At 43.2% G+C, this 288,358-nt stretch overlaps 1 protein-coding gene, 1 non-coding gene and 1 pseudogene across 2 annotated transcripts; 1 reads left to right on the top strand and 2 right to left on the bottom strand.

Annotated features, from left to right (window-relative positions):
* Window positions 1-41,256: 41,256 nt before the first annotated feature.
* Window positions 41,257-41,331, bottom strand: Trnat-cgu (transfer RNA threonine (anticodon CGU)). Its single transcript has one exon. It is a non-coding gene; the product is annotated as a tRNA-Thr (tRNA).
* Window positions 41,332-61,712: 20,381 nt separating this feature from the next.
* LOC126235783 (alpha-tocopherol transfer protein-like) lies at window positions 61,713-202,428 on the top strand. The gene is made up of 7 exons (XM_049944589.1): window positions 61,713-61,900; window positions 164,063-164,157; window positions 169,066-169,219; window positions 177,373-177,566; window positions 183,062-183,172; window positions 192,235-192,385; window positions 200,549-202,428. The coding sequence occupies exons 1-7, from the start codon at window positions 61,732-61,734 to the stop codon at window positions 200,590-200,592; spliced, it is 918 nt and encodes a 305-aa protein (XP_049800546.1). The 5' UTR covers window positions 61,713-61,731; the 3' UTR covers window positions 200,593-202,428.
* LOC126238096 (5S ribosomal RNA) lies at window positions 148,496-148,613 on the bottom strand (annotated as a pseudogene).
* Window positions 202,429-288,358: the final 85,930 nt, after the last annotated feature.

Here is a 288,358-nt window from a genome sequence, read left to right as displayed (position 1 = left end):
ACGGTTATGCAGTGGGAAACTTTGCACCTGTTACAGTTTCTTGCAACTTCTCTTTGGTCTTAAGCTAAACAGAAACGAATGAAAGGAAAGAGAGTCCCGAATGGAAAGTTCTAACCTTGCTATTACCTGCAAGTAGACAAGGCTACTGAGAATAGGTAGTGATAAGTGATGATGTAACTACCTATGAAAAAACGAATATTAAGTCACAGAAGAAGTTGAGGAACCAAAATGTCCTTCATAGGACAAAGCTTAAAGAAAGATGGTCACGTTTGTTACCAGGAGAAAAAATAAGAAAACGTCTCTTTTTAGAAGCCTGGAGCCTTGTAAAATACTGCCGCGAACTGATGTGTTTGCATTGTAGCGTACTTTCCTGGAACGAGGTGCAAGAAAGATCTTTCCTTGTACTTTAGGACGCACTGACATCTTCTCCAGCTCTCTCATTGTATCATGAAAATGCCAAGACAAGACTTAACACCAACCCTAGTGATTATGGTATAGCTGTCGTTCTGGTGCAAATTCAGGAAGGTACTGTGGCGATGACAGCTTATACTTCCAGAGTCCGAAATGAAACACTCGATAACCGTAAAAAAGTGCCTTGCTGTTATTTGGGCCCCCCACAAACTCTGGCCGTATTTATTTGACAAATCATTCACACTTGGGATGGACAATCATTCTCTATATTGGTCGACTTGCCTGAAGGATCCATCGAGTCGAGTGGCGAGTGGGCGATGAGACTTCAGGACTACATCACATCACATCTCATCACAGCCGGCACAGCACGAAAGTGTATGCAAACTCACAGATGCCGACTACCGTTCAAGAAATTCTTTTTCGGAGTACAGCACTGTTGATAAAATATAAATCATCATTGTACTAAATGAAATTACGCTGAACAGAGCGAAGTTCCAGCACTACTGAAATCATAGAAACATTGAAGATGAGGAATCGATCAAAATAGAATTCCAATTAAGAAATGGAACACTGCATAAGAAGAAGTAAAATATTGTCACTTAGAAGAAGGTGTAGTTAGATGAATGACGAACATTAACTTCACTTAACGAAGGTTTATCCAGCACTTGCACATACGAGAGCGCGGAGCGAACTGCCTCCGGCCAGAACACATACAATTTACACTCCTGGAAATGGAAAAAAGAACACATTGACACCGGTGTGTCAGACCCACCATACTTGCTCCGGACACTGCGAGAGGGCTGTACAAGCAATGATCACACGCACGGCACAGCGGACACACCAGGAACCGCGGTGTTGGCCGTCGAATGGCGCTAGCTGCGCAGCATTTGTGCACCGCCGCCGTCAGTGTCAGCCAGTTTGCCGTGGCATACGGAGCTCCATCGCAGTCTTTAACACTGGTAGCATGCCGCGACAGCGTGCACGTGAACCGTATGTGCAGTTGACGGACTTTGAGCGAGGGCGTATAGTGGGCATGCGGGAGGCCGGGTGGACGTACCGCCGAATTGCTCAACACGTGGGGCGTGAGGTCTCCACAGTACATCGATGTTGTCGCCAGTGGTCGGCGGAAGGTGCACGTGCCCGTCGACCTGGGACCGGACCGCAGCGACGCACGGATGCACGCCAAGACCGTAGGATCCTACGCAGTGCCGTAGGGGACCGCACCGCCACTTCCCAGCAAATTAGGGACACTGTTGCTCCTGGGGTATCGGCGAGGACCATTCGCAACCGTCTCCATGAAGCTGGGCTACGGTCCCGCACACCGTTAGGCCGTCTTCCGCTCACGCCCCAACATCGTGCAGCCCGCCTCCAGTGGTGTCGCGACAGGCGTGAATGGAGGGACGAATGGAGACGTGTCGTCTTCAGCGATGAGAGTCGCTTCTGCCTTGGTGCCAATGATGGTCGTATGCGTGTTTGGCGCCGTGCAGGTGAGCGCCACAATCAGGACTGCATACGACCGAGGCACACAGGGCCAACACCCGGCATCATGGTGTGGGGAGCGATCTCCTACACTGGCCGTACACCACTGGTGATCGTCGAGGGGACACTGAACAGTGCACGGTACATCCAAACCGTCATCGAACCCATCGTTCTACCATTCCTAGACCGGCAAGGGAACTTGCTGTTCCAACAGGACAATGCACGTCCGCATGTATCCCGTGCCACCCAACGTGCTCTAGAAGGTGTAAGTCAACTACCCTGGCCAGCAAGATCTCCGGATCTGTCCCCCATTGAGCATGTTTGGGACTGGATGAAGCGTCGTCTCACGCGGTCTGCACGTCCAGCACGAACGCTGGTCCAACTGAGGCGCCAGGTGGAAATGGCATGGTGAGCCGTTCCACAGGACTACATCCAGCATCTCTACGATCGTCTCCATGGGAGAATAGCAGCCTGCATTGCTGCGAAAGGTGGATATACACTGTACTAGTGCCGACATTGTGCATGCTCTGTTGCCTGTGTCTATGTGCCTGTGGTTCTGTCAGTGTGATCATGTGATGTATCTGACCCCAGGAATGTGTCAATAAAGTTTCCCCTTCCTGGGACAATGAATTCACGGTGTTCTTATTTCAATTTCCAGGAGTGTATATACAGCTCTACATCTACATCCATACTCCGCAAGCCACCGGACGGTGTGTGGCGGAGGGTACCTTGAGTACCTCTATCGGTTCTCCCTTCTATTGTTCGTGGAAAGAAGGATTGTCGGTATGCCTCTGTTTGGGCTCTAATCTCTCTAATTTTATCCTCATGGTCTCTTCGTGAGATATACGTAGGAGGGAGCAATATACTGCTTGACTCCTCGGTGAAGGTATGTTCTCGAAACTTCAACAAAAGCCTGTACCGAGCTACTGAGCGTCTCTCCTGCAGAGTCTTCCACTGGAGTTTATCTACCATCCCCGTAACGCTTTCGCGATTACTAAATGATCCTGTAACGAAGCGCGCTGCTCTCCGTTGGATCTTCTCTATCTCTTCTATCAACCCTATCTGGTACGGATCCCACAATGCTGAGCAGTATTCAAGCAGTGGGCGAACAAGTGTACTGTAACCTACTTCCTTTGTTTTCGGATTGCATTTCCTTACGATTCTTTCAATGAATCTCAGTCTGGCATCTGCTTTACCGACGATCAACTTTATATGATCATTCAATTTTAAATCACTCCTAATGCGTACTCCCAGATAATTTATGGAATTAACTGCTTCCAGTTGCTGACCTGCTATATTGTAGCTGAAGGATAAGGGATCTTTCTTTCTATGTATTCGCAGAACATTACACTTGCCTACATTCAGATTCAACTGCCATTCCCTGCACCATGCGTCAATCGGCTGCAGATCCTCCTGCATTTCAGTACAATTTTCCATTGTTACAACCTCTCGATATACCACAGCATCATCCGCAAAAATCCTCAGTGAACCTCCGGTGTCATCCACAAGGTCATTTATGTATATTGTGAATAGCAACGGTCCTACGACACTACCCTGCGGCACACCTGAAATCACTCTTACTTCGGAAGACTTCTCTCCATTGAGAATGACATGCTGCGATCTGTTATCTAGGAACTCTTCAATCCAATCACACAGTCCATATGCTCTTACTTTGTTCATTAAATGACTGTGGGAAATTGTATCGAACGCCTTGCTACAGAACATTCCAGTACAATGATTCTTGACATTCGTTGATACTTTTAGAATGTACTCGAACCGAATATAGAAATTAAAATTGTACAATCCAAGTGAGTTTTGAACTCACGACCCTCTATGCAACAGTTTAGTACCATAACCACTATACCGCTTTCTTTTTTTGTTCTCATGTTGTTCGATGTTGTTCATTGCATTTGTTGGGTGCGGATGTCCCAGGACACGCGTTAAAGTTCAGTGGTGAGCCGGTGACTCAGTTTTTTATAACAGAGGGCAGCTAACCCTCTGACCGACCACGCTGAACAACCGTGCCGGCATACCACTGAGCTAATCAGCTCCTTCTGCGACAATATAACGTGATGGAAGTGGTTGCTCGTCATCCCAGTTCATATATGACCAGTTATCCTGAAGAATTTCCACGACCCTCCTACATCAGATCACATGGGATTCGTGAAGATTCTCGACAGACGCAGGTATCACTGGCCAGGTTTCTAGCACTCCGTTAGATGCCACGTGAACCACTCTAAGAAATGCCAGTGACGGAAGCACGTGTCGCAGTTTGCGTCGGGACATATGGTACCAAATCTGCCTGCAACAGTACCATTCCACCGAAATGGAATAGACCTCTAGGGACGCTCCCAAAGTCGATAAACGGAAATCGATGGGTGATAGTTTTCACTTACTACCTCATCCGTTACGCTGTCACCAAAACTAGGCGGACTGTCGACGTTCCGTAAATTGCAAAGTCCCTTTTAAAAGAAATCGGTTCGACGCAGGGAGTGTCCTGTGTGATGATCTCTGCGACATTACGCGCAAGATGCAACTGTCTATTACATACAGACGAATGGCTTCAAAGAAGGCTTTAAGACGTCGTCAGATATGACCTCGATGAATGTTTCACAGAGAGACTGGAATACAACACTGCTCATCGTCATATTCACATACAACTCGGTGAAGCAAGACAATACGGGTTTCACAACGTTGTTTCTACTCCAAGGTGGCCAAAACGACAAAAGGTACATTGTTCCCGTTTTATTTTCTTAGTATGACTATGTGAAGCACCTGATCACCAGAACAAGCAAAGCAAGACAGTTGTCTCGCATACGGAACCTGGACGCCCCGGAGAAAGACTAAAGAGTGCTACAAAACCAACACCTGCCAGGAAGATCCCTCTGGAGACTTAATATGGATTTTTACGCCCTTACGGGAAGTGCGGCTATCAGGAAAGTTATTAAAGCGTTACTTTAGGCCATATCGTAGCCTTCCTCGCTTGATGGGCGTCATATATAAAGTCGAGGGTTATGACCCTTCTTCAAGGAGACAAAAGCGCAGAGATAACGTCCATGTCCTCCGTGTGTAGCCCTAGTGAATTCCTGAGACTCAGATCGACAATAGTCGCTTTTCGTTCAAGGAAACTGAAGACTTGCGCGATGATCGCAGAGCTTCGCCGGAAGGGGGTACCTCCGATGCTGATCAAAGTGAAGAGGACGTGAGAACATGACAAGAACACGACCGTGCTGCTATACGAGGACCCCTGACAAGCTCTACATCTACATATGTGTTCCACAAACTGCCGTACGGCGTGTGGCGTCCTGTACTGCTACTATTCATTTCCTTTCCTGTTCCAGCTGCGAAGAGAGCGAGGGAAAAAATAGCTATTGCCTCAATATGAGCCTTAAAAAATAGTTCAAAAGGCTCTGAGCACTATGGGGCGTAACTTCTGAGGTCATCAGTCACCTAGAACTTAGAACCACTTAAACCTAACTAACCTAAGGACATCACACACATCCATGCCCGAGGCAGGATTCGAACCTGCCATATGAGCCTGAATTTCTTGTATCTTACCTTCGTGGTCCTTGTATACTGGCGGCAGTAAAATCGTTTTGCGGTCAGCTACGAATGCCGGTTCTCTAAATTTTCTCGATAGTATTCCTCGGAAAGTAAGTTGCCTTTCCTCCAGAGATTCCCATTTGAATTCCCGAAGTATCTCCGTAAAGCGTACATGTTGTTCGAAGCTACGAGTAAACAGATCTAGCAGCCCACTTTTGAATTGTTTTGAAGTCTTCCTCTAATCCGACCTGGTGCGGATCCCAAACACTCGAGCGGTATCAAGAAGAGGACGCGCTAGTGTCATATCTGCAGTCTCTTTTACAGATGAACCACACTTTCCTAAAATTCTCCCAGTAAAACGGAGTCGATCATTCGCCTTCCCTAAATCCTCTCGTTCTTGTTTCATTTCACAGCGCTTTGCAACGTTATGTCCATATACACTTAACAGCCAAAGAAACTGGTACACCTGACTAATATCGTGTACAGACCCCGCGAGTACGCAGAAGTGTCGCAACACGACGTGGCATGGACTCAACTATTGTCTGAAGTAGTGCTAGAGAGAACTGGCACCATGAATCCTTCAAGGCTGTCCATCAATCCGTAAGAGTACGATGAAGTGGAGATCTCTTCATCTACATCTACATCTACATACATACACCGCAGTCCACCATACGGTGCGTGGCGGAGGGTACCCCGTACCACAACTAGCTTCTTCTCTTCCTGTTGCACTCCCAAACAGAACGAGGGAAAAATTACTGCCTATATGCCTCTGTACGAGCCGTAATCTCTCTTACCTTATCTTTGTGGCCTTTCCGCGAAATGTAAGTTGGCGGCAGTAAAATTGTACTGCAATCAGCCTCAAATGTTGGTTCTCTAAATTTCCTCAGTAGCGATTCACGAAAAGAACGCCTCCTTTCCTCTAGAGACTCCCACCCGAGTTCCTGAAGCATTTCCGTAACACTCGCGTGATGATCAAACCTACCAGTAACAAATCTAGCAGCCCGCCTCTGAATTACTTCTATGTCCCCCCTCAATCCGACCTGATAGGGATCCCAAACGCTCGAGCAGTACTCAAGAATAGGTCTTATTAGTGTTTTATAAGCTGTCTCCTTTACAGATGAACCACATCTTCCCAAAATTCTACCAATGAACCGAAGGCGACTATCCGCCTTCCCCACAACTGCCATTACATGCTTGTCCCACTTCATATCGCTCTGCAATGTTACACCCAAATATTTAATCGACGTGACTGTGTCAAGCGCTACACTACTAATGAAGTATTCAGACATTACAGGATTCTTTTTCCTATTCATCTGCATTAATTTACATTTAGCTATATTTAGAGTTAGCTGCCATTCTTTACACCAATCACAAATCCAGTCCAAGTCATCTTGTATCCTCCTACAGTCACTCAACAACGACACCTTCCCGTACACCACAGCATCATCAGCAAACAGCCGCACAATGATATCCACCCTATCCAAAAGATCATTTATGTAGATAGAAAACAACAGCGGACCTACAACACTTCCCAGTGGCACTCCAGATGATACCCTCACCTCCGATGAACATTCACCATCGAGGACAACGTACTGGGTTCTAATACTTAAAAAGTCTTCGAGACACTCACATACTTGGGAACCAATCCCATATGCCCGTACCTTAGTTAGGAGTCTGCAGTGGGACACCGAGTCAAACGCTTTCCGGAAGTCAAGGAATATGGCATCCGTCTGATACCCTTCATCCATGGTTCGCAAGATATCATGTGAGAAAATGGCGAGTTGCGTTTCGCGTTTCTGACCAGCACATTGCAAAGCATCGCAGGTATGCTCAATAATGTTCATATCTGGGGAGTTTGGTGGCCACCGGAAGTGTTTAAACTCACAAAAGTGTTCCTGGAGATAATTCTGGTGAAACGTCCTCTTTGAACAATTATACATGACTGTGCTTAAACTGACACACAATATTTTTAGCGAAAACGCAATCTGACTTTCAAAAATCCCTACAAAAGAATGGCCCTGACTAACATTAACCTATACCTTTCACAAATCACTTACCTCACAAAAATCTTCGTTACTCGAACTACTGCAATACAGCGAGCGCCACTACTGCCAGCTAAATAAAAGATTCAAACTACGGAAGGCACTAACTACTGATGGGCATAGTTAGCAAATGAAAGATTTTAATGGAGAACAAACAATGTATTTACCTTAATAGTGTTGAAAAATCATAATATACATAGCAGTTCATGACATCCAGTCTTACAAATTTCCAAACTCCGCCATCTCTCTCCCCACATCCACAACTGCTGGCGGCTCACCTCCAACTGCGCAACGCTACGCGCTGTTAACATCCAGCTGCCCAACACTACAATGGCAGACAACAATGCAAGCTAGCCACAGACTGCACACAGCACAGCCAGTGATTTTCATACAAAGCGCTACGTGGCGTTACCAATAAGAAAACCTAAACAGCTTACTTACATAGCCCCCATGCTCCCCACAAAAAATTTTACAAATTGTTTTGGGCACTGACCAATACATATTTGAGAAAAATTTTTTCACTGTTACAATAACAAAAATATCATACGCACACACTTATTGATACAAGGTTGGTCAAAAGATAAAATTTTCTCACAGTCCATAAAGACAGTCCTGATCGTTCATCATAGTAAAATAGCAGTGTTTTTCTCAAAGTCTGAGCAGTAAAAGAAAATGCACACAGAAGTAGTGGATTTCCATGCAGTCTTGAAGAAGTAGTATTGTCCTTCCAACGGAAACAGAGTGCTGACTCCTGACATGCAGGCAGGTAATGGGCCACAACAGAGCAAACCCACAGCAGAGTCAGTCGAAGTTTTGAAGAATATTGGTAGGTAGGTCGTCACAGAGCAGACCCACTGCAGTCCTGGTAGGGATTATGGTACTGGTGGGCCATCAGAGGTGCAGACCCACTGCAGTCCTTGTAGAAATAATGGTATTGGTGGGTCATCAAAGGTGCAGACCCACTGTAGACCTTGTAGAGACAGCCAACAGCCATCTGTTGCGACTGTGCAGGTGCACAATCGCCATCGAAGAGTCTTGCGGAGAATATAGCAAGTCCATAAACCACCACTTGTGCACCAACAAAAAAATTTTTTTGAAATGTCCTTAGAACCAGCAATGCTGTTAACCAGTCCCTTGGTGAATTATCAACACACGTGCAAACACCATCAGTCCCTACTTCTCACATATTGTCCATATACTATGACCAACAGAAACGTGTGCAGTGAAATGTAACTTACAAGTTACTTAATTTGATGAACTGGTGTCATTTACAACTTTATAACATAAGAATACAATAACAAAGGTACAAAGTACATCATTCAAGAACATAACAATACAGATAACATTTGTAGTAAAACAGGCTTTACAAAAGAATAGAAATAAACATGTACAGCAGTGTTACAAGAATTATGACATAAGTACATACATAAAAGATCAGAATAACTTTCCAAACATCAACATGAGCATTAAAAGAAAACCGAATAAATAATGTCTAAACATCTTTACAAAGTAAATAACATATTATTAGAAAAATTCTACAACGTAACTCTTATTAGCTAAACACATTAAGACAGGAAAAACACAAATTCACATAGTGTAATAACACAAAAAAAGGACAGGGTTTGTTTTCAGTGTGACATTTGGTACTGCAGTCCACTCCAAAACTTCATTCCATATATCTTTCCTCTTATTTCAACATTTGTTTCCACCAAAAAAATTCTATCCAAGCATGCTTTCTGTATTTATATGTTCACACATTTCTTACCTCATTATTTATTTTCCATTATCTTACCTCATCATTTATTTCCAAGAAAATCCTAACTAAACTTGTTGTTCCTAAACCCTACTTTTTTGGTTCATATCCTCTTTCAAAATACTTTTTTGGCCAAACCATTTTCTTATAGCTTCTCAAGCATTACTTCCAATTCATCACAACTTGTTCTCTTATATGGCCTACCCCATCTTAAGCTAACTTAAATCTACTGAGCTCAGATGCTAAACTAAGGGACGAGGCAATGCAGCAGCACAAAACAATTAATACAAACAGCAATGACAAAAAATGCAAATTGGCAAAGCAAGCAGCAATATTACAACTAATATAAGGCAATGAGCAGCAAACAAGAAAAATAAATCAGTAGTAAAACTGGCTTAACAGAGTAATACAAAGTCAAATTCAGTAACACTATGCCTGGCAAACAGCAGCAGCAAATGCAATAACATATCTAAACATTACATAGCTCAAGCAGAAAAAATATTACAGTAAAAATGGCCATGTTTAATACCTATGTCACATCTTAACACTGGAGTGATGCATCACGATAACTTACTCTACCAAAAAAATTACCAAGTAGTTGAAAAGAAAATTATGTATGCAGTTACTGTGAAGGGAAATGTCTTTTTGTGCTCCTCTTTTTTTTTAATAGATCATAAAATTATTTACTGGATCTGTAGACATAAAAAATTTATATTAGTACATCAATAAAATTTTATTTTAACCAATGCTGCAGTGCCACTAGAAACTAGATATTAAACAAAAGCAGCAATCTCTCAACTAGAAAGACAACAGATGTAAAATGTTTCTCATCATTTCATTAGGCATTTTAGTAAATATCATAAATTAAGAGCTCCACAGTGTTATCATATGTTTTCAAGTTTGAGCGTGTCGTATTTGCGATGCTTTCTACAAAGGAATGTCAACAGCGAGGATAATGGCCCCTTTTTTTTCTCCACCTGTGCCTCTGAAAGGCACACACTAATGGCTTTTTTCCAGGCAACTGTCGCGCAGCTGGGTGCCCATGACTCATTACGTGAAGGTGGTCACTTAACTTTCTTACTGAAATATTTACGACACCAGTTTGCTTACAGTGACAGTCTCATATAAAAATTTCCCAGGTCGAGAATTTGCGCTTCAAATCTGTATAAACAAAATCCTGTAAATATAACAGTGTCCAAAAAATTTTCGCCAGCGTAGTGATACATTCACGCATATACACACATTTCATAACTCTTAAAATACGATTCTCGGTTTCCAACATCCTTTTTCACAAACCAGAGTCCCTAACCACTACTCCTTATTCCTTACCTTATTACACATATACATATTCATCGACACTTCTTCAGTATTTCATCATAATAAATACATATCATAATAAACATTCCTCAACAGCATAAGCTGTAATAATATAAGGCAATGAGCATAAGCTGTAATAATAACATCATAACACCTCAGTCAAATCTCAAAAACGTCTTAGCTTTCTGCAATAATTTCAAAACCTAAAACAAAAATTCTCTGCTCAATTCTGTAGTGTCATCTACCTCAAACGTACTTTAAAATCATGATCCCATACCAAATACGACAGTCAAAGCTCTCATAGTATCACAATTGTTCCGAAAAAACATGAACAGTTCACAAAGTACAGACAAATACAATTTCATAAGTGTGAAGTTATCCAACGGTGTAATTACGTAAACAACTGTCACTGATGTAGTAAAATAAATGTTTGTCTCTCTCAGTTAAATAATCAGATAGCTGTGTAATTCTGTGTTAGAGAAACATGGTACCGATGTGTAAAGTTGTATAAGCAAATACCATATTAGCTAGGGCTCCTTGTGATTGCCAAACACATGGTACACAAAGTAAGCGTGTACCCCCCTGAGGATTAATGTAATTATACCCTCAGGTGTTACAGATTATTGCAATGGAATGAAATGTATCACGGAAAAACTTTGTATCATTGTACTTCAAATATCTTTAAAAATAAATGCTTTAAGTACAAAATTAATCACTCAAATCCGTGTACTGTACCGCTAAACTGTGCGTCTTGTTGTAAGATAATCTCTGTGGAAGTGTCATAGTTATCGTCCTCCGAAAGCTAAGTTCTGCAGAAGTCAATGTACTTACCTCATGATAAACAAAAGTGAAATGCTTTGCGTATAGATATCTTAGTTATTACGCTTATTTCCGTGATAAAGAAAGTACTGTGCTGTAACGTATTGTTGTGCTACGGAAAAAGGCTGTATCATTGTAGCTATACCACAAAAGTTACTACTAAAACATGTTTTACTTTCCAGAATAATTCAGAAAAACTGTGCAGATGTAAAACAAATACCGCAAAAGTAACATTGTAAATTGTCACTCATTAGTAGTGTCGTGATAAAATTGTGTAGCTGTCACATAAACTAACCACTGTGTCATCTGGTATCTCACTGAAAGAACTTTAAATCCAGAATGTATTTTCAAGTAAACCAAAATGTTGCATTAAAATCTCATTATCAGTACCAGTATATGTTCTAAGTATGTAAGCCTTATAGTCGTTACGTAATCGTGCAACTAACTAGCAAGAATGTACACACACAATAACACTGTGTCGTCTGTTCACAATAACAATGCATTCGTAATTTCTGTTTAAATAAGTTCTCTTGGTTCTTGACTGGATATTTAACTTCAAACATAGTTTCATGTTAACAGATTCTAAGTCTGACAAAGCATACTAGTAATGTAAAGTGAAAAATTTTATAGCAAAGACTAAGTTAAAAAGCAGATTATCTCTCAATAAACGGTTTTACATGTGAAATGTGGTGCAATCCTTTACTCTTCATAGTACTCAGGGTTTCAACCTGAACGCAATTATCATGCGGTATACGTTGGTAAAGAATACTGGAATTTTTCTCAAGGTTAGCGTCTATGTTATTTTTCTCTGAGCCAGCCGGCGCACGCGGCTGCCTGCGGTGCGAGTCATTGTCTGTCTCTTTGTTGGCGCGCGTCGTTATTGGGATTAGGAGACCTAACTTCTACAAATTCACCAAGGCCCTGCCATGTTTGAAGCTCGCCAGTTCTGATGGAATTCAGGTCTGTCGTTTTGTCGGTAGTTTTCATAGTTTCTTGTTTGTCGGTCATGTGGTGGAGATTTCTCCTGGAATCGTAACTGCGTGGTGGACCGTTGCGTCTGAAGTTATTCTGTCTCCCTTGATAATAATTATTTTGGTTCCCATATTGTCTGTTTCTATGGTTGTCTCTGTCACATTCATTACTATGGAAAAGCGATCTTTCTCTGTAAATATTATTCTGCCAACTGTTGTCATACGGGTGTTGTCTGTTTTGGTCACGATTTACGTTGTAAGAATAGCCTTGTCGTGTCCATTTATTAATTCTGTCATTGCGGAATTGCGACGGATGTGACCTGTAATTGTTGTGTTCCTGTTTTCGCGTTCCGCGATTGTCAGTGTCAATTTCTAATTCTTGTAAGAGTCCCTGAAAAGCTTCAATGTCATCTTTGCAACGTCCTGCCAAAATAATATGTCGTAAATGTTCAGGTAATTTGATTCAGCAAATGCAGATGAGTTCTGAGGGGCTGTATGGGTTTGACAGGTACTGATTCTTGTGCAACATGTCTTCAAAATATTTGACAAGACTGGAAAATTCAGATTATTCGAAATGTTTCATCATCATTATGATGCTATGTTTTACTCGGTCTTGTGTAGCTTGAGACCAATATGCTGAGAGGAACGCATGATAAAATTCTCCTTCACTGTGACAATCGTGAATGACCGATCGCATTCTTACAACTGGTTCATTCTCTAAGTAGCCACACATAAATTCTAATCTGTGCTGCAATGAGAGAATTGATGAAGCCATGCTTGTGGATGAATGTCATTGTCAGAATTCTTAAATGTTTTGAATTTACGTGTAGTAATGAACAGCTTATAGTCAAAATCATCGTGTCGGCGAGTCGCACATCGCTCATTGTTACTTTGTTTCGGCGGTTCCATCTCAAAATCCAATGCGCCTTGCCAATTTCTTTCATAATTTCCGAAGTGTCCTGTGTTATTATTTTGTGGTTGTTCCGTATTTCTATGTCCCTCTTCCCGTACTGGAGCGCGAGTGTCCTCTGAAATATGTAATTCTTGTATTACTTGTGCCAACTGATCTTGTACTTCCCGGATTTCTCTTTTGTACTGTGTATTGATTTGATTTTGATTTTGTTTGAATTTTCTAATTTGTTCATACTCTTCAGTGTCCGTGAAGGCTACAGGTCTTGCGTCATTCAGATCATCATCTACCTTTGTAGATAAGTTAGTGAACTGATCTGAAAGTTCGGCTAATTTATCCGTTAGTGAAATTATTTCCTCTGTGTGTTTTTCTGAACCAAGTTTCAGAGTGTCCATTTGTGTTGAAATCGTATCTACCGTGTCCTTTAAGTTTTCTTGAGTTTTTGCAAGTTGCATAACCGAATCGGTAGATGCAACTGAGTCAATTTTAGCTTGCAAGGTCTCATGATTTTCATGAACAATAATTTGCAGTTCTTTTATGGCTGCTTCGTGATTCTGTAATGCATTTTCATGCCGCGAAAAAATAGGTTGAAAATGCTAACAAATTTGTGTTTTTACGTCATTACAGGCTTTTTGACATTTCGATTCAATGTTATGTAACTCAGTAGTTAAATCTTCACGTGTTTGTTCAAGTGTGATGTCTAACTTTTGAAGCTTTTGCTGTGTTTGTCTCTGATTTTGTTCCATTGTGTCTAACTGTTGCTGTGTTAGTCTCTGATTTTGTTCCATTGTGTCTTAACTTTTGAAGCTTTTGCTGTGTTTGTCTCTTATTTTGTTCCATTTGTTGCATTAATTGCAATAATAATGTATTAGTGTCTGGAATATGTTTCTCCATGCTTTTTGGCAGTGCATTTTCACCGGCAACATTCACGTTTTGACAAGCAGAAAATGTGTCTTGACTCATTTGAGAAAACGGTGAGGACCCAAAACCTGAGTCTACAGCATTTGCAATATTGTGTTCTGTCATTTCGGATTCCTGAAGCGAGCCGTTGCCGACCAATCGATCGATAATGCTTCCCTGTTCACTAATTGTTTCACTGCCTACACCAGTATTTGCAGCCCACTCCATTTCCCTATGCACAATTACCAAATTACTACTTTGAACATTAGTTAATTCATTACTCTGCGGCGCTAACACACTGCTTTCGTCTTCACTGTCAATTCTTAGTTTACTTTGAAGCCTAGTATTACGTTTTTCACACGCCATTATTGTCACAATATTTCACACGACAACACAGAAAAGCACAATTTGAAGAGCAAAATAACAAAACACATTAACATAGCATTGAAAATAATATCTAGTTAATTGCAAGCGCAGCTGCTAAATACTTAGTGCAAATCTACATGCATGCCACAACTGTGTACGACAATGAAAAACTACAACTACAAAGGAAATTCTCTCTATAATTACGCGCTAGCAATAAACAAAAGCTACACTAATTACACAAACTACAAGAAAAAATCAGAAGATTCCAGTGAGGTATCCTCGGCTAAGGGTCGACATATGAAACGTCCCCTTTGAACAATTATACATGACTGTGCTTAAACTGACACACAATATTTTTTGCGCAACGCAATCTGACTTTCAAAAATCCCTACAAAAGAATGGCCCTGACTAACATTAACCTATACCTTTCACAAATCACTTACCTCACAAAAATCTTCGTTACTCGAACTACTGTAATACAGCGAGCGCCACTACTGCCAGCTAAATAAAAGATTCAAACTACGGAAGGCACTAACTACTGATATGCATAGTTAGCAAATGAAAGATTTTAATAGAGAACAAACAATGTATTTACCTTAATAGTGTTGAAAAATCATAATATACATAGCAGTTCATGACATCCAGTCTTACAAATTTCCAAACTCCGCCATTTCTCTCCCCACATCCACAACTGCTGGCGGCTCACCTCCAACTGCGCAACGCTACGCGCTGTTAACATCCAGCTGCCCAACACTACAATGGCAGACAACAATGCAAGCTAGCCACAGACTGCACACAGCACACCCAGTGATTTTCATACAAAGGGCTACGTGGCGTTACCAATAAGAAAACCTAAACAGCTTACTTACACTGGAATTGTGGGGTGTCTCATTATCCTGCCGTATTGCCCAAGTCCGTCAGAATGCACAGTGGACATGAATGGACGCAGGTGATCAGACAGGATGCTTATGTACGTGTCACCTATCAGAGTCGTATCTAGGCGTATCAGGGGTCCCATATCACTCCAACTGAACACACCCCACACCATTACAGAGCCTCTACCAGCTTAAATAGTCCCCTGCTGACTTGCAGGATCCATGGATTCATGAGATTGTCTCCTTACCCTTACACATCCATGCGCTAGATACAATTTGAAACAAGACTCGTCCGACCAGTCATCAACAGTCCAGTGTCGGTGCCGACGGGCCCAGGGGAAACGTAAAGGTTTCTGTCGTGCAGCCATCAAGGGTACACGAGTGTGCCTTCGGCTACGAAAGCCCATATCGATGATGTTTCGTTGAATGGTTCATCATTGACATCTGTTGAGGGTTCAGCATTGAAATCTGCAGCAGTTCGCGGAAAGGTTGCACTTCTGTCAAGCTGAACGAATCTCTTCAGTCGTTAGTATCATTCTTACAGGATCTTTTTACGGCCGCAGCGACGTCGAAGATTTGATATTTTACCGGATTCCTGATATTCACGGTACACTCGTGAAATGGTCGTACGGGAAAATCTCCACTTCATCGCTACCTCGGAGATACTATGTCCCATCGTTCGTGCGCCGACTATAACACCACGTTCAAACTCGCTTAAATCTTGATAACCTGCCATTGTAGCAAGAGTAATAACTGCACCAGACTCTTGTTGTCTTATATAGTTGTTGCCGACCGCAGCGCCGTATTCTGCCTGTTTACATGTCTCTGTATTTGAATACGTATGCCTATACCAGTTTCTTTAGCGCTTCGGTGTATTTAAGCAAACGTGACTGCATAAAACAGGACACTAGTAATGCTGCATCCGAATATTACGGATTTGTTTTTCCTACTCATCCGCATTAATTTCATTTTTTATATATTTTGTACTGACTCCCATTCATCACACCAACTAGAAATTTTATCTTTGTATCTTCCTACAGTCGCTCAATTTCGACAACTCACCGTACACCAAAGCATCATCAGCAAATAAACGCAGATTGCTGCCCACCCTGTCCGCTAGATCATTTATGTGCATAGAAAATAACAATGATGCTCGTGTAAGATAAATGGCTTCCAATGGTTTAATTTAAATTACATTTTCATTTTATTTTGGTCTAGTACTATCTTTTAAATCCAGCAGACTCTCCAGCACTCTACGTTCAGAGTGCTGTTGTCCAATGAGAAAATCTCACTGGTTCTCCAGGATATGGAGCAATGCTACCAAGTGTGCTCCATGCAGTGTGGCGTAAGGGTTAGTATCGCTGACTACTTTGCGGCGGGTTGACACTTCAAACCTAACCACCAGAAATCATTTGTTATTTAGTATGTGTCATTGCAGGAAGGTTCTCGAAACGTCATATGTTTGTAATCCTATATTCTGAAACAAACATTATTTGTATAACTAACAGGAGTCTCCTTTCAGGAGTTGAGTATACTGTTCTGAAACTTCCTGGCAGATTAAAACTGTGTGCCAGACCGAGACTCGAACTCGAACAGCAGGTCCCGAGTTCTAGTCTCGGTCCGGCACACAGTTTTAATCTGCCAGGAAGTTTCATATCAGCACGCACTCCGCTGCAGGGTAAAAATCTTATTCTGTATACTGTTCTGGTTGTACGTTGGTGTTCGTAATAAAGAAGTTTCAGTAGTAAATGTTGTTCTTCATTGACGATCCAGCTTTCGGATTTGGATTTCATTGTGGTTACGACGAGAAAATGTAAGTAGTATTACATGAGTCTATGATCACATTATGTAACTTTAGTAAATATCTTGACCTTTTCACCAATATCTTTAACAGCAAACGATTCAAAAGGGAAACCCGTAAGACAGATGACCAAAGGCTGGAGTTAAAAGACGGTAGAAGTGTAAAAAAATGAAAAAAATAATAATTTGAGTTAATCCATTGGTGGCCATCTATCCTAAGCAGTCACCTTCCTTATGTCAAGACTGCTGCAGTCATAACGGACAAACTCTTTTTAGCAAACAATTCAGTACAAAGAATGTCCACAGTGACTTCTGTTCTGAGTCCCACAGGGCACGTCACGTGAGACGTTGTTCTGTTTGTTGCGAAATACCTGTGCAGTAAGCAGTCAGTCTTCATCTGACTGGGAATTAATTACATGTGGTGTTCCTCATGGTTCCATTTTGGGTCCATTGCTTTTTCTTGTGAGTATTAATGACCTCTCATCTGTTACATTGCCAGATGCTATGTTTGTTTTGTTTGCAGATGACACAAACATTGCAATAAGTAGCAAATCAAGCACAGATTTAGAAATAGCTGCTAATCAAATTTTCACTGACAGTAATAAGTGATTTAAAGCTAATTCTTTGTCATTAAACTTTGAGAAGACCCACTATATGTAGTTCAGAACCTGTAAGAGATTTCCTTCCAGCATGAGTATAACGTATGAAGAAATGCAGATCGAAGAGGTTGACAGTGTTAAATTTATAGGATTACAACTCGCTAATAAATTCAGTTGTGAAGGGCATACCACAGAATTGCTTAAGCGCATAAACAACTCTATATTTGCTGTGAGAATGATGTCAGATGTAGGAGACATAAATATAAAAAAAACTTCCATACTTTGCTTTCTTTCATTCTATTATGTCGTATGGTATCTTACTCTGGGGCAACTCATCAAACCGAGCAAAAGTTTTTATGCTGTAAAAGGGTGTGATCAGAATCATTTGTGGTAAAAATTGGAGAATATATTGTAGAAACCAGTTCAAGGAACTTTGTACTCTAACCACTGCTTTTCAGTATACTTATTCCTTAATGAAATTTGTTGCAAGTAATACATCTCTATTGCAAATCAATAGCTCAGTACACAATATCAATACTAGGAATAAGAAGAATCTACATAAAGGTTGAAAATCACTTATGGTACCTTGTTCCAAAAAGGAGTCCAATATACAGGAACACACATTTTTAATAAATTGCCAGCAACCATTCACCACTTGGTTTCAGATGCACAGTTTAAACAGAGTTTGAAAGACTTTTTGATAGGCAACTCCTTCTACTCCATAGATGAATATCTTAACAGAGACTGTGAAGTCAGCTTAAGTAAAAATATCGGTTGGATTTCAGTTTTGATAACACTTCGTCACAACAGTCAAGATTAGGTATTTTGCGTATGATAAATTTATTAATATTGGATAGCAGAGTTTCATTTTGACAGAGTGTTAAGTCTGTAAATATTAGCTGTCCCAGTTTACTTCATTGTATTAGCTTATTTTCGACTATCTCCTGACAAATGATCAGGGTAGTAAATTATACATTCAAATGTTGCATGTTTTATGTCCTAATTACTGACATGTTCCACACCCACGAGAATCATCTCATTTTTTGTCATTTTTTGGGTTTGTGGAACGAAAAATGAATCTAATCTAATCTAATCACATTTCTCTCCAGAGCACTGCACTGCTGAGAACAGCTGTGTTATAGAACGGCCTTCACTCCCCGTTCTCTCTTCTTTTTTCCCTTCAGTCTTCTGGATTGTCCCACCACGACTTCCTTTACTGTGCAACTTCTTCACTCGGAGTAGCAGTTACACCAAACAACCTCAATTATTTATCGTACACATTTCAACCGCTGTCTTTCTCTACAGGTTCTATTGTCAACGGCTCTCTCTAGTAGTACCTTGCAAGTTATTCCCACCTGTCTGAACCCATGTCTTATCAGCGTATCTCTTCTGCTTATCCGTTCTACGGAGACCCATCTTATTTCCTATCTTACCTGTCCACATTTTTCAACATCCTTCGACAGCAGAAAATCCCAAACGCTACGAGTCTCTTACTTTCGGGATTTCGCACAGTCCCTGATTCGCTACTATAAAGTGTTGTGTTCCAGACGTATATTGTCAGAAATTTCTTCCTCAAATTAAGGCCTATGTTTGATACCAGTTTATTTATTTTGCCAGGCCTGTCCTCCTTACCTGTGCTGGTCTCTTTTTATGTCATCTTGCTTCATCCGTCATACGTTACTTTGCTTCCAAGCTAGCAGAACACTTTAACTTCAGCTACTTCGTGATTACCAATTCTATCGCTAAGTTTATTGCTATTCTCATTTCTGCTACTCATTACTTTCGCCTTTCTTCCGTTTGCTCGCAATCCAGATTCTGTCGTCATTAGACGGTCTGTTCCATTCTAGAGGTCCTGCAATTCTTCTTCACTTTTATTGAGGGCAGCAGTATCGTCAGCGAATCTTACCATTAATATAGTTTCAAACTGAATTTTAATCACACTCTTGAACTTTTATTGTTATTTCATCCATGTTGGATCTTGTGACCTTCATGGTCATTAATGATAGTTGGTGAATGACCCAACCAGCCACAAATACTTTTCAAATCTTTTACGTTAGTGCTGTAACCAGTTTCAGGCTATCATGACTATCTTCAGATGGCTAATATTTTCAGTTACGTAGATGTTTTGATCAACAGCATGTCGGCTGCTACCACAGTGCACCAGATGTTTTGAGTATTTAGTGTAACTTCATAAGTTGTTTCATTAATAAAAACATGCTAAAGAGCTTTCACTTATTTAGATATAAAGAGAAATAGTTGTATTGACTTACGTAAGTTCCAGCAGATAGCGATTTGCTTGTTGTAGTCCATATAGTTTTGCAGGTCAATGTTTATATTGTGTGTACGTTGTGGAATTTCACACAACGCAGATACTGTAAATACATTACACTTCATAATGTTCTTAATGTCAGAGTTCAGCATCGCCCATGTGCTGTACACCTAAGTATATTTGTAATGTAAAGATTAACTTGAAGCAAAGATACAAAGATATCATTCTTTTCCTGTTGACAAGCGATGTAAAAAGAATAAAAATGATGTGTGGAATGAACAAAATGCAACATGTTAATAAAAGAAAAATGTCTGCATTCTAAGATTAAACTTATTATTACAGCGCAGTAGGACCAATTGTTTCTAGTGTGTCGGTTTTTCCTATGGTAGCTGTCAGCTGAAATTTTCACCAAATGCTTTACAGCCAGCTGATTGTATACTACAAATTAGACATATATGTACACACATTTATATACACAGACATCTTATTATCATTACATTTTAAAGTCCCTTTCATTTCATCGGTCAAGGAGAAAGAAATCACTATTATGAAAATTGTAGCTAAAAGTATTGGCTATAGCCATAAATAACTTATCACCTATGCAATAAAATTAAAGACAGTAAATTACTTGATATAAATTCAAAACCATAAGGAGAATAGGAATTTCTTGCATCATTTCCTTCTTAGGCACAATCTCATATCAAACTGCCAACCTTCTATGAAGGATAGAACTTCAAATCAGTTTCCACACCAATAACACTGTGAAGTGTAACATTATCCACAACGCCGAAACCACCAGCCTTAGCCCAGAAAAATAAGGAATTTACAAAACTATTTATAGTAACTGTTCCAGATTTCGCCTGGGACAGACCGGTGGGAGCTTCAGTATTAGATATTGTGAACACGTGGATGCCTTTAGACTAAAAATTTGAAATAAATCTGCAATAGCCGCTCACATGAATCAATATGGACACACTGTTTCTAAAATGAATGACAACGTACAGATACTATGTACCATTAACAAAAGGCATGAAAATGGACCTCTTAGAGGAACTAGAAATATATATTCACATCCTCTGTTCACTCCAGTACATTCTAAATGAGTATCTGGAGCTACTCAATAAACAGTTTCTAAATAATTTCCTTGGACTGTTCATAGAAATAAAAAACAAATTGGACTCGTAACTGCTACAACACTGCAGAAAACCTGTTTAAGATATCAGTATTAAGTTGTATAAATATAAACTATCGTGATGAACAAATGTATCGCTCTCATCCCGCATTCCAACTTTTTAGTTTTGTATTTTCTGCAATTAACATATAAACTGTGATGATAATCAAATGTCTGTATGTATATGTATGTGTAGATATATGTCTGATATGTAGTACGCAGTCAGTTGGCTTTAAAGTATTTCGTCAGAATTTTCGCTAACAGTCACAATAGGAAAAAAAAGAGATACTAAAACAATTTGTCCTACTGCCTTTTAATAATAAGTTTACTCTTAGACTTCAAATATTTTTCTGTTATTAACATGTTGTATTTCACACATTCCACACATCATCTTTGCTCTGTTTACTTCATGGAGGCAAAAAAAAAAAAAAAAAGAAGAGAGGTGGCATTATAGCTTCGACCATAAATATAATAGACTCGCCCTGACGTCATTTTCGTGGCTCCAACATCTCTGGGCTAAAGTCACGTGAATGTTGACTAAACATTGTTGTTTCGTGTTGCGCTTATGGCTGTACTCAGCGTTTTGTCGGGGGAAATGGCATTACATTTCACGTGTAAGTGTTTCTATGATAGTGCAGATGCGTTTATTGAAATCTGCTGAAGTTACTTTTATATGTTTTTTACACTTTAAATAGCGTATCACGTAATTTAAAGTGTTGAAAGTGATGCCTGTAAAGTCAGACTCATATTACATTTTGGAAAGTATCTGCGATAATTCGATTACAGAAGTATAACTGTTTCTCGTTCCTACTCACAGGTCCCCTAAGGATGAAAACCGAAGGCAGCTTTGGATACAGACCCTGAAACGGAAAACCTTTAAGCCATCTGCACATACGCGCCTTTTGTATATACAAGAGAAATTATAATAAGGTAAGAGCACCTATAGTCGACACATGAAGAGAATTTTTTTCTACCTTCTAATACTATTAAATAAATGTAGGCTCCAAAATTATTTTCTGAAACTTCAAAGTCTCACCTTTAATCTAAAATGTCACTGTTTTCAAACTGATAGTTTAAACTTTTGTAAAAATAGTAGGAACTGAACGTTTGAAGTGCACCTAAAATTGATACTCTAAAATGGGCCTGCTCCTAAAGTCGACAATTTTGGCACCTATAGTTGACATAATTTCCATATCCCATTTTCTTTTATAAGTGACTAGAGCTCAAAACGCGGCGAATCCAATGTTTAAAGTTTTGACACGCACCCACTCTTACTGTTTAAAAGAATTTTAACGACATTTTACTTTAATTGATAGTTTATAGCAATTTCGTCCCGCTGTCCACCAGAGGGGCGTTCGATGTATTTGTTAGATTTTATAAATAGTACTGTGAACAAATCCAGGTCAAATGTAGTTGTGAAATAATTTTTCGCAAATAAAAAAAGTAATTTTTGTTGGAAGCGTTTGGCAGTCAATTGAGAAATGTGGGTAAAATATGATACAAACATAGGATGGCAGACCGCTGATTTGAAATCCCGCCACGTTTTGCCAACAGTCACGTGGAGCCAGACCAGCCCTATAGCTTCTGCACAGCAAGGCCAGTCTACTAGTATCTATGGTCGAAGCATTATAGTCTTAACGCTGTACCTTCTTTTGAAGCCAGAGTAGGCGGGGCGTGCCGCCATTTTAAGTAGCCCAAAATATTAGCAGACGACTGTTTACGATTGCTTCTTGTTCACTATTTCTGTCCTGTGCGCGCAACAACTGTTTTAAATACTAGAAATTATAGAGCTTACATAACATAGAGCTTAGATAACACAGTGTAAAGAAGGTAATTTCGAACGTTTTTCTGTTCTTGAATGCGTATTTCCTCTAGTAATACAACACCTTTGGACTCGTTAACGTAACTTGTTTTTGCTGCTATATTTCGGATAACCAGAAACAGAAGGAAGTAATGTGAAAAGCATGCTTTCATAATCCATTTAATTCAACTTTTACTGTATTTGTATGGATAGCAAATGAAACTGGAACTCCGAAGCCAACGCTTGTTTGCTTACTGGTATGAGTACTGCTTCTTGTTCGTTACATTTGCAGCTTTTAACTTCTATGCATAACATTTTTTAGTGTTCACGTTTGCAAAAAAAATTATCTACGTGTTCTTTGCTAGCCGACAAACGCGAGCAAAGTGGAAAGAAGCAAGGCGTGCTAGCGTATCTTGTGCATGGCAACAAAGTGAATGATTATTGAAATGTGAAAGAAACAGAACTGCGCAGCAGTATACCTCCATGCAGAAGAGACTCCTTGTTTTATTTGACTGTCAGTGCATTAGCCTCACTGTGGTTTAGCCATCTTACCTATGATGCATCATTCAGTGTGTGGCCAGTAATAGCAACCTACAGGATAAAAAAAGATATAATTTTTAAAGATCTACCAGCTATGTGGGATGCCTTAAATGTGATTAAGGGAATGGTCTCAAACGCTTAAGGCCCCTTAAAATGGATATTTTGCTTTAACATGTATGTGAGTAACTTTTTAGTAATCATAGCCTAATCTGTGTAAGATGTAGGCCTATCTTTCCAACGGTAGCCTGTTTACTTCTTTTCTAGCAATATTTATCGCCAGTAAGTCTGTCAGTTTTTCAGGAATAAACAAACAGAGCACAACTGGAATACATGTCTACTTTGGTCATCTGCTTGAATTTCTTTTTGAGGTTTTCAAAGTATATAAGTCTATAACACGCCTTGTGATGAACCAATAGTTACTTAGTTTCATGATCCATGTATCACTTGCACCATAAATCGTAACGATACGGAACGAGTCATTACACATTGACATCATTTTTTTTTTGTAAATATTCCCCCACGATGATCATTTATTAGTTTTTACGTTTTTAATTAAAGACAGACAGATGTTAGTAATTCCTACCCATCACCATTTATACATTACAGTAACAGATTAATCTTTGGCGGAATAGGAGGAGTTATCGAAGAGAAACGTTTTCAGTTTAGTTTCAGATTTTACTTTGCTTTGTCATGCGTTTTGTATCAATGAGTAAGTAATCAAAACTTTTGGTTGCAGCGTTGCGAATCCCTGTTTGTGCTACAGAGATCCTTAATGTGGCGTAATGAATGTCATTTTTTTCTTCTGGTATTGTAGTTATGTGCATCATTGCTCCTGTTGAAGTGCAGTTGATTTTTTACAACAAACTTCATGGGGGAACAACTATACCGTGAAACGGATATATTGCTACTTGCACTCCGAACACAAGGCAGGTACGATGTAAAGAGTGTTCACATAAATGTTCAGCCAGAGCCTTCTACAGGAAGGAAGCACAGCACACATACACATTCATAGAATCACACACACAAACTCAACCACACATGACCGCCGTCTCCGGCTGTTCTAGCCAGATACCTTTTTAAAGGGGGAAGAAATGTGAACAACGACTAACGGCGACAGGAATTTAGGGCATCAGATGCTGCCCCAACAACCAGCGCGGCTACGTAGCCGTGTGTTGTGCGCGGACGAGGCCGTTGATACAGTATGGTTCGGCTGTCGGAGCGTTTGCGACATGGTAGGCAATGAGAAACGCAGGAAAGAAGAGAAAGTACGTTCACTGAGTAAAGCAAGGCAAATCTAAAGTCGAATGATAGAAATAAAACCATTACAATAAAAGTAAACAGTGCAACATGTAAACAAAACAAAATATTGCTTGAATTGATCCTCTTCCGAATGAAATGTGATTCCTTTAAACTTTAGATTACGGTTGGATCGATTAGTACACCCGTAAACAACGCAAGCTGGCATTTTTTTGTGAAACAACTGCGTCTACACACTATCAAAGCACGCAACACTGTCGAAATTGGACACGGGCACGTCAGAGCGACGTCAGGGGAAGTATCACCGCGGTGTACCATGTAGGTATGAATGCGGTGAACATAATGTTTTGGGCTAGTTAAGATGGCGGACATCGGCTTCAAGACTGTGAGGTAATGACACCTCCCTTCTTTTTTACCTCCGTGGTTTACATGCTCGGTCAATAGGAAATGAACGATATCTTTGTTTCTTTGCTTAATGATAATCTTTGCATTCTAAAAAAAAAGTCAGGTGTACGGCACATGTGTGATGCTCAACGCTGACATCAAGAATATTATGAAATGTGCCACAGTAATTTATTTACAATGATAAACTTGCAAAGTGGGACTAAATACTCAAATATTCTTCTGCACTGTGGGAGCAGACGATATGTACTGTGCATCTATGTAACTGAAAACATCTGAAGATGAGCATGGTAGCCCAGAATCAGTTATGGAACTGAAATAAGTAGAGGGATGCAATACAACTCCTTGATTAATCACTTAAAGTTGGTTCTACAACCTTTATAAGCAGGATTTCACGGTTTTATCTACCATCAACTGTCTGCCAGTTCAGTTCTTTCAGCATTTGCGTGACACTCTCCCACGGGTCGAACAAATCTGTGACCATTTATGCTGCCCTTCTTCGAATCAGTTTACTATTCCCTGTTATTTCTATTTGGTATGGGTTCCACATACTTGAGCAATATGCTAGGATGGGCCGCATGAGTGTTGTAAGCAATTTCCTTTGTAGAATGGTTGTATTTCCCTAGTATCGTGCCAATGAACTGCACTCCGCTACCTGTTATACCTACGACTGGTACTACCTGATCTTTGCGTTTCACATCCCTACAAATTGTTATACGCAGATATTTTTATGAACTGACCGATTCCAACCGTGACTCTTTTATATCGTAGTCACAGGATATTATGGTGTTTCGTTTTTTGAAGTGCACAGTTTTACATTTCTGAACATTTAAAGCAAGTTGCCAATTTTGGCACCACTTTGAAATATTAAGAATATCTCAATGAAATTTTGCGCAGTCCCTTTCAGACTGTACTTCGTTGTAGATAACTGCAGATCTGAAGTTATTTCTACATCTCTCGATGACTCTCCGTCCTCATTCTGCGCACACTGCATTGCCACAGGATAATTTCAGTTCATACGATGCACTCAGGGTGTTGGTATCCACTTCTGCAAAATGTGTGTGAATTTCTAAGGGACGAAACTGCTTAGGTCATCGGTCCCTAGACTTACACACTACTGAAACTAACTTAAACTAACTTATGCCAAGAACAACACACACACTCATGCCCGAGGGAGGACTCGAACCTCCTGCGGGAGGGGTCCACTTTTGCAGTCGCCTTCTTTCCACATCCGCCTGCACCATATCATGCAGTGTTCAGTTCATAATATTCGCTGAACCCATATTTCCAGAACTTCCTCTTTTCTCCATTCGAGTTTCTTGATAGACCATCTTTCACCTGTGTACAAAATGTCTGGGTATTTTAATACATTGGCTAACCTGAACTTTTTGTGAAAATTGCAAAGGGAATGAATATCTCGCCAGAAATTAATTAAATTTAATCCACATTTGACTTCCTCTGAAGCAAAATAATTATTAAATTTACACATCAGTTAATAATTACTTTTTCAGTCAAGTCATGTCTAGTTAAATTTAATTAATTTATTGCTGTATATTCATTATTCATTATACCCCATGAACCATGGACCTTGCCGTTGGTGGGGAGGCTTGCGTGCCTCAGCGATACAGATGGCCGTACCGTAGGTGCAACCACAACGGAGGGGTATCTGTTGAGAGGCCAGACAAACATGTGGTTCCTGAAGAGGGGCAGCAGCCTTTTCAGTAGTTGCAGGGGCAACAGTCTGGATGATTGACTGATCTGGCCTTGTAACATTAACCAAAACGGCCTTGCTGTGCTGGTACTGCGAACGGCTGAAAGCAAGGGGAAACTACAGCCGTAATTTTTCCCGAGGACATGCAGCTTTACTGTATGATTAAATGATGATGGCGTCCTCTTGGGTAAAATATTCCGGAGGTAAAATAGTCCCCCATTCGGATCTCCGGGCGGGGACTACTCAAGAGGACGTCGTTATCAGGAGAAAGAAAACTGGCGTTCTACGGATCGGAGCGTGGAATGTCAGATCACTTAATCGGGCAGGTAGGTTAGAAAATTTAAAAAGGGAAATGGATAGGTTAAAGTTAGATATAGTGGGAATTAGTGAAGTTCGGTGGCAGGAGGAACAAGACTTTTGGTCAGGTGATTACAGGGTTATAAATACAAAATCAAATAGGGGTAATGCAGGAGTAGGTTTAATAATGAATAAAAAAATAGGAGTGCGGGTTAGCTACTACAAACAGCATAGTGAACGCATTATTGTGGCCAAGATAGACACAAAGCCCATGCCTACTACAGTAGTACAAGTTTATATGCCAACTAGCTCTGCAGATGATGAAGAAATAGATGAAATGTATGACGAGATAAAAGAAATTATTCAGGTAGTGAAGGGAGACGAAAATTTAATAGTCATGGGTGACTGGAATTCGTCAGTAGGAAAAGGGAGAGAAGGAAACATAGTAGGTGAATATGGATTGGGGGGAAGGAATGAAAGAGGAAGCCGCCTTGTAGAATTTTGCACAGAGCATAACTTAATCATAGCTAACACTTGGTTCAAGAATCATGAAAGGAGGCTGTATACATGAAAGAAGCCAGGAGATACTGACAGATTTCAGATAGATTATATAATGGTAAGACAGAGATTTAGGAACCAGGTTTTAAATTGTAAGACATTTCCTGGGGCAGATGTGGATTCTGACCACAATCTACTGGTTATGAACTGCAGATTGAAACTGAAGAAACTGCAAAAAGGTGGGAATTTAAGGAGATGGGACCTGGATAAACTGACTAAACCAGAGGTTGTAGAGAGTTTCAGGGAGAGCATAAGGGAACAATTGACAGGAATGGGGGAAAGAAATACAGTAGAAGAAGAATGGGTAGCTCTGAGGGATGAAGTGGTGAAGGCAGCAGACGATCAAGTAGGTAAAAAGACGAGGGCTAATAGAAATCCTTGGGTAACAGAAGAAATATTGAATTTAATTGATGAAAGGAGAAAATATAAAAATGCAGTAAATGAAGCAGGCAAAAAGGAATACAAACGTCTCAAAAATGAGATCGACAGGAAGTGCAAAATGGCTAAGCAGGGATGGCTAGAGGACAAATGTAAGGATGTAGAGGCTTGTCTCACTAGGGGTAAGATAGATACTGCCTACAGGAAAATTAAAGAGACCTTTGGAGAGAAGAGAACCACTTGTATGAATATCAAGAGCTCAGATGGAAACCCAGTTCTAAGCAAAGAAGGGAAGGTAGAAAGGTGGAAGGAGTATATAGAGGGTTTATACAAGGGAGATGTACTTGAGGACAATATTATGGAAATGGAAGAGGATGTAGATGAAGACGAAATGGGAGATAAGATACTGCGTGAAGAGTTTGACAGAGCACTGAAAGACCTGAGTCGAAACAAGGCCCCGGGAGTAGACAACATTCCACTAGAACTACTGATGGCCTCGGGAGAGCCAGTCATGACAAAACTCTACCATCTGGTGAGCACGATGTATGAGACAGGCGAAATACCCTCAGACTTCAAGAAGAATATAATAATTCCAATCCCAAAGAAAGCAGGTGTTGACAAATGTGAAAATTACCGAACTATCAGTTTAATAAGTCACAGCTGCAAAATACTAACGCGAATTCTTTACAGACGAATGGAAAAACTGGTAGAAGCTGACCTCGGGGAAGATCAGTTTGGATTCCGTAGGAATGTTGGAACACGTGAGGCAATACTGACCTTACGACTTATCTTGGAAGAAAGATTAAGAAAAGGCAAACCTACGTTTCTAGCATTTGTAGACTTAGAGAAAGCTTTTGACAATGTTGACTGGAATACTCTCTTTCAAATTCTGAAGGTGGCAGGGGTAAAATACAGGGAGCGAAAGGCTATTTACAATTTGCACAAAAACCAGATGGCAGTTATAAGAGTCGAGGGGCATGAAAGGGAAGCAGTGGTTGGGAAAGGAGTGAGACAGGGTTGTAGCCTTTCCCCGATGTTATTCAATCTGTATATTGAGCAAGCAGTAAAGGAAACAAAAGAAAAATTCGGAGTAGGTATTAAAATTCATGGAGAAGAAGTAAAAACTTTGAGGTTCGCCGATGACATTGTAATTCTGTCAGAGACAGCAAAGGACTTGGAAGAGCAGTTGAACGGAATGGACAGTGTCTTGAAAGGAGGATATAAGATGAACATCAACAAAAGCAAAACGAGGATAATGGAATGTAGTCAAATTAAGTCGGGTGATGCTGAGGGAATTAGATTAGGAAATGAGACACTTAAAGTAGTAAAGGAGTTTTGCTATTTAGGGAGTAAAATAACCGATGATGGTCGAAGTAGAGAGGATATAAAATGTAGACTGGCAATGGCAAGGAAAGCGTTTCTCAAGAAGAGAAATTTGTTAACATCGAGTATAGATTTAGGTGTCAGGAAGTCGTTTCTGAAAGTATTTGTATGGAGTGTAGCCATGTATGGAAGTGAGACATGGACGATAACTAGTTTGGACAAGAAGAGAATAGAAGCTTTCGAAATGTGGTGCTACAGAAGAATGCTGAAGATAAGGTGGGTAGATCACGTAACTAATGAGGAGGTATTGAATAGGATTGGGGAGAAGAGAAGTTTGTGGCTCAACTTGACCAGAAGAAGGGATCGGTTGGTAGGACATGTTTTGAGGCATCAAGGGATCACAAATTTAGCATTGGAGGGCAGCGTGGAGGGTAAAAATCGTAGAGGGAGACCAAGAGATCAATACACTAAGCAGATTCAGAAGGATGTAGGTTGCAGTAGGTACTGGGAGATGAAGAAGCTTGCACAGGATAGAGTAGCATGGAGAGCTGCATCAAACCAGTCTCAGGACTGAAGACCACAACAACAACAACATTCATTTCTTTTGCAGTTGCATTAAATGTACATAGCAGTCAAATACTGACACGAATTATATACAGAAGCACCTTATCTTACGGCTTGTCCTCGTATTAGAACACTGACTGAAGAAAGTCTGTGTATATTCTTCAGGCAGACGCACTCGGTCATATGACTAAAGAGTACCACATTAATAAATCTTCTCTTCATAGACAGAAGAAGAGAGGAGAACGGTCCCAGACAGTAAAAACAGCTTTCAAGAATGACATCTCTGCCGTTCCTATTGTTCATTACGATGGTAACTGTTGCCAGCGATAAGTATCAGTGACCCAAAGGAACAAAAATTTCCAATGATTGTTACATTTAGGGACAGTGTTGACGAAAATGTGCAGATTCTCTATAGCGACGCAGCTGCCTCAAACACTGGGCGACTTAATAGTGCATGCATCTCACGTGAACACAAGCTGGACAGGGAGTGGTATTTCCAATGCCGTCAGCACTTATTTTCAAAAGCGTATTAGAATGTAAAGTAACGCGGTGTAACAAGAAGTCTTGACGTACCAGTATTTCAACATCTGAGGAAAAACTAGAAAAATATCAGTATCAGCAATTTTCACACTAGCAAAAAGATTGTGACTTTGCTTTGTGGATTTGCTATTCAGTGCAATCTGAAATTAAGGAGATGTTAGACATTTATGAAAGTGAACAAGATAAATCAACAGCGAGAGGTGGTTACCGTGAACTCATAGAGCTTTGTGTAGTATTTTTGGGAAGAGACATAGGAAAAAAACTGAAAATATACACTCCTGAACAATGCATCAAACAAGATAGATGGCCAGAGCAATTTATTGGTCAAGATTCTTCTTCTAAGATCATAATTTAAACTATCCTTTGAAAATAAAAATGCATTGAGAAACGTGTCTCTTTTCGTTGTAAGTTTTTTACGACAGCCTGTGGCTTCAGTTTATTGGAAATGTAAAAGTTACTCGTCTGGGTTTCTGCTTCTCAAAAGGTCTGGAATAGTATAAAAGCATAGATTCCACGATTTCAAAAGGAGCTGTAAGGAAATTTAGTCATATCTGTAGTGTTTATGAGAACAGTTATCTCTCTTACCGCTCTTTGATGATGACGTAGACGTAAAAACAAAATCAAAATGGTAGCAAAGCTGGACAGAGACAATCTAAATTTAAAAGAGACCTATTTCTTTTTGTGGAGAATTGGATGGGCCATTATATGGTAAGCTTCATTTTGTAACGATTAAGATTTATTATTGATTTCAATTGGTTAATTTACGTCTCCTAATTCAATCTCTTCTTCGTTTCGTAGGGAACATTAGACGACTTCGTGTCAGGCGAAAGCGAAGGTCTATTCTTGCCTGAAGATTATGGACACTATTTTTATTTATGGACGCCCTTCGACATGGACGACTAGCACACCATATTTAGACGCTAAAAGGGTAGTTTGGAAGTTAGAAGTTGTTAAGGACTTTGCTGAATGTTTGTTAAATTAATCAAAATTTTCATGGGTTACTGACCACAGATGAGGACCAAAAGGAATTTTTGTTGGGTTGTGTTCAACAACATCGTAGACAGTAACCAGACTGCAGGAAAGAAACACTGAAAAGAAAATATTCTTGAGAATACTAAACTCATCCTAGAAAGAAAAACGGAATTTAATTTTGATTTTATGCAGTCCTAAATAACTTTTATACTGACTAAAAGCTACAAAACTGAAATTCTCAATATTAAAATTTGTTGCTGTGGTCGGCATGGGTTGATGTCATCCTAATGAGGTGAAAATTTTTTGTACAGTAAATCTAATCAAACAGAAAACATTTAAGGGATGATAGTGAAATTTTTCGAATAAACATTTTTGGGGCAACATAATGGACACCTTAATGTGCATCTTAGGGAAAACAGGTTAACGCAGGTTTTTGTACTTGTAAACAAAGCATGCGTATCAACCAGGCAAATAATTTAAAACAGCACTTCACCAACTTGTTAGGGAGGCGGAAATAGCTTTACAGATTTAAGAGATTCCTCTTTGCATCATCCTGGATATCGAAGGGGCTTTCAGCAGTATGGCCTTTGAATCCGTGATTAGAGCTGCAGAAGGGCATGTTACTGAGACCATGGGTGAGGTGGATGAAGACCATGCAAAACAGAAGAAAGGTGGAAGCCACTATTATTATAAGAAAATGGTTATCAACACCACCAGCGTAGTAGAGGGTCACTGCAGGTTCTGGCCACAAGTTCGCTAGCAGCAGTGTGGGTATTCTTTGAATCGATGACATCAGCATTCCCGGAATACCCTACCCTTACGCGTTTTCCCACAATTTCCTCCACCCGCCCCCCTCAGCCCGCAACCCTCATGGCCAATGCCACTATGTATATACGTGGAAATCATCGTGCCATCATCCAAATGCATTGGGGCCACAGGGCACTGACGCTTCGTGCGTGTAAATTCAGCCTTCGCCACCCAGCCCTCTAACAATTTTAATTTTTATAATTTGATTGCATGAGTACATACATCTAGGTCTCGTGTGTTCAGCTGATGAGACACTTCTGTTGAAGAAAGTAAACCTTAACAAGTCTGTTTGTTGTAAACATCTATCAGAGAAATGTGTTCACAGCTTTCTGCATCAAGAATAGAAAGGTATGATAATGGAAGAGTGTATGACTGCAGACAAAAGAAATATTCTGTTACTATATGTTATCCGTCTTGAGCTGATTGCAGTTTAACTAAAAAGAACTACACCAGACGCCTTTCGCTTTTATTTAAAAAGTATCTTCCGTGGTTATCCTGCAAATTGGATACATCCGTTTGTAAATTTTTGGATGTTTTAGATTAAAAACAGCGCTTTGTTTATAAAGTTGATGTGCAAGTTACTTACTTATGTTTCTTTACATGTTCTGCTCCTTTCCTCCTTATTAGTAGCGGTTGGCGTCGAAAGACTTCGTTTCACATGTGCACTTGGCAGTTTTTGCCATTATGCAGTATTTTTTGAGCTGCAGAATGTGAAAAACTGCCAAGTACTTGAGTGATTTCCGGCTGAAGGATAGTAAGGTCAGCGTCATACCCGAGCCGGCCGCGGTGGTCTAGCGGTTCTAGCCGCGCAGTCCGGAACCGCGCGACTGCTACGGTCGCAGGTTCGAATCCTGCCTCGGGCATGGATGTGTGTGATGTCCTTAGGTTAGTTAGGTTTAAGTAGTTCTAAGTTGTAGGGGACTGATGACCACAGATGTTAAATTCCATAGTGCTCAGAGCCATTTGAACCATTTTTGTCATACCCGACGATGTAACAAACTACATCTCATTCTCCATGCCAATTCTCTCCAAAAATATCTCTCTGCTTCTTGGATTCATTATGGGTCGTGCACACTTCTTCAGAAACTTGCTGAGACAATGCATATCAGCAGAACCGCATATCCCGATGATGCAAGTTTCAACTTGTGACAAAGAAACATGTCTTTCCACACTAATACCTGGATTCGATGAAGAAACTGCACGAAACCACGTGGCTCAACACAACCTTATTTACCAACAAACTCATAGGCACTGCTGTAACGGATGCGGAGTATAGGCATGTAGTGAATGTTTGGCAGGACTGCAACATCTTTGATTTAGAAGGATAGCCTAAACTGTACTTGAGGACAGATGTGCGCTTGCTTGCAGACGCTTTTAAGAAATTCCAGAGTGTGTCCCCGGGAACGTACACTCTGGATCCTGTTTTCTGTTACTTCACTCGAGGACTCTCGTAGGACACAATGTTAAAAAAGACACGCGTTGAAATCGAGCTGTTAACCGATGTTGATGAGTTACTTTTGTTCGAACGCGGGATTTGCGCTCATCTTCGCCTGCGTGTGCACAGGCAGATCAACCTGTGAACGATTGGGAAGAAGTACAGGCCATCTGAAGATTTACGTGACATCCTTTATTCTCTATGGGCAAGCCATGAAACAAACTATGGCATTTGTATGCCATGTGCGGATGCTGATGTGGAACACGTCGTGGAGATACGCCTGCAACATCCCACCAATTTCCATAATACACACAGCGACTTGTCCTGCGAAATGATTCCGTATCCAAGTTGATGACAATGCTGGGGAATAATCAGAGATACATTCTACACTAGAGAAACTTCCAGTGATGCCTCAGGTTGGCATATCCTTCAAGCAGCGTCCCTGCTTTAAGGATTACATACCGGAAAGAGGCTCTCGCGACGTGTGATTTTGAAAAAGATTTTTATAAATTAATAAATAATCCATTTTTTGGCAAAACCGTTGAGAATATTAGAACGTGTCACGATATTCATTTAGTTTATCGTTTTGATAAGCATTATGAACCAATAGATTACACTGCCAGGCTAAATTTTATGCTGACCACTATCTTTAATGAAGGACTAGTCGATGTGGAGATGGCAAAGGTTTCAACGGAGTTCACGAAGCCTGTCTAGAACAGTATGTGTATTCTGGACCTCTAAAAACTCCACTTGTACCGATTCCATTACGAGTTTGCAAGACCAAATTTCACTACTCCCAGTTTATTTTAATGTATGCAGACAGTTTCATCTACTAAGTGAAAGGCTATGATCAATATGATGTAATTAGGCACAATTCCTAGGAATTCGACACGCCTGGATGTGCAGCTGTTTAAAAAATATATATTTTCTTTAGAAACGCTTTTCTTTCATTTGCCTGTATACATTTTATATCCTCTCAATTTCGACCGTTACATGTTATTTTGCTGCCCAAACGGCAAAACTCATCTACTAATTTTAGAGTCTCGTTTTCTAATCTAATTCCCTCAGCATCCCCTCACTGAATTCAATTACATTCCAAAAACCTTGGTTTTCTTTTGTTGACGTTCGTCTTATATTCTCTTTTCAAAGCACTGTTCAGTTCAACTTCTCTTCCAAGCCCTTTGCTGTCTCTAACATAATTACAATGGCATTTACAAACTGCAAAATTTCTGTTTCTTCTCCTTAAACTCTAATTCCTACTCCCGAGTTTTCCTTGGTTTCCTCTACTTCTCACTCAGTGCACAGATTGAATAACATCGAGGATAGGCTACGACCCTGTCTCACTCCGTTCTCATCTAGTGCTTCTCCTTCACGTCGATCGACCCTTATATCTCTGGTCTGGTTCAAATGGCTCTGAACACTATGGGACTCAACTGCTGAGGTCATCAGTCCCCTAGAACTTAGAACTAGTTAAACCTAACTAACCTAAGGACATCACAAACATCCATGCCCGAGGCAGGATTCGAACCTGCGACCGTAGCGGTCTTGCGGTTCCAGACTGCAGCGCCTTTAACCGCACGGCCACTTCGGCCGGCTATCTCTGGTCTGGTTTCTGTACAAGTTGTATGTAACGTTTCGCTCCTTCTGTTTTACCCCTGTTTCCTTCGAATTCCAAAGAGTGTATTCCAGTGACCATTGTCAAAAGCATACATAACCATACGTTATTGGATACGTTGCAGAGCTATACGTCGACTGAAGAGTCACAACGAGGCTCTCACAGTAATTGCGTATTTGCACTCCGATTGTTGGAACTGCAGGTGCAATTCACTGTGTAATAATATGAACTTAGTCAATTTTTAGTGGTAAACATTTTAATAAAAATCTTGTTCTTCCTCCTTTTCCTGGCCTTATCCCGCGTCTTCATCGTGTCGACACGTTAATGTGACAATAGCAATGTTAGTAGTAGATGGTGGTCAGATGTCGTTCCACTCGCCACCCCATTAAATCCTCCATTAAATCCCCATTTCCGCTGCCTCCTCCCGTCGGAACGGAATTTGTGCACACCATCTGTCTATGTCTAGCGTTATGTGAAAATTCGAATCTTGCAACTGAGGCTGGACGTTGGCACCAGCCCGGTATTCACCCAGTCGGATGTGGAAAATCGCCTAAAACCGCATCCAAGTAGTTCGGTACACCTACCCTCCTCGGGCGTATTCGATCCAACCCCGACGCCGACGCATCTTCCTGAATCCCGGAAGGGGAAATCTAATGCGCGCAGCCATTTGGGCTGGTTAAATATACGAACAAGACTATTCGCAAACTGACTGAGAGAAAGCCTTCTCAAAGTGAAAACTAGTAAGGAGAACGATGCTGTAGATAATCTAGACGTAAAAGTAGAAGCAGCATAGAGAACGCCCGCCTGCAGACGCCATCCGCGGTACTAAACTCTGATGTGAGGCTCGCAAGTGTACTCTGAACAACCAGTATGAAGCAACCGATAAAGTGAGCTGCTATCTGACCAGACCGGGTTAGCAGGAAAAGGAATTGCAGCAGAGAGAAAAGTAGACAATAGCGAGAAGAGACGCCGTAACAGATCGAAAAGTACTTCGAATAACGCTGCGTTACGGAAATTGCTTTGTTCGTTTAACAACTTAGGTGGGTACTTTTTAAATAAGTAAAAATTTCCGCCTCTGGCGTATCCAAATGGCATACCTTGGGAACATAATGACAAATATCAAAATATTTGTCTCTGAGTCCTATTTTATGTACTCATTTTTTAAAATGAGGACAGAAAGCCGTGTTATGACTCTGCATTACAACGATCTCTAAAGCGATCATCGAGGGACAGTTTTATGAACTACTAACTTTGATATTTATTACTAACTACTCGTTAAGGAAAGATGGGCAGAATATGTAGAAGACCTATACAAGAAAGAACTGCATCATGACAGGGCTCCTACTGCTGATGTTAATGTTAATTTAGAACTAGAGCCAGATATTTTGGAGAGCGAAATCCAGTGGGCCCTTGAAAATATGGCTGATAACAAAACTAGTGGACATGATGAAATACCAGCAGAATTGTTTAAAGTCACTGGAAAGGATGCAGTGAAAGTGCTGCACTCAATATGTCAAAAAATATGGATCACGCAGCAGTGGCCAGAAGACTGGAAAAGATTAGTATTCATCCCCATTCCAAAGAAGAAAAGTTCTAAAGAATGCTCAGATTACCGAACAATCGCACTTATTTCACATGCTAGCAAAGTTATGTTGAAAATCTTACAAAATAGACTTCGCCAATATCTAGATCGAGAGCTGCCAGAAGAACAAGCTGGATTTAGGAAAGGAAGAGGAACTAGAGATCAAATTGCTAACATTCGGTGGATTATGGAAAAAGCGAGAGAATTCCAGAAAGATGTGTACCTCTGCTTTATTGACTACGCTAAAGCCTTCGACTGCGTCGATCACAACAAATTATGGAACGTACTGAAAAACATGGGTGTACCAGATCACCTCATTCATCTGATACGGAGTTTATACCTTGACCAAGAAGCCACGGTGAGAACTATGTATGGAACAACGAAATGGATAAAGATTCAGAAAGGGGTCCGGCAAGGCTGCATACTGCCACCGTACTTATTCAATCTGTATGCAGAACATGTCATGAGGAATGCGAGGCTAGATGAAGGAGAAACAGGAATTAAAATAGCTGGAATAAATGTAAACAACCTCAGGTACGCGGATGATACGATCCTGTTGGCAGAAAGTGAAGAAGAATTGAGAACACTCTTACTGAAGGTGAAAGACGAAAGTGAAAAGGCTGGTCTTATGCTGAATGTGAAGAAAACGAAAATTATGGCAACTACACCTACCAATTCGTGGGATATAGCAGGAGAAACCATGGAGGTAGTGACCACATTCAGTTATCTCGGTTTCCAGATCTCTGCTGACGGTGACTGCAGCCATGAAATCCGGAGACGCCTGTTGCTCGGTAGACAGGCGATGTCAAACCTTGACAAGGTTATAAGGTCCAGAGATATAACACTAGCAACAAAGATCCGTATTGTGAGGGCTATGGTCTTTCCAGTTGTGATGTATGGATGTGAGACCTGGAGGAAACTTCTTAGAGTTCCATGGACTGCAAAGAGAACCAACAGATCAATATTGGAGAAAATTAAACCAGATTTCTCCCTGGAAGGTCTAATCTTAAAACAAAAGCTGACCTACTTTGGACACACAATGCGAAGGCATGCCTCGCTGGAAAAAACATTAATGCTGGGGAAGATTGAAGGAACTAGAAGAAGAGGACGTCAGAGGATGAGATGGATCGATGGCATCACAGAAGCAATGTGTTCCAACCTGGAAGGTCTACGGGAGAAAGTGCAAGACAGGAAAAAGTGGCGTGATTTGGTTCATGGGATCACGAAGAGTCGGAACCGACTAAACGAATAGAGAGAGAGAGACTCGTTCTTTTAGCTGTAGTTTATGTCGGAGGTGATTGTCATTTCAGAAGATTAGCCCTACTCTCTTTTCATTCTTAGGAAAATAAGGAGGTATGTGTTCAGAAGATTTTCCCCTCTAAGTTAATACAATGAATTTCTTCTTTTATGAAACTTCCTTGCAGAGTAAACTTATGTGGCGGACCGAGACTCGAAATCGGGACCTTTGCCTTTCGCGGGAAGTGCTCTGCCATCTGCGCTACCGAAGCAGGACTCAGGAGCTATCTGCACAGCTTCAATTCTATCAGTAAAAAGAGAGTAAGGCTAATCTTCTGAAATGACAATCACCTTCGGTATAAACTACAGCAAAAAGAACGAGTAGTTAATAATAAATATTCAAAGTTAGTTGATCATAAGATTAAATGTGGCGCTTGTCCCTGGATGATCGCTTTAGAAATCATTGTCATGCCAGTAGGGCTCATGTCCTGTGCTTGGGTAGCTCAGATGGCAGAGCATTTGCCCGGGAAAGGCAAAGGCCCCGAGTTCGAGTCTTGGTCCGGCACGCAGTTTTAATCTGTCAGGAAGCTTCATATCAGCGCACACTCCGCTGTATAATGAAAATCTCATTCTGGAATTTCTTTTCTTTTATGTTTCGCTTTTATCATCTACACCGCTTGTCCAAATCTTAACTTCATGTGCAAACCGTAAGCTGCCTGCACCTATTTAAAGTTTGAATTACTGTAGCGAGTGCACCCCAACGTGCCCTAACTGAAAAAAAAACTGTGCCCTATTATAAATAAAGTTGTGGACCATGTAATTAAACAATGAATGCAATCTGACTACAGCACAAAATGAAAGTTGCTTGAGTAGTACACACCTACATACACAGCGCAGCGATTAAATATTGGAGATAGCAATAAGAGATTGAACAAAAGTGGCCGTGAAAATCATTTACAAAATTCCTACGAAAGTGTTGCAGCAGCATGACTTCTGTCTCACTGCTATGGGGATGTAGACTCCGTATGGTAATCATAGCAGTGAAATCTACACCATCTCACATTTCCCCTTCTGCGAAAGCGAATATCGCATCTCCGCAAGTTAAAACAGCGTCTCAGTGGTCACACTACTCTTGTGTACTCTAAATTGTATGCTCAGAATGGAAATACGTACTTTTTAGAACAGCGAGTGGTATCAACAATATGAGATATTAGTCGAGATTGAACGAGAGCATCCGTTCTCAGAGATGAAGGTAATGGTGGCATAATAACAGTTACGCCAATGTGCTTTTAAAAATGACCAGAGAAGTTGAAATGAGAGAGAATGTTTTAATTCCACGTCATATAATTAATTCAAAATTCAAGTGAGCAGAATAACACATGACTTCTCAGCAGCACTGAGACACTTGGAAAAGTAGGCCAGGTATTTAAACGTCATACGAACCGGCAAAAAGTATTCAATAAGATAAGCTGAATGGAAAAGTGACTGACTGTACTATTGTTCGATTTAAGTGACTACATTCGTATTCTGTACCACGCATGTTGGCTCCTGGTTTCATCAGACAATGAATTAGCAACGTCACTTGGAGCTAAATTTCACTAGTGGCATTCATAGCAATTTCATTACGTAATTTAGTGAAAATTTAACCATGAAAGTGTAAGCACTCCACGAATGTGTAACGAAATAACTTTGCAAATAGGCAATACGTGTGTATAACGCACAGAGCGAGGTGGCCCAGTGGCTAGCACACTGGACTCGCATTCGTGAGGACGACGGTTCAATCCCGCGTCCAGCCAGCCTGATTTAGGTTTTCCGTGACTTCCCTAAATCGCTCCAGGCAAATGCCGGGATGGTTCCTTTGAAAGGGCACGGTCGACTTCCTTCCCCGTCCTTCCCTAATCCGATGAGACCGATGACCTCGCTGTGTGATCTCCTCCACCAAACAACCCAACTCTATGTATAATCCCAATAACACACTCTACCTCACTAAACAACAAACGAAGTGACGGTCTGCATTCAACCGAACTTGCCTCTTGTGCACGACGTCCTGCACACGACAGACTTACTCAAACTCCAATCCTATAGCATTCCTCGCTCGGCGGGTACAGAAGTGGCTGGATCCCTGAGCCGGAAACCAAACATATGACTTCCCGTAAGCTTTAAAGACTACACTAGCAAACTACACCGTCTGCAGTTGATTCTTGGTACAGAATGCCATCTGCGCCTTACTTCAGCATCAACTGATTCGTGAAAGAAAGTAATAACAACTGAAAATTGAAAGAGGGTATTTAACATGCCACTTTCCACGTTAATGAGGTCATTTGTTTTATAACCGTTATTCATTATTAATTATTATTATTCAGTAGTTCCAACACTCAAAGAGCAGATATTTCTACATTTTTAAAGCCTCTCCGGGCCTCTTCAACTGACGAATTACTATATAACGTGTTCTAATTCGTATGGTACTGTATTGAAATTCGTTTGATTTAATTTAGTATATTTAAATATTTTTACCATTCCATTTTTCTATCAGATCATCTGATAATGATTCACTTCTGTTACTTGAGGCTGAATCCATACTAATATTATAAATTCGAAAGTAACTCTGTCTGTTACTCTTTCACGATTAAACTGTTGAACTGATTTTGATGAAATTTCGTATGGAGATAGCTTGAACGCTGTGGAAAAACGTAGGTTACTTTAGAAAGTGTGTATTGCAACAGATTTATTGATCTGAAAAATATAGCTCGAAATATGTAACAATAATTGCTCTTTGAAAAAGATATTTACTTTTTTAACTTTTGAACTTTATCATATTTATGAAGATGCTTTTATTGTTTGATATGTTCCGCACAATACGATTCAACGGAATCGATACAATGCTTATGCAGTCTTCTACGTCTTTAGTCCATACTTCCATACTAATATCGGTCTCAAACCCGTCCTAGAATGAGATTTTCACTCTGCAGCGGAGTGTGCGCTGATATGAAACTTCCAGGCAGATTAAAACTGTGTGCCGGACCGAGACTCGAACTCGGGACCTTTGCCTTACGCGGGCAAGTGCTCTACCAACTGAGCTACCCAAGCACGACTCACGCCCCCTCCTCACGGTTTTACTTCTGCCAGTATCTCGTCTTCTACCTTCCAAACTTTACAGAAGCTCTCCTGCGAACCTTGCAGAACTAGCACTCCTGAAAGAAAGGATATTGCGGAGACATGGCTTAGCCACAGCCTGGGGGATGTATCCAGAATGAGATTTACTCTCTGCAGGGGAGAGTGCGCTGATATGAAACTTCCTGGCACATTAAAACTGTGTGCCGGACCGAGACTCGAACTCGGGGCCAACGCCTTACGCGCGCAAATGCTCTACCAAAAAGGCAAAGGTCCCGAGTTCGAGTCTCGGTCCGGCACACAGTTTTAATCTGCCAGGAAGTTTCACAAACCCGTCCTATTTTAGTCTGTGAGCGTCACGGATCTGTTATAACTTTTCACACGCATTCCGATTTTTTGAAGTAGATTGTAGTCATGTGGATAACGTTACAGAATGTCAGCATTAGGACCTTGCTTTCAATTTTCGGCTGGGTTGTATTTTTTTCCGTATCGCACCTGCACGTGTGTATTGTCTTCATCATCCTTTTGCCATCGTCGACGCGCAAGTCGCTGAAGTGACGTCAAATAAAAAGACTTGCTCCCGAATATCCTGACCGGGGTCTCTTGGCCAGAAAAGCCTTATACATATTCCATTTCGTTTTACTGATATGTGAGCGTAGCCGCCGGTATATTTACTGATTTGAAGAATGTTATGTGAATTAAGAAAAAAATATTTACTCTTTGAAGAAGCTATTTACTCTTTCATTATTGAACTTTACCATTTTTGTGAAAATGCTTTCATTGATTGATTTGTTCTACGTGATTCAACGTAATCAATACTACGCTTATTCAATTCTCAACGTTTTTATTCAGTACTTCTCTACTAATACCAATATTATTAAATGCGAAAGTAAATCTGTCTCTTACGTTTTCAAGATTCTACCTCTGAATCGATTCCGACGAAATTTGCTATGAGGGTAGCTTGAATCCTGAGGAAGAAAATGTTCAAATGTGTGTGAAATCTTATGGGACTTAACTGCTAAGGTCATCAGTCCCTAAGATTACACACTACTTAATCTAAATTATCCTAAGGACAAACACACACACACACCTATGCCCGAGGGAGGACTCGAACCTCCGCCGGGACCAGCCGCGCAGTCCATGACTGCAGCGCCTGAGACCGCACGGCTAATCCGCGCGGCCCTGAGGAAGATCGTAGGCTACTGTGGAAAGTTATATTTATAGAGCATTATTAACATTTTTAAGTATGGTATACGTGGGTGGAATCCAGATGACGCTGGCGCGATGGTCGGCGACTCTTAGTGTTTATAGATTACTCGGTAATTTCCATGAACGTTTGGCTATCGAAGTCGCGGGCTCCAATCGATACATATCGAACGTGTGATTGTAAATAGTTCATATGACTGTGGTGGCGGGCGTTATGATAAATTATTTGTTAGTTTCTAGGGAAACCCAGGCGATTTATGTCGGTAGTGAGTGGGATGTCTGGTGTTGTGTCTTCTTTGGCCGATTCTCTCACATGGAGAATGTAATTCCACGCTTATCCAACGTAGAAAATTGTATGAATTTATGTCGCAAAAATTGAGTACTACCGGATGAGGAAAAGAGGGACTGTGTAGATTGCGGTGGTGCGAAGTATGTACAACTTCGTAAGAAGAGTTCTGATGCTGAAATACCCTTACAATTGAAACTTCTTTATTTAAATGTGTGTGTCTGTACTTAAATTGCTGAATGACTGAGACCCACAATATCCTAGCGCAACGCAATCTCACTGAAAAAAAAGATAACCTGACTTCAAATAATTAATTCAAAAGAATGCCCCTGACTAAAAAGAAATCCTAGCAATAACCTATACATTTCATTAAGCAGTTACCTCACAAAAATCTTCATTACGCGAACTACTGCAATACTGCGAGCGTCAATATTGCCAGCTAAATAGAAGATTCTAACTACTAAAGTCACTAACTACTAATAGGCATGTGGTTAGCAAAAGAAAAATTTTGTTGCAAACCAAATAATGTATTTTTTACCTTAATAATGTGACATCCAGTTCAGACACGAATATAAATCGTCATTGACTTCCAGAACAAAGATATATAATCATGAATAATATTCAATCACTATTCATCTCCAGCTGCCCAACAGTACTTCCATCACTGCTGGCGACTAACTTCCAATAACGAGTCCAACCAGCCACAGAGTTTCTTACAAAGAAAACGCAGTCAGAGATGCAATGCAAAGCGCTACACAGCGCTGCCAACACAGAAGCAGCCCACTTACACAATTTCATTCCGGACAGTGTGGAAAACGAACGACTATCAAGAGGTATACATGGTTCGACTATTCCAAATTATCCATTTAGACCAGCGTAATTCTTCTATCTTGCTGGATTCGAGACTACACCTTGCAAGCAACAGCATCGGAAACTGACTTATCTGCTAATACCGTGTGCGACTTTTTCGGGTTTTGCAGAGAAGAGTGTTATATAATAGTGACGAACGGCATTGTACCGATCGGTGGGCCGAGTAAAGTTGTTGAACTGCACGAATCGCACATAGCGAGAACGAAGAACCAGGAGGACGACTTTCAAAGAGCGAAATCGATCAAATTTGGCAATTCGGTGGTATAAAACGAGAGTCCCCGAAGTGTTTCGTTGTGAGAGTGTTGTCCAGAGTCAAGGTGACTTCAGTGGGTCTGATAAAGCAATTTATTCTGCCTGGTAGTAAAGTCATTACAGGCGGGTTTCAGTCTTACGAAACACTCAAAGCAGAAGGATTCGACCACTTGCTCGTCAAGCACTCTGCAGAGTTCGTATCTCCGGATGACCCCAGGGTACACATCGAGCGGCTGTGGAAATCTGTCAAGTCTTCCATTAAAAGAGGAGGGCGTCCAGGAGAAAGAGACGAACTATACTTGTTTCAGTACCTCTATTTCCACAGTTTGCGTCTGCAAGGAAAAGTTAACGCATGTGACCCTCTACCCAAATTTTTGCGTGATATTGGCAGAGTTTACCCAGGTTACGGCAAAATGGAATGCTTCCCGTAGCGTACACATCACATGGACTTTCTCATGATGCCAACATCGACAACGAGTAAGGTAAGAGTAATTTCCAAGAATGATTGCATATCGAAGTCGTGGTGTCCAAACGATACATATCGAACGTGCGTTCGTAAATCGATCATGCGACTCTGGTGGCGGGCGTTGTGATCAGTTATTTTTGATCGTAATTTTTATCTGTTTTGTCGTTGCTGTAGCGACCACCATAAACATACTCATAATTCCCGCCACCACAGTCGCATAATCGATTTACAATCGCACGTTCGATGTGTATCGTTTGGAGTTCGCGACTTCAATAGGCAAACGTTCGTGGAAATTACCGAATACTTCGTGACACTGCAAATCCTGTGTTATTGTGCGCGCGGTTTACGATATTGTGTTGCAACACAACATGGCATAGCTACAGAGGTGTTGTGGAGATACAACAATAAAATCCGACGGTAAGTCCGAGAACCACATTTAAAACTCTTTACTATAAGTCTCGCTAACGTAAGTCTGGTTTAGTGCAAGCAGCGTTGTGAGAGAGCGCAAGCTGCGTAAGTCGCTCGGATCCAACTTACCTTGGAGCAACCTCTGGTCCACCGGAACTAGCACACAGAACGTCAGGAGGTCACAACTGCGTCGCAATTTCGACGCTGGGGCGTCACGCTTGAAGACTCACAGCGACGTCGTCATTTAAAGGCTATACGAGAAACGGAGAGACGTCGTACCTTGGCATGTGGAACGTCGGAGGCATTTGGTGAGTGAATTTGATGATCATCTATTAACTGACTATATTAATCTTAAATTAGTCATATTAGGACGATGGATAAAAAAAATGTAGGCACTATAATGAGTTGAAATGAGAGGAAGAAACGGTTGGCATGTGTTGCTCTGGTGGCAAAATCTCAGAGACAGTACTTGGTGAGCCAGATGAATCACTAAAAATTCTGCTTTTGCACGAATTTAATGAATGGAGGCATCCTTTAAATATAATCGGAAAATATTATGCATATTTTCAGATTCGACATACACCAAAGTAACAGAAGCACATTCATTATGTACCTACATACTGGCACTGCATACACATTTTGGGATTACTGAAGAATGAGCTACAACCCGTCGGCTTTGACCAATGACGTCAGAAGTTATCACAGATGACTTATTGCACAGATTTAACAGCAAATGCGAATGTTGAGAAACAAAGAAATGCAGGACAGAAAACAGATGTTAGACGTATATTACATACGTTCATATTTCGACCATAATGTTAAGTATATCGCTTCTTTGAGTCGTAGTATCTTATTCTTCATATTTCGAAAATAATTTTAAGTATATCGCTTCTCTGAGTCCTATTCTTCAGTTGCGCTATATAGCTCAATTGAAGAATGGGATACTAGTGCAAAAAAAAAAAGAAAAAAGAGGGACAGACGTACCGGTAGTATGGAATACCTCAGCTGACATGTAGAAGATGAATCCCGGACTTCAGTTAATCTTTATAGGTTAACTGCAGTACGAGATACAAATTTTGCAGGTGTAGCTATTTTCGCCTCCGCTACTATAATCCGTTCATCTTAAGAATAAACCTGACGTATACATTGAAATATAATATTCTTCCGCGTTTGCTGGAACTTCATTGGATTTTCGTTTCACGTGGGACTGCAACCAAGCTGTCTCGAGTGCTTTCAAGTACGATAACAAGGGTGCGTTTTGTGCTGTGCGTTACGCGCACATCGATTTAGCGATAATCAAGGTTGCGATAATAGGGGACAACAGCTTTACCAGAGCGCATTTTACTTGGTCAACACTGGCCGGTCAGCTGGTACAGCTAGCCTGCAGTGAAGCGGCCAGCTGCAGTTCACACGTAAAAAGAGACGAGCAGAGGAGCAATACAGCTCCGAATATCATTTAATTTTTAAGCAGAATGAAATAATACTCTGAAAATCTCCTACAATACGCTCCTTAGACGAATAGACAAAAACCCCAACATGTTATCATTTTTAGCTAACGTGCTAAACAAGAATGATGAAAATTCCTGACTTAACCACTTGGTAATTTTTCTCCATAAACTGTATGTAACGCAAGAAAGTATTGAAGGATTTCACCGTATAGTTAAACATTGAAGCCACTGAAGGATTACTTACAGTCAGTCGTGTGGTAATCTCTTAGCTCATTCCTTATCCGAGTCCGAGAAATTCATTTCAGTTGATAACGAGCCAATCAACAACAGACTCCACGAAGACAACCAGGCACAACATTTTCTCTTCTTTTATGACGAGCGTTCTATATCCCGCCAGGGTTCGGCAGTGACGTGTGAAAAAGCTGCGTGCGTTAGTTCCAGCTTAACAGTCTTGTTATTTTCTCGGGCCAAATCCCGCAGCTTGGCTCCACATCATTTCAGTTGGGTTCACATTGTAATGGTACAATAGCAAATTTAAAATGCAGTATTTGTATGATGTGCTCCATGCGGTGAAAATGATTGTTTTTCATGTTTCCACGATACTGCTCTACCTCTGTGGTATAAAACGATGAACACAGTCCAAATAAAGAGGATTGGATTTTTCATTTTTGCATTAAAAAATTAAATTGTTTTGTTTTCTTAATTTAAACAACTTTTATAAACAATCTTTCATAAAACATCGATAGTTAAGAATTTGTATTTGAAATGCAAACAGGAATTTCGCGACAAATGTAATTAGACGCAAGAAGACGTACATTATTCATAAGAAATGACGATGAGTTTTATAATTACGAGATGTAGGTATTTCAAATTGAACGAGAAAAAAAAATTACACTAGTGAGATTTGAATCAACACACGAAAAATATACCATTACGGTACCGACTGCGCTAGACGTTCCATTTACTGACGTTTGTCAACTGCAGTACATACAGCGATGGGAAAACTTCAGAGCCGGTTATCTCCGTAAATTTATGAAAAACATGAAGAACAGCCTATTTCTCGCCACCTTTTAACCGTGTTCCACGCGCGTGTTTCTCTACGGAACAGAAAGCAGTCTCAGCCGTTTTCATACTATGCATTCATTAACGGTACGACAATCAGAGCACAATGGTGCGGAGGCTGTGACTGCACATGATTTTTGAAATAAAAACTACGTAGCAAAAGCGTGATTTAGAAAAACGTTGATGGCTGTTAATACATTTGAATATCTTAAACATTCATTTCACGTAACTTACAAGGGAACCTCCCCATCACACCCCCCTCAGATTTAGTTATAAATTGACGCAGTGGATAGGCCTTGAAAAACTGAACACAGATCAATCGAGAAAACAGGAATAAGTTGTGTGAAACTATGAAAAAATAAGCAAAATATACAAACTGAGTAGTCCATGTGGAAGATATGCAACATCAAGGACACTGTGAGCTGAGGAGTGCCGTGGTCCCGTGGTTAGAGTGAACAGCTGCGGAACGAGAGGTCCTTGGTTCGAGTCCTCCCTCGAGTGAAAGTTTTATTTTCTTTATTTTCGCAAAGTTACGATCTGTCCGTTCATTCATTGACGTCTCTGTTCACTGTAATAAGTTTAGTCTCTGTGTTTTGCGACCGCACCGCAAAACCGTGCGATTAGTAGACGAAAGGACGTGCCTCTCCAATAGGAACCGAAAACATTTGATCGCAAGGTCATAGGTCAACCGATTCCTCCACAGGAAAACACGTCTGATATATTCTATACGACACTGGTGACGGCATGTGCGTCACATGACAGGAATATGTTGTCGACCCACCTAACTTGCACACTTGGCGAATGGGTAAAAAGATTCTTCTACCTTGCCCGATTTAGGTTTTCTTGTGGATGTGATAATCACTCCCAAAAAAGTGATGAAAAGATAAGAGTTTGTCACATAAACTGCCACAAATGAATGCAACAGTTTCACAGTCGCACAGTTTTCCCTGTGCTCTGTCAAAACATACGTTTTTTTACGTTTTCAAATGTTTCCGTGTGTAGACCGTCAAATCCTGCATCTGTCCAAGCAAATCTAAACATGTCCTGGAATTTTGGAGAGCGAAGTTGATTATGTGTGAGTGCCTGAACTTTAATAATTGTCTGAAAATAAAAAATTAAACTTTTCACTCGAGAGAAGATTTGAACTAAAGACCTCTCGTTCCGCAGTTGCTCACGCTAACAGGACCATGGTGCTCGCAAGCTGACACTCTCCTAGATGTTGCTAACCTTGCGCATGGCCTACTCAGTTTGTATATTTTGCTTACTTTTTTCATAGTACCACACAACTTCTTCCTGTTTTCTCGATTGATCTGTGTTCAGTTTTTCAAGGCCTATCCCTGTACCAACTTATAACTAAATGTGAGGGGGGTGCGATGGGGAGGTTCCCTTGTTAGTAACGTTGTTGTTGTTATTGTTGTTGTTGTTGTGGTCTTCAGTCCTGAGACTGGTTTGATGCAGCTCTCCATGCTACTCTATCCTGTCCAAGTTTCTTCATCTCCCAGTACTTACTGCAACCTACATCCTTCTGAATCTGCTTAGTGTATTCATCTCTTGGTCTCCCTCTACGATTTTTACCCTCCACGCTGCCCTCCAATGTTAAATTTGTGATCCCTTGATGCCTCAGAACATGTCCTACCAACCGGTCCCTTCTTCTAGTCAAGTTGAGCCACAAACTCCTCTTCTCCCCAATTCTGTTCAATACCTCCTCATTAGTTATGTGATCTACCCATCTAATCTTAGTAATAAGATATCTAATACATAAGGGACCTACATGCAAGAGCGTAACAACACCAGTGTACGTGAGCTACACCTTCTGACCAATCATCGGATTTGTGTTTGTTTACATCAGTTTTATTCTTATGATGAGCGGATTTTATACTGGCATCCTATTCTTCAGTTGATTACTAGCACTAGGGAAGGCGAAAAGTCCGACATACGTAAGATTTGTATCCCATATATAGGTCAACTGAAGAATAGGATACTAATGCTATGGAAGACGAAAAAATCGACGTACGTAACATTGGCATCCTGTACCTCAGCTGAACTACATGGAGGAGAAAAAAGCGATATACATCAAATTTGTATCCCACACTTCAGTTGACCTTTATAGGCCGACTGAAGTACGGGGTGCAAATTTTTCTTATGTCCGTCTTTTTGCCTTCGATAGACTGATGGACTGAAAAATATCGTAGTGATACTGGTGCTAGCAAAGGCGGAAAAAAGCGACAGCTGTAAAATTTGAATTCCGTACTGCAGTTGACGAACGCTGCTTCAAGTCCTGCATATTCATAGGAATAGATAAATCCATACAGACAAACGAAAATCAAAAAGCAAAAAGTGTCCAGAATGAAAAATAGTTCATCCAAAGTATCTCAAACTCACTACGAATGAAAATAAGTACCGAATGAATTCGTACGAACAAATTATTTACGTTAATACAAGCGACAAAAGTCGTACACATTGTCTTGCCCCGTCTTTTAAAAACACATGTATTTATTTCAATTTACAATGATAACGTCTCGCCACAGAAGATAACTGATTTGTTATTTATGGCTCGAAAATAAAAACATTAATGTCTGTGAATAAACTATGACATCATTGGTCAAAGCCGACGAGCTGTATCCTATTCTTTAGTTGACCCCACGTTTTTATACATACGTCTCTACACTACTACATAAACAGACATTTACAAATTACTGGCTTACTTACTCACCGTCGCCCAACATAACAAAACTACTGACATGCGGTCGCAGCCGCGGGTAACAGCTAGTTACGTAATAGAAATGATACAATAGAATTATGAGCTTTAACGGAGATTTTAATTTGTAAATGTTTATTCCGGCGAATATAAAAGAGACTGGATTCGTCATTAAATAATTCTTCCCCTTCGTTTTCCATGGGGAAGAAGAGGACTTTTAAATTAAACTGGAGACGCGCTTCTTTAGGACATGAGATCCTAGGAAGCCCAAAACTTGTACCGGTACGACATTTGAATCATTCTCTCTCTCTCTCTCTCTCTCTCTCTCTCTCTCTCTCTCCCGCTAAAAAAGATACAGTGCCTGGGGGATTCATAACAATTAGGACTCTGAAGTGGGTGGGGAGAGAAGAGAGGAGGCAAAAGTAAAAAACCGACCGTATAGTCAGGAGACTGAAGACGAAACATACGGATGATTGAGACAACCGAACATCGGGTCAGGCGTTTCGAAAAACGGTGGTTTTGGTGGAAATCAAACGTCATATCTATAGACTTCTAATCTGATACTTTTCAGCCTTACTCTCTGCTGTACTGCGACCGACTGAGATGACTGAAGCCATAGACTTCCGCTTGCTCCCCATTGGAACCTGGAAGAGTTTTTATTGATACACTGAGTGGGATATAATAAGACTTTTCTGTCTCCTATAAAATGTAATTCTTATGGCACGGCATATCTTCTGTCCCCCCCCCCCGCCTCTCCTTCCCCCCCCCTCCCCCACCCCCTCCGCCCTGGTAACATTTCTGCTGACGCTCATGGTTAAAGAGGCCAACTTTACAAAAACTCTATGCGGGACATTTTGTGAACCTGGGAGGGAACTGAGGACAAGAGTGTCTCGGTTACGATGAAATTAGAAATGAAACGTAAGTTACTAACGTGTGCATATATTTTTAAACCGATATTTCTGTCATGGGTGACATTTTTGATTAATTCTGGGTTTTGATTTAGAATATCGTAAAATTATCACAAATCCCCATATTAAATTTTACAATGAGCATTGCACCTAGCGTTTCAACTTTAATTTTCGACTTTTCCAATGTTCACATGGTAATCATAAATGTTCGTTCCTGGTAAACAGGGTACCCAGTGGAGACAGTGTTTAAGTGGTGTTTACCGTTCATTTTTCTATCACCTCTAACCACCGTTTCTCCGTACTGCTCTTCACCTCTTCTCATCTCTTCAGGACATCGTGGACCACGGTAATTAGAGACATAGCTTACTTCGTCGAACAAGTTAACTTTTTTTCGTTGTCGTTGTAGGCATCTGCACCGTTAACTTTTGGTAAGTATGCGCTAGGTCACCTGATTTCAGGCATTGATTTAGCTCAATGCAACTACATGTTTCCAATTCATTGTACTGATGAGTATATTTCTGTAGGTACTGGGCGCAGCTGTGACAGAAATTACATACAGAGTACAACAAAAACGTACGGCACAAATAGCGGGACACATTTCTCATACGTAGACGAAGAAATTATGTTATATGAACAGTGTATCATGGAAACGCTTTGTTTCCATGTTACATTTTCTCCATCGAGTTTCAACGAGATAACATTGTAAATTTTCACAGTCAGCATGTATGGGCAGGCATCAGTCCTCACGCAACGGTTGAAGCAAGTCTTCAACAAAGATTTTCTGGCAATTTTTGGCCGGCGCTGTTGGTGATTGTTTAGTAGGGCCTCACTGTCTTCCTCCCACGTTCAGCGGAAAGTTTTATTTTCGTAGAGAACGTTCTACCTGATCTGTTAGCAGATGTACCTTTAGCTGTGCGTCAAAGTATGTACTTAACGCACGATAGAGGACCTCCTCATTTTAGTATTTTAGTGTTACTGTCTGTCGGTTTCTAAATAACAGATTCGGTGACAGATGGATGGGGGTAGGGATGGACCAACTGCATGGCCTCCACGCTCTCCGGACCTAAACCCACTGGACTTTTATTGTTGGGACATTTGAAAGCTCTTCTGTGTGGAATCCTAGTGCAAGATGTTTAGAGGCTCCGTACCCGTATTATGGAAGGCTGCGAAACCATACGCAGTACTCCAGGGATACATCAGCGTATCCGAGAGTCACTTCGACGGCTGGTTGATGTCTGTACCCACGGAAGGCATACTTAACATTTCCTGTGAGAAAGAGCAGCGTGTGGTATGCTGGCGCGTTCTGTTTGTTTCCCATGATTACTGAGTTGGAGAAAATGAGTTGTAATATGGAAACAAAACTTTTCCAGACCCATGCTCATACAACGTAATCTCCTCGTCTACGTGTGAGGAATGTGTCCTGTAATTTGTACCGTACATTTTTGTTACATTCTGTATATGCCGCGTAAAACAATTACTGTCGATTTGCCTGCTCTCTACAAACTTTTATAATTCATTTCGTATGCTCAGAGGGATATAATCGTTTTCCAAGCGGTTTGTGTAGGGCTACTCGTTTTTCAGATCCACAAACAAGTGTGAAGCTAATTTTGTCTCCTTCCATCATTTTCAAGGAATCGATAAGGAATGCAGCGTTAACATGTACGATTTTTAGCCACAGCTCCATGCTTTCATTAGAGAAGAATGCATGTAGTACAGCTGGCCGTTTTTTTTGCGATAAGAAGTAACTTTTCAATAGTACATACATTTCCAAGGTTCTCTTAACTGAAGACAAAAGTGGAAGCCATCTTGTTTTACTGTATCACGAAATTATTTTGTACTACATATGCCTCTTGCGGAAATCTTTGAGCTTGTACACGCACTGTGTATGTATAAAGTACGAATAAATTTCGTAACAATGTATTCGACGTCCAGTGGCAATAAATCTGCTGATGTTTGTATAGCGTTGTGTTCAATGTTTGTTGCGACCGCACACCAACTATTTTTCTTGCTAAGCCCTCTTGAAGTTTGAAGAAAACGTTACATTGAAACTTCCTGGCAGAGTAAAACTGTGTGCCGGGCCGAGACTCGAACTCAGGACCTTTACCTTCGCGGACAACATTGTCCTTACCGTTGAACTCCACCGAAATTTTTACTGGCGTTACCAGCACAAACTCCAATCACTTTGTCTTTACGGTAGTGTTTTTCAAGAATGTCAATTAAAGAACCGTATATAATGACTGCAGTTTCGTCGGATTAATTCAGGATGTCTAATATTTTAACGTTAATTCCAGTTGTAGGATGAAAGTATCACACTAGCATTGGGAATTTATCGTCCAAAACATCTGTACGTATAGAGATAAACGGAACATAATTAATTCCGCCTTCAGGCTGTCTAAAGGGTGCGGCGCAGTCACGCTCTTTGCAGCTGTCTCGCACTTAGTTTTCCCGCAGCGAAACTTCTTTTCAAATAATTTTTGAATTTATTTAGAAGTGCACTCCGACGATTTAAAACTCTGATTGTGACTTACCGTGTGAGAGACCCACAAACCTTCGGCTCTTGCAAGTTATTTGTCGCCGTATTTTTATTGACGAAAGTAAGTTGCCAGTGATGACGATGTAATCGCTGCGGTCAGCGCTTTATTATGCTTGTCAGATGTAAAATGCCGTTGTATATCGTGTTTGCCACCGTGAGCAACGGAAAACATTCCACTGCACATAAAGCGCTGTGCTTCCGAAGATGTTCAACACTTACGTAAAAAAGAGAACTAGACAACTCGTTTCGCAAGTCTTGCGTGAATTTACTACTTCGCTTTTTCGCAGTCAGCGGCATTGCTGAGTAAGACGATCATATTACTTCACGAAACTGGGCGAGACAGACAGAGACAAGTTAACAATGTCGTTTCACCGTGCGGACTAATTTGAGCTCCAAACAATCGCTTCGCATCGAAGGTCTTGTTTTTCAGATCGCTGCCAGTCTCGGTGATCTAACACTGCTCTGTTTCCAGAATGAGATTTTCACTCTGCAGCGGAGTGTGCGCCGATATGAAACTTCCTGGCAGATTAAAACTGTGTGCCCGACCGAGACTCGAACTCGGGACCTTTGCCTTTCGCGGGCAAGTGCTCTACCAACTGAGCTACCGAAGCACGACTCACGCCCGCTACTCACAGCTTTACTTCTGCCAGTACCTCGTCTCCTACCTTCCAAACTTTACAGAAGCTCTCCTGCGAACCTTGCAGAACTAGCACTCCTGAAAGAAAGGATATTGCGGAGACGTGGCTTAGCCACAGCCTGGGGGATGTTTCCAGAATGAGATTTTCACTCGGCAGCGGAGTGTGCGCTGATATGAAACTGTGAGTACCGGGCGTGAGTCGTGCTTCGGTAGCTCAGTTGGTAGAGCACTTGACCGCGAAAGGCAACGGTCCCGAGTTAGAGTCTCGGTCGGGCACACAGTTTTAATCTGCCAGGAAGTTTCACTGCTCTGTTTATTTATGCTCATTGCGTCTTATTACAACATCTAAACCGAGCGCAGTGGTTAGCACACTGGACTCGCATTCGGGAGAACGACGGTACGAATCCGCGTCCCGACATCCAGATTTAGGTTTACCGTGATTTTCCTAAATCACTTCAGGCAAATGCCGGGATGGTTCCTTCGAAAGGACACAGCCGATTTCCTTCCCCATCCTTGACACCATCCGAGCTTTCTCTCCGTCTCTAATGACCTCGGCGTGGACGGGACGTGTTTTCAAGAATAACACCTTCATAATTCCGTTTCAAGAATGCATGTTACATCTGCGTGAAATTTATTCGATAACCGCTGCCCGCTACGACGCAATCGCAACCGTATGTTGCTGGCGCTATTAATCACATTCCCGCTGCAAGCAAAACCAGATAACTTCCTCTACGCATCCCACGCTTAACAGACTAATTGCTCAACTTCTCACGGGAGCTGTACTGGCGCTTTTTCACCTTTCCTAAAATATTCTTATGTTATATTTCTTTATCTTTCACTTGCGCTTGACAACGAATGCTATTGCAGATAGTCTACATCTACAGCTACATGGATACTCTGCAAATCACTATTAATAGACTGGCAGAGGGTACATCAAACCACCTTCACAATTCTCTAGTATTGGAATCTCGTGTAGCGTGCGGAAAAAACGAACACATTTATCTTTCGGTGAGAGCTCTGGTTTCCCATATTTTATTGTGGTGATCGTTTCTCCCTACGTAGGTCGGCGTCAACAAAATATTTTCACAGTCGGAGGAGAAAGTTGATGATTGAAATTTCGTAAGGAGATTCCGCCGCAACGAAAAACGCCTTTGTTTTAACTACGTCCACCCCAATCCGGTATCATTTCACTGATACTCTCTCTACTATTTCGCAGTAATACAAAATGTGCTGCCCTTCTTTGAACTTTTTCGGTGTAATCCTTCAACTCTTATCTGGTGAGGATCCCACACGGCGTAGCAGCATTCTAAACCGAAGTTTAATGTATTGCTTGTAGCACTCATGTGGATGACCTCACACTCTTCATTATTGCCAATTTTCGCACCATACAGATACCTTTTCTAAATCGTTTTGCGATTTCTTTGGATCTCCTAATGACTTTACTATTCGATAAACGACAGCGTCATCTGCAAACAACCTATGACGGCCACTCAGATTGTCTCCCAAATCGTGTATATAGATAAGGAACAGTGAAGGGCCTGTAACACTACTGCAGAAATCACTTGTGTTTTACTCGATGACTTTCCGTCAATTACTACGAACTGTGACCTCTCTGAGGCAACGGTCTTGCCGCAGTGGGTACACCGGTTCCCGTGAGATCACCAAAGTTAAGCGCTGTCGGGGGTGGTCGGCACTTGGATGGGTGACCATCCAGGCCGCCATGCGCTGTTGCCATTTTTCGGGGTGCACTCAGCCTCGTGATGCCAATTGAGGAGCTAATTCAACGAATAGTAGCGGCTTCGGACAAGAATACCATCATAACGGCCGGGTGAACGGTGTGCTGACCGGACGTCCCTCCTATCCGCATCCTCACCTTAGGATGACACGGCGGTCGGACGGTCCCGGTAGGCCACTCCTCGCCTGACGACGGAGTGAGTAAACTCGCTGACAGGAAATCACGAATTCAGTCACATAACTGAGACGATATACCATAAGCAAGCAATTTCACTACAAACCGCTTGTGTGGTACAGTTCAACCTAGATATACGGAATCGATCTGAAATCCCTTGTCAATAGCACTCAAAACTTCGTGCGAGTAAAGAGCTAGTTGTGTTTCACAAGAACGGTGTTTTCTAAATTCATGTTGACCGGGTGTCAATATACCGTTTTCCTCGAGTTAATTCGTAATATTTACTAACAAGGGGAGGCCGCCAATTGTGAAATTCAGATTCGATTCATACTGTGCATCATAAAAGCTTATGGCCAGAGGTGTAATGTGGCAAAGCACCAAGATGCACTTCTCAGCCATTGTCGAGAAAATCGAAAGTTAAAAGAAACCGTTGCTGTGAAATATTCTCTACGCTTATTGATTTTCTACAGCGTCGTGGCGCAGCGGTAAGCGCTGGGGTTCGTAATCCGGAGGTCGCCGGATCGAATCTCGCGCCATGCAACTTTTTTTTATTATTTTCTTTTTTGTAATTCAAATGTATATATATACACACACACACACTTCCCGGCAATCAGTTGCAACAATTATGCATATAATAAGTTGTGGAAAGTCGTTTGTCGTGGAAAAATAAAACTTGAAATAAAACACAATATCACAAATAATATTCAAGTGGATACAATTTATTGATAAGTTCGGTATACACACGCACATAATTAACAATTACTGACCAGAAGTAGCTGGAGTATCGCACGAACCTGAGTGATAGTTATCATAGAAACATGGAAAGCAGAAAACAGCACGACATCGAGCACATCTGATAAACGATACGTTTTTACAAGAACAATTGTTTTTTTAAATTATCTGTTGGGAAACACACCTGATTAACATTCTGAAAAATTGTTCTATCGTTCGTCATGTTTGATGCATACCACGTGTATCGTATCATATCGGCAAAAATCGGAGAAGAGAATTGGTGGTGGACGATGGATTGGATTTATTTCATATATATTATTTGTTTTTTGTAATATATATATATATATATATATATATATATATATATATATATATATATATATATATATATATACACTCCTGGAAATTGAAATAAGAACACCGTGAATTCATTGTCCCAGGAAGGGGAAACTTTATTGACACATTCCTGGGGTCAGATACATCACATGATCACACTGACAGAACCACAGGCACATAGACACAGGCAACAGAACATGCACAATGTCGGCACTAGTACAGTGTATATCCACCTTTCGCAGCAATGCAGGCTGCTATTCTCCCATGGAGACGATCGTAGAGATGCTGGATGTAGTCCTGTGGAACGGCTTGCCATGCCATTTCCACCTGGCGCCTCAGTTGGACCAGCGTTCGTGCTGGACGTGCAGACCGCGTGAGACGACGCTTCATCCAGTCCCAAACATGCTCAATGGGGGACAGATCCGGAGATCTTGCTGGCCAGGGTAGTTGACTTACACCTTCTAGAGCACGTTGGGTGGCACGGGATACATGCGGACGTGCATTGTCCTGTTGGAACAGCAAGTTCCCTTGCCGGTCTAGGAATGGTAGAACGATGGGTTCGATGACGGTTTGGATGTACCGTGCACTATTCAGTGTCCCCTCGACGATCACCAGTGGTGTACGGCCAGTGTAGGAGATCGCTCCCCACACCATGATGCCGGGTGTTGGCCCTGTGTGCCTCGGTCGTATGCAGTCCTGATTGTGGCGCTCACCTGCACGGCGCCAAACACGCATACAACCATCATTGGCACCAAGGCAGAAGCGACTCTCATCGCTGAAGACGACACGTCTCCATTCGTCCCTCCATTCACGCCTGTCGCGACACCACTGGAGGCGGGCTGCACGATGTTGGGGCATGAGCGGAAGACGACCTAACGGTGTGCGGGACCGTAGCCCAGCTTCATGGAGACGGTTGCGAATGGTCCTCGCCGATACCCCAGGAGCAACAGAGTCCCTAATTTGCTGGGAAGTGGCGGTGCGGTCCCCTACGGCACTGCGTAGGATCCTACGGTCTTGGCGTGCATCCGTGCGTCGCTGCGGTCCGGTCCCAGGTCGACGGCACGTGCACCTTCCGCCGACCACTGGCGACAACATCGATGTACTGTGGAGACCTCACGCCCCACGTGTTGAGCAATTCGGCGGTACGTCCACCCGGCCTCCCGCATGCCCACTATACGCCCTCGCTCAAAGTCCGTCAACTGCACATACGGTTCACGTCCACGCTGTCGCGGCATGCTACCAGTGTTAAAGACTGCGATGGAGCTCCGTATGCCACGGCAAACTGGCTGACACTGACGGCGGCGGTGCACAAATGCTGCGCAGCTAGCGCCATTCGACGGCCAACACCGCGGTTCCTGGTGTGTCCGCTGTGCCGTGCGTGTGATCATTGCTTGTACAGCCCTCTCGCAGTGTCCGGAGCAAGTATGGTGGGTCTGACACACCGGTGTCAATGTGTTCTTTTTTCCATTTCCAGGAGTGTATATATATAAATTACAAAAAAACAAATAATAAAAAAAAGTTGCATGGCGCGAGATTCGATCCGGCGACCTTCGGATTACGAACCCCAGCGCTTACCGCTGCGCCGCGACGCTGTAGAAAATCAATAAGCGTAGAGAGTATTTCACAGCAACGGTTTCTTTTAACTTTCGATTTTCTCGACAATGGCTGAGAAGTGCATCTTGGTGCTTTGCCACATTACACCTCTGGCCATGAGCTTTTATGATGCACAGTATGAATCGAATCTGAATTTCACAATTGGCGGCCTCCCCTTGTAAGATGGTATCTGTTCTTTCGGACATGTCCGAAAGAACAGATACCATCGGTGACCATGCAGCTCGTTAGAATGAAATTACAATGAAATAAACACCGTTAGCTGCTTACAGGCGTTGACATACGTCAACGGGGACAGATGAAAATGTGTGCCTCGACCGGGACTCGAACCCGGGATTTCCTGCTTACATGGCGGACGCTCTATCCATCTGACCCACCGAGGACACAGAGGATAGCGCGACTGCAGGGATTTATCTCTGGCACGCCTCCCGCGAAACCCACATTCTCAGCGTATTGTCCCGCACTACATTCGTAGTGCCGCCGCCCATTATACTCATTACTCGCGGCGCGTTGCCGATTCCCGTAAGAGTTCGGGCACTGTTTGTGCATTCGCACAGAAGAAGAAGATGGTCAAGTGGCCGGTGAGCCTTAACTATATACATTTACTAAGATGATATCTGTTCTTTCGGCCACTTGACCATCTTCTTCTTCTGTGCGATACACAAACAGTGCCCGAACTCTTACGGGAATCGTCAACGCACCGCGCGTAATGAACATAATGGGCGGGGGCATTACGAATGTAGTGCGGGACAATACGTTGAGAATGTGGGTTTCGCGGGAGGCGTGCCAGAGATAAATCCCTGCAGTCGCGCTATCCTCTGTGTCCTCGGTGGGTCAGATGGACAGAGCGTCTGCCATGTAAGCAGGAGATCCCGGGTTCGAGTCCCGGTCGAGGCACACATTTTCATCTGTCCCCGTTGACGTGTGTCAACGCCTGTAAGCAGCTAACGGTGTTCATTTCATTGTAATTTAATTCGTAATGTTCGAACACAGAGATTCTGTGTTGATAAGTTGACCGAACTTCCTACGACATATTAAAGTAGTCCCAATGCGGGATTACAAGTACCATTGCGGGACGGTCCCGTAGAACCCGGGACGATCGGCCGCCTTAAGGCCTGGCCAGACAGAATGCGGCCTGGCCGTCCGGCCTGTGGCCTTGAACCGCAGCCGAAAGGCCGCACTGTTGAAACGCTCGTTACTGTATGGCGGCGGTCACACAGAGTGCGGCTTTGACGCACCGGCAGCCGGCCTGCCGCACCGGCCGCCGCCGGGTTGTCACAGATTACAGATTCGCCGCAAGCCGGAGCGGCTGCCTGCCTCTGTTGGCGCATTCAACTGCTCTGCTGTCACACTAGAAGCAGTGGCGTGAGGCGGTTTTTGTCTTGCAGCTCGTAGTGCATGCACACAGAAAGACGTATAGAGGAGGTGAGAGAATACAACTTTTTGTATGATACACGCGATCCTGAATTGGAGGTAGAATACTTTTGTCCTCGATATACTCTTGATAGAAAGCTGAATAGTGTTGTCACTGTGACGTCCGTAACTTCCAATATCAACTACTGTAAACTCGGTAGTATGGATCAACGATCGCCAGGAGAACTAGCGAAAAGAACTGTTTGTAACAGAAGAACTGGGATCTACTATCCTTCGGGCATTTCAACCTGATAGCCTTTCCGTCTATGCTTCCACGGCAGTTCGGAAACCCCCCGTTCTATAAATCCTTCTTCAGATTTCTTCCACATCTCTGTTGTAGGAGTAGGTAAATACTTGGGCTGTAGAACAGTCCATATTGTTTGGCACACTTGTTTCACAATTTCCGAGACTGTTGAACGTCCTAACCGAAAAGAAAAAGCTATGGTCTGGTGACTGTCGCCTGTAGTCAAGTATCTGGAAAAGATTAAAATCAATTATGCCGATAGAACGAATAGATAAGTTAACGACCAAATGTATGGTTGTTTAAATTCAATGACAATGTTAGAATACAATGAAACAAAACAATCTATAAGTAGAAAGTTATCTGTAGCGGGACATACGGAACTAGATGTTACTATCGTTTGCTGTATTCCCAAACACTGCAGATAAATTTATAGTAAATACGTTGTGGGATAGCACTTTCTTCCGCCGAACCTTTCATATGATACAGCAAAACTGAAATGGAATAATTTATATGACTTTTAATTCAAGCGCAAAGAGGCCACAAACGGTAAAATTTACCTCAAACAAACGGCTTGTCTGTGCCTTGTATCAATTGGTTTTCTCCAGTTCGTTGTGCACTTCTCGGTGCTACCTTTTTATCAGGCGATGCATTTCCTCGAAACATTCTCGCGACATACGAAAATATTTGAAGAACCTATCTTCGTCAGACTCTAGATCAATACACATACGATGGTATTCTCCTAAGCTTTCTCTCTTGCTATCAATGTTGTGCACCCAACATCTCCTCTTCTTGGTGCCATTACGTATCTCTAGTGCAAGCTACTCATTTCTGCAACTAAAAAAAAATGAACTCGCACAAAGATAACGTGTCCCGCGTGAAGATTCCAAATCGTCTAACGCAAGACAATCGCACCACGCATGCAAGCTTAATAATGGGGTTCGGCCCCTTCCACAGTGTAACAGCCGACGCATGAAGAGTCGCTGCGGCCGGCCGGCCGGCCGTTGCCTGTGTGGCGTCCCTGGCCGCTGACATGTCCGGCCCACCGCTGCGCCGTCCGTCGCAGCGGCAGGCCGGATTCTGTCTGGCCAGGCCTTTACTCAGGACCGAAGCTGTCGTTCCGGGGAAAGCCAACTCCTCAGCTGCGGAGTTCAGCGACTGTCGGCGTAACGCGGAATCGTAGCGTGCGGTTAACCGCCGACTCGTGACCAGCGCAGCAGCATGTGACCGCTGGCGCCAGGCAGTGACGCGCGAAGGGGTGGGGTGGGCGTCGGAGAGGGGGGAGGGGAAGGCGAAGTGTGGAGCTGCGCGCCGCGGCCGGACGCGGCAGTCGAGGCGAGCCGAGTCCAGTCTGCGCAGCCATGTCCATCAGCAAGCTGCGAGCCGAGTGCCTGCCGCTCGGCGACTACACGCTGCGCTTCGAGTGCAGCGAGCTGGGCGCCGACTTCGAGCAGAAGGCCGCCCAGGAGCTGCGGGAGACGCCCGACGTCACGGAGCCGGCGGTCGCGCGCCTCAAAGCACTGCTAGCAGGTCAGCCGACAAAAGCTACTCGTCTCACTCACCAGCGCTCCAATGTCCTCATGCTTCCTGCAGGAAATACACCTTCAAAGAGCGACTCCCGTGCAAAATATTAGATTAATGCTGGAAATCGAACAACGCTCATTAATCGAACACTCCCCGCCGTATCTCTTTCGCTGCAGGCACTCGGCGGATTATTATGTCTGTCAAAATGATTCTACTTTCTCCCTCCCATACTGAACAGCTCTAGCGGATTATACATCAAACGGCGACTGTGGAATCGCTGTCTGTCCAATACTGTCATCCTGCAATGCCCTAACTGGAGGATGCACCAGCACTCGTTCGTCAGCCCAGTTTTCCTTCTCCTCCTTCGTGGGCTGCGCTGACAGTTCCACAAAATGTGTGAAAGTAAACTCACATTTCAAAACCACCGAGATCTGCTGATAATTATTTACTTCCGGTTTCTACCTTTCGACCATCTTCAGCTACGACAGCCCTATATGGCGACCTTCTTACTGTGGCTTCAAATAAAACAAAAGGCATCCTGCGTCAATTTGTACGCAGGATGGCTTTAATTTTATTTGGCGCCACAGTAAGAACGTCTCCATGTGGGCTTTGTAATTAATTTTATGGTACCTGACGACGGTGGAAAGATAGAAACCGGTAGTAAATAATTATCAGCTTAATGGTTTTGAAGTACAACTCCTTTCGAGTATTTAAGAGCTGTGGGACAACATCTGCGCAAAGCACCCACGGAATTTGCTTTCAGTATCTCAGAACAGTTCGGATCAATAAAAGGAATTACAATTGAATTAAACATTGCTTAAAATTTCGCTCCTTCCAACTCGTGCATTGCAGTCATTTATACTAATCATTCACAATAAACTGATATTTTAAAATTGGTTGGAACTGTGTAATGACTCAGATTGATGCAAGGGAGTATGGTGGGACACGTACTGAGGCACCAATCAATAGTCAATTTGGTAATTCAGGGAAGAATTGGCGGAGGGGGGGGGGGGGGGGTAAAATAGTTGAGGAAGACGAAGAATTCATAAGTTCACATGGATGTAATTACGCAGAGATGTAGAGGCTTCGTAGAATATACTAGCGCAATGCTCTAAATGAAACTTACCTTCGGACTGAAAACAACAACAACAACAACAACCAATCTGATCGTTAATATACTGCCGACACTCAATGAACTTCGGCTGTGCCTTTTTGTCTCTAAAACACACTGTAAGGGTGTCCCAAATCGTCACACTGGAATAGAAACTGGCAAAAGAAATACACACAGAGTAATTGGAACGTTATGGATAAAACTACAATGGTTGTCACGTGTACCTCGGTGTTTTGTTAGGTGAATACAGAAATCTATTCTCATATTTCACCGTTCTTGATTGCGCTGGCCAATGTTTCCGCCTGCAGGACAGCCTTATATCGAAGACAGAAAATAGTTCTTTCAAGATATTTGCAGAGTACTATGTCCCTACGTGTCTGGATACGGAAGTCCTTTATCGAAGAATATGTTCCATTAAAAGCAGTTTAATAACGTAGTAAACTACGTTTTTTTCTGTGATTGTTCTATTACAAAGCTGTATAACTTAATTTGAAGATGATTAAAGCATAAGTATTCGTGAACAGATTTGTTCGAATATACACGGTCGGTCCAAGGGTGTTATCTTGTTTAGTACTTTTCACTGACTGTATTAACAAGGTCCATTTCAGCATTGAGAACTGTTTTGCAAACTCTTATTGTAGTTTGCGGCAGGTCGTTGACACCCAACTACTTCCGCAAGCGGTGAGAGAATAGCGTGTGAAATACGCTCTTGTCGGTTACCACCTGTTGACTTGTTCGGCTTGGCAGCTTGTTGACAGGCAACTGGTCTGCATTACCTTCAGGACACGTTTTTGGCATGGATTTCCAGATCTGCGTTGATTACACACTGGACCCACTTCTGAAGTACCGGTTCTGCGCTACAACGTGAGTTAACGTAAATAAAACTCCCCAGACTGACTCAAATTTTGCCTAACATCTCTTCATCATTTGTCACTTCATTTCCCTTCCTGTTCCTGGAAACTATATGACTATCAAAACCTAGTATCAGACAGGGTTGGAATGCTGACGAAAACATTGTCCTTTCCCGTTTATAAAAGAGTGGGAATGAAAGTACACGACGGAAGCAGTAGAATGGTTTTATAGGCAGCCTATCGGACTGTGAACGATATAATGGTTACTCAATAAAAAATATCGACAATTCGGGTGGAGCAACACCTTGCGGACTCTTTGAATAGCTAAGTGAAGAATTAATAAATACTACTTTGCTTCACATTTATACAGATTTCTTAATGAGCTTCGGGTTTTGACATTCGTCCAGCGCCTCCCATATAAATGCCGTGTTGGCAACTAGTATTGTTTTCTCATAGGCTATATAACAATAAGGTTTCGTCGTAGATACGTCACAATGAATTAATTTAAAAATAATATAAAGTTCAGTACATAGATGCTGACATCCTCTGAACATATGCAGCCTTTTTCTAAGCTTTAGAATACAGCGTTGATGAAAACTGAATTTTGTCAGGTAACAATAAAAGATTGGGTGGAACAAATATGTTCAGGTGTTCCTTCCTCGGTCTATCTTATATCCGTTTTTCTTTTGGAAAATAATTTGTGGTTTTTCCTTGTAATCTTTATTGAGCTAACCTTCGTCGTAGTTGACACCATATTTTGTTTGTTTTGTATTCAGATGTAGTTCTGTTCTATAAAGGACGTTCTAAAACTGTTCATCCGTTTGCAAGCCAAAATACTGTTACGTTTGGAAAGTCATAATATTTTGACTGCGTGCTCTGAAAACTCAGGGTATTCGGCTGTACGTTGGAGACTAGTGTGTAAACAATGGTGTTAAGACTTTCGGGGAAAGTCGATACAATTAAGGTCTGAGATGTCCTTAAAAAATCGTTGTCGTGCATCCATCGAAGTTGAGATCACACACACACACACACACACACACACACACACACACACACAGTGAGAGAGAGAGAGAGAGAGAGAGAGAGAGAGAGCTAGCCACCGTAGAGTGCTTCGGGGAGGGCACTTCTTACCCCTAATGTGATCATCTACCTTATTCCTTTCTCATGTTAAGTGAGGGGGAAAGATATCTAAATTTCTTTGGACGCACTCTTACCTTATTCCAGCGGTTCTTCCGCGAGATATACCATGATGCTAGGAGTTTTCCTCCAATACCGATTTTCTATACTCAGACTGCAGGGTTTTGCGAGATCTGAGACGTCTTTCTATCACGGATTCCCGTTTACCTTCCACGCATTTCTGATACTTCCGCATGGGCTACGTCGACCTGTCACGAACTTAACAACGTGTCTCTGAATTCGTTCAATATCTGCTGCCGCACGGACTACATAAGGGCTCCACATTATACCAGTGAAACTGAGGATGTCGCAGTCAGCGATAGCCGGCTGAAGGACCGTTATCCCGCCGCGTCCAGTACATGGCACTCGAAATTGCAGACATGGCAAAGAATTTCGGTTGATGAGTGCCTTGTCTGTCAGTCAGTGTGCAAAACACGGCAGTTGCGACTTGTTAAAAATTTAGACGCAATTCAAAAGTGTTTCTCCTAGGTTTCGTAACACTAGGTGAAAATGGATTCTTTTGTACAAAACATTGTGAAATTGCGCCAGAGATACCAGGAACTGTTCAGTCTGCAAGTAGTAGAGGCTAATGTTTACTGGAGCCAGACTATCCGCACAAGGACAGAACTGTCGCCGGGCAGTATTATGCTTCTGTAATGGACAAACTGAAACACACAGTTCAGACTAAACGGTCACGTTTTGCAGATTAGCTTTCATTCCATTCCGATAGAGCGCGCTCACTCAAATCTGTTCTTTCATGCACAATCTCTGCAGCTACGGAGCCACAATAACATTCATCTGGACGTCAAACAATGTGGGTATTCCGGGAAATTGACTCACTGACAAACCAGCTAAACAAGCAACCATTGAAGACCAGTTAAACTCAAGAGTGCCAGGTACAGACCTATGATTTCAATTGCGACAACAGATCTTGAAAAACTGGGCTGTGGGAATTGAGGCCATGAAGGGGACAACCAAGACCTGGCATACTTCTCCCCAAGCCTCTTGGGAAGACGCCGTCCTGTTATCCCGACTACGTAATGGCCTCACAGACTTACATACGAGTTCCTTTTACGTGACTCCCACCAAAGCAGCTGTGACAGTCATCTCACGATAGCCCATACTCTGTGTGGGCCCTGTTAGCGGATCTGGAACGAGCCATCACCCTGCCCACCTCCCTGTCCCAAATACCTGCGGACAATGGGATACGAGCTAACTGTATCACACGTTTCCTGAGGGGAAGCGGGTTTCATAACAAAACTTAACGCACCTCAACTTTCCTTGTCAGGGGAGGACGTGGGCAGTACCTATCGCTGCGATGTGTCTCTTGAGTGCGCTCCAGCTACTGTCTCCCTCTGCACTGTCATGCTATTTTAAATATTTATAAACGTTATTTATTTACCTAACTGTTGAAGGTAACCGTCTCTCTAGTCCGTACAGCCTTCATTTCCTCACTCCGTTTTAGTCGCACTATAATGACCCTTCTTGATATCTCACTCAGAGACTGGCTATATTTTTAGGTGCCTGTGCTTCATCGTGTTTTTAACCATCTGATTTAAGCTACTGTACGCAAAATTTAAACTTCAACGAGCTAGTCAGAGACCTAGGAGCAATTCTTCTTTTTGTCGTTTCACATCGTATTATGTGAATTTAAAGTGAAAAGAGGGACTCATATCCAAAATAGTCCCTTTAAACCCACCAACACCATCATCATCATCATCATCATCATCATCATCATCATCATCATCTTCTTCTTCTTTCCCGTCAACAAGCGTGACTTTAGATGCAAATCTATTCACATTCATTGTATTCGCCGAGTTCAGCTGTCAGCAGTTGTTTTTCGCTCTCGAAAGCTGCTGGATTGGTGATGTGTGATGATGATGAAATGGAGAGACTCTCACTTCACCCAACTTGGCAAACTATATTTAATTAAGCTGCATAAAATTCGAAAGTCGTCGAACAGAATGTACACAAATCAGCAAAAGTTTTGCATCACCCGTTTGTTTTGACCTTCATGGCCCGGAAAACAAAATTTGGCTCTGAAGAACGCGTGTAGCTTCATTTGCAGTGTGTGTAGGTCACCAAATTAAAATTCGTCTGTTTCCCATGGAGAGCTCTTCACAGCACTGCTGAGCAACGTCAGTTCATGGTGGAACGTCCCCTTTCTGGGACGCAGGCTTGAATACGTCGTGGTATACCATCCATGAGGTCATATAGGCGGCTCCAGCGCAAATTGCTCCCATTCTTCAGTTTTTTTTTTGCGTACGTCGCACAGGGTGCGTGGTCGTTGGCAATGTCTACTTCCTAAAACAGCTCGTTTCAGCCTGTCCCTCACATGCTGGAATGGGCTCACGTCCAGGGAACAGGCTGGCCTGGTGGTCCTAGCACGATGAACGAACGAGTTCAGGAGAACAGCACGATGAGCACGTGAGTAGTCATCCGTCAAAATAAAATTGTCACCAAAATGTCGGCGATACCGTTCCACTATTGATTGCAGAATGTAATTCCTGTGCCGTAAGGCAGAGAGACTGCCTTCAATAATCATGAGGGGTGTACGGTGGTCCCACGTAACGACACCCCAGAAGGAGGCGCCACCACCACCCTGTCGCACATGTGGGACGCAGACCTGGAAACGCTCAATATTACTGGACTTTCTACAAAACCGTTGTCTGCCGCAATGAGGGTGCAAACATATCAGAGTTCCGTCTGTAAACAACACCCGACGACGATCCTGGGGCGTCCATTCTGCATTATTTCTTGCCCGCCCTTAACAGGGTTCATGGTGTCGTGGAGTATAATGTGGTGCTCGCTATGGTCGTCTGGAATTCATACCATGCAAACGTCTAACAATTTCATGCTATGCGCGATTGTCCTGTAGCCTCTCCGAAAGTCGAATTCAGTTTTGGAGCAGACCGCCCACGGTCCATTCACCTCAGAAGTCATAGATATCGTCTCTGCTTGACAAGCCTTCCGCGCGTAATGTGATGACGCGTGTCCGATCATTGGATGCGACTGTCCTTCATGGCACGATGAATGTTATCTCAACTGTACCACAGACGTCTCTACTATCAACTGGAATACTGCAGTCCATTCGAATGCGGCGTTCTGCCGGTATGTAGTGTTCATGGTAACTGTGTATATGTTTACAAACGACGTCGGGGCGACCTTCCGATCGGTATAAGAACAGTCACATTGGCAATACATCAGGGGCATATGTAATGTGACGTTAAAATGTCTACCTCCTTGAAGATGTACCTACATGACGTCCTCGGGTGAAAATCCACATACTATTCCTACTGCTCGCTTTTGTACGATCAAAGTGATGAGTTACCGGAGAAAATTATTCAGTAAGTCATTAATGAGTGGAAATATGCAAAATATGTGTTCAGGTTGATAGTTTGTTTCTAAGATTAGCAATTATACGAAGAGCAAATGTAGCTGAACGTAAGTGTTTGAGAAGCTCAGTAATTTTCTTCCTCCAGTTCATGTTTTCATCAGTATTTATAACCAAAAATTTGGAGCACCCTACACTATTTACTGACTCCTGTTCATGATCTGCATCAATTGTTGGTTTGATGACTATTTGTTGTACAAAACTGAACGTAGTTTTTTAAAATTGAGAGTCCATTTTCAGTGAACCATTTAATAATTATTTTATCAATGTGGACTACCATCTCTTTATTTGCTTTTTCTCTAATGGGATTCTGTTTGTTGAATGATAAATGAAACGTATTCACATACAAAGGGAACAGGAGTGGACCAAAAATTGAAACCTGTGGGATGCCCTTTGAGATTTTTTTTTCCCAGTCACTAAAATTTTTTACTTTTCCGACACTGACTGAATTATTCAGCACAACCTTTTGCTCTTCCTTCGACAAGAATAGAAGCTGAAGTAATGAATTAAAATTTGTCCCATAGTAGGGACTTCAACCAATGTCTCCTGCTTACTACGCAGATGTGCTAACACTACAGAACCACTGTATTACGGCTACCGCAGTTGCACGGAATACCCTTGTGCAGTGCCCACCCTAAGACACACTTTAGTTCACGCCTACATCCCATTTTCCCTTTTCCGTTACATGGGTGGTAGCCATAAAACCGCAGTAGTGTAATAGTTAGAACACGTGCCTAGTAAGCAGAAGATATGGGTTGAAGTCCTGGTTGTGACAAAAATTTTGATTCGTAGTTTCTGCTCTTATCGAAGTTGAGACTCATATGTCTCAACGAAAATGGTATTCCATCAGATCAATACAACATTTTGCACTCTGTTTGTTAACCCTTTCATGGATAAAATTCATTTTTTACAGATTTTTAAAATATTAAGGTGATAAGTTTCTTTTCAGTCCCATTATTATATTTTCGCCACCAAAATATTTTTTAAGTTCTCCATTTTTTCACAACAGGAAGTGGGACACACATGTCCCATGAACCAACGCAAGATACCTTTTCTGCTGACTTACTGATTTTGTAATTTTATTTTTTTAGCAATAAACAGGATTTTGCAGAGAATAAAATTATACATGCATGTAATCTTTTTATTTGTGTAAAAAAAAATGGTTCAAATGGCTCTGAGCACTATGGGACTCAACTGCTGAGGTCATTAGTCCCCTAGAACTTAGAACTAGTTAAACCTAACTGCCCGCATCTCGTGGTCGTGCGGTAGCGTTCTCGCTTCCCACGCCCGGGTTCCCGGGTTCGATTCCCGGCGGGGTCAGGGATTTTCTCTGCCTCGTGATGGCTGGGTGTTGTGTGCTGTCCTTAGGTTAGTTAGGTTTAAGTAGTTCTAAGTTCTAGGGGACTTATGACCACAGCAGTTGAGTCCCATAGTGCTCAGAGCCATTTTTTTTTAAACCTAACTAACCTAAGGACATCACAAACATCCATGCCCGAGGCAGGATTCGAACCTGCGACCCTAGCGGTCTTGCGGTTCCAGACTGCAGCGCCTTTATTTGTATAGAGCCAGTGTAAAAAATATTCATTACATTTCAGTTTTCATGATACATGATCAATACTTACAAAACTTTACATGCCATGAAACTTGGGAAAACATGGTGTGGCACAGAGTGGTACACCACAAGCAGTGCAAACAACTTTTGTTCTCTTCTCTTTAGAGTTTGTGCTACAGAATCTGCATCGCTTCCTAGTGCCACTGTCTTTCGGTACATGTTTGCCTACGTTCACGAGCCAGACGTCATCTGGCACACTAGAGACTCCTCTCTTTGCTGGGAAGAAATGGGCATTGATCCCCTCTTTTTCCTGGATGAATACCCATTAATCAATTGTATTGCTAATCTTTACAAATAATGTCTGCTGGGACACATGTCTCCCACTAATTTTATTTCGATTATAAGATAGTGCAGTCGCTGAGAAGTACATTCCACACTGTATTTGTACTAAAAAACGATTATTAAGTTAATAATAAGATGAATTACTTACTTCAGACATCGCTGGAAAGTGAGAAATGATGAAAACTGAAGAATGACACAAATAAGTGGCGTTGCAGCGGCCATATATACACGCCAGTCAACAAAAGTAGCCACCGCTCTCTATTGCCTTTGCAGTGCAGTCCCGATTTTTTTCTTAGGTTCAGTACAGTCGTCCTTAGATGGCAGCACCGTGCAGAGCTGGGTACCACATATCCCGACACTCGAACTGGCGCTCAAAGTTAGTGGGACATATATGACCCATCAACCACGAAAGGGTTAAATACGGTTCAAACCATCTGTGCGTAAGGCCATTAATTCCATAAAACTTTAGTTTGTCTACGAGAGTAGCATGATCTGTACAGTCAAACGGCTTAGGATGAACACAGAAAATACCAACTGGTAATATATTATTATTTAAGGCTTTTACTATTTGATAAGTGAAGTATAAATAACATTCTCAGTGCAGCAACCCTTCTTGGATCTACACCGCGATACGCTAAGTAAAAAAAAATCAGTAAGGAAACTTGGCTATAAGTGTTAATGTGTATTCTTAGGTAAGAGTAGAATTTCTTGTCAAACAATTTAGTCGACTAAACTGAAACTAATAATAAAATACACCGTGTAGGTGAATTCGGGAGAAATCGATTCATAATTGTGAAATCCGGGACAAAGGAATTAGTTTCTGATTCAGTGACGCGAGCACTCTTCCCACAGGCACGTGTTACTAAACCGGCAATACTGTACACGGTATCATTGGTGTCAGAACAAAAATATGGCGGCGAGCACAAAGGACGCGTAAACAACTGTTTATTTACTGATAAAACAGTCGTAAGAGGAGGGATATACTGATACAACTACGTTACACTTAAGTGTTTTGATATAATGGTCGATACATACGTAGCAGACGGAAGATACAAAGAAACAAACTTGTCCCAAAACTAGAAACATCTTGAGTATTTTTGCTTTTGTATTGTTTGTAAGCCTAGATATTTGCATTAAAGTTGCTCTTATCCGAAATACCGGCGGCAGTATTTAAATTCTTTATTAAACTGTAAGGGGTTTAATAATCTAGTACTAACAGATAGAGCTTAACGATGTGTTTTTAACCAGTTTTGATCAACTTTAGCTTTCACGAGAGTTGCCCGGAAAGTAATGTACCGCATTTGTTTTCTTCAACAATTTTTTATTGGACGTAATGAGAATTACACAGACGAAAGAATGGTGCCCTACTTTTCTAAGTAATCTCCATCTGGTTCTGAGATCTTCATTCAGCGCGAAACAAGGGCGTGTATGCCCCGTCGGTACCAATCCTTGTCCTGGTGGTGGAGACAGTACTTCACTGTGAACATCACGTTCTCATCGTCCTCAAAATGTCATTCACGAATGGCATCCTTTAATGGCTCAAACAAGTGGAAGTCTGACTGAGCTGGTTCAGAGCTACGGGGTAACACTGTCCAACCCTGCTTTTAGATGTGTTCAGCAGTCCTCAGACTTGTGTGGGGCCGAGCATTATCGTGTTGCAGCAAAACATCTCCTGGGTTGCTGTGGCGCCGAAGTCGCCAGAAGCGCGTCTTGAGTTCTGTTAATGTGTTGACATATGCTTCTGAGTTATTGATACCGTCTCTTGGCATCACATCAATGACAATCACACCTTCACAGTCTCTGAACACGGCGATCATGACCTTACCGGCGGAAGCAGTTGCTTTGAATTTTTTTTTCTGTTGCTGTTGGGAGTGGGAATGGTGCCATTCCATCGACTGTAGTTTTATTTCGGGCTTATAACGGTGAATTCGGAGTAGGTATTAAAATTCATGGAGAAGAACTAAAAACTTTGAGGTCCGCCGATGACATTGTAATTCTGTCAGAGACAGAAAAGGACTTGGAAGAGCAGTTGAACGGAATGGACAGTGTCTTGAAAGGAGGATATAAGATGAACATCAACAAAAGCAAAACGAGGATAATGGAATGTAGTCAAATTAAATCGGGTGATGCTGAGGGGATTAGATTAGGAAATGAGACACTTAAAGTAGTAAAGGAGTTTTGCTATTTATGGAGTAAAATAACTGATGATGGTCGAAGTAGAGAGGATATAAAATGTAGACTGGCAATGGCAAGGAAATCGTTTCTGAAGAAGAGAAATTTGTTAATATCGAGTATAGATTTAAGTGTCAGGAAGTCGTTTCTGAAAGTATTTGTATGGAGTGTAGCCATGTATGGAAGTGAAACATGGACATAACCAGTTTGGACAAGAAGAGAATAGAAGCTTTCGAAATGTGGTGCTACAGAAGAATGCTGAAAATAAGGTGGGTAGATCACGTAACTAATGAGGAGGTATTGAATAGGATTAGGGAGAAGAGAAGTTTGTGGCACAACTTGACTAGAAGAAGGGATCGGTTGGTAGGACATGTTTTGAGGCATCAAGGGATCAGAAATTTAGCATTGGAGGGCAGCGTGGAGGGTAAAAATCGTAGAGGGAGACCAAGAGATCAATACACTAAGCAGATTCAGAAGGATGTAGGTTGCAGTAGGTACTGGGAGTTGAAGAAGCTTGGAGAGCTGCATCAAACCAGTCTCAGGACTGAGGACCACAACAACAACAACAACAACAATGGTGAACCCAAGTATCGTCAACTCTTACTATCCGGGACAAGGCGGCCTCCCCCCATCAGCTTCGAAACGTTGCAAACAAATCAAGACAAATGTTTCTTCTGTGCGATTTGTGATCGGCCGTTAGACACCGCCGGACCTATCTTGCACACACTTTTGAATATCTAAGAGTGCGGATAACTGCGTCCACACTTTCTGTGCTGGTTCGCAGATGCAGCGGCAACTGCCGAATCGTAAAGCTTCTGTCCACGCGAATGACACCAGCTCGCTACAACATGTCAGGTGTGACCGCCTCGGATGGTCTCCCCGACCGCTGCAAATCGTGGATCTCCGCCGAACCGCCTTCTGATGACCTCACCCTCCGTGCACAGCGCAGCGACTAACTGTACTTCCGCCGACAGCAGATGCTCCATAAACCTTGCACAAGCGTTTGTGAATATTCCCCACAGTTTCTTTCTCTGCAGCGAGAAATTCAATGACGGCACGTTGCTTGTAAAGTGCATCACCTACAGACGCCATTTTGAAACTGTCCTGCAGCTGCGGTATCTGTCGGAAGTGACGAAAACTTGGCGCGCCCACTCAGAAGACTTCAAATAATACAAGAAGTCCGGGAACACTTTCAATTATTTATTGCAAAAGAACCAAACATTGTACAGATATCATACATATGCCATTTTTAAGAGAAACCCTGAAAGTTTTTTCATGTATACCGCCACAGCGTAGTTTGGTAATTTGCCGATAGTCAGCCCTAGTCGCAGACATGGCGAGTTCAGGTGCGGAGCGAGCTTTCTGTTGGAGTTAAAAACACCAGACATCACCAGGTGTAACTTTTTTTCTGTGGGGACACATTAAAGATCTAGCGTATGTACCGCTTCTACCACGTGATGTAGCAGAGCTCCGGGAGAGAATACCGGCAACGACCGCCACAGGCGACGATGCTATGCTGGGACGGGTATGGCAAGAATTCGATTACCGTATTGACATCTGCCGGATTACTCATGGTTCGCATAACGAGGGGGCCACAGACACGGGTTCCCAGGTAGGTGCCGTGTTTCTTGACTTCCGCAAGGCGTTTGATACAGTTCCCCACAGTCGTTTAATGAACAAAGTAAGAGCATATGGACTATCAGACCAATTGTGTGATTGGATTGAAGAGTTCCTAGGTAACAGAACGCAGCATGTCATTCTCAATGGAGAGAAGTCTTCTGAAGTAAGAGTGATTTCAGGTGTGCCCGAAGGGGAGCGTCGTAGGACCGTTGCTATTCACAATATATATAAGTGACCTCGTGGATAACATCGGAAGTTCACTGATGCTTTTTGCGGGTTGATGCTGTAGTATATCGAGAGGATTGGAAAATTGTACTGAAATGCAGGAGGATCTGCAGCGAATTGACGCATGGTGCAGGGAATGGCAATTGAATCTCAATGTAGACAAGTGTAATGTGTTTCGAATACATAGAAAGAAGGATCCTTTATCATTTAGCTACAATATAGCAGGTCAGCAACTGGAAACAGTTAATTCCATAAATTATCTGGGAGCGATTTAAAATGGAATGACCATATAAAATTAATCGTCGGTAAAACAGATGCCAGACTGAGATTCATTGGAAGAATCCTAAGGAAATGCAGTCCGAAAACAAAGGAAGTAGGTTACAGTACACTTGTTTGCCCACTGCTTGAATACTGCTCACCGGTGTGGGATCCGTACCAGATAGGGTTGATAGAAGAAGTAGAGAAGATCCAACGGAGAGCAGCGTGCTTCGTTACAGGATCATTTAGTAATCGCGAAAGCGTTACGGGGATGGTAGATAAACTCCAGTGGAAGACTCTGCAAGAGAGACGCTCAGTAGCTCGGTACGGGCTTTTGTTGAAGTTTCGAGAACATACCTTCACCGAGGAGTCACGCAGTATATTGCTCCCTCCTACGTATATCTCGCGAAGAGACCATGAGGATAAAATCAGAGAGATTAGAGCCCACACAGAGGCATACCGACAATCTTTCTTTCCACGAACAATACGAGAGTGGAATAGGAGGGAGAACCGATAGAGGTACTCAAGGTACCCTCCGCCACACACCGTCAGGTGGCTTACGGAGTATGGATGTAGATTTAGATGAATGTCTGTTAAAAAAAAAAAAAAAAAAAAAAAAAAAAAAAAAAAAAAAAACTTAGTTTCTCTTCAAATGCAATATGTATGACATTTGTAGAATGTTTAGTTCTTGTGCAATAAATAACTGAAAGTGGTGTACCCGGACTTTGTGTACACACTGTACATACGCAACGTTTCTCATTCGTAGCATTGTTTTCGGCTGAGAAAAAATTGCGGTGCATTACTTTCTAGGCAAACCTAGTAGAATGTGCTATTTGTTGTTAACAAGTATCTTCCATCATTTTAGTGTTCTCACGAAAACTACAGTCTGTTGTAATGTTGATGTATTAAGTTGTTCTGCAAGCGGTGCTGATATTCAAGACAATAACAACGGGTTAAAAGCTGTGAGCTATCTGGGGAAGTTAACCTTGCATTACTGAGCAACTGTTTCACCAGGTATCCAGTCTAGCTTACCAAATTCCCCACCAGACTAACATTAATTATAATCTTTTAATAGTCATCTTACGACAACCGGTGATTATATATATATATATATATATATATATATATATATATATATATATATATAATTTAAATAAAAAGAAATAAATCAGTTTATATTTGGACATTTATTTGAACATTGAGCATTGTTCCGTTAAAATTTCAGCATATTTATCTTGATTCATAACTAAACTGGTGCCTTATTTAGGATTGTTAAAATGTGTGTTTGTAATCTTACGGAACACATCAATAATGGAGCCAAGATTGGGAGACTGCATGCAACACTGCATTCATAAAATAACACACGAAGAACGTTGAAACATATGCAAGAGGAAATTAACTACAACCAACTGATTCAATTTTCACCCAAAGAAGTTACGTTCGTAGCGCAATCCTGTCCGTCATGAAATTACCACACACTGGTATACTAAATTCATACTAACTCTCTGTGAAATCTTCCCGAAAAGAATAGCTGAGGGCTACTTTGATGCTTACACTACATGCTTCACGTGGTCAACTTGGTTTACACAAAGAGTGTAACTCCACAATAATTTTGATAATTAAAATAAATTAGATCGAAAAGCAATTTACAAAAGAAAAACCTCGAACTGGTTACTAACGTCTTACTATTAACCTGATGGGTCAAACAATTGTATACGCACGTGTTACTGTCTCACAAAGTACACCCCACGTGGGTTGAACATAAAGAAAAGTTGCTATATTGAAAAATATTGTCAAGACGAGACGTTATAATCTCACACACATTCACATTTAAGATTGATGATCTTAGTTAGAGTTACGGATCATCCACACGTGGTTCCACTTTACTCACAAAGTAGTGACAAAGCTACTACTGGAAGATATTCTGAACTTCACACTCGAATTACACTGCGTTGCAATTTAAGATAACATTAGATATTTTAGATCTAAACCTGAAATAAAGGTGATTAAATTTTCAGTTAGGCTGAACTTAAGAAATCCATTGTCCTACGGACTTAGCAGACACGCGCTTAGCCGGAGATCTTACCACTTCAGATGCTCGTCGCGGACAGACTTCCGTGGTCCCTTCCTGAGGGTGGCTCACAAATACAAACGGAAGTGGCCAGAGAGGCAGCTTCCTATACCAACATGACAAGGGACGGACAGGACCATACTAAGAATAGAAACCTCTTTACTTTTAGAAAGCGTAGCTACCTGTTCCGACGTTGGTCCTACTGTTCTCTAGCAGACAGGCTTGTCTGCTACCATCCAGCATGAAACTAGAAATACATTTGCTCATTCATCCTCTCACACAGAAGGGAAGGAGGATGACAATATCTTATCATATACAGTTGCATGGGGGCTTAATTAAATGAAATGAAAATAATTTTAATTTTTTGATTTATTAGCTGTCTGTTCGGTTACGAAGTCTCGTAACGGTTGGCCCTGACTAGTATTATTACGCTATCTGACTGCTTAGAACAACAACAAAGAATGAAATGGAAATTTTCATTAACACAATTAATTAATTAATTAAGTCCCCAGCAACTATAAAACCTACGAAACCAAAGCACAAGTATAACTGTTCTGTGTGTGGAAGTATGACTCAACGTACACATCTGGCACGGTTCTTCTTCAAAAGACAAGAATTTCAAATACCATTTATACTGAATTAATTAAAGAAAATACGAATACCATAATTACTCAAGAGAACCACAATTCACTCTAATCCAAGAACACAAGCCAGATGCTTTGTTGACTGAACCTGTTATGACACATTATTTAAAACATGGAAATAATGAAAAATAAATCAAGTTTCGTTACCTTCATATATTGACCAAAATCACTCTCATAATTACAATATATCTCCACACCGATTCGCTATTACAACATCTCAACAAGAATTTTTCAGTATCACATCTCAGCAAGCACATCTCAACACGAACTGACTACTACGAGCTCTCCCCAAGCACTGACTTCTAGCACATCTCAATAATGACTTCCCGTGGAGGCGGCGGAACAATGCTCTCTAGCGATCTCTGGCGCTGTGGCTCAGTGTAGCCACCTTTCACAGTATATAAAAGAAAGCGGATGTAGGTTCCGTATGAGACTGTGTGACATGAATTACATATAAACTGTGTTTTAAAGTGTAGTAGTGTGACAGATCGTTCTTGTTTATGTGTAAAAGTAACGCGTTCCACTGCTCAGTCTCCTCCCAGATAGTCAGGAACACCACGGTAAATTTAGAAGTGGAATTTATGCCGTAAATGACAACAGATTTAAGAATTAACATGAAAGTAATCTAACAGAGACCTTTCACTGTTTTAAACATCTATATATGTAACTCGATGTTGTTCATAATACGATTCTACGCTGTATATGTTAAACTGAAATAGTACGTAAACATTTGCTCAGCTGCAGAACTACCTTAGACCACCTGACAAAGCTTACAACGCCATTTCGTTTCAGAAGCTGGTATTAGTACCATACCCAAACATCCTGACGCCGCCAACTTGCCTCGCCAAACGTCAGGATTCAGTAAAAGCCGAGTCTCTGCCAATCTAGCAGTGTAAGTCTACGGCCCAGGCAGTGCTGTGCTGTGCTGTGCGCCGCCGCGGCTTCCGGCTCGCGGACCGGGACCGCCGCCTCCTCCGCGGTCCGCGCACTCAGCTGAGCGCCTGCTTCCCGTTGGAGCTGCTTTCTCCGCGCCCCACTTCCCCTGTTTGCGCGCAACTCTCCGCGCGCCGGCATCTGATCTCTTAACAGGCAATAAACACCATTCAAGTCTGCCCTGGGACACGCTCCAGAGCAGTATTACGTTACTCGCCGTAATTTCACCCTGTGGAGGAGGCAGGGTACAGTTTAAGAAAACTGCCAGCACCGCGCTCTACGCCGTCGTGGAACTGTAGCTCCTTTTCCAGTGCTTGAAGAGGGAATAATTACGGGCTTTTATAGGGTGGCGTACTCAAAAACCGGCCCCGAGTACAGGCTGCTCGCCGGTCCTGCAGGAATTGTTGCCCACAACGAGCACATACAACAACAAATAGATAAATATGTAATAATTAGAAAATAAAGAAATAACATATAAGATAATGCAAACGCCTATATTTACTGAACTGATCTTGTCTTTCATATTAGATTACATTAGGTGAAGAAAATTACCGCCTCGTGCTTCAGTGCACTTTACACGCATCCTAACGTGTTAATAAATACTTTGCCCAACTCTACCGCATCAGTTCTCAAAACTTCTACTTCTACGTCTACAGCTACATCCATACTCCGTAAGCCACCTGACGGTGTGTGACGGAGGGTGCCTTGAGTACGTCTATCGGTTCTCCCTTCTATTCCAGTCTCGTATTGTTCGTGGAAAGAAGGATTGTCGGTATGCCTTTGTGTGGGCTCTAATCTCTCTGATTTTATCCTCATGGTCTCTTCGCGAGATATACTTAGGAGGGAGCAATATACTGCGTGACTCCTCTGTGAAGGTATGTTCTCGAAACTTCAACGAAAGCCCGTACCGAGCTACTGAGCGTCTCTCTTGCAGAGTCTTCCACTGGAGTTTATCTACCATCCCCGTAACGCTTTCGCGATTACTAAATGATCCTGTAACGAAGCACGCTGCTCTCCGTTGGATCTTCCCTATCTCTTCTATCAACCCTATCTGGTACGGACCCCACACCGATGAGCAGTATTCAAGCAGTGGGCGAACAAGTGTACTGTAACCTACTTCCTTTGTTTTCGGACTGCATTTCCTTAGGATTCTTCCAATGAATCTGTCTGGCATCTGCTTTACCGACGATCAACTTTATATGATCATTCCATTTTAAATCACTCCTAATGCGTACTCCCAGATAATTTATGGAATTAACTGTTTCCAGTTGCTGACCTGCTATATTGTAGCTAAGTGATAAAGGATCTTTCTATGTATTCGAAACACATTACACTTGTCTACATTGAGATTCAATTGCCATTCCCTGCACCATGCGTCAATTCGCTGCAGATCCTCCTGCATTTCAGTACAATTTTCCATTGTTACAACATCTCGATATACCACAGCATCATCCGCAAAAAGCCTTAGTGAACTTCCGATGTCATCCACAAGGTCATTTATGTATATTGTGAATAGCAACGGTCCTACGACACTCCCCTGCGGCACACCTGAAATCACTCTTACTTCGGAAGACTTCTCTCCATTGAGAATGACATGCTGCGTTCTCTTCATTACGAATACTGCCGTTAAATTCTTCTAACGTTACTTTAGTCTAGCCCACAGAGAAAAATCACGAGTGGTTAGGTCCGGCGAATGCGGCGGCCACAGCCTTTGCTGACAGTCCTTCCTTCTGCTAGTATTTCATGAATTCGTGAGATTGAATCGCGTGAACTGTGACAGGTTACCCTATCCTGTTGAAAGAAGGCATACGTACGTTCGTGGAGGTCAACCGTGCGTAAAATTCCTCAAGATTCGCATACACACCAGTGTTCATTGTTGTTTCAAAACGTATGGGACCCACAACCCAAATTGTTGACGCTGTTCGCATGTCCTGTCAGATGGAACCAGGCTTCTTCACTCACGAAATAAACCAGCGGATCCAACTTCTCAATCGCAATTGTTCGACGTAGACACGTATGGTAATTCGCAGATCTTACCTTAACTTCCTCCTTCAGATCTTGGACAGATGTTTTTGTAGGGCTTCACCCTACGTAGGGTAAAACACGTTGGCAAATACTACGCGGAACGTTCACTTGTAGCTAGAATTCACGTGTCGACTTCTTTCGCCTCTGGATCATCCGTACTCGAATACCCGCGATCGCAGCAGGTCTACGAACTTACGGCGCTCGATTTATTTTATTTTATTTTATTTTGCGTTTGCAACTGGCCCTGTAGTACGTCACTTCCTCACCAAATCCTGCATACTGCTCTTTGCTGGTATGGAAACGCCTGGAACCTTCTTTGCAAAAATGTCTCGCGTTTCCTTAAATGAACCGGTCGACACGTGCGCCTCCACTATTGCGATTCTTTCTTGAAGACGATACTTCTCGCTGAGATATTTACTTAAAACGTCTTCACCAAAAGTCGCAACAGCTTTCGCTCTAACAATACGAAACGTAGTTACAACAGCTTCGAAACAATAGACTGGCGGACGACGATGAGCAGTCTAGTATTCGGGGTTGATTTTTCGTGCGCCAGCCTCTACAATCATGTTATTAGGTAACACTTAAGCTGTTTAAGCCCACTGATGCTGATTTGGATTCAAAACCGTTGACTTCGTACCTGTCGCAAACTGAAAGTACTTAAAACGCACACGCAGTTGAGATAGTCTCATATCAGACGGTCTGCTAAAGAGCACGCCCATCTAACATAGATATAAGGGAAAACGGCTACTCTAGGCAGCAGATAAACAGGGCACTATCAGCTAAAACCAAATTCCACGAATCGCGTAAGGAGATCAACCAACAAAATCTAGTGTTTTTTTTTTTACCTTTGTTGGCAATATTTCGTTGTTAAGCCTAGAACACTTGGTGAGGCGTGGGGGATGGAGGGGGGGAGGGGTATTACATTACTACTAAACCACCTTAAAGTTTACTATTCCACATTTTATTCAGTGGAAATCATAACGTATGGTTACGCATTAGTTAATTAGAATTACTAGGTCTCCAAATTAAGTACAAAATCTCCTGTTTTAGACGCTGTTCCATTCGTTAATTTTACGAGGGTCTAGTAAGCTAGGGTTAAAGATAGAATATCCTTGAAATTTCGGGTGAAAGTGGTTACCGTGTAAGTCTGGAATTTACAAAATAGCTTGCCAGTCCGGTTAATGCTGCACTCGCCTTTTCCAACCAGCCAAGGCCGCTATTGCTGTACATCCTACACTGAAGACCCAAAGAAACACCTGCCTAATATCGCTCAGAGCCCGTGCGAGCAGGCTGAAGTGCCGCAACACAACGTGGCATGGACTCGACCAATGTCTGAAGTAGTGCTGGAGGGAACTGACGCCATGAATCCTGCAGGGCTGTCCATAAATCCGTAAGAGTACCACGGGGTGGAGATCTCTTCTCAACAGCACATTGCACTGCATCCCATACTTCATGGCTGGGGAGTTATATGGCGAGCGGAAGTGTTTAAACTCAGAAGAGTGTTCGTGGAGCCATTCTGTATCAATTCTGGACGTGTACGGTGTCGCATTGTCCTGCTGGAATTGCCCAAGTCCGTCGGAATGCACAATTTACATGAATGAATGCAGGTGATCAGACAGGATGCTGACGTACGTGTCACCTCTGAAGTCGTATCTAGACGTATCAGCGGTCCCATATGACTCCAACTGCACATGTCCCACACCATTACAGAGGCTCCACCAGACTGAACAATACCCTGCTGACTTACAGGGTGCACGGATTCATTCGGCTGTCTCAACACCCGTACACGTCCATCCGCTGGATACAATTTTAAACGAGACTCGTCCAACCTGGCAACAAGTTTCCAGTCATCAGCAGTCCAATGTCGATGCTGACGTGCCCAGGGGAAGCGTAAAGCTTTGTGTCGTGCAGTCATCAACGGTACACGCGTGGACCTTCGGCTCCGAAAGTCCATATCGATGATATTTCGTTGAATGGTTGGCACACTGACACATCTTGATGGCCCAGCATTGAAATCTGCAGCAATTTGCGGACAGGTTGCACTTCTGTCACGATGAACGATTCTCTTCAGTCGTAGTTGGTCCCGTTCTTGCAGGATCTTTTTCCGGCCGCAGCGGTGTCTGAGATTGGATGTTTTACGGTACTAATGATATTCACGGTACACTCGTGAAATGGTCGCACGGGAAAATACCCACTTCATCGCTACCTCGGAGTTGCTGTGTCTCAACGCTTGTGCGCCGACTAAAACACCACGTTCAAATTCACTTAAATCTTCATAACCTGCCATTGTAGCAGCAGTAACCGATCTAACGACTGCATCAGAAACTTGCTGTCGTATATGGGCATTGCCGACCGCAGCGCCGTATCCTACCTGTTTACATATATCTGTATTTGAATACGCATGACCACACCAGTTTCTTTGGCGCTTCAGTGTATTTTCACTGGCTATTCAAAAAAGTGTGATAAAGACTATTACCAAAGAATTCGTGGAAATAGTCATTGCATAAAATCTGATGAACAGAGACAGCGGCTACCAGTTGGTTAACGGGTGGAATTCCTAATTCCTACGATTTGCTGTAATCGAAGACGACACGTGACGATGAGTTCCAGAGTTTCACCAACGAGGGCGCTGCCCATCAGGTGGTGCTGCCAGTCTGTCACCACGGTCTTAACGCATCCGAGGAAGACACGCAGTGCCTAATAAATTGCCGAAGGGGGAATTGTTTGTTAGTCTTCGAGCCTAATCGAAACACTTTGGAATGCAGTAAACGACTTTAGTTTACAACTGAGCCTTGTGTAAGCACTGAAATGTGGTGTCTGTTCTGTAGGACACGTCTGGCGGAACAGTCACCACGCTTCAGTATGTACATGAGTGAAGACGGCTCTAGGTACTTTCAGCGCTGATGCACAATATCTTCCGAACCCCTGCGATAGTTAGCAAATACTACAAGCCATGGGGCTCTTGGAGGAGGCGCTACTTAAACGTGGACAGATTGAGAATTTGGGTCGCCTGTGAAGCGTGTACGGATGGCCGAGGCGGTTAACGCAACCGTTGTACAGAAGCGGCGAATCGGGGTTCGAGTCACGGTCCGGCACGAATTTTCAACCTTCACCATTCATTTATTTCAATGCCTGTAAGTAGCTGAAGTTCTGTTACTCGCAATCTTGTGTGACTGTTATGTTGTTGTTGTTGTTGTTGTTGTTGTTGTGGTCTTCAGTCCTGAGACTGGTTTGATGCAGCTCTCCATGCTACTCTATCCTGTGCAAGCGTCTTCATCTCCCAGTACCGACTGTTATACAACCAAATAAGATGTCCAAGGAAGCTTTTTTTTTTTTTTTTTTTTGACGATGCGTGTTTGCTACAGGCTTCTTATTTTTGATTTTGAATAACGGCATAGAAACTTTAAAGTGTTTTATACTGCAGGACTGTACGGAATTTAAATTGTTGACAGTAGCTGTAGTACAGCGATGTATTGATTTGTTTCCTTGTTTCATAGCACTAGGGGTTCCCGGGTTCGATTCCCGGCGGGGTCAGGGTGTTGTGTGATGTCCTTAGGTTAGTTCAAAAATGGCTCTGAGCACTATGGGACTTAACATCCATGGTCATCAGTCCCCTAGAACTTAGAACTACTTAAACCTAACTAACCTAAGGACATCACACAACACCCAGCCATCACGAGGCAGAGAAAATCCCTGACCCCGCCGGGAATCGAACCCGGGAACCCGGGCGTGGGAAGCGAGAACGCTACCGCACGACCACGGGATGCGGGCTTAGGTTAGTTAGGTTTCAGTAGTTCTAAGTTATAGGGGACTGATGACCATAGATGTTAAGTCCCATAGTGCTCAGAGTCATTTGAACCATAGCACTTGAGAATGGGATAACATAGTCGCAAAACATGTTTTCGTAAATACCTATACCACACATTTGACAGCTGGTGCCTAACATTCTCAACAGTGACTTTCAAAACCTCTGTAAACGCACGATGAAATCTTCATGCATAACCGAAGTATTATTCAAAATAACTGGACTCAGTCACATCATTTCATCAGCTGCACAGACGATACGCAAACTGTTGTCGAAAAAAAATACAATTATTATTTTCCTGGCAACAGTGTAAAATATCATCTCTCCGGGAAACTTGAAAATATTTTTCTAATTTTTTTTCACTTTTATTTCTGACATATCATGAATTTTTTTCTTACAAGAATCTCTCATTTTTTATGCTTTATTGGTAGATTCCTCCTAAAATTGCAGAATTCCTCTCAGATACAGACATACATGCATATTTCTTCGGAGTATCTGCTCTGTAAACAAATCGGTTCTTGTTCTAGAAAGTGGAAACATTCGTCTGTGTGTACGTACTACTTCTTACATCCGCACGTTCTCCACAGGTTGCAGTGGCGTGCAGATTAACTTGTTCTTGATGATGAGGGGAGCGAAGCGTACCGTACTAAAATTCTGTTCTTACATTTCGTCGCAGTCGGTAAGACGAAGTAATTCTCATGCGTTACAACACTAGATTAACTGCGTTTACATGGCAATATCTTCCGTCGACAGTGTTGAGTCACCGCCACGAAATGGCTACACAGAGTAATCTGTATTGAAAAATCCTGGCAGATTCAAACTATGTGCCGGACCCGAACCCAAAATACGAACCCTTTGCCTCTGTAGACAAGCGCTCCACCGCCTAAGCTATCCAGGCACGACTCTCAACCCTCCCACACATCTTTATTTCCGCCAGTACCTCTTCTTCTGCCTACCGAACTTAAGACGTTCTTCTGCATAGCTTGCGTGACTAACACTGCCGGAAGGAAGGATATTGTGGTGAAATACACTCCTGGAAATGGAAAAAAGAACACATTGACACCGGTGTGTCAGACCCACCATACTTGCTCCGGACACTGCGAGAGGGCTGTACAAGCAATGATCACACGCACGGCACAGCGGACACACCAGGAACCGCGGTGTTGGCCGTCGAATGGCGCTAGCTGCGCAGCATTTGTGCACCGCCGCCGTCAGTGTCAGCCAGTTTGCCGTGGCATACGGAGCTCCATCGCAGTCTTTAACACTGGTAGCATGCCGCGACAGCGTGGACGTGAACCGTATGTGCAGTTGACGGACTTTGAGCGAGGGCGTATAGTGGGCATGCGGGAGGCCGGGTGGACGTACCGCCGAATTGCTCAACACGTGGGGCGTGAGGTCTCCACAGTACATCGATGTTGTCGCCAGTGGTCGGCGGAAGGTGCACGTGCCCGTCGACCTGGGACCGGACCGCAGCGACGCACGGATGCACGCCAAGACCGTAGGATCCTACGCAGTGCCGTAGGGGACCGCACCGCCACTTCGCAGCAAATTAGGGACACTGTTGCTCCTGGGGTATCGGCGAGGACCATTCGCAACCGTCTCCATGAAGCTGGGCTACGGTCCCGCACACCGTTAGGCCGTCTTCCGCTCACGCCCCAACATCGTGCAGCCCGCCTCCAGTGGTGTCGCGACAGGCGTGAATGGAGGGACGAATGGAGACGTGTCGTCTTCAGCGATGAGAGTCGCTTCTGCCTTGGTGCCAATGATGGTCGTATGCGTGTTTGGCGCCGTGCAGGTGAGCGCCACAATCAGGACTGCATACGACCGAAGCACACAGGGCCAACACCCGGCATCATGGTGTGGGGAGCGATCTCCTACACTGGCCGTACACCACTGGTGATCGTCGAGGGGACACTGAATAGTGCACGGTACATCCAAACCGTCATCGAACCCATCGTTCTACCATTCCTAGACCGGCAAGGGAACTTGCTGTTCCAACAGGACAATGCACGTCCGCATGTATCCCGTGCCACCCAACGTGCTCTAGAAGGTGTAAGTCAACTACCCTGGCCAGCAAGATCTCCGGATCTGTCCCCCATTGAGCATGTTTGGGACTGGATGAAGCGTCGTCTCACGCGGTCTGCACGTCCAGCACGAACGCTGGTCCAACTGAGGCGCCAGGTGGAAATGGCATGGCAAGCCGTTCCACAGGACTACATCCAGCATCTCTACGATCGTCTCCATGGGAGAATAGCAGCCTGCATTGCTGCGAAAGGTGGATATACACTGTACTAGTGCCGACATTGTGCATGCTCTGTTGCCTGTGTCTATGTGCCTGTGGTTCTGTCAGTGTGATCATGTGATGTATCTGACCCCAGGAATGTGTCAATAAAGTTTCCCCTTCCTGGGACAATGAATTCACGGTGTTCTTATTTCAATTTCCAGGAGTGTATCTTAGCCATTGCCGAGGAGATGTTTCCAGAACGAATTTTCACTCTGCAGCGGTGTGCGCTAATCCGAAACTTGATGGAAGATTAAAACTGTGTGGCGAAAGTTTCTTGCTATGATGGTGCCATCGTAAATCCAGCGTCATTTTGTGGCACTTCCGTATGGCGTAAGTCTTTCAGGATGTGTTTTGTGCTCTATAGTGTGTGTGTGTGTGTGTGTGTGTCCACGAAATACATACTTCTTCAAGAATGGTCAACAATGCCACAAAATGACGCAAGATTTCCGATGACAGCAGCACTGCAAGGAACTTCCACGATAACGAGAAATGATAAACATTGCACAATATACAGCGTAACATAAATGTAATGCAAACATGAAATTTGGTTTGAAACGAGCAAAGGCGCTGAAACTTCCTAGCAGATTAAGACTGTGTGCCGGACCGAAACTCGAACACGGGACCTTCGCAGGAAAGCTTCTGTGAAGTTTGGGGGATAGGAGGCGAGGTACTGGCAGAACTAAAGTTGTGAGGACGGGGGGTGAGTCGTGCTTCGGTAGCTCAGATGACGGGCAATTTTGCCGACACGGTAGCTCAGTGTGTTCGGTCAGAGAGCAGGCTGGCCTCTGTAATAAAAAGAACTTAGTCAATGGACCAACAAACGAACTTCAGCGGATGTCATGTGACGTCCGCTACGACCAAATAAAACGAATAGTAACGAACAAAACGCAAAAAAAAGATGCTAGAGCACTTACAAGCGAAAGGCAAAGGTCCTGAGTTCGAGTCTCGGTCCGGCACACAGTTTTAATCTGCCAAAGCTTCACATCAGCGCACACTCCGCGGCAGGGTGAAAATCTCGTTCTGAAAGCAAAGGCGCTATTTTTTCCTAATAGATAGCATTATTAACAGGGGCTGATCACTGTTTTCACTTTCTTGGTAAGAATTAACGTGTAATTTTACACAGAGACAGTTCCGCTGTGTCAATTTTCGAGAAAACAGCAACTTTGAACTTAGGAAAGTTTTCGCATAACAAATGGAGATGCGCATGGCTGACTTCCGATCGTTTAAATGCAGCTGTACTTCAGGCAGTTGACAACTGGAGGAGAAAATTTTTACTTAATCGGTCGCCCATTTCAGTTGACATTACTCCAGTTCTAAAGGTCTCCGGGACATATGGAACACCTTGGATTGGTTCAGTGGTTTCTTTCGTTATCTTAGTGCGGTGCTTTGATCAAAAGCGCTTTTGTAAAGTGAAGATGTACACCCTAATTTTGTGTATGTGTGTATGTATAAAACTGAACTAAAGTACAGGTTCGATGGAGGATTATTCAACCGGTCCAGACTCCATTCAGAAAGGTTCACCAGTACCACTCGTGTGACAGAGCTGCAGTATGCTGATGACAATGCTTCTCCAGCTCATTCACCTGCAGAGTTGCAGCTGTGAGTTGATAACTTCAGCAGGGCGTACGAACGATTTGGTCTCTCCATCAATATTCCAAAGACAAAGGTGATGGCGCAGTCAACTCCTGGCTCCTCCGTTCCTGATTTCAGCATATCCATTTATGATACAACCTTGGAACAAGTGGACCTTTTCCTCTACCTAGGTAGCATACTGTCATCTAACTGCTCATCTGGAAAAGATGTGGAGAATAGATTACGTGCTGCCCATGTAGCATTTGGACGTCTTACAAAGCGTGTCTTCCTGAATAAAGACCTATTTCCACCTTGCTACATGGTTGCGAAACCTGGACGTTATGTTGCTGTGATCTGAAGAAACTAGAAAGCTTCAACCAACAGAAGCTAAGATATATCATGAACCTGAAATGGGATGACTTCATATCCAACACGGCTGTTCTTTAGAAAGCAAAAATGTATAGCATGGAAGCTCTTATCATTGGGCATCAACTCAGATGGGTCGGACATGTCCAGCGGATGAAAAATGACAACTTCCACGCCAAATGCTGTACAGCGAAGTGAGCACAGGTAAAAGGCCACGAGGTGCCCTTCTCAAACGTTATAAGGGTCAGTACAAGAAAAATCTGAAAAACTTGAACATCGATCCGAGTAACTGGTCCACAATAGCAGAAGATCGAAGTCGCTGGCGCTCAGTTACCTCAAATGCTCTTCAAAACTTTGAGCTGGAACGTCGAAGAATGGAGGATGACAAACGCCGGAGACGTAAACTCCTCCAGGCTCAGTCACGTCCTCCAACTTCCATCAGCTGTAATGTCTGTGGCCGCCTGTTCCATGCTAGGATTGGATTGCTAAGACATCAACGACACTTCCACGCCTGAACCTTGACAAAGGAAATCTCAGGAGAGAAATGAAAACTCGGATACGGCGACGACGTATGTATAAAATGCTGCTTATTACCAAAACTCAGCAAAAATATCGCTGGGAACTTAGAGGTGAAATAAGGATTTCTGTATTGGTTAGCCAAAGTAACATTTGTGTCCTATTGCTCGCTGATTGCAGTATGACCTACCTGAAATTTGACTGGGTACAACTGATTAGGTTATCAGACGCTGAAGCTAAATAAATACAGATCTCGCTGTTTTTGTTACTGCGGCGTTCTTAGAGAGTTCGCACGACGGGTCGGGTGTTGTGAGGAAAGATTTCCCGGAGGCGCGATTCTTCCGTTAGCCATAGCCGGCGTCTGCGCCCTTCAGAGAGGTTCTCTTCCCTTGCAAACAGGATGCTGCGTGGCGTAATTGCATCGCTGCTGGGTGCCGCGGATTCACTTACGCAGCAGACACGAGAGGTGGCACCACTTCACATGCGTGCGGCGGGCTTCCGAGCGAAAGTTGTGCGCAGCTGCCGGTGAGCCCGCAGACTAATGGGCACTTCCGTCTCTGCCTGTTGCCTATACTCACTCACGAGCAGTTTCTTGCTCCTGCACGTCGTGCCTGTTCGGCTATTTTTATGGAAAGTGCAGTGGATTTACGTAGTTGGACTAGGCCACTTATCATGTGGATACTCGACAAGGAGGATACCAGGAAGGATACCCCGGAAACAGATTACAGGATTCGACATGCGGGCGACGTGTTGCGGTGGCGCGGTTCTTTCCGTCCCTTTACGACGGACCTGCACCTACCTGTGAACATTGTCTCAGCATATCATCAGTAGGGAAACCGAGTGAAACCTATTGTACTTCGACGTGAACCAGGCTGCAATTAAAGTCACTAATCTACGTTTCGGGAGAAAGTTTTCACACGAAATGAAAGGTTGGAAATTTTGCTCTCAATTAATATGTTCTGAAACTTAGGTGAATGAGTATCACTGTCAAGCCCGTGCTAGTCTTTACACAGTCACTCACAATCCCTTTCACTCACGTTAGCAAGTTTGTGGTGTTGCATTTCCCGAAAACGTAATAGCTACAAAAATACTGATTGTTTTTGATTGATAATGCTCGCAAAATATTAAGTCTGTCGGTACCAAATGCAGTCAGTTTTTAGCCACCAACCTGCTCAATACGCCACGAAGAATATATGTCTCTTCTCGTCACAAAATTTACTTAAAAATTCCGAAATTTCTACACACACAATGGAATAATTATGCCGTCACTTTCAAACACTTTTAAGGTATGAAACACTGCTAGATCCGGCAACTTATTTCCATCGGAACTACTACTACACACGTCCGATCTGTTTCATGGCTAGGCTTCGACCCTTCTCTAGAATACTTTGTCTTCTCTACCAGCAGAGGAAGGCGCGCGAAGAATATTTCTTTACTATTGGTCAGTTTACTCAACAGCCAATAGCAAAACAACACTCTCCCGCGTCAATCCGCGCTTTTCATCAATAACCAACCGCAAAATAGTAAACCTAACGACTGCACTTTTTACCGACGTAATTATCTAATATACTGAAGTTTTGCTTATGCATAAAGTTATTTACTATTGTTATTTACGCCTGAATTAACTTACCCTTTACCATAAACTTACTTTACAAATCTATTCTACAAAAATCCCCTTTGTTCATATCCATACTTCTTCGAAATGTTCCCACACTAAATCCTACTACACAACTCGTTAAACAATTTTCTTCGTATTAACCTTAAACCACACTCACGCATCATTCATACTGCTAAATCACTTTTATAAAATTTTACATACACAAAAAGACATAACACTTTATGAAAATATTAGAACAGTTTATCAAAAACATTCTATTACTTTAGTGCACTCTAGTGGGCACAATCTAAACTAAAATCACAGTCCCCCTATCCAATATTGTCCTCTATCGGCTGATACATAAACTACGTGCGCGTCCAGTCTCACGTCACCATCTGTCACTATCCAGCTCCGAGACACCTGTCCCACTTAACCGCCTCCAAGGCAGGATCGGTATACGGCGCTATGCCTCAGTGGCTGACACTCAGCTGAGTACAACAAAGAGCAGTGTCACCGACAACACTGATAACTGGTTTGCGCATGATTTGTCACTGCTAAGTAACATCGTTCGTTGAAGTCTGAAGCATAAAGACCAAGAATGCAACAGCGTAGTACAGCAGGTAACTGAAATACAAGGTCCGGCAATAAGACCTCGCTCATTTTAATAAGTTGTCACAGAAAAACTAAATATGATAGAGAAAATTACTTTTATTTATGAAAAATATGTATCTGCATTTTGGATTATTTGGTTTTAAAAATTATGTCTGCTAAATGACGTCCTCCATTGTTGACACATTGACGTCTATCCCGAAAGTTCTCCATACATCTTCGTGTCATTTCTCTTGGAATCGCTGCTACTTGTTAGGCATTGGCCTCCTTAAATGCTTTCCGTGTTGTGGGACGATGTGTGTACTCTAGAGCCTTTAAGTGTACCCAAAGGAAAAAATCACAAGGCCATAAATCAAGCGATCCTGAGGGCCCGCAAAGAGACATGATGATCAGGAACCAACTCGCGCAACATTTCCGTAGAAAGCCGAGAGGTGTGGGATGTAGCTTCGTCTTGCTAGAACCACACTTCTTGATGTTCATGATCTGCAATAAACTGGATTAGCCTACTTTCGAGGAAGGTCCCTAGCATGTGACAATAACTGTTTGAATTAATCGTTACCGTGTGTGCACCTTCTTCGAAGAAATACGGTCGCCACTCAAAACATTCAGTAACGGCGCACCAAAACTGTCGCATGAGGGTTGTGTAATGGTCGCTGACGAATTTCATGAGTGTTTTCTGTAGCCCAGTTGTAGATATTGTTTACAGTTCCTGATGGGTGGAAATGGGCCTCATTAGAAGAAACAAACAAAATGCCAGGTGTAATTTTTTGAAGAATTTCCTCACATGCAGCTCTGCGAGTTTCAAAATCTCTTTCAGTTAATTCCTGGGTAACAATAATTTTGAAAGAGTGTATGTGAAGTTCTCTGAATTCTTCTTACACTCCTATCAGATGATCCCTGGGCAGCTGCATGTTTAATAAGTGTCGAATGCATTGCTGATTGTTGCACCGGCACTCTCAAACGCGCCACGTTTTCCTGCGTTGCAATCAGAGGACGGCCCATATGGAATGTTATGGTTTCAGGTTTCTTCTTTCCTTCCTTGCTTATTGATACTTCAGCGAGCAGTGCACTCATAAGAATGACGTTTTTATTCTTGTTTCCTTCGTATACCGTCGTGGTGCGGTCTATGTTGCCACTATGATGCACGGTGGTGGTGTTGTGTGTTTCAGTATTGCGCTTCCTTACTTCATCGGAGTTTCACGGCGGATCTTGTACATTGTATCGACTAGCGAAGTTTTCTTTTCGTTGGGATTCTTTGCAGGACTTAGAGACATAGAGGAGTTGTCTGTTACGAAATTTCTTCCTTAAATTACAAATGGCTTCATGAGACGCAGAACTACGTACTCTGGAAGTGATTTCTTCTCTCTGTGCGTGTACGTTTTGCTGGGGTGTGGGAAAGCATTACATATATATTTTGCCGTTACATCGACAGCCAATCAGAATTTGAGATCGTATTTGTCTGGTTTGTTAGACATGAATTGAGTGAACCTGCCTCTTGTTTTGCTTGGTAACAGTTGCTCATCAGTTATATTTTCTCCAGGGCGGTAAGAACGAATACTGTTTTTAATGAACTTTCTAAAATTTCAGATTCAGGAGCGAATTTGTTGGCTTCTAGGCTTTCAGCTCGGGTGATTTTTCATCGAAACGGAGAAATCTGAGAAGCCCCTGAAATCTGTCCCTTTGCATAGTGTCCTTGATAGAAGTAGGCCTCCAAGAGTACGATGAGAGATGATCCATAGACATACCTTTTTACAAATCAGTCCCTGAGCAGACATGATAGCTATCAGTTCCCCCAGTTCCTCAAGTGACACAGTCTAGACACTTTTAGTACTTTTCGAGCATTTGGTTCAGTGCAATTCTTCATAAGACGTACCATTGCTTTATTAAAAATACTCGTTGGCATGCGAAAGAAGTGGGATCTCCTCTCTCCTTCAGAACGATCACAGCTGACCTCATTGCAGAAGACGAAAAATTGGGCATCTCCTACACAGTTCCATCCTTGTAGATGCTTCCAACTGTGCCTGCTGTGTCGAAAGAGGTGACGATTGACGTAGATCAGCATATGAATCCTTTCCCACTAATCGCTCCTCGTTCAAGATTTCTTCATCTTCGGTTGTCTCAGGTACATAATTATCACCTTCATCATTGAAATTACTTCCCGATTCAACTCCGTAACCGTCTAATACTTGTTCATCAGAAAGTCCACGTTGCGATACATGTTCGAAAACGTGTTTTGTGTACATGATTTAAAATGTAGTGGATTGGAATTTACACGTGCCAAGTTGCAACAATCACCAACCGCAATGAATGACTGTTGACTGTTGCCGTATCATTGTTAGATGATTTACCCCCTTCCGCTGTTCTGGGAATATTGAGTGAAATGTAGAAGAAAAATATCAGTAGTTTGTAAATCCTAATACATCATCGTAAAGAGGAGAAAAAAATTAGGTCGACGTAAATGAACTGGAGATAACAATGAAAGAAATATACAATTTTGTCATATGATGACATGGTTGGGAACCGTGGCTGTTATTTGAGGACAAATGTTGATGGTATTGGGACAGCAACCAGCCACAAATTTACTTTCAGTTCCTTTATTCGAAGAATACCATTACCGGTTTCGAATCGTTGTGATTCATCTTCAGACGGTTTACACGCTTTCCTTATAATATGTGGTGTGTTTTTTACAGGTTGTCGTGAGATGTCGGTTTGGAGTATTAGTTTTCATAACAAACGTCTAACATGTGAATACATTCCCACTGCATTCTTATTGTTGCACACGTAAATTTGTCTCACTGAACACTTTAGATTTGTCACAGAAGATTTCTACCACGCACCACATCTTTAGATACATACAAAGAGAAAACAAACACTCCAAACCGACATCTCACGACAATTTATCTGTAAAAAACACCACATGTTATAAGGAAAGCGTGTAAACCGTCTGAAGATGAATCACAACGATTCGAAACCGGTAATGGTACCCTTTGAATAAAGGAACTGAAAGTAAATTTGTGGCTGGTTGCTGTCCCAACACCATCAGTGAAAGAAATAACTATGACAGGGGTCACTTTCACTACTTTTGCCGTTCTAGCGTTAAAACACTTGATGTGCTGCCATAACAGGTATAAAATCTGAAGATGGTCTTGTGTGACGACTGAAACTAATAATAAATCGAATAATACGCTAACTGTGGCTGTTTATCGGCACAGAAGGTAATGAGTTATATTAAATAGATCACATAGTCAGTTTCTGTACGTTTCTAGTACTTCCCGTGCTCTAGAGGGGACTACAGCATACTAAACATTACAGTATTGATCTGGACCCTTTTATCTGCTGCCTCTTGGATTTCTTTGGCGAACGTAGCAAGTGGAGATTCACATCAATTACTGCTGAATTCTAGTTGATACCTACGAATACAAACTAAGTCTTTTTGTCCACACAGGTTGTAATACGCGAGCATGACACGTTTCAAAACTATAAGTACTAGCGATCCAGCTTTGCACAGATAGCACTAAGGGTCTACGGCCCGACGACTTGGATGACTTTGTAGCTGTAGTAAATTACATACACCTGTCTGTTAGTGAAAACCATATCAAAATCCGTACAGTAGTTGCTGAGATTATCTTCACATACAGACAGGAATTGCGGCTGGGTTTTTTAGTTATGTAAGTATGGATGACGCCCGTGTTTAGGACTCAGTTTGCACATCTGTTCGACCACCCTTTTCTGAAAAAAGGTACCGCCTGTACAGTTCTACAGTTGCTTGGAAAAGCACACTGTCTACGATGAACTGCTGACGGAAACATAGCGAGGTAACATATTTTCTACTTAGGATCGAACTGTGTGTGGACTCATGGCTCCCTTGGTATGACGCAGAGTCTAAATACGTTAAGCTCTCACAGTTTGCAAATTACAAACATCGACGTCATACAGTTTCACTTACTGAATCTGGAATTTAAGCTGCTAGAAGAAAAATAGTAACAACATAACAACATGTTTGCTATATCGCTGCATCTGCTTTAATGTGACGAACCCGATCGCAAGTTTTTACGGAAATAGGCACGCCAGCAGTCGAGCGCAACAAAGTTTGAATTCACCCTGACACAGGAATATGGCGGAACTGCATTACTGATCGAAACTCCATTACCCTCCATTAACAGTCCGTTATTAGTAGCGAGAATCTGCTGATTTCTCTCTCGCCAGCTCTGTTTACTGCATTTCACTGACAAATGGAATTGCTCCGACATCGACATTAGGTTCAAACGAAAAAAAATGTAAACTTCAAACGAGAAATATTGCTTGTCCTGGAGGTCATAGAAAGGTGCGGAAATATTCTCCCTAAGTGGGTCGCTAGAACAGAAAGCTATTGTGGGTAACTACAGTTCGAAACTTCGACCATTGCCCCGAGAAGCCATTCTGGGCCAAGGCGAACGCCGGAGAGATAGTAGTAGTGCTCGTGGCACACTCAGCGCTCTGGCGTCTTGTAACACCTGTTTCAATACTCCCATTCTTTTAATACTGAAATCCACCTGCAGAGTTTCGGTTATAAATTACAGTGTTCCTATCTGGTAATGAATATCTGATGGTACATACTCGGGGAGAAATCTTTGACCTCAGTTCGGCGGATTTTGAGGCACTATCGCCGATATTATATTCAAACGAAATACTAAATGTCTTTTTCCAAAGCTTCTTTCTCAGTGGAAGACACCACTGTAGTTCCATCTCAAGATTGTCGAACAGATGACAAAATGTTAGATATCGAAATAGGCGGCAGAGGGATATAGAGACAAAAAAAAAATGGTTCAAATGGCTCTGAGCACTATGCGACTTAACTTCTGAGGTCATCAGTCGCCTAGAACTTAGAACTAATTAAACCTAACTAACCTAAGGACATCACACACATCCATGCCCGAGGCAGGATTCGAACCTGCGACCGTAGCGGTCGCTCAGTTCCAGACTGTAGCGTCTAGAACTGCACGGCCACTACGGCCGGCGATATAGAAACAATTAAAATCGCTCGAAAGAGGAAAGGCCGCGGGACCTGATGGGATACCAGTTCGATTTTACATAGATTACGCGAAGGAACTAGCCCCCCTTCTTGCAGCGGTGTACCGTTTGTCTCTAGAAGAGCGTAGCGTTCCAAGGGACTGGAAAAGGGCACAGCTCATCCCCGTTTTCAAGAAGGGACCTCGAACGGATGTGCAGGACTATAGACCTATATCTCTAACGTCGATCAGTCGCACAATTTTCCAACACGTTTATGTTAGAGTATAATGACTTTTCTGGATACTAGAAATCTACTTTGTAGGAATCAGCATGGGTTTCGAAAAAGACGATCGTGTGAAACCCAGATCACGCTATTCGTCCACGAGACTCAGAGGGCCATAGACACGGCTTTACCAGGTAGATGCTGTGCTTCCCGACTTCCGCAAGGTTCAAATGGCTCTGAGCACTATGGGACTTAACATCTGTGGTCATCAGTCCCCTAGAACTTAGAACTACTTAAACCTAACTAACCTAAGGACATCACACACATCCATGCCCGAGGCAGGATTCGAACCTGCGACCGTAGCAGTCGCGCGGTTCCGGACTGCGCGCCCAGAACCGCTAGACCACCGCGGCCGGCGACTTCCGCAAGGCGTTAGATACAGTTCCCCAGAGTCGTTTAATGAACAAAGTAAGAGCATATGGACTATCAGACCAATTGTGTGATTAGATTGAAGAGTTCCTAGATAACAGATCGCAGCATGTCATTCTCAATGGAGAGAAGTCTTCCCAACAAGAGTGATTTCAGCTGTGCCGCAGGGGAGTGTCGTAGGACCGTTGCTATTCACAATATACATAAATGACCTGGTGGATGACATCGGAAGTTCACTGAGGCTTTTTGCAGATGATGCTGTGGTATATCGAGAGGTTGTAACAATGGAAAATTGTACTGAAATGCAGGAGGATCTGTAGCGAATTGAATCTCAATGTAGACAAGTGTAATGTGCTGCGAATACATGGAAAGATAGATCCCTTATCATTTAGCTACAATATAGCAGGTCAGCAACTGGAAGCAGTTAATTCCATAAATTATCTGGGAGTAAGCATTAGGAGTGATTTAAAATGGAATGATCATATAAAGCTGATCGTCGGTAAAGCAGATGCCAGACTGAGATTCATTGGAAGAACCCTAAGGAAATGCAATCCGAAAACAAAGGAAGTAGGTTACAGTACGCTTGTTCGCCCACTGCTTGAATATTGCTCACCAGTGTGGGGTCCGTACCAGACAGGGTTGATAGAAGAGATAGAGAAGATCCAACGGAGAGCAGCGCACTTCGTTACAGGATCATTTAGTAATCGCGAAAGCGTTACGGAGATGAAAGATAAACTCCAGTGGAAGACTCTGCAAGAGAGACGCTCAGTAGCTCTGTACCGGCTTTTGTTAAAGTTTCGAGAACATACCTTTACCGAGGAGTCAAGAAGTATATTTCTCCCTTCTACGAATATCGCGCGAAGAGACCATGAGGATAAAATTAGAGTGATTAGCGCCCACACAGAGGCATACCGACAATTTTTCTTTCCACGAACAATACGAGACTGGAATAGAAGGGAGAAACGATAGAGGTACTCAAGGTACCCTCCGCCACACACCCTCAGGTGGCTTGCGGAGTATGGATGTAGATGTAGATGAAACGTATTGTCAGAAAGATCATGTGTGCATCAGGATACACTTCGTCATATCTTAACTCCAATTAAAATAAGCAGGAACTGACCTCGGGAACTAGTCAGCTATCATATACGGAGTACGGTGGAAATAACGATCACACAAAATTTTTACTCATCGGTTTGGTATGAGGTTAAAATAAAGCAGAGATAAATTGAGTGCGTGATGGCCGTTCGGACTTGTATCCTTGACAAGAAGGCAACGAACGCTTCACTTCTGGGCGTTATTTCGAAGTATCTAGAGAACATACACTGCTGAGAAGTTCGCCTAGGACTCTCTTCGAACACAGGCTAGAGTGGTATCTTCTACGGTTACCGGCACAATTCGAAATTCACGTTACTACGTTCCAGATGAAGCTGACATTTAGGATTTCGAGGAAGATGTTGCCTCTGCAACACCTTCAGTGATTTTGTTGGAGAGACAAAAGATGTACGAGTAAGATTGGTTGGAAATAAAATAAGCAGCGTCTGATTAAATCCAACACATGACTGTGGCGCGTTTCGTCCTCACCCTTTAAGCAAAGCGACGTGATTGTAGGTCGCTTTCGTATAGGTCACTCACTGCCTGTTAAACAAACGGCGAGGTTGTAAAGTTTCTACTGTTATTCTAACAGTGCAGCACTTAACAACACAATAGATTTAGTATGTAGTAAAACAGATCGTCAAATACCCACCTTGTAAGTAGGCTGTTTAGGTTTTTATGTTGGTAACGCCACGTAGCGCTCTGTATGAAAATCACTGACTGTGATGTGTGCAATCTGTGGCTGGTTGGCATTGTTGGAATATTCGCTATTGCAGTGTTGTGCAGTTGGAGGTGAGCCGCCAGCAGTGGTGGATGTGGGGAGAGAGATGGCGGAAATCTGAGAGCGGACGATCTGGACGAATGTCCATAAGGAAGAGTAAATTTGTAAGACTGGATGTCATGAACTGATATATACGTATTATGACTTTTGAACACTATTAAGGTAAATATATTGTTTGTTCTCTACCAAAATCTTTCATTTGCTAACTATGACTATCAGTAGGTAGTGCCTTCAGTATGTAGAATCTTTTATTTAGCTGGCAGTATTGGCGCTCGCTGCATTGCAGTAGTTAGAGTAACGAAGATTTTTGTGAGGTAAGTGAATCATGAAAGGTATAGGTTATTGTTAGTCAGGGCCATTCTTTTGTAGGGATTATTGAAAGTCAGATTGCGTTGCGCTAAAAATATTGTGTGTCAGTTTAGTGTTGATCAGAATAAGTAAAGAGAGAAATGTCTTTGAGTTCGTTCAGTTTTGCTCAGCTGTTTGAAAATCAAATAACAGAGGTTTTCCAGCACTGTCATTTATATATTTTTCTAAGGGGACGTTTCAACCTAATTATTGAGACACAACGACTATTGTCACTAATGTCTTTGGAAACACACATATGACGATATAACCTGGAATGTTCATTCTTTATTAGTGTAAATGCCTTAATCCCATTTGTGCTCTGTTTTTTTTGTGTTATTATTTTACTTTTTAACTTCTAAACTGGGTGTTCAATTTTTATTCTTTGAGCAGTAATGACGAGGTCGTAGAATACCCTTAGGTCAACACTGACAGGCGGAGGACTTAGGTTCGTGCCACGTCCATCATACTTTAAATCTGTCGTGAAAAGTCAAGCCTCAAACCCGTGATTTATGTTTAAAGTGGCACCGTGCTGTAATGAAGTTAATGCCACGCTACTGAAGATGCTGCGTTCGACGAGAATTGGCCACCATATGCAATGCGACTGTGTTCATGTGCTGGCTGGTGGATAACAGTTGTCTGCTTATCATACACATATATTTACACTGCAGGTTAACTGGTACTGAAGTTGTCCATTTCTCTATGAGGATGACATGTTGAGGGTAGCCTGGGATCAATGTTGCACCATGTTAGAGGATTTTTAAGTCTAAATTGACCTTGGAGCGTGATGGCTACAGTGCGATGCTACACAACCAAGCTTGAAGGCGTCCACTCTTGAGTTTTAAGACTGTCTTCAGTCTTTGATCTGTTCTCTGTGCAATTAAATGAAGGGATACGACTCTCGCTGAATGGATCAAATAGTGCGCCATGAATAAAAGGTCATCACTTGACACGTATTATCATTTAAGTGACGGAAGATAGTATTTGCTTCACATGCATACATTTTTTTTTATTGGCATCCGCTTTCCCTGCGTCCTGCATTTTGATTGGCAGTCAGAGGGCACGTCCAGTGACTTTTGGCGTAACATTTTTAGCCACGTTTGTGGTAAAACCAAGCAATGTTTGCCGTCGTGTGAATTTCAATACCACCAGGTGAAAATTTGTGTAGTTATCCTGAACTATAGCTATTTATTGAAGAAAAGAAGTAAAGCTTCGATTGTAAAGCTTCCCACTCAGCAAATAAAACTGTGGGGGGGCCTTCATTGTTCCTGTTTATGGACCTAAGCAGGCGCGCGCCAGTTCGCCGTTTTTTGTTTTCATGACTGAGTAATGCGTGTGCTTTGTCACTGCGGCAAACACACGCTGCGCTTGCAAATACAGGTTGCGGCACGTGTCTCGCTTTTCAACAACCTGGGACCGGAAGATATGTGCATTGCTTATAAGATGCACTGCGATGTAACTGTGCTTCGTTTCCCTAGAAGGGGGGCCGCAATTGCAACATAAACGCGCGAGCTGATCGTAGACAATGAAAGGGCTTCCGGTGGAGCAATCTTGCGTTACACTTGTGAAATGGTCGATCTAAACAGAACGGCAAATATTAACATGTGGCGTTGCCGATTTACCTTCATGTTTCTTAAAACATTTCTACCGCTTGTCGACAAGATTAGAATTATTCCTGCAACTTGATATTTTTACGTACAACATTTGTGTTGTGCAATTTTCTACGTAACGTAAAAACCTAGATGCATTGCCGTTAGTTTAATTAGACCGATGATATATGTAATCTAAATGACACTCTAAATTCTGCTTTCTACGATTTTATCATTGTAAGGACAAAATGTTATATCGCATAATAGTAACAATCTAATAATAATAATAATAATAATAATAATAATAATAATAATAATACCACCAGTACATCAACGCAATACAGCTACATCCAAAGGTATGTATACAACTACAGAAATCTGTAATTATTGATACATGTTGAATTACCCGAAAGCTCCTAAATGCAATGTAACATATACCGTACAGTTAAAAGGAAGTCACGCTTGATCAAGGTCCGCGTCACTTTCCATTTTTAACCAGACATAACGTCTGAGAAAGGAAAGATAATAATAATAATAATAATAATAATAATAATAATAATAATAATAATTAAAATGTGCTTTGAAAACTGTGATATTGTCCATTTATGACGGTAAATGTATCCCATTGCGTTCAAAAGCTCAAGCACACGAAGCGATCAGAAAAAATTGAAGTGCTCAGATTTACTCCTGCTCACTATTTGAAGCGCAAGGAAGCTACCTCGTTGACTTAACAGGTAATCGAACATAACGCAACCAATTAATATTGCAAAATGTTTGTTTGTTCGGTGAAGGTGTGGAAATATTTCGTAGCAACGGTTGTGGAAGTCAGTACTGCACGTAGAGGAGCTGCGTACGATAATTTATTGGTTGACATTCTGCACACATAATCGCAGCGTTCGATACTCCCAACTCTGAAGAGCACAACTGCTAATGTTGCTGCAGTTTTGAGTTGAAATTATCTCCTTGATGATGAGTGTACTTCCGTTCACCAGCAGTATTTTTAAGTGCAAACCGGAATTTGAGGAAGACTGAGTCGCTCTTGAGGACCTGAGTAATATCCACGAAAAGCTCGGCCTAAATCGTAGCCCGTTCATCCTGCTTTGGTGATCCATTGTTTCCGTAAATATTTGTTGTAATTCAGTGGTGACTGATTCAGCAAACTACGAACAATGTTTTTTCCCCCTATAATGCTTCACAAATAGTCACTGTTACCAAGGGATGTGGCACAGCCGTCTCAGACACAGAACTCACATTCGGGAGGGGCTAAAGTCTCCGTCCATCCATGCGACGTTGGCTTTTCCGTAGTTTCTTGAAATAGTTCCAGACGAATACATCCGTGGCTGGTTCGGGAAGCGCACGGCCGAATTCTTTTCCCATTCTTGCCCATTGCCTTGATGACTGTCGTGAAGTAATTAATCCGAAGCCGTGGAAAGAATCAAAATGTCTACAGTCGTTGCAATAGTTGTTTCTTGTGTGTATCAAAAACTGCGTCCTTACGTTATATAGTGTGTTGTCGTTCCATTGAATGTGATTTGACGACTCGAGAGGCGTGATGGTAAATATTTCATAGGCACTGGTCGGGCTCTGGTCAGTCTTAGGTTTTCCGTCTATGTGACTTCGAGTCCTATACACTACTGGGCATTAAAATTGCTACAACACGAAGGTGATGTGCTACAGACGCGAAATTTAACCGACAGGAAGAAGATGCTGTGATATGCAAATGATTAGCTTTTCAGAGCATTCACACAAGGTTGGCGTCGGTGGCGACACCTACAATGTGCTGACATGAGAAAAGTTTCCAACCGATTTCTCATACACAAACAGCAGTTGACTGGCGTTGCCTGGTGAAACATTGTTATGATGCCTCGTGTAAGGAGGAGAAATGCGTACTATCACGTTTCCGACTTTGATGCAGGTCGGATTGTAGCCTATCGCGATTGCGGTTTATCGTATCGCGACATTGCTGCTCGCCTTGGTCGAGATCCAATGACTGTTAGCAGAATATGGAATCGGTGGGTTCAAAAGGGTAATACGGAACGCCGTGCTGGATCCCGACGGACTCGTATCACTAGCAGTCGAGATGACAGGCATCTTATCCGCATGGCTGTAACGGATCTTGCAGCCACGTCTCGATCCCTGAGTCAACAGATGGGGACGTTTGCAAGACAACAACCATCTGCACGAACAGTTCGTCGTCGTTTGCAGCCGCATGGACTATCAGCTCGGAGACCATAGCTGCGGTTACCCTTGACGCTGCATCACAGACAGGATCACATGCGATGGTGTACTCAACGACGATCCTGGGTGCACGAATGGCAAAACGTCATTTTTTCAGATGAATCCAGGTTCTGTTTACAGCATCATGATGGTCGCATCTGTGTTTGACGACATCGCTGTGAACGCACACTGGAAGCGGGTATTCGTCATCGCCATACTGGCGTATCAGCCGGCGTGGTGGTATGGGGTGCCATTAGTTACACGTCTCGGTCACCTCTTGTTCGTATTGACGGCACTTTGAACAGTGGACGTTACAATTCAGATGTGTTACGACCCGTGGCTCTACCCTTCATTCGATCCCTGCGACACCCTATATTTCAGCAGGATAATGCCCGACCGCATGTTTTAGGTCCTGTACGGACCTTTCTGGATACAGAAAATGTTCAACTGCTGCTCTGGCCAGCACATTCTCCAGATCTCTCACCAACTGAAAACGTTTGTTCAATGGTGGCCGAGCAACTGGCTCGTCACAATACGCCAGTCACTACACTTGATGAACTGTGGTATTGTGTTGAAGCTGGATGGGCAGCTGTACCTGTACACGCCATCCAAGCTCTGTTTGACTCAATGCCCAGGCGTATCAAGGCCGTTATTACGTCCAGAGGTGGTTGTTCTGGGTACTGATTTCTCAGGATCTTTACACCCAAATTACGTGAAAAAGTAATCACATGTCAGCTGTAGTATAATATATTTGTCCAATGAATACCCGTTTATTATCTGCATTTCTTCTTGGTGTAGCAATTTTAATGGCCAGTAGTGTAATTTCCGCCACGAAAAAGAAAACAATGGATAGTTGTAAGAGCGTTCAAAGTTAAACTAGATTACACTTTCTGTTTCGGAGACACATAATGAGGAGAAGATGATGAAAGCATAAAAACAAACAAAAAAATTATAAATTCGCTGCTCCGCATTTGGGATCTAGCAGACCATCCAGTGCTGACTAGCCGACGTGCCGTCGCCAGCGTTACGGAGTTTAGGGATGAGGTATGGAGGTGCGTGGTGGGTGAACACATCGCTGTTCCGACCGTTGTCAGCTTCCCAGACCTTAGAACCGGTACCTCTCACTCAACTAATTCTTCAGTTGGTCTCACTGCGCTGAGCGTACCACACGCCAGTCCTCTCTTTGTTAGTGCCTAAATGCTTTATGGCAACTGGCAAGTTAATGAACACGACCAATGCGATTTTAAATCTTTATGTGGACTATTATTTCTTGTTTTGATTACATGAACAGAGCTTCTGGTTTGGAAGAAATTTGCGTCTATTCTGGCAGATTTAATTTAGGAATAAATAAGTGGGGAAACGATAGATATTATCTCCAGTTGAGAGCTTTCCAAACGGAGTGTCGCGACAACCCGGTTTGTCCAGCAGAAGCTTCAAGCATATCGCGAGACTAGTAAATGCAGAATGTAAAACAAATGAAAACTCGGGATAAAACAATGCAAAACATGCTTTGCTCAGTGTCACCACAGATCATGTATTAAGAGTGATCGGTATTTTCAGTTCCTCTATTCTGAGCCTGTAACTCCAAAGTAGGGCACTAGATATCCCTCTTTTGCTGTACTATACTGGTGATTTCTATTGGTCCATGTCTTAAAAAGCCGTGCGAATAGCGATAGTGGGAGACTGCACACTTTTCCTTCAGTCTTTTTTTCGTTCGTCGCACGTCATTATTTTACTTCTTTCGTTATCTTACTTCTTTCGCTATCTTACTTCTTTCGTTATCTTTCTTCTTTCGTTACCTTACTTCTTTCGTTACCTTACTTCTTTCGTGTTACCTTACTTCTTTCGTGTTACCTTACTTCTTTCGTGTTACCTTACTTCTTTCGTGTTACCTTACTTCTTTCGTGTTACCTTACTTCTTTCGTGTTACCTTACTTCTTTCGTGTTACCTTACTTCTTTCGTGTTACCTTACTTCTTTCGTGTTACCTTACTTCTTTCGTTACCTTACTTCTTTCATTGTGATATAGTTCACAAAACTCTACAAAAATGGATAAATTTATTCACAGAAAGAGAGCTTTGGCAGTTTATGAAGCATCAGAAGCAGAGCAACTGTCAGGGGATGTCTGAAAGTTCAGTAGATACAGAACAAATATCAGATTGTGCTTCTCAGCCGGCCGCGGTGGCCGAACGGTTCTAGGCGCGTCAGTCCGGAACCGCGCGACTGATACGGTCGCAGGTTCGAATCCTGCCTCGGGCATGGATGTGCGTGATCTCCATAGGTTAGTTAGGTTTAAGTAGTTCTAAGTTCTAGGGGACTGATGACCTCAGATTTTAAGTCCCATAGTGCGCAGAGCCTTTTGAACCATTTTTTTGGTGCTTCTCAGACCTCTGTTAGTTCCGCGTCGTCAAGCAGTAGCAAGAACATAAAAATGAGGCTGTGTAATGAAGAATACTTAAAATTCAAGTGCATGAATCAGCCGGTGTTGGTGGCGTAGTTCAGCTCGTTTCTTTTATTCGTTGCGTTGGTGAAGGGGTCATAAGTGAACAGTATCTCTATTTCCTACAGTAGCAATGGCGAAGAAATTCTTGATGTGATAGATACATGGAAACAATGAATTTGTCGTGGAAGAGCTGTGTCGGTAAATGCATAGATGGCGGTCTTTCAATTGCTGGATTCACCACACTGGTGAAACAGCGAAACGAAATCTTGATCATTACTCACTGCTCTCTGGATAGAGGTAGCTGGTAGCAATAATCGTTGGAAAACGTTTAAAGTCAGGTTTGGACAAGACTGTTGAAATGATAAATCACATTAAGAGCAGGCCTCTTAAGTTAAGACTCTTCGTTCAAATATGTGACGACCTAGGGATCTCCTCCTTCAGACAATAGGCCACTGGCTATCCAGAGGGAGAAAGTCGTGTATCTGAAGAACTTTGGGCTGCAATGCTGCAGTTATTATAGCAAGAAAACAAGAGTTCGTGAAAGTATTAAAAAACGAGCGTTGGAGCACAAGGCTACTTCTCTTTCTGATTTATTTGAAATACTCAAGAAAGCAGATGCTAGTCTACAACGGAAGGGTGCAAATCTTCTCACGACCACAAAAAAAAATTGAAACCTTAAGAGAGAAAACAGAGGTATGGTTGAGAAAAGTCGAAGTAAATATTTGTCAAATGTTTCCAATGATATCCACATTTGCAGTTGAAAGACGTTAGATGGAAGAGGAGGAACTGACAGACCTGAATAAAAATCGCACTTTAAAAGTTAAACGCGAAAAATTAGATTTATGCAACTTCTGGATTTCTATTCAGCAACATTAACCTCATTTATGACGAAAGGCACTCACTGCAGTTTTCTACAACATTCTGAAAGTGCGTTTCCTGTTATGACCAATATAAAAACAGTTAAAGTTGTAGTCTGAGGAAGTTAGATGAGGAAAGATGAGTTCATTTGACATCCGAGATAATATGACAGATTTGTAATGATCGTCAAGCCCAGCTGAGACGCTGAATTGACAACACTATTGAAAAAGTTTTGTATTTATGAAAAGGTGTTTAATGTGTAAATTTCCTGTACTTGGAAACGAAATACAAAAAATAATATTTCTTTAAAATATTATTTATTACAGTAGAAACGCTTTCATCGAAGTTAGTGAAAGGGTGTCTCGTAGAAGTGTATTTATTAGGATGGTGTCGTCATGAGCAGAAGTTTGCAATACTCTGCCCTAGTTCCTGCAACAGGGTTTTGCGGTTCCTTTGGAGCCAACACCACAAATCATTCACATTACACCAATTTGAAAATGTTAAGACCGGCTTGACGGTAGATGTATTTATAAAAATGCCGCGTACACACTGGAGTAAAATTAAGCAAAGTATGGAAGCTTTCTAACTTTTGTATCACGTATGTATGACATGAGCATTGCGAATAAACATTTGTTTTGGCGTTTCGTAGGTCCCGTGATGCGCTTCTTCTAACTGAATTCATCGTAATACTGCAAATAATTTAACACAGTCAGCCCCTTCAGATTCTTAGCAGAGAAGCGAAAAGTGTATCAGCTGTATTAGGACTAATTAAAGTGTTGTGGATTATAAACCGAACCTTTGGTTAATAATTGTGTTATGCTTTAAATGAAAAATGTTTCAAGATACGAATCTGTTGCCCAAAAGCATGTGGACTTCGCACGCAGGTCAGCATTTTACGTTGTCTTCAGATCGATGCCGATCTTGTAGCATCAGTGACAGAGTTTCCATCATCCTGATCGAAAGTGTATGCTATCCGTTTGTGAACGGACAGTATTATTTTTTTTTTCTTGATGCAATAATTTACCAACGGCAGTTGTATTGTAGAAATTTATTTTATTTTATGAACTTCCATATGCTACCAGTTTCGGCAATACATTGATGCCATCTTCAGGCCCCACTCGTCATAGTCGTAAAATCGCAATACACGGAAGGAGCCACATAACTGGATCCGTGAATGAAATCATCTACATCTACATACATACTCCGCAATCCACCATACGGTGCGTGGCGGAGGGTACCTCGTACCACAACTAGCATCTTCTCTCCCTGTTGCACTCCCAAACAGAACGAGGGAAAAATGACTGCCTATATGCCTCTGTACGAGCCCTAATCTCTCTTATCTTATCTTTGTGGTCTTTCTGTGAAATGTAAGTTGGCCGCGGTAAAATTGTACTGCAGTCAGCCACAAATGCTGGTTCTCTAGATTTCCTCGTTCTGCAACAGCTCGTGGTGGCCAGGTGACACAGACAGTCTGTGTCAGGACGATTTGATTCACGGACCCAGTTATATGGCTCCTTCCGTGTATTGCGATTTTACGACTATGACGAGTGGGGCCTGAAGATGGCATCAATGTAATGCCGAAACTGGTAGCACATGGAAGTTCATAAAACAAAATAAATTTCTACAATACACACAGCTGTTGGTAAATTATTGCATCGAGAAGTTCATGCCAGCCGTCGTCCCACTATCCATAATGGATCAACAAAGAAGTATTATTATTTGTCATTTTGCTGAGCGTTGAGGTTGTCATGGGTACAAACTACTACACCACGTTTTCGCCTAAGTGAAAGTGTTAAAAGATTGGGCACTTGATCTGGCTAGCACGTTGCTGCACTACCGCCAATGGTAGCAGATTTCCGCCACCCCTCCCCTCCCCCCTTCCTCTCCTCCTCCCCTCCCCCATCGATTACATGTTTGAAGCCGAGACCAGTTGGCTATTCTCGACTGGGTGTCAGTGTTGGACGTACGAGCCAGAGGCACGGCGACGCTTTGGACACGTGAAGGGCCGGTCGCCTTTGCCACCGACCGCTCGGAACAATGACCGTGCGAAATATGCTAATAGCGTCACGCGCTGCCGACAGTGCTCGGCAACTCGCTTTAACAGCTGCTTAGTTCCAAAGGCGTCCAACATTTACAACGGATAAGAACCCCGCAATCTCGACTCCACGGTCGGCCAGATATTTTTGTCAAATGCACTGCAGACATCTGAATGCAGACGGTTTCCTAAGCGTATTGCGACTTCGTAAAAGGAGACTATAAAACATCATATGTAACCATTCACAAATCACGTTAATTCAGCTGTGCTCTTAGAAATTTTAACCTTCATCTCCAGTTCGTTTTGGCTTCTATACAACTGCATTTCTATTTGTGTTAAAAAAATGCTGCTGCGTTAATATTTATTACTAGGTGCATCCTTACACGAAACCTCAGGTCTGCCTGATCTTACGTGAAACGAAACAACTTGATGAGCTTACCAAAGATTTTGTCGAGAACCCGAGAAAATTCTGATACTATATAAAATTGCTGATTGGCTCTAATTGTAAGGCTTTCACCTTGTCACTCGTTGATCAGTCGGGTGTGACAGTAGGGAACAGCAAAATGGAAGCCGAAATTCTAAATTTCGCGTTTGGGAAACCGTCCACGCAAGAGAATCGTCTTGAACGTCGCGCAGAGTCCCGTATTGAGGACATAAGCATATCTGGCGTACAGAGAACACTGAAAGCGTTCAAATGAAATGAGTTACCAGGTCAGAATGGTTTCCCAGTTCGGTTTTTCAAAGAGTACTCTACAGCACTGCCCCCCTTCCCTAATTTGCATTTATCGTGAATCTCTCGCCCTGCACAAAGTCCTAAGCGACTAGGAAAAACCGCAGGTGACTCCAGTATAGAAGAAGGGTAAAAGAACGGACCCGCAAAATTACAGACCAGCATTGCTAAATTACGTTTGCTACTTCAACATATGCTTACTTTGATTACAGCAAGTTTTCTTGAGACTGAGAAGCTTATGTCTACGAATCGCTGGTTTTAGAAAACATCACTCGTGCAGAACTCAGCTTTCCCTTTTCTCACATGATACACTGCGAACTATGGATCAAGGGCAACAGGCAGATTCCATATTTCTAGATTTACGGAAAACATTTGACACGGTACCCCACTGCAGGCTGTTAACGAAGGTACGGGCGTATGGAATATGTTCACTGATAAGTGACTCGAAAACTTCTTAAGTAATGGAACCCAGTTCGTTGCCTTCGACGATGAGTGTTCATCAGAGACAAGGGTATCGTCAGCAGTGCCCCACGGAAGTATGATGCGAGCACTCTTATTCTCTGTATACATAAATGATCTGGAGAACTGGATGGACAGCAATCTGCGGTTGTTTGCTAATGATGCTGAGGCGTACGGTAAGGCGTCAAAGTTGAGTGACTGCAGGAGGATATAAGATGACGTAGACAAATTTTCTACTTGGTGTTATGGGTGGCAGCTAGCTCTAAACGTAGAGAAATGTAAGTTAGTGGAGATGAGTAGAAAAGAGAAAGCAATAATCTTCCTATATAGCATTAGTAGTTTCCTGCTTGACACATTCACGTCGTTGAAATATCTGGGCGTAATGTTGCAAAGCCATACGAAATGGAATGGGCATATGACGACTTGGCAGGGAAGGCGAATGACCGGTTTATTGGGAGAATTTTGGGGAACTGTGGTTCATCTATAAAAGAGACGGCATATAGCACGCTGGTGCGACCTATTCTTGAGTTCTGCTTGAGTATTTGGGATTGGAGACATAAGGTTGAAGGAAGAAGCAGTTCAGAGGCGGGCTGCTAGTTTTGAACAACGCGCAAGTATTACGGATATGCTTCGGGAACTCAAATGAGAATCCCTGTCGGAAACACGACGTTCTTTTCAAGAACACTGTTGAGAAAGTACCGAAAACAAACATTTGACGCTGACTGCAGAACGATTCTTCTGCTACCAACACACATTTCGCGTAAGGACCACAAAGATACGGTACTAGAAATTAGGGCTCATACGGAAACATATAGACAATAGTTTTTGTCGCGCTCTATTTGCGAGAGGAACAGAAAAGGATATGACTAGTAGGGGAACAAAGTACCCTCCGGCACGCACCGTACCCTGGACTGGGGAGTATGGATGTAGATATAGATGCAGATGCAGACGTAGAGGTAAAACCTCTAAACGTGCTAGTTCTAGATGTCACTTGCTTTTTGTGTGTTCAGGAAGCTTTTGTTAGCTCAAAGCTGAAACTTAGAACATTGTATTTTGATTTTTTTCCCATACATAGAATCGGAAACAACACAGTGTATGTAAATTATATGTAAAATCAGAATGCGCGTTTGAGTTCAGTTCTGGGCGAGACTTCCTGGAGATTCACATTCCTGGTGAGCCTAAGGTGTGACAGTTGAGGGAGAGTGATAGTGATATAACTTTCGGAAGTTTTGTACAGAAGTGACCTATAATCGTCTTACTGTATAAAACTGAGTACAATAATATGTCGCCCACCAAAGTAGTCGCATTTCCGAACCTATGTGACACGCAGATCCAAAATGTCTCAAAACATCAATTCGCAGATGCAAGAAACTTTCAGCAAACATATAATTGTATTACAGTAAAATATACGTTGATTTGTGGAGCTGAAATATAAACGAAAAAAGCTTCATTTGGATTTGTACTCAGTAAGCCAATGATCAGAATTTGGTGGAGTGTGTCTGGCTCCAAATCAACCAATCCCATTCCTCTCCCAAGCATGTGGTGGAGAGGGAAAGCGACAGTTCCGTCATTCCGCGATCGTACTTTATTCATATGATCTCTGTGTGATGTAACTAATCTGGGCAGAAAGACTGTTGCGGAGAAAGTCACATACATGCGGTTTTCATCTTCATATCTGCTATAGTTAGTTGTTTAATGTTAAGAGAACTGATATCAATTTTACTACTTTCAATTTGCTTCTGCCCTAGGATAATCTGAGCTATCTTTGCGCGAAATTTCGCTTAAACCACTGTTGTCGCAAAATTCTCAATGTGTCGCAGTGCTTGAAAATTCGTCAGGCGTTGTCGAAAGAACTTATAATAACTGCATATTATTTCTACACACTTATCTTAAAGATATTCACAGTACGTCCACCTATGAGATTTAATAATGAAAATCACAAGCTACTGTAGTGATGTCCAACAAAACCTCCTGTGGCGTGCTCTCTAGAAACGCTGGAATAGGGAGAGAGCGCCTTGTTGGGTTTGTTCTTACTGTTCCGCATGCCTAACGCAGTCTACATCTACATGAATACTCTGCAAATCACATTTAAGTGCCTGGCAGAGGGGGTTCATCGAACCGCCTTCACAGTTCTCTATTATTCCAATCTCGTATAGCGCGCGGAAAGAATGAACGCCTATATCTTTCCGTACGAGCTCTGATTTCCCTTATTTTATCGTGGTGATCGTTCCTCCCTATGTAGGTCGGTGTCAACAAAATATTTTCGCATTAGGAGGAGAAAGTTGGTGATTGGAATTTCGTGAGAAGATTCCGTCGCAACGAAAAACGCCTTTCTTTTAATGATGTCTAGCCCAAATCCTGTATCATTTCTGTGACACTCTCTCCCATATTTCTCGATAATACAAAACGTGCTGCCTTTCTTTGAACATTTTCGATGTACTCCGTCAGTCCTATCTGGTAAGGATCCCACACCGCACAGCAGTATTCTAAAAGAGGACGGACAAGCGTAGTGTAGGCAGTCTCCTTAGTAGGTCTGTTACATTTTCTAAGTGTCCTGCCAATAAAACGCAGTCTTTGGTTAGCCTTCCCCACAACATTTTCTGTGTCTTCCTTCCAATTTAAGTTGTTCGTAATTGTAATACCTAGGTATTTAGTTGAATTTACGGCCTTTAGATTAGACCGATTTATCGTGTAACCGAAGTTTAACGAATTCCTTTTAGCACTTATGTGGATGACCTCACACTTTTCGTTATTTAGGGTCAACTGCTACTTTCCGCACCATTCCGATATTTCTTCTAAATCGTTTTGCAGTTTGTTTTGATCTTCTGATGACTTTATTAGTCGATAAACGACAGCGTCATCTGCAAACAACCGAAGGCGGCTACTCAGATTGTCTCCCAAATCGTTTATATAGATAAGGAACAGCAAAGGGCCTATAACACTACCTTGGGGAACGCCAGAAATCACATCCGTTTTACTCGATGACTTTCCGTCAATTACTCCTCTCTGACAGGAAATCACAAATCCAGTCACATAACTGAGACGATATTCCACAAGCAGGCAATTTCAGTACGAGCCGCTTGTGTGGTACCGTGTCGAAAGCCTTCCGGAAATCCAGAAATACGGAATCGATCTGGAATCCCTTGTAAATAGCACTCAACACTTCATGTGATAGAGTTAGCTGCTTCACAGGAACGATGTTTTCTAAACCCATGTTGTCTATGTGTCAATAGACCGTTTTCTTCGAGGTAATTCATAATGTTCGAACACAATATATGTTCCAAAATCCTGCTGCATATCGACGTTAACTTTAGCTTCTTAAAGTACCTACCGAAACAACTGAAAGGCTTCACCGAAATCTAGTGTACTGCTTCCCTTCCCTTTTTTCATTTCCCTTTACTTATGGTTGACGAGGAAGACGACAGATGGTGCGCTCTGGTACAAGCACGAATCTCTGTAGTTAAGCTCTCATGTTCATTACGCGAGTTGAGGGGTAATTTTTTTCTGTTATCGGAATTGTAAGTAAATTTTCCACCGTTGTACAAGTCTTTGTAGCAACGTCAGTGTCATTGTGCATAACCATCTACAAGAAGCGTTTGTCTGATAAATGATTCTTTTCATAACTAGTATAGGTACGATTACGTCATTCTGGCATTCGGCGATCGACACAAGACATGTAGAGCAGAGAATGCCGACAGCGCTGTTAAGGATAAGCAGATCAAAAACACAGGTACACACGTCGAAAGTAAGGCGCACGCACGTGAAACATTTCAGCTGCTTAGATGTAGTCTAGAACGTCTGCAAAACAAAGGCGAGACAGCTGTAGGTGATTACGGAGTTATTGTGAATGGAAGCAACACACTTCTGGTTTACTGTACATCCACATATGAGACTTAATAATGAAAATCACAAGCTGCTGTAGTGATGTCCAACTGCACTTTCTGTGGTGTGCTCTAGAAACGCTGGAATGGGGAGAGAGCACTTACTTTAAAAATTAGACGACAAACACGATACTGTCAACCTTTACCACGCTGTGAGCTAAACATAAACTGTGGAATCCTCCTGAACGTATCTTATCGATAAACTCGGCTCAGATAAATGGTGTTGGCTCATCGATGAAGTATCTTTTGTGGTAAATAAAAAAATATATAAAATAAAATAAATCTATGTAAAGTGTAGGACTATGATAAAATAAGAACGGAGTTTCCAGAAACGTGATCTATAAAATCCAGAGAAGAATAAGTGACAGACTGGCTTTCCCGACTTCCTTCCTCGTTAACAAGCAATGTTTGTGTTTGCCAGTAGCCTTTTTTATCTTCTAAATTAGCAAAGTAGTTTGTCACGCCCTCTGATAGAAATCTTTCGTTATTCCTTGTGAGGAAGCCAGTTCTACGTTCTCTTCCTGGACGTACCACCAAAGACGTAGTTATAATTAACTTCCTCATTGCAGTCTCTGATTATAGTGGTACTGAGGTAGTAAGAGATTATTATCAGCGACACAGCATCCTGTACGTAATAAAAGAGAGAACGCTGCACGCCGAACAACTGTTTCGAGGAGTTCGGAAACTATACTTACTGCGATATTCTCAAAGTACCTTTAATTAGTTGCGCTAAAAGAAAGGGGGAGACGGTTTCATTCCTGGATGTTTATCATAGTACAACAAAAGTTGTATTCTTATTAACGTCGATGACTGGCGTTTACAGCAAACAACACTCCATTGTCCTATTTATTTACATTTAGATATTGGCTTATAATATTCTCTGAGACGCTTCTAGTGTCCTCTAACGAGCGTTTTCTTCCACATTTGCTTACGGTACGTCTGACAATAGTAGGGTCTACCAACGAATTGGTTACACGGTACCGTCCGAAAACCTCTATGTACTTTCTATTTCTGCGAAAAGCTGCTGCTGCCGAAAGTTGCGTTTACATGTTTGTGCACAACTTTGTTTGCCAGTCATTTCCTGCTGCCATCCCCATGTTGTCAGCTGTGGTTCTAGATTTATTTGAAGTTCCGCAATTTCCTTTCGATTTCCGATGGCGGCAGGAGGAAAAGGTCGTGGAATGACGTTTTCTAGAGGGAAACCTCTTTTCAGAAGCTGTTCGCCGCAGGAAAGGTGCCATATCCGTAAACCTCATAACCAACATTTTTCGTGCATCAGGTTAGTGTGAAGCGTATGCAATAAAATAAATGTGCTCACTCTACTGTAGCGTGCAGCGTTAAATCCGTGCACCATTAAACTCAACTTCTCTTAAATACGAATAGGTTCAAAGATGATTTTATACCTACGGCAGACTTAACTATTAAGTGTATAATGATTTCTGACAGGTGATGCAATTCACCCCTTCTATGCAAATTTTGCGTATAAAACAAAGAAACAGGAAAAAGTACAGCATTACGTGCACTGGATTGTCAATTAATGATCTTCGTCTACGTAAACGTTCATAAATAATATTTGGCAAACAAAATAAACAAAAAGACCATAAACCTTGACCAGTTATTAAAGAAAGGGAACCTTTTGTTTCCTATCCTTTAATGGGCACGTAATTTGCGGTCCGAAGATCTAATCTGCTCATTGAAGTCATTGGTTCTTTATTGGCGGTTCAATATTGACAGAAGTTTATGTATTATGCCCTACTAGCTGATATGAGTCACGGTTTCCATACCAGTCATGAAGCGTGACTATGTATCAGGAACATGCGCAAACGCCAAGGCTTCACGTGCATCTAATCGTGACTGTACGAGATACCAGCACATGTTCTGATGTTAAATTAGTGGCTAACATTGCGTTCTCGATATAATTTATTGTTATCTTGTGATACAAAATATAAACATAAATGACACATTTGCAGGTTAATTCTTCAGTCTGACAACCAGATCGCAGCATTCGGTGTTATTTCATGCAAGTTCGTAGACCTCCTTCGAAAGCATGGAGTTTGCACTTCTCCACAATACGTATTATTGTCTGTTACTTCGCACCACACTCACACGCAGCACTTTCGCGGAACACCACTTCAAGATGTCCCTGCCACGTTCAGGTACTACTGAGTCTCGACAATTTGTTACGAGGAACGTCAAACCTCGGATACATGGTTTCTGAACTCGGAGGATATTCCAGCGCTGTTTACATTTCCTTGAGACATCGAAAACGACTGACACGAAGATTGACCCAAGGCAGCTGGCGTATGAAGGCAGTGGAACCTGGAAAGCGCTGTTCAGAAATAAATTCAAATTGGATTCTTTCTTAAAAATTTGCCGGTTGCTGACATTTATCCTCAGATCCAGAAGAGTAACATCGGATACTACAGGCAGCCATCGAATGGGAATTTATCTCAACAATGCCAGACCTACGTCTTACTTCTAAGTGTGCTGTTTCTTTTTTTTTTTTTTGCGCAAGAGCGTGATGTTCAGCAGCTGAATACATAAGTGGAACTGCAGAATTGCGTAAGGTGTCTTCATTTGCTGTTTGTGGAGTAGCTCTATTCTCGAGCCAAGCTTCTTAGGCAGATTCAAGCATTGCTTTTTAAGTGACTGTGCGAACGAAAATGACATCTAGGTATCTAGGGAAGTAGGAAAACTTTGATCTCTTCCAGCAGCACTGTAACTTTCTATATACCTCTTTATTGTGGAGATACAATAATTTATTGCGACCAAGTGCAATCGGACGCCACTTCGGTGACTTATGCGACCCCAGTTATGCAATCAGGGAGACGAGACCCACAGTTTAACCAGACGAATCACGTGTTGTTCCTGGCGCCTCCTCACATCTTCGAGACGTTAAGGTTAGATTAAAATCAGACTAAAAATTTCCATGGTTCGGCCGGGATTCTACCGCGTCGCCTCTCGGATTCCAAGTATGCGCTTTACCGCCAGACCACCAGTCTCAACTATTAAGGGGATGAAATGCTTTGGTCTCTGTTTTGGGTTTAGCTGGAGACCCCATCTTCAAAAAAGAGAAGTCGCTGTTGACGAACTCAAATGTTGGCATACTGGGCATACCTGACACCTGCCTGTAATTGAGTTTTACTGTCACCCTCATCTCATTTTCCTCACCACCACCACCACCGGAACTACAGCTCCCGCACAGGAGATGGAAGAATAAATGAAATATTAAGGGAAACATCTCCAGATGGTTGCCTATCCTTAATAGTTTTCTCAACAGATCTACGAGAAAACTACTATTATGAGCGAGGAAAATATGAAACAAATCAAAGCAAATTTTCCTCTTGCTCGTATCTTCAAAAGCAGATTTAAAATCGGTTGTACCTAGACGTTCTGTCGACGGTTTGGCGATATAAAGCAGCGGCACCTAACAGACGAGTAGGCACATCGTAGGCTCTTCTGCCAGCCCTACACTTTATCTTGGGGCGACTAGTCTCTAGATATTACGTAGCGATACAGAACTGTCGGCTATAGTTTTTGTGGTTATCCAAGACTATGCATATTTCTGTCAATTTCTTAATTAGGTTTATAAATAATCTACTCACAATAAGTAAAAAAGTGATAATAACAATACCACAGAGTTCGATGTTTACCACAGAACAATTTTATTTATGCTGTTGTCGAAACATAGTTGCATTCCTAGAGTTAAACTGAGTTTAAGTAGGGACCATCTATGTTTTTATTTTGTTGCAAAAATGGCTCTGAGCACTATGCGACTTAACTTCTGAGGTCATCAGTCCCCTAGAACTTAGAACTACTTAAACCTAACTAACGTAAGGACATCACACACATCCATGCCCGAGGCAGGATTCGAACCTGCGACCGTAGCGGTCTCTCGGTTCCGGTCTGTAGCGCCTAGAACCGCACGGCCACTCCGGCCGGCCCCATAAGTTAGTGCAAGTTAGTTAAAGTAGTGTGTAGCTCTAGAGACTGATGACCTAATCAGTTTGGTCCCTTAGGAATTCACACACATTTGAACATTTGCTTACACCGGTCACAAACGTACTTCTGTGGAAATCGCTCCGTCTGCCGCCACCGACAGCCATAATGGCGGTGTAAGCCTGAAGATGGCCCGAGGACAGAGCCGAAACTGGCACCAGTTCGCATCTTTGCGCCTGTGGTGCTTTCGCCTTGGCTGTGTCTTGTTCGGACGACACAGCATCCACACTGGTAACTACTTCATGAACACACACCCCATTGCGGAACTACACTGCTGGCCACCGTAAATGCAACACCCTGAAGGAAGCATCCGAATGAACTGAAATTTACACCATGAGTTTGCAGCGATGAGATATGCAACTGATTAGAATTTCAGCGCAGACGCACATCACGCGCGCCTGTGGCGCCACCTCATAGCGCCATTTAAGGCTTGGCGATTTCGACGAGTGTACGTTCGGCACGTGTGTTTACCTTGTGGTTGTTTCACAAGACGATCAGTAATGCCTCGTAGACAACAGCGAACATCTTTTGATCAAGTATCCGAGTTCGACAGAGGAAGGATAGTGGCTTACCGAGATTGTGGATTATCATACAGAGAAATCGCTAGTCGTGTTGGACGAAACCAAACAACTGTAATGCGGATATGTGACCGTTGGATGCAGGAGGTTACGACGGACCGACGTGGTCGATCGCATTCACCTCGGTGCACCACTGCACGTGCTGATAAGCAAATTGTGCGCATGGCAGTGACGGATCGCTCAGTGACATCCCGAACCATAGCACAGCACATTGCGTCTGTAACGCATCATCCAGTGTCTGCGCGTACCATTCGACGCCGTTTACAGCAGAGTGGTCTGTCCGCAAGACGTCCATTGCTTCGTCTACCATTGACGCAGAACCACAGACGTCTCCGTCGCCAATGGTGTGATGACAGACGGATGTGGACGGCAGAATGGAATGACGTTGTCTTTACTGACGAGGCACGCTTCTGTCTGCAGCACCACGATGGTCGGATTCGAGTGTGGAGACACCGTGGAGAGAGGATGCTGGACAGCTGCATTATGCACCGCCACACTGGTCTTGCACCGGGTATTATGGTATGGGGCGGTATTGGATATTACTCTCGCACGCCTCTAGTACGCAATGCCGGTACTTTAAATAGCCGGCGCTACATATCCGAGGTGCTGGAGCCAGTTGTCCTTCCTTACCTTCAGGGCTCGTCCACAGCCATATTTCAACAGGATAATGCGCGACCACACGTGGTACACATTGTCCAAAGGTTCTTCGTCAGTAACCAGATTGAATTGCTTCCCTGGCCGGCTCGCTCTCCGGATCTTTCGCCGATAGAAAACATGTGGTCCATGGTTGCTCAACGAGTGACCCAGATTACATTCCCAGCTGCCACACCAGATGATCTTTGGCAACGTGTGGAAGCTGCTTGGGCTGCTGTACCCCAGGAACACATCCAACGTCTCTTTGACTCAATGCCGAGACGTGTGGCAGCGGTGATCTCCAACAATGGCGGCTACTCTGGCTACTGATTCTGGCAGGAACCACATGTCACAGACGTCTGTAAACGTAATCATTTGATACTTGGTCAACATGTTATCTACAAAATAAATCTTGTTGTGCTACCTCTTGTCTTTCCTGGTGTTGCATTTACGGTGGCCAGCAGTGTAGTTATGTCTGTAAGAACCGCTACCGAACGGAGGGCGCCGCCTGCAAGTTCTGAACAAATTTCCTTAATTAAGGGGAACAAAACGAGTTTGGAAACGATACTTCAAACCAACCAGCATTAAATCCACAATCTTGGAGGGGAGCGGGGGTACTGTATAGGTTAAACATGCCACTTCACGTAACAGAAGAAACGTACCTCTTGTATTTCATATTCCTTGTAATGCCATGTATCCATTCATAAAATACGTTTCCACCCTGGACGTTCAGCTGTACACGCACAATATACTGAGGTGACAGCCACGGAATAGCGATATGCATGTATACAGATGCCGGTAGTATCACGTACGCAAGATATAAAACAGCAGTGCATTGGCGGAGTTGACATTCGTACTCAGGTGATTTATGTGAAAAGTTTCCACGTGATTATGCGCGCACGATGGGAATTCAGACTTAGAAGCCGGAACGGTAGCTGGAGCCAGGCGCATGGGACATTCCATTTTTGAAATCGTTAGGCAATTCAATATTCCGAACCCGCAGTGTCAAGAGTCTGCCGAGAATAGCAAATTTCAGCCATTACCTCTCAAAATGGACAACGCAGTTAGCAATGGCCTTCATTTAACGACTCAGAGCAGCGGCGTTTGCGTATGGTTGCCAATGCTAACAGCCAAGAAACACTGCGTGAAATAACCGCAGGAATCAATGTGGGAAGTACGACGAACGTATCCGTTGCGACAGTGCGGCGAAATTTGGCGTTAATGGGCTGTGTAAGCAGACGACCGAAGAGAGTGCCTTTGCTCAAAGCACGACATTGCGTGCAACACCTTTCCTGGGCTTGTGACAATTTCGGTTGGACCTAGAAGACTGGACAACCGTGGCGTGGTCAGATGAGTCCTGCATTCTGTTGGTAAGAGATGATGGTAGAGTTAGAGTGTGGAGCCGTGGACCCAGGTTGTCAACAACACACTGTGCAAGCTTGTGGTGGATCCATAATGGTGTGGACTGGTTCCTCTGGTTCAACTGAACCGAACGTTAAATGGAAATGATTGTTCTGCTAGTTGGAGACCATTTGTAGTCATTCATGGACTTCGTGTTCCCAAACAATGATGGAATTTTTGTGGATGACAGTGCGAGATGTGAATGGGTCACAGTTGTTCGCGACTGGTTTGAAGAACATTCAAGCAAATGATTCGACCACCCAGATCGCCCGGCATGAATCCCATTGAACATTTATGGGACATAATCGAGTGGTCATTTCACGCACAAAACCCTGCACCGGCAACACTTTCGCAAGTATGAACGGTTGCAGAAGCAGTATGGCTCAATATTTTGGCGGGAGACTTCCAACGTCTTGAGTCCATGCCACATCGAGTAGCAGTATTACAGTGGGGAAAAGGAGATCCAACACGGTATTAGGAGGTATCTCTGGACTTTTGTCACCTCGGTGTACTCCAAGGTGTCGTAGATAATTACGATTCATACAGGATAAGTGGGCTGCTTCTGAGATTGGGAGTGCTGTGTAGCGCTTTGCATTGGATCTCTGACGGCGCTTTGTACGAGACTCTGTGGCTGGTCGGACTCGTTGTTGGAAATTAATCACCAGTATTGTTGGCAGTTGGAATTTAGTCGCCAGCAGTGATGGAACTACTGTTGGGCAGTTGGAGGTGAACAGCCAGCAGTGATGGATGTTAGATGTTAGCATTGGTGGAGGGTAGAGGCCTGAAGCGTTAGCGTAGGCTAACGATCTGTACATGTTCGACTTGGAGACTGAATATTATTCATGATTATATACCTTTGTACTAGATGTCAATGACGATTTATATTCGTGTTTGAACTGGATGTCACATTATTAAGGTAAAAAATACATTATTTGGTTTGCAACAAAATCTTTCCTTTGCTAACCACGTGCCTATTAGTAGTTAATGGCTTTAGTAGGTAGAATCTTTCATTTAGCTGGCAGTATTGACGTTCGCTGTATTGCAGTAGTTGGCCTAATGAAGATTTTTGTGAGGTAAGTGCTTAATCAAATGTGTAGGTTATTGTCAGGATTGCTACTTATTCAGGGCCATTCTTTTCTATTAATTATTTGAAGTCAGGTAGTAATTTTTTTTGAGCAGTCAGATTGCGTTGCGCTAGAATATTGTGGGTCAGTGTTGACATGATAAGGAAAAGTAAAGAGAAAGTGGGCTCAGTACGTACAGTTTTACTCAGCTGTTACAGAATCAAACCTTAGTCAAGCTGCAATTTAAGTACAGACGCACTCATTTAAATAAAGAAGTTTCAACAGTACTGGGTACTAAACCGTATTCCGATAGAAATGCCTCGCAACAGGGTGCTGCATAAAACGCTGCTAAGACTCAGACCACTACCCCGGCACACTTCCAGTAGCTACAGCAGTTAACCGCAGCCGGCAGTGTAAAAGTACTGCCCCTAATTTCCTGGCCGTGGGCTCACAACGGACTGCTCGCTCGGTCTCTCCCTACATTATTCACAGCAACTGGTTGAAGGTGGCGCTACCACACTGAGTGAAGAATCCTCATGACTACTAATGTGTGTCGCTCTGAGTCACACCAGTTGCTTCGTCCCGGATTCGCAGCACCAGAAAGTGTGTTAGAACAATCACAAACTGGATTCAAACTCAAGTAACATACTTTATCTGCACAGAAATTCTATATCAAGAAACTTACATAACACCTTTCGCTATAAAGCAGAGACGCAATACAATTCAGAGACGTTATTTACCGTTTCTCACAGTAAACCATTTCATAGAAACAACATTCGAGAAGTCCTTGCCTACTAGCTTACAGCTCAAAGTCAACGGATATAAGGGCCTGTCCTCTCCTTGTTAGATTTCTTGCAATTTGTAACAATTTTCGTTTTATGTGACCAAAAAATTTGCAGTTACGTTGTTTATAGATAATCACAAGACTCCCTTGTGGTACACGGGACGCTTCAGTCCGGAGCCGCGCTGCTGCTATGGTCGCAGGTTTGAATCTTGCCTCGGCATGGATGTGTGTGATGTCCTTAGGTTGGTTATAATTACTTAAGTCTAGGGGACTGATGACCTCAGATGTTAAGTCCCATAGTGCTCAGAGCCATTTCAACCAATTTTTGCTACGCAGGAACCTTGTAACCTCCCCCTCACTTATCGTCCTTAATGACAGTGGAAAATTCAACCGCGTGCACCTAATGGCAATTTGGGAAAAGCAATCGTCACCGAAGTTAATTCCTCGGTAAAGAGGAAGGAAAGGGTTACATCTAAATGAAAGGAAAAATCCAAATGAAATTGGTGGAAATTAATTTTGAGAAAAGGGTAAAATTCATAAAGAAAGTAAATGTGCGGTCATTAAGTTAACAATTAATTGGCGTTAATTAGTTATTTGAGATTTGGGGAAAATTACGGTCGCCAGTGCTATGGACAACTACTATAATAACTGAAAATGAAAGATTAATGCACATATAATTAGCACTGAAAGCGTGGCAACTGAAGATTGACACGTGTTGTGTGAAATCTGAATGTTTGTCAGAAGTAATAAATTTCGCTACACTCTGACTTAATTTAGCAAAAGAATTAATAAAACCGGAAAATTGAAAGTTAATTTAGTGACTGAAATTAATAGTGAACTTTGTTTCTGAAGCACTACGAAATTCAATAACATAAGGTTAGTCTTGGGCTACCTCAACAATCATTTCAAAAGCTACTTGAATCTACGCAATTTAGAAATAAGAGATTTAACTTTGAACTTGAATTAAATGATTCTGAACAATTAACAATAGTAACATTTAGTACATACCAAGCTGAGCTGCAGTCACAGGTAAGCTAAAATATGCTAACAAAACTCGCACTCTTAATTTGTGCTTGTGTAATCTAAATATTGTAGCCAGCTATGAATACTTTAACTGAACTTTGAAATTAAAGCAGTGAAATGGAATATGACTTTAATGCTGGCGTTTGAATTTCAACGAAACTCGGGTTCATTCCAGAAAAGGAAGGGACCCTGCTTGGTAATGCAATTGGGACAATGAGCAACAAAGGTTCATGCTAAGTTGCTGTATTTTTGTGATGCAACAGTTTTAAAAGCTGAGGTCTGCTATACAGTTCTAAAACTTTACGTGCTTCCAGTCTTCCTTGTTTGTTGATTGAAGGTTTGAAGTCGTCGATCGAAGAGGTGGCGACAGTCACTCATTGTCGGCCGTCGCTGTTGCAGAAGCTGGATGTTGGCGCGCCTTCTTCTCGACACGGTCACCAGGCGAAACGGGCTCTTGATGTGCGCCAGCTAATGCTTCCCGTCCGCGACATCGTGTCAGAAATTATCATACCAAGCCGAGCGCGATTACATGCTGCCAAACCGCGAAAGCGCGGCAACTCGCGGTAGCGTCACACAACACACCTGCTCCACCGCCCTACCCCAGTCAGACTCTGCTCTGCCCGCGCTCCACACGGCAGAGTTTACCCTACCAAAGATCCTAAAAACCTTGGTTCTCCACACGACCTATCGATGTAGTCGTTCGATAGCATAGTTTTCCCTAGGCCAGACCCAGCGTAAAAATACATACAATATTTACAAAACAAACCAATTATACATCGACATAAATGCATAAATATATATATATATATATATATATATATATATATATATATACAAATAGTAAAACAATTAAAATATATAAAGACACAGAAATGTCATATCTTCAGGTAACAAAATAAGGAAAAACATTTAGTACAATAGATGGAAATAGGAGGATATGCATTTCCGGCATTACACGTGCCCCACATTGTCTGAATATGTTCGTGTAACCTAAACAGACTCAGAAAATGTCCCAAAAAGGTAAAAAAGCAATGGAAATGCATATGCTCAAAATATTAAGAAAATTTAGCATTAGGCTAATTAACCATAAACCAATTTTTAGACCGTAGTAATTGAGTGGAGACACTCCTAACCTTATTCCACTCTGTAATCTTAGACAACAGAAAACAGGTTGACAACATATTAAAATTCATAGAAAATGGTTTAGCTATTCTAAAATCATTAAAATTCCTAACAGTATCAAGAAATGGAATGCTATTTACAAAGTTAATCAGAGTGCATGGTCATAAAAACAGGTAGATCAAAATACGCAAATTAATAATTAATTACATAGAATACGCACTTTTATATAACCTTTTCATAATTAATATTCTCGTCATGATAGTCCACTTAAAGCTAAACAAGAAAATAATATACAGCAGATCGAAAAAAACATAAATATTGACAGCAGAATTCTTTCACATCAGCTGCCCGTGAAGAAAAACAACTCCGCCTTCCTTACTCGCAAGTACAAAGAATGCCGACAGCGGCAGAAGAGCCGACACCGGCTCCTCCTCGCCAGTACTTTTGCGCCCGCCTGTGCGGCACGTTTTATCTCACTCGCCTGTGTATCGGCATTCCCAGAACGTCCGTTTCACTGAATTCTTTCGGAAAAACTCACTCCCGAGTAATCTCAAGGAGTCCATTAGCACTATCACATTGGATAACTCAACACTGTCCATCACACGCATGTACTAGCCTGAAACTTAAAACAGCGTCTAATTACATCGGCAATGACTAGCAAATCACATATTCATGGAATCTTACAGCTAGTTACAAAATCATATTTACATTCCTTAGCCTACCGTGACTCAGCTGAAAACTTAAACTAGCAGCTTGGATTTTTCAATTGATTAACAATCAGTTACTCTTAAATCATCTAATCAAAATTAATTACTTATTAATTACAACTTCTTTAATGACCTCTTTGTCAGGCAAAAGCATGGCAAAATGGCAAATCCTTAAATCTTACACTCTGTATTTACATACTGTACAAATTACCCATTCTATGGTATTAATCAGTCCTTGGTTGGTACAATTTCAAGTCTACAATGTTCCGTATACCTAATAGTTTTCCAGAGCTTGGATACTCTAAGCAATAAGCATTTGTGTGAGGTATACCAATGACTTTATATGGTCCATTATAAACAAACTTAGAGATATCATTGTTTATCTCGCTCGATTTCTCATGAGCTTTTACAAGTACTACGTCTCCTATTGCAAACTTAGCAAAACGCGCTTTAGCGTCATGACGGAGTATGCGAGCATCGGCTTTTAGCTTCATTATGTCTCGCAAACGATCTTTTTCACACCAATACTAATGTCAATACGTGGAGGGAATTTCATCTCTTCCACTAAACTTCTACTTCTGTCATGTAACAGGATTTCCTCTGGAGAAAATCCCGTAGATTCATGTCTCAAGGTGTTCATAATCCTCTCAAATTCTGCTACGTATTTGCCCCATGGTGGTTGTTATGGCAATAGGTACGGCAAAGTCGGCCTAGCTCGCGCATATACCTCTCATACAGGCCTCGTCTTTGTTCGTCTGTTACGTTTGACACACTGTCTACAATACTTTCCAATTCACTTTCTACACTATTGTCAATGCCGAGATTCCTCACGTTACAGTAGTTCAAATTCATGCCTACATCAATGGCATCCGGCCAGTTAACAATGTGTATAGGCTGGTATTGCCTATGTACACCGTCTCCTGCCTCGTCAAAACTAACTACTATTGTTTCATCTTGTGACGTACATGTCAAAGTTTTGCTTTCGCAATTAATCACTGCACGGTACTTTAATAGCCAATCTAACCCGATAATTACTCCCGTAGTTAAGTCTGGCACGACGACAAACTCTTGTTCAAATCGTGCCCCACATATCCCGAAGTTGACAAAAATCTGTTTTGTGACCGGTTTACTGGCCTTCCCAGTAGCACCGATAATTTTCACCCCTGTTACTGGTATAACTACGATACCAGGTCTGTCTTTCAGTAACTGAAATATTTTCCCAGATACAGGACTTAATTCTGCACCGGTGTCAATCAACACGTTTAGTTGTAGGTCGTGCATATTAACAGACACTACTACCTGTCTACTCTTATCCTCGACTGTTTCTTTATTTTCCCACAGTAAATCCTCGTCTATATCCAGGTCATTCCAGAAAAAACCATCCGGCTTTGATCCTAAATCCGGCTTACCTGGCGGCTTTTTCAGCCTCTGTTCACATACAGTTTCAATTTCAACACGTTTGTCCTGAGGCTTAGTCTGTAGCTTCGCCTCCAACACCGAAACCTTTTCCTGTAACTCGTCAACTAGTGAGTGTTGCTTTGCTATCAATTCACTAATTGTCACCTTCGTTGATTCCTCTTTGGTCAGATTGATCTCATCTGCCAATCTACCTGGAGGAATGTGCCCAGTAATATCTGCAATTACTTCCTCTGGATCTGCGCAACCCACACTGTTACCGTCTGACCGTACAACGTCAGCTCTAACCTCATACACGCTGTAATCGACGTGCTTTTCTACCAATCGTGTCCGGCTATCACTAAAATTTTCGTAATCTTTCTCCTTAATACTTTCGCAATGTTTAAACTGGAGGTTTGCGTCGGATGGGTCGGCTACTTCTACCACTATAACTTTCGGTAAGGTCTGCCGGTTAGGGCCAGAACTTTCCATCACTTCACAAACACTATCTTCCCGCGGGACGAGACGCGGCAAATCCTGCACGCGCTCCCCATAAACACTTCTCCCGTACAGGCCCCTATAATCTCTTAGTTCGTCGTATAAGCGACCGAACTGCCTTAACCAGACCTCAAACCTCTCGGCATCCCCTCGCTTGATGACGGATGTGTTATCCGACATCTGATCTTCTCCCAACAATTGCTAATCATTCTTAAACTCAATCTCTCGTTCCGCTGTGGGTGTTACAGCTGCCACTTTATAATCGTTTTCCGGAACACTACTTAAATTGTTCTCACTGACAGTGAATGTATTTTCTACTGCCGTGTCTACAGCTGATCTACTATTTGTGGGCGCATTCCTTTCTCCTAACACTGGCACACTCTCCCGCCGTTGATTATTCAATACGGAATTTTCATAACGACGGCACCTCGGTTTTCTACTGTTATTGGACCACCAAAATTTCTCCACGCCCGGTCGGCCCCTCACCGGCGCGGCTAATGGTTTCCCTGTCTCGTCCCAGCAGATACGCTCCCCGGATGCTGCTGAGGCGTCTGATCACACCCTCTGGCGTTATTACTATTCTGCGAAGCCCGTATCACGCTAGTATGATACTGGTTTCCGTCATTCCTGTTATTTGCATTGTACCGATTGTCATTACGGCCCGAACCACTATTGTTATTGCTGCCAAGATTGCGGTATGCATTATTCCCATAATTATCGTTGCTGTGGTTGCTGTGGTACCCGTTGTTGTTACCACGGCCTCTACCACTGTCGCGATTATTGCGCCAATTGTCCTCGTCCTCAACTCTTTCCAGGAAATCATTGATTGTCTCGTAATTGCTTCCTACGTAGCGTTTTGTATCATCTGGAAGCTTCTTGTAGAGTTCCCAGACTAATTCGGATTCCGTGCAGTGATCACGCAAATATTCCAACTTGCGGATCCAGCCCTCACAAAACTCCTTCATCGAGCCTCGAGAATTCGCATCGAAAGGCCTCGATACGACAAATTCGCGCCAGACACTTTGTTGTTTTTGCTCTGACCAGTATTCAGCCAGAAACAAATTTTTAAACTCGTCAAAAGTCAGGTTCGTAATGTTGAGGCTTAAGCCCCAACGCTTCAATAACCGCGGTTCTAGGCGCTTCAATCCGGAACCGCGCTGCTGCTACGGTCGCAGGTTCGAATCCTGCCTCGGGCATGGATGTGTTTGATGTCCTTAGGTTAGTTAGGTTTAAGTAGTTCTAAGTCTTGGAGACTGATGACCTCAGATGTTAAGTCCCATAGTGCTTAGAGCCATTTTTGAACAACTGAGGTGGGGTGGTTATTTAAGCGGATTTTACGCACTGAAGGAACATTCTTTTTTAGGCTATCTTCAGCAACTGTAAGACGTATGTCATACTGACGGTTGAGAACAGGTGCCTTCCAGTGGCAGAACTAATTTCGCTATTTCGACAACTTAGATATTCGTACAGCTAACTGATAACGGTTCCCGGGCTGCTGTTCTAAAGTATCTCATGTCTTATGCAATCGCCATTCTAGCCTGTGCTTCTGTTCTGCTCTGGAGGTCTGATGTCTACGCGAGCTGGTTCGGAGTTCTACAAAGATGTAGCAAATGGGTGAAATCTCTTTATTTGCTGCGGTGTCTATTAGGCGAACGTAAAGTTGCTTCAGAAGCGCAGTCTAAATATCGGCAGTTAACCGGCGATCACTTCCGTGTTCACCCTTAGAATGATGTCCTCCAGCGCAGTGAAACGGAAGCTCGTAAGTTGCTCACTTTTCGTTAAATGGAAGCTGACTATCGGATGGAGTATTATCTTTTCATTCCGTCATGCTGTAGATTCAAAGTCATAATCCTCTCCTGGATTATAAGAGTGTTATTGCCGTGTTAGAAGTTGTATATTGAGAAGGTATCATTCCGATTACTCCATGTGAAAGTCTTATTTGTATTCGTACTTTGAGGACCCTTAGGCTTTGTAAACCTGTTGCATTCCTCTCTCAGAACGTTATACATACATAGTTATAACATTTTCTCGAAAGTATTTCGTCTAAACCAAGTTACATGATTCACTGTCTTTATGCAAGGTTGGCCATAACGCCATTCTATGCACGACTTTGTGGAAAAGTGAGGTGGCTCTATCCGTTAACTAAATTACATTATGCAATCGCAAACCATTTGAGTACCATGTGTAATGAACTGGTATATTAGCATGATACATGGTGTAACATACGATTGCGAGGGGCTTTCCATTTGCAATAAGAGAAGATTGTATAGTGATGTCTCGCTCTGATCTTAGCGCTCAAGAAAGCATTTCCTTAATTATTTTTTTCAAGTCTAGATTCATGTAGTACAGGTAAGAGAGAATATCATCATTCGCATTACTTGAGGCTGTAAGTCAAAAGCAAACTGACTCTATAATTTTTGGAGTGTCTTAGTGGAAAATCATTTATTGTTTGGTGTTTGAACAATTAGCTACGCAGAAAAACATTTCCGTAGCACCTCTATTAAGAAAGAAAGTAAGAAAGAGAGAGAGAGAGAGAGTGTGTGTGTGTGTGTATGTGTGTGTGTGTGTGTGTGTGTGTGTTCCATTAAATTTTCTTGGTCAAATGCCGTTTCTACTTCGTTTACTGGGACACACAGGTTCATGTGTCGCAGCATTTTAAACTCACTGACGAATACTTCTTTTTTTTCCTATTTTCGGCGAAGCCACTTACCACACTAACAAATGCCATAAACGTGTCAGTCATAAATGTAATTAATGTACAGATAAAACGCTTGCAGATCTAACTCATACCACGTCGTGTCGATGGTGTCGAGCGGTGTTGCTGCCGGGGCAATAAATATCTGAGCAGGCTCGGAAATGTAGAGCGAAACTAGTCAGATCAAGTAATGCGTCACCCGTGGAGCTTTTTCTTTATTCCCAGCCGAGAATCGAACCCGGGACCCCGCGATCTGGAGCCCAGCGACGTTGACCGCTAGCTCACTGGGTGCGGGCCCCTGTAGTCCCGTCCCCTGTAGGCGCTGCTTGTGTTTGCTGAATTTCAGCAAAACTTCACTTGTTTTGGACAAGTAATTTAAGTAAAACCAGAAGGAAAAACATTTTTACGACTCAATTACTGGTTTCCCAAAGGAAACCAATTTAGCCGAAAAACCTGGTTAGTTACGTAAACACACATTGCTATTATAAAACTACATCATATCGTTGGTATTCAACATAAGAATGTGCTGAGGATGCAGAATGTAATATTTGTTGTTATTTCCAAGGAAGCATGATGGTATATTCTGTAAGGGACCTACAAAACTTATCTCAGGGTAGTTCTGATAGAGATTAAAAAACGTACCTCCCATGTACAAGTCAATTGTGAGTAGCTGCAACACTTCACTCTGTTAATGAACGGTCGGAAACCTAGTCTATAGTCATTGGGTGGCTAGAAAGGTTTATACAAACTTCTTTGTAACTTCTCAAAATGTTCAAATGTGTTTGAAATCTTACGGGACTTAACTGCTAAGGTCATCAGTCCCTAAGCTTACACACTACTTATATTATCCTAAGGACACACACACACACACACACACACACACACACACACACACACACACACACACACACACACAAGCCCGAGGGAGGACTCGAACCTCCGCCAGAACCAGCCACACAGCCATGACTGCAGCGCCCTAGACCGCTCGGCTAATCCCGAGCGGCTGTAACTTCTCCATCTCTGTATTAATCTCTTACTACACGCTCACGTTTTACAAAAGCAACTGAACACTTCGCACCGAAAATGACCGAGAAAGCAGAGGAACAACTGCCGCACGCAGTGATATTTATGTCAACCATTCTAGTATCAAAAATATTATTCGTTAAGATTTAGCTACGTAAAATGGTGTTACACAAGGAACTGAATGTAAATCTCAAAAAACGACACAAAAATTAAATATTTACAACGTGGCTGGCGCAAAGATGACAAATTTTTGTAAAAATGAGTAACATCATCTACGTATTGGATGTTTGTAAGCAAAACGACGGGTTCAGTGGTTTTAGGAAAAGACGCGTAGCCAAAATTCGTGATTTTATTACATAACTATTTAGTAAAATGTTAGAGTTATCCGAATATTAATATACGTTGCCCATCACTTGGGGAAGATTTGATAACTTCAGAGGAACAACTGATACCCGTATGTTTAATTACGGGAAACTTGTTTTCTTTCTTATCCATTTATGAGGTACACAGAAACCCCTGTTACTTATGGAACATACCACGCTGTAGACAAAGCGACAGTAACTGCTCGTACTGAAGAAGTTGCTTGCTCGGTATACTTGCACTAGCGGCGCTTTGCCACGAGGGCACAACACACCAGCACGTGCTGCACCAGAGGTCACGTTCAGTGATAAACGTTCTCTGCTTCCCGTGGAAGCTTACATGAAGGTAAGCTACTGCCAACATACAATTTGCAACTCAAAGAGCATTTTTGTGGCTGGTAGCGGTAGTTAAAAAACTTTACATATTTCTTCGACAGTCACGCTCGAAACAATTGTCAAAATGACTTCAAATTCATTTGGGAATGCATTAAACAGAAGCAGCATGCTTACGGCATATCGGAAAGAGATCCTATCAAGCAGGAGCACAAATTAAAATTCCTGGCATTGAACTAGACCAGTACTCGAACAGAAAACCTTGCCTTTCTTAGTCGAAGCTCTTACTGACCGAGCAGAACTGAACCTGTGATAGCGTGGTTGTCATTTATGCCTGAATAGCTCAAAGAGCAAATCCTGCGAAAGGTAAGTTTCTGGGTTCGATCAAAGATTTCAAAACGCAGCGTGCTGTCGTGCAGAGTGAAAAGACTGATACTAGAATCCCGTATGTCGTCCTTAACTGAGAATCATCGGTAAAAGCTGAAGCAGCTTGTAGCACCGGAAATGCATATCCTCCTATTTCCATCTATTGTACTATAAAGTTTTTCCTTATTTTGTTACCTGAAGATATGACATTTCTGTGTCTTTATATATATATATATATATATATATATATATATATATATATATATATATATATATATGCGCATTTATGTCGATGTATAATTGGTTTGTTTTGTAAATATTATATGTATTTTTACGCTGGGTCTGGCCTAGGGAAAACTATGCTATCGAACGACTTCATCGATAGGTCGTGTGGAGAACCAAGGTTTTTAGGATCTTTGGTAGGGTTAACTCTGCCGTGTGTAGCGCGGGCAGAGCAGAGTCTGACTGGGGTAGGGCGGTGGAGCAGGTGTGTTGTGTGACGCTACCGCGAGTTGCCGCGCTTTCGCGGTTTGGCAGCATGTAATTGCGCTCGGCTTGGTATGATAATTTCTGACACGATGTCGCGGACGGGAAGCATTAGCTGGCGCACATCAAGAGCCCGTTTCGCCTGGTGACCGTGTCGAGAAGAAGGCGCGCCAACATCCAGCTTCTGCAACAGCGACGGCCGACAATGAGTGACTGTCGCCACCTCTTCGATCGACGACTTCAAACCTTCAATCAACAAACAAGGAAGACTGGAAGCACGTAAAGTTTTAGAACTGTATAGCAGACCTCAGCTTTTAAAACTGTTGCATCACAAAAATACAGCAACTTAGCATGAACCTTTGTTGCTCATTGTCCCAATTGCATTACCAAGCAGGGTCCCTTCCTTTTCTGGAATGAACCCGAGTTTCGTTGAAATTCAAACGCCAGCATTAAAGTCATATTCCATTTCACTGCTTTAATTTCAAAGTTCAGTTAAAGTATTCATAGCTGGCTACAATATTTAGATTACACAAGCACAAATTAAGAGTGCGAGTTTTGTTAGCATATTTTAGCTTACCTGTGACTGCAGCTCAGCTTGGTATGTACTAAATGTTACTATTGTTAATTGTTCAGAATCATTTAATTCAAGTTCAAAGTTAAATCTCTTATTTCTAAATTGCGTAGATTCAAGTAGCTTTTGAAATGATTGTTGAGGTAGCCCAAGACTAACCTTATGTTATTGAATTTCGTAGTGCTTCAGAAACAAAGTTCACTATTAATTTCAGTCACTAAATTAACTTTCAATTTTCCGGTTTTATTAATTCTTTTGCTAAATTAAGTCAGAGTGTAGCGAAATTTATTACTTCTGACAAACATTCAGATTTCACACAACACGTGTCAATCTTCAGTTGCCACGCTTTCAGTGCTAATTATATGTGCATTAATCTTTCATTTTCAGTTATTATAGTAGTTGTCCATAGCACTGGCGACCGTAATTTTCCCCAAATCTCAAATAACTAATTAACGCCAACTAATTGTTAACTTTACGACCGCACATTTACTTTCTTTAATTTTCAGAAAAGGGTAAAATTAATAATTTCCACCAATTTCATTTGGATTTTTCCTTTCATTTAGATGTAACCCTTTCCTCCCTCTTTACCGAGGAATTAACTTCGGTGACGATTGCTTTTCCCAAATTTCCATTAGGTGCACGCAGTTTAATTTTCCACTGTCATTAAGAACGATAAGTGAGGGGGAGGTTACACGTGGCCACCTGGTGACAGGACAATCTTCAGATTTGAGGTTGTTGTGGACACGAATTTTGTATTGTGCAAATCTCGTAACAAAGCACTGGTTACGAACAGGTCGTTACGTCAGCGAGAATAAGTAGTGAGAGGAATCCTAATTATATTTTAGATTTGGCATTTATATTGAAAATTATTAGAACGAGCGAAGGCAACAATTACCAAAATTTGGTAGACTTGGATACGGAACAATCGGTCGAACAGTGGGAGACACGCACTGCGGAACCCATTGTTCAGGGGCAGGTGGCTAGCATGTAAGACGCGACCGCCGAAACGCAACAAAGAGCAGAAATGAAATTCCAAACTTTAGAAAATGTTTCGGAATCGGAAGTGAAAATCAAATCTGAAACCCTTGATGAAGAACATGGGTGGGGGGGGGGGGGGGGGGGGGCAGTTAAAGAGGCACCCGCTACGGAAGTAAAACCGATGGTTTCCGGGAATTTAACTGATTCATTGAATGTTTTGATTAACGAAATCAAGGCTCAGTCTAGCAAGATACAAACTCAATAGGCAGAAATTAAAGCTCAGGCTGCCAAGCAAGAAGCTCAGTCTGAAAAAATTGAACGGAAGCTAGACAATCAGAACAAAGCTATTAATGTTGTTAACAACAATGTTGGAGTTGTTAACACAAAAGTTGATAAAATCAAAGAAGATATTGTTGTGATTAATGCCGAAATCGGTAATCTTAAACAGGAAATGATAGGCGTTCAGGCGGAAATTGCGAGCATAATTACTCTTTTTTATTCCGAAATTAGCAGAATCGATAAAAGTGTAGGAGGAGCAGTTTCTCCGGTCTTCGAGAATAAGGTGACGTAACAAATTCAATTAGTGAAAAAAGAGGATCAAAAGAAGGTGGAAACTTTAAAGGCTTTAGCATCCGAAGTAGATACCAAAGTGAGGAAGCAGGCTAACACCCGCGAAAAGAAAAAGAGGGAAGTGGAAACGCTCGCGAGAACCACTTGCCAAGTAATTACGAGAGTTTCGGAATTATAAAATAAACTTGACGAAATACAGAGCTATGTGCCAATCTGTGCACATAGTTCGGAATTGTTGACGAAAGAGGAGCGGTTCGACCCCTTGAAAAAAGGCGGTATACACGCGACGGATTTCATTAAAAATTGTGAAAGAGTTTTACCCAGATCATGGGCTAATGAGAGAAAAAATAATGCAGTTATTGAAGTGTTGGCTGGTAAGATTCTATTCCCGTATATTCTTGCCACGTTGAACAAAGAATTGGTACCGAGAGATGAACTTAACTTGAATGTATCCAATTTACCTAATTTCGCCAGTGATGGCGGATAAAGAAGCAGGCGATCTGCTGCATAGAACATGTTTTATCTCTAGCATTATTTAACGATTTTTAGCTGTTTTAGAGTAGCCTCCAGGACATGGATAGTTCCTTTAATAATTTATATGTATGTAGTGATGTAATTACTTGAGAGCACAGTCCAGTGGAGGAGAAAGGATAAAGGCTGTAAAATACGCGGGTGATCAAGCAGTACTTAACAGGATCAGAAGAGGAGTTACAACATATGTTGAAGAGTAATGCAAGAAGGGGCATGAAGCCTGAAATGAAGACATAGAAAAGACAAAAGTGATGAAAATAAGACAGAAGAGACACTTAAGGACATGGAACGGAAACTGTAAATAAGGAGGGAAGTATATCTATGGGGAAGAGCGTATTTTAAAAAGGTGAGCAGTTGCTAGCAGCTAGCAGAATTTCTATGGAGGTGAGAGAAATATTTGCTAAATATTCTGCTACAGTGTAGCGGTTTACGGCAGTGACTCATGGGCAGTTTAAAGAAAGAAGAAGAAACATATTTAGAAAGTTCTGAAATGTGGCTACGGAGAAGAATTCTTAAGATGAAGTGGACTCACAGACTTAAGAATGAAGAAGTAATAAAAATATGGAATGAAAGAGTATTGGAAGTGATCAGAAAGAGAAAAGAACTCTTGGTTGGGACATATGCTGTGTAGGAATTGTCTGCAACAAAGTATTGTAGAGAGAAAAGTGGAAAGAACGAGAAGAGGAGGTAGAACGAGAATTGGAGTGATGGACGACATTAGGAATGGAAGAACACACAGACAAACCAAGCAAGATGCTCAGAACAGGAGAAGATAGAGCGCTTGCATTTGAAAGATGTCATAAGATAGATACACCGAAGAAGGAGGAGGAGGTGGCCATGTAGCATTGTCTCTAAAAATGGTTTTGAAAGGGAAAATATTGCATATTTAAAAAAAAATGTTTTGGGGAAAAATATTTCGCCCGTCGAAAAATTATGTTTGGCAGAAACTCAGCACAACTTTCTACGAGGGCAGTTCAATAAGTAATGCAACACATTTTTTTTTCTGAAACAGGGGTTGTTTTATTCAGCATTGAAATACACCAGGTTATTCCCCAATCTTTTAGCTACACAACACTATTTTTCAACGTAATCTCCATTCAATGCTACGGCCTTACGCCACCTTGAAATGAGGGCCTGTATGCCTGCACGGTACCATTCCACTGGTCGATGTCGGAGCCAACGTCGTACTGCATCAATAACTTCTTCATCATCCGCGTAGTGCCTCCCACGGATTGCGTCCTTCATTGGGCCAAACATATGGAAATCCGACGGTGCGAGATCGGGGCTGTAGGGTGCATGAGGAAGAACAGTCCACTGAAGTTTTGTGAGCTCCTCTCAGGTGCGAAGACTTGTGTGAGGTCTTGCGTTGTCATGAAGAAGGAGAAGTTCGTTCAGATTTTTGTGCCTACGAACACGCTGAAGTCGTTTCTTCAATTTCTGAAGAGTAGCACAATACACTTCAGAGTTGATCGTTTGACCATGGGGAAGGACATCGAACAGAATAACCCCTTCAGCGTCCCAGAAGACTGTAACCATGACTTTACCAGCTGAGGGTATGGCTTTAAACTTTTTCTTGGTAGGGGAGTGGGTGTGGCGCCACTCCATTGATTGCCGTTTTGTTTTAGGTTCGAAGTGATGAACCCATGTTTCATCGCCTGTAACAATCTTTGACAAGAAATTGTCACCCTCAGCCACATGACGAGCAAGCAATTCCGCACAGATGGTTCTCCTTTGCTCTTTAAGGTGTTCGGTTAGACAACGAGGGACCCAGCGGGAACAAACCTTTGAATATCCAAACTGGTGAACAATTGTGACAGCACTACCAACAGAGATGTCAAGTTGAGCACTGAGTTGTTTGATGGTGATCCGTCGATCATCTCGAACGAGTGTGTTCGCACGCTCCACCATTGCAGGAGTCACAGCTGTGCACGGCCGGCCCGCACGCGGGAGATCAGACAGTCTTGCTTGACCTTGCGGCGATGATGACACACGCTTTGCCCAACGACTCACCGTGCTTTTGTCCACTGCCAGATCACCGTAGACATTCTGCAAGCGCCTATGAATATCTGAGATGCCCTGGTTTTCCGCCAAAAGAAACTCGATCACTGCTCGTTGTTTGCAACGCACATCCGTTACAGACGCCATTTTAACAGCTCCGTACAGCGCTGCCACCTGTCGGAAGTCAATGAAACTATACGAGACGAAGCGGGAATGTTTGAAAATATTCCACAAGAAATTCCCGGTTTTTTCAACCAAAATTGGCCGAGAAAAAAAATGTGTTGCATTACTTATTGAACTGCCCTCGTACTACTGGTTGTGAGCGTTATGTCGCTGGGTCACGTAGAAATGGGGTCAAGGCATGCTTTACAGCTTGTGAAACAAACTGAAAGTAAAGTGCCCAGGGTCAAGTCACGGTAAGCTTAGTTTTAACGTCAGGACAGCCCATTAACAGAAAATTGCCACTTTAGTCCGAAACTAATTTTTTTGTTGGAGAGGCGTACGAATTCAAAGCACTCAGGATGTACTGGGTGGTTATAATTAAAGTGCAGCCACTCACGGAGGCCTAGCGTGGGATCTAATTATGGTGTGACAGCGAAACTTGGCAGATACGCTAATGCGTTGGTGCGGAACGATTTACGCTGAAAAAAAAATTAGTTCCAGTTTCGGCCACCAGCTGCAAATCTGACGGTGTATACTGTCTGTATGACGTCCACACTATCATATGACAGGCCATAACGTGAGTGAACAGTATGGCTATCGAGAAGAGAGACCGTGCGCTGTTAGTGAAATTGTTTTTTGTAGTCGGTAGCAATTGCAGTGCTGCAGTGAGAGAGTATCGCCGACTGAAACGTCTAACACCCAAACCTCCAGATGTCAGACACTCAGATCGGTACCAAACGTTGTGTGTCGATAGAGTATCAACCAAAGTACCGATTTAGCTCGTGCCATCTGCTGTCGCCCAGTAGAAGATGCGTAAACGGTAATTAAAAGTATCACCGGAACTACGGAGTATAGGAAAAGCGTAACTGTGAGCTAGTAATGTGAAGGTGAGTTGGTAGAGCGTCAGGTCATCGTGTTGAGAGTCCCCAGTTCGAAACCCACTAGTTGTGATTTTTTTTTAACAGCTTACGCGTGAAACTGTAACACGGGAGAACATTTTTCTGACATGTAAAAGGACGTTTCACAGTCCGTAGCAATGTTCTTTTGGCAATGTGCTTTCGCTTCGTTATTTGAAAGTAGCAAACCTATAGCGTACATTTGTATACAGCACACCGTAACTATCTATACAAATGTACTCTATAAGTTTGCTACTTTCAACTAACGGTGCGAAAACAGACTGCCAAAATAACATTGCTACAAACTCCGAAGCGTTCTTCTACATACCAGAAAAATGTTCTCTCGTATGACAAACTCACGCGTAAACTGTATTAAAAAAACCCAGTGGATTTCGAACGCGAGACCATCAGTACGATGATCTGATGCTCTAGTAACTCACCTACCAGAGATCTTCAGAGTTACGCTTTTCCTATACTTCGCACTTCTGGTGTTACTTTTAATTACCGTTTACGCATCTTCTACTAGGCGACAGCAAACGTCACGAACTAAATCGGTGTTTTGGTTGATACTCTATCGACACACAACGTTTGGTATCCATCTGAGTGTCTGACATCTGGAGGTTTGGGTGTAAGGAGCGATCCGATCCCATTAAATGCCTTAGATGGGGTTATAATGGAATTGGGAAACACGGGTGGGCTTGGTGTTACACTTGGAAGAGGAAGGCATCCTATCTCGCTGGACGTTGTTGACGAGGCTGCTGTTGCTCTGACCGACGATAGAACACGTTCCCCAGATAGTGCTAGTGCTGGTGCAGTGCCAAGAGAATTGTCCGTGCCATGGTCAACAGCCCGGGAAGTTTTGTGGTCTACCGTACACTGGTAACAGTGCAAGATCAAAAAGGTGCAGCAACTGAAACCTCATGCTACACAGCAACGTTCTGTATTTGCTCTTCGGTTTTCTGGCACGGATCGAACTTGATGATACGTGGACGGGCAGTATCCTGCAGAGAGCCAAAGGAACGTTTTACACTGCAGGGTGCGGTGTATACAAAGAACTGCCGAATTAAGCAGCATGTTGTGCAAGAAGAGCCGTTGCACTCGCCGTATGTGACTCTGTGGTGTGGATTCACAAGCGCCTTTATTCTCGGCCCGTTTTCCTTTAAAGAGAATACACGCGGAGTACCTGTTAGCTATACCGTACGATCTGCACGTTATCGGGATATCGGGACCTCCTTGTACAGCACGTGATTCCTGGTTTGCAAGAGCGCCAGCTATGTGGAAACGAGTGTTTTCATGCAAGTTGGGGCAACACCTCGCATAGTAAGATCTGCTTAAAGCAACCTTCCACGAATGTCTTACCTGCAGAGGTTTTTCCAGGTGAAAGATCACCTGATATGAATCCCTGTGACTTTCTGCTTTGGGGTATGCGAAAGAACACCTTCGCCAGAATGGCCGTCTTCTGTGTCGCCGAGGCGCAATGCTGGCGGCCGATCAACCGGCCGATCGCTGGTGGCAGGAGCTGCTCCTGAACAACCTATGGATCAGGATCTTCTGCCTTCGGCTGAATGCCATTCCATGCTGTCGGTCGCAAGCTCTGAGCAGTCGTTGAGTTGACAGCAACCTTGATCACATTCCTCCATTTTCTGTTCACCCTATGTCCATTATCCACTGGAATATCCGCGGCATTCGAGCCAATCGGGATGAATTGTCGATCCTCTTACGATCCTACTCGCCGGTCATCTTCTGTCTTCAGGAAACAAAGCTGCGTCCCCATGACCGCTTTGTTCTCCCCCATTTTCAGTCCGTCCGATTTGATCTCTGTTGAAGGCACTCCAGCCCATGGAGGACTCATGATTCTTCTCCATGATACTCTCCATTACCACCCAATCCCCTTAAACACTTCCTTCCAAGCTGTCGCTGTCCGTCTTTCCCGTTCTCGATATAACTTTTCTCTTTGTACTTTATACATTCCATCGTCCACACCAATGGCACGAGCTGATCTCCTTCGTCTTCTTGGTCAGCTTCCACCCCCCTATTTGCTGGTTGGGGACTTCAATGCCCACCACCCGCTTTGGGGATCTCCACATCCTTGTCCACGTAGCTCACTATTGCTAGACGTCTTCCACCAAGCGGATCTAGTTTGCCTCAACACTGGGGTCCCTACATTTTTGTCTGCTTCCACGACAAATTTCTCTCATTTGGACCTTTCGGTCGGTACTGTTCCGCTAGCTCGGCGCTTCGAATGGTTCGCCCTTGATGATACACACTCGAGTGACCACTTTCCATGTGTCCTTAGACTGCAGCCTCAACTGCCATATATGTGCCCGCGACGCTGGAAGTTTGCCCAAGCCGATTGGACACTTTTTTCGTCTCTAGCGACATTCGATGACCGTCACTTTCCTAGCGTCGACGATGAGGTCACACATATTACCGATGTTATTCTTACAGCTGCGGAACGTTCAATACCAAGCACCTCCGAATTGCCCCGGCGCCCCCCAGTTCCTTGGTGGAACGAGGCATGCCGTGACGCAATACGTGAGCGGCGACGTGGTCTTCGCGTTTTCCGCCACAATCCTACTTTGGCCAACTGTATCCGCTATAAGCAGTTCCGTGCGCGATGCCGTCGCGTCATCCGCGATAGCAAGAAGGCAAGCTGGAAATTCTTTATTAGCTCATTTAACACCTTCACTCCCTCCTCGGAAGTTTGGAGTCGGATTTCGAACTCTTCAAATTACCCGCCATCGTTTCTCCCGAAGAAACGTGCAGCGGAAGTGCAACCTCTTGCTTTCTTCTCTCAAAATCGCGAAAGCTATAATACTGTTTTCTCCATGCGGGAACTCCAACATGCACTCTCTTCTTCTCGCTCCTCCGCCCCAGGACCGGATGGTATCCACATCCAAATGTTGCTGCATTTATCAACCCATAGTCTGCGTTACCTCCTTCGCCTTTATAATCGAATTTGGACCGACAGTACTTTTCCCAGACGATGGCGGGAAGCTATCGTCGTTCCTGTTACGAAACCTGGAAAGGACAAACATCTCCCCTCTAGCTATCGCCCCATTTCTCTCACGAGTAGTGTATGTAAGGTTTTGGAGCGTATGGTGAATTGCCGTTTAGCTTGGTGGCTGGAGTCCCGCAGTCTTTTAACACCTGCCCAATGCGGTTTCCGAAAGCATCGTTCTGCAGTTGACTATCTTGTTGCTCTCTCCACTTATATCATGAACAATTTTCTCCGGAAACGCCAAACAGTAGCAATATTTTTTGATCTGGAGAGAGCATACGATACCTGTCGGAGGACAGGCATCCTCCGCACACTGTTCTCTTGGGGCTTTCGAGGACGGCTGTCCCTTTTTCCTCGCGAATTTTTGGCAGAGCGCACATTTAGAGTGCGGGTGAACACTACTCTCTCCCGTACTTTCTCCCAAGAAAACGGGGCACCCCAGGGCTCCGTGCTAAGTGTTGTACTGTTTGCCATTGCCATAAATTCAATTATGGATTGTCTCCTTCCTGATGTCTCGGGCTCCCTCTTTGTGGACGATTTTGCGATCTACTACAGCTCTCAACGGACCAGCCTTCTTGAACGACGTCTTCAAGGATGTCTCGATCGCCTCCACTCTTGGAGCATCGAAACCGGCTTCCGTTTTTCTCCCAGTAAGACCGTTTGTGTTAATTTTTGGCGGCGTAAGGAGTTTCTTCCACCCTCGTTACATCTAGGACCTGTCAACCTTCCGTTTTCGGACGTCGCTAAATTCTTGGGTCGTATGTTTAACAGAAAACTGTGCTGGTCCTCCCACGTTTCCTATCTTTTGGCTCGCTGTCTGTGATCCCTCAACACCCTCCGTGTCCTGAATGGTACCTCCTGGGGAGCGGACCGAGTGGTCCTTCTCCGCCTCTATCGCGCCTTAGTGCGCTCGAAATTGGGCTATGGAAGCATAGTCTACTCCTCTGCTCGGCCGTCTATTCTTCGGCGTCTCGACTCTATCCACCACCGTGGATTACGTTTAGTGTCTGGAGCTTTTTACACCAGCCCTGTGGAAAGCCTTTATGCTGAGACTGCTGAACCTCCGCTGTCCAATCGGCAAGCAGTTCTTCTGAGTCGTTATGCTAGCCATCTGTCTTCCATGCCTTCTAATCCAGCCCATGACGTTTTTTCGACGCCTCCTTGGATGTAGGGTATGCAGGCCGCCCTTCCTCCGAACTACCACCGGGAGTCCGCTTCCGTCAACTGCTCCATTCTCTTTCCTTCCGCTTTCCTAAAACCTTCTTGACAACTTGGGGTACAGCACCGCCTTGGCTCCGTCCCCGGATCTGCCTGCTCCGTGACCTTTGTCAATATCCCAAGGATGGTACCCCTTCACTTGTTTATCGTCGGGCATTTGCTGCTCTATGTGCACAAATGAAGGAAGCCACATTTATTTACACTGATGGCTCGAAAACATCGTTAGGTGTAGGGAGTGCCTATATTGTTGGCGACACCCCAAATCGATTTCGACTTCCCGACCAGTGTTCGGTGTATACTGCGGAGCTTTACGCTGTTCTCCAGGCTGTGCAATACATCCGCCGCCATCAGCGGATACAGTATGTTATCTGTTCAGATTATCTCAGCTCTCTCCTCAGTCTCCAAGCTCTCTACCCTGTCCACCCTCTAGTCCACCGGATTCAGGACTGTCTGCGGTTGCTCCACCTGGGGGGCGTCTCGGTGGCGTTCCTCTGGCTCCCTGGACACGTTGGTATCTATGGAAATGAGGCGGCCGATATAGCGGCCAAGGCTGCAGTCTCTCTTCTTCGGCCAGCTATTCGATCGATTCCCTTCGCCGATCTACGGAGCGTTTTATGTCGTCGTGTTGTTCTTTTATGGTACGCACATTGGTCGACACTTGCCCATAATAAATTGCGGGACGTGAAAGCTCTTCCCTGTGCTTGGACCTCTTCCTCCCTAACGCGTCGTCGGGAGGAGGTAATTTTAACTAGACTCCGGATAGGACACTGTCTTTTTAGCCATCGACATCTTTTAAGCGACGATCCTCCCCCACTCTGTCCCCACTGCTCTCAGCTGTGGACGGTAAGACACCTTTTAATTGAGTGCCCCTATTTTACTCTGTTACGCGCCCGTCTACAGCTGTCGCCTGATATATCGTCCATTTTAGCAGATGACACGCGCTCGGCCGATCGCGTTCTCGAGTTTATTAGTGCCAGTGAGATGACGTCAGTCATTTGAAGTTTTTTTTGGCGACAACCAACCCCTTTCTGTAGTGGATTTTTAAGCTTTCCTTCTGCTTTTAGTTTCTCCAATTTTTTGCATTTCGTTCCCATTGCTGCCGGTTTCCATTTTCGTTTTTTACTGTTTCCTAAGTCACGGACCGGGCGCTAATGACCATAGCAGTTTTGCGCCCTAAAACCAAAACAAAACAAAACAAAAAAAATCCTTCGCTAGGGACACGTACGGTCTCTACCCGCTCTGAAGGCCAGGATACAGGAACACGTTGCTCAGATTGCACCGGAACTACTGCGAGCAATTGTTGATCACGTCCTTTAAGAATGTAGCGTCTCGTCGGTCTCCGTTGCTCATAGTGAACAAATTTTGTAAGCGGCGGTTAATAATGAAATCAATCTTAATGCTTTATCCCTATTTTTGACATCTTCTGATCACGTCCCCTTCCTAATCCATTACACATTGAAACATTTCTGTATATCTTTCTTGCACTCACAGTACCAAATTTGCATCTGGTGGCCAAAATTAGAACATTTTTTTCCAGCATAAATCGGTTCCGCTTTAACGCATTAGCATATCTGCCAAGTTTGGCTGCCATTCGATAGTAACAGCCCACACTGGACCCCTGTGAGTAACTGCACTAATTATAACCACCCGGTTGAGGTGGTGTGCTGACATACAGGGTGGTCCATCTGAAGTTTCGGACGATATTATCTCGAAAACTATACATCGGGTAAAGATAGTGGGTAAGACAAGTTCGTAAACTCAGAGGGGGACATCAAACGACACTACACGTGACCTCCTTGGGTGGGGCAGAGGACTACTTTTAAATCTTAAATGAAAACACCCATTTTTATTGCAGATTCGGATTCTCCATGAAAAAAAGTAATCAAGTTTTGTCTGAAACATTTTTTTAAACCATTGACAGATGGCGCTGAAATCGAGAAAAATTAAAATTGGGGAAGAACTCTGATTTATTTAAATTATCCGAGAAAGACGCATCAAATCGATAAAAAATGTGCACCAATTCTTTCAATTGCGCCGAATTAAGCTATTTTTGTACAAAATGTACTGTATAGTACTTTTTAGCGTTACCCAGGAACGACGACATGGACGTAGTATAATGATGTTGGCATGGGGTGTTTCATTAGTGTGAGTCCCCTTGCCTCTCACAATTTGGGGTGCGTAATTAATTAAATTAGCCACGAAGAAATTGTTCAAAGTTATCCCCATTTGCTTCAATGCATCAAGTCAGTCGTCTGCGAAAGTTGTCCACAGTTTTGAGCAACACGTCCCTGTTGGAACCACATTCGTTGCCTAGTTTCTAAGTCAACATCTTCCATGAGCTACCACAAATAATCGCAGAGAAGTTGTAAATAAGATTCCCCAGTAACATTTTGGTAAAAAAAAATACGGTCCTGTCAAGTAACAGTTTAAAATGCCACACCAGACCATTAACGACCATTTGTGTTGATTGTCAACGTGTCTGTGCCAGTGTGGATCGACAGGGGACCAATAATGACAAAAATGACTATTTAATTTGCCATTGTTTTTGACTGTGGCTTCATTGGTGAACATCTCTCTCTATTCGTTTAGTCGGTTCCGACTCTTCGTGACCCCATGAACCAAATCACGCCACCTTTTCCTGTCTTGCACTTTCTCCCGTAGACCTTCCAGGTTGGAACACATTGCTTCTGTGATGCCATCGATCCATCTCATCCTCTGACGTCCTCTTCTTCTAGTTCCTTCAATCTTCCCCAGCATTAATGTTTTTTTTCCAGCGAGGCATGCCTTCGCATTGTGTGTCCAAAGTAGGTCAGCTTTTGTTTTAAGATTAGACCTTCCAGGGAGAAATCTGGTTTAATTTGCTCCAATATTGATCTGTTGGTTCTCTTTGCAGTCCATGGAACTCTAAGAAGTTTCCTCCAACACCACAATTCGAAGGAGTCAATTCTTCGCCGTTCAGCCTTTCTAATGGTCCAGGTCTCACATCCATACATCACAACTGGAAAGACCATAGCCCTCACAATACGTATCTTTGTTGCTAGTGTTGTATCTCTGGACCTTATAACCTTGTCAAGGTTTGACATCGCCTGTCTACCGAGCAACAGGCGTCTCCGGATTTCATGGCTGCAGTCACCGTCAGCAGAGATCTGGGAACCGAAATAACTGAATGTGGTCACTACCTCCATGGTTTCTCCTGCTATATCCCACGAATTGGTAGGTGTAGTTGCCATAATTTTCGTTTTCTTCACATTCAGCATAAGACCAGCCTTTTCACTTTCGTCTTTCACCTTCAGTAAGAGTGTTCTCAATTCTTCTTCACTTTCTGCCAACAGGATCGTATCATCCGCGTACCTGAGGTTGTTTACATTTATTCCAGCTATTTTAATTCCTGTTTCTCCTTCATCTAGTCTCGCATTCCTCATGACATGTTCTGCATACAGATTGAATAAGTACGGTGACAGTATGCAGCCTTGCCGGATCCCTTTCTGAATCTTTATCCATTTCGTTGTTCCATACGTAGTTCTCACCGTGGCTTCTTGGTCAAGGTATAAACTGCGTATCAGATGAATGAGGTGATCTGGCACACCCATGTTTTTCAGTACGTTCCATAATTTGTTGTGATCGACGCAGTCAAAGGCTTTGGCGTAGTCAACAAAGCAGAGGTACACATCTTTCTGGAATTCTCTCGCTCTTGGTGAACATAACATATCTAAAAAAATCATTGTCACCTCTCATTATTTCCAAGGCCCATAGGCAGAAATGCACGTGTATTTGCATATCTTCTGACGTTAATGCCTATGTCAGTGTGATATGATACGCATGATATTTATGTGTTTTCAAAATCCTCAAATTCTGGCGCTGCAGTCCGGAACCGCGGGACTGCTACGGTCGCAGGTTCGAATCCTGCCTCGGGCATGGGTGTGTGTGATGTCCTTAGGTTAGTTAGGTTTAAGTAGTTCTAAGTTCTAGGGGACTTATGACCTAAGATGTTGAGTCCCATAGTGCTCAGAGCCATTTTGCCAAAATCCTCAAAATAGTTGATTTCGGTATTCCACCTTGTCTCTGACTCGCACGACTACTAATTTCGGGATCCAGCTGAACACAGGCGAGAACGGTAAGGGTACGAGCGTAATTTTCATTGTATTGGCGATGACGAGGTGCACGGTGCATGTATCCATTTCGAGCTCGTTGAGTGCAATTTCGAATAATGTGTCTGCTTGGATGTCGACTGTTTGGGAAACGATCCGCATACAATTGTTATGGCATTCACCTAAAATTAATATCATATCAACAATCTCTGTAGGAGAATAGTGAGCCGCGTTTCGCTAAACAATAATTCACTTTCGTCAGTTGATGTTTACGGTTCACAATCTAAAAGTGAAGTGACGTCTGATCGCATTGCACCGACCTTTATACTGAGCCATAGTTCGCAGTTTGGTCACGGCAGCGCCACAGTCAGGTGAGTAATGCAATTGTGAAGAATTCCCCAACGAGATTTTAATACTATTCCGCTTCCCTCCATCAAAAACTGTGGCAGGTAGGATACATTTTGCTAAAAAAAGCTTAATTTGGCGTAATAAAAGAATTGGTACACGTTTTGTATCGATCTGGTGCGTCCTTCTCGGATCATTCTAGGTAATCGAAGTTCTTCCCCAATTTAAATTTTTCTCGATTTCAGTGAAATCTGTCAATGGTTTAAAAAAATGGTTCGGACAAAACTTTATTACTTTTTTATGGAGAATCCGAATCTGCAATAAAAATGAGGGTTTCCTTTTAAGATTTAAAAGTAGCACCCCTCCCCACCAAAGGGGGAACGGGCTGGGAGTCACGTGTAGTGTCATTTGATGTCCACCTGTGAGCTCACGAACTTGTCTTACCCACTATTTATACCCGATGTGTAGTTTTCTAGATGATCTCACCCGAAACTTCAGATGGACCACCCTGTAGGGCAGGTCAAAGACAGAAGCAACAAGGGCGTGGCCAACGTAGCATCTCTGTAGCAGGCTTGTGAAGAGGCAGGACCTATTACAAGGTGATCAGAAGATACGAGGCAAAGCGAATGTCCTTTGATCTAGACATGAAAGCCTTTATTATTATTTTCTGTCTAAAGCGTCCCCGGTTCCTTTTTCCAGCGCGGCTGCGCTCGATCGGTAGGCGTTCTGCCTGTGAAGGAGTGGTGCGCAGCGACGTGTGCGGACTGCGGACTTAGTTCGGGCTGATGAAGCGTCTTTCTGACAGAGCGACACATGCTCTGCACAAAGGAACATCTCCGCGCGTGCCTCCCGCCGAGTGGACTGATTAACCTGATAGAACACACACGTCTGTTCGCTGACTGAGACGTTCCCTGACGTCTACTGTAACTGTATGGGAGATCCTGTTTGACTTGGGACTAAAAAAAGGACGTAACTTTCGAAACATTCAGTGAGAATTTAACGCCGATACATCTGAAGACACCTATTATACAGGGTGGTCCATTGATCGTGTCCGGGCCAAGTATCTCACGTTATAAGCGTCAAACGAAAACACTACAAAGAACGAAACTTGTCTAGCTTGAAGGGGGAAACCAGCTGGCGCTATGGTTGGCCCGCTAGATGGCGCTGCCATAGGTCAAACGGATATAAACTGCGTTTTTTTTTAAATAGGAACCCCCATTTTTATTACATATTCGTGTAGTACTTAAAGAAATATGAATGTTTTAGTGGATAAAAACGGTAATCATCTGACAGAACTGAAAAAAACTATTCAGGCAGTTAATGAAATTGCTTAGAAGCTGTAAACTATGGAGTGTTTCCATTTGTTACCGTTCAATCTCAGATCTGGGAACCTACCAGATTTATGACAGATGGTGCGTTATGAAATCACAGTAGTCTTTCAGGAATAAAAATATTGGGTAATGTGATAAGATAGTCTGCAGTTGCACTAAGCGCCGTCGCCGAATCCTTATTCGTACAGTCGTTGCTTTTCTCTCCTAAAACGAACTGGTTGACTGCATACGTTTTTTGTAAATTTCCGTTCCAGTAAAGTAATTGGCAGAATTAAGTGCTCAATAACGTGTGTTGGACAGGTTACGCACTAGCCTTTGTGAGATTTTCATAGTAAGAGGACTTTCCAGTTGTAGTAAGGGGATATTCCACCGTTTCCGGTAGACAAGTTGTAGGTGATCTTGCAGACATTAGCATTTGCCGTTGTGCGCCTTGGAAATGAGGTAATCTACTTCTGAGAACTCTAATAATTTTTTTTTTCTGGGTATACTAACCACAAATGACGACAGCTACTTAGGAAAAAGGTGTAGTATCTTCAGACACGTTTTGAGGAAACAAAGGCATTATGTAACGGTAGCTGGCTGTTTTGGCATTTTAGACTAAAAGTATACACGATTAAATGCTTTTTAGCCATTTAGCTCTTCACGACATTCGTATTCGTCCTGTAATGTACATTCTACAGTTCTTAAAAATAACTCTGAAGCAATATTGCTGTGGGAGGTTTGGTTTCAGAGAAGCTGATTGCTTCCGTGCCTTCAAACAGCCATACTTCTGTAACCAGAACATCGTAAAAATGCTTCTTTATGCCAAAAGACGAACGACATCTTTGTCGTTACTTATTTATAGCATTTACAAACCACACTAAGATCCATCTAACGTGATTCAGGCAGATGAATTCCTGACATGGAGTTAAATTGTTGATCTCAGTGCTACAGGCTTATGGAGCGTCTTGTTTAAAACAATGTAATGTTATCGGAAACAATTAGATACACCATCTACAGGAATTAATAAAAATACAGTGTAATGATTTCAGTTGTAGCCCGTGACTTAAAAGCACTCAGTCTTCAGGCCCCAAGTGACCCATCGGGACCATCCGACCGCCGTGTCATCCTCAGTGGTGGATGCGGATAGGAGGGCGTGTGGTCAGCACACCGCTCTCCCGGTCGTTATGATGGTTTTCTTTGACCGGAGCCGCTACTGTTCGGTCGAGTAGCTCCTCAATTGGCATTACGAGGCTGAGTGCACCCCAGAAAAATGGCAACAGCGCATGGCGGCCCGGATGGTCACCCATCCAAGTGCCGACCACGCCCGACAGCGCTTAACTTGGGTGATCTGACGGGAAACGGTGTATCCACTGCGGCAAGGCCGTTGCCGTTCCCTGACTTAAGACCATGGTAAGATTTTAGGATATATTTAAGAACACAGTTGTGGATGAATTTTAGATAACAAGGTTGGAGATAAAACAGCGATCTACGCTGAGGTGACAAGTCATGGGATCCTAGTAATGTCGTGTCGGACCTCCTTTCGCCCGACGCAGTGTACTGCAGCAACTCGACGTGGCGTAGACTCAACAAGTGGTTGGAAGTCCCCTGCAGAAATATTGAGCCATGCTGCCTCTATAGCTGTCTATTATTGAGAAAGTGTTGCCGGTGCAGGATTTTGTGCACGGACTAACATCTCGATTACGTCTCGCGATCTGGGTGACCAAATCAGTCGCTCGAATTGTTCAGAATGTTCTTCAAACCAATCGCAAGTAATTGTCGGCAAGTGACATGGCGCATTGTCATCCGTAAAAATTCCATCGCTGTTTGGGAACCTGAAGTCCACGAATGGCTGCAAATGGCCTCCAAATAGTCGAATATAACCATATCCATTGAGTGACCGGTTCGCTAGACCAGAGAACCCCGTCCATTTCATGTAAACACAGCCCACACCATTATGGAGGCACCACCAGCTTGCACAGCGCCTTGTTGACCACATCGGTCCGCCGGCCGGGGTGGCCGAGCGGTTCTAGGCGGTACAGTCTGGAACCGCGAGACCGCTACGGTCGCTGGTTCGAATCCTGCCTCGGGCGTGGATGTGTGTGATGTCATTAGGTTAGTTAGGTTTAAGTAGTTGTAAGTTCTAGGGGACTGATGACCTTAGCAGTAAGTCCCATAGTGCTCAGAGCCATTTGAACCAACCTGGGTCCGTGGCTTCGTGGAGTGTGCGCCACACTCCAACCCTACAACCAGCTCTTACTATCTGAAATCAGGACTCATCTGACCAGGCCGCAGTTGCCCAGTCTTCTAGGGTTCAAGCGATTTGGTCACAAACCCAGCCGAGGCGCTGCAGGCGATATCGTGCTGTTAACAAAGGCTCTCGGGTCTGTCGTCTGCTGCCATAGCCCATTAACGACAAATTTCGCCAGTGTCCTAACGGATACGTTCGTAGAAGGTCCCATATTGCGGTTAATTCACGTAGTGTTGCTTGTCTGTTAGCACTGACTACGCATGCACTGTTGCTCTCAGTCGTTATGTGAAGGCCGTCTGGCACTGCGTTGTCCGTGCTGAGAGGTAATGGCTGAAGTTTGGTATTCTCAGCACACTCTTGACACCGTGGATCAATAAATATTGAATTCCCTAACGATTTCCGAAACGGAATGTCCCATGCGCCTTGCTTCACCTACCGTCCGCGTTCAAAGTCTGTTGACTCCGATTGTGGGGCCATAATCACATCGAAAACCTTTTCACGCAAATCACCTGAGTACAAATCACAACTCCGCCAATACTCTGCCCTTTTGTTTCTTGTATACGCGATACTTCTGCCATCTGTACATCTGCATATTGCTATCGCATGACATTGGTCTCCTCATTGTACTGCAAAGAGCGGTAAATGACCGTGTTATCACGCATCTGTTCCGTGCGCAGCCGACTTCAGCCATATGGTGCCGTAGATCTGAAGATGGGCATTATGAAGGCCGAAACCGCTCATCATTTTTTGCAAATTATTATTCGCGATCTTGGCCGTTTCAGTAAGTGATGATCGTTGATTAACTACTTTTACAAAACAGCAACAGGATAAAAATTGCCATTTATGAATTAATTGGGAGCTGTAAGACACGAAAAAATATCTGCACTATTTAATACCTCAAAAAGCTTTACATTAACTAAAATTACAAAACACTCATTTCCTTACATACGGATCACTTTCCTAGGTTTTAACAGAACAAAGCTTTGAAATACTTGTAAAATTTTCCGGAGGACTTGTACTCGTGTTTAATAATGGTATCCACTACTGAAAAACTATGGCGGAGATCGCGGTGTCGTGTTAGAGGCGTGACTTCTGCGAAGCAGGCTATAAAATTCATTGGCTGGTTTCAGGCAACGGCTCTAAATAACGCCTATAATAATCACCGGTTTTCTCATTAGTGTCAACTAATAGTTCTTAGATGCAAAGTGCAAGTATCTCTCTCTCTCTCTCTCTCTCTCTCTCTCTCTCTCTCTCTCTGTGTGTGTGTGTGTGTGAGAGAGAGAGAGAGAGAGAGAGAGAGAGAGAGAGAGAGACACGACCAGTCGCTGTCTTTACTTGCATCCAGCGACACGAGGTGTCTGGTGATTTTCCACGAGAGACAAGGTGACTTTGACCTGCGTCAAAAGCTCCTCTGTAATTAAATATGACAAAACGCAAAATCATTTTTTTAAAAAAAGACCTAGTCTTCGAAAAGCGGTTGTTCCACTCGCACTGTAGTTAGCCTTGAGCTTCGTAATCTCTCAAAGTCTATCGAAGTTCAGTGCTGTAGCAACGTGAAAGTTTCTTGTTAGTAGTCCATCATGTCAGCAGAGTTTTTCTATTTCCATTCTTCTGATTCGAGGTTTGAGGGACTGAGGTTGTTCACTTACGTAATAAAATGGAACACCTACAGCCGTCCTTACGATGCTATTTATTCTATAGCTACCAGTTTCGGGCCGGCCGCTGTGACCGAGCGATTCTAGGCGCCTCAGTCCGGAGCCGCGCTGCTGCTACGGTCGCAGGTTCGAATCCTGCCTCGGGCATGGATGTGTGTGTTGTCCTTAGGTTAGTTAGGTTTAAGTAGTTCTAAGTCTAGGGAACTGATGACCTCAAATGTTAAGTCCCATAGTGCTTAGAGCCATTTGAACCATTTTTTGAACCAGTTTCGGTGCTTCAGAGTATCTTAACACAGTGGAGACCGTATTGGGCTATAAGGTTGGTTGGTTGGTTTGGGGAAGGAGACCAGACAGCGAGGTCATCGGTCTCATCGGATTAGGGAAGGATGGGGAAGGAAGTCGGCCGTGCCCTTTGAAAGGAACCATCCCGGCATTTGCCTGGAGCGATTTAGGGAAATCACGGAAAACCTAAATCAGGATGGCCGGACGCGGGATTGAACCGTCGTCCTCCCGAATGCGAGTCCAGTGTCTAACCACTGCGCCACCTCGCTCGGTGGGCTATAAGGAAATAAATCTGTTGTTACGTCGAAGGACATCTTTCCCATGGAAATGTGAGACGGTTGTCATTGTTTTAACTGTTACTCATCCAAAGTACTTTACTGGAGAATCGAGTAATCTATGTGTCTGTTGAAGAGAGTGCACACTGTGTTTGTATGTATATTATCAGCTGGTGGCCTGTATGGAAGCCTGTACACAAAGCTGTGGCGATGGTCCACACCAGAAACGCTGTTCCAGCTAATATTGTATCTCCGCTTCTACGAGCACTCTCCACGAAGTGACAAAATCACGATTCTAATACCGCGTCGGTGCTTTGTACAACGTTCCGAAATCGTACGTATAGACAGGAACACTGAGCTCAAGCCCCTCTTTTCCACAGATCTGCCGTTGTCGAACGCAGCCTTACAAACAAACAAACGATCATGTTTGATGAAAAGAAAATTTGATCCGGCGACTCTCCCTACCGGAACTGTGTTATTTGATAACTTGTTGAGATCAGTGTGTGTAACAAGTCTAACCGGAACATCGGCGGTAGTGTGCTGGGTGCTGAAAGGCTATAGAGAAGTAAGTCGAGTTATCCAACGTTTGACGAAATCACCGTCGCTACTTGCTTACCTCCATCAGAGACACAATCTCTGACAGGATATGGGAGTTCTGTTACTTCCTACATCTACATCTATACTCTGTAAGGCACCTTTCGGTGTGTCGCGGAGGCATTTGTTGTACGACTGTCACTCCCTCCTCTTTGTGTTTCAGTAGCGAATGGTTCGCGGGAAGAACGACTACTGGAAAGCCTCTGTATGGACTCGAATCTGCCTGATTTTATCTTTACGGTCTTTGCGCGAGATATACGCTGGAAGAAGCAATATATTGGTTGAATCCTCAAGGAACATAAGCTCTCGGAAGTTTGACAGTAAAACACACGGTGATGCTGACGCCTCTCTTGCAGCCTCTGCCATTGGAGCTGGCTGAGCGACTCCTTGACGCTTTCTTGCTTACTAGATGAATCTGTAACCAAACGCGTTGCTCTTCTTTGGATTTTTCTCTGTCTCCTCCATCAGACCTATCTGATGCGAATCTCAGACTGACGAGCAATATCCAAGTATTGGTCGAACGAGTGTTTTGTAAACTGATTCTTCCAATGTCAGTCTGGTGTCTACAGTGCCCGCTATTGATTTTATGTGGTCGTTCCATGTCATATCACTCCCTACATATTTTCCTACATGTTTTATGGATTTGATTGCTTTCAGTGATTGTTCTGCAATTGTGTCGTCATTGAATGATTGGTCTTTATGGTCATTTATATGCAATGCCTTACATTTGATTATAATGAGGTTAATTATCATTCCTTGCGCCAAATGTCGATCATCTGCAAGTCTTTCCGCAGTTCCCTATAATTTTCTAGCCTTGCACCTTCTCTGTGTGCGACAACATCACGTGTACAGCCTCAAGGCCATTTTGTCGTTGTTGCGACAAAGTAAACAAGGTGCCACAGTGCCATTTTCCTCTGTGAAACAGTTCTGGGAAAAGACAATTGGCCTTTCAGTCTTCCTGTCTGGCTCCGTTTCAATGCTATTGTGGTCGCATACTGTGTAAAAAGACACTTTCCATTCATTTACTGGTTTAACAAAAGTGCAAAACGTCTTACGATTTCCTGTAATGTCGATAGACAGAATTTTGACTTTCCAATTCATCGTACGCTTCTCGCACGGCTCTCCCTACGTTAGTTTCAGCTTTGTTTGATTTTTGTTTGTTTGTGAGGCTTTGGGTGCGTTTAAATTTGCAATGAAGCTCACTTGGTTTCGTAGCAGCTTTCTAACATACACTAACGAAAGGAAAAGAATCGCTACAGCAAGGGGGAGTTGTGACATAATCGATGATGATGATGATGATGATGATGAAATGATGATGATAACACAAACACCCAGTTTCCGGGCAGAGAAAATCCCCAACCGGGCCGAGAATCGAACCCGGGACCCAGTGATCCAGAGGCATAAACGCTACTGACATAACCGAAAATTGGTAGGCGTGTTTCTAGATCTGAAAGATGATGTCTATTCATATTTCGCGCCAGTCGCATAAGAGTAACGTTAGTAGTGCCACTATGAGGATGCAAATCACATTTGCTTTAAATACACGTCGTAACGCTCGTGGGCGTTGCTTACATTCGAGACTGGACTAGGTGAGTTGAGGTTAATCAAGAATGTATTTACGAAGAGAAAGACGCCAATATCAGTACCTCACTGAGTTTGAACGAGGTCGTGTAATATTGCTACGAGAAGCTGGATGTTCCTTCTGCGATACTGCAGAAAGCATTGGCAGGAGTGTAGCCATTATACGTGATTGCTGACAGCAATGGTCATGAGAATGTGCGGTCTCAAGAAGACCGGATACCGGACGGCCATGTGGCACTACCGATAGGGGAGAACATCGCGTTCGGGGTATGGCTCTGGCGCATCTTACTGCATCTGCAGCAGCAATTTGAGCATCAGTTGGCACCACAGTGACAAAATGTACCGTTAGAAATCAGTTACATGAAGGACAGCTCCGAACCAGATGCCCTGTAGCGTGCATTCCACTGACCACAAGGGTGGGTGGAGGTCTGTTGTGTTTTCTGACGAGAGCTGGTTTTGCATCGGCGTCTATGATGTCCATGTGTTAGTTACGAGGAGGCCAGTTGAGGGCTTTAGCCCTGCCTGTCTGAGTGCTGGGTTCACAGGACCTTCACATGAAGTTATGGTCTGGGGTGCGATTTCGTGATACAGCAGGAACACTCTCGTGGTTGTCCCACGCACCCTCACTGCAAGTTTCTGCGTCAGTTTGGTGATTCGTCCTGTTAAGATGCCATTCCAGGTGGTGTTTTCCAACAGGATAACGTTCGCCCGCATACTGCTGTTGTAACTCAACACGCTCTACAGAGTGTCAATACGTTACCTTGACCTGCTCGGTCACTAGGTCTGTCTCCAATAGAGCACACATCGGACGACAACCCCGGCGTCATCTATAAACAGCATTTACTGTCCCTGTATTGAGCGAGCAAGTGCAACAGGCATTGAACTCCAGCCCATAAACCGACATCCGGCACCTATACAACACAATAAAGCACGTTTGCATGTTTGCATTTAATATTTTGGCGATTCTACCGGCTATTAATGTGCCAGCATTTAACATTTGCAATGGCTTGACTCGCGCTTACGTTAACCTGTGCTCTTGTTATGTTAATCACTTAAATGAATTACCTACACAAATGTAACGTACTGCGAATACATACAAAGAAGGATCCTTTATTGTATGATTATATGATAGCGGAACAAACACTGGTAACAGTTACTTTTGTAAAATATCTGGGAGTATGCGTGCGGAACGATTTGAAGTGGAATCATCATATAAAATTAATTGTTGGTAAGGCGTCTTCCAGGTTGAGATTCATTGGGAGAGTCCTTAGAAAATGTAGTCCATCAACAAAGGAGGTGGCTTACAAAACACTCGTTCGAACTATACTTGAGTATTGCTCATCAGTGTGGGATCCGTCCAGGTCGGGTTGACGGAGGAGGTAGAGAAGATCCAAAGAAGAGCGGCGCGTTTCGTCACAGGGTTATTTGGTAAGCGTGATAGCGTTACGGAGATGTTTAGCAAACTCAAGTGGCAGACTGTGCAAGAGAGGCGCTTTGTATCGCGGTGTAGCTTGCTGTCCAGGTTTCGATTGGGTGCGTTTCTGGATGAGGTATCGAATATATTACTTCCCCCTACTTATAAATCCCGAGGAGATCACTAATGTAAAATTAGATAGATTCGACCGCGCACGGAGGCTTTCCGGCAGTCGTTCTTCCCGCGAACCATACTCGACTGGAACCGGAAAGGGAGATAATGACAGTGGCACGTTAAGTGCCCTCCGCCGCACACCGTTTGGTGGCTTGCGGAGTATAAATGTAGATGTAGATGTATTCCAGATATTTCGTTTCTCTGCATTAATTATTTTTTTGTTTTCTTGGTGTAGGGTTTTTTGTCAGTTGGATTTCAAACCAGTGGGCAGGGGGCGGTGGTATGGGGGGAGGGTAGTGTGTCTTCCATCCCTCACAACATTATGGCGTCTCCAAACATGATTCGGCCAACTATTTACGAGTGTACGGCGTATTAGCATGACAGTTAAGTGACGACGACGGCGGCAGAGGGAGTGCTCGGAAACTTTTGTTTACAAACTTGACAGATGAAGACAGCCGACGAACATTTACTGACTGAGCTGACAAGTTTTCAACAGGCTGCAGTCTGAGAGGCTGTGGGAACCACAGATTACACACTGGCTGGGCGGATCAAGTGCACAGTCCACGGCGGACACTTGCCGAGTGCGCAGCCGCACTTGCGCCAAGCGGGACGCACGCTGCACACAGATAGCGGATTCAGGGCCCCATGACTGTGTCAGCCCCCCCCCCCAGACCCCCCCCCCCCCCTCCTCGCGGCCTCCGGCCTGCGGTCAGGGTCTTCACGCGGCATAACCTTGCCACGTAGCGGCTGGCCGGCCGAGCCCTCCGTTGGGTAATGCCGATGGCCCAATCGTGAGCAGGCTGTTACCCGGCATACAAATTGCCCATTCCGCCAAAGCCAAGGTCGGTAATTGCCTAATGACAGTCACGAAACTTAAGATAAACTTAAGAATGTAGGCTTTCATGGCCGGTGTTATCTTCAGTTGAAACTTCCGGGCTGAGAGGCCGTGGTCGATGTATAAAATTTCCACCTAACGTTTCGTCTCCATCTGCGGGAGTCATCTTCTGAGGTCCACGCAGTTGTGGACAAGTATATATTGGAACAACGAAAAGAAGTGTAAACACCCGCTTAGCCGAACATAAAAGAAACTGTCGCTTAGGACACATAGAAAAATCGGCCGTAGCTGAACACGTTTTTTCGAGATGGGAACCACGAAATTAAATTAATGAGACAAGCGTTCTAGCACGAACATCCCATTATCATGCGCGCATGTATAGAGACGCAATAGAAATTCACAAACACCATAACAATTTTAATAGAAAAGAGGAAGTTTTAAAGTTAGACAAAATATGGATATCTACGTTGCGCCAGCAGAATGACAATCGATTACTCTTAATCGAGAATGATAACGCCTTCCAAAGATAGGCATACCTTCATCACGTGACGAATAGTGGTGCCCTCTATGCGCTCTATAAGTGCGAGAGTACCTGGAGCCTCAGTGGCAGTAGCTGGACGACCTCAGAAGATGTCTCCCGCAGATGGAGACGAAACGTTAGGTGGAAATTTTATACATCGACCACGGCCACTCAACCCGGAAGTTTCAACTTAAGATAAACTTGTTTCACGTAGTGCTTAGACAACCGGTGATGTGTTTCTTCTCCTCCTGTTTTGCCTCTGTATGTGAGGATTTGGAACTGCGTCAGGTCTGTGACTTTTAGCCGTTCTCCTTGTTCGCTGTCCGTCTTCGTCCCTTCACCTCATGCGTTACTGTTTCTATGCGTTTGGGCGCTGATGACTACGGTGTTTAGCGCCCGAAAACCTCAAACCACACACACACACACACACACACACACACACACACACACACACACAGACGTTCTTCTCACAATAGAGTAAGTTGCTCTGCCTGATAAAGAAAAATCAGTTTACCGTTTTTCAGTAAACCCAATACGCTCTAGGGAAACGTTAAGGACTTAAAACTGATTGATAAGATCGTCATCACCGTCTTCTAAGAGTTTCACGATCCTTTACCCAAAGATACAGACATTTTTGCTTCACACAGGTCGATGGCAGGCAAAATCGACTGTCTGACGCCGCTGGCGCTAAGCGAGTAAAGTGTCAGAGTTTGCGTTTGGAGTTCGTCGAGTGCGGGCGGAGCCATGAGCAGTGTATTGTACCGCCTGAGCGAGTCCGCACCGCCGTGGATTGACCCTCACCAAAAGGTCACTGATTCGTGACTAGTGATATTTCTGCCAAGTGTTTTATAATGGTTTACAGTGTGCCGCATCTTCGGTTCGCGTCAACCGCGCCGGTCACATCTTGGATTGCAGTGAGGATTCTGCGCGGTGATCATTGTTACAGCATGTGTCGTAATCATAAAGGTTCTCTGATCTGTGATGAGATTAACCGTAATTAGAAGTGTGAGACGAAAGTAGTGTCTGCCTTAAATTGTGTCCAAACAGAATGTATAAGTCAAACAGTGCGAAACATCTTGGGAATAGTAATTGCAGAACCCTTTATATTGTGTGAACATTGTGGAGCAGGCGCATCCTGATTCGAAACGACTCCCAAAGTGGCTAAATCCGATTAGCATTTATCTGTTAGGTCAAGCTCACTCCAAAATGAAAGTTAGGCCGCTGTTTCGGTTAACAGCAGCTGACGTCATAGTAATCGGGAGTGTTTCTGTTTTGAATGATTTGGCCTATTAGTCTCTTTAAGGAACGCTCAACGTTCCTTTAGCCAGTTGGGTTACATTCTACTGCCACTTAAATTATTCTATCATTCGACGTGGCCTTTCCAGTTCAATTGGAATTTTTCAGTTATGTATGTAATAGGTTCAACTTTTAGTTCTTCTCAAATACCGGTATTTCTTTTATGGGCCATCAATGAATTTCCCGCTACAAAGAAGAGGAACCACATCTCTGATGATTAGATTCGTCGTAATTGATTAGATCTTAGGATCCGACATTCGCTACCATACAGCGGCAAACGTAATGAATGCTATTTCTGTGTAAAGTTTTGTTAATGTTTCTTTCCGTCAGGTAGGGGGGGGGGGGCAGATTTCGTCGACTTAGTAACTTAGGGACTTTATCAGTCCTGAAAGGAAAAGACCACCAATTGGTATATGTATTCCTCAATTTATTCTCCACTTCTAGGCGAGTTACAATTACATTTTTATAAGATACTGAAGCCAGTATTTGACGTAAACGTTAACACTGCAGGAAGAGAAGTACAAAAGTCTTCGTAATTTCATCCCTCATAAAACTCCTCAAAATTACAATTATTTTAAGTGTATTTTATCATTCTAACATTGTCAGACACTATCACAATTATAAATAACATGAAGGCAATAAACGAACAATGTTTTCAGATTAATAAACCTCTGCCAGATCCGAACTTACATTTCCTTGTAGACAGCAAACCACGTAAATCGTGCAACGAATCTAACTCTCTCCCATATGAAAAAAGGGAAACAATCACTGTAAATAACACATAAAATCAATTTTTAACTAAAGTTCCAAATTTCGTTCCCGGAACTAAAAACTGCAGAGTTGGCTGCCATATCAGGAGCTCTGCAGTACATTCAAATCCCTCTCCTTAAAGAACTTCCTGGTTTGTAGCGACTCCACGAGCAGCTTACTAGGCGTACTTCAGTGTACCCCAGAAACATTTTGGTAAAATCCAAGACCTACCACTTGACCTTCACAGCTCCGGACATATTATAATTTCCATCTGGACACCGAGCCACGCGGGTATTCTGTGAAACGAACTCGCTAACAAATTACCTAAAGAAGCCATCAAAGAAGTCAAACTTTAACTCGGAGTACTGGGCACAGATGTAAGACTGTAACTGCATCAAATTTTGAAAACCTGCGCTATGGGGTCGCAGGCTACCACAACTCTCAACAAGCTGAGATCAATCAAGAAAGCGTACTTGGCTTTAAGTCTCTCGGAAAGTCGTATTGTATTGACTACGTATCGGCCACTCCAGACTAATCCGCGAGTTCCTTTTACGTCAAGAGGGCCTCCCCCACACTCCCCTCCCCCCACCCGCCCCCAATGCAGCTTCCGTAATCATCTCACGATCGGCCATATTCTCACAGTGTGTGTTCTGCTGGCCGATCTGAGATGAGCCATCAACCTATCTACCACTCTCCTGCAAATACTTGCAGACGAAGGGATAGCAGCTAACAAAGTCGTAGGGAGACGCGGATTTTATGATCCCTCGATGCAGAGTGTGTCCAGAGCATCCTCCAATTTCTTTCTCCCTTTGCCCTTTCACGAAATTTAAAATTTCTGTGTATCTTTTTTATTTTATTTATCTGACAGTTTAATATAACTGAATATGACGTACAGTTTACTTTTTCTCGCTCCATTTTAGTAGTACTGACTATGGTGACCCTTTTTGGACAATCTTTCACTGACAGGCTCCAGATTTTAACTACTTGGATTTTATCTCACTTCTGACCGTCTCATTTAAGCTTCTGTCACGCGAAGTTTCGACCAGGCGGTCAAGGTCACAGACCCTGGGACCGAGCGAGGTGGCGCAGTGGTTAGCACACTGGACTCGCATTCGGGAGGACGACGGTTCAATCCCGTCTCCAGCCATCCTGATTTAGGTTTTCCGTGATTTCCCTAAATCGTTTCAGGCAAATGCCGGGATGGTTCCTTTCAAAGGGCACGGCCGATTTCCTTCCCAATCCTTTCCTAAACCGAGCTTGCGCTCCGTCTCTAATGACCTCGTTGTCGACGGGACGTTAAACACTAACCACCACCACCATCACAGACCCTGGAGCTTCCAATTCTCCTTTCCTCATTTCACGTTGTTTTACTTGAACCTCTCAGTGCAGTGAGGAAGTGATTACCAAGATCTTCAGTCCCTTAAAGCCATCATCATTTGAACGGAACAGATATATTGCAAATATGTTATGTCTCCGCAATATCCTTTATTCCAGGAGTGCTACTTGTGCAAGGTTCGCAGAAAAGCTTCTGTGAAGTTTGGAATGTAGGAGACGAGGTACTGGCAGAATTGAAACTGTGAGGACGGATCGTGAGTCGTGCTTGGGTAGCTCAGTTGGTAGAGCACTTGCCAGCGAAAGGGAAAGGTCCCGAGTTCGAGTCTCTGTCCGGCACACAGTTTTAATCTGCCAGGAAGTTTCAAGTTATGATATAAACATTAAAGAAAGGGTAACAAAGCTGTACTGAGGTGGCAAAAGTCTTGGGACAGAGCCGGCCGTGGTGGCCGTGCGGTTCTAGGCACTTCAGTCCGGAACTGCGTGACTGCTACGGTCGCAGATTCGAATCCTGCCTCGGGCATGGATGTGTGTGATGTCCTTAGGTTAGTTAGGTTTAAGTAGTTCTAACTTCTAGGGGACTGATGACCTCAGATGTTGACTCCCACGGTGCTCAGAGCCATTTGAACCATTTGGGATAGCGATATGCGCATATACATATGGCGGTAGTATCGCGTAAACAACGTATAAAAGAGCAGTGCATTTGCGTTGCTGCCATTTGTACTCGGGTGATTCATGTGAACATGTTTCCGACGTGATTACGGTCGCAGGATGGGAATTAACGTGCTCTAAACTCGGAATAGTAGTTGGCGAGACACGCATGGGACATTTCATTTGGGAAATCGTTAGGGACTTCAGTATTCCGAGATTCACAGTGTCAAGAAAATTGCGAGAATATCAAATTTCAGGCATTGCCTCTTAATAGGACAACTCAGTGGCAGCCTTCATTTAATGACCGAGAGCAGAGGCGTTTGCGTAGAGTTGTCGGTGCTAACAGACAAGCAACATTGCACGGAATAATCGTAGAAATGAATTTGGGAAGTACGACGAACATATCCGTTACGACAGTGCGGTGAAATGTGGCGTTAATGGCTTACAGCAGCAGTCGACCGATGCGAGTACCTTTGCTAACAAGACATAACCTGCTGTAACCGAACATTGACTGGAAATGGTTGTGTTCGGCCACTTGCAGACCATTTGCAGCCATGTTCGCAAACAACGATGGAATTTTTATGGAGTACAATGCGCCATGTCATCGGGCCACAACTGTTTACGATTGGTTGAAGAACATTCAGGACAATTAAAGCGAATGATATGGCAACCCAGGTCGCCCGACGTGAATCACATCGAACATTTATGGGGCATAATCAAGACGTCAGTTCGTGCACGAAATCCTGCAGCGGCAACACTGTCTCAGCTGTGGATGGCTGTAGAGGTGGCATGGCTCAATATTTCTGCAGGGCTTTTCCAACGACGTGTCGTATCTATGCCACGTAAAAATGGTTCAAATGGCTCTGAGCACAACATCTGTGGTCATCAGTCCCCTAGAACTTAGAACTACTTAAACCTAACTAACCTAAGGACATAACACACATCCATGCCCGAGGCAGGATTCGAACCTGCGACCGTAGCAGTCGCGCGGCTCCGGACTGAGCGCCTAGAACCGCTAGAACACCGCGGCCGGCTTTGCCACGTAAAGTCGCTGCACTGTGCTGAGCAAACGGAGGTCTAAAACGATATTAGAGGTATGGTTCAAATGGCTCTAAGCACAACATCTGTGGTCATCAGTCCCCTAGAACTTAGAACTACTTAAACCTAACTAACCTAAGGACATCACACACATCCATGCCCGAGGCAGGATTCGAACCTGCGACCGTAGCGGTCACACAGTTCCAGACTGAAGCGCCTAGAACCGCACGGCCACACCGACCGGCTTATTAGAGGTATCCCATGACTTTTGTTACCTTAGTGTAATGGGGTGTAGTCGAATTAAACAAGCCGATTCTGAAAGAATTTGTCTGGATATGAGGCACTAAAACTAACAGATAATTTTTGCCACTTAGGCAGCTATGTAACTGAGAACGTAAGAAACGAAGGGGGTAAAACACAAAAGCAACAAAAGCTGACTGAAAAGAGTAGCATCTTTCAATCTTATAGACGAATTTCATGGGTAAGGAAGTCCCTTATCAGGTTACTTGTCTCGTGTGTACTTACATAGAAGTGAAATGTGGGAGATAAATGGTACACACAAGAAGAAAATAATATTTTGAAATACGTTGCAGTAGACTTATAGACGAATTTCATGGGTAAGGAAGTCCCTTATCAGGTTACTTGTCTCGTGTGTACTTACATAGAAGTGAAATGTGGGAGATAAATGGTACACACAAGAAGAAAATAATATTTTGAAATACGTTGCAGTAGACTATTTCTGAAGATTACCAAGGCAGCAACTAATGAAGCGAGACAGATCCTGAGTCATCAAAGAGTGGTTTTGTAGGTTAAGTAGACAAACTAAGATGTACAGGAAGAGCAATAGCTGATTACAGTATGTACCTTTAGGTGCATGTATATCGCAGTGTTTAAAACAGAGCCAGAGACTTGCACAGGATACACCAGCTGAAGAGTTAACTCAGATCAGTCTTCGGATTGAAGACTCAGACGACTTAGAGGGCTTGCGCTAGTTCGTTGGAAGTTGTTAGAAGATGAGTCCTTCACTTTGTCTTCAATCACCAGTTGTACTTTCCTAGTAGTAAAATGTTGTGTATTTTCGTCTTGGAGTAAACGTGTTATTGCATGTTCATGCGTATCAGAATACTCATACATATTTTTCAGCCTCGGAATGCTTTGCGGAACATTTTTTTTTTTATCATTGAACGAACACGGAAATCTACAGTGGCTTTATAGAAGTTGTTTACTTCGTGTTCTCCGTAAGTAGTAATGCTCTGCTGATAGGAACTCCATGATAGTGGACTCTCTTCGGCTTAGATCGCATATATTAACAGTGAAGCCTTTTCCCGGTATATATCTGACTATCAAAATATATGGAGATACAAGCTGTTTTACATTGTTTTTCCATTGTGTTTGCTTTATCAACTTCATTGTGCTACTGGCAAAACGCAAATAATACAGGGTTAACGAGTAGAATTATCAACAGCTCATATGAATGGCTGTTCAGGTATGCTCTGTATATGTGGAAAATAATTAATCCAATGTGTAGGTAAATACATATCAGTAACGCGTGCAAGTTTAACGGTGAAATACTGGAGTCAATGATATAGTTCCTGGCTAGATAATTGATGTGACCTCTGTAACTGCGTTTAAGTGAAACAGTTATATTAAAACTGTCATGCTCGAGGCTGGCTGGGTAGCTAGCTAGCTTCTCATAGGAATACACCCCTCTCAAATTGGGATGAGTGAACACATGGTTTGTGAAAGGACAATGAGGGACACAAGTTTCGTCACATCCTGCCTCATTTTTAAAATGTATGTTGCCTGTCGACAACAAATATTTATGACGAGAGTCTGATCTCCATTTTGCACGGAACCCATCTCCCAGAGATGCTTAGTTAAATTTCACATTTTCCCTCAATCGGGCGATCCTACTCGACGCGACTCTGACAGACAGCAGAACCGCCTCTTACCTTCATAAAGACAATTATGAAAAGATAGTCAGCAGTGAGTTAAGGCTGCCGCATTAATAAGAGACAGGCCATAATTTGTTCGGTGTTCATGGGAGTCTAATAACAACTCAGGCATATTATTTTGATTTTTGGCAACTGATCCATCAATGGAGAAATATTTTCTCTTCAACTTACTCTTGCTGAAGTTGTATTTTACATAAAAACTGCTGTACATAATAAATATGGATATTTTCTGTTGCAGAGGAAGATGATCTCAACGTTCCCAAAGACGATGAGGAGTTCCTATACATATTCTTGAGGCCATGCAAGTTCTATCCAGAGAGCGCAATGAAGAGGGTAAGAAAAATTCCTACTATCATTACTGTACTAGACAACTCCTGTATTGCAGTTACGTGTGATGAGGATTATGACGTTCCTCAAAAGCACACTAAAATTGAAGTTAATTATTCGAGGAAGACTCACATCGTAGTTGCATTGTTGAAAAACATCTGGGACTTGTAATACACTGAACAGAATAATACATGTGATTAGCTGCAGCTTTAATTTTGAACAAATGTCAGTGTGGTGCACTTATGGAAATATTTGTTGCTCCACTCATTTAACTCAGGGATGGGGTTATTACATAAACTAGCTTTTGTGAGTAGATTTCAATTACTAAACTTCCCAGTTATCGAAGCGATGCTGGGTGTGTAGCTCAGTTCTGAAATAATTTCCTCCATTTAAAATATTCTCTGGGATCAGTTATTAGGGATTGGCAGGCACTTGGAAATGCGATCATCAACAAATAACGTACCTGAAATGCAGTAAAATAAGTTTAAGAAATGTTTATTACAACACATCACAGATAAAACTGACATGGATTTTCAACTGACAAAACTGATTCGAGACTGCCGTGCTAATAACCGAATGTTGCTACTGCCACTGATCTGTAAGTAACATGCAGCAGTTACAAGATATCTGTTTTCTTTAAACTGAAAACAATAAAACTTATAATTGAAATTTATATTCTTTCATCAACTTGATTACAAATTTTATCTTAGCAAATCATGACAACATCTCTGATAAAATTAGTATGTTGAAATATCTTCGTTTTAAGATTGAAATTTCGTGAAATATACATTGGTAACAATACTTCGGACATTCTTGTTAATTACTTCGTAGTTGCAGCATGACTTTTGGTCTGAACATGAATTCACTGTCTTTACATTGAGTTTTATCGTTATTACTACTGCTCTGTTGTATATTATTCCAAGAGAGAATGCTTTCAGTCTGTATTTACGTTTGATTTGACATATTTTGGTTTTTTGTACAGTCCTTCTATAAATAGATCAGAACTGAAGAATACTGTTGCCTTAATTTTTTCATAAGAGTACTAGTTTTCTTGGGTACAGTAATCAAGCAATAACATAACTGAAATTTCTGCATGTACGTAACTTCACATTAAGTTCACATCATAGTATTACATGCTCCGAAACCTACAGAGTTGTACAGTACGTTTTATAATGTTCTATTGTACCACATTATATTCTCCTCTAAAGCATCACACTTAAGAATTATGGGCAAGACTTTGTCATGGCAGGCATGCACCAAGCTAGTACGTTTGTTACACAAAGTAGCAGTAGTGTCTGTATATGTTTGCAAAATAAAGTGGTGATAAATTATGATCTAGTGTTTAAATTATGTAGTCATTTTGTACAAAGTAGTGTTTTAACAGACGTATCATTACTCAGGTTCTTAACATACATTTCTCTTTTATAAATGCATTGTGAATGTCCTTCCTCCACTAAATGAACTTGCATGTGCAGTAAAACCCCATCTTTGAAGTGTCACCATTCAGTGTCCCACTTCTACTCAATTTTGCTTCAAAGTTCCGTTTTGCTCCGAAATAATAAACTGTCTCCATTGCCAGCAGTTCAGTCAAAGTGCAATTACAGAAAAATATAAACAGTTCTAAATGATCAAAATGCATGGTTAGGTTTTGTAGTTTCCCATATTATACAATTACAAATTAAATATCTCAAATAATTTTATTGTTAAATAGTGCAAGTGTATGCTCAAATAATTTATACTTCATATAGTATAATCTTATAATCTACTCGTATAGAAATTAAACAAATCTGGATCACTCGCTCACATACGGTACGTTTTCACAAACTGAAATCTTTCTCAAATATATCATGTTACAACGTTCTATCCTCGAAACCTTCTCACAATTATGACATACTGTGACTCGCACCATGACCTTTCTCTGGCGTACAGTATTTTATCATCTGAGCATCCTGGCGTATCTTACCTGGATAGTTCAGTACCTTCAACAGTTATACGCGTACAGTAAATCGAAACACATTACGTGCTGATGTACTACTGTATTTCCTGTTAGTGTAGACATTCGATGACGTTTGAACCACATTAGAAAGGGGGTCGCTCGAAAAGTTTGAATTTCAAATTTCGTATATTATATTTAGGGCGAAGACGGCCAATGATCTCTTCAGTGCGGATTCACACCGGGCTCGAAATCTTCTGGGAATCGCAATATTATACTTACTTTGCACTTAGGTGCGTCTGGCTATATTTCAATTTGGTGCCACAAGCGGCCGCTTGTGTTGCTTGGGCCTTAAACGGGCCCTGTCCTACCTTTCATTCACCTTAATAGCAGCTTACACCCCTCCGCTAATACGCAGATGGTACGAGGGGCCTTCAGTAAGTAATACAAAACCTTTTTTTCCTGACAGAGCGTGGTGGCACAGTGGTTAGACACTGGACTCGCCTTCGGGAGGATGATGGTTCAGTCCCGCGTCCGGCCGTCCTGATTTAGGTTTTCCGTGATTTCCCTAAATCGCTCCAGGCAAATGCCGGGACGGTTCCTTTGAAAGGGCACGGCCGACTTCCTATCCCGTCCTTCCCTAATCGGATGAGACTGATGACCTCGCTGTTTGATCTCTTCGCCCAAACAACCCAACCCAACTCTTTTTTCCTGAACGGAGTTCGGTTTTATTCAAGATTCCAATACACTACATTATTCTCCTTTTTTTTCTTCTACGAGACCCTATTGTCGTCATAATCTCCGTTCACTATGACGGCCTTAACGCCACCTTAGTGGGAGGGACTATATGCCCGCGTGGTACCACGCTGCTGATCGGCATCGGATCCAGCGTCTTTCTACGTCAATAACCTCCCCATCATCCACTTACTGTTTCCCTCGAAACAACGCCGCACATATGGTCCACCGTTTGCTCTTCATGGGCTTCAGTTGTGTTGTTGTTGCTCCAGTCTTCAGTCCTGAGACTGGTTTGATGCAGCTCTCCATGGTATCCTATCCCGTGCAAGCTTCTTCATCTCCCAGTACTTACTGCAACCTACATCCTTCTGAATCTGCTTAGTGTATTCATCTCTTGGTCTCCCTCTACGATTTTTACCTTCCACGCTGCCCTCCAATGCTAAATTTGTGATCCCTTGATTCCTCAGAACATGTCCTACTGACCAGTCCCTTCTTTTTGTCAAGTTCTGCCACAAACTCCTCCCCAATTCTATTCAATACTTCATCATTAGTTACGTGACCTACCCATCTAATCTTCAGCATTCTTCTGTAGCACCACATTTCGAAAGCTTCTATTCTCTTCTTGTCCAAATTATTTATCGTCCATATTTCACTTCCATACATGGCTACACTTCATACAAATAATTTCAGAAACGACTTCCTGACACTTAAATCTCTTCTTCAGAACCGCTTTCCTTGCCATTGCCAGTCTACATTTTAAATCTTCTCTACATCGACCATCATCAGTTATTTTGCTCCTCTAATAGCAAAACTCCTTTACTACTTTGTCTCATTTCCTAATCTAATTCCCTCAGCATCACCCAACTTAATTCGACTACATTCCATTATCCTCGTTTTGCTTTTGTTGATGTTCATCTTATATCCTCCTTTCAAGAGACTGTCAATTCCGTTCAACTGCCCTTCCAAGTCCTTTGCTGTCTCTGATAGAATTACAATGTCATCGGCGAACCCCAAAATTTTTCTTTCTTCTCCATAGATTTTAATACCTACTCCGAATTTTTCTTTTGTTTCCTTTACTGCTTGCTCAATATACAGATTGAATAACATCGGGGAGAGACTACAACCCTGTCTTACTCCCTTCCCAACCACAGCTTCCCTTTCATGTCCCTCGACTCTGATAGTTAGGTAATTTTCACATCTGTCAGCACCTGCTTTCTTTGGGATTGGAATTATTATATTCTTCTTGAAGTCTGAAGGTATTTCGCCTGTCTCAGACATCTTCCTCACCAGATGGTAGAGTTTTGTCAGGACTGGCTCTCCCAAGGCCGTCAGTAGTTCTAATGGAATGTTGTCTACTCCTGGGGCCTTGTTTCGACTCAGGTCTTTCAGTGCTCTGTCAAACTCTTCACGCAGTATCGTATCTCCCATTTCATCTACATCCTCTTTCATTTCCATAATATTCTCCTCAAGTATATCGCCCTTGTATAGACCCGCTATATACTCCTTCCACCTTTCTGCTTTCCCTTCTTTGCTTAGAACTGGGTTTCCATCTGAGCTCTTGATATTCATACAAGTGGCTCTCTCTTTCTCCAAAGATCTCTCTAATTTTCCCGTAGGCAGTATCTATCTTACCCCTAGTGAGATAGGCTTCAGTTGGGTGTCGAGAAATCCAGCGGTCACACACATCTGAGTAGCACAGCTCGTGGACGAGTGTGTCAGCACCACCAACAGAGAAGTCCAGCTGTGCATGGAGGTGTTTAATTGTGATCCGTCCGTCACTTCGGATGAAAGTGTCTGCACTTTCGAACATTGCAGGAGTCAATCGATCATCACGCGGGAGATCGGACAGGTTTCCGCACTCTTGCTGCAAAGATGACAGACGCCTCGCCCTACGAGTTACCGTGCTTTTGTTTACTTCCAGGCCTCCATAGACATTCTGCAAGCACCTACAAATATCTGCGATGCTCTGGTTTTCAACCGGAAGAAACTCAATGATAGATCTCTGCTTGGAACGTACCTCAGTTACAGACGCCATTTTGAGGTATACCGCCGCCACTTGCCGGAATTCATGTAACTAATGGGGCTGAAGCAGGAATGTTGCACGTTGTCCCAATACAAATTCCGCAGTTGTTTCAGCCGAAATTGTCCGAGAAAGAAGTGTGTTGCGTTACTTATCGAAAGCGCCTCGTACAAACCGTTGTCGTGCGACGTAGCTCGGCCGTTCACCGTCTCCTCGTCTGTTGCAGATGCGCAGCTTCTACGAGTTCAAGCTGAAGCAGGACCGGCTCGTGCAGCAGGTGATGCCCCACAGCGTGGAGCGGCCGCTCAAGCTGCAGATCATCACCATCCTGCCCAACAGGGACCAACACGGCCGCCGCATTCTGCTCATCCACGCAGGCCGTGAGTATAACGAGTACGGCTATTTACGATACGGAGCCGTCGACGGCCTTGCCTCAGTGAACGCACCACTTCCCATCAAATCAACGAAGTTGAGCAACGTCGGGCGTGGCCGGTATTTGGGTGGGTGACCGCCAGGGTGCTCTTCCCGTTGTTGGCCGAGTTTCCTTTGCCGTTACGGCAGTGAGGAGGAGCGACGGTGGCATTACGTTACTCAAAATCGGACTTCGCTCCAGTGTCCTGGATTAAATTCCAAACCTCTGTAGTGTCTCGTGAGGTCAGGGGATGTGACACTGCTCCATCCTCCGGCCTCTGTTGTTGAGCCTTTCCTTTCTCTCAATACCATCAGGCAATACAAACGTGAAACTATCCCTCCCTCCTCCTCCCGAGACACACACAAAACTCCCACACTTCGCAAAAGAAAGATACCTTCTGGGCTAAGGAACGGCTGAACCGACTCATCGAGATCTTCGAGCCAACCATGTCGCGAGACACTATTTTTGCCGTCACTGACTCATGCATGTACTGTACATTGAAGAGCCAAAGAAACTGGTATAGGCGTGCGTATTCAAATACAGAGATATGTAAGTAGGCAGAAAAAGACGCTGCAGTCGGCAGCGCCTGTGTCTGGGGCAGTTGTTAGATTGGTTACTGCTGTTACAATGACAGGTTATCAAGAGTCAAGTGAGTTTGAATGTGGTGTTATAGTCGGCGCACGAGCGATCGGACACAGCATCTACGAGGTAGCGAGGAAGTGAGGATTTTACGGTACGACCATTTCACGAGTGTACGGTGAATATCAGGAATCCGGTAAAACATCTAATCTCCGACATCGCTGCGGCTGGGAAAAGATGCTGAAAAAACGGGACCAATGACGGCTCAAGAGAATCGTTCAGTGTGGCAAAAGTGCAACCCTTCCGCAAATTGCTACAGATTTCAATGCTGGGCCATCAACTAGTGTCAGCGTGCGAACCTTTCAACGAAACATCATCGATATGGGCTTTCGGAGCCGAAGGCCCACTCGTGTACCCTTGACGACTGCACGATACAAAATTTTACGCCTCTCCTGGGCCCATCAACGCCAACATTGGACTGTTGATGACTAGAAACATGTTGCCTGGTCGGAGGAGTCGCGTTTCAAATTTCATCGAGCGGATGGACGTTTATGGGTGTGGAGACAACCTCATGAATCCATCGACCCTGCATGTCAACAAGGCATGTTAAAGCTGGTGGAGGCTCTGTAATGTTGTGGGGCGTGTGCAGTTGGACTGATATTGGGCATCTGATATGTCTAGATATGACTCTGACAGGACGCGTACCTAATCATCCTGTTTGATCACCTGCATCCATTCATGTCCATTGTGCATTCCGACGCACGTGGGCATTTCCAGTGGGACAATGAGACACCCCACACGTCCATAATTGCTACAGAGTGGCTCCAGGAACATTCTTGCGAGTTTAAACACTTCCGCTGGCGACCAAAATCGCCAAGCATGAACATTATTGAGCATATATGGGATGCCTTGCAACGTGCTGTTCAGAAGAGATTTATGGACAGCCCTGCAGGATTCATGGCGTCAATACACTCCAGCACTACTCCAGACATTAGTCGAGTCCATGCCACGTCATGTTGCTTCACTTCTGCCCTACACGGTATTAGGCAGGTGTACCAGTTTCTTTGGTTCTTCAGTGTAGTTACAGATGGCTAAACTGCATGTGCAGTTACTCCGTATACAAAGAAAATATTTGCAAGTACACAGTGCAACAGAATTAAAGGATTACTTTTTCGAAAAGCCGTAATCCCCACTGTCCCCCCCCCCCCCCCCCCCACCCAATTCCGACGCTTATGTTCGAAATTTAGAGCAAAGTTGCCTACAACCTACCTTTATAATAATGCAAAAGAGTGGTCCCTGCGACGTCATCTTCGGGCTCGACAAAGCTTCAGAGATCAAGGTGTCGCCACTTGCGCAAAAAAGCTTACAGCTTAGAAGTCCATGTGACGGGGTCGTACAGCGACATTTTGCCGTTTGATTCACTGGCCACTGCTGGCTATAAGCCGGAAAAGTCCTAATCTGGCACGAACTTTTGTCACTAAATGTCTTCTTCTTTTTCTGTTCTCATTTCTCATATCTAAACGGAAGTTCCCACCAGGCCTCTGCCTGTATGTTGGAATATTCTCGAGAACCACAATAGGTATTAGGGATTTTGATACGAATCTTATTTACATTTAGTATCATTTACGAGGAAGGTTTGCATGTATAAATATTTCGTGTTTATGAATATTTCTTGCAAACTGGCTGAATTCTGATGAAGTAAGCCGGCCGGTGTGGCCAAGCGGTTAAAGGCGCTACAGTCTGGAACCGCGTGGCCGCTACGGTCGCAGGTTCGAATCCTGCCTTGGGCATGGATGTGTGTGATGTCCTTAGGTTGGTTAGGTTTAAGTAGTTCTAAGTTCTAGGGGACTGATGACCTTAGAAGTTAAGTCCTATAGTGCTCAGAGCCATTTGAACCATTTGATGAAGTAAAGTCAACCGCCAATATGGAAACTATGCCGTTACCATCCAGCGGTGAATGAAGTGGATTCTAATTGAAAGACTTGCAATCGGCTATTGACCCATACGAAACTGTTATTACCAGAATCTCTACATCTCTACCTATCCTCTTCTGTTGTACACATTTCACAAAATTAGAGCCCCCCGCCTTGTTTTTATATCTATGTGCGAAGGCTAATCTTACGACCAACTGTAGGGATTTTGATACGGTTTTCACTAACAGATAGATTCAGGGTGAACCGGACAGTACGGTAGCTCACAGCTCCCATCACTGCCACGAAGTGTTGCTACAAAAGCCAACTAAATATGGAACATGTGTCATTCGTGCCTTCTGGAAGCTTCAAGGCACGTGCTGCTTGATCATTTAATTTGCATGAAAGTAATGCTGATGTTTATAACTCTACGCAGTGGCTGGTAAAAAAAATTACCGATATGTCAGCCAGGTCATCCGACCGTGGAGCAAAGCCAGCCAGGTTGCTAGTTCATTATGAAGGATGTAACGGATAAAAGTGCAGATATTTTTACCTGTGTTACATTAATATGTACTCGCATCAGTGTATTGGTTGCTTTTAGTCTGTGTCGAACAGTCTTACCTCAACCACGTCACAAAGTTTACAAACTGATGTTTTCTGCACAGCCATAAGTGCACAACCATGTGGACTACACCTATCAGTGTAGACTCACCGTTTTGCATCCACGCGTTCACACTTTAACACCTGATCTGCTGCCTGGGGGAAATCGACCATTAACAGTTTGCTCTTGCCACATGTACTTAGAGGTACTAAACAACCTGAAAACATTTGACTTATAATATCAATAATTAATAGTTTGCAGCTGACGTAAATACTGATGTAATGTTATTCGGTACACCATTGTCAGTCACCAATAGTAATATCTGCACTTACACCAATTACACCCTGTATATTAAAGTTTCCAAAATTGTGGTTTGGAGATTCAATATGTGGGATTCACTTCTCAGTCAGTCTTAGTATTGTGTGCTGTAATTTGCAGTGCAATAGTTTTGAGAAAATTAGTAAGTTTCATCATGGTCCATAGTCAAAGTTAAACTGTAGGTGCCCTATAGCTATCTGAGTAAATCATTTCGAAGGTCTGAGAAAGAAAATAGCATATTGCCGCGAATAGGACGATTCCTAATAAATCGCTGCGATGTTAACCTTAGTATTGTGGATGGTTTTAATTTTTGCATGTTTACAGATAAGAGCTGTAATCACCCACAACTGAGTGGCTATAACATCAAACATGCCAATATAGTGAAGTCTTGCGCGTGGAAACCATGTGATCGTATGGCATATGGGTCAAAGGCAAGAAATGTATATGCAAAGAGCCCAAAATTCGAGATTAGGGCACTGAAAATTTACGCCCCGGGATAGGAATCATAAGCTGAGTGCGTCAACATGACAGAGGAGTAGCAATCATCAGACATGATATTTCTTATCAATTACAGACACACATCCTGTGAAACGATGGATGACAACATACTCGCTACTTGACTAAAATTGTTGAGCCAACCATTTGCGTCTTTGAAAAAGGGACGTAATCTACCTGTGAAGTTCCTCTTATATAAGAATCTCAGAGTAACAATCAGCTTCATTCATGAAGCGTGATTTATTGAAAATCATAGTTATTAACGCAACAAATCTAACACCTTCAGCAAAGAAAAGAATTCTGAACCACGTAGGTTTCAGTAGGGTACACAGTGGGCAGCTGATCTACCTAAATGTCATATTTGTGTTTCTGAGGTTATTGGGCCCTCATCTAATGTTAAACTTAACAGCGAGAAACCTTGAAATGTGTTAACATTTTCAGCATACATTTTGAGCTACTTCGGAAGGTTATCCGTCTTTACTTTCATCAGGATTATCTTTGAGAATTACTTTCCTTATACCAAGCATGTATTTACAATACACATAAATCCAGAAAAAGCCTAAACTTCAACAAACTTGCATCGATCTTGCAGCGTTAGAGTGAAAACCTTGGCCGCCTGCGGGGATAGTAAAGCTGATGTTCAAAATGGCTCTGAGCACTATGGGACTTAACATGTGAGGTCACCAGTCCCCTAGAACTTAGAACTACTGAAACCTAACTAACCTAAGGACATCACACACATCCACGCACGAGGCAGGATTCGAACCTGCGACCGTAGCGGTCGCGCGGTTCCAGACTGAAGCGCCTAGAACCGCTCGGCCACGCCGGCCGGCTAAAGCTGATGTTGCAGAGGAAAAGGACTGTTCATCAGTCTACGAGAAAGTATGCAGCGTTTTCAAAACCGAGCTTTGCTGGTAGCGCGGGCCGGAAATGCAAGAAACAGCTTCAACAAATTGGTTCCTCCTACGCCTGTAGTTTCTTCCGCGGAGCTGCTGTAGAATCATAGAACCGTTTCGTAACGGGGCACGCTTACTTTCTTGCAGAGCTGCACAGCACGAGTATACGTATAGGAAGCGGAATTCCCGTCACTCCGGCCTCTCTTTGCTCCAACATGACCGCGTTAACATAAACTCGAACAATTTTAAATTTAAATAGTCAGACTCGGTGTCATTCACTCCCTGGTACGGTAACACAATTCCAATTAACTGTCACAGCCTCGTTTAGCTTGTGAGACTTTAAAAATATGGGCCCATAGGCTTTATTTTTGTTTCAAAATAGAGGTTTTAAAAGCTGGCGCTTCTTCGGTGGGACACCTTACTGGAGTTTATGCCTAGGTCACAGGCGTTATTATACGTCTAAGGCTTAGTCGCCACCTGAGGAAGAGACTCAGGCATTACGGAGACAGGAATCTAAATTCTGCCAAATTTCTCCGACCATAAAAGATCTATTTCCATAGATCTGTCACTCTAATTGGAACTAAACGCTAGGCAAAAATTTTTAGTTAAGACTACGGCCCAGTGTTGTTACCAGTTCGCCGTTCGGTCATATACTATTTGATCAAAATTATCCGGCCTCTCGGCCAACAATGCCACATGATCATTCAATTTTTTTCATCCAGACATCTGTTAAGGGACGCTAATATGGCGAGTGTTCACCCTTGAACTCTGCTGGGGATACAATCAATGAGGTGCCTGAATGTCTGTAGAGAAATGGCAACAAAAACCGCAGAAGGTAGACGTTGAACGCTGGGGTCTGCGTTCTAACTCATCCAAAGGTGTTCCACTGTGTCCAAGTCGGGACTCCAGGGAGTCTATTTCAGAAATGTTACACTCCACAAACCACAAATGATGCTTTAAGACCGGAAGCATAGTCATGCTGATACAGTTAGTATCTCCAAACTGTTCCTCTACTGTAGGCCGTACATATTACTGTAAAATGTTCTCAGTTGCTTCCTCATTGAGCATTTTGTCAAGCGAAACAAGAGGATCACACCCTAACCACGAAAAATACCACGCCGCACCATCAGTACTTTACTGTTGGCTCTGCAAATGACCGCAGGTAACATTGACCAACCATTTACCAAACACAAGCCCTACCACAGCATTGCCACACGGTATGCATGGTTAATCACTCCAGATCACTCTTGTCCAGTCATACATTGTCCAGTGGCGCCGCTTTTTACACCACCTCATTACTGTGTTGTCAGTATAGAAGCAGTAAACAGCAGAATGGATCCGTCAGGAGAGCTCTTGACTTCGAACGTTGCTAGTCATTGGATGACACCAGGTAAAAAACCCATCAAAGACATTTCAAAGCTTCTAAAGCTGCGCTTGTCGGTTGTTAAGGATGTGACAGTGAAGTTGAAAAAGCGAAGGAGCAATCAGAACTAAACGAAAACCCTGTAAACCTCATGAAGTGACGGACAGGGACCGTCAACCACTGCGGACGGTGATTGTAAAAATTCGCTTGAAATTAGCGGAAAGAATCAGCCGTGAGTTTGAGTGTTACCAGCACCCCAGCTAACTTGATGACTGTGCGTGAGGAGTTAAAAAGAACGAGCGACAATCGGCGAGCAGCTCCTTGTAAGCCACACATTTCTACCGTCAATGCTAAGCGAGCTTAAGGTTTTCCAACCCTCCTGCTTTCCACCCACCTGAGAAGTGATCAAGCGGGAGTACAACGTTAGCCCGCATCTCGTGGTCGTGCGGTAGCGTTCTCGCTTCCCACGCCCGGGTTCCCGGGTTCGATTCCCGGCGGGGTCAGGAATTTTCTCTGCCTCGTGATGGCTGGGTGTTGTGTGCTGTCCTTGGGTTAGTTAGGTTTAAGTAGTTCTAAGTTCTAGGGGACTTACGACCACAGCAGTTGAGTCCCATAGTGCTCAGAGCCATTTTGAAGTACAACGTTAACATGTGCGTGAATAAAATGGCAATGGGTACCTCTAAGACATCCGAGTTCGGCAACGTTCTCGCTGCCAGCCCCGCAACTTTGTTGAGCACGTTACTAATCTACCTGTCAGAAACTTCGACACCAATTTGGCCAGAGTGCTGCCCTAGCGCATGAAGGTAGGCAAACCGCACCAAACTGGTGTCGAAGGGGTTGCCTGACCATCAGGCGGAATTGCAGTACAATAATTCCGCGTGCAACGATCAGTGCCAACACAGTTGCCGCTGCCAACCGACCACGTGGTGGAGAGATGCCGGGGCTGGACTTTAGTTAAGTAGTTTTAATTCGACATGGTACCACGCTACTATAGGTTTTAATTTTAATGTTGAGTGTGCCTTGCTGTGGCATGTTATAGTAATTTTATGCTTCTGAAGAAGGCTAGATTAATTTAGCCGAAACCTGGCAAAGACCAGAAAAAAATTTGCGCAACTGAGGCTGATTCTTCAAAATATTAGTATTCGAAATTACCTCATCCCATGCAAGATTATTTAAGGATGTAAGGAATGGTGTTCACATTCGGTGGAGAATATTGTGGTGTTTTTGTATTTCATCATTGGTTTTCAGCAGAAAGTGCGAGCTGTTAACATGTCACACTTGGAAATTTTAAAACTCTTGGTGGGAAAGGTAAAGGGAGAGTTAGTAGAACACCTGTTGAACGCGATTCAGGAGAGACTAACGTTGGAACAATTTAAAGGAAAAATTTACACCTTGATTCCACCCCGTGCATTGCAAGAATTAGTTTATAGGGAGTATGGTCCAGAGCAGGGGGACAATGAAAAGATTGTCGTCTTTGTCGGGAGAGTTAGAGAGAGTGCGCTAGCCTTGTGCCTGCCATACTGCAAAAGAGAAATTGTATTACATATTGTTCAAGGATTACGATCAGGTGATAGACTGAGGGCAGTATTTGGTGGGACACCGCAAACGTTTGCCCAGCTGAATGAATTAGAAAGGCACATCCAGGCTATTATGAATGTAGACTCACGGAGGCCAGAGCAGGCCATTAATTATGAAAGGTTACGTGGACAGGAGAATTAGTAAGGAAATTACTTCTACGAATCAGCAGTGGGAAAAGGAAGGTAAGGTGTTGGATTTGTGGCAAGTTGGGTCACATTAGTAGGAATTGTCGGAAGAGTAAGCCGGAGACGTCCTGACAATTACAGCTAGAGGTTGCTGAGTTGGCCTAGCTCAGTTGGCCGGAACTTCTTTCGTCTCTTACTTGTATGTGATTGTGCGCAGTAGACACGTGCGCTAAGCGGCCGGTTTGCAACTGCGCAGGCCGGTGGAAGCCGTCGGAGTGTTCGCTGGACGAGCTGTACAGCTGCGTGATGCTGTTCCTGGAGATAGCCGTGTCGGAGCCGCGCACGCAGATCGCCGGCGTCACCGTCATCCTCGACCTGGACGGTCTGTCCATGACGCAGGCCATGCAGTTCAGCCCCTCCTTCGCCAAGATGCTGCTCCACTGGGTGCAGGTGAGTCCACCGCCTGGTCTACTGGCTTCACACGACTGTGGAAACTCTGTGCCGACAACTACTTCTCTTTTTCCCGCACATTCGTTCCATCAGTAGTGGGTACTTTTACTCAGCTCTGTAAAATACAAACGCGTGTAGTCACACCTTAGCAAAAGAACCAGAGAAAATTATGGTCGTATGTAAAATCGCTAGGCCGGTATAAGGCTTCTATTCAGTCCCTTGTTAACCAGTCTGGTTTGGCAGTAGATGATAGCAAGACGAAAGCCGGAGTTTTGAATGTCACGTTCAAGAAATCGTTCACGTTGCAGAACCGTACAAAGATATCGTCAGTTGACCATCGGACAGACTCCGGGGTATGGACGAAATAGAAATAAGCATACATGGCGTAGAGAAGCAACTTAGATTTGAAAACATATAAATCACCATGTGCGGATGGAAGCCCAGTTTTATTTTACGAAGAGTACCCTTACCTAGCTTGCATTTACCGTGAATCTCTCGCCCAGCACAAAGTCCCAAGCGGCTGGGAAAAAGCGCAGGTGACTCCAGTATACAGGGTGTTACAAAAAGGTACGGCCAAACTTTCAGGAAACATTCCTCACATACAAAGAAAGAAAATATGTTAAGTGGACATGTGTCCGGAAACGCTTAATTTCCATTTTAGAGCTCATTTTATTACTTCTCTTCAAATCACATTAATCATGGAATGGAAACACACAGCAACAGAATGTACCAACGTGACTTCAAACACTTTGTTACAGAAAATGTTCAAAATGTCCTCCGTTAGCGAGGATACATGCATCCACCCTCCGTCGCATGGAATCCCTGATGCGCTGATGCAGCCCTGGAGAATGGCGTATTGTATCACAGCCGTCCACAATACGAGCACGAAGAGTCTACATGTGGTACCGGGGTTGCGTAGACAAGAGCTTTCAAATGCCCCCATAAATGAAAGTCAAGAGGGTTGAGGTCAGGAGAGCGTGGAGGCCATGGAATTGGTCCGCCTCTACCAATCCATCGGTCACTGAATCTGTTGTTGAGAAGCGTACGATCACTTCGACTGAAATGTGCAGGAGCTCCATCGTGCATGAACCAAATGTAGTGTCGTACTTGTAAAGGCACATGTTCTAGCAGCACAGGTAGAGTATCCCGTATGAAATCATGGCGGTGAATCGAGGAAGTACAGTACATACTGACGAAACTAAAATGAGCTCTAACATGGAAATTAAGCGTTTCCGGACACATGTCCACATAACATCTTTTCTTTATTTGTGTGTGAGGAATGTTTCCTGAAAGTTTGGCCGTACCTTTTTGTAACACCCTGTATAAGAAAAGTAAAAGAACTGACCCGCAAAATTATAGACCAATATCCTTAACTTCTGTTACTGCAGAATCCTTGAACACATTCTCAGTTTGAATATAATAAACTTTCTTGAGGCTGAGCAGTGTGTGTCCATGAATCGGCATGGTTTTCTCACATGATATACTCAGAACAATTTATGAACGGCAACAGGCAGATACCATATTTCTAGATTTCCGGTAAGCATTTAACACGGTGGCCTATTGCAGGCTGTTGAAGAAGGTGCAAGCACATGGAATAAGTCCACAGATATGTGATTGGCTCGAAGACTTCTTAAGTAATAGCACACAGAATGTTGTCCTCGACGGCGAGTGTTCATCAGAGACAAGGGTATCGATAGGAGTGCCCCAGAAGTGTGATAGGACCACTGCTGTTCTCTATATGATTTGGCGAACGGGGTAGGCAGCAGTCTGTGGTTGTCTGCTGATGATGCCGTGGTGTACGGTAAGGTGTTGAATTTGAGTGACTGTAGGAAGATAGAAGGCGACTTAGACAAAATTTCCAGTTGGTGTGATGAATGGCAGCTAGCCCTAAAAGTGGAAAACTGTAAGTTAATGCGGATGAGTAGGAAGAACACACCTGTATTGTTCGGATACATTATTACAAGTGTCTACCTTGACACAGTCAAGTCGTTTAAATACCTGGGCGTAACGTTGCAAAGCGGTATGAGGTTGAATGAGCATGTGAAAACTGTGGCGGGGAAGGTTAATGGTCGACTTCGGGTTATTTGGAGAATTTTAGGAAAGAGTGGTTCACCTGTAAAGGAGACCGCATATAGGACGCTGGTGCGACTTACTCTTGAGTACTGCCCGAGTGTTTGGGATCCTTATCAGGTCGGATCGAAGGAAGGCATCGAAGCAATTCAGAGGCAGGCTGCTAGATTTGTTCCCGGTAGGTTCGAACATAACGTAAGTGTTAAGGAGATGCTTCCAGGTCTCAAATGGGAATCCCCAGAGGGAAGGCGGCGTTCTTTTTGGGAAACACTATGAAGAAAATTTAGTGGACCGGCATTTGAAGCTGAGTGCCGAACGAGTCTGCCCCTCCGACATACATCACGCGTAGTGACCACGAACAAAAGATACAAGAAATTAGGGTGTGTACGGAGGCGTACAGACGGTCGTTTTTCCGTCGCTCTATTTGCAAGTGGAACAGGAGTGTAAATGACAAGTAGTGGGATAGGGTACCTTCCGCCACGTACCTTATGGTTGCTGCCGGAGCCTCTATGTACGAGGGTTGACTCAAAAGTAATGCTTTCATCTTCGTAACTCTTCAACAGTTTGCAGCATTGGTATGCGGCAGGTACTGGTTTGTTCCGTACCCTCTTCTCTACAGCTCCAGTTGGCGGGAAGCTTTAGCATTGAACGATTGTGTTTTTTGCAGTGTAAAGTATGGAACCCTGTGCAAACGGTCGGTCAATGCGATTTAAGCAACGTGCAGTGTATGAATTCTTGACAGCAGAAAGTGTCACCCCAAAGGAGATTTATCCGAGAATGAAAGCAGTTCATGGTGATTGTGTTGATGTGAGTACTATGCGTCGTTGGGCGAGCAAGTTTAAAGATGTTGAGGCGGAAACATCTGACCTGCGTGACAGAGTTGGACGTCCTGTGACAGCAACCACCGAGTTTCACAAGCAAAATGTTGACACTGATTCAAGACGATCGTCGAATCACCCAGAGAGAAATTGCAAGCACATATGCATTTCACAAGAACGTGTGGATCACATTTTTGTTTTGCTTAGCTATCGGAAGATCTGTGCATGATGGGTACCCCGGATGCTGACTCCTGAAATGAAAGTGCACAGACTTGAAATTTGCCGGGAACTCCTCTCGCGTTAAGAGAATGAAGGTGACGCCTTTCTCCATTCAGTCATGGAACAACATAATGCTTCTGATGAAGACTTTGAGAGAACTGAGAGACTGTGGTTGCGGAAACAGTGTCGACTTCTTCCGTGACGGCTTCAGAAAACTTGTTCATCGTTGGCAGAAATGCATCCAATTGGCTGGCGATTATATGGAAACGTGAATATTGGTAATTAAAGATCACATTCTAAGAATTACTTCTGCGGTTGATTTATTAATATATTCCCATCCAAACCCTATTAACGAAGGTGGAGACATTACTTTTCATTCAACCCTTGTAAATGTAGATGTACTGACTATCCCTTTTGACGCATGAATGAGTGCTTAAAACAAGTGGGACGTAAGTGATATGGTAAGAATTGTATGATGCACGGTAAGGGGATGGAGAAAAATTGTTTGTATTGCTTTTATAATGATTAGGTGAAGACAATGAGTTCATTGACTTTCTGAGAAATGTAAGTAATTTTAATAAAAAACGGTTTTCATTGCAACTTATACCTTTATTAACAACGCGTTTTGCCTTTGTGGGACATCTTCAGATTATCTAAAATTTTCCTTGTACGCCGTATTAAAAAATCATAAAACTGGTCTGTGCTAGAGTGAAGTTCTGCGTCTAGCGCAGAGCCGTTTTATGATTTTTAGTGTGTGGTTAAAGGAAAAACTGAGGGTAATCTGAAGATACACCATGAATGCGAAACGCGTTGTTAATGAAAGAGCAAGTGGCAATTTTAATCCAAATATTCTACATTCGGTTGCTGTAGCAGACGACATAATGGAGTGGAGGACATTTTACGAAATGTAAAATTGTGTTAACTGAGCAGCCAGGACCTCGGATCTCGTAAACAGACCAGACCTGCGTTAATGTGTGGCTATCTGAGTACTATTTTTGGCAAAGGCGAGTCTTTAAGGTACTCTCATCATCTCACTTTGCTACAAATGGGACGACGTGATGCACATCCCACTGCAATGGTCACAAACCGTTGTGATTGGAGCGTGTATCGAAATACACAATCTAGGGCGAACAAATAAGCGTTCTCGCTTGTGGTAGTTCTGTTCCATGGAGTACGTAAACTTAGTCCCTGAAACATGTTGTGAAAGGTACCATGGAGGCTACAGAATGGCTAAATATTATTGTTTCTCTCGTATCCCTGATGGCTGGCGTCTTCCTCACTATCCATGATGTTTTCAATTATAAACATTGCCCATATCACAAGACTAGATTCATGTTGCAGTGGTTTAACGAACGTAAGAAATTCCTTTCGTCAACTTCATTGAAAATACTTGCTGCGTTACCCAGCGCCTGCCCAGTGTTAACAATCAACTACTGAAGTCTTCGATAATCGCTAACCTTTATGTGAAAAACTTATAGAATCTACCCCTGGCCTCGTAATAAGAATTTAAAGGTCTATGACACGGGGAAGCTCAGCTATTCTCTGCTAAGATGCAGTATGCCGTTAGGCGTGTCACTGTTTTGATTAATCACTATCTTCTACACCAAACAGCTAGACTCGTCTCCTACGTGCTACGGTTGTGCTATAAATAAACATGAAAATGGTAATCAGTTCGTTGTGCTCCCCGTTTTCATTCTGAACAGTTAATAATTTCTTGTTAACATAAGTGTTTCCTGTTTGGTAAGAGCGAAATTAATTTTTTTTTTTTCGTTGGAGTAACCAGTATTAACAGACGGCTTTATCTTGGTCACAGAGGACGACTTTGACTGTCTAATGCATGTTTTCATGCATTGGCTCGAATGTTTTAGGCTTTCCTTTTTCCCCTCTTTAATTTGAGCTTAGGTTTTCAGTTAGATATTATCTTGAACTGAATCTTAAATACCAAAATTTTCGGCATTTGTTTTTAGATTACTGAAGACAAAAACTATAGGTTTAGAAACTTTCCTATACCTGATGTATTGAAAGTATAAGGGCTTTGCTAAATTCTTTCCATACTTCGATTGTTTTGACTTTGCCAATGGCGCAGCAGTAAAAGATTGCCAAGAAACCCTTAAATACATGTTATCACTTTGCGATTAAGCGAGGGGATACCTTTCGAACGGCACAAATTTCCATGCTTTCTAGAGTGCATTAAATGCAGCCCTACTGCTAGGTAACCAAATCTGATGATAAGCAGTGACTTTTTTCCAGACTGGATTTAATATTCAAAGGGGAATTGTACCGGCTTAGGTTAAAAAGTGAAAACTTTCTAGACATTATGCTAGTTTACAGCGCCAAACTGCACTGGCTACTTTTTAAAGAAATATTGCGTTTGTGGTTTTGTTTCAGGACTGTATACCTATCCGACTGAAAGCCATCCACGTTGTTAACCAGCCCTACATCTTCAACATGGTCTTCGCCATCTTCAAGCCGTTCATCAAGGAGAAACTGAGGCACAGGGTAAATTTGTCACTCATAATAAGATGATTGTAGCCAGTAGCAGTTAACGGATGAATATCTAATTACTATTTTTGTTTGAAAAATGCAGGCGAATACGACTTCCTGCTCCTGTAATTTTCCTTAGAAATGGACTACACTTTCTCAGAAACACACGAGAAAATTTCCTCCATTTGCCCACCTTACCATCATATCGCTAATTTCACATGCTCCTCCCGTTCCATACACCTTCGCAACATTACCCTTAAAATTTAAGCGATATTATGTGTTAAAAAGTTTTAATTGGATGCTATCGAGTCCTTAGTTATGGGTATTTAATTGCATTTCTTCAAATTTAAATTAAAGCGCCATTCAACTCACATATTGGCAACACTAAGTTATTGTGCATTTCTTTACACCCTTCGGCGAGGATACTTTCCGTAGTCAACGAAGTCTGTGAGTGCTACTTAAAATAAGAAAAACGTTTTATGTAGATTGAGAGCATTAGCGATTCTCCTACCCCTCTTTAGGGGAAAGTCAGTGTTTCATTTGCTGTCTACTGTGTTTTAATTCTTCGAACCATTCACAACTCTGAGACGATGTTTATTGTTGCCTCCCTGGCTCATCCGGTTGTTTAGAATAGAACTGAACGTCTTTCTGAAGTCAAAGAACGTTTCTACCCATTCATATGCGTCGAAATACCCTTCCCGTTAAGGTACAGGCCGTCATGAAAAATTACCAGAAGTCGACATTAGTATGTTTGCCAAAAGATTATCTCACAAATTGCAGACGGCAAGTTACTACATAATAAAAATAAGACAATGATACGTGCCTAGAAATACATTCTGCAGTAAAAATTAGGGATGACTATAAACACATCTGAAGTAAAGTCGCTTTCACCTAAGGGAAACTGATTATCAGAGCTGACAAGGATGGTAGACTAGACTCAATGTAGCCTTTAGATACTCAATAAGGGAGCAAAACTAATTTCGACTGAAAGACGATGATGCAAAAGTTAACTGCGGCATTGCTGGACGTTCTCTTGATAAAGTGTGGGCAATGATTATGTTTAGACGTAGGTTTTGGAGCCCGATCGTTTCGCTTTTCGTCTGAGCCTGGGTAGAGATATTGCATAACATTATGGTAAACCGCGAAAACGAATTTCAGCACTATTACAGTACAGTAATAAAATCCAAAGGGAGACAGCAGTTGAGCATTGACCGTGTATTAGACGCTTAAACAAAAAGGCATTGCAGTTAGGCAATAGTTTTGTCGCTTTGTGGGACAGTAACCTACTTCTGTCGTCTTTTCAGTGACCTGGGCGCTGCTATTGGTTGCCACAATGTTGAAATATTTTTGTGACCGTTGTCGCTGTTAACAACTTCGAGATAACACTAATCTTGGATGATACTACTGCACTCTGCATACTGTACTTACAACACTGTCATACTGAGAAAGTGCCCAGAGTTATGCTTTAATGTATTGCTGTTGTTAGGTTTTGTACGAAGCATTGAACAAAGGAGACCTGAGAACCGGAGAGCTAATTTCTTTCTGCGATATGTGTGAGCGTCTCGACCCGGACGCTGAACGTGTGAAGCACAAACTGTCTGTAAGTTTTCCGTGGTTTCCCCATATCACAAGGAGATATCGGATGGTTCCTATATAAAAGACCTATTGCCCAATTCTCCATCCCAAATTACCTGGAAATCTACGGACGTTTAACACTAACTGCGTTTCCTGATTCCACGAAGTGAACTTGATGGAAACAACAAATTGTCGTAGCCATAACTCGTCTAATCCACTCGTAGTGGTTCAAACTCGTGCCGTAAGTCACATGTAATGGATTAATCGTAGCTCAAACGCGTGTTACACCCAGATATTTACTGCAACGTCATTAAGAAGACTGTCGGCTAATGTCAACTGTTGTTTGCTACTGTCTGGGTGTAAAGTCCATTCAGAATAATAGGTTGAAATAGACAACATTTGGTTTAATATGCGCCAGTTACTGACCATTGAACTATAGAAATATTTGATGAATATTCATGGAATTAGGAAACAGAAAACTTTACGGCAGTGAGCTATAAAAAAGAAACTAAACCTTTGATATTGGTCAACTGTAAACAAATGTAGAAATGAAACAGTACCTTAAAGCGTTAACAGGGTAACAGTTATAGAACTATATGAAATAAAATCATCATACCTTCTGAACGATTTGCGTTACGACGTTCAAACTGGCCAACTCTCGGGGCATTATGGGGATTAGTATGAGCCTTATTCCAGTACGGAATAACCGGCGAAATGTTCCCTGATAGCACGGTGACTACGGAACGGTACATGAATGTTTCGGAAGATAATTTCATCCTCATTATCCAAAGTGACCTGTCTCTTCTAGTGACGTTGGCACTCGCAGTTTCAACAGTAAATCACTCCACGACGCGGAACGCCTCTCCTGTAGCATCTGCCTTTGCAGTTGCCGCTTTCGCCGTTACTAAATGAACCTGTAATGAAACGCGCTTCTCTTCTTCGGGTCTCCTTCGAATTTTAATCGGTCTGTTAGCATACTAGTAGATATTTTATCGATGTGACTTTTTCCAGTACATTTATGTAATCATGCAATAACCGGCCGTTGTTTCCCAGCGGTTCTAGGCGCTTCAGTCCGGAACCGCGCTGCTGCTACGGTCGCAGGTTCGAATCCTGCCTCGGGCATGGATGTGTGTGATGTCGTTAGGTTTAAGTAGTTCTTAGTCTAGGGGACTGATGACCTCTGATGTTAAGTCCCATAGTGCTCAGAACCATTTGAAAGATTTCTTTTAATCATGCAACAATGGGTGTTTATGTTGAGGGTGAGTTGCCAATTTGTCGGGATGTACTTAAACTACGCGTGCACTTTGTAAACACTGGATAGAGACACGATGTTAATATGTAAAAGTACGTTACACTCTGAGTAGATCTTCCTGTTGTTACTAGGATTGTGTAGCAAATTACAAAATATCAAAATGTATTGCATATGTTTAAACAACTTCCATAGTTGGAATGTTACTTGACATTACAGATGAAGATGCATAATTAACAAAGCGAATTTATGAAGCAGTGCTTCGAAACGATTACTTGTCGATAAAAGTGGAAATTTTCAAGAAACTCGATACAACTTTGTTTAGCCTTATAACCACCACTGGTTTAATGCAATATGCTTTTAGGAACGCTTCTCAGGAGAATTCAGAGACGGTACTGTGGACAATCCTGTTTGTTCCCGGAAGAAATTACTACATAGCCCTGAATTTTAGGACAGTAGATGGAAACAACTACAGTAATGAAACTGAATGAGTCAGCAGTGGTGCTCTGATAGCTTACTCGCAGGAACAATGGGCGCGTTTAGTAATGGTTCAGGTTTGATGCCCAGTCCAGCACACTTTAATGCCAGGAAATTCCAGTTATAGCGCATTACTTAATTTTTTTTTCAAATAGTACGTCACGTAATATTGCATGTGGTCCAAATATTAATTCATGTAGTCCAAGTGAACGACCAAACTAGAGCAACAGGTAGTTTCACAAGAAAGGCCGCGTTCGAATGCGGTTTGTCAGACATGCTAGATTTCACCATCGGCTGATGCTTCCCAAGGACCCGCAGTTAGTGGGTCAGTACATTTTAAACCTTCTCTTGCTACACGTTTGAGGTCTGAGGATTATCAAAGGTGCTACAGACGTGTTAATGGGTGTTTAGAGACGAAATTCTCACGTATGTAGCGTTACAGTGAAAGAATTAGACGACGAGGGTTGAGAAACATCCTAACGACATCTGTCGTTCTGCATTGCTCCGTTGTAAATTTTTCCACCATCATATGGTCGGATCACTACTCTCCGAACCCAATAAAGGCCTGCACGGCATTCAGATTTGAAATGCACCGTTTTCTTACCAAGTTAAAGATTACGATCTTTGTTGTCTTCTCTCTTTTGTCCTTATTTATTCGTTTTAGCGTCCAGCACCGCCCTAGATCAGATAAAACTGAAAATACCTTCATGTAATACATTATTAAGACACAATAGGTACAGATAAAACTACAGGCAGCTACTGCCCGTAAAACGGTTAGGTAGTAAGTCACAAATTTTTAGATTAAACAGGCACGTTAAGATGCTATTAAAATCACTGTGTAGAATTTGTAGCGACTAATCGCGATCGCTTGGGCACTGATAAAAATAGTCTCATCCCGTACCGTAGTTCTGGAGGCCATTCTCCTTTCCCAGGCTCATCGTCTCCGTATTTCCATTGATATCACCCTTCCATGTTGTCCGTGGCCTTCCTCCGCGCCTTCTGCCTTCCCCGTATTCTGAGAACGCTACTCGCGATAGTCTTTCCTCTTCCATCCCAGTCAGGTGCCCTGCCCACATCAGTCTCCTTTTCTTCATCCTTCAGCCGATGTCTGCTTGTGCATAGTTCTACCAGTTCCTCGTTTTTTAATATCATCCATTCCTGTGACTTGGTTTCCCACTTGGGGCCAAATATTTTCCTTAATATCTTTATTTCGAGAACTGGCAGTTTTCGTTTAGCTATTTTCTTTAATGTAAACGTTTCAGACTCATAGAGCTACCGGGAGAATCACGCACTGGTATAGTTTTATTTTAAACATTCTCAAAACTGCTTCACTGCACAGCACATCTCGTAAGCGAACAAATGGTCTACAGGCCATTGCGGTCCTTGCGTTAATGTGGATAACCATTCTAATCTGCTCGCAAAAAGTTCTTACCATATTTATAAATACGTATGTGTATTGTTTTAAAAGCTGATCCATCAACTGACTATGGGAAACCATCACTGGATACCTTGCTCATGGCCGTATACTCAGTTTTCTCCTTATTAATATGTAACCGTGCTTTCCCGGAACTAGTTCTGTAAGAACTAGTCTCGAGCTGCAAGTCTCCTTCACTACCGCTTACTAGAACAACATCGTCCGCATATGCAAGCCGATTTATTGTGTCTTGTTCCAGCCGGGTTCAGTTTTTGGCGTTCTCTATTTTTTCTAAAATTAAATAAAAAGACCAGTCCTGACTTCAAAATACTCTGGCATTCCTGTATTGATCTTTACTCTGCAATAAGTTTTTCCTGAACACATCAGTACGAGAAGTATTAGCTGTTGTGGAAACTGTAACTCTTTCAAGGCATTAGTGATAGTGCTTCTATGTATGCTGTCAAACATTGGTGATAGTGCCCCGATGTATGTTGTCATAAATCAATAAAACCGTTTGAATGTCAGCGTTATGTTCCCAAACTTTCTCGGTTACCAGTCTGAGTGTTAAAATCAGATCTACAGTTGATCTGTTTTCCTTCTGAAACCACGTTGATAGTCCCATATAATGGCTTCTGCATTTGGGATCTTCTCCTTGGTAGACACAGAGATGGAATTTTGTAGCTTACATGGAGGAGTTAAGTCTTCTATAATTATCACGACCAGGGAGTTGTTCGTTTTTAATATAGGGCAGATTACGGCCATTTTCCAGTCGTCAGGCAATCTCTTAACACTCCCCAACATTCTTTAACAGTTCCGTACTTATTTTAACCAGTTGTCGTCTTCCATTCTTTATTAGCATTCATGCAATTTACTCTTCGCCGAAAGCCTCACTGTTTTTTAGGTTTTCGGTTATTTGTCGTATTGCTTCTTCATTGGGGTTCTCTACTTTGCTATGGTGTCTGATACCTCATATGGAAGAGACTCAGTGGGATCATCGTACTCTTAGTTTAGTAAAGGGCGTAGCGTACGAATATATCAGTTGTAGCTGCAATGAAAAACGTATCAGACTTGTTACTGCGTGCATTACCCGTTCTTCTCCTTCCCATCGGCTTAACATACACTTGGATCATTGTGTATGGAGTTACACTAACTCAATAGCACAGATGAACCTACTGAAAATGCGCTCTTATATTCGGAACTGTCGTAAGTTCACAAATAAAAATCGTGAGGCTTTGACTAATGTACAGAGCTGTTCACACCACCTGTAATAAACAGTGAAACGAATAATAGGAAACCTTTATTAACGTTTCCAGATGTGTAGGAAACAAATCTAAAATCAAGTAATTTGGTATACAGTGTGATATTTCTACACTGACGACGACAGAGAATTTTACACATTGTTCGTGTTAACGATTAATTATTTAGACTTATTTGGTTGATTCGGATATCAATGACAGTTTTCTCTTACGTATTAATCTTAAGCCATAGCTATTACTTTAATGAAATCTAACGCTTATAACGGTTGAATCCGATAAATTAACTTACACTTCATTTAGTCATCGTTCAAATATCCACATTTATATCCATATTCTGCAAGCCATTGTGAAGTGCATGGAAGAGCGCTCTTCCTTTTGTACCAGTTATTACGGATTCTTCCCGTTCTGTTCACGCAGGGAGCGCAGGAAAAATAACTGTTTGAACACCTCCGTGTTTGCTGTAACTAATCTAGTCTTGTAGCTACGGCTATGAGAGCTACAAGTGCGCCGTTGTAACATATTCCTAGTTTCACAATTTAAAACTAGTTCTTGAAAGTTTCCAAGATGGATTTCTTGAGGTAGTGTGTGTCTATTTTCAAATGTCTGCCGGTTCAGTTTCGTCAACACTCCTTGGTACACTTTGACGGATGAAGCAAACCTGTGACCAGTGGAGCCATATTCTAGGATGGGTCACATGGGTGATCTTTTAGCAATCTGTTTTGTAGACTGGCAGCATTTCTGTAGTCTTCTACCAGTAAACCGAAGTTTTACCTTCGACAGAGCCTATGTGATTGTTCCGTTTCATACCCCTATGAGGAGGAGGAGGAGATTAGTGTTTAACGTCCCGTCGACAACGAGGTCATTAGAGACGGAGCGCAAGCTCGGGTGAGGGAAGGATGGGGAAGGAAATCGGCCGTGCCCTTTCAAAGGAACCATCCCGGCATTTGCCTGAAGCTATTTAGGGAAATCACGGAAAACCTGAATCAGGATGGCCGGAGACGGGATTGAACCGTCGCCCTCCCTAATGCGAGTCCAGTGTGCTAACCACTGCGCCACCTCGCTCGGTCATACCCCTATGAGATAAATTATATTTCACTTTAGTTTTGAATAAGGAGCTTTACTTCTTGGCAGGGAAATGTATAAATGCACGGGGAGTAACACAGGAAAATTGTTAAAGTATCCCCCTTTTCTTTCTAAATGTATGCTAGGTGAAACAGGTGCCATAGCCTGTATAAAAGTGTAGAAACCATGGCACACAATAACATTTCTACTGCTTGTATGGACAAATTTCTCATTCTGAATTGTTCTAACACGTAAGCATAAGATGTATAAGAACGCTTTTACTCGTAAATTCCAAATATAGTATTTACGAACTCTCGCATTATAATTGGCAGTCGCCTTTTGCATCTTAAGAAAATGACCTCATGAAAACGTTCGTGCCACAGTAAGTTACTGTAGTTACTTAGCGAGTCTTTTCACCAAAATAAAAATCTAAAAATCTGCACAATATTTTTTATTCAATTCCCTTTGCCGGTTTCAACAGGTTAATCTGTTACCTTCGGAAGTTAGAAATAGGAAAGCAGACGTCAAACGGAAACAATGAAGACTTTTTTTCATTAAAGGAACCATGAAGTGTGACATTGCAAACCCACACAAAATATGCGATGAACATAAACCAACAGAATGTCACATCGGAAACAGTACGTAATATACGCGACGAACAGCAGCCAAGAAACTGTTGAAACGTCCTCTTAGAAATATTACGAATGACTGTGTTGATAAACCTCTACGTTATTTGATTTTCAAACAGCTGAACAAAACTGAACGTACTCAGACATTTCTCTCTTTACTTATTCTGATCAACACTAAACTGACACACAATACTTTTAGGGCAACGCAATCTGACTTTGAAAAATCCCTACAAGAGAATGGCCCTGACTAACAATAACCTATACCTTTCATGATTCACTTACCTCACAAAAATCTTCGTTACTCTAACTACTGCAATACAGCGTGCGCCAAAACTGCCAGCTGAATAAAAGTTTCTAACTACTGAAGGTACTAACTACTGATAGGCATACTTAGCAAATGAAAGATTTTGATAGAGAACAAACAATATATTTACCATAATAATATTCAAAAGTCATCATATTAATATATCAGTTCATGATATCCAGTCTTACAAATTTACTCTTTCTGATGGACACACGCCCAGATCGTCCGCTCTCAAAATTCTGTCATCTCTCTCCCCACATCCAGCACTGCTGGTGGCTCACCTCCAACTGCACAACGCTACGCGCTGTTCACATCCAACTGCCCAACACTACAATAGCGAATATTCCAACAATGCCAACCAGCCACAGACTGCACACAGCACAGCCAGTGATTTTCATACAGAGCGCTACGTGACGCTACCAACATAGAAACCTAAACAGCGTACTTAACCTAGACAGCCTACTTACACTATCTCATCGCAAATAATACATTAATACCAACCGTCTTTTGGTTGTTGTTGGTTGCCCTTATTACATATTATTTGCGATGTCGCACTTCATTGTTCCTTCAACGAAGGATGCCTTTATCGTCTGGTCCTTATTCGACATTGGCTTACCCGTTATTTAATCATTTACATAATTTCTGAGTATGAAAGACTGATATGTTGAAACCGGTTAAGTGAATTTGATAAAAATTTCCTGCAGGTAAGGACGTACCTTTCGTTTTCTGAAAAATTTTTCCTTGCAACTACTGTGGTAATGCTATAATAAAAGCATCGTTAATCGTAGTTGCAGTTAGTTTTGGTGGCAGTTACGCAGTTAGTTTTGGTGGCAGTTACGCAGTTAGTTTTGGTGGCAGTTGGTTAGCTGGTTAATTATAGTTAGTATTCAGGAATTCCTCTTGGGTGCAGAAGGTCCTGTTATGGAGAAACGTGTTTAACTGGCATCAGAAAACAGTGTTACCTGTCGGATATCTATGGACAGACTGTCAGAGTTTTATAGCTGTATATTTCACTGCTTTCTGCTTCTTTCTCTGTTGCCACAGTAATTTTGCCCTGGTCATAGTGGTACTCTTGTGAAGTGTGTACAGAGTGTTGTGTTTTGCGTTACAGCTGCACTTCCACGGTCGCGACCGCGGCTCGCTGCTGGAGCACATCGAGGTGAAGGCGCTGCCCACCGAGCTGGGCGGCATCATGAACCTGCCGCCCCCGCCTGCCGACCGCATGATAGAGCTGCTCGAGGCCTACGAAGACATCTTCGAAGGTATGTCGCGGTATCTTTTATCAAAAAAATGGCTCTGAGCACTATGGGACTCAACATCTTAGGTCATAAGTCCTCTACAACTTAGAACTACTTAAACCTAACTAACCTAAGGACATCACACACACCCATGCCCGAGGCAGGATTCGAACCTGCGACCGCAGCAGTCCCGCGGTTCCGGACTGCAGCGCCAGAACCGCTAGATATCTTTTATCAGCTCAGTTATCCGGGCGCCAGACACACAGTCACAAGACCACGCGGGCGCCAAAGGCAAGATACAATTCGTGTCAGAGGAGATAAGCACAGCGGACAAAACATTGGTCACTTCCGGGAGACGTCACACTAACCTCGAGCAGCACCGCCTCCAGCCTTGATAATGGCATCAAGCCGACGAACTAGTGTGGCCAAAAATGTCCAGCGGTACCCACTTGTCGATGGTTAGACACCAAATTGCGGGAACGTCGTTTCAGTTTCACAAGCACTTCCACATGGTCGCGGCCGTATTTTATGGAGGTTAATATCGCATAATTTAGCGTTCCAGTCGAGATTCGAAGGGTGCCTCAGTGTTCGTCAAACCAGGAACGTATGCCCACAACCCCGTAAATATGGCTGCCATATTGGAAGAGGAAAATGTCCACTATATACTCATTATCAACAGGCAGAAAAAAAGTCCATTAAATAAAAGAAAAGTCGCGAAGCATTTCTGGCCTGAATTAAATTCTCCACATTATGTTTTAAAAGCCTCATTCGGTTATTGATCCACACGATGCCTTGCATCATTCGATCAGACGCAGTTCGCCTGAGCACTCTACACGCTTCCAGTCACCCACTGTCAAGTTTCTGTGTTTGACGCAACAAAGATGTGCAACTATCTGTTGTGCTGTGAGCAATGACCTTTGGGAGGCATACAACTCCAGATGCCCTTTGCATGTAGTTCCCTTTTGAATATTCGTACGGAAACTGACGGAGACAGACAGGCACCCCTGTCCTGTATGAAGCCAACTCCCGTTGACGGGGGCGAGACATTCGCCTCCGGCTGCTTTCGTTAGGGTATTTTTACGATAACAGTCATTACTTAGTGTTACGTGGCTGCGAGTGGGTGAGAACAGTACAGCACTACTCGATCATAGGAACTAAATTAAGTCAGGTTAATGATTAAAATGTTTCTGATGACGATTGAGCTGAGCGGTTAAAGTGCACAGAACATCAACAAAATCGTGGTGAGGGTGTTCATTGCTGTGAACGCGTTTATTTGATCCTCTTCTGTCCGAAATCTGCTGCTGCTCGCTGAAAGAGGAATGTTCCGTCAGCCGCCGGCAGCACACGGGATGTGCATTCGTACGTCAACACTTAGCGCCCCGGGGTTCTGGCGTCATATGGTGGCAAAAACAGACATTGGGAGTCTTTCCGTACGTGTACAGCAGGAATAGTCAACCTTAACGCCCACTTTTGTACATCTGTTGGTTATAAAATGCTTGTATGCTTTAAGTTGCTGTAACTCTGCATTACAAACTTTTTAATGTAAAGTTACTGCCATACTTTGTAAGTCACCATTACAGTACAACCAGTGGGCGTTTGGTAAATTTTACTAATAACAGAGATACAAAAGTGGTCGCTAGATAAAAAAAAGGTTGACTATTACTGCTCTACACGTTCGGAAAGACTCCGCAACGCGATTTTTTTCGACGCTATGACGACAAACTCGGGATACTAAATGTTGACGTACTAATGCACGGTCCGTGTGCTGCTGACGGCTTAAGGAACGGTTCGCCCTTTCAGCGAGCAACAGCACCCTGCTGTTAGGGTTGGGTTGGGTTGGGTTGGGGGGGAGACCAGACAGCGAGGTCATCGGTCTCACCAGATTAGGAAAGGATGTCGGCCGTGCCCTTTCAAAGTAACCATCCCGGCATTTGCCTGGAGCGATTTAGGGAAATCACGGAAAACTTAATCAGCATGGCCGGACGCGGGATTGAACCGTCGTCCTCCGGAATGCGAGTCCAGTGTGCTAACCACTGCGCCATCTCGCTCGGTCCCTACTGTTAGAAGAGGATCTATTAACCACCTCCACACCAATGAACACCTTCACCATCATTCTTTTGATGTTCTCTGTGCTTTAAAAGTTCATTACTTACCAGATACTTTACGTCAAAATTTTATGAATATGTAAGGAAACTGTTTTTAAAACCCCTGTCGTCCACTACCATAGTCGTAACGCGCACTAGTGGCCGGTAAGGACCGCGTTGACTACCATTGGTGTAGAGCAGTATGAGCATGTCGAATAATCTGAACGTACGTTTGAACGTAGGCCAGTGAGATGCAAGAACGCCACCTACATCACGTGCACGCCATCTCGCTTCAGTCTGGAGACCACATTCGGTGTGTTTTATATTATATCCTGTGAATACATCCCGGTGGCCGCTACGGTCGCAGGTTCGATTCCTGCCTCGGGCATGGATGTGTGTGATGTCCTTAGGTTAGTTAGGTTTAAGTAGTTCTAAGTTCTAGGGGACTGATGACCACAGATGTTAAGTCCCATAGTGCTCAGAGCCATTTGAACCATTTGAATACATCCCGTATCAAAGCACCAGCTCTCGAAAACCCCTTGTTTATTAGTACCATTTGTTGTAATGAAACGACGTGAAAAGCCGTATTGGTGGATAAATAAGTTTCGAAATTTAATTTGCGCGTTACGAAAATATGCCGTTTCAGGACAAAGGCATAATGGATATCCATCAGAAACACGTTCTACTTGGGATGATCTGTTATAATTGAAAGTCAGTTAATAGCGTATCTGCAATTAAGCCTTCAGAAAATTATAATATGCGAGACAAACTCGCAGCTTATAGAAGTTTAGTGTAGCGCAGTGAATGAAGCTGCAAAAGTTACAAAGTCGAGAGCGATGTGTTACAGGTTCACGTCTCACTACAGCCAACTTATTTTTACTCGGCTTCGCGTTTTCTAATAGGTTCCGAGACTTTCTTGATAATTTAATACAGGTGTAGCCTATAATATTCGATGTTATGTAAATATAAGTGCGGTCTCTCTCGGAAGTGAATGTACTCGATTGGCTTTGTGTTCAAGAAAACTTGCACTAGTTCTAGTAAGATATTTTGAACTTTATTGTTTAGTTTTGTATTTCGCATGTTGCAAAGATTCTGCTACTGAATAGAAACAGCGGTCAAATATGAATCACCTCATCTTTTACTGAAAAATGAGGAACGGGGAAATACTTTTTGTTTGAAGTGGAAGACTATTTTAAATTTGTATCGCTCTATTTGCAATGCAATTTCTGTAAGCGGATGTCCTTATTGATTGTACATGGAACTTCCTTTTTCCCTTATAACATGTTCATTGATATTGAAGTTCTTATTTATGTATGCTACAGACAGAAAGACATGACTAGCAATGGTCGAGGGACGAAGTTAGCGTTCTAATAGAGGTGACGTAGGATTTTACGCCCGCCCATTTAGTAAACAAACTTGTTGGTTTGAGAGCGAGATACAGCCTACAGCTGAAGTTGAGACACGCTTACCGTATGCAAAAGCCACATCGCTTCTGAGAGTTGAACTCGGCACGATCAATGTTGACTTTCAAATGCACGGTCCGTATGCCGACTGTGTTCTGATTGGTAAAATGCGTGATAAACCCCACTTTCAAGAAGTGTCTTCGAACAGGCAACACACAACTGTAGGCCAATATCGGTGATGTCAGTGTGTTGTACAATTTTAGAACGCGTTATATACTCTTGTTTTACGACCTTTCAGCAGACCGAAAATTCCTCCTATACGAATCGACATACATTCAGTAAGCCACGATCGTGTGAAACCCAGATCGCTCCGTTCGTCCGCGAGATCCAGAACGCAGCAGACAGTAGCGCCCAAGTTAACGCCGTGTTCCATGATTTCTGGAGCGTGTCTGGACATCTCCCCATTGTGTCCGAATCAACAAAATTTGAGACAGGATGTCGGACTAACTTTGTGATTGGACTGAAGAGTTCCTATCAAATAGAACGCGGCATGTCATTCAGAACGGAGAGACGCAATAAATTTAAAAACTAACGTGACGCCATTAGCGAATGATGCAGTTGTATGCAGGGTGGTTAGGAACAGCCTGAAAAGCTTGTAAGGGTGCTGCAGGGTAGGTGTACTGAGAAATAATTTTTAAGAAAAAAATTCGGTACGTTCCACCATTTCCGAGTTAATTAGCGTTATAGTTAGCCAGTCGGGACGTTGCGCATGCAAATACAAGCGGCCCACCATAGACGGTGTCGCCAAATATTTTCTTTCGTTCCGTTTCCTAAAACGGAACAGGAGAGCGATACAAAAGTTGGACATGGGACGACGGCAGGTATCGAACCAGAGCCAAAAGCTGGGCATTCTCGTACGCTGTCATCTGCTAAGTGAGAACAACTGATACCAATTCCATCTGTCGGGCCTCTTGAATCTGCGCGCTCAGCGGCCTGATCCGCTAACTCCAACGCTAATTACCTCGGAAACGGCGCAACATGCCGAATTTTTTTCTTCACATTTTTTTTTCTCAGCACAGCGTATCCTGCAAAACCCTTACAGGCTTTCCGGATGTTCCTCGCCACCCCATATAGAGAAGTCGAAACTCTAGAAAATTTTAGCGAAACGCAGAAAGACCTGCAGAGGATTGTCACCTGATGCAGGCATCAGCATCTGACGTTCAACGCAAGGAAATTTGACTGGCTGCGTATAAGTAGACGGAAAGACTCGTTATTGTATGATTGCGCGAATTCTGAACAATCACCGCAAGCCGTCATACTCTTAAAATTTCACACAGTTTGAGTACTAAGTGGTTTAACTTGGAGCGCCTTTCATTATAAATTCATTTAGCAAGTGCGGAAGTATCGCAAGGACGTTCCTATAACTCCAGTGGCAGACGCTAAAGGGAGGCAGTGTGCATCACGTCGTGGTTTACCGTTAAAATTCTGAAAGCATGGCGTCCTAGAACAGTCAACAAATACAAGGTGTTTATAAATCGTAGAGAAGCAGACGCAAGACTGAAGTTCACTGGAACAGTGCTCTTCCAGAGAGCAGCAGCAGACTGCTACTAGAAGAGGCTCAAGTAAACACGTCCGCAGCAACAAAAATCTTCACCATGATTTTGTTGATGTTCCGCGTAAAATTGATCAGTTCAGCCAACTCCAAGACACATTTTGATCTCGGAGGATGTAGCTTACAAAAGCCTCATAACACTGGCAGTTCAATGCTGTCTGTTGGGCTAGGTCCCCTAACCGATACGATTGACAAAAGAAGCAGAGAAGAACCTAACGAAAACAGCGCCTTTCATTATAAATTCATTTAGCAAGTGCGGAAGTATCGCAAGGGCGTTCCTATAACTCCAGTGGCAGACGCTAAAGGGAGGCACTGTGCATCACGTCGTGGTTTACCGTTAAAATTGTGAAAGCATGGCGTCCTAGAACAGTCAACAAATACAAGGTGTTTATAAATGAATATCGAGGTTTTAACGCTTTATAATATTTATTATATTAAATTTACAGTTATGAATGATATGTCAAATGAAAGAGCAAGTCAATCAGTTTTACCAAGAACCTTATAAATGTTCAATGTGAGCACCATTTGTCACGCGGCACACACAAAGCCTATAGCCGAGTTTCGCAAGGGGCCCAATGACAGGCCTTGCTTTGCATGGCCTCCACGTTCAACCGACCTAACGCCGTGCGATTTTTTCCCTGGGACTTCATCAAGGATCGTGTGTAAGTGCCTCCGCTACCAGCAGACCTCACTCAATTAAGAAACCAGATTGAAGCGGCTGTTGCTACAATGGCTCTGAGCACTATGGGACTTAACAGCTGAGGTCATCAGTCCCCTAGAACTTAGAACTACTTAAACCTAACTAACCTAAGGACATCACACACATCCATGCCCGAGGCAGGATTCGAACCTGCGAACGTAGCGGCCACGCGGTTCCACACTGAAGCGCCTAGAACCGCACGGCCACACTGGCCGGCTGTTGCTACAATCACTGAAGACACACTTATCAACGTTTGGGAAGAACTCGGTTTAGATTTGATGTGTGCCGTGTGACAAATGGTGCTCACATTGAACATTTATAGCGTTTTTGGTAAAACTGTTTGAGTTGCTCTTTCATTTGACATATCATTTATAACTGTAAGTTTAATATAATAAATATTATAAAGCGTTAAAACCCCGATATTCATTTATAAACACACTGTATAATGATTTCTCCTGCGCATACATCGCGAAAAGACCATGAAAGTGAAAATGGAAGGATTCATACTCACATGGCGCCTTAAGCCGTTGACACACGGGGCCATGCAGCTGTTGTTGTGCACGCAGGCGGGATATCTAATGTCACAGCACCTTAGATACGCACGATGATCAGGGTAACGTGATTTTGCGGTCTGAACGCTCTCCAGCGGCTCTTGTCGGATTTATTTGGCTCACAAACAATATAGTTTGTTCAAGAAAATGGACGTGCGTAAAATTCCTACGTTAGGTCTATTAAACGGCACATTTCCTCCCTTGACCATAAACTGGTTATGTTTTTCAGTCAGTGGCACAAATAAATAAAAACTTCAATATCCGTAAACATGTACATAGATAGAAAGGAAAGATACATGACCAGTCGGTAACGACACGAGCTTATAAAAGTTCACTAAATCAAACTAACTCGCTCGTGACGGAGAAAGTACTTACATTTAAGTAGCATCAAATATTACAGAAATTATTTCTATTAATTTCGTTAGAAAGTCCGACAACCTTTTTGGAAAACGTGAAGGTGAAAAAGAAATTGGATGCAACGAGACTCGAACCCTGTAACTACAACATATCTCTTCCTTAACATGCTGCCTCTACTCACTTTCTTAGACCATAGCTTCCGTGATAAACGTCTATCTGTTTTATGTTACAGTCTTTTATAGGCTTTATTCGCCGAAATGTTTTTAATTCATATTTAATTATAACATATCGTAACAGAAACGACACGTTTTCCGTGAATGTTCAATGTACCATTGCCTTAAAGTGGCTTACGCTGATCATACGGGAATTATAACCCGATAATAACTAAATACGAAAATCCTGTAACCAGTAAAATGACGTTTCCCGTCGTTTTATTACAACAAATAGTACCATTAATGATTCGTTCTCGAGACATTGTGTGCTGGTGCTTAGAAACAGCATGTATTCGTGTGGTCTAAGATACGACATAAAACCCTCATAATATTGGCTCCAACTGAACACCACAAGTACAATATGGCTCTTGCTTTCTGCAGGTTTCGAGCTTTGTGCTTCTGATGTAGGGAGCATTCTTGCTTCCTATTGGTTCTACTTTACGTGACACGTCGCTGAAATATTGGGGAATTTGTGTTTCACGTAGCGAAATGGTACTTCAACATGAAATACTAGGAAGTGACGTCACAAAACTCGTGGAGCGACAGGTCGGCGTTAGCTAACTCGTCGCGTGTGCCGACTACCTTATCAATAACCGTTCTCCCTGAATGTTATTTGAGACTGAAACGGAAAAGAGGGTATGCAAAGAACCCTCTGCCATGCATCATAAGTTGGCTAGCAAAATACTGAGTTAGATATAGGATTGAAACAGCGAACATTTAAATTCGTAATTAAAAGACAAGTTTTTCTGTTGATTTTCTCTAAGAGACATGCGTTGATAAATGGCACCAACTCAGCCTCACTCCCTCTGACGCTTTTGTAGTAAGGTGTGGTGCCGGAATGCAAGAAATAAAATAAAATAAAATCTTAGCAACCACTCTCTCGTTACCAAAGATACTGAATGACGTTTGTGCTAACAGCTACTGGTCAAATGATTATTTTAACGCAAATCTTGGTTTCAAGAATAAGGTTACAAGGGAATTTATTGAACTACGTGGTGTCATGCAAAGAACGGACGTTTCCAATTGTGAGCTAGAAGTGGTATACGTAAGAGCTGAGTACCAGAGAAGTTGGATTGCTTTAGACTGCAACCCACATCAGTGTTGGAATCAAATTGCGAAATCGAAGCAGGATTCTCTATTCGTGCTCAGTGTTAAGAGAAACGGGGGTAGGAGGGCATATTTGGAGGATACTAGCTAGCAATGCATGCTATACCATTTGTGTATAGCGCTGAATGGCACATTTCACACACTTGGCTTTATCGTTTCAGAGCGGCGCTCACAAGGCTACCGCAGGAAGGACGCCTCGACGTAAACAACGCGTGGGAGCCGACCTGCCAACCCTGAGACCGCAGGCACCGCAACTGCAGCGCGCAGCCGACTGAACCCAACGCCGCTCTGCCAGTAGCAAGCGCTCCGCACCGCCAAGTGTTAAGAGGTCTCCAGAGTGGACGTAAGAGTAGTTCCCTCTCCCTCTCCGTGTGTCTGTGATTTCACTTCTTCAGTTTCTCGGAAAAAGAGTGCATGTGGGGGTTTCCTTGCTAACCCATACAAGACAGTTCCTGCGAACAAACTTAAGCAAAAAATTATTCTATAATTACTATATTTTTTCAGAGTAAGGAAATATTTAAATTATTTTATAGATAAACTATTAGCGTCTTCCAGTTTTTGTACCATGAGCTACTATAACTTCGTATCATGGTACCCTGTTATTTTTTATGTATTTATTTTCTCAACAATAATGCCATTATACATTCCCAGATTTTGTGACCAGCAACAAAGTTCGACTCTCCTGTGATTTTAGTGGTAATTGCTTGCTAAAAGGTACTTAAAGCTTTCTTATTTTTTGTATAAATGCATTTTCAACAATTTTTTTCATAGTCGAAAATACAATTATCAGACCAAACGTAGAACTGCAAATATCCCTGACTTCAGGAGGACTTATTCACACTATCACACTATACCAAATGTCTCCATGTTTTATGTATTGCAAGGTCTTTCTATTTAGAGTGTCATCAGGAAATGATAACTTGTACATGTCACCAGTGTGCATACGTTTAGAAATGAAGCTATTTTGACTGGATGGTCTACTGCAACAGTTGTCAATCATTTTCCAATGACGCTTTGCTGGTATCTGTTTAGACGCTCACTTAGATTGTACTAACTGTATATTTTATGTGTTGTACGGGTAGAGAACAACTAGAAAATGTTGCCATAAGCGTTTTGATTCAGCAATTAAAATTGCATTTAAAGGGCAGCGTAACTGTACATTAAATGTTAAAGTGACCATAATTAAATGTCTCTTAGTTTGTCTCAAAATTTACATATCTCCAAACCTTTTATTACACTTCTACTGTTTCACTTTAATCCCACTAGATGCAACAGTATACCATCAGAAAACTTTACTAACAATTATAATGTATGAAATTATATTGCTCTTGGTAATATTTATGAAATGGGGACTTGTGAACAGTAACTCTAATGAAACAGAATTGTAATATTCTAACTATTATTATTAAGAGACCATCAACTTATTTAAAGTTTCTTAAGTTACATGTAATGTTGACAATATCCTCTTCTAACACATACGATGCAGACTGTTGATTAATGAATTTGAAATTTTGTACTGTATTGCTACAAAACTGTTAAAACATTGACATTAGAAATAGTGTATAATACAGTACACCCTCTTAGAGTTGTGAAACAGTGGAAATTTCGTGAAATGTTTCAGTTAGTACTTTTCTGTATTAGTAGGGTAGACTACAAAGTTTTTGTACTTAAGTGGGCTTTTATTACCTTGCAGTTCGTGTTATTAGGTGAATAGTGCAACACAGCAGTTGCTTTTGTTGACCAAAATACCCTCTAGATCAACAGAGTCAAAGAATTAAGCTGCAAAAGCAGACATATTTGTGCTCTCAGATGTGTGGAATGTCGTCTTGCCACTATTATCTAATTTATGTCTGACAAAATAAGTTAATGTGAAACTTCTCTGATACGCAATGTAGAACAAATTGTAAAGCATGTTGTAGTTCACAACTGTTTGTTTTCTAATCTTGTATCTATATTGTTTGTAGAATTGTTTTACTGTTACAGCAGATGTACTGAAATTAATTTGATATGTTTAATAAAGATATAATCACAAGAATTATAAGTGTGTAACAGGCAGTCTGTGGATATTTAAATGTCATAATACCTTGTCCTGTAATTCTGTATCTATTCTATGACAAGGGAAGAGTGCCTATAACTTCCACTACATAACAAAACTGCAGATAATTGTACACAGTCATAGTGAATTAAGAAACAAGGGCAAATAACTAAATGGTATTTTGTTTCAATTTGAAAAGTATGTATCAGATGGAAGAAAAGGAAAGTTACGCTAAAGCATCTTCTCACAGTCTTAAGATACAAAGTTACAGTCCAAATATTTACTACAAATACACATGCATGTTAACTGTATAACTATGTTACGCGTGTCACACACAAGGCCTTATATCTCTGTACAGTTGCTGAGTAATCTGACCTTGTTGTAATTTTTAAAGGAGTAATTTGTAAAACTGACAGTTTCCCAGTGCTGCCATTGATCTACTGCAGCAGAGCCAAGTTGTGGTCTGTTTACCCTTCCATGAACAGCTTTTACTCTTTTACAATCAATAATGCGTTCAGTTCATGAAAGTGTTGTATTACCTAGAATACCATATGAGATCATTCTAGTGGAAAAATAAATACACATACGCCGAGCAGAAGTTGTTGAATATTAGGACATAAGGTGATGATACAGATTAAGTGGCTTAAGTGCAGTATGTCGTTTCAAATTCTTATGTATTGACTCAAAAAAGTTGTTCTTTCTTCCCACTCAAATCATATCATACTCATACGTGTTGTTAGTCAATATACAGATTGTAATAATCCTCAAAAGGTATTACTAGTGTCCAGCTTGACACAGTCAAGTCTTTTAAATATCTGGACGTAAAGTTGTAAAGTGATATGAGATGGAACGAACATGTGAAAACCGTGGTAGGAAGGCAAATGGTCGGCTTCGATTTATTGGGAGAATTTTGGGAAGAGTGGATCACCTGTAAAGGGGACTGCATATAGGACGATGGTGCGACCCGTTCTTCAGTACTGCTCGAGTGTTTGGGATCCGTACCAGGTCAGACTGAAGGAAGACATCGAATCAATTCAGAGGAGGACTGCTGGATTTGTCACTGGTAAGTTCGAACAAAACGTGTTACGGAGATGCTTCAGGAACTCGTATGGCAATCCCTGAGGGAAACACTGTTAAGAAAATGTAGAGAACCGGCATTTAAAGCTGCCTGCCGAAAGACCGTAATGCCGCTAACACACATCGTGCATAAGGACCGCGAAGACAAGATACGAGAAATTAGCACTGATACAGAGACGTACAGATAGTCGTTTTCCCCTCGCTGTATTTGCGAGTGGAACGGGAGTGGGAAATGACAAGTAGTGGCACTGGGTACCCTCCGTCACGCACCTTACTGTGGCTTGCGGAATATCTATGTAGATGTAGAAACCTACATCGTCTTTCGACTCACATTGAAATAATTGCGCTCCATGTTTGTCCCGCACGGATCATCTACACTTCGTATAGCCATAGTACTGGTAAGTCCCTAAACCTTGGCATGTCTCACAGCTTTCTTAAAGTTCTCAAATTGTCAATATTTGGATCATTCTGTGGATAAAGGTATTAATTTTGCAGTGGTAGAAATGGTACTGTGTATTTGAAAACTCTTGTGAGAATGTTAAGAAACAGCATACATAAACAAGTATTATCACCTACTTAAACATGTGTCAGCCTTTCATCAGCTAGTGACAGACATCTTCAGCAATACATGAAAAACATAAAATGAATGTACGAGGGCTATTCGAAAAGTAAGCTTCAGTCGATGGCGAAATGTAAACTGTAATGAGAATCCGATGAAGCCTTGTGTAGATGTGGTGCACACTGCCTCTAGTATGCCTGTCGAGTGTGTCACGTTGCTCTTTTCAGTTCTGATCGCACATTGCGCACGTAAAGATGTCTAGTAAGTAGCGTCTTCCGCCAAGTTTGGGTGCCAATGAGAGATTTCGCCTGATTTCGTGCAGCCCACACGACGTAACTGTCATGCATTTTCTTCTTCATGACAATTCTCGGCCGCACACTGCAGAGGCAATGAGGAGGCTGCTACAGCTTTTTCGATGGGAAGTGTTTGATCATCCACTGTACAGACCGGACTTGGTTCCTTCTGATTTTCATCTCTATGGAGACAATATTTTGGCACAGACGACGAGCCGTAGATCTGCTTACAGGATTGGCAGAAACGCCAGGCTGCTGCCTTCCATGACGAGGGTACTGGAAAGTTGTTATAATGCTACTACACACGTCTCGGACAGAGTGGCGACTATCTGAAGTAGCTGGAAGGTGTAGCTAACTGTTGCAAAGAAAACAGTTTTGATTTTCGCTGTGGTTCCTATTTGCGATCCATCAGACCTTACTTTCCGAATAGCCCTCGTATATACACGGTGAAGAAAATAATGTTTTACTTGGCGGTCTGCATGCGATTCTTCATCTAGATTAACGACAAAAGTTTATCTAGCAAAGTCAGATCGGTTGCATTTTGAAAACACAGGTATGAAAACGAGTAGTGGGCAGCACTGTCACATCGTGCTGTGTATCAGAATGTACAGAGGAACACGTATCAACCTGCAGTACCATACCAACTGTAGTAGTTCACTGACTAGACTGCTGAGACAACAAACCCATTTCCACCGTGGAGCTATGGTTTGAATCTGTCAGTTTCCTTTTTTCATTGTTTAGATGTCAGCTCTCTAGTCCTCGTTGTTTATAAACAGGACATAATTTTGTCACATGACAGTTCACAGCTATAACTGGTCCTGTCAAGTTCATGTAGGGAGGCCTCCCGATGGGGTACGTTAAGGATCAATACGACGGTATTCCTTCGGTGCCAGCTGCATCCGATAACCAAGCTGCTGCTGATCGCGCATGAGCTGCACCGTACCCTCAATGGCGCCATCCCAATAAGAATTTTTCATCGCCCAGAGCAACGTCTTCGAGGAACTGGTAATCTTCATCCACAAGTAATGGACAGATGTCATCCAAGGACTAATGGTACTACACAAAGATAGGAAGCGATTCTCCTCAGCCAAGTACCCGTGATGTTGCAAGGCAGTTCCACATGTCTCGAAGACTGGTTGATGCACAATGAAGAACTGAAGAACTGCATCCATACATTATCACTACACTTAACACCAGTGGTCAGAAGATCACATTGGACGAGTACAGCGTTGTGAATAGTTTTTGCACCAAGTGGAAAATAACAAGCATTTTATAAATAAAGTGATATGGCTGACGAATCTAGCTTCACTTGCGAAGGTATTTCCAACCTTCACAGGAGCCATTATTGATCGGACCACATCCCACATGTCACCCTCACGCTTTGGCAAAAATCAGTGGGCTGGACTCATGGGAGGCGTGCTTTTGAGTCCTTGACTTTTTCTGGACTTGCTGAGTGAGCTCCTGTGTCGTATTTTTCTATGCAATATTTTGCCTGACACGTTAGGAAACGTTTCAGTTGGTCTATGGCGACATCTACGGTTCCAGAATGATGGTGCACCGCCATACTTTATAATGAATGTGTGTAGCTATTTTAATAAAGCGTATCTAGGGAAATGGATTGGTCGTGGAGATCCAATGATCTGACCTCCACCTTGCCCGGACCTTAATCCACTTGATTTTTATTTGTAGGAGCACTTAAGAGAACAAGTTTATAGTACCCCATCCACGGATTTACAGGACCTAGTGGCTTGCCTGCGTGCTGCTTCAACAGTGGTGGATGCAAGTATGTTGCGTAGTGCCAAGTGTTTGCAAATGTAAGAATATCTTCCCTAAAGTGAACGTTGCTCGTACATGTACAAACCGGCTCTGTGAAGTTAAGCCTAGAGTCAGACATTCAGAATTGAGTTATTGCATGTAGCTCAATTGGTTCACATGGCTCTGAGCACTATGCGACTTAACTTCTGAGGTCATCAGTCGCCTAGAACTAAGAACTAATTAAACCTAACTAACCTAAGGACATCACACACATCCATGCCCGAGGCAGGATTCGAACCTGCGACCACAGCGGTCGCTCGGCTCCAGACTATAGCGCTTAGAACCGCACGGCCACTCCGGCCGGCTACTGCATGTAGCATAACGTGTAGTCTAGCGTAGACTACCTATTGTTTTTTGTACCTCATTGGACAGTGACGCTGTTACTGTATAAACTACCATTTTGTATTGGCTTTATTTGCGTCTTGGACGAAACAAAGTGGTCGTTACGTCTGCGCATTATGTCTTAACGTCTGATAAAGGTAACTGTAAAAGGAACAAATACACAAGACACCTCATTGTGAAGGTGTAAATTGGGTACAATCCGACGCTTTAACCGAAATAAAAAAAAATGGCGTGAACGCGACTCGAACATCGGGGAGGATGCATACCCGTTCCTCGCGGCACTCCCTCGCCTCGCTGAGATAACGGGACAGCTCCGGTCCAGTGCAGAGTTCATGCTGCCTGTTCATGGCCAAGCTGCATGCAGTTACTGCGTTGCCAGAGCCTCGTCTTTTATATCGCATTTCTACTAACCTATTGGCGAATATAGGTTTTGCGAGATATACTTTTGTCTTAAACTGGGATGTTGACCACGGAGTGCGGCATTTTTTCTTCGCACTGTACATAGACAACGTGAAAACAAAAATATTTCCAGTTTCTATCGCCCAAAGTCTATATACAGTTTACATTTGAATCAAAATATTTTTCGTCCATGGCGATGACGGCTCTGGCTCTGAGCACTATGGGACTCAACTGCTGAGGTCATTAGTCCCCTAGAACTTAGAACTAGTTAAACCTAACTAACCTAAGGACATCACAAACATCCATGCCCGAGGCAGGATTCGAACCTGCGACCGTAGCGGTCTTGCGGTTCCAGACTGCAGCGCCTTTAACCGCACGGCCACATGGCGATGACGTTTTCGCCTCAGACGTTTACGTAAATACCAACAACAAAAACATATTTCTATGCACCAGAAATTATGGACATAGAATATGAATAGAAAAACAAGTACAGAAACTTGAATGAAAATGAATACAATAATGTATAGGAAAACAGTTAAGTATAAGTAATTATTAACGCTTGTTGGGAAGTGCAAGTAACAGTCCTGACGCTGTTTTCAGCGTATAAATATGGCCATTTTGCTTTCGGTGTCCTTTGCTTTGTATTTTGACTTCGAACATTTATTGTTCATACTGTTACAAAAAAAAAAAAAAATGGTTCAAATGGCTCTGAGCACTAGGGGACTCAACTGCTGTGGTCATTAGTCCCCTAGAACTTAGAACTACTTAAACCTAACTAACCTAAGGACATCACACACATCCATGCCCGAGGCAGGATTCGAACCTGCGACCGTAGCAGTCGCACGGTTCCGGACTGCGCGCCTAGAACCGCGAGACCACCGCGGCCGGCTACTGTTACAAAGATTTGCACTGTTCACTATTGATAAACGTCCATTGCTCTCTTTTTATGGAGTAACCTTGGACTTATGATCCTCAATATTCCATAGCTCTCACACGGCAAACGCACAACACCCATACCAGGAACTTAGCTACCACACTGCCTCATTCCTACATGAAATTAACATTCCCTTCATAAAATAGTCTTATACTACAAAATACTCCCCCATGTTCCTTCCAGTGAAGCTTCCCTCTAATCGTAAATAAAAAACCTTTAAATAATTACAGTTCATGAATGGAATCCCTTTTAATTTTCTCTATGCGACCGCTAGTTTGTGGTTTTTATCAGAATTTACCTCCCTGAACACTCACATCAGTCTGAGTATTTGAACACCTTCTACACTCCTGGAAATGGAAAAAAGAACACATTGACACCGGTGTGTCAGACCCACCATACTTGCTCCGGACACTGCGAGAGGGCTGTACAAGCAATGATCACACGCACGGCACAGCGGACACACCAGGAACCGCGGTGTTGGCCGTCGAATGGCGCTAGCTGCGCAGCATTTGTGCACCGCCGCCGTCAGTGTCAGCCAGTTTGCCGTGGCATACGGAGCTCCATCGCAGTCTTTAACACTGGTAGCATGCCGCGACAGCGTGGACGTGAACCGTATGTGCAGTTGACGGACTTTGAGCGAGGGCGTATAGTGGGCATGCGGGAGGCCGGGTGGACGTACCGCCGAATTGCTCAACACGTGGGGCGTGAGGTCTCCACAGTACATCGATGTTGTCGCCAGTGGTCGGCGGAAGGTGCACGTGCCCGTCGACCTGGGACCGGACCGCAGCGACGCACGGATGCACGCCAAGACCGTAGGATCCTACGCAGTGCCGTGGGGGACCGCACCGCCACTTCCCAGCAAATTAGGGACACTGTTGCTCCTGGGGTATCGGCGAGGACCATTCGCAACCGTCTCCATGAAGCTGGGCTACGGTCCCGCACACCGTTAGGCCGTCTTCCGCTCACGCCCCAACATCGTGCAGCCCGCCTGCAGTGGTGTCGCGACAGGCGTGAATGGAGGGACGAATGGAGACGTGTCGTCTTCAGCGATGAGAGTCGCTTCTGCCTTGGTGCCAATGATGGTCGTATGCGTGTTTGGCGCCGTGCAGGTGAGCGCCACAATCAGGACTGCATACGACCGAGGCACACAGGGCCAACACCCGGCATCATGGTGTGGGGAGCGATCTCCTACACTGGCCGTACACCACTGGTGATCGTCGAGGGGACACTGAATAGTGCACGGTACATCCAAACCGTCATCGAACCCATCGTTCTACCATTCCTAGACCGGCAAGGGAACTTGCTGTTCCAACAGGACAATGCACGTCCGCATGTATCCCGTGCCACCCAACGTGCACTAGAAGGTATAAGTCAACTACCCTGACCAGCAAGATCTCCGGATCTGTCCCCCATTGAGCATGTTTGGGACTGGATGAAGTGTCGTCTCACGCGGTCTGCACGTCCAGCACGAACGCTGGTCCAACTGAGGCGCCAAGTGGAAATGGCATGGCAAGCCGTTCCACAGGACTACATCCAGCATCTCTACGATCGTCTCCATGGGAGAATAGCAGCCTGCATTGCTGCGAAAGGTGGATATACACTGTACTAGTGCCGACATTGTGCATGATTTGTTGCCTGTTTCTATGTGCCTGTGGTTCTGTCAGTGTGATCATGTGATGTATCTGACCCCAGGAATGTGTCAATAAAGTTTCCCCTTCCTGGGACAATGAATTCACGGTGTTCTTATTTCCATTTCCAGGAGTGTATTTTGACCTTGCGTCCTTTTGAAGTGCGTATTTGTTTAGGATAACCGAAGACAGTCAGATGATCGGAGCACGACTCCCGAAACGCTTTACTGAGGACTGTGTTCCAAATATTAGTGGCTACATGCTAAAACGCTTATAACGGTTATCTTAACAATCGCTACGACCAGTGTTTAAGATGGACAATATTAGAAAGCTCGGTTTTTGTCTGAAATACCTGTTCACGATTGTTATCACATAAAACTCGGGGATGGTTGTCATGTGTGACACACTATCACGGCAAGTGTTTGTAAATAGTTTTTTCAACTCCATCGGTTAACACATTGAGAAATCATAAGAAAAGACAAAGCGACGAGAAGTTGCTCCAAATACCACGCTTAGAGCAATGAGGAAGGTTAAAAATGAGGGGGTATCAAGTCTTATAGCTGCAGCTCATTGTCACATCAGTTACCAAACTATAGGAAGATCCTGTAAGAAAATACTACATGATGAGACTGAAGATGAAAACATAGTTCGGCCTTTTGCCACTGATGGTTATTTTCCAGATAGAAAAAGGTTTTCTGATAACGACGAGAAGGAAGTAACGCTACGTGTTATCCAAGCAGCCGATGTTCACTACATTTTAACGCTAAAAAGATTCAAAACATTGGCTATAGTCTTGGCGTGGCAAATTATATTAAATGTCCTGCGTCATGGTGCGATAATGGGTGTGATAACTAATTCACTGAGTCTCTGAAGACTTGTGACATATCTTCCAAATCAGAATTCTTACTCACGGTTCTAAAAATGTTCAAGAATTTTGTTTTCCTTATAGCGCAACATCAGTGAAAATGTTTCCATGGCCTTTGGTGGTGACGATGTTGCTGTTTCGACATGAACATAAACATGTATAACAAGTTCATAGTTGCAAAAGGGAGGCTAGGTAATGCAGCCGTTACTAGAGGACTTCGTTATATTACTCGTCTTTAAACATACCTGTACAAGCTCGGCACGACTGCATACTTTACGTGAGGTCCTACGTTTTTGCAGAAACAGTGGGAAAATACCTTGTACAGCTATATTTTGCCTTAGATTCGAGATTTGCTGTCAAAAAGACGACAGTTCCTGGTAACTGACGGAAAGGCATACGGTAAAGCAGAAACGATATCTGGAATTTCTCAAAGAAGTGCTACAGACCGAAGAAGGAGCTGTGTGGCATATACGAAAGTCGGTAGCGTGTTTCTACATCTGAAAGATTATGTCTGTTCAAATTTCGCGCGAGTCGCATAAGAGTAAAAAGATGAAAAGTGTGAGGTCATACCCATGAGTGGTAAAATTATTCAATTAAATTTCGGTTACACAACAAATCGCACAAATGAAAAGGCTGTCCATTCAACTAAATACCTAGGTATTACAATTACGAACAACTTAAACTGGAACGAGCACGTCGATAATGTTGTGACGAAGCCAAAGCAAAGCCTGCGTTTTATTGGCAGAACACTTAGAAGATGTAACAAATCCACTAAAGACACTATTCACACTACACTTGTCCAACCTCTGCTAGAGTACTTGCTGTGTGGTATGGGGTCCTTAGCAGGTAGATTAGCCGGAGCACACTGAAAAAGTTCGAAGAAGTGTAGCGCGTTGTGTGCTATCGTGAAATAGGGAAGAGTGAGCTGCAGATACGGTACACGAATTCGAGTGGCCGTAATTGAACCAAAGGCTATTTTCATTCAGCTTGATATTTTCATGAAACATCAGTCATCAGCTTTCACCTCCGTATGCTAAATATTGTTGTCGCCCACCTACATTGGATGATTTTCATAATAAAATAAAAGAAATCAGAACTCGCACTGAAATAATTAAGTGTTCGCTTTTCCTGCACGCTGTTCGATAGTGGAAAGGTAGGAAAATAGTATGAAAGTCGTTAGATGAACCCTCTGCCAGGCATTTAAGCTTGAATTGCATAGTAGTCTTGTAGGCACAGAATAATCAGTCCTTTACACTGAAAGCTCTCTCCACCATGTTTTCCACGCTGAGCAACGTTCTGGAGGTAGTCAACCTGCCACTTACCTTCAATCTATGTCGGACGGAATAACCCACGACGGCAAAAACGGATATCTCTAGTGTAAGTAGGCTGTTGATGTGTTTGTATGTTGGCAGCGCTATGTAGCGCTCTGCATTAATAACACTGACAGTGCTGTGTGCACTCTGTAAGAGGCTCTGTGGCTGGTCGGACTAGCAGTTGGAGGTGAACAGCCAGCAGTGACGGAAGTTGGGAGTGAGTAGTCAGCAGTGATGGAGGTTAGAGGTTAATAATTAGCAGTGTTGGAGGTTTGGAGTATCAGCGCGAGCGGACGGTCTGAATCTATATCCGTCATTGACATTTATTACTGATGATTATAAAATTTTTGAACTGGTTGTCACATTCTTAAGGTAAATACATTGTTTGCTGTGCAACAAAATCTTTCCTATGCTAACCACATACCTATTACTAGTTAGAGCCTTCTGTAGTTAGAACGGCCGGCTGGAGTGGCCGTGCGGTTCTAGGCGCTACAGTCTGGAACCGCGCGACCGCTACGGTCGCAGGTTCGAATCCTGCTTCGGGCATGGATGTGTGTGATGTCGTTAGGTTAATTAGGTTTAAGTAGTACTAAGTTCTAGGGGACTGATGACCTCAGATGTTAAGTCCCATAGTGCTCAGAGCCATTTGAACCATTTTTTTGACAGTAGGCTCAGTACGTTTAGTTTCACTCAACAGTTTAAGCAGGTTTACTTGCATTCAGTTTCACTCAGCAGTTGGAGAATATTGAGTAAGCACTCGGCAGTTTACGTAAATTTAAATTTTATTATGAAGTTTCACTAGATGTTAACTGAATCTTGCTCAGCTTGAAATGTTTCATCTGTACCTCTATGTACGACAGTTATCTTCACGTTTCAGCATTCCTGATAGCTGTGAATGTTGTCAACAGTTACTCTTCGCTAGTGACATCTTTCTACAAGTTGAGTATGTCGACAACACCTTGGATACTCGTACTGTTGCTTGCGTTAGACGTAACACAATGCCAGTTTCACAATTACCAATGCCGCTACAACATCGCCCTTCGTTAACAGTCAGAGTGACTCCGATTCTATTTTACCTTCGTTGGACAATTCGATGGAAGAATACACAATACACTACCTAGCGGAAAGCAGCTTAATTTCTTCCATTGCAGCCGACAGTTGCGGCCGAGCGGTTCTAGGCGCTTCAGTACGGAACCACGCTGCTGCTGCGGTCGCAGGCTCGAATCCTGCTTCGGGCGTGGATGTGTGTGATGCCCTTAGGTAAGTTAGGTGTAAGTAGTTCTAAGTCTAGGGGACTGATGACCTCATATGTTAAGTCCCATAGTGCTTGGAGCCATTTGAATCTTCCATTGCAAGAACAAACGACATTCGTATCGAACGAATGCTCCGAATTAATACCGGAATGGAGATGTATATACTTCAATTACATTCTTCGTCAGTGTTGGAATCCCTAGCTTTGCCTGTACTTTCAATTTGACACGATATTTCGAAAAAAGGGAAGATTCATCCCGTCTACTACATGGTCATCATCAGAGACGGAGTTCAAATTCGGATTAAGGAAGGTTGGGGAAGGAAATCACGCGCTCTCAAAGGAACCTCGCCCTTGAGAAATTCAGGAAAACCACGGAAAACCTGATTCTTGATACTGGGACGGGTATTCGAACATCCCCCCCCCCCCTTCTCCGCACCTGCATTTTTCAGCCTCGGAAAACTGTCAAAGTTAAGATGTACCAATGGCCTTGTTCGTCTTAATACAGTGATTTTCCTTAACAAATTTTCCCATTCCACGAAAAGTTTCATGTCCAAAGTTATGTCGATAATTCTTGCGAAATAGAAACTGTTGTTCGGAATGTACTGTATATTCAACACTATTTTTAATTTTGGTGTTAAAAATAAACATAACAGAAAAATGAAGTTATAAATTCAACGTTGCAATTAGTCAAATTTATATTCTGCGCAGAAAAGTGCAGTATATTTCTTTCTTTATTCATTGCGAAAATATTTGTTGAACGGATGCGACTGTAAGATCGATATCTTAGTTTGCTGTATAGTAATATTTGCTGCTGATAGTCATGATTAATCTTTATTTACTCTCCGCACCATGCACTTTGGGAAATATTTCTTTTGCTTTTACATTTTTAAGGTGATGATAGGGGCGTGTAAGGTACTAGATTAATCTGATGACTAGGGTTTCTCTTTGAAACCCATGCATATTATCCACTACCTGAAAAATAAGAATTTAAAGCACTCAGAAGGGAACCAGGAAACGAAATGAAGCTTCATAGCTTGAGACGCAACGAGTTCGGTGCTTAAGAAGTCGAGTCAAAGTTAAGAAGAGATGCCAGTATGAGCCCATTTATCATCATAACGTGGCACCCCTGGATCCATACACTGACTCCGTTGGGAAGTGTGTGTTAGAGCCACTGTATCCTCCCATGAAGCAACCTGGCCCACAGACGATCCTTCACATCCTGTGTACTGCCGCTAGAACGAAGCTGGTCCCACACATGCACTGTCGGAGACAGATCTAGGGACCGTGCTCTGCACTACAGCACCTTAACATGACGTAGACATATCGTAGATACCTGCCATTGGGCATTGTTCTCTTCAAAGATGACACCACGGTGCTGTTGCATGAGAGGCAACCAATGAGGACGGAGGACTCCTGTGACGTCCCTCAGTTACTAGCGGACGAGACCTGTGGTCTAACCCGATGACTCCCCACACCATAACTCCAGGGGTAACACTGCTGTGGCTCTCCAAAATACTGGAGGATGGGACCCGTCGCCAGGTCGCCGCAGTTCTTCCTGATGACGGTCATACACGGTAGTGCAGAAACGCGGTTGGCCGCTGAATGCAATGGTACGCGATCGATCAGCAGCTTGTGGTCTGTACTGTAGTATTAACGGCAAGTTCAAGATGGAACAGTACGCTCTGGGGATACAGTTGCAGAACACTTCAAAGAAAACTTGAGTCTTATTTCGAATAGGTACCCTACTCATACAATTATACACTGAAGAGCCAAAGAAAATAGAACTTAAGCCCAATGTCGTGTAGGGCCCTTTCGAGCACGCAGAAGCACCACAACACGACGTGGCATGAACTTGACTAATGTCTGAATTAGTGTTGGAGGGAACTGACTCCTTGAATTCTGTAGGGCTATCCCTAAACCAGTAAGAGTACGTGGGGGTGGACGTCTCTTTTGAACAGCACGTTGCAAGGCATTCCAGATACGCTCAATAATGTTAACGTCTGTGGAGTTTGGTGGCCAGCGGAAATATTTAAATTCAGAAATTAACCACTCTGGTGGCAGGGATAAAATACAGGGAGCGAAAGGCTATTTACAATTTGTACAGTAACCAGATGGGAGTAATAAGAGTCAAGGGACATGAAAGGGAAGCAGTGGTTGGGAAGGGAGTGAGGCAGGGTTGTAGCCTCTCCCCGATGTTATTCAATCTGTATATTGAGGAAGCAGTAAAGGAAACAAAAGAAAAATTCGGAGTAGCTATTAAAATCCACGGGGAAGTAATAAAAACTTTGAGGTTCGCCGATGACATTGTAATTCTGTCAGACACAGCAAAGGACCTGGCAGAGCAGTTGAACGGAATGGATAATGTCTTGATAGGAGGATATAACATGAAAATCAACAAAAGCAAATCGAGGATAATGGAATGTAGTCGAATTAAGTCGGGTGATGCTGAGGGAATTAGATTAGGAAATGAGACAAAGTAGTAAAGGAGTTTTGCTATTTGGGGAGCAAACTAACGAGGCAGGATTCGAACCTGCGACCGCAGCGGTCGCGCGGTTCCAGGCTGTAGCGCCTAGAACCGCTCGGCCACTCCGGCCGGCCCTTCGAGTGGAACAGACACAGCAAGAAGACCGGACGGCACCTGTGTCCTCTGCTACTGTCAACACAAAACTGTTTTGTGTTGACAGTAGCAGAGGACACATGGCAGCCCCTAGTGGCTTGCACCTCTGTCGCATTTTATTTTAATTTTGACTATCTGACGCTGTCAGGTATGACCGCAGCTTTTGTATTTTTTGGTACGTTATGCTGTAACATTTAGTTTTAATTTTGTCCGGAGAAGGTGTCCCTTGTGCCACCGAAACCTAGGACATTAACTAATTGTGTTCGCGACTGAGGGCTGTGTTTTTCAAAATTTTGTATTATACAACAGTCGTTGATTGACAGACATGTTAAAAACCTCCAGCTTGACGTGTTAAAAAAAAAAAGCAAGGATACCTGGGCTCAGTCCTATCCATGGCACAAATTTTAATTCTTTTCTTCAGCCTCCATCATTATCAACTCTAATTACTTACGTACAAAATGTACAAAGTTACATTAGCATCGGACCGACTCTTCTTGGTGCTTCACATTGTTTCTCAGGTAGTGTCTATCACTTGCATGGTTTAAAATCCACAGCATACGCTAGAAACAGAAATATAATTAAATAAACCTGTGTTTATAACGTGCACAGAAGACCTGTGGCAGAGTGTCCCGAAGGGTTAAGAAAAAGGAGACACCATGGTGGAAAGAGAGGGCGAGGGAGGCAGTAAAAGAAAAGAAGAAAGCCTGGCATGAATGGAACAGAGACCGAACAGATCAAAGTAAAAGGAAATACCAGGATAGTAAAAATAAGTTTAAGAAAATGGTAGCAGAAGAAAAGAGGAAAAGCTGGGGGAAATTCACCCGAGAGTTGGGAAAATATATTACTAATGATAAGTGGATGATATATGGAATTACAAAGAGTAGGAGGAAGGAAAAAACATACACAAAGCTAGTGAAAGGGGCAGGTGGAGAGCTATTAATGCAACCAGAGAAGATAAGGTATGTATGGAAAGAGTATTTTGAGAAATTACTAAATGAGAAGAACGCCAATGGAAAGGGAATAGAAGTACGGCAGGGGAGCAGGGGTCTCGAAGAAGAGGAGGATTAACGATGTTAGAAGCGGAGTTAGCTCTGAGAAAAATGAAAACAGGAAAGCCACCTGGGATAGATGAAATTACCGTGAAGATGATAAAGGCAGCTGGACCAGTTGGTTTACAGTGGCTATATAGACTAATAACATGCATTTGGACCCAAAAATGTGTACCTTAAGAATGGGGAAAGGGAATAATAATTCCAGTTTTCAAGAAAGGTGACAGGAAAATATGTGACAACTATCGAGAGATTACACTCATATCCCAAGTAGCAAAAATAATGAAGAGGATACTGGAAAGAAGAGAGAGAGAAAAAGTGGAAGGGCAGTTAGAAAAGGAACAGTATGGCTTTCATCATGGTAGATCAACAGTGGGCCCAATCTTTAGTATGAGGCAGTTGATGGAAAGACATTGGAAGTATGGGAAAGATCTGGTGATGACATTTCTTGACATAGTTATGGCATATGACAATGTTCCCAGGGAAAAGGAATGGGCAACCTTGAAGTGAAAGGGAGTAGGAAAGCAAACACTTGAAGTCATCCAGGTAATGTATGAAAAAAGCTCTAGTTGTGTGCAGACACCAGTTGGAAGAACTGAATAGTTTAAGAATGTTATGGGACTAAGACACGGAAGTCTGATATCACCGCTACTATTTATAATGGTGATGGATGTAATAGTCAAAGAGACGAAAGAAGCCCATAGAAGAAGGGGGATGAAGCTGTTACTATTTGCTGATGATATTGTGGTGTGGGGAACAAGCAGTAAGGAGGTACAAAAACAAATATCCTAAATGATAAGGTTGAGAAATATGGAATGAAATTTAGTGTGGAGAAAAGCAAGACCGTGGTGGTAACCAGAGGGGATAGAGAGGGCAAGGTACAAATTCACATTAAGGGAAGGGATATTGAAATAGTGGACAACTTTAGATACTTGGGAACTGTATTAATGGGGAATGCTCGTTTGGAGACAGGAATTAGCAAAATAATACAACAGAGTAGTACATTTTACCAGTGTGTGAGGGACTTGGTGTGGGGAAGGGAAGTGCCAATGAGGTGCAAGCTGGTGCTATACAAGACTCACTTCACACCCATACTAATTTACGCCTCAGAGACTTGGACTATGACTAGAAGAGAGGAGAGAAGGATACAATCCAGTGAAATGAAGTTTCTGAGAAGTATGCTAGGGACGACGAGGAGAGACAGAGTGAAAAATGAAGATTTTAGGAAGGAAATTGGAGTGGAGAAGTAGACTGAGAAAATTGAAAAGAATAGATTAAATGGTTTGGGCATGTGAAGAGGGTGAGAGAGGGAAGAATACCAAGAAGAATGATGGAGTTCAAGATTGAGGGCAGGAGGCCAAGAGGAAGAGCGAGAACAAGATGGATTGACACAATAAAGATGAGTTTAAGGAGGAGAAAACTGCTATGGAACCAAATTGTGGAAGAAGAATGGCCGGCCGCGGTGGTCTCGCGGTTCTAGGCGTGCAGTCCGGAACCGTGGGACTGCTACGGTCGCAGGTTCGAATCCTGCCTCGGGCATGGATGTGTGTGATGTCCTTAGGTTAGTTAGGTTTAAGTAGTTCTAAGTTCTAGGGGACTGATAACCACAGCAGTTGAGTCCCATAGTGCTCAGAGCCATTTGAACCATTTTTGAAGAAGAGTGGTGGAAAGACAGAGTAAAGTGGCGTAGTACCATTGATATCCCAACTCAACCAGATGTTGGATAGAGGGGAAACGAAGCTGATGATGAACGTGCGCTTTGGATTTTGAGCTGTTTTAAATAATGTGTAATATGTGTACATTTCTACATAGCGAGTCGCAGGAGAAATGGTCAGTACTGTGTCGCATGACTCGAAGCAAAAAGTACAGTAAACATGGGCTCCAAAATACATATCTTGAGAGCTATGAACACTTGTCCAGTAGAAGAGATGTGTTCCGCAATAGTGGAGACGAACAAGTACTCATAGTTCTTAAGGTGTGCACTTCAGAACAAATCTTTACTGGACTTTTTTTCGTTTTTCGTTCCATACTACGATCTCTCGAAATACGTAAAGCGAAGAGTTTGCAGCAAAAGAGATTTTCTTCGCAGTATCGGAGATGAAGAAGTGCTTATAGTCTTTAAGTATGCATTTAGATCCCATTTTCACTTGACTTTTTTTGTTTCGATTGGTGGTTCCTGTCATATCCCTGAATACTGGCCATTCCCATGGGACTCGCTGTATAAGAAAAAAAAAAAGCACTCCGTCTTCAGGCCACGAGTGGTCTACCGGGACCATCCGACCGCCGTGTCATCCTCAGAGGAGCATGCGGATAGGAGGGGCGTGTGGTCAGCACACCACTCTCCCGGTCGTAATGATGGTATGCTTGACCGAAGCCGCTACTATTCGGTCGAGGAGCTCCTCAATTGGCATCACGAGGCTGAGTGCACCCCGAAAAATGGCAACAGCGGCCTGGATGGTCACCCTTCCAAGTGCCGACCACGTCAGACAGCGCTTAACTTCGGTGATCTCACGGGAACCGGTGTATCCACTGCGGCACGGCCGTTGCCCGCTGTATAAGAGGATAGCGAGAAATTCTAAGGTAACCGCAATACGGCAACGACTCACATTTCGCAAACAACGCGCTTAGTAATGTGACAGTATACGGAAAACCCACTTAATAATGGGAATTATTATTTTGCGTCGCGTTGAGAAAAAAAAAAGCTCATGACTATCTGGAATGAATGTATTTGTATAACAAACAAAATCAAAGTTCAGTGTAGTTCTACACTCCCATTGATAGTCATGCCAGAGACGAAATCTGTATATACTGGACAAGCCCTAGGAAACGAAAAAGACCCATGAAAAATTGAATAAAGTGTTGTTTCCCACTGCTTTTTTCATCGATGGTGACACTGGATTTTTTCCCTCGTTAGCGCTGTAATGATGAAATGAAGAAGCATAACGTCTAAACAGGACTAGTCAAATATTGACGATATCCGTAGAGTAGAGCCAAAAGCTAACACGTGTTTCGCTGTACATCCAGACCTGTTGCGACGTGACAGGTGGGCGACCGCAGCCTGCTACGCAACAGCAAGTGGGGGCGGCGTCGGCCTGTTGCGGCGTCGACCGCTTCTGAGCCACGCGGTTTTTCCTATCAGGCCGACACGTCAGGGGAACACGAGGTGGAGTATGTCAGGCGGCCTACCACTCACTGCCTTAAAGTCGTGTTCTGTTTTCCCATCGGCCGTGACCGTCTTACGCTCATTTTATTCAGCGCTTCCATTGCACCAGAGGGAAGCGATGAACTAATATAGACCGTGTGGAGTTCGGTTCATGCCAAAAAAAGATGGACGGTCTTCCAGGCGCGGCGCTCTCTACGGTTTCCTTCTCCCCATCCATAACGACCCCATCTATCTTTGTGATACACTAAAATACCTTAAAGTAAAAATCGACCACATTGTAATAGTGAGAATGAAAATATACGCTTCAGTTTGTTTTACTACAATCACTGCCGGATTACGGAAAATTATATTTCCATCCTCAAATTTAGTAGTCGGCTGCTGGGTGGTCACACGCCGTGGACACCAGATTGCGCTGTAGAACATTCGGCCGTGAATGGTGTGGCACAGATGTGATCGGGAAGTACATCGGCATTATATTCAAAATAGTGCACACTTACAAAAGCTTTGTCCAAACTAACCTTACCCCTCCCCCCCATCTCCTACTTTCTACCCTTATTACAAGTCCTTCGGCGCCTTTTATTCTGCCCCACCTTCTGTACACCTCTTTTGTCTTCCCCACACATCCTCTAGCAGCCGATTACATTTCCCCATTTTGTTTTATTCATCAGTCTTCTGATTGGTATGGTAAGGCCCGTCACGAGTCCTTCTACATCTCAGAATAGCACTTGCAACCAACGTCCACAATAATTTGCTTGATGTATCCGAATCCCTGTCTTCCTCTACCGTTTTTGCCCTCTACTGCTCCCTCTACTATCAAGGAACACATTCCGTGATATCTTAACAGCTAACCTACTTTCCTGTCCCTTTTGTTGACAGCGTTTCTCATTTGTTCCTTTCCTCGCCGATTCTCCGAAGAACCTCCTCATTTCATATTTTACCAGTCCACCTAATTTTCAACGTTTTTCTGTTGCAAAAAATCTTAAATGCTTCGATTCTTTTCTGTTCCGATCTTCCCACCATGTTTCACTACTATACAATGCTATGCTCCAAACGTACACTCTCATACACTTCTTCCTCAAACTAAGGCTTATGTTTGATACTAATAGACTTCTCTTGGTCGGGAATGCCCTTTTTACCATTCCTAGTCTGCTTGTTACGTCCTCCTTGTTCCGTCCGCCGTGGGTTAGTTTGCTGACTAGATAGCACAATTCCTTAACTTCATCTACTTCATGATGATCAGTTTTCATGTTCAGTTTCTCGTTGTTCACATTTCTGCTATTTCTCATTGCTTTCTCCTTTCTTCGATTTACCCTAAATACATATTCTGTTCTCATTCTATTGTAATTCTTCTTCACTTTCACTGAGGATAACAATTTCATCAGCGGACCTTATCATTGATCTCCTTTCACTTTGAATTTTAATTCCTCCATTGAACCTTTGTTTTATTTCCGTCATTGCTTCTTCGATTAGCATTAGGGCGAAGGACTAAATCCATGTCTTGCATCCTTTTCAACCCGAGCACTTCGTTCTTAGTCTTCCTATAGTTCCCAATATCCTCCTAACCCTTTTCAGTCCACGGTTGGTGCCGCGGCTATATCGACATGCGACTACTCCTTCCACCCATCAACAGCTTCCCTCTTCCTCACTCTGAACTCGGTGGTAATATTTGCACATCCATTCACTGACAGCATTAGATCGTTTCAGATCAAAGCTTCTCGCTCCTTCTTGTTGCAGACACGACTTATCGACTACAATTTTCAGTACAGCATCATCATCGCACGAGACCCCAGACAGCGATCCATTCATGGTGCCCCTCATCCCTCTACCCTCCTTTCCTATCCCTGGAGCACTTATTGAGCGCTGACCCTCATAGAATTTCCAAAAGTTGCATCGTTATCATTATCTTCTTGTAGTATCAGCTATATATGACTTGTGGAGTAGTATGATATTCCTCCTCCTCCCCCTCACTTATCGACCGTAATGACAGTGAAAACAAAATTAAACTGCGTGTACCTAATGGAAATTTGGGAAAAGCAATCGTCACCGAAGTTAATCTGCCGGTAAAGAGGGAGGAAAGGGTTACATCTAAATGAAAGGAAAAATGCAAATGAAACTGATGGAAATTAATTTTGAGAAAAGGGTAAAATTAATAAAGAAAGTAAATGTGCGGCCGTTACGTTAACAATTAATTGGCGTTAATTAGATATTTGAGATTTGGGGAAAATTACGGTCGCCAGTCCTATGGACAACTACTATAATAACTGAAAATTAAAGATTAATGCACATATAATTAGCACTAAAAGCGTGGCAACTGAAGGTTGACACGTGTTGTATGAAAACTGAATGTTTGTCAGAAGTAATAAATTTTACTACACTTTAACTTAATTTAGCAAAAGAATTAATAAAACCGGAAAATTGAAAGTTAATTTAGTGACTGAAATTAATAGTGAACCTTGTTTCTGAAGCACTACGAAATTTAATAAAATAAGGCTAGTCTTGGGCTACCTCAACAGTCGTTTCAAAAGCTACTTGAATCTACGCAATTTAGAAATAAGAGATTTAACTTTGAACTTGAGTTAAATGATTCTGAACAATTAACAATAGTAAAATTTAGTACGTACCAAGCTGAGCTGCAGTCACAGGTAAGCTAAAATATGGTAACAAAACTCGCACTCTTAATTTCTGCTTGTGTAATCTAAACATTGTAGCCAACTATGAATACTTTAACTGAACTTTGAAATTAAAGCAGTGATATGGAACGATATTACTTTAATGCTGGCGTTTGAATTCCAACGACACTCAGGTTGATTCCGGAAAAGGAAGGGACCCTGCTTGGTAATGCAATTGGGACTATGAGCAACAAAGGTTCATGCTACGTTGCTGTAATTTAGTGAGAAAAATTTAACAGTTTGAAAAGTTGAGGTCTGCCATACAGTTCTAAAACTTTACGTGCTACCAGTCTTCCTTGTTGGTTGATTGAAGGTTTGAAGTCGTCGATCGAGGAGGTGGCGACAGTCACTCATTATCGGCCGTCGCTGTTGCAGAAGCTGGACGTTGGCGCGCCTTCTTCTCGACACGGTCTCCAGCCGAAATGGGCTCTTGATGTGAGCCAACTAACGCTTGCCGTCCGCGACACCGTGTCAGAAACTACCACAGGAATTCGAGCGCAATTACATGCTGCCAAACCCCGAAAGCGCGGCAACTCGCGGGAGCGTCACACAACACACCTGCTCCACCGCCCTACCCCAGCCAGACTCGTCCGCTCTGCCCGCGCTCCACGCGGCCGAGTTCACACTACCGAAGATCCTAAACACTTTTGTTCTCCACACGACGTATCGATGTAATCGTCCGATAGCATAGTTTTCCCTAGGCAAGACCCAGCGTAAAAATACAAATAATATTTACAAAACAAACCAATTATACATCGCCATAAATGCATAAATATATATATATATATATACAAACAGTAAAACAATTACAATATAGAAAGAGACAGAAATGTCATATCTTCAGGTGACAAAATAAGGAAAAAATTTATAGTACAATAAATGGAAATAGGAGAATATGCATTTCCGGCGTTACAGTCTCAAAATATTACTTTTATCTTTTGTGTATTCTATCAGAAGATCTAGATGTATGGAAATTGGGCAGTTCAGTGGTGCCACCACATTTTCAGGCTACAGAAAGATTCTCCATTTGACTGTGTGAACTACCGAATGATAGCCCCGATCTCCCGTGCCAGTAAAGTCATGCTCACTGAAGACCTTCATGCTTTCGCAAAGATTAGATGAACAAAGTGGGTTTATTCCAAACAAGAGACACCGTGAGCAAATCCTGAACATCAGGCAGGTCACAGAGAAGGCATGGGAATATAATATCAAGATGTTCATGAGCTTGGTGGATTACAACAATGCTTTCGTCCATGTGAGATGATCGAAGCTATGCACTATCTTAATCGAGACGTGTACGCCGAGAGACCTAGTGTACCTGTTCCGACAAGTGTACTTGTCGAACACAGCAACAGTAAGACCCAATAACACTTTCTGAGACATCTCTTCTACTAACGAGACATAGTGGCGTTCTCTCTGCGCTACTGTGCAGTGCATATAGTGAGCATGAAGACTGGTTTGGCGGCATCGTTGTAGGTGGCAGAAAAAGTAACAATATCAGGTGTGCAGCTGACACTGTTATAATTGCAGCAGACGAGCATCAACTGGAAACCATCATGTGAAGCTTATACCACAAGACTAAATATCTACGAGATCATCAGCCGTTTCTAGTATTTGTGATCTGTTTCACTGATACTGGAGATTATGAGCCCGAGATCAATGGGCACATTTCGATTGCGAGAAATTAGACAGCAAATATTGTTCACTTCTGGAAGGACACCTCCATCACCGCCAAAATAAAGCTCAACCACGTCTGATCGTTAATCCTACATATTGTAGGCTATGCATCAGAAACTTGGGCAATGAAGACGGCGGATCGTCGCAGTATTGATGCTCTGAAAATGTGGTGCTCTAGAAGATTACTTCGAATACCATAGACAGCACATCGAACTAATCAATCTATCCCGAGGCATCTCCGAATCAGGTCAAGACTGTCGACTCATGTCAACCAAAGCCATTTGAAACATTTTGGTCACATTGCCAGAAGACAAAGAGGCAATGAAAAGAGCAGTCACACAGCGAAAAATCGACGGCCGAAGACCTAGAGGAAACGCATCATTGCGATGGATAGACCAGATTAAGACTCGGATGGGTTTACAGCAAGCAAGTCACCATGGCCAAGACGGAGCTTCGTGGAGATAGGCCATCAAGGATCTTTACCACGTGACGCCACCGCACCCTTGCGTATGGTTAGACCAAACAGAGAGATACTATTCTGGTCAGAAATTTGCAAGCGTGTCTTGTCGGAGTAATCGTCCGATAGTTTAACATTTATCGTGTCTTCTGTAAAGGTAAACTTTTTCTGCAAATCTAATGATAAGTTACACGGTCCACTGAATTGTGGCACCAACTGAAATAACCTAGTTTCAACGTCTTTCACAGATATCACAGTCTCCGATTCCTGCTGACTTGTTTGAATCTATATCACTCAGTACTCCGTCAAGTGATGACCGCATTAGTATCTTGTAGGTCTTTCACGTTGTCCTGTTAATGTCTGCACTTTCCGCTGAAGAGATAAATTATTTTTATCGGATTTTAATTCCATTGTTTTTTTTTGTTTTAACTAAATACTAGGTGTTTGAATGCATTTTTAATATCACTTGGTTAAAGAGCAGCAATTTGGACACTGCCGTTGGTTTTGCCATTAAGGAGCAGTCGATGTGCCATTCATTTTGAAGTCAGTTGTAGAATCCGCACTCATGTTCTTCAGAATCGCCTGTCTCCTGTTCACTTTCGGGTTGAGACTTTCGGACAAGTTGCTAACTTCGTCTTTCAGCAATGGCTCCCGTCAGCTCTTCCCCTGCGTGTGTGATTTATTCAGAGACAGGATTTCGCGAGGAGAGGTCTTGGCAGTATTCGGGCGTAGGTATTGAAGACAGTATGTATGGTAGACAGCGAAGCTAAGGACCCTCCAGGAAAGCGTGTATCACGTCAGAATCAAATCACCCACCAAGTATAACGTTCCTACAACATATAGAGAAATCAGGGCTCGCACAGAAAAATTTCGAGAGTGGAACGGTAGAGAGAGAGCTTGAAGGTGGTTCATTGAACCCTCTGCCAGGCACTTTATTGTGAATCGCAGAGTAATCACGTAGACGTAGATGTAGATAACAAGTAATAAGGAAACAGAAAAATAGCGGTAACCTATAGGGAAAGACGGGTGATACACAGTATGTACAAGAACCAAGAGGGAGAAACAAGAGTGGAAGACCAAGAACGAAGTTCTCGGATTGAATAGGGTATAAGACAGGGATGTAGTCTTTCGCCTCTACTGTTCAATCTGTACGTCAAACAAGTAACGACGGAAATAAAAGAAAGGTTCAAGAGTGGGATTAAAATTCAATTAGCTAACGACATTATTATCCTCAATGAAAATGAAGAAAAATTAGCGCTGCAGTCTGGAACCGCAAGACCGCTACGGTCGCAGGTTCGAATCCTGCCTCGGGCATGGATGTTTGTGATGTCCTTAGGTTAGTTAGGTTTAACTAGTTCTAAGTTCTAGGGGACTAATGACCTCAGCAGTTGAGTCCCATAGTGCTCAGAGCCGTTTTTTGAAGAAAAATTACAGGATCTGTTGAATGGAATGAATACAGAATAAGTATTGAGAGAAAATCAGAGAAAGACGAAAGTAATGAGAATGGGCAGAAACGAGAACAGCGGGAAACTTAACGTCAGGATTGGTGGTCACGAACTGCATGAAGGTAAGGACCAAAATTGTGAAAATTATTTTATTGTATTTTCATTTAATACATAGTATTGAAATTTCAATTCCTGAATATTACGTTCCAATTCCACGCCTAAGTGTGGCACAAATAATAGTTAACAAAAGCTTGCTCGAAGCCACGCCTATCTGTTGCTCTGTATTTTCTCATATTATTTACTCCTACCCTGTTTTCTTCCAGTTTTATGCAGTCGCAATGTGGGGAATATTTCGGTGTTCAGGAGACCCAAAACATCTACAAACGTGTGTGTATGGAATAACTCAAAGTCCAAATGAAAGTTACAACTCTCTGATAGGAAACCCGTGCACCAAGACAACATTTGTTTCCACAAGTGCTGATAAGGTTGCAGTGTATGACGCTTGTTTAGTTTTTAACTGTGCTAATCTTGGCAGCTACGGACTCCACAGAGACCAGGATTTGATCCAGGAGCTCTCAAGACGTCGATAGTGAAGGAAATCGATAACAGGAGAATTGATGCAGCTGACATTACTGTTACTCTGTTTGTAAATCAGGTAAAGGGAAGAGGACAAGCAAAGAAAATACTGCTTTAGGATAAAGAGGAGAATGCACATGGTTTGCACCAGTTCACTAAGATAAGGTAAGGCCTAATACAAACACTGTCAAATCCTCGATTCAGGTTTTCCGTAACTTATATTTTGGCAGCTTTATGTACCTTTTCCTCTCAGACTATTGACATTATAGTACACAAATTTTGACTGCAATTAGTCAGTACTATTGTGAAACATTCTGCCGAAGGAATTTTCTTTTACTACAATAGTAAGGCATGTGGGTAAGAGAAAAGCCCTAAGATCTATTTTTTTCGCAGAAATTTGGAGAGCTGTAAAAATCTAGCAGGTACGTATTTGTAAGCGTGATATATCAAATTTTGTACAAAACTACATAAATTTTGTTATGACAGATTTTCCAAAAAAAGGAACATTTTTACTCAACTTGTTGAAAAATTTTCAACTGTTTATGATTAAAAACATGTAACTGCAATAAGCACGAATACGTATGTGTGTACCCATGTAACATTACTTAAAAACTGTGTCAAATTTAGTCACATTGCCTTGAAAACTTTGGCTTTTATAAGGTTTTTTCGAAGTATAGCAACATAAGGAATTCTGCAATAACCAATGACGGACGGAGCAAAGAGGACATAAAAAGCAGACTATCACTGGCAAAAATGGCATTCCTGGCCGAGAGAAATCTACTAGTATCAAACATAGGCCTTAATTTGAGGAAATTTCTGAGAATGTGCGTCTGGAGCACAGCATTGTATGGTAGTGAAACACGGACTGAGGGAAAACCAGAAGAGAAGAGAAATGAAGAATTTCAGACGTGGTGCAACAGAAAACTGTTGAAAATTAGATAGACTGGTAAGGTAAGGAATGAGGAAGTTCTCTGGAGAATTGGTAAGGAAAACACTAAGAAACACTAACAAGAAGACGGGACAGGATGGTAGGACATCTGTTAGGACATTAGGGAATAGCTTCCATGGTACTAGAGAGAGCTATTGATGGTAAAAACTATAGAGGAAGACAGAGATTGGAAATACTTGAGGGGCTGGTTGCGTTATTCTGAGACAAAAAAGATAGCGCAGGAGATGAAGAACTCGTCATGTGCCCCATCAAACCAGTCACAAGACTAAAGAGAAAAAGGGGAGGAGGATGCACAGTGTCGCATAAAGCGATTGTGCTCATCTGCTCATCTGGATGGCGCCAACTGTGTGACGTCAGCAATTACCACGATTGTGATCAACTTCTTACGCCTTCTCGTTGTGTTCGAAGAAGTCTGCAGCTGCCTTGATTTTTGGCTATCGATATTCCTGTCCGAAGACGAAGATACAGCAGTAAACTCTGAATAAATCAGCCGTGACTGTCACATGGGGAAATGGATGCGATTCCCGGTACCGCTAACGATTTCTCATCAGTGGTAGTTCTGTACACGCCACACTGGAGACAACTGATGAAATACTTGTAGATTGAGCAGCGGCTGTCGGTTGCAAAAGCTAAAATTAAAGGCCGGAAGAGCAGTATGTCAGCCGCATGCTCCATCTATCCGACTTCCAATGGCGCCTGTAGTCGAGGGAAGATGCCAGTGGTCTGCACTGCGCGTCGCCTTGACCTGGTTGCGAAGCTACACTTACCGTCTCTAATCAGATTTCGAATATGATGAAAGACTCGTCAAACAAAAAAAAAGCCTTCATAAAACATACACTACTGGCCATTAAAATTGCTACACCACGAAGATGACGTGCTACAGACGCGAAATTTAACCGACAGGAAGAAGATGCTGTGACATGCAAATCATTAGCTTTTCAGAGCATTCACACAAGGTTGGCACCTGTGGCGACACCTACAACGTGCTGACATGAGCAAAGTTTCCTACCGATTTCTCATACACAACCAGCAGTTGACCGGCGTTTCCTGGTGAAACGTTGTTGTGATGCCTAGTGTAAGGAGGAGAAATGCGTACCATGACGTTTCCGACTTTGATAAAGGTCGGATTGTAGCGTATCGCGATTGCGGTTTATCGTATCGCGATATTACTGCTCGCGTTGGTCGAGATCCAATGACTGTTAGCAGAATATGGAATCGGTGGGTTCAGGAGGGTAATACGGAACGCCGTGCTGGATCCCAACGGCCTCGTATCACTAGCAGTCGAGATGACAGGCATCCTATCCGTATGGCTGTAACGGATCGTGCAGCCACGTCTCGATCCCTGAATCAACAGATGGGGGACGTTTGCAAGACAACAACCATGTGCACGAACAGTTCGACGACGTTTGCAGCAGCATGGACTATCAGCTCGGAGACTATACCTGCGGTTACCCTTGACGCTGCGTCACAGACAGAAGCGCCTGCGATGGTGTACTCAACGACGAACCTGGCTGCACGAATGACAGAACGTCATTTCTTCGGATGAATCTGTTGACAGCATCATGATGGTCGCATCCGTGTTTGGCGACATAGTGGTGAACGCACATTGGAAGCGTGTATTCGTCAGCGCCATACTGGCGTATCACCCGGCGTGATGGTATGGGGTGCCATTGGTTACACGTCTCGGTCACCTCTTGTTCGCATTGACGGCACTTTGAACAGTGGACGTTACATTTCGGATGTGTTACGACCCGTTGCTCTAGTCTTCATTCGATCTCTGCGAAACCCTACATTTCAGCATGCTAATGCACGACCGCATGTTGCAGGTCCTGTTCGGGCCTTTCTGGATACAGAAATATAGAAAATGTTCGACTGTTGCCCTGGCCAGCACCTTCTCCAGACCTCTCAACAACTGAAAACGTCTGGTCAATGGTGACCGAGCAACTGGCTCGTCACAATACGCCAGTCGCTACTCTTGATGAAGTGTGGTATCGTGTTGAAGCTGCATGGGCAGCTGTACCTGTACACGCCATCCAAGCTCTGTTTGACACAATGTCCAGGCGTATCAAGGCCGTTATTACGGTCAGATGTGGTTGTTCTGGGTACTGAGTTCTCAGGATCTATGCACACAAATTGCGTGAAAATGTAATCACATGTCAGTTCTTGTATAATATATTTGTCCAATGAATACCCGTTTATCATCTGCATTTCTTCTTGGTGTAGCAATTTTAAGGGCCAGTAGTGTACATGGCTGCTGCTTACATGAAGGTTACCGCCTCAGTTCTGGAGATAGTTACAGGTAAAACAGCAGAGATTGTAAATTAATTACTAGGACACCCAAACCAAACGAATGGCTCGTAAACTGAAATTCTGAGAAAGAACAGAGCTCAGGGAAGGGTGTTAGGGAGATGGGGGTCGCACGGAGCAGAGGAGAGCAAACGTTCGATTCCTGGAGCGTGGCCTTCACAGGACGGCCCTGCTGCAAGCTGCTTGCTTTCCAGGAGGCGTTGTCGCCGCGCGGGTGGGTTTTCCGCCTCTTTCCCACGTAATGTTACGTGTAACTTGCGTCTGTGTTCGACGGGAGAAGGGAAAGTATCAGTTCTGAGAAGTGCACATGGACGGAAAGTTAAAGTTGTGAATATCTTTGACAAGCGCATCCCATAAGGGGAACAGCCACAGAACGGCTGGACTTTAAAGAAGGAATGACAGCGAATTACAGTTGCATTTCGCGAGGCCTGGAAATGGCACACACAAACGTTATTCGACGTTAGATTTATTTCCGTTGAAGGCAGCCGAAAGAGGATTCTAATAAGCTAATAATGTTTCTTGTGAGTCGGTGAGACAGCAGTCAGTCATCCAAGTGAAACGATTTCGTTCCAGTGACCTTTTCAAGTTTCAAACGTCAGTGGTGTGTATATGCAGGCTGAAGCGGCGACTGGAAATTTATACCGGGCTCGGATCCCAGCCGTGGTACACATTTACATTAGTCGCTTCAGTCTGAATATATAAGTTAGTCATTCGTTGCATGATATGATGGAATGGAAAGTGAGTCTTTTAATATCTACGTAGGCTTCCGCGACCGGTGTCGTCACGATTAACATTCTTCTGGGTGTTGTGCAGCGTTATTGAATAAAATAATTTTATTATAAACTTAAAAAATGGTTCAAATGGCTCTGAGTACTATGGGACTCAACTTCTAAGGTCATCAGTCCCATAGAACTGCTTAAACCTAACTGACCTAAGGACTTCGAACTGCTTAAACCTAACTGCTTAAACCTAACTGACCTAAGGACATCACAGACATCTATGCCCGAGGCAGGATTCGAACCTGCGACCTTAGCAGTCGCGAGGTTCCTGACTGAAGCGCCTAGAACCTATCGGCCACAGTGGCCGGCAATTGTAAACTTAAAACCAACATTTAAACCGTACTACAACGATCTTACCCTGAGGAAAGCCTTTGTAATACGGTCGAATCTTTGATTTTAAGTTTATACTTAACATATTTTATACAATGACGCATTACAACACCCAGAAGAATTTTAATCGTTATTAAGTCTTTCAGTGCTCAGGAGTCAATTTATAATAACTGATCCCTCTCACAGAGAGAGATTCTTTCAGAATTAACCAATAGAAGCCATTTCAGGTTCTTTAAAAAAAGTACGTTGATTAATAACATACCAGGTGTAGAAATATGAAACCGGAATTTGGTTGCAATGTTTACACGTCTCTTGTTTCAAACTGATCAACAATATTTTGTTCAAAGTAATCTCCGTTGCTATTTACACATTTCTCCCTCCTCTCCGGCAGGCTATGAAACACTTCTTCTTTTCCAGCGAACCAGTCAGCGAGCCATTTTCGTACATTGAAGCGTTCTTAAGCGAGAGCGTGTCCCAGTGATGCAAATAGATGATAATCGGACGGAGCCAAGGCTGGAGAATAAACCGCGTGCCCTAGTATTTCCCAACGGAATGCCTCGATCGTTTCCCTGACCCGTTTTTCTGTGTGTGATGGGGCTTTATCATGGAGCAATGTGACTTTGTGTTGCCTTTTCCATATTCTGGTCGTTTTTCAGGTAATGCTCGATTTAAATCTATCATTTGCTCTTGGTAGTGATCGGTATTATCGGTTTCACCACGTATTAGCAGCTCGTAGTAGATGACACCTTTCTGATCCCACAAAACACAGAGCATTTCCAAAGTGGATGTCGATAGTTTGCCTGGATTCGCCCATGATTTACGACGCTTAGGATTCTCAAAATATATCAATTTTTCATCACCTGTCACTATTGAATGGAGAAACGACTTGCTTTTGTATCTGGCGAGCAGCATTTCACAAGTGGTCTTTTGATCTGCTGCTGACTTTCATTCAGTTCATGCGAAACCCATTTCCCTACTTTCTGCACCTTTACCATAGCTTTCTGCGTCACATTCAACTACTTCGCGAGTTTCTGTTGAGTCTGAGTATCATCTTCATCCAATAAGGCCAGCAATTCGTTATCTTCGAACTCTCTCGGTGGTTTCCCGCGCTCGTCGTTTCTCACGTCAAAATCACCATTTTTTAATTTTTTTAACCACTCGGAACACTGTGTTTTCCCAAGAGCATGTTCGCCGAAAGCTTCGGCAAGCATTCTATGTGATTCTACAGTAGTTTTCTTCAAATGATAACAGACAACCAATGATCTCCTCAAATTGTAGTTCGTCGGCACAAAACTCGACATGTTTACGGGTTTGAAACAGGTACCGATGTATGGAACTTGGGTTACTGTGTGTTGATATTCGTCGTCAGCCGTTACAGGAAGCAGATGGCGCTGCAGACGCGGTCTCTCGGGCCCTACACGGACGGCTAGCACAGTCTATAGGAAAATTTCGGTTTCATGCTTCTACCCCTGGTAAGCAATATATCATTAGGATTTACGGATATTGTCACTCAAACGGCTTAAGTATCTAGAAACAAAATTACTTTAACTCTTAAAATGAATATACACTCCTGGAAATGGAAAAAAGAACACATTGACACCGGTGTGTCAGACCCACCATACTTGCTCCGGACACTGCGAGAGGGCTGTACAAGCAATGATCACACGCACGGCTCAGCGGACACACCAGGAACCGCGGTGTTGGCCGTCGAATGGCGCTAGCTGCGCAGCATTTGTGCACCGCCGCCGTCAGTGTCAGCCAGTTTGCCGTGGCATACGGAGCTCCATCGCAGTCTTTAACACTGGTAGCATGCCGCGACAGCGTGGACGTGAACCGTATGTGCACTTGACGGACTTTGAGCGAGGGCGTATAGTGGGCATGCGGGAGGCCGGGTGGACGTACCGCCGAATTGCTCAACACGTGGGGCGTGAGGTCTTCACAGTACATCGATGTTGTCGCCAGTGGTCGGCGGAAGGTGCACGTGCCCGCAGGGACGCACGGATGCACGCCAAGACCGTAGGATCCTACGCAGTGCCGTAGGGGACCGCACCGCCACTTCCCAGCAAATTAGGGACACTGTTGCTCCTGGGGTATCGGCGAGGACCATTCGCAACCGTCTCCATGAAGCTGGGCTACGATCCCGCACACCGTTAGGCCGTCTTCCGCTCACGCCCCAACATCGTGCAGCCCGCCTCCAGTGGTGTCGCGACAGGCGTGAATGGAGGGACGAATGGAGACGTGTCGTCTTCAGCGATGAGAGTCGCTTCTGCCTTGGTGCCAATGATGGTCGTATGCGTGTTTGGCGCCGTGCAGGTGAGCGCCACAATCAGGACTGCATACGACCGAGGCACACAGGGCCAACACCCGGCATCATGATGTGGGGAGCGATCTCCTACACTGGCCGTACACCACTGGTGATCGTCGAGGGGACACTGAATAGTGCACGGTACATCCAAACCGTCATCGAACCCATCGTTCTACCATTCCTAGACCGGCAAGGGAACTTGCTGTTCCAACAGGACAATGCACGTCCGCATGTATCCCGTGCCACCCAACGTGCTCTAGAAGGTGTAAGTCAACTACCCTGGCCAGCAAGATCTCCGGATCTGTCCCCCATTGAGCATGTTTGGGACTGGATGAAGCGTCGTCTCACGCGGTCTGCACGTCCAGCACGAACGCTGGTCCAACTGAGGCGCCAGGTGGAAATGGCATGGCAAGCCGTTCCACAGGACTACATCCAGCATCTCTACGATCGTCTCCATGGGAGAATAGCAGCCTGCATTGCTGCGAAAGGTGGATATACACTGTACTAGTGCCGACATTGTGCATGCTCTGTTGCCTGTGTCTATGTGCCTGTGGTTCTGTCAGTGTGATCATGTGATGTATCTGACCCCAGGAATGTGTCAATAAAGTTTCCCCTTCCTGGGACAATGAATTCACGGTGTTCTTATTTCAATTTCCAGGAGTGTAGTATCTCGCCGTGTAGATTTGTTATTCCAGAACTGAATTACCATTTGTACTTGGAAGGTAGCGACAAATACGAATACGAAACCTATTATTTAAGTTTCGTCGATGGGTTGGTGAAGATAAGCTATGGCAACGAATATTGTTTTTCATGCCATTATTCAGCCTCTTGTCTCAGAAACGTGTGTGACTTTTTTTCATTCCCCGGCGAAATATATCTACCTGACTGAAGGTGTAAGTGGTTTCCGTTTATTCGCAGGACGCGGTGGCCGAGCTGTTCTAGGCGCTTCAGTCCGGAACCACGCGGTTGCTGCGGTCGCAGGTTCGAATCCTGCCTCGGGCATGGATGTGTGTGATGTCCTTAGGTTAGTTAGGTTTAAGTAGTTCTAAGTCTAGGGGACTGATGACGTCGGATGTTAAGTCCCCTAGTGTTTAGAGCCATTTGAACCATTTTTGAAAAATAATCTATGCTATATAAAATTTAATTTTAATTTATTATTTCCTCTTCATAATGAGAGCCTATTATCTACAACGACTTCTACTACTGCTAAACTACAAAAAACCCTTAACTGTTTACGCAGCTACTAATATTGTTATAAGTCCTGCCGAATCTGTTCTGTGTTTGTTCGTTTATTTGGGTGTATTTAACCTGTATATGATTGTTTCCGTTACTGGATCCGGCCTTATACCACCCCAATCAGCAGCCATTGTCTGATCGATACCTTAGGCGTTGCGCAGCACGCGAGCACGTTTCCACTGTAGTGAGTAATTTCCCCATCACTGTTACGTCTTGAAGTTCAAGCTTCCATGATGACCTGCACTAACGCTATGTACCATAGCTTCTTGGGAAACTAATTCATTCGGTGGTTGCCGACCTCAGTTACCGCCTCTCCATCTGCATAGTATGTTGTCTACCCAGGATGGCAGCATGCTGACTTATGGTTGAATGCCTCGTGAAGTCTTCCTTGGCCTTCCTGGATAGTGGAGTTGCAGTATCGTCCAAGATGTGCGAGATTGACTCACTCCTTAGTGCTACAATGGGATTCAACATCCTTAATACCTGGTGTCCATTATCTGCTGCATCTTCAAATAGCGCGTCGCCCCACATGTATGTTCCGGTGTGCCCATAGTGTCGCAGGTGCTGCTATCATTGTCTTTTGATTTTGTATACACGCATAGCATACTGGCCGTGACAAGTCAGGTAATGTATCAGCCCACTCGGCAGGATAAGAAAGGTCATATTTAATCTCTCTCTGATGTCAGGAAGAAATTCGTATGTTCTCCTTCCTGTGCTTGAAAGGTCACATTCATTTCACCACAATTGCAATATGCGATCTTTTATTATCTTTTTCGAATTGGCCTCAGTTCCAAGCAACCTTCGTACGTGCCTATCTTTAACCAGTAAAAGGCTCCCCTTTTCCTAATTTGCAACTCCTCCAGTCTGCATATTTATAGTTTTACAAACAAACCGTCACTCGGGATAAAGAAGTTCAAAAATGGCTCTAAGCACTATGGGACTTTACATCTGAGGTCATCAGTCCCCTAGACTTAGAATTACTTAAACCTAACTAACCTAAAGACATCGCACACATCCATGCCCCAGGCAGGATTCATACCTGCGACCGTAGCAGCAGCGCGGTTCCGGACTGAAGCGCCTAGAACCGCTCCGCCACAGAGGCTGGCGGTAATGAAGTACGCGCCCGTTAATCTTAGTAGCGCTCCTCACCGAACTCTTCTCAGATGGTTCAAATGGCTCTAAGCACTACGGAACTTAACTTCTGAGGTCATCAGTCCTCTAGAACTTCCGGTTCCAGACTGAAGAGCCTAGAATTGCTCGGCCACAACGGCCGGTGAACTCTTCTCACTAATGGTTTCCCTAGCTGCAGTCTAAGAGCTTAACGGTCGCACAATATCCTATGACTGATGCTGATATTGATTGCTGGTATACTCTGATTCTTTTCAAAGGAAGCCGAATTTGCCTATTGTCAATGGTTATAATTTTATTTATGGTTGTAATTTTATTCATTTCAAAGACAGCGAAGTTTCAATACGGCTAAGAGGATATACATAGTCGAGTAAAGGCGTAGTGCTGGAAAACACAACCTGTAAGAAAGCCACCTCGCCGAAACCGAAAATCTGAATATTTCCATTTCATGATTTTCAGTTTTGAAATCATTTTGTAACAGCTCATGTTTATCAACGATGGAAACGATAAAAAAAAAGGAGTGCTCTTCTCGGCATTAGAGTGCTCAACGTAGTCTTTTTGTGTGCGTGTTCTTTTTTTAGGCGAGGGGGGGGGGGGCGCAAGGTGTGACTGATGGAATAAGCAGTACGTTTATGGTAGACGGGTCATTTGCACCTGTCAGTGACGTTTCAGAAAGAACCTGGCTTTGAATTTGTTGAGTGTGTCATTTACGCAGCCGTCGAAAGGTACAGGAAACTGAAAACGGCTAGACAAGGGTTCAGTTGGACTCCTTATACTCTGTTAACCATTAAAATTACGACGCGATGAACGCAGGATGCAACAAACATAATATCGGCATGTTACATGCTTAGTTATGCAGATGATTAGCATTACAGTACAGCTACACAACAGACGTACAATGTACATAGGAGCATCACCATGTACACTTGAAGATAAAAAGAAAAGAACGGCGCCACACGAAGAAATTACCCGAATCGGACGAAAATCGGTAGATGTGATTACATGTGCAGAATAACGACATTAACAACTTCACAAAAAATTTGATGAGTTATTCAACAGGAAGGGCTTCACAAATTGAACAAGTCAATAAACCCTTATGCATGCAGTTATTCGGCTTGCCATCGATTGACAGAGTTGTTGGATGTCCTCCTGAGGGATATAGTGTCAATGTTTGACCAACTGGTGCGTTAGATCGTCAAAATCCCTAACGGTTGGAGGGCCCTGCACATAACGCTCCAAACATTCTCAGTCAATGGGGAGAGAGATCCAGCGACCTTATGCGCGCCGAGGTAGGGTTCGGGAAAGATGACGACAAGCAGTAGAAACTCCCGCCACGTGCGGGCGGGCATTATCTTGCTGAAATGTAAGCCCAGGGTGGCGGCCGATGGCTTACAGCATAAGAAGTCACCATCATTCTGCCAACGACCTTGTTACAGAAGGCAGAGGAGCGGACAAAAGTTCAGGGCAATCTCTTGCGTTCGGGGCGGAAAATTGCCCCTAAAGTTTGAAGAGTCAGAAACGATTAACTGCATGAGGATGAAGAAGGCAATTGAAACCACTGCACTAACGACACTTAATGTTTATCCACAGGACATGTGACCTGTAACTGAAAAATAGGTCATGATGATCTCTCCGTTGGCAAAAGATTCCGGAATAGTTCCCAACCGCATTTCCAGAAGGGAACTGCCAAGTGTGAGGTAACCCTGCGAGAAATATTGACTAACCAACGAAAGGACGATATTCTACGAGTCGGGGCGTGGAATGTCAGAAGCTTGACTATGGTAGGGAAATTAGAAAAACTGAAAAGGGAAATGCAAAGGCTCAATCGACACTACTGACCATTAAAATTGCTACACCAAGAAGAAATGCAGATGATAAACGGGTATTCGTTGGACAAATATATTAAACTAGAACTGACATGTGATTACATTTTCATACAATTTGGGTATATAGATCCTGAGAAATCAGTACCCAGAACAACCACCTCTGGCCGTAATAACGGCCTTGATACGCCTGGGCATTGAGTCAAACAGACCTTGGATGGCATGTACAGGTACAGCTGCCCATGCAGCTTCAACACGATACCACAGTTCATCAAGAGTAGTGACTGGCGTATTGTGACGAGCCAGTTGCTCAGCCACCATTGACCAGACGTTTTCAATTGGTGAGAGATCTGGAGAATGGCTGGCCAGGGGAGCAATCGAACATTTTCTGTACCCAGAAAGGCCCGTACAGGACCTGCAACATGCGGTCGTTCATTATCCTGCTGAAATGTAGGGTTTCGCAGGGATCGAATGAAGGCTAGAGCCACGGGTCGTAACATATCTGAAATGTAACGTCCACCGTTCAAAGTGCCGTCAGTGCGTACATGAGGTGACCGAGACGTGTAACCAATGGTATCACATACTATCACGCCGGGTGATACGCCAGTATGTCGATGACGAATACACGCTTCCAATGTGCGTTCACCGTGATGTGGCCAAACACGGATGCGACCATCATGATGCTGTCAACAGATTCATCCGAAGAAATGACGTTCTGTCATTCGTGCAGCCAGGTTCGTCGTTGAGTACACCATCGCAGGCGCTTCTGTCTGTGACGCAGCGTCAAGGGTAACCGCAGGTATAGTCTCCGAGCTGATAGTCCATGCTGCTGCAAACGTCGTCGAACTGTTCGTGCAGATGGTTGTTGTCTTGGAAACGTGCCCATGTGTTGACTCAGGGATCGAGACGTGGCTGCACGATCCATTACAGCCATGGGGATAAGATGGCTGTCATCTCGACTGCTAGTGATACGAGGCCTTTGGGATCCAGCACGGCGTTCCGTATTACACTCCTGAACCCACCGATTCAATATTCTCCTAACAGTTATTGGATCTCGACCAACGCGAGCAGCAATGTCGCGATATGATAAACCGCAATCGCGATAGGCCACAATCCGACCTTTATCATAGTCGGAAACGTGATGGTACGCATTTCTCCTCCTTACACGAGGCATCACAACAACGTTTCACGTGGCTGTAGATACTGCGATAAAGAATAACTCAGTGAGCAGTTCGGCTGATAATGAATGAACACCTCTAAAAAGGCCAATCACAGGAGTTGGAAAGAAAAACATAGGTACAAAGAAGGTAACTGCAAAGAGACCATGGGTAACAAACAAATACTTCAGCTGATTGATGAAAGAGGGAAGTACAAAAATGTTCAGGGAGATTTAGGAATACATACAATTTGCTGAGGAATGAAATAAATAGGATGTGTAGGGAAGCTAAGACGAAATGACTGCGTGAAAAATGTGAAGAAATCGAAAAAGAAATGATAGTCGGAAGGACTGACTAAGCATACAGAAAAGTCAAAAAACCTACAATGAAATTAAAATCAAGGGTGTTGACATCAAGAGTGCTACGGAAATTGCACTGTTAAGTGCAGAGGAGAGAGCGGAGAGTTGGAAAGAGTACGCAAAAGGCCTCCATGAGGAGAAAGATTTGTCTGATATGATAGAAGAAGAAACAGGAATCGACATAGAAAAGATAGCGGATCCGGTATTACAATCAAAATTTAAGAGAGATTTGGGAGTTACATCGAAGAAGCAAATATGGAAATAGAAACAAAGTTTCAAGAGCGGAATTAAAGTTCGAGGGGAAAGAATATGAATGATAAGGTTGACTGATGATACTGATGTCCTCAGTGACATCGAAGAAGAATTACATAATGTGTTGAATGAAATGAACAGCCTACCAAGCACAGAATACAGACTGAGAGTAAAGCGAAGCACGACGAGAGTATTAAGAAGTAGCAGAAATGAGAACAGCGACAAACTTAACATCAGGAGTGATGGTCAGCAAGTAGATGAAGTTAAGGACTTCTGCTGCCTAGGCAGCAAATTAACCAATGACGGACGGAGCAAGGAGGATATCGAAAGCAGACTAGCGCTGCCAAAAATGGCATTCCTAACCAAGAGAAGTCTATTAGGATGAAACATAGGCCTCAATTTGAGGAAAAAATAACTGAGAATGTCCCTTTCCCTCACAGCATTGTATGGTAGTGAAATATGGACTGAGGGAAAACCAGAAGAGAATCGAAGAGTTTCTGATGTGGTTGCACAGACGAAAATTATAGGTGGAGTAGGGTCTGTACAGAATCAGAGAAGAAAGGAGTATGTGGCAAACACTGACAAGATGAAGGGATAGGATGATAGAACAACTTTTAAGACATCAGGGACTGACTTCCATGGTAGTAGAGGGAGCTGGAGAGGGTTAAAACCGTAGAAGAAGACTGAGGCTGGAATACATCCGGCAAATAATTGAGGATGTAGGTTGCAAGTGCTACTCTGAGATGAAGTGGTTGGCATAGGAGAGGAATTCGTGGCAGGCACCATCAAACCAGGCAGGAAACAATCAGGCAGATTGCTATCCCACCGCTATCCGAGGTGTCTTCAGACGTGTCTTGGGCCTGGAATATCGTTGAATGGAGAACTGGCTTCAGTGATGAGTCCCGCTTCGAACTGACCCCCAATAACCAGCGAAGCTCTTTCTCTCCAGTCTCTCCAAAATTGTAATCATTTGTTTGTCTGTACATGTGCATCACACCTACGGTGTTACATCGCATTCGAATAATTTGTTAGTGCTGGGTCTTCTTTTTGTCTTGGCGTGTACATTATGTACGTAAAGACATATCACGCTGCGGATTTCTCTTTCAGAAATCGCATCTGATAATTGATTGTTTGTGAAAAGATAGTGTTACACCTCGTGCCAGTACGTGCTGGAATTCGACATTAGCAGGACAGTGGTCTATGGTGATTGAATTTTACCGTTTCGCAGTATTGGTGATCGCATTGGCCGGAATCCAGTGATTGTTATGCAAATATGGAATGGAAGGGTTCAGGAGGACAATTGTGAACGCCATGGAGATCTTCAACAGCCACACGCAACTAGCGCTCGGGAGAACAAACATATTGTTCACTCGGCTGTGCAGCAGGGTACAGCCACTTGACGTACCAGTCAGAAAAGACACCGAGCGTCGACATCTGGAGGCCAGGCACTGTCAGAACTACAGCCTTTGTCGTGGATTCTGTCGACGCAACAAAAGAGAAAGGCGCGTCGACAGTGATGTGCCTAACGACAACGCTGGACACATGAGTTGCTTCATATCGTCCTTTGAGATGGGTCCACATTCTGCATGTAGCATAACGATGGGCGAATTCATGAATGAGGGCTCCCAGTAGCTGGCTTGATGGTATAACATGACATTAGATGCACAACAGGATCGGAAGGTCTAATTTCAATTCGTGTTAACGCTGGTGTCTGTGCCCTATAGAGGTGTCCATGACGTCTTTCAACAAGATAACGCAGGACCGCTTGCTGCCCATGCTATTCTGACCTACCTCACTGTAGAAGGTTTTCGAGTTTTTCGACTACTGCCTTTACCAACACGTTTTCCAGACTCGCAGTCATTGAGAACTTCCGAGAGACTGGCACAACACAACCCGTCAGCGATTACCATTCATCAACTCTGAAATAGAGAAGAAGCACAATGGAACGACGCATCCTTATGTGCAGTCCAAGCACAATTTAACTCCATTCCCAGCATGGATAGAGTCATTGTTGCTGCCAGAGTTGGCAGATCTACATACCACATTTCGCATTGTATACAACACAACATCATCTACAAGTTTAATCAAGCATTATTCCTGCTGTACACTGAGGTGACAAAACTCATTGGATGTTGTTGTTGTTGTGGTCTTCAGTCCTGAGACTGGTTTGATGCAGCTCTCCATGCTACTCTATCCTGTGCAAGCTTCTTCATCTCCCAGTACCTACTGCAACCTACATCCTTCTGAATCTGCTTAGTGTATTCATCTCTTGGTCTCCCTCTACGATTTTTACCCTCCACGCTGCCCTCCAATGCTAAATTTGTTATCCCTTGATGCCTCAAAACATGTCCTACCAACCGATCCCTTCTTCTTGTCAAGTTGTGCCACAAACTTCTCTTCTCCCCAATCCTATCCAATACCTCCTCATTAGTTACGTGATCTACCCACCTTATCTTCAGCATTCTTCTGTAGCACCACATTTCGAAAGCTTCTATTCTCTTCTTATCCAAACTAGTTATCGTCCATGTCTCACTTCCATACATGGCTACACTCCATACAAATACTTTCAGAAACGACTTCCTGACACCTAAATCTATACTCGATGTTAACAAATTTCTCTTCTTGAGAAACGCTTTCCTTGCCATTGCCAGTCTACATTTTATATCCTCTCTACTTCGACCATCATCGGTTATTTTACTCCCTAAATAGCAAAACTCCTTTACTACTTTAAGTGTCTCATTTCCTAACCTAATTCCCTCAGCATCACCCGACTTAATTTGACTACATTCCATTATCCTCGTTTTGCTTTTGTTGATGTTCATCTTATATCCTCCTTTCAAGACACTGTCCATTCCGTTCAACTGCTCTTCCAAGTCCTTTGCTGTCTCTGACAGAATTACAATGTCATCGGCGAACCTCAAAGTTTTTACTTCTTCTCCATGAATTTTAATACCTACTCCGAATTTTTCTTTTGTTTCCTTTACTGCTTGCTCAATATACAGATTGAATAACATCGGGGAGAGGCTACAACCCTGTCTCACTCCCTTCCCAACCACTGCTTCCCTTTCATGCCCCTCGACTCTTATAACTGCCATCTGGTTTCTGTACAAATTGTAAATAGCCTTTCGCTCCCTGTATTTTACCCCTGCCACCTTTAGAATTTGAAAGAGAGTATTCCAGTCAACATTGTCAAAAGCTTTCTCTAAGTCTACAAATGCTAGAAACGTAGGTTTGCCTTTTCTTAATCTTTGTTCCAAGATAAGTCGTAAGGTCAGTATTGCCTCACGTGTTCCAACATTTCTACGGAATCCAAACTGATCTTCCCCGAGGTCGGCTTCTACCAGTTTTTCCACTCGTCTGTAAAGAATTCGCGTTAGTATTTTGCAACTGTGACTTATTAAACTGATAGTTCGGTAATTTTCACATCTGTCAACACCTGCTTTCTTTGGGATTGGAATTATTATATTCTTCTTGAAGTCTGAGGGTATTTCGCCTGTCTCATACATCGTGCTCACCAGATGGTAGAGTTTTGTCGTGACTGGCTCTCCTGAGGCCATCAGTAGTTCTAATGGAATGTTGTCTACTCCCGGGGCCTTGTTTCGACTCAGGTCTTTCAGTGCGCTGTCAAACTCTTCACGCAGTATCTTATCTCCCATTTCGTCTTCATCTACATCCTCTTCCATTTCCATAATATTGTCCTCAAGTACATCGCCCTTGTATAAACCCTCTATATACTCCTTCCACCTTTCTGCCTTCCCTTCTTTGCTTAGAACTGGGTTGCCATCTGAGCTCTTGATATTCATACAAGTGGTTCTCTTCTCTCCAAAGGTCTCTTTAATTTTCCTGTAGGCAGTATCTATCTTACCCCTAGTGAGACAGGCCTCTACATCCTTACATTTGTCCTCTAGCCATCCCTGCTTAGCCATTTTGCACTTCCTGTCGATTTCATTTTTGAGACGTTTGTATTCCTTTTTGCCTGCTTCATTTACTGCATTTTTATATTTTCTCCTTTCATCAATTAAATTCAATATTTCTTCTGTTACCCAAGGATTTCTATTAGCCCTCGTCTTTTTACCTACTTGATCGTCTGCTGCCTTCACCACTTCATCCCTCAGAGCTACCCATTCTTCTTCTACTGTATTTCTTTCCCCCATTCCTGTCAATTGTTCCCTTATGCTCTCCCTGAAACTCTGTACAACCTCTGGTTCTTTCAGTTTATCCAGGTCCCATCTCCTTAAATTCCCACCTTTTTGCAGTTTCTTCAGTTTCAATCTGCAGTTCATAACCAATAGATTGTGGTCAGAATCCACATCTGCCCCAGGAAATGTCTTACAATTTAAAACCTGGTTCCTAAATCTCTGTCTTACCATTATATAATCTATCTGATACCTTTTAGTATCTCCAGGCTTCTTCCATGTATACAGCCTCCTTTCATGATTCTTGAACCAAGTGTTAGCTATGATTAAGTTATGCTCTGTGCAAAATTCTACAAGGCGGCTTCCTCTTTCATTCCTTCCCCCCAATCCATATTCACCTACTATGTTTCCTTCTCTCCCTTTTCCTACTGACGAATTCCAGTCACCCATGACTATTAAATTTTCGTCTCCCTTCACTACCTGAATAATTTCTTTTATCTCGTCATACATTTCATCTATTTCTTCATCATCTGCAGAGCTAGTTGGCATATAAACTTGTACTACTGTAGTAGGCATGGGCTTTGTGTCTATCTTGGCCACAATAATGCGTTCACTATGCTGTTTGTAGTAGCTAACCCGCACTCCTATTTTTTTATTCATTATTAAACCTACTCCTGCATTACCCCTATTTGATTTTGTATTTATAACCCTGTAATCACCTGACCAAAAGTCTTGTTCCTCCTGCCACCGAACTTCACTAATTCCCACTATATCTAACTTTAACCTATCCATTTCCCTTTTCAAATTTTCTAACCTACCTGCCCGATTAAGTGATCTGACATTCCACGCTCCGATCCGTAGAACGCCGGTTTTCTTTCTCCTGATAACGACGTCCTCTTGAGTAGTCCCCGCCCGGAGATCCGAATGGGGGACTATTTTACCTCCGGAATATTTTACCCAAGAGGACGCCATCATCATTTAATCATACAGTAGAGCTGCATGTCCTCGGGAAAAATTACGGCTGTAGTTTCCCCTTGCTTTCAGCCGTTCGCAGTACCAGCACAGCAAGGCCGTTTTGGTTAATGTTACAAGGCCAGATCAGTCAATCATCCAGACTGTTGCCCTTGCAACTACTGAAAAGGCTGCTGCCCCTCTTCAGGAACCACATGTTTGTCTGGCCTCTCAACAGATACCCCTCCGTTGTGGTTGCACCTACGGTATGGCCATCTGTATCGCTGAGGCACGCAAGCCTCCCCACCAACGGCAAGGTCCATGGTTCATGGGGGGAGGACTCATTGGATAGCGATACAGATAGCGGTATAAAACGAACTGTCATTTGTACTCAGGTGATTCATGTTAAAAGGTTTCCAACAGCCACATAACGGCACTTAACAGGCTTTGAGAGCGGAGAGGTAGTTGGAACTAGACACAAGAAACATTTCATTTTGGAAATCGGCCTTCACTTAACGACCGAGAGCAGCGGCGTTTGGATGGAATTGTCAGTTTTAATACTCCTTGAAATAACCGCACAAATCACTGTTGGATCTACGAGGTACGTACCCGTTGGGACAGTGCCTTTGCTGACGGCACTACATCGCCTGCAACACCTCTCATGGAGTTGTGGCGCATCGGTTAAACCCTGGCGGACTGGAGAACCTTGGTCTGGTTAGATGAGTCCTGATTTCAGAGGGTTGAAGAGTGGTGCAGACGCTACGAAGTCATGGACCCAGGTTGTCAAGAAGGCACCGTGTAAGCTGATGATGTCTGCCTAATAGTGTGAACTGTTTTTGCACGGAATGGACTGGGTCGTCTGGTCCAAATGAACCGATCATTGACTGGGAATGTTTATGTTAGGCTATTAGGACACCATTGGCAACCAGTCATGGACTTCATGTTTCCAAACAATGATGTAGTTTTTATGGATGACAATGCGCCATGTCAGAGGGTCACTATTGTTCGCAATTAGTTTAAAGAACATTCTGGACAATTCGAGCTAACGATTTGGTCCCCCAGATCGCCAGACATGAAACCAACTGTAACATAGCAAGTTATTACCGAATAACATTTATTGCAGTATAGCACGCAGCCGTGTGTCCCGGTGGCTGCAGGATTGTGTCTTCGCTATGATTCAGCGCAGCTGACTCTACTGGCCGTCAGAACGCTCTCCAGTACCATCTACACTACCGGCCATTAAAATTCCTACACCACGAAGATGACGTGCTACAGACGCGAAATTTAACCGTCAGGAAGACGATACTGTGATATGCAAATGATTAGCTTTTCAGAGCATTGACACAAGCTTGGCGCCGGTGGCGACACCTACAACGGGCTGACATGAAGAAAGTTTCCAACCGATTCCTCATACACAAACAGCAGTTGACCGGCATTTCCTGGTGAAACGGTGTTGTGATGCCTCGTGTAAGGAGGAGAAATCCGTACCATCACGTTTCCGACTTTGATAAAGGTCGGATTGTAGCCTATCGCGATTGCGGTTTATCGTATCGCGACATTGGTGCTCGCGTTGATCGACATCCAATGACTGTTAGCGGAATATGGAATTGGTGGTTCCAGGAGGGTAATACGGAACGCCGTGCTGGATCCCAACGGTCTCGTATCACTAGCAGCCGAGATGACAGACATCCGCATGGCTGTAACGGATCGTGCAGTCACGTCTCGATCCCTGAGTCAACAGATGGGGACGTTTGCCAGACAACAACCATCTGCACGAACAGTTCGACGACGTTTGCAGCAGCATGGACTATCAGCTAGGAGACAGGAGCTTCACAGACAGGAGCGCCTGCGATGATGTACTCAACGACGAACCTGGGTGCACGAATGGCAAAACGTCATTTTTTCGGATGAATCCAGGTTCTGTTTACAGCATCATGATGGTCGCATCCGTGTTTGGCGACATCGCGGTGACGCACATTGGAAGCGTGTATTCGTCATCACCATACTGGCGTATCACCCGGCGTGATGGTATGGGGTGCCATTGGTTACACGTCTCGGTCACCTCTTGTTCGCAATGACAGCACTTTGACCGGTGGACGTTACATTTCAGATGTGTTACGACCCGTCGCTTTATCCTTCATTCGATCCCTGCGAAACCCTACATTTCAGCATGATATTGCACGACCGCATGTTGCAGGTCCTGTACGGGCCTTTATGGATACAGAAAACGTTCGATTGCTGCCCTGGCCAGCACATTCTCCAGATCCCTCACCAATTGAAATGTCTGGCCAATGGGGGCCGAGCAACTGGCTCGTCACAATACGCCAGTCACTACTGTTGATGAACTGTGGTATCGTGTTGAAGATGCATGGGCAGCTGTAACTGTGCACGCCATTCAAGGTCTGTTTGACTCAATGCCCAGGCGTATCAAGGCCGTTATTACGGCCAGAGGTGGTTGTTCTGGGTACTGATTTCTCAGGATCTATGCACACAAATTGCGTGAAAATGTAATCACATGTCTTTCTAGTATATTTGTCCAATGAATACCCGTTAATCATCTGAATTTCTTCTTGGTGTAGAAATTTTAATGGCCAGTAGTGTAGTAAGAAAATAAATTCATACCCCCTACGAATATAAATAAACCATAGTAATTATCAACCGATTTTGTTCAAATTTAGTATACCGTCTTTTGTTATTAAGTAGAAGAGCTTGTTAAAATTACAGATTTTTATCTATTGTTGTTGTTGTGGTCTTCAGTCCTGAGACTGGTTTGATGCAGCTCTCCATGCTACCCTATCCTGTGCAAGCTTCTTCATCTCCCAGTACTTACTGCAACCTACATCCTTCTGAATCTGCTTAGTTTATTCATCTCTTGGTCTCCCTCTACGATTTTTATCCTCCACGCTGCCCTCCAGTACTAAATTGGTGATCCCTTGATGCCTCAGAACATGTCCTACCAACCGATACCTTCTTCTGGCCAAGTTGTGCCACAAACTCCTCCTCTCCCCAATTCTATTCAATACCTCCTCATTAGTTATGTGATCTACCCATCTAATCTTCAGCATTCTTCTGTAGCACCACGTTTCGAAAGCTTCTATTATCTTCTTGTCCAAACTATTTATCGTCCATGTTTCACTTCCATACATGGCTACACTCCATACAAATACTTTCAGAAACGACTTCCTGACACTTAAATCTATACTCGATGTAAACAAATTTCTCTTCTTCAGAAACGATTTTCCTTGCCATTGCCAGTCTACATTTTATATCCTCTCTACTTCGACCATCATCAGTTATTTTGCTCCCCAAATAGCAAAACTCCTTTACTACTTTAAGTGTCTCATTTCCTAATCTAATTCCCTCAGCATCACCCGAATTAATTCGAATACATTCCATTATCCTCGTTTTGATTTTGTTGATGTTCATCTTATATCCTCCTTTCAAGACACTGTACATTCTGTTCAACTGCTCTTCCAAGTCCTTTGCTGCCTCTGACAGAATTTCAATTTCATCAGCGAACCTCAAAGTTTTTAGTTCTTCTCCATGGATTTTAATCCCTACTCCGAATTTTTCTTTCGTTTCCTTTACTGCTTTCTCAATATACAGATTGAATAACATCGGGGAGAGGCTACAACCCTGTCTCACTCCCTTCCCAACCACTGCATCCCTTTCATGCCCTTCGACTCTTATAACTGCCATTTGGTTTCTGTACAAATTGTAAATAGCTTTTCACTCCCTGTATTTTACCCCTGCCACCTTCAGAATTTGAAAGAGAGTATTCCAGTCAACATTGTGAAAACCTTTCTCTAAGCCTACAAATGCTAGAAACGTAGGTTTGCCTTTCCTTAATCTATTTTCTAAGATAAGTCGTAAGGTCCTTATTGCCTCACGTGTTGCAATATTTCTACGGAATCCAAACTGATCTTCCCCGAGGTCGGCTTCTACCAGTTTTTCCATTCGTCTGTAAGGAATTCGCGTTAGTATTTTGCAGCTGTGACTTATTAAACTGATAGTTTGGTAATGTTCACATCTGTCAACACTTGTTTTGTTTGGGATTGGAATTATTATATTCTTCTTTCAGTCCGAGGGTATTTCGCCTGTCTCATACATCTTGCTCACCAGATGGTAGAGTTTTGTCAGGACTGGCTCTCCCAAGGCCATCAGTAGTTCTAATGGAATGTTGTCTACTCCCGGGGCTTTGTTTCGACTCAGGTCTTTCAGTGCTCTGTCAAACTCTTCACGCAGTATCATATCTCCCATTTCATCTTCATCCACATCCTCTTCCGTTTCCATAATATTGTCCTCAAGTACATCGCCCTTGTATAGACCTTCTATATACTCCTTCCACGTTTCTGCTTTCACTTCTTTGCTTAGAACTGGGTTTCCATCTGAGTGTTTGAGTTACCAACATTTGGAGGGAAGTTTGAAGTTTCTGAGTTCATTTATTGAAAAGTTATGAGCGTGTGATATTTCGGCCTTAGTGAAAATTCCGCATGGCATATTCCGGGTATCTTATGGAGTATTAAAACGAGTACTTCAAACTTTGAAGACCACTGATTCGACCGAATGTTCGACTCGCTTCAGTAGTGGGTCAGTGACTGGTTGGACTGGTAGATATTCTTGCTGCTTTTGCGTGTGAAAGTTTGGTGTATTGACTGTGAATTTGGAATGATAGAGCAGTTAAAATAGTAAATTCGGACTTGATAGCAAATTTATGTGCTTCCTTAGGAATAAAAACCAGTGTACTGAAATTTCCGAAGGTTTACTGCAGGTAAACTGCATTTTCCCATCACCCGAAATTTTTTAAAATGAACTTAGAGGAACTGATTCGTAACTTGAGTTACGCGGCCTCTGTGTGGTAGGTATTAGGTCGTGGTTTCATCAACGCTGCTTTACACGGCCTAGTGAGTATCTACTACTGCAGAGTGAAGGGACGTCGTGAGGAAGTCGTACTGAGGTTGGTTGACAATTAATGAGAGACTGTACGAACGAGCAACGACGAAAAATCCCGCCACGCCGCACCATCGACCATTCATGTAACGTGATCGAGGGGTCAGTTCGTGCTCAAAGTCCTGCACCAGCGACGCTTTCACAATTATGGACAGCTACAGAGGCAGTATGACTCGCTATTTTTGCAGGGGACTTCCATCTACTTGTAGAGTCTATGCCACGTCGAGTTGCACTACGTCGGGCAAAAGGGCTCCGACACGATATTAGGAGGGATCTCATGACTTTTCTCGTCTCAGTGTATTGCAGCATACGCGCAGTAAGTGAAATTCCGCTATTTGTTATCCTTCTTGACATTACAGTTCTGATTGCCAGCAGGGCCGCTTCTAGGGATGCAAGTAAAACCACTTTTCTTCTAAAATACGTACGATTCATACTTTACGTGCATTGTTATTTCATCTACAACAAATCTTTCACACATCGTATAGCTTGAAAGTGAGTCTGTTAAACTGTTTAGAAATCTTTAACGTCCAGGGCCTCGGAACTGAAGCTAAATGTGTGAGCAATCAGGTCACTCACTTTCGAAAACTTGAAAAAAGTGTCTTAAGGAGCCAGAATGAAAAATGCTGCTGTCATATCACAAAAGAAGGCGAACATGTCTTGGGCAAAGTTGGGGATGTAAAAGAAGGGAATGGGCTTTAGGAATTATTTGATAGCTTCAAAAACATTTAAATCATAACACGTTGACTTATGCGTGGTTTCTTACTTGTTACTATTAGTACCCATGTAATGTAACATAATGTCAAGTAAAGTGTGATTGCTGTGTTCGGATGAGGGCTGAGTTGGCATCCCTTCGCTCACAGCTGCAAGCGGCGCTGACTTCGGTCGCGCAGCTTGAGGCTGTTGCAAATGGGCACCACTGTGGGGAGCCGGACTTGGGTATCACGGGGATGTCAACCTCGTCCCGTCTGTCCCCAGATCGGTCTGCCGCTGTGGTTGCCCCGGTTGCTGCCCGCAGTGGGGCTGAGCTCTCGCCTGTGGTTGATTGGGAGGTCGTTCCAAGGCGTGGCAGGCAGCGAAAGACGTCCCCGGAGGCTGATCAGAAAGCCTCCCCGGTGCGTCTGACAAACAGGTTTCAGGTACTGTCTCTGGCTCAGCCAGATGCAGCTGCCTGCCCTGTTTCAGAGGATGATTCTCAGCCTTCAAGGTCCGGGCAATCGCAGAGGGTAGGCGTATTGGTAGTTGGGAGCTCCAATGTTAGGTGCGTAATGGGGCCCCTTAGGGGTATGGCGGCTAAGGAGGGGAAGAAATCCAGTGTGCACTCCGTGTGCATTCCGGGTGGAGTCATTCCTGATATGGAAAGGGTCCTTCCGGATGCCATGAAGAGCACAGGGTGCAGCCAGCTGCAGGTGGTGGCACATGTTGGCACTAATGACGTGTGTCGCTTTGGATCTGAGGAAATTCTCTTTGGATTCCAGCGGCTATCTGATTTGGTGAAGGCTGCCGGTCGTGCTTACGAGATGAAGGCAGAGCTCACCATCTGCAGCATCGTTGACAGAACCGACTGCGGACCTTCGGTGCAGACCCGGGCGGAGGGTCTGAATCAGAGGCTCAGACGGTTTAGCGACCGTGTTGGCTGCAGATTCCTTGACTTGCGCCATAGGGTGGTTGGGTTTCGCGTTCCGCTGAATAGGTCAGGAGTTCACCACACTCAGCTGGCGTCTACACGGGTAGCGGAGGCTGTGTGGCGTGGACTGGGCGGTTTTTTAGGTTAGAAGGCCTCGGGAAAGTACGGGGTGGGCTGCAATCTCAAAGGGTGCATGGCAAATACAGGACGTGCTTGGATCAAGGAACAGTCGGAATTGTAGTTGTAAATTGTTGTAGTTGTGCTGAGAAAGTCCCTGAGCTTCAAGCGCTAATAGAAAGCACAGAAGTTGAAATCGTTATAGGTACAGAAAGCTGGCTAAAGCCTGAAATAAGTTCTGCAGAAATGTTTACCAAGTGTCAGACGGTGTTCAGGAGAGATAGATTAGGCAGAATTGGCGGTGGAGTGCTTGTGTCTGTCAGTAGTGGTTTATCTTGTAGTGAAGTCGAAGTAGATACTCCGTGTGAATTGGTATGGGTGGAGGTTATACTTAACAGCCGAACTAAGTTAATAATTGGCTCCATCTACCGACCCCCAGACTCCGATGATATAGTTGCTGAACAGTTCAGAGAAAATTTGAGTCTCGTAACAAATAAATACCCCACTCATACGGTTATAGTTGGTGGGGACTTCAACCTTCCCTCGATATATTGGCAAAAATACTTGTTCAAAACCGGTGGTAGGCAGAAAACATCTTCCGAGATTGTCCTAAATGCTTTCTCCGAAAATTATTTCGAGCAGTTAGTCCACGAACCCACGCGATTCGTAAATGGTTGCGAAAACACACTTGACCTCTTAGCCACAAACAATCCAGAGCTGATAGAGAGCATCATGACTGATACAGGGATTAGTGATCGCAAGGTCGTTGTAGCTAGGCTCAATACCGTTTCTTCCAAATCCACCAGAAACAAACGCAAAATAATTTTATTTAAAAAAGCGGATAAAGTGTCACTAGAAGCCTTCCTAAAAAACAATCTCCATTCCTTCCGAACTGACTATGCAAATGTAGACGAGATGTGGCTCAAATTCAAAGATATATAGTAGCAACAGCTATTGAGAGATTCATACCTCATAAATTGGTAAGAGATGGAACTGATCCCCCGTGGTACACAAAACAAGTCCGAACGCTGTTGCAGACGCAACGGAAAAAGCATGCGAAGTTCAGAAGAACGCGAAATCCTGAAGATTGGCTAAAATTTACAGACGCGCGAAATATGGCACGGACTTCAATGCGAGATGACTTTAATAGGTTTCACAACGAAACATTGTCTCGAAATCCGGTAGAAAATCCGAAGAAATTCTGGCCGTATGTAAAGTACACAAGCGGCAAGACGCAGTCAATACCTTCGCTGCGCAGTGCCGATGGTACTGTTACCGACGACTGTGCCGCTAAAGCGGAGTTATTGAACGCAGTTTTCCGAAATTCCTTCACCAGGGAAGACGAATGGAATATTCCAGAATTTGAAACACGAACAGCTGCTAGCATGAGTTTCTCAGAAGTAGATACTTTAGGGGTTGCGAAGCAACTCAAATCGCTTGATACGGGCAAGTCTTCAGGTCCAGATTGTATACCGATTAGGTTCCTTTCAGATTACGCTGATACAATAGCTCCCTACTTAGCAATCATATACAACCGCTCGCTCACCGATAGATCTGTATCTACAGATTGGAAAATTGCGCAGGTCGCACCAGTGTTTAAGAAGGGTAGTAGGAGTAATCCATCGAACTACAGACCTATATCACTGACGTCGGTTTGCAGTAGAGTTTTGGAGCACATACTGTATTCAAACATTATGAATCACCTCGAAGGGAACGACCTAATGATACGTAATCAGCATGGTTTCATAAAACATCGTTCTTGTGCAACGCAGCTAGCTCTTTATTCGCACGAAGTAATGGCCGCTATCAACAGGGGATCTCAAGTTGATTCCGTATTTCTAGATTTCCGGAAAGCTTTTGACACCGTTCCTCACAAGCGACTTCTAATCAAGCTGCGGGCCTATGGGGTATCGTCTCAGTTGTGCGACTGGATTCATGATTTCCTGTCAGGAAGGTCGCAGTTCGTAGTAATAGACGGCAAATCATCGAGTAAAACTGAAGTGATATCAGGTGTTCCCCAGGGAAGCGTCCTGGGACCTCTGCTGTTCCTGGTCTATATAAATGACCTGGGCGACAATCTGAGCAGTTCTCTTAGGTTGTTCGCAGATGATGCTGTAATCTACCTTCTAGTAAGGTCATCCGAAGACCAGTATCAGTTTCAAAGCGATTTAGAAAAGATTGCTGTATGGTGTGGCAGGTGGCAGTTGACGCTAAATAACGAAAAGTGTGAGGTGATCCATATGAGTTCCAAAAGAAATCCGTTGGAATTCTATTACTCGATAAATAGTACAATTCTCAAGGCTGTCAATTCAACTAAGTACCTGGGTGTTAAAATTACGAACAACTTCAGTTGGAAAGACTACATAGATAATATTGTGGGGAAGGCGAGCCAAAGGTTGCGTTTAATTGGCAGGACACTTAGAAGATGCAACAAGTCCACTAAAGAGACAGCTTACACTACACTCGTTCGTCCTCTGTTAGAATATTGCTGCGCGGTGTGGGATCCTTAACAGGTGGAGGACATCGAAAGGGTGCAAAAAAGGGCAGCTCGTTTTGCATTATCACGTAATAGGGGAGAGAGTGTGGCAGATATGATACGCGAATTGGGATGGAAGTCATTAAAGCGAAGACGTTTTTCGTCGCGGCGAGATCTATTTACGAAATTTCAGTCACCAACTTTGTCTTGCGAATGCGAAAATATTTTTTTGAGCCCTACCTACATAGGTAGGAATGATCATCAAAATAAAATAAGAGAAATCAGAGCTCGAACAGAAAGGTTTAGGTGTTCGTTTTTCCCGCCCGCTTTCCGGGAGTGGAATGGTAGAGAGATAGTATGATTGTGGTTCGATGAACCCTCTGCCAAGCACTTAAATGTGAATTGCAGAGTAGTCATGTAGATGTAGAAAGTAACATGATGTCATCCCCCCCCCCCCCCCCCCCGATGTACAAATTCACCTCCAGAAACTTAAAGCACTAGAAAAACGTCTTTAGCTGTGACATGTATGTTCTTCAGCCATCCGCAATTATATATTATTCATTATGGCTGGCGAATCTTCAGCATTTGATCAGGGACTTTAGTAACTGAAAGATGGCGTGGCAACACCTTGGATCTAAGACAGCTCACTGCGCTGGGGAAGTAGGATTAACTTGTAAAAAAGAGCAAATATGTCTAGATGTTGATATTTAAATAAAGTCTTTGGCGCTGCCAGGTAAGAGAAAAGCTGGTTCCATTCTTTTACATTCATAACTCTCATTTTTAATTGTGGTTCCCAACTTTTACTCTATCATAATGTTGACATTAGATCGCTGGCAACCGATGTGGATATTTGTTGAATCGGGTGACTACTGATCCGGTAGAAGTTTTTTCTATTGTCTTTCGAACCATGTTGCTTATATCGAGGCAACGGATAAAGCTTTCACAAAACAAAAGGACGACTAATACTTACACGTACTTCTTCACCTTTTTACAAAATTTGAAACATATAAGAGGCTCGTGTTAAAAATAAACTCACACAGGACATGTTTCTCGCACGCAAAATACAAAAGAAGCTAGATTTTTGAAAGTGAGTCTTTAGTTTTATCGCAAGAGTGTACTTGTTATTTGTTTGAATCATGTTAAGCTGTTTCCATTTCCAAGCATGCAACCGACGTATGAATGATTTTTACGTGCTACATTTACTTTCTTTTTGAGCCTCTGTATCTCAACAACGGACGAAGGTTATTGGATGAAAAAAAATTCTTTTCGACTTTATTCATTTACTTTCCTTGGTCCATAGTTTGAACGATTCGTAGAAGTTTAGAAGTGTCTATGTGGCGCTCTTCAGAAACCTCCAAACGTGTTTTGTTGCACTTATTTGCACGTAAAGTCCGAACGGCGCCATTACCGGAGCGTTAATTTCAGCCCCATTAATATCTTTCTCAGAGGGAATTAATCGATCCGCACTATTTGCCGAGGCGCCATCGCCAGTTCGTCGTTCGAACCTTACTTAATATATTGTTCGAATGGCTATACAAATGGCCACTAGTCCACGCTAAGCCAAAGCGTTTTCCCGCTTTGTTCAAACTCAAATAAGTATCAAGCACCAAAATACCCTTCCCCCCCCCCCCCCCCCCCCCGCTCCCCGACTCCAAAAAGAAAAAAGCGATTCTGCGCGCTGCCTTCTCAGACATATTTATTACAGCGGGCTTCTTCACTGTAGCGATTAGCATGCCAATACACTTTTCATCCGCGACAGATCTCGTTCCTATACACAAGCATCGCAATGTGCCGTCCTCCAATTTGTCGTTCACACGATAAACGTTACGGCTTCGATGATGTGTGCGGAACTCCGATCACTCTGAAAAAAGAACAAAATAATGACGTTGTCGTCAGCGACGTGCTAAATCCAGTTGTAGTTCTTTTGTAGAGAGATCAACGAACTCAAAGAGAAGAGGAATGAAAACAAAATGTTCCGACAGTGTGTACGTCAGTACTGGCGCAAGTTCTGAGCTTACAAAAGTACCAGTAGAAAAAGGAGGACCCGAAGTAACCACTCGTCTCTCAGCATTACGTCTACGCGATGTGCGGCTGACGTCAGCTGGACTAAAATATTCCGCAGCTGGAATGGTAAGTAAATGGTAGGCTCCCGGCCTGTAGTGACGTTCTGCCTGGGTCGCGGTTGAGCCAGCGGTAGTCCTTTCGGTACTTTTCCAGCGACCCCTGATGCCCCTCGCCGTAAGGTCGGCTGCGACCGGAGCTCTTGTGTTATTTTCTTCTCTTAATCCAGGGGCCGCTGACGTCAGGAGTGGTTAAGCAGGTTGGCTAGTGGCATTCTGCCCATCTCAGACAGTCATGCGGAGGACACCGCCCTGCTGCGGGTATTGCAGCTACGACGCAGGAAGTCCGCTGCCAACCTCCCTACGGCTCCAGCATCAAAAGCGTCATCACACCTGACATCCAGATTTTCCAGTTCGTGTTCCATTTGTAGCTCTGGAAAGGAGGCAACTATTCTCAACTGCTGTCCTGTGTAACCACCCACTTCTCAAAACTTACTAGTGAAACAATCATTTTATCTTGAAACTTTCTCTCTCTCTCTCTCTCTATTTCTTTCACTCAGTCACTCACACACACATACACACACACACACACACACACACACACACACACACACACACACACACACACAGACACAGAGAGAGAGAGAGAACCACTACCCCGTCACACACAGAGACACAAATAAGGAACACAAGTCGTCAGAACTCCCGCTCCAATGTCCAAAACGTTTTCGCAGTAAGAGATACACTCCCCCGACACATGCGGACAGCAGGATGACGTAACGTGCTGGATTACGAGTAAGGTGAAGAAGCTATGTTTTCCTGTGCTTAAAACTATCTACAAGCCATACAATGAAGGCTTTCACGACCGGATGGTACTGTTGTTGATAATTCTTCCGGGTTATATGGCCGTGGTCCATGGAATTCTTCTATTCCTAACGTTTCGTCCAATACTACGTTGGACATCCTCAGAGGTATGGCTGGTCCTGCTGAGTCCAGTGGGCAGGACTCAGCAGGACCAGCCGTACCTCTGAGGATGTCCAACTTAGTATTGGACGAAACGTTAGGAAGAGAAGAATTCCATGGACCACGGCCATGTAACCCGGAAGAATTATCAACAACAGTACTATCTACAAGCCTTACAACAAACGTGAGGACTTGACAAACTACGTGACAACCTAGTACACACCAAAACTATACACATCACACTACCGCAATCCCAATAGTATAACTCTGACAAAAATAAAGTTTATTTTTTCATATTTGTTAGCAAACAGCCACTCATTCGATTTCAGATGACATGCTGTACGCCGAAGAAACGACAACAGAAACACGAAATCACGCCTCAAACAGCGGCAACAACCGTAAAAACCATGGTGTGAAGTGAAATAGGTAAGGTATTGGGAAACAGTTCACAGAATATAATATTTTGGAACCAAACAGTACACAACATAATAGCGTTCTACAGTGTTATGCGTGTTTTAGAATTAAAGAAGACACTCATGATGGTGATATTGTCACTGGAAGTAGTTTAAAAGAAGTGGTTTGCATCAAGGTGGACCCACAATCCTATAGTTTTGTCTTACTGATGTACTTGTGGGGGTATGTAGATACACTGCAGAGTCAAAGGAACTGGTGCACCTGCCTAACATCGTGTAGGGCTGCCGCGAGCACGCGCAAGTGCCGCAAAACGGCACGGCACGGACTCGACTAATGTCTGACGTACTGCTGGGACGAAATGACAACATGAATCCTGTAGGGCTGTCCATAAATCCGTAACAGTACGAGGAGGCGGAGGTCTCTTCTGAACAGCACTTTGCACGGCATCCCAGATATGGTCAATAATGGTCATATCTGGGGAGTTTGGTGGCCAGCGGAAGTGTTTAAACTCAGAAGAGTGTTCCTGGAGCCACACTGCAGTAATTCTGGAAGTGTGGGGTGTCGCGCTGTCCTGCTGGAATTGCCCAAGTGCGTCGGAGTGCACAATGGACACGAATGGATGCAGGTGACCAGACAGGACGCTTACGTACGGGTCACCTGACAGAGTCGTATCTAGACGTATCAGGAGTGCCATATCACTCCAGCTGCACACGCCCAACGTATTTACAGAGCCTCCAACAGCTTGAACAGTCCCCTGCTGACAAGCAAGGTCTATGGATTCGTGAGGTTGTCCATCCATTCGATAAAATTTGAAACGAGACCCGTCCGACCAGGCAACTTGTTTCCACTCATCAACAGTCCATTGTGCGTATTGATGGTCCAGGCAACGCCTAAAGTTCTGTGTCGTGCAGTCATCAAGGGTACACGCGTGGGCTTTCGGATCCGAAAGCTCATATCGATGATGTTCCGTTGAATGGTCCGCACGCTGACACTTGTTGATGACCCAGCTTTGAAATCAGCAGCAATTTGCGAAAGGATTGCACTTTTGTCACACTGAACGGTTCTCTTCAGTCGTCGTTGGTCCCGTTCTTGCAGGATCTTCTTCCGGCCGCAGTGGTGTCGGAGATTTGATGTTTTACCGGACTCCTGATATTCATTCGTGAAATGGTCTTATGGGAAAATCTCCACTTCACCACTACCTCGGAGATGCTGTGTTCCATCGCTCGTGCACCGAGTATAACACCACGTACAAATTCACTTAAATCTCGATAACCTGCCGTTGTAGCAGCAGTGACCGTTCTAACAACTGCGCCAGACACTTGTAGGCGCTGCCGACCGCAGTGCCGTATTCTGTTTACATATCTCTGTATCTGCATACTCATTCCTATACCAGTTTCTTTCGTGCTTCTGTGTAGGTTTCTAGCTGTAAGGCACTGGCACCGAAATAAATACAGTCTAAGGTTAACAATTAATTTATGAACAAACAAATTGCTTCCAGAGATCCATTAACTTCAGATCACCTTTTTTTTTTCAAGAGAAAAACGACGAAGTAAATGTTAGTGTAACTTCAAAGTGCGCCCACACTTCACCAAACTTTTTTTAGTTATATGAAATATAAAAATTTGAATGGTGGATCCGTACTGTAATAATTGACGGCTGCGTAAATTTAGATACAATGATCAAATAGCACAACCTAAACAACAATAATTACCGTAGAAAGTACAGTAAGAAGGAAGGGACCCTTCGTGTTCTACTAACGGTTGCCATGAAAGGCAATATTCAACCTTCTGTAGCTGAGTGACACCTTGTCCACAGATATCGGGCACGTACGGGCGTCGTCGAAGCGTTAACACTTGGTTCAGAACTCCTCTACCCAAGCGCACTCACGTCTTAAATAGCCTTCCCGAACGGCTCTCCTGCACTGATCGGGCGCCGCCGCTACTAGAAAAGATAAGCTCACGGCCGAGGCGGAGTCGATAAGGTGGCGCGTGCCTCTTGCACTGGCGTGCACGCCACAGTACCGACGTCGCTTTCAGATAAGTTTGGCTTTGGATCGTTCTGTTGTTTTAAGAACTTCCATTCGTTTCTTCCATTTCCTGAAGCCTGTTCATACAGAACTGCTTTACACATTAAAAAAAAGAAAAGTAGTGATTTATTGAAAGAACTAATTTCAAGTTTGTCCCATTCGCAACACTTCAAACCAACAGCAGGGATATCGTGCTGGGAGCACTCGTGTAGCCACAGCACATGGAGTACACTACTGGCCATTAAAATTGCTACACCACGAAGATGACGTCCTACAGACGCGAAATTTAACCGACAGGAAGAAGATGCTGTGATATGCAAAGGATTATCATTCACAAAAGGTTGGCGCCGGTGGCGGACCTACAACGTGCTGACATGAGGAAAGATTCCAACCGATTTCTCATACACAGACAGCGGTTGACCGGCGTTGCCTAGTGAAACGTTGTTGTGATGCCTCGTGTAAGGAGGAGAAATGCGTACCATCACGTTTCCGACTTTGATAAATGTCGGATTGTAACCTATCGCGATTGCGGTTTATCGTATCGAGACATTGCTGCTCGCGTTGCTCGAGATCCAATGACTGTTAGCGGAATATGGAATCGGTGGGTTCAAGAGGGTAATACGGAAAGCCGTGCTGGATCCCAACGGCTTCGTATCACTAGCAGTCGAGATGACAGGCATCTTAACCGCATGGCTGCAACGGATCGTGCAGCCACGTCTCGATCCCTGAGTCAACAGATGGGGACGTTTGCAAGACAACAACCATCTGCACGAACAGTTCGACGACGTTTGCAGCAGCATGGACTATCAGCTCGGAGACCATGGCTGCGGTTACCCTTGACGCTGCATCACAGACAGGAGCGCCTGCGATGGTGTACTCAACGACAAACCTGGGTGCACGAATGGCAAAACTTCATTTTTCCGATGAATCCAGGTTCTGTTTACAGCATCATGATGGTCGCATCCGTGTTTGGCGACATCGCGGTGAACGCACAGTGGAAGCGTGTATTCGTCATCGCCATACTGGCGTATCACCCGGCGTGACGGTATGGGGTGCCATTGGTCACATGTCTCGGTCACCTCTTGTTCACATTGACGGCACTTTGAACAGTGGACATTACATTTCAGATGTGTTACGACCCGTGGCTCTACCCTTCATTCGATCCCTGCGAAACCCTACATTTCAGCAGGATAATGCACGACCGCATGTTGCAGGTCCTGTACGGGCCTTTCTGGATACAAAAAATGTTCGACTTCTGCCCTGGCCAGCACATTCTCCACATCTCTCACCAAATGAAAACGTCTGGTCAATGGTGGCCGAGCAACTGGCTCGTCACAATACGCCACTCACTAATCTTGATGAACTGCGGTACCGTGTTGAAGTTACGTAGGCAGCTGTACCTGTACACGCCATCCAAGCTCTGTTTGACTCAATGCCCAGGCGTATCAAGGCCGTTTTTACGGCCAGAGGTGGTAGTTCTGGGTACTGACTTCTCAGGATCTATGCACCCAAATTGCGTGAAAATGTAATCACATGTCAGTTCTAGTATATTTGTCCAATGAATACCCGTTTATCATCTGAATTTCTTGTTGGTGTAGCAATTTTAATGGCCAGTAGTGTATTTTGTCGTATTTTCAGGGTTTCGTGCCTCAGTCTGTAAAAACGAAACCCTTATAGGGACACTTTTTTTGTCCGACTGTTAAGAACAGCTTTTCTCATGAACGGGGAGCATATGAAGTTCAAATTCATGCCGCATGTGAAGATATACTGCCCGGTGCTGATATAAAAATTTTAATGTTCCAAGTCATTGCAGTCAAAAGAGCCCACAATTTGTTTCACATACTTTGATGCTCTAAAACTCACTCATTAGAACCTACAGGGCACTTGCTGTTAACCTAGAGCCATGAAATTTAGTAAGAAGCAAATTCCTACGTGACAAGTACAGCAAAAAATTCGAAAATTTTTAATCTGTAACTATATTACACAAAAAATATGTTTGTCGCTTTTTATACATGAGCCGTGGTAAAAATTGCTGTTTTGAAGAGCGCGCCGCAGCGCATAGTGTGAAGCAGTTGCCCTCCGTTTCTGGCGGTGTGGCCGCTGTCGCAGTCGCAGCTTTGGTGTCTCCCTTCTGGTGGGGAAGGGGAAATGTTGCCTATTCACGTGCATTTAAGGGGCGCTATGAGCTCGCCAGTTGGTCAGTCTGGGTCAGTCTCTCGTCGCCAGCTTGCTAGTCTGTCTCTCGTCCGCGTTTGTTACTGTCGTTCGGAGTGTTAGTTGGTGGTTGGTTGGTTGTTTGGGGAAGGAGACCAGACAGCGTGGTCATCGGTCTCGTCGGATTAGGGAAGGATGGGGAAGGAAGTCGGCCGTGCCCTTTCAGAGGAACCATCCCGGCATTTGCTGGAGTGATTTAGGGAAATCACGGAAAACCTAAATCAGGATGGCCGGACGGGAGTGCTAGTATCTCTGTCGTTCGGATCAACCTTTAAAGCTGGCAAAATGAGAGTCTTTCCACTCCGCCAGTAAGAGAACTCAGCGAGTGGTCGCCCGGTCGGGGCTTAGTTCCTGCATCTGAGTGTCCGCGATAGGCCGCCAGTCTGCTCAGGCAATGGCCATTGGCGGTTGGATCGATCGGTTGGTCGGTCGCGCACTGAGACACAAGATAACTTGTCCGTTTTGAGTGTCGGAGCATGTGAGGTTGCCACGTGAGTCCAGTGGGCCGCGCCGTATAGCGAGGGATAGTGGCTTCGCGGTCGACACGACATCGGTCTGGCCGGTGCGAGCTGCGACGGACGCCATGAGACGGGAGATCGGCGCGCCTTCCTGCGTCCGTTGAAGCGGCTGGCAGCGGACGGTTCGGGAGAGCGATTTGGGGGTGCTGCGCCAGGTCTTCTCGAGAAATAGCTGTTTATTAGAAGTTAAGTGATTGGTGATGTGTTGTGTGATTTACTCTTCTTAAATTCTACTTGTTTCTTGGTCAGTCTCTCGTCCCCAGCTTGCTAGTCTGTCTCTCGTCCGCATTTGTTAGGCAGTTAGTGTCGTTCGGAGCTGCCTCTGTCATTTTTGTCGGATTTGGCGTGTTAACGAATTTATTGCTTGGGGTGTAACGGCCTAATTCGTGAAATGTGTTTTGATCTTGTCTATCATCTTGAGAGGCGGTATCTGTGTACTGTAGAGCATCTTAACTTGTTTGGCCAACCTTGTAGAATTTTATATAAGATTGTATTTTATGGGCTTTTATTTAAATGATCATTTTAGTATATAAAGTTGCCACCCTTTCACCATAAGACTTTCCTTAGAAGTTAAAAATCAAGTGGTAAAGTTAATATTTTACTTTTTAGTGTTTTGTACTATTTCCATCCCCCTCACGGGGGTGCATAGTTTGTGTGCTTGTGTAAATTGTTAAAACTTTTAGTTTAAACTCATCTGGTGTGTTGCAGATTTGCACCCGTGTAGTCTTTCAGAGGCTGTTGTGAGCGGTCGTAACTACGGCCGTGTCAAAAGGGAGTGGCAAGGTTCTCTGCCCGAAAGCTCATATAGTCAAAACTTGTTTCTTTCTGCCTCTGAATAAATTGTAACTTGATATTTAGAGGGTGATTTCTGATTATAATTTTAAATCTGTTTCTTTAAAAAAATGCTTTTAGGCACTATTAAAGTGAATAAAATTCCCATTTGTTAAAAGGAATTTGATTATGATTTCATCAGTTACTCCCTGGCAACTACTTCCGCGCTTATATAGTGTGATTAAATGTGTTAATGTTCTTGATGAATCGCTAGTAAATAAAATAAATTCTTGAGTATATTCTTTGAAAATAAATCACGGTTCAATATACCTGTCTATCTTTTCGTCTGTTAAGACCGCTTTTTCTCTGTAAGCGGTGGGCGTATCAACTTCAAATTTATGTGACATACTGAGGTCTGTGTTCCCTGGACGTGTAAGACATGTAAGCTTCCAACATAATATAATGCGAAGAAAAGCTTCGTCCATTTATGTCATACATTTTGAAACTCGCAAACTCAGTCATCACAACCTACAAAGTACTTTCCATTGACCTAGAATCATGGCATTTGGCAGGAAGCAAAATTCCACAGTACAGTTAAAAAAAAAAGTGTCACGAAAACTGTTAATTTGAATTATGTCACACGAGAAAATATTTCTTGTCATTTTTTATCCATCTGTTTGCCTGTCCGTCTTTTAAGACTCCTTGTTCTCTGCAATAGGTTGGCAAATTTAAATTCTTAAGTCAATTCAATCAAAATATTCGGTCATTTAGGTCACATGTTTTGGTACTCGCAAACTCATTAAAACGTTCAGCGTACTTCCCTTTGATCGATAATTATGAGGCGTGGTTTTACAGTACAAGTAAAATAAAAATCTGAAACTTGTTAAATTGTAATCATATCACATAAAAATATCTTTTACCATTTGAAAATACACTCCTGGAAATGGAAAAAAGAACACATTGACACCGGTGTGTCAGACCCACCATACTTGCTCCGGACACTGCGAGAGGGCTGTACAAGCAATGATCACACGCACGGCACAGCGGACACACCAGGAACCGCGGTGTTGGCCGTCGAATGGCGCTAGCTGCGCAGCATTTGTGCACCGCCGCCGTCAGTGTCAGCCAGTTTGCCGTGGCATACGGAGCTCCATCGCAGTCTTTAACACTGGTAGCATGCCGCGACAGCGTGGACGTGAACCGTATGTGCAGTTGACGGACTTTGAGCGAGGGCGTATAGTGGGCACGCGGGAGGCCGGGTGGACGTACCGCCGAATTGCTCAACACGTGGGGCGTGAGGTCTCCACAGTACATCGATGATGTCGCCAGTGGTCGGCGGAAGGTGCTCGTGCCCGTCGACCTGGGACCGGACCGCAGCGACGCACGGATGCACGCCAAGACCGTAGGATCCTACGCAGTGCCGTAGGGGACCGCACCGCCACTTCCCAGCAAATTAGGGACACTGTTGCTTCTGGGGTATCGGCGAGGACCATTCGCAACCGTCTCCATGAAGCTGGGCTACGGTCCCGCACACCGTTAGGCCGTCTTCCGCTCACGCCCCAACATCGTGCAGCCCGCCTCCAGTGGTGTCGCGACAGGCGTGAATGGAGGGACGAATGGAGACGTGTCGTCTTCAGCGATGAGAGTCGCTTCTGCCTTGGTGCCAATGATGGTCGTATGCGTGTTTGGCGCCGTGCAGGTGAGCGCCACAATCAGGACTGCATACGACCGAGGCACACAGGGCCAACACCCGGCATCATGGTGTGGGGAGCGATCTCCTACACTGGCCGTACACCACTGGTGATCGTCGAGGGGACACTGAATAGTGCACGGTACATCCAAACCGTCATCGAACCCATCGTTCTACCATTCCTAGACCGGCAAGGGAACTTGCTGTTCCAACAGGACAATGCACGTCCGCATGTATCCCGTGCCACCCAACGTGCTCTAGAAGGTGTAAGTCAACTACCCTGGCCAGCAAGATCTCCGGATCTGTCCCCCATTGAGCATGTTTGGGACTGGATGAAGCGTCGTCTCACGCGGTCTGCACGTCCAGCACGAACCCTGGTCCAACTGAGGCGCCAGGTGGAAATGGCATGGCAAGCCGTTCCACAGGACTACATCCAGCATCTCTACGATCGTCTCCATGGGAGAATAGCAGCCTGCATTGCTGCGAAAGGTGGATATACACTGTACTAGTGCCGACATTGTGCATGCTCTGTTGCCTGTGTCTATGTGCCTGTGGTTCTGTCAGTGTGATCATGTGATGTATCTGACCCCAGGAATGTGTCAATAAAGTTTCCCCTTCCTGGGACAATGAATTCACGGTGTTCTTATTTCAATTTCCAGGAGTGTACATTGCATTCATCATCTGTCAAAAGCATAGTAGACGAACAATACTGCAAGCAAACATAAAATGCAAGCTGTAGTCATGTTTTAGTAAGTAAATAAAAAATGTTTTATTAAATGTTCTCTCTCTACATATATAAACTGAAGTACGTCCGGGCTAATCTGAGGGACCACTGTAGCGATTTTGATAGGGTCCTGTGGTTTCTGGGACCAATATCCTGCAAATATCGATATTGAAAACAGGCAAAATTTATTGAGATTTTCCATTCCAAGTCTGGATTATGTATATGCAACGTGGTTTTTTCCACCGTGTACAAACTCTATGGACTGATCGATGAGAGAATACTGAAGAAAAAAGATCTAATGAACTTAAGTCCGGAAATGCATGGTTTCCAAGCTAGAGACCATTTATTCAATCATACAATGTCACAGAGATCGCGGTATAATACGCGCTGTACCATGCAGCCACAGTTACAGCATGTGTTGAAAATGGTTTCCATGTGCCACAACACATTCTTGCACGCGCCGTAATATGTCTGTATCACACGTTCACTTCTGCCAGGCTGCAACCGAACAGTGTCAAAGGCAGCATGAATATATGTCTCCAGTGTCTCCAGATCTGGAATGGGCTCTGCATACACGATGCTTTTGAGATGGCCCCATAACCAGAAATCGCACGGGTTGAGATCCGTTGAACGTGCAGGCCATGCATCTGGGACCCCTCGTCGGATCCATGGATTGAGTTGCGTCTGGACGTTAAAGACGAAGTGGCCTGAAACACCATTATGTAGTAGCTACATAACCTTTCGAATCATCAATGGCACTTCTTCCAGCAGGGGAAGAATTATCCCAAAATACGGTCACCAATTATCCCGGCCCACACAGTTCGACTGCACCGATACTGGTGATTCGCTGTCACCATACCATGGGGGTTCTGCATACTATCCCAAACATGAGTATTACGGAAGTCGAAGATACCACTAGGCGTAAAGGTGTCCTCATCTGCGAATAGGATGGATGACAAAAAAATGGTTCAAAGCACTATGGGACTTAACATCTGAGGTCATCAGTCCCCTAGACGTAGAACTACTTAAACTTAACTAACCTAAGGACATCATACACATCCATGCCCGAGGCAGGATTCGAACCTGCGACCATAGCAGAAGCGCGGTTCCGGACTGAAGCGCCTAGAACCGCTCGGTCACAGCGGCCGGCTGATGGATGACACAAATATCGGAATCTTGATTGCCTGGTGAAGAATCCAGTGGCAAAGTGCAAAGTCTGTCGCTAGTAAGCCCTGCACACTGTGCAAGTAACAATTATCACGGAGAATGTTCCACACCGGCGTCTCGCTTAGCCTATACTGGTGGGCCAACTCTCTCGTATGGACACGGCGGTTATTGACACGACGGTCGTCTTTCAAAGCGTTAATCACATTTTCTTCCAAGTCTCAGACAAATGGCAAAACACTGTTACAGACGATTCCCTTCCATATACTACCGTGCTCCATAATACATTCTCGGAATTTTGTTCCATGCATTGAGACCGATGTTTCATACTAGCATACTTCTTTTGCCGAGGAATGCATTTCTTGCCTGTGCTAGTCTGATTTTTGTGTCCTCCTTGTTTTGAACTTCATGCATTATCCACTTCCAGTGTAACGCCGGAAATGCATATCCTCCTATTTCCATCTATTGTACTGTAAGTTTTTTCCTTAATTTGTTACCTGAATATATGACATTTCTGTGCCTTTATATATTGTAATTGGTTTACTATTTGTATATATATATATATATATATATATATATATATATATATATATGTATATGTATGCATTTATGTCGATGTATAATTGGTTTGTTTCGTAAATATTATTTGTATTTTTACGCTGGGTCTTGCCTAGGGAAAACTGCTATCGAACGATTACATCGATAGGTCGTGTGAAGAATCAAAGTGTGTAGGATCTTTGGGAGTGTTAACTCTGCCGCGTGGAGCGCGGGCAGGGCAGTTGGAGTCTAGTGGAGTAGCGAGTGGAGCAGGTGTGTGGTGTGACGCTCCCGCGAGTTGCCGCGCTTTCGGGGTTTAGCAGCATGTAATTGCGCTCGACTTGCTATGTTAGTTTCTGGCACGGTGTCGCGGACGGGAAGCATTAGCCGGCGCACATCAAGAGCCCGTTTCGTTTGGTGACCGTGTCGAGAAGAAGGCGCGCCAACATCCAGCTTCTGCAACAGCGACGGCCGACAATGAGAGACCGTCGCCACCTCCTCGATCGACGGCTTCAAACCTTCAATCAACTAACAAGGAAGACTAAAAGCACGTAAAGTTTCAGAACTGTATGGCAGACCTCTGCTTTCAAATTGTTCCATTTGCCTCGCAAAATTACAGCAACTCAGCATGAACCTTTGTTGCTCATTGTCCCAATTGCATTACCAAGCAGGGTCCCTTCCTTTTCCGAAATGAAACCGAGTGTCGTTGAAATTCAGACGCCAGCATTAAAGTACTATCATTGCATTTCATTACTTTAGTTTTCAAGTGCAGTTAAAGCATAGCTGGCTACAATAGTTAGATTACACAAGCACAAATTAAGAGTGCGAGTTTTGTTAGCATATTTTAGCTTACCTGTGACTGCAGCTCAGCTTGGTACGTACTAAATTTTATTATTGTTAATTATTCAGAATCATTTAATTCAAGTTCAAAGTTAAATCTCTTGTTTCTAAATTGCGTAGAGTCAAGTTGCTTTTGAAATGATTGTTGAGGTAGTCCAAGACTAATCGTATTCTGCTGGATTTCGATGTGCTTCAGAAAGAAAGCTCACTATTAACTTCAGTCACTAAATTAACTTTCGATTTTCCGGTTTTATTAATTCTTTTGCTAAATTAAGTCAGAGTGTAGCGAAATTTATTACTTCTGACAAACTTTCAGTTTTCACACTACACGTGTCAACCTTCAGTTGCCACGCTTCTAGTGCTAATTATATGTGTAATAACCTTTCTTTTTCAGTTACTATAGTAATTGTCCTTAGGACTGGCGACCGTGATTTCCCCCAAATCTCAAATATCTAATTACCGCTAGTTAATTGTTGACGTAACGGCCGCACATTTACTTTCTTTATTAACTTTACCCCTTTTCAAAATTAATTTCCACCAGTTTCATTTGCATTTTTCCTTTCATTTAGATGTAACCCTTTCCTCCCTCTTTACCGACAGATTAACTTCGGTGACGATTGCTTTCCCAAATTTCCCATTAGGTACACGCGGTTTAATTTTTCACTGTCATTAAGGTCGATAAGTGAGGGGGAGGTTACACCAGGAAGCACCCAGAAATATTGCGAAGAAAAACTATTAAGAAACTTAAATTAGGTTCAATTAGGATGTAGGGTAGCATGGGCCATAAATTTTTAATCTGCTTAATGCAGATCGATTTCAGCTATTATGTGGCCATCTTCAGTGCAACTATATATTTAGCGCAGTGAAAGTACGGTGTGCTAAAATCTGACTTCAACATGTGGACGAATAGGAAGAATGAAGTGAACAACAAAAACCCACAACATAACCATTAACACCGTTTATGATAGTAAATAAAGCATTTGAACTGTTCATGATCCAATCAAAAAAAAATTATAAGAAAAAACACAGTATTCTTACAGTAACCATTGAAGATGTTTTAGAATGAAGTGAAACGCATTTGGTCTTAATAAGACTTTCATTACAGTGCAAAAGACTGTAATTAATCTATAAAACTAGTATATCTGCAACTGTGGAAAAAAGAGACCGAGAAACAAAGAAGACAACGTGTAAAAAATTCACTTGTAAATTGCCAGAGCAGCTAGCCATCTCACTAAACTGTTGCTCTGTTCTACGTACGTTCCATGAAGTGGGACATCGATAGCGCATTTAATTAAATTAATCGTAATGTTACAAATAAGGCCAGAAAAATTGCTTCGAAAATCTTCTGACGGTAAAAAGTGCGCCAATTTTGGCCACTACTTGGGTGGGCGGGATGTGTAGTCTCGACAGCGGGAGCCAAAGGTACCGAACACGATGCGCCTCATCTGCATTCGGCACTATGTGGCCGCGTCTTGCCAACTGTGGTAGATGCTCTTTCTTTTTTTAGGCGGTGAGAAGAGTCGGTGGTGGTTTTTTTCAGGCCACCCCTACTTGAATTGATTGCTATCTGGGGCCAGGTGGTGAGGGACCTGCTTAATGGAAAAATTTAAACGTCTAGGTTATAAAGCCTCTAACATCAGTGGTGAAGTTGTTGGTGCTCAGTGCTCAGTTCTCAGTTGAGTTATGACACTTCTGTGGGCCCGTTTCCTGCGACGTCATTTGACCAACTTTCCACGAGATGATCCCGGCTGTTATTATTCTCCGTTGCTGCACACTCCATCATTTCCACTCTGGTGAGCCCCTTCTTCAGTGTGATCCCTGGGATGACTAGCTGCATTAGAGAAATGCGCTGCATCTAGGTTTCCTGCGTAATGCTTCTGTGTGTGTATGTGTGTTTGTGTGTGTGTGTTCTGCGGTGTGTATGTGTTCTGTGTGCCCCATTGTACTCTTAGATGCAATAGGCTCTTTGCTCACAGCTGGGTGCTAACATGACTGTAAAGAACATGGTCATGGTAGGCCAACAACATAGTCATTACTACATTCTAATAAACTCCTTGTACTTGTGTTTGATTGATGAATATAGCTTTTTACAGTGTTGAGTGACGGCAGCAGGAAGGAGATCCCTTATTCCTTACAAGAAACAGTAATTAGCAAATCCTCTATCAGAAAAATACAGGACACGAGCAGGCAAGTAGGCAAACAAACACGGATTGCTTGTGCAAGGTGTAAATTCCTACTTGCTTGTGAATTAATTTTGCATGCATGGTAACACATCCCCGAAAGACTATCTTTTTCCTACCAGCTACTCCACGCAGTCGACTCCTCTCACTGCCCCCCCCCCCTCCCTCCCTACTGCAGTCTCACTTTATGTGCGTTACTGCCGTCATGAGGACGAAACGGTACATTACACGCTACTAGGTAGGTGTCTATAATTAAGCAGCCAAAGAATTATTATGCCTCTGAGTTGGATTTAAGCTATGGCGTTTTTGAAGGAATCATAAATGTTATAGTGGAAGCCCTCGTAACACTGTTTCCTAATGTACTTCATTTGGAGTTTGCACCAGCATTTCTGTTCAATGATTTCTTAACTTAGACTTACAATGGTGCTTAAGGGCTTATTCAACAGCGTATAAAAGGGGAGAGTAGATTTGACAGACAGAGAATGAGAGGAAAGTGGGAGGGAGGTTAGAGAAATGAGTGAAGTCTGGAAGAAAACCTGTGAACGTTACAGTAAGCAGATGTAATACATTTTGTAGTGACATTACGTGAGAAATATTAAATAGGGTACTTATGACTTACGTTATGTAGCAAACATGTTACGTTAGACTTCAAGTGAAATTTACAAGCTGGATAGTTTCAAACGAAGAACATAAGGAAAACACACCATATTAAAGTACTCTAGTTGTTAAAGAAAAGCTAACGTCTTGGCGTGGCTATTGGCCTGACCGCAGTCTGAGTGCAGTTTTTCTCTACCGTGGCACTAGGAGGGGGTGGGTGGCAAGCTTATTGACCCGACCGGCTTTTACCCCTTGGAAAGTTACCCGGTATTCAGTCCGACAGCAGGCTCAGTGGACCTGGGCCGTCCTGGAGGGACTGGAACGAGCAACAGTCCCCGGTCCTATCCGGGGCAGAATCAGGTAGCTCCAGGGCTGACTCCAGCTCTCTCACTCGCTAGGCCAACACGGCAACCAACTATACAAGTTATACAAATGTGATGTTAAATAGTATTAAGAGCGGATTTGTTTCTAATGTTTGATTTTCTGCACATTAGTCTGACTTGTGGACGCTATCGGTTGTGTCTTGTCGATGATCCAATTCGCCGAGAGCCGATTCGAATTAAGCAAATGTTAGTAATACAGACACGGAGTTTCTTTTTTGTTTAAATGATCATTTACAGCTTTGCACATGCCCCTGGTAAAACTGACATGGAACAATCAACCAGCCACACACTCCCATGCCTCTATACAAATTACAGTCATCTCCTCAAACCTGAAGCAGAGAAAAACTGTCATTTTAGCTTATCCTTTTTTTTACCTTACAGCTTTTACTATTACATTCACACAACTTGTATAACTTAATATCGTACGTTTTCGTTAAGTGTTGTGTTTTACATTATTCTGGTTGTAGATTGTAATATAATATGTTCGTGCATAACATGAGTGATGCGCACTCGATCTGCCATTTCTTACCTAATTGGTTTCCTACCTACTAGTGTCTTTATTGGACGCTGGTCGTTTGTTTCTTGACGGCGTTACATAAACGGAAAACCGGTTCGAAATAAGCAAAAACACTGTCCAGTCAAATTAATGTGACCATTTGTCAGAAGCTTCTTTGATCACGACTTGCATTGCGAGACGTACAAGAACAGAGTCAATGAGGTTCTGGGAGGTACCGACGGGAAGGTAGAGTCATACAGACTTCATTCCCGTGGCCATATGCACTAGGTTTCTCAGCAGAGGACCCATGGCGCGAACAGACCCATAGAGACGGTCTCGCAGATTCTCGATTGGGTTTAAATCTGGAGAGTTTGGTGGCCAGGGGGAAAACGGTAAACCCATCCTCGTGCTCTTCGAACCACGCACGTACACCGCTTGCTGTGTTACACGTTCCATTGCCCTTCAGGTAGAAGTCATCGCGCCGAGGAGAAACAAACGGCATGTAGGGGTGGACATGGTCCCCAACAATGGATGTGTACTTGTGGAGATCCACTGTACCTTCCATAATGATGAAATCACCCAGAAAGTGCCGCGAAAACAGTCGCCAAACCGTAACGATTGCAAGGTGTTTGCTTTCAGTTGTTTCACGACGTACACGCCAACGCCCACTTGTCCGATGGATGTGATTCATCTGAAAAGACTACCTGTCGCCACTCAGTTGATGTCTATTTACCGTACTGGCAGGCAAATTCCAGCCTTCATTGCCGATGAACAACAGTCAGCATGGGTGCATAAACCAAGCGCCTGCTTCGAAGCCCATACGCAGCAACGTTCGCTGAACGGTCGTTGAGGAGACACTGTTGGTACCCCTTGGTTCGTTTGGACCGTCAGTTGGTCAATGTTTGTACGTCTATTTGCCCGTACACATCTAAAAGGCGGTCGTTCACCTCTGTGATCTATGGCCTGTGGTGCACCGCAATCGCTTCGGCACTGATTTTCGTTAGCGCTATTTTCCAATGCACAGTATACTTTGACTTGTTTACAAACTTAGCCTTTCCTGGAAAGGTTCCACCCTTGACCAGAAAGGCAATGATCATGACCTTTTGGACGTAAGATAAATCGCTCCGCTTCCGCGTTGCGATAACGACTTGCACTGTTATCTGCGTCTTCCCAACGCGCTTTATACTGTGTACCCTCTATTGCTAGCGCTGGCACCAAGAGACTGTGAGTGGTGATTGCACTTTTTGGCGTCGAACATAGGCGATGGTCACATTAATGCGACTGGACCTTGTGTTAGTAGAATAAAAACGCTGTATGTTTCTTTTTCCATCTGAAATGTGAAATAGTTCTCTCAAGAAGTGAAAGAAGAATCCTTCAAATATTAGCAGCTTATGTTTAATGACCCTTATACCTTAATGTGAAGGAAAAAATGCCACTTTTTTCATCCAGACACAATGCTCTTGAGAACGACCTTTTAATGACGTTATGAAGATGGTATCTGTTCTGTCGGACATGTCCGAAAGAACACATACCATCTGTGATCATGCAGCTCTCTTAGAATAAAATGATAATTAAATCAAGGCCCTAAGCTGTCGACAGGCGTTGATATACATCAACGGGGACAGTTGAAAATGTGTGCCCCGACCGATACTCGAACCCGGGATCTCCTGCTCACATGACATACGCTCTGTCCACCTTTTTTTCCTTGTTTTTCACTTGATCTCATTTTTTGTTCTATATTGTTCAAGGAATTCTTCGTGGTGGATGTCCGATGACATCTGTTCAGGTTGTTCGTTGATCCGCTCACTCAGTTTTTTTTTTTTTATTATAGGGCGTAGCTAAATCCTCTGACCGAACACGCTGAGCTATCGTCCCGGCATCCATTTGAGCCACCGAGGGTACAGAGGACAGTGCGACTGCAAGGATTTATCCCTTGCACGCTCCCCGTGAGACCCACATTCCCAAATTAATGTCCACACACTACATTCATAGTGCCCCTGCCCATTACGCTCATTACTTGCGGCAGACAATCTTACCGAGTCCCGTAAAGAAGAAAAAAAAAGTGTGTGGTATCTTATGGGAGTTAACTGCTAAGGCCATCAGTCCCTAAGCTTACACACTACTTAACCTAAGTTATCCTAAGAACAAACACACACACCCATGCCCGAAGGAGGACTCGAACCTCCGCCGGGACCAGCCGCACAGTCCATGACTGCAGCGCCCTTGACCGCTCGGCTAATCCCGCGCGGCAGTCCCGTAAGAGTTCGGGCAATGCGTGTGCATTCAGCACAGAAGAAGAAGGTCAATGACCGGTTAGCCTTAACTACACTCCTGGAAATTGAAATAAGAACACCGTGAATTCATTGTCCCAGGAAGGGGAAACTTTATTGACACATTCCTGGGGTCAGATACATCACATGATCACACTGACAGAACCACAGGCACATAGACACAGGCAACAGAGCATGCACAATGTCGGCACTAGTACAGTGTATATCCACCTTTCGCAGCAATGCAGGCTGCTATTCTCCCATGGAGACGATCGTAGAGATGCTGGATGTAGTCCTGTGGAATGGCTTGCCATGCCATTTCCACCTGGCGCCTCAGTTGGACCAGCGTTCGTGCTGGACGTGCAGACCGCGTGAGACGACGCTTCATCCAGTCCCAAACATGCTCAATGGGGGACAGATCCGGAGATCTTGCTGGCCAGGGTAGTTGACGTACACCTTCTAGAGCACGTTGGGTGACACGGGATACATGCGGACGTGCATTGTCCTGTTGGAACAGCAAGTTCCCTTGCCGGTCTAGGAATGGTAGAACGATGGGTTCGATGACGGTTTGGATGTACCGTGCAGTATTCAGTGTCCCCTCGACGATCACCAGTGGTGTACGGCCAGTGTAGGAGATCGCTCCCCACACCATGATGCCGGGTGTTGGCCCTGTGTGCCTCGGTCGTATGCAGTCCTGATTGTGGCGCTCACCTGCACGGCGCCAAACACGCATACGACCATCATTGGCACCAAGGCAGAAGCGACTCTCATCGCTGAAGACGACACGTCTCCATTCGTCCCTCCATTCACGCCTGTCGCGACACCACTGGAGGCGGGCTGCACGATGTTGGGGCGTGAGCGGAAGACGGCCTAACGGTGTGCGGGACCGTAGCCCAGCTTCATGGAGACGGTTGCGAATGGTCCTCGCCGATACCCCAGGAGCAACAGTGTCCCTAATTTGCTGGGAAGTGGCGGTGCGGTCCCCTACGGCACTGCGTAGGATCCTACGGTCTTGGCGTGCATCCGTGCGTCGCTGCGGTCCGGTCCCAGGTCGACGGGCACGTGCACCTTCCGCCGACCACTGGCGACAACATCGATGTACTGTGGAGACCTCACGCCCCACGTGTTGAGCAATTCGGCGGTACATCCACCCGGCCTCCCGCATGCCCACTATACGCCCTCGCTCAAAGTCCGTCAACTGCACATACGGTTCACGTCCACGCTGTCGCGGCATGCTACCAGTGTTAAAGACTGCGATGGAGCTCCGTATGCCACGGCAAACTGGCTGACACTGACGGCGGCGGTGCACAAATGCTGCGCAGCTAGCGCCATTCGACGGCCAACACCGCGGTTCCTGGTGTGTCCGCTGTGCCGTGCGTGTGATCATTGCTTGTACAGCCCTCTCGCAGTGTCCGGAGCAAGTATGGTGGGTCTGACACACCGGTGTCAATGTGTTCTTTTTTCCATTTCCAGGAGTGAATATAAAGATGGTCTTTCGGACATGTCCGAAAGAACAGATACCATCTTCATAACGTCATTAATAGGTCGTTCTCAAGAGCATTGTGTCTGGATGTGAAATAATTAACATATGAAGATGGTCTTACGGACATGTCTGAAAGAACAGATCCCATCTTCATATAGTTAAGGCTAACCGGCCATTGATCTTCTTCTTCTGTGCTGAATTCACACGCATTGCCCGAACTCTTACGGGACTCGGTAAGATTGTCTGCCGCGAGTAAAGAGTAAATGGGTAGGGGCACTATGAATGTAGTGTGTGGACATTAAGTTGGGAATTTGGGTTTCACGGGGAGCGTGCAAGGGATAAATCCCTGCAGTCGCACTGTCCTCTGTGCCCTCGGTGGCTCAAATGGATGCTGGCACGGTTCGGTCAGAGGATTTAGCTACCCTCTGTAATAATAATAAAAAAAAAAAAAACTGAGTGAACGGATCAACGAACAACCTGAACGGGTGTCATCGGACATCCGGCACGAATGAATTCCTTGAACAATGTAGAACAAAGAATGAGATCAACTAAAAAACAAGAAAAAAAAGATGGATAGAGCGCGTGCCATGTAAGCAGGAGATCCCAGGTTCGAGTCCCGGGCGGAGTACACATTTTCAACTGTCCCCCTTGATGTATATCTACGCCTGTCGGCATCTTAGGGTCTTGATTTAATTATCATTTCATATTAATGACGTGTTCTTAAAAAACTTGTAACTGGAAATGAATGAACCGCAAAACAAATTAGGGTACAAACTCAAACTTTCTTACAAATTGATTCTTACCACAGAAATTATTTTAAATAGCCACATGCAAATGTTTATAAGTGTAATACAATTTCAAGAACTGATGCTTTTGTAAATAAAAAGTGAAAAGTTTGAGGTAAATCAGTTCGCCAATTTTCAGTTGTGCAAGTGACGACAGCAATATTCTTCGAATATGTTGTCTACTTACCAACATGGCTTCATTTTGGTAAGAGAAACGTAGGACAGTAGTAGAATATTAGATGTGTACTCCAGGAAAGCACATATCCTTTTTACTTCAGTTTTCCAAATTCTCTCTAAATTTTTCTGGGTAACTTGTAGGGCAAGGTCTTGGAAAGAAACATGATTTTTGTCCAGTTTGTTACAAATATGGACTAATTATTTTTGTAATTTGTCACCTTGAGCACGAGACGCAAAGAAAAAAATGTTTGCAGAGAAACTGTATATTAAGGAGCCAGATGGGGCAAACAAATCTGTTGTACTCCTGAAGTAGTAGAAAGATCCTATCTTCCTGTCTGGGCAGGTTACGAGGTACACTATAAATTGGTTCAAATGGATCTGAGCACTATGGGACTTAACTTCTGAGGTCATCAGTCCCCTAGAACTAAGAATTACTTAAACCTAAATAACCTAACGACGTCACACACACCCATGCCCGAGGCAGGATTCGAACCTGCGACCGTAGCGGTCGCGCGGTTCCTGACTGTAGCGCCTAGAACCGCTCGGACACCTCTGCCAGCAGGTACACTAGACAAGAGACGGAAACAACCGTTCTGTCCGTTACTCTACAGTAATTGGATTCATGGCCGGTGCAATATAAAAAGTCAGAGGCAGGAACAAGAAAATCTGGTTACCAGTATGACCTGCAGGACAGCCAGTCCGGGATTCCTCAGGAAACTGACAGTTAGTGGAGATCCAAGGCCGACCAGTTCGCTGTACTGTATGCTCACTCCACTTCCGGAGACAGGTGGGAGCTATAAGGCAGACCAGGCAACTTTCAAAACAACACGTTCTTGAGCGAGTTGCAAGAGGTCCTACTTGACAAAATGTGGGACACTGAGCGTGTGTCGCTGTGCTTAAGGAATCGTGACAAGCTACGTGAAACATTGCTGCAGAAAGCACTCAAATTACGTTTACTGCGTTCAACAGCTATAACGTCCTTGTAGATTAGTTTTCATTATTGTAAACAACATATGTATTGGCAGCTGCAATTTTTTTAAATTTTATTTTTATTTTTTAAAATATTTTTTTCAAGTCTCCAGTCTTCTGTATGGTTTGGTGCAGTTCACCACGACTTCCTCTCCTATACCAACCTTTTCATCTCATTTATCTCAGAGTAGCACTTGCAACCAACTTTCTCAATTATTTGCCGAATGTTTTCCAGTTTCGGTCTTCCTCCACGGTTTTTATCCTCTACAGGTCGCTTTAGTACCTAGAAAGTTGTTCTCCGATCTCTTAACGGATGTACTATCATCTTGTCAGTGTTTTCCCCATATTCCTTTCCTCATTCCTTACCTTATAACTCCACCTACTTTTCAACATTCGTATGTAGCACCACATCTCAAATGCTTCAATTCTCTTACTTAAATTGAGGCCTTTGTTTAATACTAGTAGACTTCTCTTGGCCAAGAATGCCCGTTTTATCAGTGCTAGTCTGTTTTCGATGTCCTCCTTACTCCGTCCGTCATTGGTTATTTTCCTTAAAGTCATGTACTTCGTGACTATCAATCCTGATGTTTAGTTTCTCGCTATTCTCATTTCTGCTACTTCTCATTACTTTCGTCTTTCTTCGATTTACTCTCAATCCATGTTCTGTACTCTTTAGAATGTTCATTCCACTCAGCTGATATGTAATTCTTACTCACTTTCGCTGAGAATAGCAATGTCGTCAGCGAATCGTATCATTGATATCTTTTCACGTTGAATTTTAATTCCACTCCTGAACCTTTCTTTTATTTCAATCATTGCTTCTGCGATGATTAGAGTGAACAGTAAGGGCAAAAAACTACATCCCTGTCTTACACCTTTTTTAATGCGAGATGTTCGTTCTTGGTCTCCCACTCTTATTACTCCCTCTTGGCACATTGTACATGTAGTAGGTTACCCGTCTCTCCCTAAAGCTTACCCATATTTTTCTCGGAATTTCGAACATCTTGCACCATTTCACTTTATCGAGCGCTTTTTCCAGGTCGACAAATCCTATGAAAGCGTCTTGATTTTTTTTTTAGTCTTGCTTTGATTACCAACAGCAACCCCAGAACAGCCTCTCTGGTGCCTTTACCCTTCCTAAAGCCGAACTGATTGTCATCTAACTCATCCTCAATATTCTTTTTCATTCGTCTGTAAACTATTCGTGTAAGCAACTTGGATGTTTAGAGATCATGTGAAACTCAGCTCGCCCTATTTGTCCAAGAAATTCACAGTGCCGTAGACACTGGCGAGCAGATTGATGCCGTATTCCTGGACTTCAGGAAGGCATTTGATACGGTTCCGCACTTACGTAATATCGGACCAGGTTTGTGATTGGATTCAGGATTTCCTAGAAGAAAGAACACAACATGTCATTCTTAACGGTTCAAAATCTGCAGATGTAGAGGTAATTTCGGGAGTACCGCAAGGAAGCGTGATAGGACCTTTATTGTTTACAATATACATAAATGACTTAGTTGACAACATCGGTAGCTCCGTGAGGCTATTTGCAGATGACACGGTTGTCTACAAGAAAGTAGCAACATCAGAAGACTCGTACGTACTCCAGGAAGACCTGCAGAGGATTAATGAATGGTGCGACAGCTGGCAGTTTTCCCTAAACGTAGATAAATGTAATATAATGCGCATACATAGGGGCAGAAATCCATTCCAGTACGATTATGCCATAGGTGGTAAATCATTGGAAGCGGTAACGACCGTAAAATACTTAGGAGTTACTATCCGGAGCGATCTGAAGTGGAATGATCACATAAAACAAATAGTGGGAAAAGCAGGCGCCAGGTTGAGATTCATAGGAAGAATTCTAAGAAAATGTAACTCATCGACGAAAGAAGTAGCTTACAAAACGCTTGTTCGTCCGATTCTTGAGTATTGCTCATCAGTATGGGACCCTTACCAGGTTGGATTAATAGAAGAGATAGACATGATCCAGCGAAAAGCAGCGCGATTCGTCATGGGGACATTTAGTCAGCGCGAGAGCGTTACGGAGATGCTGAACAAGCTCCAGTGGCGGACACTTCAAGAAAGGCGTTACGCAATACGGAGAGGTTTATTATCGAAATTACGAGAGAGCACATTCCGGGAAGAGATGGGCAACATATTACTACCGCCCACATATATCTCGCGTAATGATCACAACGAAAAGATCCGAGAAATTAGAGCAAATACGGAGACTTACAAGCAGTCGTTCTTCCCACGCACAATTCGTGAATGGAACAGGGAAGGGGGGATCAGATAGTGGTACAATAAGTACCCTCCGCCACACACCGCAAGGTGGCTCGCGGAGTATAGATGTAGATGTAGATGTAGATGTATGAGCCGTTAAGCTGATTGTCAGCTCATGCAGTCTTCGGAACTATGTGGATGATATTTTGCCGAAAGTAATATGCTATGTCACCAGACTCATATATTCCACACACCAACGTAAACAGTCGTTTTGTTGCCACTTCCCCCCCCCCTCTCCCCCACTACTCCACATGGATTTATTAATTCTGACGGAGTGTTACCTATCCTTTCTGCCTTATCTGATCTTAAGACTTCCAAAATCCTTTTAAATTCTGATTCTAATACTGGGTCCCTTTCTCTTCTAAATCAACTCCTGTTTCTTTTTCTGTCACATCAGACAAATCTTCCCCCTCATGGAGGCCTTCAATGTACTCTTTCGGCGTGTCCACTCTCTACTCTGCATTTAACAGCGGAATTCCCGTTTCACTCTTAATGTTAGCACTCCTGCTTTTAATTTCACCGAAAGTTGTTTCGATTTTCCTGAATGACGAGTCATTTCTATTTGGATTTATTCACATTATTCATGTAGCCATTTCGTTTCTGCTTCCCTGTAGTTACTGTTTATTTCACTCCTCAGCGATTTGTATTTTTGTATTCCTGAATTTCCCTGAACATTTTTGTACTTCCTTCTTTTAGCGATGAACTGAAGTATTTCTTCTGTTACCCCTGGTTTCTCCGCAGTTACCTTCTTTGTACCTATATTTTTCTTTCCAACTTCTGTGATTGCCCGAGATGTCCATTCCTCATGTACTGCGTACTGATCGATTCGTTACTGCAGTATCTATGACAGCAGAGAACTTCAAGTGTATCTCTACAATCCTTAGTAAAATAGTGATCTCCGTCTATATCTGCTCTTGGATACGCCTTACAATCTAGTATCTGATTTCGGAATCTCTGTCTGATCATGATGTGGAATAACTGAAATCTTCCCCTATCTCTCGGCCTTTACCAAGTATACCTCTTGAACAGAGTATTCCCTATTATCAGCTTAAATTCATTACAGAACTCAAATAGTCTTTCTCCTCTTTCATTCCTAGAACCAAAGCCATATTATACAGTGACTTCTTGTGCGGGATGTCCTCGGCCGCCAATGCTGATTATTATTCAAAAGTTACACAGCTTGGAGATTTTCGAACCCGGGAGCGAGGTCGTTTTGATAACTAATCAAAGACGCTACCGGTGATTTCCTCTTCTGAGTAAAAAATTACACATACTAAAGGAAATTAAGGACCTGGTCATAAACCAAGTTTGAAGGCTTTTCGTTCTTGAATTGAGAGAACGATTCAAATAAGGAAAGTAAAAGAAGAATGATTGTTCCCCAGACTGTGAACTCAGAACAGTCCAGGCTTATTTTGATTACCAATATCGTTCCAGATGTGGCATTTTCTTGAAAGGAAAACTCTCAGGAACTGCCTTCAATGCGATCACCTGACAGGATGAGCAGTCAGTAGGCTACACTCTCTCTCCAAAAGGAATGGTGCCTGGATACTGTTACCTACACTGCTTATATTTTCTGTACACAATTGCGTCGTCTAGGGTTCCGTTGAACGATCACCAGGGGCGCCTCACCGTTCTCCAGTCTATAGCCCAATTCCTTGTGTGCTTGCGCTAATCTATTTCTTATAAAGGCTGTGTAAATTTTTACATTTGCCATGAGTATACTATTACTTTTTCTACGGCGAAAAATACTGATTCGAGACTCGTAAGACAAAATGAAATTGCGTCTAATGAAAATGCAGCTAAGTCACATTACTGCTCCGCTTCTTCGCTGAGTAACTAAATGTGACATTTTTAGAAAAGTAGACAAAGAAGAATAGCTTACACAAACTACTTTGATAAAGAAAGTGCAAAGCAAAGAATCTTTTCAAATAATTCTGTCCAGCGAGATCGAATTTTTTTTTAAATTTATTATGGCGAGGATTTTGTTTTCAGCTCTGCATAATAACCGTTCACACCGGGTATAAAACTCTTCGTTCCATAAAAACTACTTCTCTCAATACGGAACAGCAGAAATTCCCTCAAGATGAAACCTGAAGAACAGAATCGGCTTGAAAAATTTCTAAGAGGTATTCTCCAGGCGCAAGAAAATTTCTCCCCTCTAATCTTGGAACTCGCGAAGTATCCGGTCCAATAGCAGTATGTATTAACAGATTACATTACCCTTTTCTAAGTAACAGCTGATGCTGACTATGAATGCCAAAAGAAGAGTCCATCATTTTTCTCACCGACAAAGAAGTCGTTTTCGTTGTTTTCGACTCATTTTCACATCCTTCAACTCACTGTTTTGGCTGCCGTTTCTTCTCTAGACTCAGGAGTGCAATACGGGCTTCTTGTTTCATCTACAGGTAATTAACAAAGCCGTTAGGTAAGTCGTCCGGTTTGTGTTCCAAAGACGATTTTTAAGCGTTCATCTAAAATCCTGTTTAATTTGGTGCCAACATCGCGAATGCAGCTTCTTCATACACATCAGAAAAAACATTTGTACACCTAGAAAGATGACGTCGGTTTTGATCCTATAACGGCATATGCCAGCTGAGGATTAGTAGATGTACTGATAATGGTTTCAGCGTCGTCTGCCAACTGATAGCGTAATGGCATAACTACCAGAGAGTCATCTGCTTCTAACCATTGAAGGGGATTGTTCACTACAAGAACGCTCAGTGTGGTGCAAACGTGGGAAGCATGCAGGCAATCATGCGAAGGAGAAGCACTCCTACAGCCAACCGATCGTTTGAAAGAGGTCAAATTGTGGCCTTCCGAGTGGAGGGATGGTCTTTCCGGAGAGCCGCCACACAAGTTGGACGTGTTGAGTCAGTCAAGCAACGATGCTGGCAGTAGTGGTCACGTGAACATTCTCAAACTCGTAAGTGAGCTTCTTGACGTCCACGCAGCACAGATGCCCGCCACCCATAATCGTATTGTAAGGACAGCAGTGGAAGATCGTACAGATGAGACAGCACAGATAGGAGGGCTTGTCAGCGCAGACGTGTCACCACGAACTGTTGCGAACAGGTTATTAGCAATGGGACTAGGGCACGCACACCTCTAACCCATCTTCCATTGACGCCACAGCATCGACGTGTACGGATGGACTGCTGCCGTCAAATGGATCACTTGGAAGATGGAATGGCGCGCCGTGGTCTTCAGCGATGACAAAAGATTCTAGCTGTAGGCAAGTGACGGTCGGTTGTAGACCTAGTGAGCGTTGTCTCGTAGAGTGCATTCGTGCAGCACTCACCGGTCCCACACCAAGACTTATGGTCTCGGGTGCTACAAACTACATCTCTCGTTCAGCTCTGGTGTTTCTGGAGGTGATGCTGATCAGCACTCGGTATGAGCTGTTCTTACAACAGGGAGATGATGTGTTTTTCCAACAGGATAATGCTCGCCCACACACTACCCGTGAAACTCAACGTGCTTTGTAAGATGCACAGCAACTTCCCTGGGCAGCGCGAATTCCAGACTTGTCTCCAATTGAGCACCTATGGGATACGGTGAGGCAGGAAGTGACTCGTCAACCAACAACTCCTACAGAACTACATGAACAGCTCGAGTAGGCGTGGCATAACGTATCCCAGTATTGGCCATCCTTACGATCGACTGGTTGCCTGAGTCACCGCCTGGATTGCCGCCTGTGGAGGCTACAACGCATACTAATATGGGTATTTCAAGATGAGTCGGTATCTGGAACCTCAGAATCAAATGGTTCAAATGGCTCCAAGCACTAGGGGACGTAACTTCTGAGATCATCAGTCCCCTAGAACTTAGAACTACTTAAACCTAACTAACTTAAGGACATCACACACATTCATGCCCGAGGCAGGATTCGAACCTGCGACCGCAGCAGCAGCGTGGTTCCGGACTGAAGCGCCTAGAACCGCTCCGCAACAACGGCCGGCCAAACCTCAGAATCTTTTGTCCTATTGATGTCTGTAAATGTAATCATTTCATGTACTCCATATGCACTGTTAGAACAATAAATATTGAGTGTATCGGAAACCTCTAAAAATGGCTCTGACCATTATGGGACCTTACATATGAGGTCATCAGTCTCCTGGAACGAACTACTTAAACCTAACTAACCTAAGGACATCACACACATCCATGCCCGAGGCAGGATTCGAACCTGCGACTATAGCGGTCACTCGGTTCCAGACTGAAGTGCCTAGAACCGCTCGGCCACACCGGCCGGCGGAAACTTCTGAAAGGGTGTCCTAATTTTTTCCAGCAGTCTATGTAAAAATTCATACACTCTGTTATCCAGCCATTCATATGACGTGCCTACTAAGTTCACATCTTCGCGTTAGCCGGCCGGAGTGGCCGAGAGGTTATAGGCGCTTCAGCCTGGAATCGCGCGACCGCTACGGTCGCAGGTTCGAATCCTGCCTCGGGCATCGATGTGTGTGATGTCCTTAGGTTACTTAGGTTTAAGTAGGTCTAAGTTCTAGGGGACTGATGACCTCAGATGTTAAGTCCCATAGTGCTCAAAGCCATTTGAACCATTTTATCTTCGTGTGACTGCATTTTGCCGTAATGTTATCAATATAATCGACAATTTCTTCACATTAAATCCCTGCGGGGAATACGACTGCACTTTCCTGCAATGATATGGGTTTTGCCGAACATTTCTTCAAAAGAAACCACATTTTTAAGTATCAAACATGTAGTATGGACAGTGTGCGTACTGTCATCTCCAAATTCAGGTAGCTTGTAATAAAACTGACGCAGAATCCTCATAAACACCTCATTGTTCACCAGGATGAATCTTTTTCTTTGGAGCGGAATGTGTGCTGTTTTTAACCTTACTTCCAAATTAAAACTGTGTGCCACAGCGGAATTCGAACCTGGAACTTCTTCATACGCGAACAATACACTTACCGAGTGTGCTATTCGGGCATAACTCACTACCTGACTTACAGCTAGGATAGTAATCTCGGCACGAATGAAAGTGCTACGGCGGATCATTATAGGCATAGCTTACTCAGATTATTAACAGCCAAAAGAAAAATACCGACTCCTGGTAAGCGTTATTTTGTAACTGAGTCAAAAACTTTTTTAAATAGGAAACTGATTTTTCACTGCACTATAGTCGACTTTATCTCATTTGTGCTAAACATGACACACGAATCCGCTACCTGCTTTTTTCATCTGATAACTTCAACAAAAGCATTACACTAATCACAATTACAATTATTCACGTCCTGAAGTACAATTTTCTAATATTTCATAGAAGTTTACGAGAGCTAACAATCCACCTTCGACTTTTGCAGACATATTTCCAAAAACTGGAAACTTATTCCCTCTCGAAGTGGTTTCTTTGGTTGTTTGCTGCCTCCTGATCTCTACCGTTGATATATAGTAGCAAGTAATTCATTTCCAGTATTTATTACTTTAACTCTTCTACATCTCGAAATACCCTTAAAAAAAGACACAACAAAAAAAATGGCTCTGAGCACTATGGGACTCAACTGCTGTGGTCATCAGTCCCCTAGAACTTAGAACTACTTAAACCTAACTAACCTAAGGACAGCACACAACACCCAGCCATCACGAGCCAGAGAAAATCCCTGACCCCGCCGGGAATCGAACCCGGGAACCCGGGCGTGGGAAGCGAGAACGCTACCGCACGACCACGAGATGCGGGCAAGACACAACACGAAGGAGTTATCAGGATGGGACGAGAATTGGAATATGTGATGACTTGTGCAGACAAACCAATGATTAAAATTACAGGAAAATTGGATTTTTCTTTTCTTTTTTTTTTTTTTTTTTTTGGGGGGGGGGGGGGGCATCAGTCTTCTGTCTGGTCTGATGCGGCCCGCCACAACCTCTTCATCACACACAGAGTAGCACTTGCAACCTACATCCTCAATTATTTGCTGGATGTATTCCAATCTCTGTCTTCCTCTACAGTTTTTGTCCTCTACGGCTCCCTCTAGTATCATGGTAGTTATTCCCTGATGTCTTAACGGATGTCCTTCCATCCTCTCCCTTCTGCTTATCAGTGTTTTCCACATATTCCTTTCCTGTCCGATTCTGCGCATAACCTCCTCCTTACCTTATCAGTCCACCCAATTTTAAACATTCGTCTGTATAGCACCACATCTCAAATGCTTCAATTCTCTTCTGTTCCGGTTTCCCCACAGTCCATTTTTTCACTACCATACGATGCTGTACTCCAGACGTATATTGTCAAAAACTTCTTTCTCAAAGTAAGGCCAATGTTTGATACCAATAGACTTCCCTTGGCCAGGAATGCCATTTTTGCCAGTGCTACTGCGCTTTTGATGTCCTCCATGAACCACCGTCATTGGCAGTTTTACTGTCTAGGTAACAGAATTCCTTAACATCACCTACGTCATGACCATCAATCCTGATATTATGTTTCTCGCTGTTCTCATTTCTGCTATTTCCCGATACTTTCGTCTTTCTTCGATTTACTTTCAATCTATACTCTGTACTCATTAGAATGTTCATTCCATACAGCATATCATGTAATTCTTTTTCACTTTTATTTAGGATAGCAATGTCACCAGCGAGTAGTGTCATTGATATCGTTTCACCTTGAATTTTAATTCCACTCCTGAACCTTTCTTTTATTTCCTCCATTGCTTCTTCGATTTACAGATTGAACAGTGGAGGCGAAAGAGTACATCCTTGTCTTACACACTTTTTAATCCGTACACTTCTTTCTTGGTCGTCCGCTGTTATTATTCCCTCATGGCTCTAGCACATATTGTATATTACTCGCCTCTCGCTATAGCTTATCCCTATTTTTTTCAGAATATCGAACATCTTGCCTCATTTTCCATTGTCGAACGCTTTTTTCAGGTCGACAAACGCTATGAACATGTCTCGATTTTTCTTTAGTCTTGCTTCCATTATCAAGCACAACGTCATGACTGCCTCTCTCATGCCGTTACCTTTTCTAAAGCCAAACTGATCGTCTCGTAGCACATCCTCAATTTTCTTTTCCGTTCTTCTGTGTATTATTCATGTCAGCAATTTGGATGCATGAGCTGTTATGTTGATTGTGCGATAATTCTCGTCCTTGTCAGCTCTTGCAGACTTCGCAGTTGTGTGGATATTTTCCCGGAAGTCACATGGCATGTCGCCAGACTCACACATTCTACACACCAATGTGAAAGTCTGTTTTTTACCACTTCCCCGAATGATTTTAGAAATTCTGGTGGAATGTTATCTATCCCCTCTGCCTTATTTGAATTTAAGTGCTGTAAAGCCCTTTAAAATTCTAATGCTGGATCTCCTGTCTTCTAAATCGACTCCTGTTTCATCTTCTATCACACCAGACAAATCTTCCCCCTCATAGATGCTTTCAGTGTCTTCTTTCCACCTATCCGCTTTCTCCTCTGCATTTAACTGTGGAATTCACGTTGCACTCTTAATGCTACTACCCTTGCTTTTAACGTCACCAAGACTGTTTTGACTTTCCTGTATGCTGAGTCTGTCCTTCCGACAATCACTTCTATTTCGATTTCCTGACAATTTTCTTGCAGGAATTTCGTCTTAGCAGTCCAGCACTTCCTATTTATTTCATTCCTCAGCGACTTGTATTTCTGTGTTTCTAAGTTTTCAGGAACATTTTTGTATTTCCTTCTTTCACCAATCAACTGAATCTTCTGTTACCTACGGTTTCTTCGCAGTTGTCTTCCTTGTATCTGTGTTTTTCTTTCCAACTTCTGTGATTGTCCTTTTTAGAGATGTTAATTTCTCTTCAACCGTACTGCCTCCTTATTGCTGTGTCTGTAACCCTAGGGAACTTCAAGCGTATCTCGTCATTGCTTAGTACTCCCTTATCCAATTTCTTTGCGTATTTTAAATTTCAGCCTACTCTTCATCACTACTAATTGTGATTTAAGTCTATATCGGCTCCTGGGTACGCCTTACAATCCAGTATCTGATTTCGGAATCTGTGTCTGACCATGATGTAATCTCACTGAAATCTTCCCGTATCACCCTGCCTGTTCCAAGTATAACTCCTCCTCTAGTGATTCTTGAACAGAGTATTGGCTATCACTACTGAAATTTATTACAGAAGTCAAATAGTCTTTCTCCTATCCCATTCCTTGTCCTAATCCCATATCCTGCAGTAACCTTTCCTTCTATTCCTTCCCCTACAGCTGCATTCCCGTCCCCATGACTATTAGATTTTCATCTCCCTTTACGTAATAAATTATCCCTTCAGCATCCTCATCTACGTCCTCTATCTCTTCGTCTTCAGCTTGCGACTTCGGCATGTATACCTGAACTATCGTTGTCGGTGTTGGTTTTCTGTCGATTCTGATAAGAACAACCGTATCACAGAACTGTTCACTGTAACACACTCTTTGCCCTACCTTGCTATTCATAACGAATACTACTCCCGTTGTACCATTTTCTGCTGCTGTTGATATTGCTCTATAGGCTACTTATGTGACCAGAAATCCTTTTCTTTCCGTTTCACTTCACTGACCCCTACAATATCTAGAATGAGCCTTTGCATTTCCCTTTTCAGATTTTATAGTGTCCCTACCACGTTGAAGCTTCCGACATTCCACGCCCCGACTCGTAGAACATTATCCTTTAGTTGATTATTCAATCTTTTTCTCATGATCACCTCCCCCTTAGTGGTCCCCTCCCGGAGAGCCGAATGGGGGAATATTCCGGAATCTTTTCCAGTGGAGAGATCATCATGACACTTTTTCAGTTACAGACCAGATGTGCTGTGGATACACGTTACTTGTCTTTAGTGCAATGGTTTTCATTGCCTTTTGCATCCTCATGCTGTTGATCATTGCTGATTCTTCCGCCTTTAAGAGCAGTTTTGCTCTCCTAGGACAAGAGAGTGCCCTGAACCTCTATCCGCTCCTCCGCCCTCTTTGACAAACCAATTGGCAGAATGGGGTTGACTTCTTATGCCGGAAGTCTTGGACCGTCAATGCTGATTATTAATCAAAAGTTAAGAGATGGCGGGTTTCGAACCCGGGATCGATGACATTTTGATCTCGTTTTGTTCGTAATTGAACGTTGTATTTGTTCGGGGAGGACTTCCTATGACACTCCTTGAAGCTCATAGTTGATACTTTTACTCAGTTTTTTTTAATTGCAGAGGGCAGCTAACGCTCTGACCGAACACGCTGAGCTACCATGCCGGCACGCCTAGACCACAGGTTGATTTATTCAAGAGAAAAAGCTTCACAAATTGTGCACGTCAAATCAATGGTCGACCTCTGAATTATGCAAGCAGTTATTCGGCTTGGCGTTGATTGACAGAACTGTTTTATGTCCTCCTGAGGGACGGCCTACCAAAGTCTGTCCAA

This window comes from Schistocerca nitens, chromosome 2, assembly GCF_023898315.1.
Source record: "Schistocerca nitens isolate TAMUIC-IGC-003100 chromosome 2, iqSchNite1.1, whole genome shotgun sequence".
In the NCBI taxonomy this organism is placed as follows: domain Eukaryota; kingdom Metazoa; phylum Arthropoda; class Insecta; order Orthoptera; family Acrididae; genus Schistocerca; species Schistocerca nitens.
This window is presented reverse-complemented; position numbering and strand designations above follow the sequence as displayed.

Excerpts from the sequence above, each read along its gene's own strand:
- LOC126235783 (XM_049944589.1), top strand. The coding sequence starts at position 61,732 with ATGTCCATCAGCAAGCTGCGAGCCGAGTGCCTGCCGCTCGGCGACTAC. Across the intron at positions 164,158-169,065 it reads CAGAGAGCGCAATGAAGAGG|ATGCGCAGCTTCTACGAGTT; the intron begins GTAAGAAAAATT and ends CGTCTGTTGCAG. Across the intron at positions 169,220-177,372 it reads TCTGCTCATCCACGCAGGCC|GCCGGTGGAAGCCGTCGGAG; the intron begins GTGAGTATAACG and ends GCAACTGCGCAG.